The 241,389-nt window shown below is 44.0% G+C and overlaps 1 protein-coding gene and 1 long non-coding RNA gene across 2 annotated transcripts; one reads left to right on the forward strand and one right to left on the reverse strand.

The window, feature by feature from the left end:
* Positions 1-29,223: 29,223 nt before the first annotated feature.
* On the forward strand, positions 29,224-228,453 carry RFTN1 (raftlin, lipid raft linker 1). The gene is made up of 10 exons (XM_072726795.1): positions 29,224-29,397; positions 46,358-46,510; positions 108,245-108,431; positions 135,351-135,459; positions 168,070-168,409; positions 177,057-177,260; positions 188,532-188,647; positions 217,664-217,767; positions 220,976-221,057; positions 227,078-228,453. Exons 2-10 carry the CDS (start codon positions 46,366-46,368, stop codon positions 227,471-227,473), a joined length of 1,683 nt encoding a protein of 560 aa, XP_072582896.1. The 5' UTR covers positions 29,224-29,397; positions 46,358-46,365; the 3' UTR covers positions 227,474-228,453.
* LOC140594455 (uncharacterized) lies at positions 152,650-173,849 on the reverse strand. Its single transcript, XR_011995258.1, has 5 exons — positions 173,719-173,849; positions 170,484-170,551; positions 168,696-168,793; positions 153,466-153,540; positions 152,650-152,772 (listed from the first exon to the last, which is right to left on the reverse strand). It is a non-coding gene; the product is annotated as an uncharacterized lncRNA (long non-coding RNA).
* Positions 228,454-241,389: the final 12,936 nt, after the last annotated feature.

Below are 241,389 nucleotides of genomic sequence, written 5' to 3' on the forward strand. Positions count from 1 at the left end.
ATCACTCTGTGGCTGAGGTGGTGTCAGGGGCACCGAACTGCTAAACACAGAAAAATGGTTACTCTGGACCTTTGCCTTTTCTCCGAAAGCTGGCCCTTGGCAAAACTCGTGTGTCTTCAGGGCTTCTTTTGTACCCTTTCTTGATTAGTGTAGATCTGAACTGTCATGTCTCCTCAAAAGTGAAATTTGTGAAGCCCGTGGTTAAAAATTTGCATGGCACTGCAGCCCCTTCCTGGAGCATTCCCTCTTCAGAAGGACCACCGGCAGAGGCGCTCCCAATGAGGGTGCTGGGAGGCCCTTGGCTTGGGCACGGGAGAATGGGGCATTTCTGTCATGGGGTCTGTTCAGTCATGCCTCGCTGGCTACTCCACCTAGTGCGAATTGTGTGAGAGCACAAAGGACAATACTGCCACTTGGTTGGGGGAAGAATGCTAGTGGAGGGGACAGGATGTCCCGTTTCAGTTCCCCCACAGCCCCCAGGCTCTGGCGTAGATGGGAGGACAAATCCCCTTGTGTAAGGGCCTGGGAACAGAGCTTTCTTCCACGCACTTCTTCCTATCAGATTCTGCCCTATTCTGGTAATTCAATGGGAAATGAATCCACCCAGGAGTCTGGGCTGGCCCCCGAAAGGAAGGTAAAAATAACAAAGAGAAAGTCATTGCCAATTTTAGAGACCATGTGTTAACAGGAATAAACAGGAATACAGCTGAGTGGGAAAATGGGTGTTTCACCATGGGTCATATCTAAGCAGGCAATAGTCAAGCCAGAAATGTGCTTTGTATCTTTTTCCATTTGGATTGGCCAGTGGGGGTAAATGAGAGGGAATAAAGTATACATAGATTGCTTTGAATATAATATATCTAGGCTTAAAACAAAAAAAACATTGTCTTGCTACTCCTGATGCAACTGGAATCTGGAAGACTTTTTTTTTCTCTCTGTCTGACTATCTTTGACCACACAGTACGAGTTTGGGGCCTTCTGGCAATATGTTTTCTAACTCTGGGGACCTGGAGAGAGGTGCAGTGACTTAACACGGGTTGCACAGCTTGGAAATGTGAAGTTGGGACTCTCACATGGTCTCCTGACTCCCTATCGGGTGTCTTTCTGAACACCTGGATGAGACACAGGCCTGAGGAAGGGCCAGGTACCCCACTCCACAGCAGGCTAATTTTTGTCATGCTTTGTACCCCAAAGACTTTTGCCCAATCAACTCCACTAGAGGCATCTGCTGTCACAGGGGACAGATGTCAAGGCATAAAAGCAGAAGGAGACATCTTCCATTTCCCACACCAAGGTTTTAGAGATGCAGGAACTTAAAAACCTCAGCTCTAAGAAATTAAAGCCCTAAGTTTATGCTAGAAACAATAGATTTGGAAGAGTAAGTGAGATGGCAAGACAAGAGCTGGTTCTTATCACTCTAAAGAGTGGAGAAGAGAGGAGAGGCTTAGGGAACAGGAGAATTTGGATGTTAGTAAGTTTCACTGAGAAAGGACTCTGCCTTGCTCCCATTACCCACATTTCACATGCACCCAAGGGTGAAGTGAGGATCTCTGAGAGGGATGCAGCCTCAGAGAAGCCTTAGAAATGGGGCAGTGACAGAGAAGAGATCTTCATGGACCAGTGCCAGAAAACACAGGACAGCAAGGATGGTTCAGGAAAAGACAGAGTGGGTAGTGATCTGGGGGGCCAGGTGGCCCAGACTTCATCACCACATAAGCCCCCTAGAATGTGGACACAAACCTGGGAGCAGAGCCCAGTTATGCCCCAAACTATACACATTTGCCATTTTCGTTGTTTAGAAACGATCAAACAGCAGTAATTTCACATTACTTAGCATATCTTAGGAAACCCAGAACTGCTGGCAATTTAGTTTCTATCATCCGGCAGAACAGAGGGATGAAATGGAAATCAGATTCAGTCTAGTCAAACAAAGACACAGTACTTCTTACCTCCCTGCCTGAAGGCTGCATGTTGTGATCTCTACACAGAATGGCGGCAACACTAATCAATTCTTGAAATGCCCAGTGGTTCAGATCAGAGCCAGTGGGCTCCAAGATTGTCAGCTCCCATTACAATGGAATGTCCTCCACACTCCACCCTTTGAGACTCACACAGTCCCAGTGTCTGGATGGAGCATGCACAGAAGCAGGGAAATCTCATTTCTTCTTTACAGTTCAGTGCAGTGTAGTATCTCATCTATGTCACAGGAACATGGGAATGTAGGAGCCTACACATCATCACCTTTACTCTCTAAGTGGGTTGATTTTTGCTTTGGGCTTCTCACCAGGGTAAGGCAAGCAGGGGTGGGGAAGCTTGGTTCCCACTGGCTAAGGCATGGTTGCAAGGAAGTTGCTGGTAAACTCATTAGCCCTCATTCCTCCTTCATGACCCCCTGGGCAATAAGTAATGATAGGAGTCTGGGAATAGTTGAGGAAGCGATTACCACAGAAGTCAAAAGGTATTGCTCCTCCCAAAGAAGCCATAACTGGGGTAGTACAATAATAAGGATAACACTGTAGTATATAGTGGCCCTCAAATTATGTGCTAAAGCACCCTGAGGAATCTCAGTGAACAGAAGAACACTACACGATAGTTTAGATTTTTGAAGGAAACTCATTAACTTCTCTCAGGTACTAAGTAAATAAAACTAGTAGCTTAGAATAGTCACAGTTTCAATATTAGATCATGACATCATGTCTTTGTAAAGCTGGGTTTCAGATGGTTATTATGATAAAAAGCATGCTGTATGCATAAATGAGTATAGAATGAGAAATGACAATGGTGGTATCCAATGTGAGCCCAAGGTCTGAGAAGCTATGCAGTGCCAAATAGGCACACAGATCTCATTATTAAGAAATTGTGGTTATTTAAAAACAAAATAAAAACACCATCTCTTATTTCATTCTATGTGCATTATTTTTTAAATAGTTACTAGACTCATCAGGATGTGGTTTTTTTTTAATTCAAGTATAATTAACATACAGTGTTATATTCGTTTCATGCATACAATATAGTGATTGAGTTCTGTATATGACTCAGTGCTTACCGTGATAAGTGTAATCTTAATCCCCTTCACCTATTTCATCCTTCCCCGCCCCCAACCTCCCCTCTGGTAACCATTAGTTTATTCTCTATAGTTGAGTCTGTCTGTCTGTCTTTCTTTCTCTTTCATTTCTTAAATTCCACATATGAGTGAAATCATGATATTTGTCTTTAACTTATTTCACTTAACATAATACCCTCTAAATCCATATGCGTTGTTGCAAATGGCAAGATTTCATTCTTTTTAATGGCTGAGTAATGTTCTGAGATATATATGGTAGATAGACATAGATATAGATGATATAGATAGATACAGATACAGATATAGATATAGATATAGATATAGATATAGATATAGATATAGATATAGAAGATGGGATGGCTAAAATGTACTTGGGTCCCTGGATGTGTTACCCTGAAATGCCAGTGCCATAGCAGGTTATGTGGGAGAGAAACAAACTTCTGGGTTTTTTTTGAGCTGCTATACTTGGGGTCTCTTTGTTAAAGCAGTGTGGCCTGTTTCCTTGCCAATACAGCAGCCCTCAGTAAACATTGGTTGATGAGTAGGCTTGGCATTGATTTCGTCCATTATTTCAGATTTGAGATTTGCCCTTGCAACAGTAATAAAATAAGAGGTAGGTTCTGAAAAAATAAAAACATAACAACAAGGGACCATGGAATATAAGGGTAAACACCAGTCACTTACTAGTTATTTAAAGTAAGTAATTTGAGTGTCAGTTTCCTTCTCTATAAAATAATTTATCTACCTAGTGGTGGAGATTGAATAAAATAATAATCATGAAAATACTTTGGGAAGTGTGTGTGTGTGTGTGTGTGTGTGTGTGTGTGTGTATGGTGGTGGAGACTGAATAAAATAATAATCATGAAAATACTTTGGGAAGTGTGTGTGTGTGTGTGTATATATATATAGACTTCATTAGGCTTGTTGGTAGGAATGAAAGCCTGAAATTAGTGCAGAGTTTGAATAGTGAAATTTCTCTTTTTTTTTTTTTTTTAAAAAAACTAACTTTATTTGTTCAAAAGCAGTTCAGAAACACATTTACACACTGCAATTCAGAGGTTAAGTTTTACCAAATAAAGAATCCCCTTGAGAATCAAATTCTGGCCTCAGGAGCTTACCTCCTTAAGTGATTTATTACCAATAAATTCATCAGGTTCCAAAGCATTTAATTCTCTCTTAAGTGGTTAAACAGTCTTCCTTTCATTTATTAGAGACTCTTTTTGTCAGGGCACCTGGGTGGCTCAGTGTCAGACTCTTGATTTTGGCTCAGATCAGGATCTCAAGGTCGTGGGATCCAGATCCCTGACAGGCTCTGCACTCAGCGAGGAGTCTGCTGGAGATTCTCTCTCTTCCTCTCCCTCTGCCCCTCCCCACCTCAAATAAATAAATCTTAAAAAAAAAAAAAAAGATTTTTGTTTTTGTCAAAGCTAAAGCTACTGTTAAACTCTATTTCACCTCCTGTATGAGTTCTTGTCATGTCAGATTTCTGGGATCTGAATTAATAACTGTTTTGGAAAAGTTAACTAAATCCAAGGAACCCAGTAAAGAACAATTTGAGGGGTGGCCTTGGAGTAGAGAGGAGTGCCTACAGTGGACATTAGTCATTCAAAGGCTGCCTGGCATTTCCTCCTCCTTGTGCTTATCTCCTCTTGAATTTTTCTATCATGAGGGGCCTTAGGATGTAGGAACATAGTCAGGGAATAAGGCTCTGCCTCTTGGACTCAGCTTCCCTCTAGGCTCTGAAACCTGGAAACCACAGTGCATCTCAGTCTAAGGAGGTGTTTATACCAGGTAGTTCCTGGGACAAGATCCTTTTCAGAATCCCCCTAGTTCTGGGACCACAACCTAACCATCGTCAGTAAGCCCCAGATATTCTTCCGGTTATTCCCCTCTTTGTCTCAGAGAGCAGGAATAAATTTTTGTTATTTTTAAGCAGATAGTTTAATACAATGCCTTCTTCTGAACAGTTTTTCATCCAAACACTTTTTTGAGCTAATCTATATAGTGTTATTGGTAAAAATTGTTTAACAAGAAGGAGATCAGAGTGCTTTTAGAAGCAAGAAAATTCATTCCTGTCTCCATCTAGAATTCCTGAGTTGAACACTTAAGATAAATTTGGGGAAAAAAAATCTGTGTTCTTTTAAAATGTAACCATGTCCATAATTAATATATTATGCCTTTTTCATATTCTTCATCTGTGTGGCTAGAGAAATTATAAAGAAAAGTTTCTGTTCCCAAAGGAGAACTCCTCTATGGAAAATGGGTTTTTAGTTTTTTTGAAAGCCACAATCATTCTTCTAAGAATGTTTATCTCACTTTACCAAAACATCATACAGTCCAACCTCATGGGCATTCTTTATTCTGACACGTATAACTCTGAATAAGAAGACCATCCATCTTGGAAGGATAAAAAAAACATAAAGAGTTGTTTCTTTTCTAAATATGCTTACTGTTCAATTTAAAGGGTGTCTGTGGTGGAGAAGGGAAATAATGGGTTTTTCTCAAAATTTTCAAGAGTCTCGTTATTCAACACGTCTATTTTAAATGAATTTTATCATCTAAAATCATTAAGCATTTAAGTTTATGGATGTTGACTTTTTTGACTCTGGAAGTAAATTCAAAGGAAATGATGCAACACCAATGGGTATATTTTAGCTATATTATTTGCTCTGAAGAAGGGACTCTAGGAATGCAGTTCTGTCTTTTTGTATGTTGAATTATTAAACTTGCCTTAGAGAGAGAGTGCAAGCAAGGGGAAGGGCAAAGGTGGGGGGAGAGAGAGAGAGAGTCTCCAGCTGACTCCCTGCTCAGCGGGGAACCCAACCCAACGACACTGAAATCATGACCTGAGCTGAAACCAAGAGACAGATGCTTAACCGACTGACCACCCACATGCCCAACTCCTTAATTTTTGATCCAGCTTTTCCTTTGCCAAATATCTAGTTCAGTCAGCTCCCTCGAGTGACCTACTTCCTTCCAGTTCTCTTGTCACCATGTTGTTCCAAGTGGCCATGGTCTCCTACCCATATGAACATAACCTGTATCTACTTTTGTTGCCTCCATTCTCACCCCTGAGCCTCATTCTCTAATCCATATTCAATAGAGAAATATGCTAAAAACACAAATCTGGTCATTTTATTCTCTGTCAAATATAATTTGGTGTCTTTTCATTGTTCTTAGGATGAAAACCCAAATCTTTAACAGGCTGAGAAGTCCAGCATTATCACTTTATTGTTAAGATTTTTAAAAAATGCTGGTTCATTTTTTCAAAGAAATTCACCAGAGCTAGAGTTTGAAACTCATAACTTGCAATGGCCTCATCTTTCAGTAACTTATTATCAGTAAATGATCTGTCAAATTTCATACTTTTGACAAAGGAAAAAACACTGAAAGAGTGAAGCAACAGAAATGTCTGGTTTAATGGAAAGAAGATGTTGGAACTAAGCAAAAATGTTCAAACTGGCAAATATTGGAGCCAAGAAAGAATAGGAGAGAAAAACCAAGGCCATCCGTCAGGCAGTGCTTGGGACATGCCCACATCCAGATTGGAACAAATGATCCTAAAATTTGAAAAATGTGTAGGCAAAATGTAACTTTGAGCTATCATCATTTTTTTTAAGGGAAAGAGATACGTATGTGTGTGTATCAGTAGGAAATAAAAACAAAATGATATTATTTTAGAATAAAATTGTTCAGGCTGCAATAGCTCCCTCAGTGGGCAGTTGGCCATGCATCATAAAGAACATTGAGTGCCAGAGGGAGATCTTTAATATCGGAAACAAATAATAGCTCTGTTATAGCCTCTGACTTCAGATGAATTGGCCGTTGCATTGACTTCCTCCAGAGCCCCAGCCTGCCTATAAGAAAGGACTCATGCAAAAATCGGTTTATTTTTTATTCCCCTAGCAGGAAATGATGGATCAAACATGCAGAGATCCACTGCTTGCTCTCTGGTGAGGTTCAGGAGACCTGTAAAACAGCATGGCTGGACTTTCAAGTTTTCCAGTCTCTACTGGGGATGCATCCTTTACAGAGCCTGCAATAGCATTTTCATTCTCCGGAGGAAAGTTTGGAGACTTACATATTAGGCAATTCTCATGTGCCACACTATATTCTGTGTTATCTTGGTAAAGTTTCACAATGTAGCTTATAGTTGTTCCCATTTTACAGATAGAGAGAGACAGTCTTAAAAAGAGAATAAATGTCTGCTGTTCCCTCCATGCTCAGCATCTTTCTCCCTTTTTCTGGTGCCAGAACTGTGGTTTTCTTTGAGGGGCCAGTCCTGGTGAGGGTTTGAGGGGAGGCTCCCACTCATGGTATCCTACTCTCTTCTAGCTAATCCTATGCTTCTCTCAAAGAATCTCAATCTTGGCAAAGTACTACATGGATGGAAAATGACTGGAGCTCTCCTCAAGTATCTGCTGCCATCATGCCTTCTGTCCTTCCTAAAGCCTGTCTCTCCAGCTTTAATTCGAGTACATATTTTCTCACCTGAGTTGTCCAGAGTCAGTTTCTATAGTTTATCATCAGATAGCCCTGGCTGAAACAAGAGTCAGTAGCTCGCTGCAGATGTTCCCACTGCTCGTTCCTTCTCCTTACCCCCCATCCCCCTCGGTTATGACTGCCACACACTGGTGTTTGATGTACATGGGACCTGATCCTCTTTTCCATATAAGGAGAGTGAAAGGAGTGTGCACAGCAGCTCCAATTCAAGGGTTTAGGTTCTTGTTTCTCAGTACAGCTTCATTACACATGACATGAGCTCTATCTCAGTGTGATTTGAAGGTGACTGAATGGTCTGGAGGCCTCCAAGTATCCATTCTCTGAACTGCTTCTGTGTCTGAAACTCTATGAGAATCACTAGCTGTGGGACTGTTTCTCAGAGTTCTTGATGAGTAGCATTAAGCTGGGGGTTTAATTCTTGCATGATAGTAGTTGTGTGTTTAATATCTATTGATTAATGCTTATATAATATTTTAATGAAATATTATTCATCACAATAGTGCATATATACACTTGAAAAGCAGCAGTATAACCCTGTGGGAGACACAGAAGAGATTGAGTCCCTGGAAAATAAAGTATTTGAGGATCTCCATGCAAAAACTCTGTGTGCTCTCCCCACACCCAAAAGCCTCACAGCCTACAGGTGGGGAACTGCTGCATTAATCCATGCTGTATTATCACACCAGAAGGTTTCATTTATTCATCCATTCATTCATTCCATAGGGAATAGCACCCAAGCAGAGAAGTTGTGCTGGAGTCTGGCCTGCTGCACAGAACTGTAGAGGACATGGATTGTGCAGGCACCTTTAAAAGGATATTTGACTTGGGGGGCAGCTTTAAAGACAAATTTTGCTGCCTTATGGTTTAGGGTGTTAAGTAACTTTTTCAGAGTCAGATACCCAGAACTGTGGCTCTTGGAAACTTCACACCCACAGTGTTCTGAAACCTCTCCAGGACCAGTTTTTAAAGAAGCTGTGACATGCTGCTGTTCTCTGTGGACACACTGCATGGCTACAGTGAGCAAAACCTAAAAGCCATATTTTCTTTGTCACTTCACCATTATCAGCCTAGGGATTCGGAAAATCAACCAGTTCCAAAGGTGGGGCATAGTTCTCCTCGAGGGACTAGAATATACTCCAGCCAAGCAAACTTGAGGTTCAGTCTCTTCATATATAAAATGCAGATGGCAGTACCTCCTATATCAGGTTTAGATTCAACTAGAAGGACAGAAAACACAGACTAACAGTAGCTTAAACAAGAGAAGCGCGTTTTCCTCTCACATAAACAAAATCTGGAGGTGCAGAGTCCAGAACTTGTTTAGTGGCTCCCTGGTTGTTGTTTTTTTCCTGCCATTCATACCACATTTTTTTTCCACCTCGTTGTCGTAAAAGCTGCTGTAGCTCCAGCCATTGCATCTGCTTCTATTCATCTAGAAGGAGGAAGGGGCAAAGAAGGGCACACTTCCCTTTAAGGTCACCCTCTTTCTGGAAGTTGCATATGCCCCTTTAGGTTACATCCCAGTGGTCAGAAGTCAGTCACATGCCGAACCTAGCTGCAAAGGAAGCTGAGAAATGCCTTTATTCTGTGAGGCCAAATAACCAACTAAAGTCAGGGATTCATTTACTAAGGAAGATGGGGAGAATAGATATTGAGATTGCTGGAAGATGAAATGAGTTAAATGCATGTAAGTGATCCAGCATGTCTTCCTGGCCCCTAGTGTAGGCTAGATAAACAGTAGTAGTAGTAAATCTATCCTTCCTTTGCAAGTTTCCTGCAAATGTTCCAATTTGGTCACATCTGCTTTTATAAACAGATAAAAAGCTGATCAAGCCTGTATATTTGGAGGTCTTTCTTTTTCTAATGTTTTGTAATAGGAAATGGTTTAATTTTTAATATATCAGTAATCTTTTTAAAGTTCCTTGCTGTTCCTCAAGATTTCTTAGTAAAGGAATGGTCTTTCTTTCTGATCTTGTCATCCTTGGCTCTTCACTTTCCTTTGCTGTAATTAAAGCTTACTCCAGAAGGCACATAAAAATGATGTCAGTATTATAATAAAATGTGATAAATGAAAAATACAAAACAGCCATCTTTACGTGGCTTTGAAATTACTACTGACATTTGTGCCACTTTCTGAAAGGCCCCCATAGGGTCTGCCACTGCAGTCTGTGAGAGCTTGGACAAGTCAGTTCCCTGCGCTAAGCCTTGGAAAACAGGGCTGTGAAGCTGACGTGGAATGACTGATGGAAGGAAAAGTCTCAGCAGATGGCCTGGCACAATGTAAGTCTACCACAAAGGGTAGCTCTTATTTATTTTTTTTCTATCCCGAAAACTATCGGGCTTAGCTGGAGATTTTGATTGAGGTTTCCAGTTCATGATATTTTAGCTTTTGTTATAATAAAAAAATAAGTACTTAACAAGATTGTTCATAGCAGATCTATTCATAATAGCCACAAACTGAAAACAGCCCAGTCCATCAACAAAAGAGTGAATAAACAAACTCTGGCCTATTCATACAAAGGCATACTGCTCAGCAATCAAAAGGAATGAGCAACTAATATACACTACAACAAAGATGAATCTCAAAACCATTCTACTGAATGAAAAGAAGCCAGACACAAAAGAGTATATAATGTATGATTCCAATTTTTTTTAAAGATTTTATTTATTTATTTATTCATGATAGACACGCACACAGAGAGAGAGAGACAGAGACAGAGACAGAGACACAGGCAGAGGGAAAGGCAGGTTCCATGTAGGGAGCCTGATGTGGGACTTGATCCCCTGTCTCCAGGATCAGGCCCTGGGGCTGAAGGCAGCGCTAAACCACTGAGCCACCCGGGCTGCCCTGATTCAACTTATTTATGGCAAAATTCATCTGAGGTTAAAAAAAAAAAAAACAGAATAGTAGTTGCCTCTGGAGGGTAAGTGCTGAGCATGAATGAGAAAAGATCTGAGGAAACTTTCTGGAGTGATGATAATGTTGAGTATCTTGTTAGAGGTTTGGGATACATTTGTCAGAACTCATCTAATGCATCTTTAAATTTTGTGCATTTCCTTGAGTGTAAATTTTACCTCAGAAGTAAAAAAGAGATGTAAACAGATAGTGGGCTCTAGTGAATGATATGCATGCTGAAAGGTGTGGGGTGAGGTGTACTTGTATCTGCAACCTGGCGATGCATCGAAAAACGAGATAGATTGATGATGTACTAATGGCTAGATATGTGATATAGCAAGTAAAGTAAACTGTTTTACATAGAACTTATATAGGAGGGTATGTAGGTGATCACTGTATAATTCTTTCAACTTTTCAGTGGGTTTGAAATTTTTCATAATGAAATGTTGGCAAACAAATCAGTACTTAAATAGGACAAGTAATTCCTGAACCTGTTATGTTTTCACTCACACATTCAAAAAAACTTTTACTGTATTCCTACTATACGCTCAACAGCTCACCCTTTGTCCCCATACCTGAGACTGATCAGTGACCCCCAAACACACAGCGCCTTTTTCTTCCTCTCTGTCTCCACTATCCAAGCCCATCTTTCAAGCCTCTGTTCTGTTTCTGCTGCCTCTAAATGGTCCTCTGAGTATGCTCCTGCCCAGGGAATTGTCATTCTCCTTGAGCCCTGCTTATGGCTCTTGACCAAGTTGAGAAGGGCAGGCCGAGGCAGGAGGTGGGAAGTCCCAAGACCCCAGACAGATTTGGGCCTAAGCAGCTGGTTCTGGAATTGGAGGCAGACTGCAGAGGCCTCAGAAAGCCAGAAACCCAAAGTGACTGCAAGTTGGTATGTATTTGCTTTATGTATATCAAGTCTCACTTTATATACAAGATACAAAATAATTCAAAACCTTTACACATAAAAGCTGGTCAAGAATCAGGTAATACTTCTGAGCTATAAGCTGTGTGGGTTAAATGGTAGGTTTATGCTGGAGGCACTCCGGCCAGGAAGCAGAATTACCCTCTTGCTTTGGAAAGACTGTGCTTGAATTATGTAAATCTTGAATTATTTGAGGTCTCAGGGCAGCCTGACTCCTATAATGTCCAGCCTCCCTTGTAGGCCGAATCAAGAGAACTGGACTCTGCAGCATAGGGCATGAACACCAAGAGAGAAGAGCAGAGATCCCCCGCAGGCAGAAAGCAAGAGGGAGTGTTGTAAAGGGTACACAGGCAAGAGAGTGTGTGGAGCCTTCACTGCTGGGGACAGGGCCAGCCCGGTGGCTGTGTTCTGCACTTGCTGCTGACACTGGTGCTTAAAGGACGCTTTGGGCTAGTGTGAGCTGGAGGTGAGGGAGTCATTTCTGCCACCTCCAGCACCCTGCATCTGTTCCATCTCCAGGCTCTATGGATGATGCCTCCTAAGTCTTCCCCACTTTACCATCTTCTCCCCCATGGCCATCATCACTCCTCCTGGTTCAAGCCCTCCTCTGTTTCCCTGGGGCATTGCACTGTCAGTGACCTGGGGAGCCAGTACACCTACTTCCATGCCGTCCCCCAACCCCTCCTCCACACTTGGGACAGAACAGTCTTCTCAAAATGCAAATCTGATCACGTCAACCTGATTAAAACCTCCAAGGGGTGAGAGGAAACCTCCCTGGGCTCCCTCTGCCCCACCCATTGCTCCGCCCTCTCAGCTATGTCTGAATGCAGGTGTTACCACTACCCCTCAATTCATTTGTGGAAATCCCACAAGTGGTTTTAGGAGCTGGGGCCTTTGGGAGGGGCTTAAGTCATGGGGGTGGCACCTTCATGAATAGGATCAGAGGTCCCACTGCAGAGGCCCAACAGAGCTCCCTCACCCCTAACAACCTGCGAGGACACAGCAAAGAGGCACGAGGGTCCCAACCTGCCACCACGAGGAAACAGCTGGAGCCATGATCATGGACTTCCAGCCACCAGCACCGTGAGAGATAAGGGTCTGCTGTCTATAAGCCACCCAGTCTGAGGTCTTGTGTTCCTGCAGCCAGAACTGAGACAGCACCCCGCTGCCTGCACTCCACCTGCCTGGCTTCCTTTGACCTCCCCTTGCTGTGTTTCAGCCTCGTTCCTGCCATCTCCCAGGGGCTGCAAGGCCATGGCACAAGCTGTTCCTTCTTTTCCCACTTCGGTCTCTTCCTCTCGCAGCTCGCAGATCAGCATCACTGGCTCAGGGACACCTTCTCTGAGCTCCCCGATGAGATCCCAACCCCCCACTATTCCAGGAGGCTCTGCCTGGAAGCATCTCTTACAGGAGTTATTCTCCATCATCTGGTGGAGTTCTGTCCTCGGGTGTGGGTTCCAGGAGGCACAGCTGGATTTGGCTCACTCTGTGCTCTGGGCCCCTTAGCTGGCTAAGGATAGATACCACTCATTGTTAATTGAGTCAGGAGGAGAAAAGAAAAGAAATTGAAAGGAGGAGGGCATGATGTCCATGAGAGTGCCCACAGCCCAGATCAAGGGCAGGAGCACAGGTGATCCAGCGGCCCTGTCTCTGTGCTCTGAAGTGCAGCTCCACCGGGGCATGGAAGCCACCCCTGGCGCTGGCCGCTCCGGAGTGATGACTGAGTGCAACAGATCCCTAAGCCAGTCCTGTTCCTGTGTGGTTTGTGCCTATCTTTTCCAGGACAAGAAAGCAGCACCCATGACACCTTGCATGCAGAGGAAGCAAAGTCCCAGGGAATCAGCAGAAAATAGCCGTGAGAGGTATGAGAAGCAGTGTTTTACAGACTGTGGGTTGTGATTCATTACCGGGTCAACTGAGTGGGTCTCAACCACCTTTTTTTTGTTTTCTTGTTAAAAAAAAAAAAAAAAACTGAACCAAAAAGTATAAAACAGAACGAGGTGCAGATATCAGGGTATGTCGCAGAAAGAAGGTGTCAGTTTGGGGTCCTGAATGTTTTATTTCAGTTTTTTTCATATAAGTGAGTTTCTACCAGGCTGTAGGGTGAAATATATTTCCCCATATTCCATGGATCATGGTCAAAAATGTTTGGAAAATTATGGTTTGCAGGATCATCTGGTTAAGTATTTCCCCAGGACACATTTATCAACCAAAATGTTCCTTTCGAAAGGGATTTTCTCGTCAAATATGGTAGAGGTAACTCAGAGCAAACCACTGATTTCTCATGGAGAGAAAATCATCTCTGTAGAGCTCAGCTGGCTTGAAAAGCACAGGAGTTCAGGATGTTTTTAATTTTTAAAATATTTTATTTATCTATTCATAGAGACACAGAGAGGGGGCAGAGACACAGGCAGAGGGAGAAGCAGGCTCTCCATGGGAAGCCTGATGCAGGACTCAATCCCAGGACCCTGGGATCATGCCCTGAGCCAAAGGCAGACACTCAACTCCTTGGCCACCCAGATGCCCCCTCCCTTTTTTATTTTTAATCACCTTGAAATACCTATGGATTCTCTCCCTAGATACTACTATGGAGAGACATGACCCCCTCCCCAAAGTGGATTCTTCACTGCACTGTCCTTGTTGGTGTGATGGTGGGTCTAGGGAGGTGGCTGACCCCTCACTCGGGCAATGATTTTGTATGTACCTTCTTTGTACACTCAGAGACCCACTCCTATGACATGGATGCCAGTGGCTTTTTCCTATTATTCCTCAGTAGTTCTCCTGGTTGTATGTACACTCTCTCTCCTGGTCCTTCTGTGCCAAGTGCATTCATTTACAAGACAATAGCTTGTCACTGGGGTAACTCCTGGGCCATGAAAGAGGGAAGTTAAGTATCCCACATAGGGACTGAGCTTATGACCTGGCCTCATTCTTTACACTTGGTGATATGGAATGAAATAATCAGGTACTCTGCAATGAATGAAAGTAAGTCCTATTCGCCCAACAGAACACAGCTATTCTCCTATAATGGAAGGAGGTTAGTCTGATTTAGAGGACAGTCTGAGAGTCAGGATGTCTCAGTTCTAGACTGTGTCCTCGCTGACTTGGGCACACTCCTGGGCCTTATAAGTAAAGTCAAGGGTCAATCTAAGTGATCACATTGACACAGAACAATAGAAGTGAAAAGGACCTCAGAGGCTTTAGTTTGTGTCTCTGAGTGAACAGATGAAGAAACTGAAGCCAGAGAGGCCACGTAGCTTATACTGGTCCACACAGCACTTAAGTCACACAGCACAGAAAGGAATTCAGATGTCTGACTCCTAGTTCAGCCCATTGCCATCTGGCCAGCCTGTCATCCTCAGAACCCTTCTATAGCAGTATTTTCCAGTATGTAAAATAACCACAGTAGAGGGACAGACGGCAAACACTGCTTATCTTAGAGGTCTTTAAATGGGCTCTAAAAAAAAGGACAGGAAACAATTACAGAAATTGTAATTGTTTAACAGCAGCACTCACATATTATGACATTTCTAAGTGCTTTAAAAAATCATATTAGCTCCATATAAGTACATGAAGCATTTCCCCATTTCCCCTTGGTAAACCTTTTCCTTAATCCCAAGTAAATGGCATTTGCATTATTGGGTGTTGGTGCAACCTCTTAATTAATCAAGACTCAGTGCAGTGGCTAGAAATGCAGTTCAACCAATTTGAATAAAAAGGGGAATTTTGGCTCATGTGAGTGGAAGTTCAACCACAATTAGATTCAGAGACCTAAATAAAATTGTAGTTACTTCTTTTTCCTTTGCTGTCACATGCTGTTTAAACTCTGCATATCTGGTGATTGTGGCCTCATTTCCTCCTAAAGATACACTTTCTCCACATGGGGAAGTTGTTTGCCAGCAGCCCATTTCTAGTGCTCTTAACAAAATTTGAGGATTTTTTTTTTCCTCTAACTCTAAATAAAAAATCCTAGGGAATAACTCTGATTGGGCATGTTAGGGTCACATGACCACCTATGGGCCAATCACTGGAAAGAGATGATTGGATTAATATGACTGCCTGGGCCTAGATCATATGCCTACACACCTATGGTCAGGACATCCTCCTGGATCAACAGTCTCACTAGGATCTGATGACTAAGTCTGGGGAGAAGCACTCCCCACAACAAAATACAGAACCAAATATGAATGCTTAGCTGACTTGGAAAGCTAAGATTGTCTATGAGAGATAAGTAGTCTGCCTAAATTGCAGGAATGAGGTCATTGCTTGGGACAAATATTTACTGGTTTATATCATGTTCATAGCTTATATTTGTAAAAATAATGCAACATCAAGGATCTAATTCCATGGCGATCTAACTCCCATTCTCAATATTTTACCCTACATTCTACCTGGATACGACCACATTATATAATTCTGACCCGTAAGACATAAGTTCATGTTTTCTCTTGGTTCTTGGGAGAGCATATACATCCCAGATATGTATCTAGGAAGGTGTCGTCTCTTCCCTCTTCTTTCTGATGGAAGATGGATGTGATACCTGGAGTTGCAGCAGTCATCTTGCAACCATAGGGAAGCCAAAAGAATTCTAAGCTACAAACCAGGGCCAGCAAGGTGTTGCCTTAAGACTTTTTGTTTCATAAGAAAAACAATCCCTCACTATTTAAATCATTAAAGTCAGGCTTTCTGATAACTTGCAGCCAAAATATTCCTGATACAATGCATAAGTCAGATTCATATGTAGCCATAAATAAAATCGTAAAAGTTATAGAGTCTGGTCCAGGTCTCTGTCTCTCAGAGTTTTTGGTTATCCATCCTTTCAAACTTTGGGGAAGATAAAGAAGACACTTTTTTTTTTTTTTTTTTACCCAGAGGAAGCTTACATTTAAATAGAGCTTAAAATTTAGGCCAGTGTTGAACAAAGAATTCCTTCTCATGTTTAATTCCCCAATGCTGCAATTAAGCCCATTTGCTTTTTATTTCATCCTCAGTAGAGCTCAAGAATGGCTAGTTACCATATTTTTAAATAAAGAAGATGACTTAATTAAAAATACTCTTCCATCTCCATGCAGCGTGTGTGTGTGTGTGTGTGTGTGTGTGTGTGTGTGCGTACACCCACATGCATTTTTCAGTTTATTTTCTCTGGTTAATTAATACCAATTTCTTTGGCTTTCTTTATGAGTCTTACTTTGCAAACATCTAATCTTTATATGATATTTGATCAAACAAAATTTACAGTTTGAGTTGTTAAAAACTTGTGTGGTCACCAACGATCTCTGATCTAACTGGAGAATAAAATTGTAAAGATTTTTTGGCCTCTTGCTTTTGAGTTCCTCTAGCCCCAGAGCTGGAATCACATAGCCTCTTTGCTGGGTGATTAAATCTTAATGTGGGTGACTCTGGCCCCAAATTCTGGGATCCAGATTGCCTTCAGGCAGAGGAGTCAGACATAGCCTAGGCTCAGAGACACCTGACTCTGAATGGAAGTCAACGGGCCTGCTGTGATAATTTTAACCTTGCTATCCTATCCTAGTTCACCACGACTGATTCTTCACATGGTCTTCAATTTCCTTTGCTAGGGGTATTTTCTCTGTCTGATCTTAAGCCTCTTCTGGTAACTCTTCCTTGATTTTCCCTGTGGCATTGCCCATTCTTGACTTCCAATCTGTGCAGTCCTAGTGCAAACAATTCCATCTTCAGCCTCAAGGGTAAGCATGTGACTCAGACCTGGAATATTAAAGGATCATGTCACCTTGACCATGGTGATTGGTTCAGAGATGGCCACGTGACCAAGTCAGGCTGCTCAAAGCTGGAGAAACTCAATGATGGGACTTTTGTAAGAATGATCTGGAAAGGAAAAAGCCCTTTCTTCACAGGGGTTGCTGAGCTTAGCCTACTGGCAGCCATCCTTCCACCAAAAGGGAACAAGCCTCCTAATAGAGCCCACAAATAGGGAGGGATAGGGAGAGAGAGAGAGAGAGAGAGAGAGGAGGAAGGGAGTCACTATGTGACTATGAGGTTAGCTCATAAAAACCAGTGGAGCTCTGGCATTTTGGAGTGATTTGTTGTTCAGCAATAGAATCTGGACCATGACTTAAGACATCAATACTTAGCCTCTATCCACATGAGTTATATGGCCTGATCCTTCCTGGTCCTATTTGGCAGCCCAAACAAGCCAAATTGTGGCAACATCTGTTGGTAGTCTTGCTGGCAAACACATTTGGAAAAGCTGTGGCTTTCCAGGTTTCCATCATCTGGAAATGGGAGATACTGGCATTTGTGGGTGGTCACTGTCCTTTCTCCAATGCCCTGGGGGTTTATGTATCAGGAATAGATGACGCTTTACTTGTGTGGTTAGGCGGATGAGTCAGGCTCTGTATTTTCCCTCCTGAACACATTTTACTTGTAAAATTAATAACACCTTCTGGGAAATTCCCAAATGTCAGGATTTGAAAATCCTAAAGCAGTTGTTAATTGTGTCTTGGTTTTGTTTGAGTAGAAATGCTAATGAAAGTTTCTTTTGAGTATCATAATGAGAACCAAAAATAGGAACTTAGAGGTGAGGTAAGCTAGTGGTTTTCAAAAAGTAGCAAGAGTACTTTTTTTTGTCACTGCCCCCCTCATGGGTCAAAGGGCTCTCCCTCCGAATGATCTGAGGATTGATGTGTCTTACTGTGCAAATCCCACAAAGAGTGCATGTGTGTGTGTTTAAGGGCTTAGAGGTATTTTTCTTGCATATTTCAGCCCACATTTCTAAAACATTAAAATGAGCATCTGAAAAATATAAAAAAAGGTACAGTCACAAAATGCATGTCTACCTAGACAAAACACCACCAGATATCTTTGGCTTAGTTTTGTTTTCTAGTAAAGACAGGTAGGAAAGGCAAGAGGAAGATGAGAAGGCTGTTTTGGAGGAGGTAACTGTACACTTAAAATAATTGGTATGCCACTGACATTTCAAGGTTTATGTTCATTGCGTATTTTCTTATTTATCTCTGTAGAACCGAGCACTTAGCATGGGAACTTGAAGGGAGATGGAGGAAATCTAGGTGGTGAGAAGATCCTGTTTGAGCAAACTATTTATGATCCTTTTCTTATATTCATTTGTTTCTGACTCTTCTGGTCAGCTGTGGCTGCATAACAAGTAACCCCAAAACCTAATGGCTTAAAACAATAAGCATTTTGTTCTTTCTCATGAATTTTGTGGATCAGGATTTGGGAAAGGCTAGGCTGGCTGTTTCTGGCCCTGGCCTCTCATCAAGTTAAGTCAGTGTGGGACTGGAGTAGCTTGGGGCTGGCTGGGCATCTCTTTTTCTCTTCACATTGTCTGCATGTGGTCTCCACATGGGGTGGTTTGGGCTTCCTCAAAACATGGTGGCCTCAAAGCAGTTGGACTGCTTGCTTGGTAGCTGAATGTTTATGAGTGAACACCAGCCATCTAAGTGGCTAGTGCATTATCTTCTATCCACAGAAGTCATACAGCTTTATCTATGCCTCCTTCTATTGTTTACAGGTATGCAGCCAACTGCTCAGATTAAGGAGAGGGTAATTATACTCCACCTTTTGTCGGGGATTGTCAAGGCTCTTGAAAAACATGTGGGATGGGAGATATTGTCTCAGGCCATCTTTGAAAACTGCAACTAGCCACACTGCCCAAGCCTGGTTCCTCAGTGTTCCCATTGCTTCTATTAACTACCCCCAAAACCTTTTCCTAATTTCCTTTATGCCTTCCGGTATCTGGAGCCCATCTATCTAGCGTGCGACAAGAACCCTGACAGGCAAACTTTTAATTATTTAAAATGAAATTTACTTATAGACTCTTGGTTAGAACCTCTAACTGGGATTAGAGACCAGACAAGAGTGGAGGTGGCTTTTAGAATCAGATTTTTCCTCTTAAAGGTAATCAGATCAGCATAATGACCTTGAGAGGAAGAGAGAAATAAGAAAAAGACCTGTCTTGTTATATCTTTACTACTGAGGTCCTGTCCTGCATGACCTAACTAGCTGGGACTTTTTTTTTTCTTTGAAAAGTGATAACACTTGTAAAATGTTGATGATTCCTTAATAACATTAGCAAAGATGCTTGATACTAATGCCTGGAGAAGAAGGCAGATGCTTGAATCTGGCCTAGTGCCATCCAGCTGTTGCTTAGTGGAGGCCACATGCCAAAAGCAAGATTTAGGCCCGTTAAAAAGTCTCTCAGGCTCTTTCCCCAGACCGCCAGGGGCCAGGGTTGTCAGCCTGACTCTTGATACTTGGGCCTGGAAACAGTAGGGCTGAGAGAAAAGGCCTCAGCGGTGATTGACGGAGAGCCCTATTCCAGAACTCCCATTTCAGCTGAGTGGAGAGATGACAGACAACGGGAGGGGAGGAGGCGGGCCTGTAGCCACTGACATTTAAACCCCTGAAATGTGTTTCAGAAGGAATGAGGAGAACAGAATGAGTTAGGAGGAGGGAAGAGCAGGGTTTGCAAGGAACATTAATCCAACATAGATGCATTAGGTCCTGATATGAATGGTGCAATGGTCTGAATGTCTGTGTCCCCTCAAAATTCATCTGTTGGAATCCTAACCCCCAAGGTGATGGTATTACGAGGTGAGGCCTTTCGGGGTTGATTAAGTCATTTGGCTAGAGCCCTCAGGAATTGGATTCCTGCCCTTATCAAAGAGGCCCAAGAGAGCACTCTGTTCTTTCCACCACATGAGGTTGTAATGAAAAAATGGTCACCCAGAAAGTGGGCCTCATCAGACACTGAATGTGAGTTTAAGGTTCATGATCTTGGACTACTCAGCCCTCAGAACTGTAAGAAATGAATATTTGTTGTTTATAGGTCACCCAGTCTATGATATTTCAGTTCCAGCAGCCTGAACAGACTAAGACAAATGGTATTCACCTGTTTATTTATTCCTTTGTCTGTTTATTCATTCATTCACATTATTTTATAAACCAGGGCATTCTAGGAAATGGAGAAATGACTAGATCAGAACCCTTATGCAGTTGGGGGTTTAAGAGAGAAGTCAGTGGCTACATATCAGGCCATACAGTTAAATCTCAGTTAACAAACCCTCTTGCAAGGAAGCCCCTTTTTACAAATTCATATTTGGAAGGGGAGAAAAAGCAGGTATTTTGAGAAGCTGTCACACTGAACCACATGCTAGCAGTTAGGGAGGAAATGACTCTTAACTGTTCAGAGTTCCTTCTATGCAGCACGGGAAGAGTGGGAGGAGGCCCCTGTATTTGCTTGCTAATAAACAATGTCAACCTTCAACTGTCTAATCTCTACCCTCATATCACACACATTATCTCATATTAGCATAATAGGTACCCAGATATGCTAAAAACAAAACTTACCTTATGTTTCTTGTTTTTTTTTTAAGATTTTATTTATTTATTTATTTTAGAGAGAGAGAGTTGGGGAAAGGGTAGAGCCCAAGAATCTCAAGCAGACTCTGCTCTTAGCATGGATCCTGATGCCGGACTAAATCTTACAACACTGAGACCATGACCTGAGCCGAAGCCAAGAGTCTGATGCTTAACCAACTAAGCCACCCAGGTGCCCTGACTACTGAAATCTTGGAGGGATTATTTACAGCCCTTTACCATTTCGGGTGCTCAGGAGTTGTTCTCTTTTTTCCATGGAATAGTAGGGTCCAGGGAACCTGGAGGCTTCCTCAGACCCATCTGTCCAGATGTACCATCTTGGCTACCAGCCTGAGCTCTACTTGGCACAGGAGCCGTGAGGCCCTCCTGTATTGGTGCTCTCCCAAACACATCTCAGGTTCTTATTATACCACCTACCATTATTATACACTTCTTTGTCAGATATTCAGTTTTAGAATTTCCATTTGGTTCTTTTCATAGTTTGTATTTCTCTGCTGAGATTGCATATTTGTTCTTTCATCACAAATACCTTTCCTTTATATTCTTGAGAATAGTTATAATAGCTGCTTTGACATCTTACTCTTATTTCAACACCTAGCTTATCTTGAGGTTGGTCTCCATTGACTAATTTTTCTCGTGGATATGGGTTACATTCTACTTCTTAACACCTAGTAGTTTGGGATGGTATTGTGGACCTTTGTGAATGATACATTGTCAAGACTCTGGATTCTGCTATGTGACTTGCAAGAATATTGATTTTTAATTAATTAATTTATTTATTTATGTAAGATTTTATCTATTTATTCATGAGAGACACAGAGAGAGGCAGAGACATAGGCAGAGGGAGAAGCAGGCTCCCTGCAGGGAGCCTGATACGGGACTTGATCCCAGGACCCCAGGATCACGACCTGAGCCGAAGGCAGATGCTCAACCACTGAGCCACCCAGGTGCTCCAAGAATATTGATTTTTAAAACATCTTAGCAAGCAGTTAACTTAGCTGAACTAAAATTCTAACCTTGGTCTCCCTTGCAGGGGGTGCAAGGGGTCAGCCGGAAGGTAGAGGAGAGTTAACACAGTTTCATGCTCCCCATCTGTGGCTCTCTCATTTATAGAAGTCTCTCCTTTCACTTTCCGGCTGCTGTGTTCACTCTGAAATGTGTCTTCTGGTTCCTTAGCTGGTGCCACTGTAGGTTTCCGTTTGAGTTTGGGCTGCCCTGTGGGATGCTAACTGGCGCCTGGCCTGGTGAAAAGCCATTAAAAAAAGGGAAACCCACCCATGGATGTTTCCATTTTTCAAGTATAGCCTCCCTTCTAGTTTCTACCTATTTTTAGTTGCCTTTCATTGGTTTCAGAGAGTTGTTTTTAGATTTTATCTAGAGTTTATCTGTAGAGAATTGGCTCAATACAAGCTACTTTACCTTGCCCACTTTTTTCTTTTTGCATACGTTATAGGGGCCAGATATGGGATCTATCTTACTGAGGGACTCATAATGTCCACTCACTCCTGCACCTCCTCACATTTTTCTCCCTCCCTGTAGTATGGGGCAATATTATGTACCTGGGGAGGTTGGAAAGATCTTTTTCTGCCTCTGTAAGATTTTTTTTTTTAAATTTTGAGTCTCTTTGAACAATTGAAACTCAAAAGCTTTTGAGACCTCCAAGACTTTTCTTTGTCTTTCTGCTGAAATAACCATTTCCTGAGCTATGGGTGCCACATAGTTTAGCTGGCTCCCCAGTCAAAGAGAAGGGGCAGGCCAACAGGATATGCTGGGACTGGAAAGAGCATCAGTATTTCAAAAAACCTATTTCTCCCTATCAGGCATCACATCCATGTTGAGTGATTACTTAGTTGTGGTTTAGTACCAGCTAGATTGACTATTTGATATTGGAATAGTTTTAAATAGTTAAGCCTTCTTATTTATTGATTCATTCAAGCATGTTTTCCTTATTAAAAAAAAATTTAGAGAATGCCTATTATTTGTCCGGCTCTGCGCTAAGTACTGATTCTGGAATGAAAAGTTATGCTTATTAAAGAAATTTCAGGTGTCAGCAAACATTGAGAGCAAGGCAGAAGGTGGTCTAGGATTAAATTTTGCCTACTCTTTAGAGCAGGCTCAAAGTGATATTGATTCTGTGGTTTTCAAGTAGCTGGGGACAGTGAGGAAAGCCCAAGAATTTGGAGCCAAAAAGTTTAAGTGTAAGCCTCAGTTTACCATTTATTAACTGCATCCTCTATTTAGCAAGTTTCTTAACTTTTCCAGGCCCTTATTTCCTTTTCTTTTTCTTTTTTTAAGATTTTATTTATTTATTCATGAGAGACACAGAAAGAGAGGCAGAGACAGGCAGAGGGAGAAGCAGGCTCCATGCAAGGATCCTGATGTGGGACTTGATCCCAGGACTCCAAGATCATGCTCCAGGCCAAAGGCAGTTGCTAAACTGCTGAGCCACCCAGGGATCCCCCCTTATTTCCTTTCAATCTTAGGTCAATGTGGCTAAAGCAGAAGCTTTCTAGGAATAGGAACAGTTCCTATTCATTCCCTGCTGTATCCCTGTTCCTAGCATAGTGTTGGCACATAGTATGTTCTCAATAAATAGATTAACATGAAATGAGTGGATAAATAATAGCTCTTACTGCTTTTTTGTTTTTTTTTTAATTTTTTTTATTATTTATTTATGATAGTCATATATATAGAGAGAGGCAGAGACAAGGCAGAGATAAAGGCAGAGGGAGAAGCAGGCTCCATGCACCGGGAGCCCGACATGGGATTCGATCCCGGGTCTCCAGGATCGCGCCCTGGGCCAAAGGCAGGTGCCAAACCGCTGCGCCACCCAGGGATCCCTCTTACTGCTTTTTTGATCATGGACCTTAATTGGATATCTTGAGAATTACTAAGATTCCAAGTCAATGTGGGAAATGCTCCTCTCACTGGACCCCTCCTTTAGTCTTCTAGCCCCAGATATGCTCATGATGCCTTCCAAAACAGCTTATGGCTTCTAACAGGTGACATCAATCAGCGGAGGCTAGCTTATGCTGCAGAAAGAAACAAACGTGTAGTCTCAGTGGCTTAACCAAGTCATTTCCTCTTCATGTTACATAATCATTACAGGTTAGATGGAGGACTCAGCTTCCTGCCATTATTGATGGACTGAATGTTGCCAGTGGCCTTGCTAGAGGTAAGAGAGAACTCTGGAGGGTCTCATCTTGACAAGGAATTGTCACAGAAGTGACACACATCACTTTTGCTCACAGTGCATCAGCCAGAACCAGTCCTCTAACCCCTCCCAAATAATCACAAGGAGCTAGGAAGATCAATCCTACCATGGGACCAGGAGAGGACCAGAAATATTTGGGGAACAGCAACGATGATCACCGCAGTCCTGCCTTATAAGGAGGATCTTGAGCTGGTCCACCCATCTAAGTACAGGCCTGACAGGAATAGGTAAAAGCATCTTCAGTACTCAGATCTTTGCACTGTCCCTGAAGGTTTGAAGAACCCTACTCTCCATCTAAACAGCATCTTAGGCTACTAAGAAAGGGTTGAACTCGAGGAACAGGAGTTAGTCTTTCTGGAGGACCCACAGGTCGTGCTCCAGCTGCTATTTATGGGAGGTCATTGCCAAATGTAGGAACAACATTTTTCCTTCCTCTGCTGAAAACCTGTAGAGCTCTTGGACAAGTTCCAAGAGTTGTTGTTCTGGATGACTCTCACTTGAATGGAGGGAAGTAGGTTTCTGAATTCTGACTATACTCAGTCCCTAAATCCTACCAATTTCCCCCTGTTGACATGGCCCCCCTGTTTCTCTCAGCTCACCGTGCTCCTGCTTGGCAACATTGATCTATTCTTGGAATGGGGTGTGTGTGTGTGTGCATGCATGTGTGTGCATGTATGGGATAGCAGGTGGGTAAGGAACAAAAGGAGATGTGATAGGGGACAATGGTTCTACTTGATTTCCTATTTTTCCGTATTTTTAAAATTTTATATTTGGACCTCAACTTTCAAAACCCCAAAGCCAAGAATTTTACCATTTTACTTTTTTCCCCCTTGTATCCCCATGATAACTCTCTTGTGGCGTGTTGTATCTTCTCTAGTCTAAACAGATGTAGAGAGGGTTGGTACAGCATCACAAAAAATGCAGTGGGAGAGGGGAAGGAATGGTGGTGGGAGGGAAACCATATCAATTAATGTAACAAAATCTTATTCCATTTACTTATTTATTTCTATGATCTTTTTTTACATCTATAGAATATATAGGCTTCTATATATTCATATATGTGTATGTGATATAAATGTACATATATATATAATATAATCTCTGGATATAAAATAATAAAGTTTGTTCACAAATGCAAGTCAGTAGAAATGTCCCATGAACTGAATAACCAATGAAGAGCTATGTGTGGATAGATTTTGGTAAAGCCAGAGGGTTCCTCTGGCTGCATGAGAACAAGGCTGCAGGTAGCAGCATGCTTCACACAATAATGCTGAAATTCAGTTTCATGGCTCTTTGCTCCAGAGAGCAAATTCTATTTCAGCCACAGGAGGGCCCCTGCTCCCCTGAACTGCCTGTTTGACAGACTGGGAATTCAGAGGAAAAATGAGGAGTGGATTCAGGAGCCAAATAACAATATATATCTATTTTTTGTAATGGTGCGAATGGAACATTTGGCAATCGTATGTTTCCTCAAACTGGTGACGCCTGTGGTGGCATTTGCAAAGTACTAGTCTGACCACACTTTGGACAGAAGTCCCTGGTCCTGGCCAATCAATGCATGTATAAGCGACATCCTAACGAGCTCCCTGTCCCCATCCCCACTCCCACACAGCTAAAGGAGTTACAGGGTATGTTTGGAGCCTGGGACAAGCGTGCCCTGCTCCACAGTGACCAGGGGCACCACGGACTTGCAAGGGGTACATCTGTGAAGGCTGTGCCTTTCATAATGAACCGAGGGCCAGAGTTTCCTCCAAAACCACTGGCTCTGGGGCACAGAATCTGGCCTCTGCCACCAGGCCTCCTTATAGAAACCAGTGTCACCCTATGTGGGGCCAGGTTCTGGCAGCCATTTACTGTGGAGCAGCTGGCCAAACTGTGACCTCACTGTGGCTGCAAACCCACTTAAAATATTAACTGTGATGATAAAGATGAATAATTCCTGTACCCCCAGGGCACATATGAGTTTACTTATCTTTCCTGTCAGCCCTGAACTGCTGCTGTTCAGCTGCCCTATACAAGATCTAGCTTCTGCGGCCCTGTGAGAACACAGGACAATAGCTCTTCAGGTTTTGAAGCTTTTGATGGGTCTGCTTTCTGCATAAATTGTTATTGCTCTTTACGACTAATGGGGGTCTGAGTTATTTTGAGCTGACTTGGGGGGTGCTGAATGTGGTGAAATTACGGGGTGAGGGTTGGAGGTGGGGAGAAGGAAGGCACAAAGAGAGGTTTAGCTGGGATTCTCCTTCCCTCCAAGCTTCAGCGTAGCTGGGATGCAGCAAAATTGCTCTGGCTGCCAGTACCCATGGCCTTAATCATCTCCAGAGTGGGGCGATGCTGCCGAGGCCAAGAGAGAGAAATGCTCCAGTGGGGGGTTCCTTTAACTGAGCTTTTGCAAGAATTGTACAGTCTGGCCACGGCTGCTGCTTACGCTTGCCTAGGCTGGTTTAACTCCTCTCCTTTCCACAGGGGGTGTGGGGAGAACCAGCATCCCCATTAACTTGGGGCCTGCATTTTATCGACTACGAACACTCAGGATCCCAGTTCTGGGGCCATCTGTGACCTGTCGTGCTATAATAGCTTGGTTTTCCCCGTGTTCAGCTCCCTCCCTGAGTACTTAGTGTTAAATCATAGGGGGAGGAAGTGTGAGCAGAGGAAAAACAGCACTATTACATGACCCCCGATGAGACCGCTGTGATAGAATTAAAAGCTGCCGCCCTAGGACATTCTAACAGATGACATTGTGAGGTTGCCAAGGTAACCCACCAGGATATAGTTCCAGCATCTTTGGGGTTGATGCCGGGTAGGCGAGGTCAGTCAGAGGTGAGTCCCAGTTGCCTAGGGTCTATCCCCTGGCTGGCCAGTCCATGGCAGCCAAGTGGAAAATCGAGGTTGACCTCTACACAGCGCAGATGAACCCAGCGTTGACTCCTCATTGGGTATTCCAGGTGAAAGAGAATTAGAATATTTCAGAAAATTGTTCAATGTAGGTTACACAGAACCTTGAAAGTCTGGATACTAATGACTCATCCATTCATTCCATAAATGTTTATTGAACACCTACTAGGTCCCAGGTTAGGAAGTGGCAGAATATCAAGGGGGAAAGGTCCAGAATTCTAGAAAACCCTTAAAAAAAAAAAAAAAAGGCAGATCTAAGTAGGGGAAAAAGACATTTCAGACATTTACACATCATTAGTGCTCAGGAAAATGTCAAGTGGAAGAAAACGGAATTAGAATAATTTACTAACCCCAATGATCAGGTGTTAAGAAAAACTTATGTGCAAAAATTTATAGAGTGAAAATGATTTGCTTGGGGCATCTGAGTGGCTCAGCGTCTGCCCTGGGCTCAGGGTGTGATCCCCGGTTCCTGAGATCGAGTCTCACATCGGGTTCCACACGGGGAGGCTGCTTCTCCCTCTGCCTATGTCTGCCTCTCTCTGTGTGTCCCTCATGAACAAATAAATGAAATCTTAAAAAAAATAAAAAAAGAAAATGATTTGCTTAAAAGACATAAAACTTCTTCCCCCAACTACAATCCATTTATGCTACATTCCCCCACTTTTCTTTTTATCTTCATTTAAATACTCCATGTTTACTTTTGAACTTTTGGTTAATACCTATAAATGTTACTTTTTTTCTCTGAGGTAAGGATTAGAAAGGATCAGAAAGATTTCAGATGGGCCCTGACTTGTGAAACTCAAGGCCTTGACAGATAAATGACATAGAGATCCGTCCCTCCTTTTGGCTTCATAGGTGGGTGTTCAAAACCGAGGTGGTGCCACTGGACCCTTGTGTCCCCAACACACTCTTGTTTGGACCTGGACTTGGGCTGTCCCTTGGTCTCATTGTTTTCTCTCAGAGAGCAAGCTGAGGAGAGCCGGGGAAGTTGGAAATGGTGGTGGTGAGTGATGCCAGCGAGTGGAGAGCTGGAAAGGCAAAGGAGCAAAATGCAAACAAATATGGTGTTGGGGGCAGGAGGGAGGAACACAGAACTGGGATGGCTATGGAAAAAGAAAACAAGGAAGAAAATCTCAGGCTGTGTGAGAAACAGGAATTCCTGAAAACAAAATAGCTCTTCCTTACCCCCTGGGGGGGATTGTTATTAGTACCAGAAGGACCTCATTAAAACACTGTTGGGGCCCGAAACCAGCCCATCACTCCGTGGGCTCCATTGCCTAAAGGCCCCCTCTTTGCCCAACCAGACAGTGTAGATAATTAATTAAGATCATGTCAGCTGTCTTGTTGCGGCCCTCTTATAATAATATTAATAATAACAATGATAATCGCTAAATCATAGAGTGCTTCCTAAACACTTTACACATAAAAACCCACGAGGAAGTGCTATTTAACAAATGAGGGAACAGGCCCAGAGCAGTTAAGGCACTTACCCAAATCACACAGAGGGAGTAAGTAGGGAGGCTGGGCCAACCCTAACGGGCTCTAGGAGTCCTGCTTTTAACCTCCTGCGTAGTAATTTTGCTTTGTTTACAAAGTTCCAAGAAAACAAAACTTTTTAAGGGGCTCTCTGCCTCATATTCCCACTTTATTAAGTCAGCCCTGCCCCGGTGCTTTCTTTATGTAGTCGTCTCCTTTGGGCAACCTCGAGTTGCAGGCCAAGATCTTCTCAGATCTTCTCCAACCTTCTGGACACCTGAAGTGGGTGGAATAGGGTGTGGCAGGAGCCGGTGGCGTCATCCCTCCCGTTGGTCACGGACTCCGTGGGTAACCTGCCGGCGCGGGGAGGGGCGGGGGGCGGGTGGTAAAGGCCACCTGCGGAATGGGGGGGCACAGGTGCGCTCGGGATCCTCCCAGACCCTCAGCCAGCGGCACCTTGGTGGCAGGCACCCCCAGCACCCCGCTCGGATCTGGGGGCAGCCGGTGCCCTGCGCGCACCCCCGCGGTGCACAGCCTTGGTCAGGAGGGGTCGCGAGGGCGGGTCGCCGGGCCTCGGGGCACGGCGCGGAGGGGCAGCGGGTCGCCCGCGGGGCGCGGCGTGTGCGGCGCGCAGGGGGCGGCGCGGGGCGCCGAGGGGGCGCGGGGCCCGCCGGCTCCCCCGACGACGCGGCGCGGCATATTTTGCACATGAGTTCAGAGGAAGAGGAAGTGTAGCGGGCGGACGCGCGGCGGCGGCGGGGGCGCGGCGGGGCTGGAGCCGGAGCGCGCCGGGCTCAGGGCGCAGCGAGCGGGAGCGCGGCGGCCGCGGGCTCCGCGGAGGGACGGACGCACGGATCGCGGAGGGACGGACACCGAGCGCGCCGCGCCCCCGCCCCCGCCGCCGCCTCCCGCCCGCCCCGCCCCGCCCCCGCGCCCGCGCCTTCCCCGCGCCGCCGGCTCTGGATGGCACAAACTTTCCTCCCGGGACGGAACGCGCCGTGTCGGGGAGCCCGCGCCGGCGCCTCTCCCTCAGCCGGCTCCCTACGGTAGGTGGGCGCGCGGCGGGCCCGGGGGGCGGGAGCCGGGAGCCGGGAGCCGGGCACAGGCCCCGCACGGCCCCGCACGGCCCCGCACGGCCCCGCGGACCGCGACCGAGACCGCGACCGCGACCGCGCCGGACCCGCGAGCCCCGGGCGCCTCCCCGCAGGGCCCCGCCGCCACGGCCCGGCCGGCTTGGATGCGCTCGGCGCCCATTCACGGCACGCGGCGGGCTTGGCCAACTTTTTTTGGAGAAAAAAAAAAAAAAAAAAAGAAAAATCATCACACTGGCACGCTACGGGGGGACGCACCTGGAGCAGTTTGTCGGGGGTCGTGGGCTCTGCGGGCTCGGGGGCGCCGGAGGGGGAAGCAGACGGGGAGCTGCGAGGCCACAGGTGGGTCTGGGCGCCGCCGCCGGGGGCTTGGCCAGCATCGGGCAGGAGCTGCACGCGCGGTGCGGGGCCCGGAGGGCGCGAGGCGGGGGCGGGGGTGCGGGGCGGGGGCGGGGGCGAGGGCGAGGCGGCTCCCGCTGCCCTCTGCGCCCCCCAGGTGGGTGCCGGCGCTGGGGTGCCGGGTGCGTGCGAGCAGACGCGCCGCAGCCCCGGGAGGCGCCGAGACTCGGGGCGCGGGAGTCCCCGGCTCTAAGGGGATTTCGCTCCTCGTCCTAACCCACTTTCGCAGGCTCCGGGGACGCCGGGGTGGGTCTGGGCCACGGCGGGGCGGCGGCGGCGTCCCTTCCAGAAAACCCGATTCTCCCCGGACCAGGGCCGTGCCCTTGACCTAGGATATCGCCGTCTTGGCAGCGAGAACCTCTTGGAAGCCGAAAGTGCCACCAGGCGCGCGCCCTGCTGCCTCCCCGTGCTCATGCTTAGCTGCCCTGTGTGGTTGTGGGTGATCCCCAGGGGCCCTGGGTGCTGGCAGTGAGTTTGTTGGGGGGGGGGGGGACTTACACAAACAAAAAGTATATTTATGTTTTTTAAGTCTGGCACAAATGCCCTGGGTTCCAGCAAGAGTTCCTTCTCGTAATTGGTACAGCTGTTTTCAGATGCTGGGTGCACAGTCAGGCCAGGCGTCTTCCAGCCCCTGCCATCGTGTGTCATCTCAGGATAAGTGAGGCCCTGCCAGGAAGGAAGGCGGGGTAATGCGAGCGACCTCTGGGCCTGTGGGTAGGGCACGCTGTGCACCCCCACGTGTCCCTGGCTGCCGGGATTCCTAATTTGTACCTCTGAACAGCTGAATTCCCTACCAGGTTCAGGTGACCCCAGATGTCACCAGACCCCACAGAGGGGTTAAGCAACAAGCTGTTTGGGGCTCTTTGGTGCATGCGTGTGTGCTAACCTCAGTGAAATCACTTTAACCTCAGAAGTGACTCTGCATCCTCTTTTGCCTTCAGCTGGGATTCTGGTCCTGAGAGCTTGGACCTCATCCTCTGTTTTATCAAGTCGCTGGGTTGGTTTTTCTTTGTTAGTCTTTTGGCTTGATGCACGTGGGGCAAATGGAAGTGGAGTGTTGTGCAGTTAGCTAATAGTTTGGTACAGGAATTGAAAGGGAACAAATTGGGAATGAGTTCTTTTTCTCCCTCTTGAGCAGGAATTTTTGGCTTCCATTCAAATAATTGCTTTGTCTGTAGGGAAACAGGCAGAAAATCTTTGGCATGAGTGATGGGAGTTCCTGTAAAGCTACTTGTGTTCTTCCAATCTTCACTTTTCAGCAGAATTGAAACTATATGGGCCTACGGCTTGGTGGGCATGGGTGTCTCGCCAAATTTCTAAATTGCGGGCATTATGGAGAGGGCATTATGACTCTTTCACCACCTATCTCCTTTTAAAAAATATATAAAAGTTGCAAGAATGGTAACCACCCCAATACCTGTATCTAGAGTGTAGTTTAGCGGTACTGGCTCTATTACACATCTGTCAACTTACTCATGCCTCTATCCATCTTAAGTCTCATTTAAGTCCCATCCATCAGTAAGTCCCAACTTACTGTTTTATGCACTTTAAAGGAAATTACAGACATTGGCACAGGTCACTCCTAGATGTTTCAGCACAGATTTTATTATTCAGAGTTCAATATATGTCCACGATTTGTTTAAGGTAGAATGTATGTACTTAGAGTGAAATGCACAAATCTTGAGAGTGATATTTGCATAATGTTTTGATAGCTGTGTACACCTGTGTAACTTAGCTGCTAGCAAGATAGAGAGTATTACCATCACCTCAGAAAGTTCCTCATCCCCATTCCCGGTCAGTCCCTGCCCCCATTTCAGTGGTAACCACTGCTGATTGTTTCTGTTAGTTTATTCTTGAATTCCTGTAAGTGGATTTTTACAGTATTGTGTAAAGCTTCTTCCACTCAGCCTGTTTTTGAGCTTCATCCATGTTGTGTATATCAGTATTTTGGTGGTGGTTTTTTTTTTTTTTTTATTGCTGAGTTATATATTCCAGGATATGTCCATACCACAGTTTGTTAATACATTCCCCCTTACGGATGGACACACAAGTTATTCCTAGTTTTCGGGGGTAGAGGGAACGAAACTGCTATGAATATTTGTGTATAAATCTTTCGGGGACATATGTTCTCATTTCTCTTGGGTAAATGCCTAGAAGTAGAATCAGTAGGTTGAAGAAGAGGTGTCTGTGACCTTAGAAGAGCTGCTGGATCCTTTTCCAACATGGCTGTACCATTTTTACAGTCCTACCAGCAAAGAACACAAGTATGAGATTCCAGATATGACAACCCTATTTTCCTATCTCAAAGTCAAGAGCATGGTTTGACCAGTGTTCCAGTGGAGGGGTGCAGAAATTGGACCCCCGAGACAGTCCGAAGCATGTTGTTTTATAGCTGGAGGAGTTGTGAGAAATCTCTGACTCTGCCAGTGAGTGAGTTTACACTTAAATTATTGCAGATTATCAGACAAATATTTTATTTGTAGAGATCTTCAGAGAAGGGAATTCCACAGGGAAATGTACCCTTGGTTGTGAAAGGAGATTGATTGAGTGCTTTCTATATAAAGAAAAAATAACCCCCCAAACCCACAGAATTCCACTACACTTCTGCTTAGCCACTCCTGGGGGGATTTCTGACGTATTGGTCTAGTTGATGTGAACTTGGTGGAGGAGATTCCCATTGGATTTCACCGGCTTGCGCAGCTGGCTGCTGAAAGCGGTTATGTTTGCTTTGTGAGGCAGATCAGATTTGGCTTTTTGAAGGCTCAGAAAACAGCTTTCCTGTTAAAGTGATTTGGCCTGTCAGTGAGAAACATGACCTGTCGACACCCTCTCAATGTCCTGGCTGAGAAAATGGGCCGGTTCCCCTCAGGTTCTCTTACCCTTCAGTCCCGTTCTGTGGACCAGCAGCCGAACCTGGCCTTGGCTGATGCAGGAAACAGAAACAGAGCCCCCCTCCGACTGCGTGGGACCCCAGAATGAAATATTCTCATCTGGCCAGGGTTGGGGGGTCAGATGAAAGATGGCATAGAATCTCGAGATGTTGCACTGTGTTTGGGAACTGTTCTGATCTGACGTGACGGCCTAGAACAGTGCCTGCCAGAGTAAGGGGCATGGTAAATACTGGCTGAGCCATTCTGGGGACTCGTGGTACGTGACTGGGTGGGTGACAGTGAGTGCTGAGGTGTCCCCAAGATGTATTTCACTAGAGGAAATAGCCTGGTAAACAGGTTCAAAGTGTTTCAGCCTAGGAAAACTTGCCGACTGTAAACTTCTACTTTAGTGGCACTGTTTTTTTTTTTTTTTTTTAATTTCAGATTTTACTATTGTTCTTAACAAACTGATCATTATAGCTACCACTTGCTGAGCACTTTACTCTTTGCCAGGCACTGTTAGGCACTTTACATGCATTTAATCTTCATGAGAAGCGAGGACTATTCTTATCTGCACTTTAGCCTTGAGGAAACCGAAGCTTAGGGAGGTTAAGTAACTTGCCCCAAGTTCACTTTTTCACGTTTCCTAGGCATAGAGAAGAGACAGTGGTGTTCTGGTTTTGCAAATGAGGTTACGTCTGCAAGCACAGATTGCCAAAGTTGTGAAGCCGTGGGATAATAGATGCATCAACTGGGTGGGTACAGCACCGTGGCCAGAAATGACACACTGGGATCACTTCCTTTCATCTTCTGTTCTTTTGCTCTGAAGTTTTTGGAGTTTGTGGCAGCCGGAGGCCTGTAGAGAGGTACTAAGTGTTTTGGTGGCAGTTGTAGATATTGTTGGTTGACTGTGATTTTAGTTTTATTGGAGAGAGAAAAAACGCTGTCAGCTGTTGAGTTGGAGTGTCTATAGTTGGGCTACCCCATACCTTGGCCACCAGCTGTGTGTGGCTATGTGCATTTTAGTGTAAAATGAATTAAAATGAAATAAAATAAAAAATTCAGCTCCTTGGTCCCACTAGCCACTCTGTCAAGTGCCCTAGAGCCACATGTGGTTCCCGGCATGGGCCTTGGACAGTGCAGAGGCAGAGTATTTTCACCAGGGCTGAGGGTCCTGCTTGACAGTGCCGCTCTACAGTCAGCATCTCTGTCTTTTCCTTCAACTGAAGAGTTGGCAACACACTTGGCAAAGGCTTAGGCTATTTTTCACTGACAAAGAGATAAATTTAGCCAGACATTTCTTTTATGTTTACCTTTTAAAGGTTTTGGATGTGTGTGTAATCTTTTCTCCAATTCACATTCAGTTTTTGACATAAATTTGAGTTTCCCTTTGCTCCTGGGCCCCCAAAGGGGCTTTCGTTATAATCATTGCATATTTAACCAGGATGCTTTCTGTGAAAAGATCGGTACAGCAGGCAAGTGATGGCCACTGCTTGAGCCCTGTTAATTCCTTGCTCTCCAAATAAGAATTCCGTTCAGCTTTTAAATATGCATTTGTGTGACTTACTCCCCACCTGGGCTGAATTCAGGAAGAAGAATCGGCTCTCAGCGGGGCCAGAACCAAAGAGCTGGGAAATCAGGTCACATTCTACGCCTGATGGCTACCTGCCAAGACTGAGATGGAGGAGACACTCTTTGGGGGTATGAAGGGCTTCGCTCTGGAGTTCTCCTGGGTCCGACTGCCCTTATGGTGTTGGGCGTGCTGGAGGGGGCCTGGGAGCTTCTGTGTCCTGGTTGCACAGGACAAGGGGCGGGGACTATGGTGCCCTGGCTTACCCCTCTTCTGTGGTTCAAAGGACAGAGGGTTCTAGCCCTCACGTGTCATGAGGCACCAACACCAGCCAGTAGAAGGCCCACATCAGCTGTGTTTTGCCCAGCTCATCTGATACTGACCAACTCTTTTTTTTTCTTTTAAAGATTTTATTTATTTATTTGAGAGAGAGAGAGAATATAAGCAGGGGAGGGGGCAGAGGCAGAGGAAGAAGAAGGTTCCCTGCTCAGCACTGAGCAGGGAGCCCAAAGCGGGGCTTGATCCCAGGACCCTAATAAGATCATGACCTGCGCTGAAGGCAGACACTTAACTGACTCAACCACCCAGGCACCCAGACCAATTCTTTACTTTATAAACTGTCATTGGATATTTCTACACTTTTTCAACCAGGAAGCCAGCTGCACTTCAGTGACAACTTTCTTTGGCTTTTATAACTCCAATGTCCCATTTTGTTGTTCTCAAGGCAGACCCCCTTGATTGTCAGCATTTATTTCCTTTTTTTCTTTTTATATTTTTTTTAGCATTTATTTCTTACAGAGGTTTATCGGCTTCCATCGTGTGTATGGGCACACATGTGTGTGTTTTGAAATTTCCTACTTTGTTATTTTACCCCAAGGAAATACTTCCTGAGGAATCCTTCAGGTTTTATGGAATAGCTCCCAGATTCCTAAGTTTGAAGAAATTATTGTAATAGGCCTCATACATAAAGTTGGATAAGAGAGTTGGTTAATCACAGACTCTGATTAATGGAATGTGTCTGAATCATGTATTACCAAATTTTGGAAATATAAAGTACAAGGAATCAGATTGTTCATTTAAATACTTCTGTAAGTTAGTGAGGGCTTTTGTAACTTTTTCAGTCTCAGAACACCATATAAGCACCCTTTGCAGTATGGTGTAATTATGGCCATAGGAAGGTCAAAAGGAATCTTTACAATGGATAACAAGTGATACTAGTAGTATTTCTAATAATGGTTAATGTTTATACTACTTTTTCTATGTGCCTGAGCTCTTCTAAGCCCTGTCCTGTATTGACTTATTTAATCCTCACTCTGCCAGTGGATTCTGAGGATATCCCCATATTATAATTGGGAACCTGAGATTGAGATGCTTCCTCGAGGTCACACAGTTAGGAAGTAGACACACTGGGATTTGAACCTTGACCGTGTGGCTGCAGAACCTGTGTACCCAACCCCTGTGCTATGCTGTTCAAGAAGATGAACTTGAGAGACACAGGCAAATATTCCAAATATTCTCAAATTTCCATCTTTTACCAGGTAGTAAGTGTCTGCCCTGTCCTCAAAGATGTTGGTTTAGTATTTATTGTGCATCTGTGGGTCAGGACATTGGGATAGCTGCTGTTGGGGAGGAAGAAGACATAACTGACCTTTGGGAAGTTGGCTTGTCACATGGGCGTGAGGCATTAGTGAAAGCTCCAGAGCTCTCCCTTGAGCTCAGGACTGTCCCTGCAGCTGCCTACGCCACACCGCCACTTGATGGAGTTCACACATCTAAAATAAGCTCCTGTTTTCCTCCTGTTGCCATCCCTGGCTCCGAAGGGGGGCCACTCCAGCCTTCCAGTTGCTCGGGTCACAAACCCTAGAGGTGTCTTGGATGCCCTCTTTTTCTCATGCTCTATTTCCAAACGACCAATAAATCTCATTTTCTACTTCCAAATAGATCTAGAACTTGATCATTGCTCTTACCCCATCATCATCTAGTCTTCACATTTCCATGGTAGTCATGGCCAGAGCGATCATGTCTACTCTTGGCTTGAAACCCTCAAGGGGCTCCCATCTCAGGGTAAAGCTGAGTCCTTACCACTGTCTACACAGCCTGCACAACCTGCCTCCCCATGCCTCTCTGATTTCATGTGCCCCCCGTAGCCACCCCCATTCCCCAAGTAGGTCCTGGAACCTTGCACTTGCTACCACGTTGCCCAGTCCACCATCCCCCACTCATCCCATGGCCTGTGTAGGACTGTGCTTAACATCACCTTCTGGGTGAGGCCTTCCCTGATCATCCTGTTTTTAACTATTGTATATTCTGCCACTGTGCTGGCTCTCCCTCCTCCCTGCCTTATTTTTCTTTATTTAACATACTTTTAAAATTGAATTTCCTATATTATTTTTATTTGTATATTCTGTTTCTTTGCTCCGGAAGGTAAGGTCCTTCATGAAGGCAAGGTTGTTCATTTTTTATTTACTTATTTATTTTTTTGTCTTTGTATCACTTTGGTATCCTCAGCATTTAGAGCAGTGATTTGCATACAGTAAGTGTTTAATAAAGGAGGGTATGATGGGTAATTTTATGTGTCAATTTGACAAGGCGATGGTACCTGGTTTTTGGTCAGACACGTCTAGGTGTTGCTGTAGGTTATTTTTCTTTTTTAACGTTATTAACCTTTAAATCAGTAGACTTTGAGTAAAGCAGATTATTCATGGGTGGGCCTCACCCAATCAGTTGAAGGACTTAAGAGAAAAGACTAAGGTCTCCCAAGGAAGAAGGAATCTTGCTTGCAGACTGCTTTAGGACTCAAGACTGTAATACCAACTCTTCTGTAGGTCTCTGACCTGCTGGCCTGCTGGCCTGCCCTGCAGATTTCTGACTTGCCAGCTCCCACAGTCACATGAGTCAATTTTTAAAATTAAATCTGCCTTGCCTTCTCTCTGTGTATCCTATTGGTTTTGTCTCTCTGGACAGCCCTAATACAGAGGGTCAAGATGGAAGGGAAAGGAGTGTCAGGTGTGGAGATAAAGGAATGATGTCTGGAGAGCGCTCAATGTGCAAAAGGTAGCCCTGACTTCATACAGCCTGACTCCAGGGTATAAGAAGAGGAACAGCCAGAGGCCTGGGAGGAAGGCAGTTGGGGGTGAGGTTGAGGCTGGACAGTATATGTTTCTTAGACTCTTTGAGCCATTTGCATGGCACAGAATGGTTAATCTGGCATTAGCCTGTGATAGGAATTAATGGGTGAGAGACCAGAGGAAACCAGATGTAAGGAAGGCCTTTGATGGTTCTCAGAGAGCTGGTTGGCAAGGAGAATGAAGCAGTGGCATTAAGGCCTCCACCAGAACTCAGTACCATGCCAGTGGTAGCCGGGACGATGGTGGCCGGAACAGGCTGATGCCTGGTGTTTTGAGCCTGGATGTTACGAAGACAGTGGTACTACCCACAGAAACAAGAACACAGGAGGAAGAACAGGCCTTGATGGGCAAGGCGTTGAGTTCATTTTGGAGTATGTTCATCAGGAATGTCGGGAAGGTCTAGATTAAGATGTTGAAATGGGTCCTTGGGCATGTTCACCTGGAGTTCACCAGGCTGGGAGGGAGACTGGAAGTTTTAGCAAGAATAGCCAAAGCAGGGCCCATGAGAGGGCATCTGAAGGCTACAGGGAAGATGAAAGCATTTATGTGAGTTTTTTGAGTATGCTCAACAATACCACATATTGGAGGTTCCTAAATTCCATACTGAGGCACCCCAAGGCACCATAGCAAAATCACAAGGACAGGGCAAAAGGGCTTTTTTTTTTGTTGTTGTTGTTTTACATTTCTGAGGGGAACGCAGTGGTATTTAACATGTTAGGTAACACACTACCTACCATCTTGGGGTAGTTTGCAGTACAAACATTAGACAGCACTACATTCCTTTTGATGATATCATATCTCTATGAAGCTGGCTTTTGGGTGGTTGCTAAGAAACCACCTAGTGGAACAGGCAATGAAGGTGATGGTGTCCAGTGTGACTCCAAGGTTTGAGGGGTTGTACAGTGCCCAAGAGATGTACACATACCATTAGTAAGTACTTCTGGTGGCTTAGAAATGAAAGAAAGGTATATTCTTTCCATTTTTACGTACTTTTTTTTTCAAAAGGCCAATAAGTTGTTTGGACATAAATAATTATTATGTTGTTTGGACCTAAGTACTTAATAAGTGGAACTGTAAATACTGCTTTTAGCTTGGGGGTGCCATGAAAACGTACTGAGACGCTGAAGGTGCCAGGAAGTGGAAAGTCTCAAAACCTCTGCTGTGTATTTTTTTTTAAGTTTTTTTTTTTTTTTCAGTTCATGAGAGACACACAGAGAGAGGCAGAGACATAGGCAGAGGGAGAAGCAGGCTCCACGCAGGAAGCCCAACGTGGAACTTGATCCCAGGACCCTGGGATCACGCCCTGAGCCAAGATGTCTCATTTTCTGTCCTCATCTATATGTCCGAAGTGGCTTGTACTGAAAATGATTTTTTTAAAAAAAAGATTTTATTTATTTATTTTAGAGAGAGAGAGAGTGCAAGCATGAGTTGGTGGTTGGGGAGCAGAGGGGCAGGGAGAGATTCTCCATAGAGCCCGACTCAGAGCTCAATCTCCTGACCCTGAGATCATGACCTGACCCAAAATCAAGAGTAGGACACTCAACCGATTGGTCCAACCAGCGCCCCATACTGAAAATGATTTTAAGAGAATGAGACAGAAGGAGGCTGGGGATAGAAATTTAGGGGTGTACCTGTGTTTGGGAGGATAGCAGTGAGGTCGAAAGAGAGTATTTGAGTACCAAAAGGTTCAAGAGGTGGGAGTGTGGGATCAAGAGGTCCACAAGGCCATGTTCCAGACTGGGGCTCTTAGCCCTAAGAGTCTTTTTTGTTTTTTTAAAGATTTTTATTTATTCATGAGAGACACAGAGCGAGAGAGGCAGAGACACAGGCAGAGGGAGAAGCAGGCCCCATGCAGGGAGCCTGATGTGGGACTCAATCCCAGGACTCCAGGATCATGCCCTGAGCCAAAGGCAAACGCTTAACCACTGAGCCACCCAGGTGTCCCCCTGACTAAGAATCTTAAGAAAGATCCGAGACTGGAGAGGGGAAAATCAAACTTGCTCCTAAATTGTTGATTTTCACTTCTGGCTGTCAGTTAGAATAACCTGGATTTTCAAAATACTGACGATCGGGCCCCACCCCCAAATGCCTGGCATCAGGACTTTTAAATAGCTCTCCAGATGATTCCAGTATGCAACCAAAATTGAGGACCCCTGCCATGGCTCAGGGTTTCTCAGACTTGACCGCTGCTCAAACTTTATGAATCACTTGTCATAACATAGATTCTGGTTCAGCAGGCCTGGGAGGGCCTGGGATTCTGGATTTCTCACAGGCTCCCAGGAAGTCTGGGACCACTGCTGGTCTGAGGACCACACTTTGAGCAGCAGGTTCTTCTGAAAGGGAACTGGGCTTAGTTAAGGGTGTTTGTGATAGGGATTGTGGGAAGGCAGAAAGGTGGTCTGGATCAGCTGAGGTATGGGAGTGAGGGGATAGTAAACAAGTGTTTTCCTTTGGTAATGTAAATACCCCTTGTATTCCTTATCTTTTGCTATGTAACAAATTACTCTCAATCTTGGCAGCCAGAAACAACAATAAACATTTACCATCAGGATCCCTGGGTGGCTCAGTGGTTTAGCCCCTGCCTTCGGCCCAGGGCATGATCCTGGAGACCTGGGATCGAGTCCCACATCGGGCTCCCTGAATGGAGCCTGTTTCTCCCTCTGCCTGTGTCTCTGCCTCTCTCTCTCTCTCTCTCTTTCTCTCTCTCTCTCTCTCTGTGTATCTCATGAATAAATAAAATATTTAAAAAAACAAAACAAAACCATTTACCATCTCACAGGATTTCTGTGGGTTAGAAATCCAGAAGCAGCTTAGTTGGGTGGTTCTGACCTAGGTGCCTCATAAGGTTGTCAAGATGGTTAGGCTGGAGGCCGTTCTGGGTCTGATAGATCTGCTTGCACATGGGTGTTGAATTAATCAACAGTGTTGGCTGTTGGATGGAGGCCTCAGTTCCCTGTCCTGGGACTTCTCCACAGGGTTAATAGAGTGTCCTCATACTATGGCAGCTGGCTGTCCCCAGAGTGAGAGATCCAAGATGGAGCAAGGTAGGATGCACGATGCAGCTGTAATCCAGCCTTGGAAATGACACTCATCGTTTCTGTAGCACCCTCCTGGCCACATGGGTCAGCCCTGTTCACTGTGGGTGGAGACCCCTCATCAGTGCTGCCAGGATTATTGAAGGTCATCTTGGAGGCTGGCAGTCATACTTATGTTTTTAATGAAGAAAATAATGTAGGTGATAGCACAGAAAACTTGAAAAACGTAGAAAACCATAGAGTGTCACCCATAATCTCATGGCCTAGAGGAAGTTTCTGGGAACATTGTGGCCTGTGTCTTGCCGGATACAAGATATATATGTAACATGTTACTGTATGTTATCATTTATATAAGTTTATGGAATATATAAATTATATATATACATATTCACTGATTTAGGAAAAGTAGCACCATACAAATAATACTGTTTCATGTAGATTGTTCCTTATACTTGGCATCGAATCAGGAACACTTTAAATGGGTAAAATTTTCTTATTGAAGTGTAGTTGATGTATAGCATTGTATTAGTTTCTGGTGTACAACACAGTGATTTGACAATTCTGGACATTACTCAGTGCTCCCCACAATAAGTGTAGTCACCATGCAATGTTACTACAGTGTTATTGACTATATTGTGTACTGTACTTTTCATTTCTTTGCCTTTTTTATTTTATAACTGCAGTTTGTACCTCTTAATCCCCTTCGCCTCTTTGGCCCAGTCCCTCAATTTTACTTATCCTTGGTTTTCTGTCTTAGGGCATGTGTGTAGGATATCAAGATTTGATAGCATTTGAATTTTCACATTTTCGTTTACATTTCTAGGTTGAGAGAGATGTTCCTATCATGTAAAAATGTCTTAATTTGGATCATCAGTTCTTACTCTGGGTGACTGAGTGATGTAATAAACACGCTTGAGGCTTCAAATACGGGATTTGAGTGTAGAAATAAAAAATGAGTTTGCCAGCTGATCCAGCATCATTGCATATAATTGCCCCATCTCTGGTTGCTTGTCATGAGCTGTTGGCAATTGTTAAAATTAGCTTTACAGTCTGCCACAGATTAGCAGCAAGTGTGGTAAATGAAGACTCCCTCTTAATGAAACTAATTTGTATTTGAAAATATAACTACATTTATTGCCCCCATTATTTAAATGCCTGTACGCTAGTTGATAGTAAAAATGAACCTTTAAACTGAAGTTTTAGAAATGCTAGCTGAAAAATAATCTTTTAAGGAGTGATCTTTTTTGAAGTGGCTTTCCAGTGTCTTATGAGCATCTTGGGAAGCATTTCAGAAATAAATTAGAAATACTTTAAAATAAAAATACAAAGGTTTCAACATTGAAAATGACACAGGACATCATGCCCCATTGCTGATCAGCTTCTTCTGGAACCAGGTTCTGTAGCGATGTGCTGTCTGTTTTCTATCACAGGAATTTTCTTTGAGTGTCCTGCACTCTGCTCAGACTTCCAGAACAGCCCACCCCACTGCACCGTATGCATCTGTTCACTGTCTTTCTCCTACTTTCACCTCTGATCTCCCTGAGAGCAGGGCCTGGTCTTCCCATTTTTATCTTTCCTAATTGAGGGCCTGATTTAAAGTAGATCTTAATAAATATGTGATGAATGAGTGCATGCACATATGCATGAATTTGGGAAAGTTCCCTTCCTCGTGGAGCTGACAGTTTCTGCATGAAGCTGGTCCATCGTGTCTCAAAGACACACCTCACCCTATATTTGATTTGGAAAGAACTGATTTTCCAGAACATCAGTCCATCAGAAGGCTCTCTGCTTTCTGGTCTTTTACAATCTCTAACGACGTCTCCTTGCAGCTAGGGTCTCAACCTCCCGGTGATTACCTTATTTTCCTCCCTAATCAGCATCCAGTTCCTAATTATTTTAGCCAATTTCTGCCGGAGAACTGTATGTTTATTTTGGCTCTTTTCCCACTGTCTCACCACAGGAATGGGGAAAGACCTCCTCTCTTTGCTTTACCTTTGAAGAACTCTTGGAAGATTTTTCTTGGTCCCTTGATGCTAGAGAGACGCATACACATGGGTGCAGGGATGTATTCTGGGAAGACAGAGGTATAAACAAAAGAAAAAAACCTCCTGTGTGACTGTCAGATAATCAAAGCTGATCCAGTCTGATCACACATAAAATGAGCAACTTGATTTACATTAGGTGTCAATGCGAGGTGACTGTAGGAATATGGAAGGGCAGAGCTGTGGGGGTTAGATGGACCATAGATAAAGCATGGGAAGACTTCATCACACATGAGTGATTTATATCATGCATCCCTTACAAAAATAGACAACAAAAGGAGGAATAACCATGAATAGGACGGCTCTCATGAGCTGATGCTCCAGAGTGAGACTTTTCAGGGGTCTCACCTTCTGCCATGCCTCTCCTGGGGTCAGCACCTGGTCACCTTGAATGTGGAAAGAGAAGCATCATTTGTTAACAGGACCCCTCTACTTACCACACAACCCAGCAATCCCACTCCTAGGTGTTACCCTAGAGAAATGAAAACTTATGTCCTCATAAAAACCTCTGTGTGACTGTTTATAGCCACTTTATTCATAATCAACTGGAAAAGCCAAATGCCCTTCAAAGGGTGAATGACTAAAACAGGGCTGCTAGATGCAGGCAGTTTCAACTACTGAGGAGGCAGCAGGCCATGGTCATTTTGAACAGACTTGGTGAATGAGTTATATATTGCATGATGAATCACCCCAAAATTTAGAGGCTTAAAACGGAAACAATGGTGTAGTGTGCTCAGGGATCTGCAGTTTTGGCAGAGTTTGGTGGAAACAGCTTGTGTCTGCCTCTCATGGTATCAGTGTCTTGACTGAGGTGGGAGGCTCAATTTCCAAGATAGCTCACCAGCAAGATGGCTGGCAAGTTGGTGCTGGCTGTCGGTTCCTCTCCACATGGGCCTCCCTTTGAGGCTTCTTGGGTTTCCTCATGGCATGGTGGCTGGGATCCAAGAATCAGGCACCCCAAGAATCAAGAAGTAGGTGCTCCCAGTTTCTTAAGGCCCAGGTCCAGAGGCTGGCACTGTGTCATTCCACCATATTATATTGGTCAGAGAACCATGGATCCCAGATTCGGGGGAGGTGATGTAGACCCCACCTTTCAATGGCAGGGGTGTCAAAGATTTGGGGGCCATATTTCAAAACCACTGTCCTTACCATTTACCTTCTGCCCTACTAGAGACTTTGACTCCTGAGGGAGACATGCTTCCACTGAGACAGAAGACTCCCTGAATGTCTGAGGGAGTGTGCGGCACCAAGTGCTGCCTGCATCTGGCAAAGCCAAACCCTCCACTCTTCCCTCTGCCTCCCACCTCTCACCACCCTCAAAGGCCCATACCTGAGCTCCTTGTGGGCATTCTAGTATGAGCATGGGAACCTCCCATAGTAAACAGTAATGTGAAGCTCTGTTATATCTTATTTTTCCCCCTTTTGTAAGCTAGATCTTTCTTGTTTGAGCATAGTAGGGCCTGTAATAGATGTTTTTACAATGATATGAAAACCTTTACTATTTTGACGGGGCAGGATGAATGGTAGAACAACATAGGAAGGAACTAAAAGGAACACTTGTGCCGGGAGTGAATAAGGTAGGGCCCTCAGTACAAAAGAGTAAGAGGAACAAATTCACACTAAGGGTTTATTGGCTCACAACTGCTTCATATGTCTGCCTTCCCAGAGAGAGCCATGCTGTAAAAGCAGTTGCTTAACTGGGGTTGCACGTATTCCAAAGAAATGAATCCTAAGTTTGAGACCTTGAGGATTTAACCAATACTACACTTTTGCTGCTGATTGGTACTGTTTTGCTTCTGGCTGGTACTGTTTATATTTTCTGTGTCAGATCACTTGAATGATTTGCACAGAGCCTTGTCATGTCCTGTGAGACAAGCACAGTGCTCTTTGGGGTGAACTTGAGCAGAGACTTCATGTTTGGGACAAGCTAACTGAAATCTTAAACTCAACGTTGTAAATTGGGAGAATTTCTCTGAAGCTTCTTGGCACACTGTCCCCTATCTCCTTCCACCTCCTTAACTTTTTCTGAGTCTTTTTACTTATCCTGGTAATCCTCTCCTCTTTTTTTTCTATTGTCAGGGAACCTGTCGTTTATAGAAGAAATTAAGTCATACTAAAGCATTAGTGGCTGCCATAAGCTTAGTTCGTTGCCCTTCCCATAGAGATATTTGAGGTTTCAAAGGAGATCCTTGAGGGAGAGTGAATCTCTAATGCTAGAATTCACCTAATAGGATAATAAGAATGGGAGGATTTTTAAGGAAGAAGTTTCTTTTTTTGAAGGCCCCAAGTGCTCAGTCTTTCTTAGAGACGTAGGTATGTAAGTGACTTACTTGGTGAGCCTCTGGGTTATTTCCAGTTCTGCTCTAGTGGCCACAGTGCTCATCTTGCCAGGTCACCTGTTCCCCAGTACCCAGGAGCCTTCCTGTCCGCTTGTCTTCTGCTTAGCCTCAGCAGATGCCAGGTGGCTTGCTTTTTAGTAGTTAAATATGCAGTCTCCGTAATATCAGCTATTATATCTGCAGAACTACAGAGTATTTTACAAGTAATCAGTTCATGCAGATTGCACATAAATCATGTCTGCCCTGGCCCTTTGGACACTAATGTTCCCTTATTAAGGCATAAGTAAGCCTTCCTGTTCTCATCCATCCATCCAGACTTTTTTTTAATTACTGAAAAGTATAGCCTGGTTGTCACGACACCACCCTTTTCCACCCCCCACCCCCCCCATGCACACTGCTTTTTCAAGGTTCATTTTGTTTTTCTGGAGTTTGCCAATTTGCCTTAGGAAGCTGGGTACCTTGTGAATGGACTAAGCAAAAGGAAATTCTTATCTCTAACAGGAAGTGGTCTCCACATTTCTGTTTGTGATATTCTTGGCCAGTTAATGTTTTTGTGAAATATGTTCTGATGGCAGCTCTAGTACCCCAGAGAAGGGGGAACGTTGGTCATGTTCAGTGCACAAAAGGAAAATATCTTCTGCTGAAGTCTGGGGAGTAGATAAAAAGTCATTTCATGAATGTCATTCTGCCTAAACAGAGAACCTTGATTGTTTTTAATTCCTCGAAAGGCTGGGAGCTGAGCCCACCCTAATATGCACATTATTCTAACATTTCTCCCATTTTTCTTTCAAACTGTAGCCACAGATCTTCACTCTAATACACGTGGATTTCTGCTTCCAATTTCTCTGGCCCTGCTATTAGTATTCAACCAGTCTTCATTTTGGTCTAAAATGACTTTAAGAGCATGGAAGCACACTATTATTTCCTGTGGTTTGGTCTAAAAAAGAATTAAAGGGGGAACGTTTAGATGAGGCCTGTAAAAATACCACCATCTACTTTTAGAGATGTTTTATGAACATAAATTCCTGTCTAAATAATTACTGTTGAGGGCAGAAAGGACTTTGGAGTTTGGAAATTGTACCAACAACTTATTATCCTCTCTTAGCAACCACAGTGAAAGTGACACATCTCTTGTTTTGTTTTTTCCTCTCAGACGGGCTGACACCATAATGTACCATATTGCTTTTAAGATCTCATTTTTAAATCATGTGTACAGATGATAGTGGAACTGAGGCGCTCTGAGGTATTATTTTTCTCAGGGGGAAAAAAAGATAGAAGACAGGTATGCTTTGGTGTCATTACAGGAGTGCGGGATGGCTGGTAATGGTGTCCTCACAGAAGGAGAAGCCAGCCTGGGTACTGAGCATAGTTCCTCCAGTGTTCAGGTCATACACTGAATTATACTCTGGGTTTCATAAAGGCTGAGACCCTTTATGTAGTCGTCAGGGGTCTTTTATACTATGGTGTTTAAAAACAAAATCTCAGAAAAAAAAAATCACTCTCCTTTTCCTTTTCTTGGTTTCTGCTGGCAGCTGCTGAAATGGGTTGCGGCTTGAACAAGTTAGAGAAACGCGATGACAAACGGCCTGGAAATATCTATTCAACTTTAAAGAGGCCTCAGGTGGAAACCAAGATAGATGTGTCCTACGAATACCGCTTCCTGGAGTTCACTACCCTGAGTGCCGGTGAGTGCAGGTGGCCCACACTCCTGGTGGCATGTGAGCTGGGACCCAGCCTGTACCTGAGGTCCCCTCCCACCCCAGAGCAGGGCTGGTGGGGCCTGACAAGGATATACTGGGGAGGTGGGCAGGGTGGGCGGCTGTGGGGACCTGGAAAAGATGGGCCTTCGAAAAGGTACTCTCTACAGAAATCTAGATTTTTATTTGGAACTTTTCATTTTTTAAAAGATAGCAACTAATTGAAATTGTAACAAGTTAAAACCAGGTGTGAGTCAACTGGTACACACAGGCAGGTGGGCTGCCTTTGGCCCGCGGGGCAGCTAGTGTACAGACTCTGTCATAGTGAGCTACGTGCAAAAGGAGAATTTGCCTTATCTCCTATTAACGTGCCTGCCCACCCAAATTTACCTGTCTGTTGTCTGGTGTCTTTAAGAGTGCTTGTCCATCTGGGCTTGGCTTTGCCTCAGCTGATCCTGAGGGTGTCCAGGTCACACCACTAACACTGTCCGAGTGGCCCTGGAGTGACTGACAAGCAATAAGGTTTTCACCTGGAGTATTTTCTGAGCACCGACTGTGTGCACAGCATTGGGCTGATGCTGTAGTTCAATCATGCAGTGTGTCCTGGTTTCCTGGAGCTTCTTACCTAGTGGGAGAGAAGACTCATATACATGAAAAAAAATACCTCAACAAATAATTGTAAGTAAGAAAACATGTAAAGCATAAAATATGTTTTCAGAAGAGAAAAGATCATTCTTTCGGTGTAGGGCGCAGTCCCTAGAAGTTGCATGCAAACATAAGTGCTAATCAGGAATCTTGCCACTTTCTCCCTGGGCTGCTGGATATGTTTTAAGCTTCTATTAACAGAGAAGAGGATTCGTGGGAAAAGCCCTCTATTTGGGGGTTTGAGTCTGGAGTGGCTGGGCCAATCACTAGGCCTGCTGTGTGCTCTTCTGTCAAAGGAGCACATAAAAACCCATCTCATGGGGCAACTGCAGAGACCAGAAGAGGAGAGGTCTGAGAAGCTCTTAGCATGATGCGGGCACGTAGTAGGGCAGCTGGTGTCCATCCACTCCTCTTACCATCTGCGCCAAGGCTCCCCCTGCTTCTTGAGCCCTGAGAGACATGGCCAGCTGGGTGTCTCTTCAGGGACGTTCTGTGAACCCCTGCACGTCCCCCAAACAGCCCTGCATCCTCCTCATCAGATTGCCTTTCTGCTGTTGTCCTTGGTGAATGATGTCACCACTGTCTTCTCAGACAGACTTGTCACCTTAGTCATCTGTGACCATGCCTTCTCCTTGCCCAGGATTTCCATTGTGTCACCCAAGCCCTATTAAAACTACTTCTGAAAATGCTTGTAACATAGCTAATGTAACATGAGCAAATCTGAACACAAAATTATTTGGAGCATTTGGTCATCCATTATTTGTTCCGTGAACATGTGAGTACCTACAACGGTCCAGGCATCATAGACCATGGTTAAGGAGAAAACCAAAGCATGTGTAGGAAAAAAGAATACAAGGAAATATGCCAACATGTTAAATATTGATTGTTAGTAAGCTGAGAAGATGGGGGCTTCTTTGTGTCTCTTTCATATATATATATGAATATATATCACACACATATATATGAAAGTATATACATATATGTATATACTTTGCATCATGGTTATGTATTTTTTATTATTAAGAAGGGTAAGTTTTGGGGCACCCCTGGTGGTGCAGCAGTTTAGCACCGCCTGCAGCCCAGGGCGTGATCCTGGAGACCCTGTATCGAGTCCCACGTCAGGCTCTCTGTATGATGCCTGCTTCTCCCTCTGCCTGTGTCTCTGCCTCTCTCTCTCTCTGTCTCTATGAATAAATAAATAAAATAAAATTAAAAAAAAGGTAAGTTTTGCTCACAGAGATCTTCAGGAACGTGTGTCCTTCTCTGAGTACTGCTCCGTCACTTACACCTGAGTTATTTCCCTCACCTTCTGATTTGTTGCCTGCCTTGTGCTCTGATCAGAGCACCCACACTGCTTTGCTGCACTATGCTTCCTTATATTAAATTACCTTTTGTTTCCTGATTATGAAATGAACATACCTCCATCATAAAAAAAATTAGGAAACCGCTGGACAAATCCCAACTGGTCTCCCTGCTTCTACCCTTGTCCCCCTAGAGATCATGTCACTCTTCTGCTCAAAGCCCTGCATAGCTTCCCTCACCCTGAGTGGCACCAGTTACTCTCCATCTTTATCCTCTAGATGTTTGTCCTGCGTGTTTTGCCATTTTAGCCTTGCTGTTTCTTGAACCCTCCAGGCTTTCTCAGAGCCTTTGCACTATCTGTTTCCTCTGCTTTGAAGTCCTCCCAGATATACCCTTGGCTCAAACCCTCAGCTTTCTGGTTTTCTGTGAAACCTTCCCTGACCATTTATTTTAAATGTCTACTTACCCTGCAACTCCCCATCCCTTTGTCCTCTTGATTGCTCTCCATGATGCCTTCTATTGTCTAACATGCTGTATATCTTGCTTATTGTTATTTGTTGCTTATTTGCGGTCTGCCTTCTTTCATTAGAAGGTAGGATCCCTCTAACGAGTGCAGGATTGTGTCTGTTTTACTCTCTGCTGTACCCTCGATACTTAGAATAGTGCTTGACCTATTGTAGATAATCAATAAATATTTATTGAATGAATACTTAATGTATATTTTTGTGTCCTGCTTTTTTGCTGCTTAACGTTGTAGAGTGAGGCAGTACCCTGTCATCCCATATGTTCTCAAAATATGATTTAAAGGCTATATATGATTTAATCACTCAGCATACCATAATTTATTTAACGATTTTCTTTTATTGGACATTTAAGTTATTTCGGGCTTTGGGCTATCATAAATAATGCTGTGATAAGCAGCGCTGTACATAAATCTTTGCGTGCATTTTTGATTATTTCCTCAGGAATTACTGAGTTGAAAGATATGAATGTCAAGACTCTTGACAAATTGCCAAATTGCCCTCTAGACAGGACCTATTTGTGTAAAACACAAAGCTGATCATGCCGAAACCTTTGGCTGGTTCCCTTGGAAAAATGCAGTGGACATTCCACCCAGTGCTGAGGACCTTCCCGCTCAACTTTGCACTTTGTGGACCATCCCCTACTCCTGCCTTGGAGCACAGTGGGCTGTGCCTCCCATCCCCATCCCAGCTTCTGCTCTGCTCCTGTGGCACAGCATCTGCCCCACCCCTCACTGCTTGCCAGAGTCCCACCACCTGAAACCGTTCTCCCTGACATCCATCCTGCCATGCTTACTCTCTTCGGCATGCCTGCCGTTTGTCAGTACCATCCTTATGACACTTTTATTACATCATGCATTAAATGTATTTGTGTTTCCTTGAGGGCAGAGATCAAGCCTTGCTTATCTTTCTGTGCATCTTTCTTGTTCACACTTTTTAGCTGAGAATAGCATGTCCTGAATAACTGGGTTCTGGTCAACCAAAGTAAATGTGACGTATGCTCACCTGTTTCCCTAGCAGCCCATCAAGTTCTTTTCCAAAAGTTCTAATGAGATCATTCCTTATTGCTCCAGAATGAGCCAGCATTTGTTGAGAGCCTACTATGTGCTAAGTCCTGTGATGGTGCATTAGGTCTTCCCAACGTTTCCAACTTTATCAAAATTAAAATAAAATAATTTAATCACATTACACTGCAGGTATTTAAAATGTTCAAACCCATGAAACCATGACCTCATCAAGATGCAAAACATTTCCATCTCCCACAAAGTTTTTTCATGCTCCTTTGTAATCACTCCTTTTTTTCCAGCCCCCTGTCCCCAGACAACCAGTGATATGCTTTCCATCACTGATTTTATTTTCTAGGATCTTCTATGAATGGAATAATGTGGGACATACTCTTTTTGGCCTGGCTTTTTTCACTTGGCTTACTTATTTTGAGATTCATTTGTGTTGTTTTGTGTGTGGTAGTTCATTCTTACTTTACGGCTGAGTAGTATTCTCTTGTGTGGATGTACCATAGTGTGTTTATCCGTTCATGTGTTGATGGACATTTCAGTTGTTTCTGTTAGGGCTGTTGCAAATTAACATTCATCTTTGTGTGGCTTCTTATGTCATTTTATTCTCATGGAAACCCAGTGAGCTACATGGGTACATGCATTCCTTTTCTGCGGTTGGGTAACCAACACTCAGAGAGGTTAAGTCACTTTTCTAAAAGACGCAGTACCTGGAAGTGACTGGGGTAGAATTTGAATTAGATCTCAAGGGCCCCAGAACTCCTGTGCCTCATAAACTGCAAGGTGCTAGACAAATGGGCGTCAGCACCAAGTAGAACATTCTTGTTAGAAAATTTGTTATCACCTAGAGGGGCGTAAGGATAGTCCTCTTCCATAGGGTTTTAGACACAGAAGATTTTTAAGTAACACTTGATAGGCTTATTTCTCATGGGGAAGTTGCTCATCTGACTTTAACAAATTATAAGTTGGGGAGAGGGTGTGGGCCTCTTCCACCTGGTGGCTTAGACAGGAAGGGGACATGTGTACTTTTACAAAAGTCAGAATCAGACTTGACACTGTTTTGTCTGTCCCTTACTTAGAGCTCTGAGCTACTGTGGATGATGTCGCAATAGGCAGCCTCACTTGTTGGGCTGATTGAGGTGAAAAGCAGCAGGATTCTCAAAGTGAAGCACATAAGCTGCCCAAAATATCAGTTCTGAGTGATTTGATTGGGTTTCAAATTTTCAGTTAACTCTGGTCACCAAGGGATGAACCTGCCCTTTGATGGATTTCATCACAGATATAGGCCCATAAAGCACCACAATCTCTGCAAAATGGTGCCTTGTTATCCCTTTTATACCTATGTTTTGCCAGCTTCTCTGTGCCAGGCCACTCTGATACCACTTGAAAGCTACCTGTATCATGAGAATTGGTTGTGTTTTAGACATGTCTGGTGTCAGGGACAGTTAGCATAGGGAGTGACCTGCATAGTGAGGTTAGTGCCCTGGGCTTGATTTTGCTTTTAAAACATCTAGTCCTGTGCTGTCCTGTACAGGAGCCACCAGCCATATGGCCGTTTAAATGTAATAATAAAATTAAATAAAATTAAAAATTCAACTCCTCTGTCATACTAGCCACATTTCAAGTACTTAACAGCCACATGTCGGGGATCCCTGGGTGGCTCAGTGGTTTGGCGCCTGCCTTTGGCCCAGGGTGTGATCCTGGAGAATTGGGATTGAGTCCCACGTTGGGCTCCCTGTATGGAGCCTGCTTCTCCCTCTGCCTGTGTCTCTGCCTCTCTCTCTCTCTGTCTCTCATGAATGAATAAATAAAATCTTTAAAAAAAGAAAAACAACCACAGAAAAAAAACAGCCACATGTGGCTGGTGGCTGCCATATCGGACAGTGTAGATAGAAACATGTCCAACATCATGGTAAGTTCTATGGGGCCATACTGTTCTAGTCTGTTTTCAGGGGAGGATAACTTAGTTCCAGGTCTGAATCTGCATCTCTATTTCAGACTAGTGAGCCATTTTTATTATGAACATTTGCCTCTGGGTCCACTAGGGCCTATAAGATGACAGTTCATTGATTCCACAGATACTTAATGGTGACTGGAGGCCAGACGTTATGTCCTGAGGAAATATGGGTGAACCAGACAGGAGGTATTCCCAGTTGCCTTAGTTAGCTCAGCTGCCCTAACAAAATACTCCGGCCTGGGTGGCTTAAACCACAGACATTTATATTCTCAGATCTGGAGGCTGAAAGACTGATATCCGAGGGCTGGCATTCCTGGGTCCTGGTGAGAGCCCTCTTCTTGGCTTGCAGCCTTCTAGTTGTGTCTTTACATGGCTGAGAGAGGGACAGACAGAAAGCTCTGTCATATCTCTTATAAGGACATGAATCCTATAAGATTAGAGCCCTACTCTTTTGACCTCATTTAACCTTAATTCCTTACTCCAAATAGTGGCACTGGGGTTGGGCTTTCGAAGGGACACATTCAATCCATAGCATCAGTCTAATCTACTAGTTCAGATTGATTCATATCTCTTATGGATGAAGAACCAGGCAATTTTAGGACTTGCTGCTAGCCCGTGTGATGGTGATACAGGGGACATGGTAACCCCAGTCTTGTTGGAAGGGTGTGTGTGTTGAGGAAGACTTGAGATCTGCAGGTGGATTTAGCCAAATTAGCAGAAGATTAAGGGTATAAGGAGATTGTTTTTTCAGGCAAGGGGGACAACCTATGGGAGGGTCAGAACCTGGAGACAATATTGCATATATGGGAAGCTGTAGGCAATTCAGTTTGGTTAGAGTGTGACCTTTGGTTAGAGTGTGACCTTTTGGTTAGAGTGACCTGGAGGCCAGATGACTAAAGATCTTAGATCTTGGACTGAGGAGTCTAGCTTTCTCCAGAATGCTGGAGGTTTTTAAGGTGGGGAGAGGGTGGGTGACATAATCAGATTCACATTCTGGAAAGCCTGCTCTGGATTTATAATGAAGGAGAATGGAACGGGTAAAAAGTGGGGAAGGAGAAACCATTTGGAGGCCACTGGAGTTATTTGGCAAGAGGTGAAAGTGGCCTCTGCTGAGGGAGTGGCAGTGGGGACAAGAAGAGTGGGCCAGAGGGTCAGGACAGATTAGGAAGTGGTCCCAAGGACTGACTGGCAGGTAAAGGAGAGTAGGTACTAGAGGAATGGATGGTGTGCAGGGCACTGGCCCAACTGGATGCTCAGATTCTGCTTTAAAGCATTTTCAAATAATATATTCACTCCAATATCCAAGTAGCCCTTGGAGTCAGAGAGAGAGAAGGCCGGCCTGCCTTCCTCCCTTCCTTCCTTCCTTCCTTCCTTCCTTCCTTCCTTCCTTCCGAAAATCACCTTGACAGGTAGTAAGTAGTAAGTGGTACCAGCACCCAGTGTTTTAACTCTCTTAAGACAAGATTTTTTTTTTTTAGAATTTTATTTATTTATTCATGAGAGGCACAGAGAGAGAGAGGCAGAGACATAGGCAAAGGGAGAAACAGGCTCTCTGTGTGGAGCTAGATGTGGGATTTGATTCCAGGACCCCGGGTTCACACCCTGAGCTGAAGGCAGATGCTCAACCACTGAGCCACCCAGGCATTCCTACTTTTGCTTCTTTCAGAATAACAGGAATGAGATCATATGGTGTATGGTCTTTTGTGTCATCTTTGACTTCTTTAACTTGTGACTTCTTTGACTCAGTGTAATGCTTTTATGATTCATCTGTGCTGTTGTATGTATCAGAGCTCATTCCCTTTTGTTTCTGTATAATATTCCATTGTTTGGATGTGCCATGATTGGTTTAAATCATTCTTTTGCACATTTGGGTTATTTCCACTTTGGGGCTATTATCAAAAACTGCTATGAGCGTTCCGGGGTGGCTCAGTTGGTTAAGCCCCTGCCTTCAGCTCAGCTCGTGATCCTGGGGTCCTGGAATGGAGCCCTGTGTCGGGCTCCCTGCTCAGTGAGGAATCTGCTTCTCCCTCTCTTCCCTCTGCTTACTGCTCCACCTTCTTGTGCTCTCTCTCTTTCTGTTAAATAAATAAAATGTGTTTTTTTTAAATCTGCTATGAACATTTGTGAACAAGTCTTGTGTGGACTTATGTTTTCATCTCAGTTGGGTAAAGAAGTAGGAGTGGAATTGCTGGATTGTTTGGTACATGCATATTTACCTTTATGTGGAACTGCCAACTGTTTTCCAAGATAGTTGTACCACTGAACATTTTCAACAACAATGCGTGAGAGTTAGTAGCTTCATTTTTTTCACATGTAATGATGAGAGCTACTGCTTATTCAGCACCTAGTGTTGTATTAGTCAATTTTAAAAACTAACAACAATCTTAGAAGGGTAGCTAGCTAGTTACCGTAATGGTATAGAGGAATAAATTGAGATCTTGAGTTTCAAGGGGTGGTAAAATCCACTTATTCTAGGCCAGCAAGATGTTAGGTGTTTGTAGCACCATGAGGCCATCACTTTGGGCTCTCGTGGTTTCTAAATTTCCTGCACACTGGGGGGATTGAAGCGAAATTGGACTTCAACATGAAAAAGTTAAAAAGTCCCTCCCTGCTCCACTGCATATCTTCTTTAGGCTCATCTTCTGCTTCTTCTCTTAAATTCTTGCTAATAAAGAATTCCCATGACATGCATTACAATTTCTAAGATTAGTCCACATTGCCACAGTTTAAAAATTCCCATCTCTGTGGTTTTCCTGTCCAAAAGGTCTTGAAGAAGTGACCTTTGGGATTTTTTTCTTTGACATTGTGCTGACCAGACTCATACTTGGATTTTGACTTCCAGCATTTTAGCCTTTCGGCTTGGTATGTAAATTTTGGGTAGTCATGATAATAACACAGGATGACATACATTATTCAAAACATGCAAATTGTTCATTGAGTCATTTTCAGGGTCCAGTTTTTATTTAACTTCCAGTCTGGGCAACCTTAGCCCTCACTGCAGCTGCAGAAGCAGCTAGTAATCTTTGTGTAAGTAGTCATTTTAATCTTGCTCCACAACCAGGAAAAAGACTCATCTAAAAGGATGGATCATAATTTACATTAAGACCAAGAAACAAAGAGATTCAAGTGTTTTGGGGTTATTGGGTGCCTAATGGCTAGTTGTAAATCCTGGCATTGTTAGCCTGTCAGATTTCATGGGTCATGAAGGGAGGTGATAAGGTCTAAGATGCCATCCAAAATAATGCTAACCTACACGGAAAGACTGTGAGCCTTTAGAACATATCATTTCCTTCAAGTCATAGTTCTCCAATTTGAGGGTGAATCAGAATCACCTGGAGGGCCTTTAACACCCAGAAACTCAGACCCTGGCCCCAGAGTTGCTGATTCATTAGGTCTGGGGCAAGGCTGGAGAACCTGTAGTCATAACATGTTCCCAGGTGATACTGATACGGCTGGTCTGGAATTCGTTTTTGGAGAACCTCCAAAGACCAGGTAGAGTGCAAATTTCTTTTATCTGAGTGAAGAGGGCAGGAAAAAAAAGTTTGATTTTTTAAGCATAAAATAGACTCAATAAATCCTTATATACCTAACAATATATAATCACCTGCTCATAATTTATTGCCTTGAAATAGTTTATAATATATTTGGAAGGACAGGCCATACTCCTTTTTTTTTAATAAATTTATTTTTTATTGGTGTTCAATTTACCAACATACAGAATAACACCCAGTGCTCATCCTGTCAAGTGCCCCCCTCAGTGCCCGTCACCCATTCACCCCCACCCCCCACCCTCCTCCCCTTCCACCACCCATAGTTCATTTCCCAGAGTTAGGAGTCTTTATGTTCTGTCTCCCTTTCTGATATTTCCCACACATTTCTTCTCCCTTCCCTTATATTCCCTTTCACTATTATTTATATTCCCCAAATGAATGAGAACATATAATGTTGGAAGGACAGGCCATACTCCTAAGGCAAAAATAGTACCAGCTGACACAATAATTCTCAAACTTGCTTAAAAAGTTCCCATGCCCACCTGACATCCCGGACCAGTCTAGTCTTGGGGAAGGGACTCAGATATCAGCATTTTTTGAAACTACAGTTGATGCCAGCATGTGGCTATGGTTGAGAATGAGTAAGTGGGCATTTGTAAAGTGCTAGGTGGTAGGTATAAGTGTGGGTACCCCAACTGGTTACCTTCAGTGGGTCACATGTGTTGAGATTTTATTTGAATCTCCTGCAGGTTGCCTCCAGGTCCTCAATGTCTAGTTTCTTTCCCAAGAGTGCTGAGTGATTGAGTGACATGCTGTCGGTTGGGAAGCCCTGGAATAAACAGTTCTCAAACTTTATAGCAACACCAGAATCACGTGGTGAGCTTGTGGGGACACAGATTGCTGAGCCTCTACCTCTAGAATTTGTCCTTCTGGAGTTCTGGGGTGGGGCCCAAGAGTTTGCATTTCTAGCAAGTTCCCAGGTAATGCTTCTGCTTGCTGTTGCTCCCACTGGAACGACATCGAAAAGTACGGGGTTAGGCCACAGGCCCCCCAGCAGCCAAAAACCTCCTTCTTACCCGAGTTCTCCGTATCTCAGTTGTAACTGAAACCCAGCCAACCCCAGTGGATTTCCCACCTCCTCAGGGCACTCTAAAGCCTTAAATGGTTATTCATCCCATCTGAAAAGCCAGTCCTTCTCAGACTGGCTCCCTTTTATCCATTCCTACCCTCATCTCCTGACAGTCGTTTATGAACCTACCTGCTGTTCCCACAGTGGCACCACACATTCCACCTCTCTGCCTCTCTGCGTCTAGTGCTCCTCATATGGAGTGATGCCCCTTCACCACACTCCCAAGTCTGGGTGCTCTTTCTTTTTCAAGGTCCATGGAAAGCTTCATCTCCTTCAGGCTCTCTTCCCTGCAAACCCAGCCCTAGGGGTGACCAGCCTCTGTGGAGGGGACAGTGGAGGACACAGGAGGGAAGGATTCGAGAATGAGAGGCTGCATCAGTGGGAATTAGTGTCTGCCAGGCGGTTGCTGGGGACTCTCCTGGAAGAGGAGTGAGAGGTGTGTTTAGGGAACAGTTTCTTGCTGGCCAACAGGTTTGTAGCCAGTGGTCTGGGGTCTGCAGAAAACTCCTTCTTGGCTCAGAGGCCTTAGTGAACCCTTCTCACTCATCAAGACCCAGGGGCATACTCTGGCTTTCCAGTCAGAACTGTGGCTCTGGCCAACACACACCAGGCATATTGGGGACCCGAATATATCCCCAATATCTAGATAGACCTTTATTTTCAGTTACGCAGCTCATCACACTTAGCAGTAACCATGCCACCTTAGAAGGGTCTATAAGCTGTGGTTGGGCCCCACCAGTCACGTGGTTCAGCGTCTTCCTGGGCTCTTTTCTGGAAGGCTTTGCCTTAATTAGGCCTTCACTACCTCTGTTCTCAGCACTCCTTTTCTGTGCCTTTGCCTTGTCCTTGCCAGCCTAACCAGGCTCTGTACAAATGAGCTAGAATTGAAAATCTAGACCAAGTGTGAATGGAGAACGGATCAGGACATGGGCTAGAAGTGACACTTGGCTGCGGGGGACCAACAGATGTGAGTCCCCCTTTACAAGGATGTCTGACTCTGACTCAGGAAGGTAGGGAAGGAATGGAAAAGAATAGGGGGATGGGGTGGTTATTTGCATTACAGGAGGATTCTTGGTTTAAAGTGGGTTTCATCATGGGGTTCCTTTAGATGGAGCCTCAAGTGCCCTCAAGTGTTTGTTTTGCCATCCTTAATGAGGTATTTATTACCTCTCTCTAAATATGATACCTGCAGCTTTTGAACATAACAAACTCATCTATAATATTTGCAGCTCTTCAGCAGAATTGAACATAAAGTCACTGATGTTGATGGCATTTTTTTCTTTTTTGGGTGAAACAAACCAACCAATCAACCTTGAAACAAAATGTCAGAAGCCAAGAAGGAGGGGAGGAGGATGGATAGAAGGAAGGCCCAAAGCAGCCCTTGATGTTATAGAATAAGGCAGGAAATTCTCTGGTCTGAGTTGGGGATGTTGGCTTTTTACATCCCCTAAATCTTAAGCTCATCCCTGAGGGAGGTCCTCCTGCTGCAGACTGTAATCATAATGGCAGAAAGGCTGTTCTATGCCCGTATCTTATCATGGCTTGCTGAGGATCCCTGCAAATGAGATTGTGACAGGAGCAATGGGATTGGATGATGACAGTAATAATAATAACATTATTATTATTGGTAACAATAGCAACAGTAATAACAGCTAATGAGCCATGCACTGTGCTCTGTGCAAATTAATCCCCTAGGATCCTGATTTTACAGACAATAAGTAAACAGGGCTCAGAGAGGTTACCCAAGTTGCCCGTGGTTGCACAGCAAATAGGTGATAGGGCTAAAATCAGAACTCAGACTTGCATTCTTCAACTCCTTTGCTTGTAAGCAGTGTTGGCTCTACCACAGGTCTCTCTGGCATAGCTTTGAGGCTCGGTAGACTTTGACCTGTCATTTGAAGGCCCCACTATGCTGGCCCTCCCTTCAACTGAGCTCTGCTCTTGGGAGAACTTACCTATATGTTTTGTGACATATAAGTGAGGCAGTGAGGATGAAAACAGCAACTGGGCATTACACTGTACAGTTGCTGTGCAGCTTTGCATACTTGAGCTCAAGGGGTCCTTACAACTTGATAGATGATTTTTTATTGTTGAGATAGAGAGGCTCAGTCACAGAGTGGATGTGCGGGCCACAGCTTGACCTTCAGTTTTCTGACTCCACTTATCCTGTTTCTTGCTGCTTCCCAGGACCCTCAGAGTCTGGGGCTTGGAAGCCATGAGAAGACCACACTGTCCATCATGGACTGGGAAATGTTTTCTTATTTGCCAAGATCATGAAATTGGCTAATAACCCACTAGAGTATAATGTTGGCTTCCATGTGTTGCTGGTTTTATTTTATTTTTTTTGTTGCTGGTTTTAAAATAGGGTGCTTTGACCTTTAGCTCAGATTTGGAAGGCCAAGTCTGAACTCGGGTGTGTGTGATGGCTGCTGCTTAGTCCCATTTTTGTCAATATGCCAAGCCCAGAGGTTATCCTGTGCTGAATATAGACTCCTCCTTTGCTGAAAATAGTATGTGCAATAGGGTAGGGAAACATTTTTCTTTCCTAGAAAATCACTCCTTGCTGCTCTAGGTAGCATCGACTTCTGTGAAACCATCTGTTCCTCCCAGTATAATTTCCAGACTATTAGATTAAACAGTTTCTCCTGACCCACTTTCAGCTTCTGTTTTCTTTCACCATTCATTAATAAATTGTGTAGCAGAGTTTTCATGGAGAGCGTGTGTGTATATTTATTTAATTTCAGTTTGGGCAACAGCGATTGTTGAGTGCTATGAACTTATTTCCTACCCGTGTTTCATTTTTGTTTCAGTTTCTGTAATTGCTAAGAATTGGTTGCTTTTTTCAATTTTGTTTTGTTTTTAAGACTTATGAAAGGAAGTCAGTGGCATGAGTTATGGGTTGAGGTTCTGGTTGGGAGGTGTGCTAAAAACAGACCCTGTTTTTATACAGAAGATGCAGAGTGGTAAGGAAATCGGTTCCCATAAAACATGTCTTGCTGCAGATAAATATGCTTTTACAGAGTTTGTGGGGATTTTTAAAGATAAATGAGATAATATGCGTGACATGGCGTTAAGCTTTTCCGAGCAAAGCGACTCTATACATCTTCTGTATTGTTGTTGCTTTTGATAATGCAAGCAAGTCTATTAGTATTAATGTTATTGTTAAATATTCACTAATGGAGGTAATAAGATTAGATTTAAGAGGAAGGAAGGCATTCTTTGCATTCCTTTCCTAATGTAAAAATTCTTCTGCTCTTCTTCCAGCTACTCCGAAGCCAGACCAAGAAACAGCACTCAGTGTTGTGTGAGAATAGGCTCAGGTTTGGGTGTGAGTCCGTATGTGTCTGTGCCTGTGTGCAAGCAGTAAATTTCAGCAACTTAAGGCTGCCTTCAGTAAAATGATATTTCTTGGTGAGGACTGTTATCTGTCAAAGCAAAACCAAATTATTATTTTTCTGCAGAATTCATAAAAACGGCGCTGTAGTGGGAATAATTTTTATCTAATTTGGTTAAAATGGAACAGAAAACAAGTTAATGTTCTATGTATGCTAGTAATTATTGTTACTAGCGATAGTGCTTCAAAGAATTTTTATAAAGAGGCTTTCTCCAACACTTTGACCAGATTTCACTGATGCTTCAAAGAGAGGAGGCTTGTTAAATTTTGCCTCAGAATTTTTTTTTTTTCAAAAGCAGTTCTGGTGTGAAAAGGCAGAGGATTCTGGCTTCAAGTTGCATGTCACTGTCATTATGTTTAGAAAGTCATTTCCTCAGTTCTGTGTTTTAGACATACCTGAAGCTGTTCTTTGTTTACAGGTCATCTGATAAATAAAAACTACGTAGGTGATGGGTACCTGCTACTTTTACCAGCAGCTGAGATATTTTCCCATTCTGTTGGATAAACATACTTTTCAGGTGCGTACATAGGATTTATTAGGAGGAGGATGCATTAGTTTGACAGCCTTCTTCTTGAAAGAGGATGGGAATTATTTCAGTTTGGCATCCCAGGTGTATATTCAGAGTTGCTTAGTAAGCATGAACACAATATGGCACAGTGTGGAGGGAATGCTTTTGATCTAAGGTTGGTAATATATTCATTCCTAAGGGAGCTGGCAGGCTTGGTTGGTGGACTTTCCTTAACGGAGAAATCAGTCTTGTCTGACAGGCTTATTCAATAAAATTAATTCATTGGATATTTATTGATTACCTGCTCTTGGTCAGGCAGGGTCCCTCAGTGTAGGAACCAGTGTCTAAAACATCCCATCCAAGTCTACATTATTAATGTCCTAGCCTCGTGTCTGTTTTCCTGTATCTGGAAACCAGTCCAATGTGGGCACACTTAATAGAGTCTGTGTGTTATCTTAGAAGAGCATCTGCCTTGACTTACCATGATTTATCTTTGACTTGGTGGGCGCTGCATGGCTAGAGATTTGTCTACTGTTTGGTGGGCACAGGAAGGCCCTGGAAATAAGATCTGAAGTCTGATCCCTGGGCCCACTGACTGCAGCTCAGAAAACCCCTGAGTTAGTGTCTCAATCAAGCCAGCTTTTGGGGGGTGAGGGACTTGTTTGGGCTGCTTGTGCACACAGCTGAGTTTATGGGGACTCAGTAGGTGCATCCAGGATGCTCTGGACTTCAGTCTGTTATGGCTTTCTTGGTGACCAATGGTCTGCTTGGCCAGGGTGAGATAAGCTTGTGAAAGAAAAGTTCTTGCTGCTTCTTGCAGCAGCCTGGGCCGATTTAATGCCAGGACCAAGGCTAGGAACAGGGAGAAGGGCATTGATGGTTTTCAGGATTGCCTTGCTTTATCCCTTACCATTGTTTCTTGTGAATTTGTAAACTATAAATTCAAACAGAAATTTATTTCTACTTGGCAGTATTTACTGTGGACTTCACGTAAGTGGATTAGACCAAAATAACTAAAATCCAAGAAAAAACTATCTTTTCTCCTAATACCTTTTACTTGCTTTACTATGAAGTGAGGAGTCAGATGTGGCTTAAGACAAGTGATGGGGCCAGGGCCCCAGAGAGGTGAAGGAACCAAGCTTTTGTTGTTTAAACTGGGAGGAATATGAGTTGAAAGCCAAGTTAACTGAGGTAAAAACAACTTTATTTTTAAAATTTTTTTATTTTTAAATATTTTATTTATTCATGAGAAACAGAGAGAGAGAGAGGTAGAGACACAGGCAGAGGGAGAAGCAGGCTCCATGCAGGGAGCCCAATGTGGGACTCGATCCCGGGACCCCAGGATCATGTCCTGGGCTGAAGGCAGTTGCTAAACCGCTGAGCCATCAGGGCTGCCCTAAAAACAACTTTAAATTCAGCTTTTATGCTGATTATTATTATCAATGTTTTGCTTATTATTATTAATATGCCGTGATAGTAAGCTGCCAAAGGACCTAGTGTGAAAGGACCTAGTGACTTGTTTCTAGTGAATGCAATATCATAAACGTAATGGAATGTCACTTCTAAGATTAGGTTACAAAAAGAAGGTGGCTTCTATCTTGGATTCTCTCTTGCTCTCTCTTTCTGAGTAAAGCCAGATGCCATGCTGTTAGCCCAGTGGAGAGACCCACATGGCAAAGAACTTAGGGAGGCCACCTGCTAAAAGCCAGTGAAAAACTGGGCACTTGTCCAGCAGCCCTGGAGGACCTGATTCCTGCCAACACCCCTGTGCATGAGCTTGGATGTAGGTCCTACCCCCAGTGGATCCTTGAAATCCCTCTAGCCCCGGATGATGCCACCTCATAATAAGCCTCGAGCCAGAAACACCTAGCAAAACCTCACCTGGATTCCTGACACACAGAAACTGTGAGGTAATGTTTGTGTTTTAAGCCACTAAATCCGTGGGTAACACATTGTTGCATAACTAATACAGGCAGTTTATGTTAAAAGCTTTGTTCTTCTAGGATAGGCAGCATTGTGGAGTGGTTGAGAGCACAGACCCTTGAGCTAGACTTCAAATTCTGGTTCTGCCACTTAGCTGTGTGGCTTTGGGAAAGTCATTTAACCTCTCTGTGTCTCGGTTTCCTCATCTGTAAACAGGAACTGTAGTTTTGGCTTTCAGACTCTATAGTCCAGGAAGACTAACTTAAGGGAGGTGGAAATGGGTTTTAATTGACAGAATCCACAATTTCTGCCACAGTAACTAGAAAGAAGGGGCAACATTGGTGGCTTTTGTGCTCTCATGGCCCAGACCAGGTGGCTCCCATTTATCTGTGGGCAGTTTTCCAGAAGGAAGGGCAGCCAATACACAGCACCTGGCAGATGGGGGCATAGGTCCCTTAGTCCGGAAGCAAATTATTACTGTTCATTTTTCTATCTTTGCCCTTTCTTTGATGTCATGAGCTATGTCTGTAGCATTTCTCAAATTTCATGCCATAGGCCCTGTTGAGCAGAGCATATCTCTTCTCAAGACTAAATTATATGTTTCAGAAAAGCCTTTTGCTTTGACCACAGTTATATATCAGCTGGGATGTAAATTGCTAAGTCGGCCTTCCAATTGTGAAAGTCAAGATTTGTGACATTTAAACATATTGATGAAATGTAAATGCCCTGTGGATACCCTTCTACAAAGCCCTAGCACCTATATAAATAAATGATCAAGAAGGGCATGAAAGAGATGGGTATCCAAATCCCTCTCTTAAATTTGAGAATTGATCTTTACCGGATGCCAGCACCTAGTCATCCCCCATCAGTAATAATGATGTTTGGCTCTAACCAGATGTCCCCGGTTCACTATGGGCTGGTTATTTGATGATGCAACTGGATTACTTCTTTTCTCCTTTCTTTTTTTTTTCTTTCTCTTCCTTTCTTCCTTTCTCTCCTCCCTCCTTCCATCCCTCCCTCCCTCTTTCTTTCCTTCCTTCCTTTCACTATGTCCCTCTAATCTGAACACATACTCTAAAAATTAGCATCAAATTTTTGTCTGGAGAAAGAAAAAAATGCATATAAATGATGCTACTAGCTCTCCTTGATTTTTGAGAATTTCTTGTGTCTTCTTGCTGTTTTCACTTTATCTGCTCTCTAGCAGGAAAATAAAATTGCATTCGATTGACATACTCTCCTGCTGGGAACCCAAGATATATTACACACTTTCTGTGTGTTTCTAGTTGTGATGAAATGGTAGAGAATCCCTGGCAACCTTAAATAAGATAAGCACCAGCGATTTATCCACAATCAGGAAGGAATATAATAATTTGCTCATTTTTTTCCCCATTAAAGAAACACTGTAAGAGTTGAGGTAGCTGATGCCATGTGAACAAGAGTGTGCTTTAATGGAGACCCATTAATAATTTACCTTAATAGTGTAATAGTTGCTGTTTTTGTGACCAAAAATTTGTTCCAACCCCTTTATGGATGAAAAGTAGGATCAATTAATATTGAGTGATGATAGCCTCCCTGCAGAGAGAAAATGGGAAATCTTGGTGTCGTCATCCGCCTTGACTAAGAAATAGCTTTTCTTAATTGTACGGAACAGAGAAACCCAGGGGGATGTAATTCATTTCTCTCCAGCTTGCAATTTAAATTGAAAGTAAAGAAAAATAACCACATGCCAGAGTGGGGACATGAACTCAACCACTGAGTTATGTCTTACATGTAGAATTCACTGGAAACGAATGGACAGCTTTCTGCCCAAGTTGGAGGGTCTCCTTCCACAATGGCTTTGCTTAAGTACCTCTGATATCAGGTGACCAGAGGATTTCTCTCTGATGGTACTCTGGAACCTCTCTGCCTGGAAGGCTCTGCTCCCACATCTTCTCCTGGTTCATCCCTTCTCTTCATCTCGTCTCTGCTTAAAAGCCACCTTCTCAGAGAGGCCTTGTCTTAAGACCCGATTAAAATAGGGTCCCCTTGCCCCATTCACTTTTAACTTTCACTCTCTGTCTTACTATCTTCATGGAATTTGTCTTCATCTGAATCTGTTTTATTGTTTTGATGTTATTTATGGTGTCCCCCAACCATAATATAAGCTCCAGGAGGGCATGACTCTGCCTTTGTCATTGCTGTCATCAGAGCTTTAATGCCAAGGCATTGAATGTCTGAATGAATGAATGAATGAATGATGAGTGTAAAAACTCCATAATGCAAAGCAATTTAAAAAAATCTTAGATGTGCACATCAACCTTCTTTAAAGGTATATTGATTTCAGGTGGATGACACAGTCTGAGTGGATCTTCTGAATGTGATTTGGTGCCATTATCCTTATATATTTGTGCCAATAGCCAGAAATCCCAAAATGTAACCATCCCATGGACATCATTCTTCTGTGATAAGCTCTCAGAAGAAAATCTTCACAACATTGATCACAATTCCTTATTTGTTCAATGTCTTCTCCCTTGATGAATTTTAAACACTTTGAAGATAGAGGCTGCTTCTATCTCATTAACTGCTCCAGCCTCGGCATTTGCCACTGAGCTACATGAGGCTGCTTCTGGGAATAATAAAATGTGCTAGAGGTTGGAATCGGCTGCTGCCACCTGGAGGAAGTGCCACAAGAGAAGGAGGCCCCTTCTCCCTCTCTCTCCATCTAATGTCTATTTGGAGCCCCCACTGGTAGAACCTGATAGGAACCTAAAAGACGAGGAGGAATGCCATTTTCAGATTCCTGGCTTACAACACAGATCAGAGTCTAGAAGGGTGGATGGACCTGAGTGACAGCAACTGAATGACCAGCACAGCCCACCCCTTCAGAGTCCCAGCATCTAAACATCTTCCTGCACATTTTAAACTTGACAGGACAACACAACAACAATGTTTCTGCCTAACAAGATGTGACTGCTCTTTGTACAGTGCTCTTGCTTTCTCCCCAGGAAGAGGAGACACAGAATTCCAATTGGCACAGTGTCCTTCTCTGGGTGACATGAGTGATTTTTCTAGTTCAGCCTGTAGGATACAGAATGTTTATATGGGACTGCTGGAGCTGGAAGAGACTGCAGTGTTGCTCAGCTGTGGATGCCTTGAGTATTGGGACCTAGCTTTTGCCCTCAGCCAGCACCTCACCTGGCTGGAGTTCATCACCTGGTGGGATAATCCAGAAATCCAAATCCTTATTGGTCCTCAAGCCCTGTTGCCTTAGTTTTCCATTACTATTTACTATTGGACATGGAAGTATCAAGAGGCACTCCACAGACTGCCATGGGTTCCATTTTATGGCAGCAGTCCGATTTGGCTATCTCACCTGCCAATCTGCCAGTTCAGTGAACCCATTGCTGTGTTGTCTGGTAGAAGTATTCCTTCCTTGAGGACCTCCAAACCAGCAGGCCTAAGAGTTGGGTCTAGTAGGAAGAAGAGCCATTTCTTCTTCTACCCCTCGATTGCTAGAACTATGTATTCTGGCTGTGGTATAACTTTGTCCTGAAAGAGTGAACTCCCAACTTGTCAGGATGTTTTCTCTCATCTGGCTCCATGGGAAAGGTTGGGCTAATAACTGATGCTTTTTTTTTTTTTTTTCAAAGAGTATATAAATTTTTCCAAACATAGTGATGGCAAAGGCTCCTTCGACTTCAACTCTGCATTTCATGGTGAATCAGTGGTTTAAAAGTTGCATTGGATGGAAGCCCATTTCTTCAGCCACCTCTTCTTGAGTGCTTTAAGGTGGCCATCAGATGCCCAGACATGTCCAGGCCATTGTCCCTGGCATACTTCTTACCATGGTTGGCTTCCTGGGGGTGTGCTGGCATCTTTCTCGTGGCCCCAGGATCAGCCTAGCATGTATTTATCTTGTAGAGAAGAAGGAGAATAGCAGCAGCATTAACTGATTAGTCCACAGCTGTGTATGCGTTCATCCCCCACGCACATCATGCAATAGCACAGGTTGAGTGACTAAGGGCACAGATCAAGAGTGAGGCCTGCAGATGTGGTGGGAATCCTGTCTCATTCACTTTGTGACCTCAAGTAAGTTATTTAGCACCTCTAGGTCTCAGTTCCTTACCTGTAAAATGGCACTGTATTCCTGGGTTGTTGGAATTGAAGGAAATCATCAGATGACATTGGGTAGGCCTATAGGTAAGATGCAGTAAATGGTAGTAGCTATTTTTATTATACCAGATGCAAGGAAAAGTCAGGTTAGACTCATGTCCATGAAGACCTAACAAGATTTACTGCCTAAGACAGGAATGATTTAAATGATTCTTTGGATCTTCATGGCCCCATCTGCAAAATAAGGTTATTTGTCCAAATTGATCTTTTGAGAAGGTCCCCTCCATTGCCAGGATGTTGACAGACAGTCGTTTACTGCATTGAGTGGATAAATGTGAGATCGAACCGTGTGGAATGTGGCACAAGCCAGACTATGAGGACCATAAGCATTGGCTGAGGAAAGGTCAGTGGTGATGGCCGCACTTAGGCCCAGGTGACACCAGACAAGGACAGGGCAGGATAGAGAAAAGTGGGGAAACCTAAGGAAAAGTTCCCCATCAGAGGTAGAAGCTGGCTGCCTTGGGGAAAATAGTAGTGCTTCGTATTGATAGAGGGCTTGCAAGAGAATGCAGAGTGCTTTCGTGGCTCTTATTTAATCATTCAATAATAAGGAACTCTGAGTCTTAGTTTATGTACAGGTAAGATAAGAAAGTGATCAATTTGTGAAAATGTGGTGTCTTGCACTACTCCAGTGACCTGGTGTCATGGCATCCTGCCCAGTGTTGGAGCTGAGGTAGGTTCCTCTGGTTAACAGTGTTGAATGGGCTGAGCTAAAGGAATAGACAAGGTAATTGCATTCTGAAAATATTGTGTGTGTGGTGTGTGCACGCACGCACGCTCACATGCACTCACACATCATGGGAACTGGCTCTTAGCAATGAGGAGGTTTATGGCCAACAGTGATTTCCCAGCATTTAGAAGAGGGAGGAGCCTCTGAGGTCACCCCACCCAGGTATGACCCTGTGCAGATGAGGAAACTGAGGCCACTGATGGAGAAAGAGCTTGGCCACAGCCAGCCAACCTGGTGGCGCCAGCCCCTGGAAAAATCCAGATTTTCTGGCGACTCCTAGTCTCACCATGGCCCTAAATTGGCCACGTTCCTCAGCTTTTAACATTGTGTTAATCAGTTCAACTTCAGATGTCCTCCCCTGTGTAATTAGGGGACTGACCAAAGGCCTGCAAAGGTCATTATGTGTTGAGACAAAGTCCCTCTTTCAAACAGGAAATTGTGTTCTCCTAAAATTGGAAACAGAACGGTCTCTGCCTTGCTGGGGTTCCACACCTTAGGCAGGGTGTTCTTGTAATTCCAGAACACTCCAGATGAACCCTCAGGGATGTTTCCTGGCCAGTCATCTCATGTACCTCTGTCAGAAGCTGTAACCCCTGGGCATTTTGATGTTCTCCTTTCTCTTTCTGAACTTAGTAGTTTGGGCTCTTGTTCTGAGACATGTTTTAAGGTTCTAATTTCTTCTCCTCACTAAATGAGGTCCGAGACCTGGGCTTTTGGCTCAGGTTTTGTCAACCTGTGTAGATGATCTTTGTTGCTTTTACATAGCCAGTGTTTAATGGATTCCTGTATCTTATTTCTCAAATCCTGTCCTTGGTCATAGGAAGGAGGAGGGTTGTGTGAAGAAAAATACGTCATCTCTCTGAGTGGCTCTGCATCCCAATGCCTGTTTTTTTTTTAAGGCAAAATCCCAAATTTCATAAAGTTATAACACTTCTTGGGATGCCTGGGTGGTTCAGTGGTTAAGCGTCTGCCTTTGGCTCAGGGCATGATCGCAGGATGCTAGGATTGAGTCCCACATCAGTCCTGCCTGCTTCTCCCTCTGCCTATGTCTCTGCCTCTCTGTGTCTCATGAATAAATAAATAAATCTAAAAAAAAAAGTTATAGCACTTCTTATGTCATTTGGGCAAAGAAATGTGACTTTTCCTCCTAAAGTCCTAGACAGTTTTTTTTTTTTTTTTTTTGGCTTAAATTCCTTGATGCTGTGTTAGCTGTTGGAGAGATGAAAAGGGGCAAAAAAGAAAGACAGCAAATACAAGAAGCATAAGCAGGAGGTGCTTGGTCCTCCCACACCCACACCATCTTCACAGCTGCAGATACCCTTGTATAAAGATGCTGTTCGTGGGTATGTGTCCAGTGAATTCTGAGGCTCTGTGTGGGCACCAATGAAAATGATTGGGGACAAAAAAAGACACCTGTGTAAATTTCTCAAGGTCACCTTTAAAAAGGAGCAGTGCTTTTCTAAACCACATCTGAAGACATTTCAAATTCAAAGGAATTGTTTAAAAGTTTGAAACTAATATACTCTGATTTTTAGACAATATTTTGATCAAATTTGTGAGTTGGCAGAGTGGTGCTTTTTATGTGTTTTGCTCATTCTCTAAGTCTTTGGGAATGTGGAATAATCAGTCTACACTGCATTTGTGCCTAACGAAAGAGCATTGATGAGGAAGTGACTTAAAATGGAGGGACGAGTCTGGGCTCTACTCCCAGTTCTGTAATTGGCCTCCTGGACGATGCTTGTCCAACCACCTCCCCTCTCTCACCTGTTTATTCAGCATTTGACTGTGTACCAAGTCACTGCATAGGCCTTAAATGTGAATTCTCACACCAATCCTGTGAGGCAGGTACTATTATTATCTACATTTTCCAATAGGAAATTGGGGTGCAAAGCATCTTGTAACTCATTGAAGGAGACACAGATTTTGTGTCATGAGGCCAAGATTTGAGTCCAGTCTGTCTGTTACCTAAGACCATAATGGTGCCTTATATATATATTGTCCCCTCCCTCTGCATAAAATAAGCTAAGATGTATGGCTTAGTTTTTTAAAAATGATATATGTTTTATGCTTATCATAGGCCTTGTTTTAAAATAACACATTAGGGGATCCCTGGGTGGCTCAGCAGTTTAGTGCCTGCCTTTGGCCGAGGGTGTGATCCTGGAGTCCTGGGATTGAGTCCCACATCAGGCTCCCTCTATGGAGCCTGCTTCTCCCTCTGCCTGTGTCTCTGCCTCTCTCTCTTCTCTCTCATGAATAAATAAATAAAATCTTAAAAAATAAAATAACACATTATTAGACTGATTATTTAAAAACAGAGGTTTGATCAGAAATTTAGTTCTTGAATATAACTTATTCCTAGAGGAAAGGTGATGCATATTAAAACAGTTTGCTTAATTGTATGCTTTGTGGTAATAGACAAGGAAATTTGGAAGCACCTGTATTTTTATTTTGTAGGTGTAGCAGTGTAAAATTTTTCAAAGCACCTTTTGCTCACCTCACCATATTTTAGGTTTAAATAATTGTTAGGTAGGTTAGACAAATATTGAGTGCAGTTATAAAAGTTTCTTGAAAATCCTTGCCTGTTAATTCTTACCTCCAAGTCAACATGGGATTGGTCTTCATTGATTGTCATTGTTTTTGAGAATGAGTCACATTTTAGATCACATTTTGGAATAATTTTTAGATGATATCCTGGACATTGTGACTGTCATGTTGTAGAGACTCTGGATTCTGTTATATTCCTTTGGTTAGTGTTGATTTTTGTTTAATTGTTTGTATTAGCAGGTACTTTACTTGATTTGACTCTAATTGCAAACTATGTCTTTTGAGTGGCTCAGTCTCAGCCAGGCTTCTGGGAGAGTATTTTATACATACATGGTTCAGGAGTCAGCCAGAGATATGGACAGAGTTTAGACACAGCATTTGAGGCACCTCATCTCTGGCTGTCTCTTTCCTGAGACTCTCCTCTCGTTTTCCAGCGCCTGAAGTCACCCTGGATTCTATTTCTCTAAGCCAGTAAGACTGCGGGTTTCTGTCTGAGTTTTAGCTTCCTCTGAGGTACAGACTAGGACTTGCTCTTAGATAGAGACCATACATAAACCTACTCAGTCTAGTATCTTTCTTCTAAGTGATGACTCCCTTCCAGTGTCTGTTTGCCTTGGTTCTCACTCTCCAGTGCCCTCAGCTAGCTTTGGTTTTTGTTCAGTGCCTATAGTTATCATCTGCAGGAGAACTAATCTGATAGGAGCTTCCTCAGCCATATAGAAGTTGGGCTAGAAAGGCAAATATTAACATCCTTATTTTATAGATGGACAAATGAAAGTACCAAGGGATCACATCTCTTGAGTTTGTTAAGAATGACTGAATATAAGTCTCTGGGTCTGTAGCCTAGTCCTCTTTTTTCCTTTCTGTCCCTTCCTAGCTATCTCTCTGCTCATCCAGATTGACTTAGTAGTTGAACAAAGGAAGTTTCTTTTCCATTTCAATGCTATTGACAATATACCTGAGGTTCTCCTACTGACACTGATAAACTGATCATTACTGAAGGGCAGGCACTTGGTGTGTGGTAGAGAGAGCATGTTTTAGAGTCTCTGATAGATCAAGGTTCAGATTTCACTCTGCTTCTTGCTAACCCCATGATCTTGAGCGAGTTACTTAGTCTTTCTGTGCCTGTAGCAACACAGGGTCATTGTCAGGGTAAAATGAGATAACTTATCTGGAGTGCCTGGGACAGAGCAGACCTTCAGGAAATGTCTTTGTGTCAACAGAAAGAGTCCTTGGGGGTATATTTTCTGTGACTCATTGTCCTATCTTTCTATAGAGCCAGCCTTGGCTCTGTGTCCAGTCAGTGTTAAATGTGGGAGGAGGGAAAAGAATAAGCTTCATGTTCAAAGTGAGCAAGCATCTGCCAGGGCCAAGACCATTCTCTCTGAAAGTCTTAGAGGGGCCTCAGAATCAGATGTCTGTCCTGAGCAACTGGGCTTCTCCCTGTTTCCCTGCAGGGACCCTGTCGTGCCACTTCCGTGGAGTTCCGCATCTCCAGTTCTCTTGCCTCCTGCGCTGGGCTTTTGTTGAAGCCTGTGGATATTCTTTGCACTGCCTGCATTGGCTTGTGTTGTTCATTCCTATGCCCTGGGTTTGGCCTGCCTGGATGTATGTCATAGCCTTGCAACTGGCTGCTAATGGCAATTCTTGCTCTTGTGAACTGCTTAATAATAATAGTGACACCACTGTGGAATACTTAATAGTAAAAACAACCACAGCCAGCTCATATAGCATTTACTATGTGCTAGGTACTGTTCAAAACCCTCCACTTACAGTAACTCATTTAATCCTTATAATACTCAGTGAAGTTTGTATTATGATTTTACCCATTTTACAGATAAGAATTCTATTGGGAGAGGGGTACCTGGGTGGCTCAGTTAGTTAAGCGTTGCCTTCAGCTCAGGTCATAATCCTAAGGTCTTGGGTTCCAGCCCCACATCTAGCTCCCTGCTCAGTGGGAAGTCTGCTTCTCTTTCTGCCCCTCCATCTGCTTGTGCACTCTCTCTCAAATAAATAAAGTCTTTTAAACACACACACACACACACACACAAACAAATGTTGCTAGGGAGTAGGACAGCCAAAATCTTAACTTAGGTACCTTGCTCTAGAAGCTTGACCACTTCAATAAACAGCTAGATTTTTTTTTTTTTTTTTTTTTAATGCACGTATCCAGGTGGGTACCTGTTGGGTGGGGACATAGTAGTTCTTCTGTTTATTTGAACTTGGAGTAGGCAAGAGACCCAAAGATTGTTAGTGGCTCGCTGCCAAAGGAAACTCCACCTTACTGGCCTGCTGTCGGATGTGGTTCAGGCAGGCTGAGTGATAGGAGAATGGACCGGGCTTTTGCCAGTATAGAGATGGCTGCATGCCTGCCTTCGTGGGTCAGCCACAGGAAGGAGAAGCCAACATACCCTTTTCTGGCTATGTCTAATTATGTGGCATTTTCTGTCTCGGTTATAAAGTTTTAATTGCTCCATTGTCCTGGGGCATCGGGGCCTCTTATAAGTCATCTTTTATGATTGGTGATAATTGGCCCAGCTTGAATTGGCTTAAGCTAGTTGCAATTTCCATACCAGTTTTAAGCTGAGATCTGGTTTTAGCCTTATCTATTTTTTTTTCCTGAGTAAAGTTTGTTTTGTTTTTGTTTTTTTAAACTCCCAAATCCGGGATCCCTGGATGGTGCAGTGGTTTAGCGCCTGGCTTTGGCCCAGGGCGCGATCCTGGAGACCCGGGATCAAATCCCACGTCAGGCTCCCGATGCATGGAGCCTGCTTCTCCCTCTGCCTATGTCTCTGCCTCTCTCTCTCTCTCTGTCTCTCTCTCTCTCTCTCTCTGTGACTATCATAAATAAATAAAAATTAAAAAAAAAAAAAAAGAAAAAATAAACTCCCAAATCCTAGGTTGCACGTTCAGCCTTTTTCTATACACTATCGCTCTTACTTGGGCTGACTTATGCATTAAGTATCTAATCTAAAGCTAGTAAGGACGCAAACACCTGGGAGAGTTTTAGTGGTTTGGAAGAGAAAACAACAGGAAAAAGGGAACCCTGCCCCTCATTCTGTCAGTGCTCTTAGGATCTGAGGGTGGATCACTGGGTGGAGCACATTCAACAGCCATGGGGTGTAGACAAATGGCATCTAAAAGAGCCCTGCTTATCTACAAGGAACTCTAGACAGAACACACTACATCAAAAATTAAAGACAGTAAGGATTTGGAAAATACTAAAGATAAGTTTCCAAATGAAAAAGATAAAAAGCTTGTCGCCTGAAAGGGAATGAGGTACGAGCCACATAAATTAAGCTGACGGAATTTCTAGAAAGCGAAAAGTGTGCTGAGGCATGGCCAACTGTGGGATATAAATATATCTCACCCTCTTATCGTTCTGGGGTCTGTAGTCTCCATATTGATGTTTCTGTGCTTTGAGTAAGCACTTCCTGAATGCTCCAGTCTTTGAGTCTAGCAGGCTTGATTTATGAAGAAAAGACGATAATGAATGGAAAGGTTTGCTAGGAATTAATTTAGGGTTAGAGAGAGTGAGCCAGCTTCTCCCAGCTTCCTTCTACACTGGTGTTGCTGACACACGGGCGCCGTGGGGTGAGGGACAGCATGCTTTACAACTGCCTTCCTATGTGGGTTCACTCCCTGCTCAGACTGCCAAGGCTGAACCATTCTCATCCATTTCTTCCTTCCTTCCTTCAATGGAACTTTGTTTCCCTCGGCTTTCATCTTCCAAAGCTTTTGATGTTCATGAACTGCAGCTAGGTTTTTGAATCCCTAGCTTCCTTTCCATCTCTTTGGGCAGCTCATCTTTGTGCTGTTCTCTGCCTCACCCTTAGGCCCGGGCATTCCCAGGGGTCACACCTTGCCCCTCTTCTTTTCCGGGAGTCTCATCCTGGGGTAGGCATGTGCCTGGTGTGTTGAGGAACAGGACGCAGCCGGTGTGGCTGGCCCAGGTAGAGAAAGAGAGTGGTAGGCAGTTGGTCAGAGGTTGCAGGGCCAGTCCTGTGGGCAGGGCCTGGAGCAGTATGGCTTTCCCTCATGGGGCCCAGGAATGGAGGCTGACTGCGTTCCAGGTGGCTGATCTTGGGAGCTGCATGGCCACTGTGTAAGTGAGGTACTGCCCTTTTGCTCTTTATCTCCCCAGAAAGATCAAGATGCTCTACTTTCTTTTTGTCTCCTCCCCTGCTGTGTCCAGTACCATCCTATCTACTTGATTCTTTTTTCCATCATCTTTCTATTCCTCCCTCCGTCACATGCCTCCCATTGTCCCTGGCCCAGGCCTTTAGTGCAGGAGTAGATTGCAGTAGTGACTCCCTTCTACTGAAATTCTCACCCCCTGCTTCTTGTTTTGTGCATCAACACAACACTCATTTTTCTCATACCAACATGGTAAGAATTGGTCTTGAGGCCTGTCATTTTGTTTCCACCTCCCTTTTGCTCCCTGTTTTAATGAGAGTGGCCCCCCAGTATCCTGCCTGCCTTTTTCTGTAGCATAATTACTATGTCTTGACCTGTGTTAGGTAACTCACTGTCTAGAAAGAACTAGATACATGTTTTTCCGTTATCCTTTGCTGTGTCAAACATTACCCCAAAGTTGGTGGCTAATGCCTTATTTCTTAGGAGTCTGTGAGTCTGCTGGGCTTAGCAGGGCAGTTCTTCAGCTCCTGTGCTATCACTTAAGGTCACTCAATATGGCTGAATCAGCTAGGAGCTTGGCTGGAAGTCGCAAGATAGCTCCGTTCACTTCTCAGGTAGGTAACAGTGGTTGTTGGCTGGGGCATTTTGATGCATCCCCTCCTGGTCTTGTTTTCCTCAGGTGTCTCCTCATTCAGGAGTTGGGCCTGAGCTGTATCCCAAGAGGGTGAAAGTGGAAGCTGCCACACTTCCAGACCCAGGCCCGGAAATGGCACAGTGTCACTTCAGCCACATGCTGTTGATACGGCAAGTTGCAAGGCCAGCCTAGATTCAGTGGGAGGGGAAGTAGACCCTCCCTCTTGATGGGAATAGTGGCATGCACATTACAGACATGGGAGGAGCTGGGAACAGCCAATTTTGTAAACAAATATGCCAGTAAATGGGCCTATAGTACCAGTGGTTATAGCAAGAATAGAGTCTGCGTTCATTGAGTCTGCGTTTGCTGAATACCTACTGTGTCCTTGGAGTACTTATTATGCAAACAAGGATCAGACCTTTTTCTGAGCTGTCCTCCAGAAAAATTAAATGTGCTAGAAATGAATCTACCTGTGGGAGGCAAAAATCCTTGCTGCCCTGAACCCCTTCCCTCTCCTGGGTGACATTTCTCTGCTGACTAGCCAGGTTGAACTTTTAAAAAAATCTAGTTACAAATCATTTGTATTTTTAAAAATTGGTAGTAGCTGTTTTTTTGTCTTCAGCTTGCTTTCTAGCTTTTTTAGCTTTGAATGCATATGTTTTTCTTACCAATTTTAAGTTTTTTTTTATAATCTTTTAACATATTGAGGATTTTTAACTTATTTTTCTCAAAATCCTTGTTTAATATTTATGATACCCATTTCAGGGCACCTGGGTGGTTCAGTGATTGAGCATCTGCCTTCGGCTCAGGGCATGATCCTGGGATCCTGGGATCGAGTCCCACATCGGGCTCTCTGTAGGGAGCCAGCTTCTCCCTCGGCCTATGTCTCTGCCTCTCTCTGTGTGTCTCTCATGAGTAAATAAATAAAATCTTTAAACAAACAAAAAGATTCCCATTTCAAATAATATATATTACAGTGGTTAGAGTTCATGTATGTCTGTGTGTTAATCCTTCAACTACATCATATATTCCTTGGGCTCAGAGACTCAGTTTTATGTTTGAGAGTCTTGTGTCTTGTAGCTGCTCATGGTAAGCCATGAACTGCCTTCCTTGTTTGCAGCTGTGAGAAGTGAGTGTGGGTGTAGATACTTATTTACCTCAGTGTAGCCCTTGCTTTGTGGAGCTGCGAGCCCTGTTTGGCAAACAAGGGATATGTTCCTGAAATTCTTGGCTAACAAGGTGGAAGAAGCTCCTGCTGTAAAAAGTATTGGTTTCTGAGGGTACTTGGTGTTTTACTTGAAAGTCAAGTACGAGCCTAAAGTCAGGCTCAGAAGGAGATGAGAGAATGACCGGTTTCCGGGAAGCTGCTTTCTTTGTGGTTTTTAATCAATGAACAGAAAGAATCTTCTGCCCTCTTTTATGGACTCCGTGAGCTACCAAACGGGAAACTTGGAGTAGACAATGTGGGAGATCTCTTCGAGCTTCATAATGCTTGAAGTAACTTTTGCAATATTCACACATGATATCATCAGTAAATAACTATAGAGATTTTATAGGTAGTACAACTTTAAAATCAAGTAAAATATTCTAACTTCTTTCATGTTGAATTCTGAAGTAGAAATGTGGTTGTCCAGCAAAACTGGATTCCTTCATAGCGGGGTGGTGGGATGATGCATTTTGAAGACGCTCTTTATTACAAGGACAGGACGGACGAGATAGAATGTGGCTGGAAAATGAGTTTGAGGGAATTTGGAATTCCATGCCCTGCATGGAATTGCAGGGCACCGTATATGCCGTGTCCAGGGCCTCGGACGCCAGTACTGGGTGTTGGGGACCATTGAGGAATTCAGAGCACGAGTGACACAGAATGATGGGCATTTAAGTGGCTCACTCCTGGAAGTGTGAACTAACTTCTGCTTTTGACTTTCTGTCTTCAAAAAAAATCTGAGCACTGGGAGAATCAACGTTGGGATCCTGTCAGGGAGGCCTTGAGAGACTTTCCTTCCTCCCGAGTTTGTTTTCCTTTCTTCTGAGGGGAGTTTGTATTTACTTTTTTTTTTTTTACTTTTATAAAGTAGTCTTTCTCCTCTCTTATACCTTGCTTTTCCCTCTTCAGCTGTAAATCCATTTTCTCTGGAAAAATGGGGCTTGGTAGTTGGCAAGATGTAGACATGCCCTGCACAGCCTCCTGCCCTTCTGCATAAGATGCGATGAAAAGACTAGCTGCCTCAGCAGGTCGTGCGTGTGTGTATGTGTGTGTGTATTAATTTCAGCGATCTCCTGATTCTGAAACTCTTAGCATCCGTAACTGACATGGGGTGCTAAATTGCACCCCTCATCAGATTGTACAATTTTCAGAAAAGGAAGCAAATTGCCATGCGTTGTGTTAAGCAGAAGAGGAAAAAGAGAAAGATGGTCTTTCAAGTCCTTGTAAAGTGTGGAGCTGTATCAGAATTTCTTGTTTTATTGTTTTGGTTAATATATAGTTTGTGTGTGTGTGTGTGTGTGTGTGTGTTGGGTGCTTCTGTCTGTCTGTCTGTCTGTCTGTCTGAGCTGCCATCCTCTTTTGGAGAACTTTTTTTCCCTCAAGCTCAGGGACTGCCAGTATGATAGCTTTTAGCAATCAAGTGGATGAAAATTGAATATACTCTCCAGGATTCTTTTCATTGTTCTGCCTTACATGTTCATTTTCTGAACAACCACCACCAAAACCCCCCATGAAATGGTAAGACTTTCTTTGCTCAGAGTGGCATCTTTGAATGCTTGCCTTCTTGTATTTATTTGTTTCAGCAGATTTCCAAGGTGACTGCTGAAACTCCCTAAATATTCCAAAGATAGAGGGGCTTTTAATTGTGTTTTCTGGGACTCTTCCTCTTTCTGTACTGGGCCTGTCTGATTCAGACTCATCTCCCTCTGCTTGTGCTAATCCTTTTTTTTTTTTAAATCTAAATTCAATTAGTCATTATTTTCAGATGTAGAGTTGTGTTAATCTTAAAAAATATATTATAATCTTATGATGGGAAGAGAATTAGAACAGTGGCAAGGTGGCTAGAATAAACATCAGGGGACCTTAGATGCAATGTTCTGTCTCAAGTTAACTTAAAGGTCCCTGAAAGTATCTGAGCCTCAGCTTCCTCTATATAAAATAGGGACTGACTGACTTTTTCTGTGAAGAGACAGATAGTAAATATTTGGTGCTTTGGAGGCACTGTGGTCTCTCTCACAACTACTCAACTCTGCCATTGTCATTTGCAAAAGTAGCCCCAGACAATATGTAAATGAATGTGTGTGGCTGTGATCCAGTAAAAATTCACCCCGACAGGCAACAGGCTGGGCTTACCTTGTAGGCCATAGTTTGCCAACCCCTCGTCTAAAAGACCTGAGTGATAATACTGCCCTGTTTTTCCCCCCATAGGTTTATAAGAGGAAATTAAGTATTGTAGCGAAATCACTTGGAAAAATATAAAGGAGGAATTTCTGCTTCTCGGTAATATTGAGGAGTTTGAGGCATACTGATGATCCCAAGAACAGCAAGAAAAGCCATATACAGTACACTGTACAGACACACACACACACACACACACACACACACACACACACATCCCAAGAACAGCAAGAAAAGCCATATACAGTACACTGTACAGACACACACACACACACACACACACACACACACACACCATTCTGTTCAAAAGCACTGGAGAGGTGTTGGGGCACCTGGATGGTACAGTTGGTTAAGCATCCAACTCTTGGTTTTGGCTCAGGCTGTGATCTCAGGGTCTTGAAATGTAGCCCCACCCAGGGCTCCATGCTCAGTGTGGAGTCTGCTTGAGATTCTCTTTTTCTCTTCCTCTGCCTCTCCTGCTTGTGTGCTCTCTCTTTCTCTCTCTCAAATAAATAAATAAATTTTAAAAAATAAAAATAAGGAAAAAAAAGTACCTGAGAGGTGTTAAAACAATGAGGACTGGGTAGGAGATGCTGAGGTGTCAGAAGGGAGGTGAGTAGGAGATAAGCTGACAGATCTACTCTATCCCTAGGGACATTGCTGGTTTAGAGTGCTGGCAAAGGACCGGAAATCTTTGCCTGGCTGGGGCCTTGCCGCTCTGGGAAGGAGAAACCAGCAGAAGTTTTGGTGACTTCATAGGACTGGACTGGAGAGACAAAATTGGAGACTCAATTATGTTTTCCTCTCAAGACAGTTGCTAAATCCTGAAGTTGTGTGGGCTGGGAAGATAAAGGCTTATCAGAAGGCCTGTGGACAACAGAAGAGAAGTTCAGCAGTCATGGTGCTGGGAAGATAAAGATGAGCAGACAGGACCTGCTTTGGGAGGTGAGAAGAGGTAGGGAATAGAGTAAATATACCAGGCTCTCAGGTGAAAGCCTTGATGGACCATGTCTTGGGAACAGGAGTGACCCAGGGGAAGTTTAGTCCTTGCTGGTTCAGGTGTTCAGCTGTTCCTCCACCCAGCTCCGTCTGCCAGCAAAAGGCAGAGGCATCTCCTGAGGAAGGTAGCTTCATCGAAAGTCTCTTCATTTGTTTCATACATGGGGTCTAGTATGAATAAAAATTTATTAGGCATGCCAGTGTCACCTAGAAAAACAAGAGAGAAACAGATAATATAAACAGACTTACAGGTGATCTAGAATTTACTAATTAGATTTAGTAAAAAAATCTAATTTACTAATTAGATTTAGATGTGATTAATATATTCAAGAAATTTTTTTAAAAGATTTTTATTTATTCATGAGAGAGACACACGGCGGGGGGTGGGGCAGAGACACAGGCAGAGGGAGAAGCAGGCTCCATGCAGGGAGCCTGATGCAGGACTCGACCCCAGGACTCCAGGACCACACCCTGGGCCAAAGGCAGGCGCCAAACCGCTGAGCCACCCAGGGATCCCTATTCAAGAAATTTTTTGAATGGGGAAAATAGATGAAAAGATGGAAAATTTCAACAGAGAATTGGAATCTATAAAGACTCAATGGGCATTCTATTAGTGTGAAAATATCTGAAGTAAGAACTCAGTAGAGCGGGGTTTAACAGAAGACCCTACAGAACAGAAGAAAAAAGGGAATTGGAAGGAAGGTTAATGGAAATTATTCAAACTGAAGTGCAGAGAGGAGAAAGTGGAACATTCAAAACAGAGCATAAGAGAAGTGGGATACAACGAGTAGTCTGTGATAGGTCTAATTGGATTCTCAGAAGAAGACAAGGAAGAAATGGGACAGAAGCAATATTTGAAGTGAAAATGGCTAAAAATTTTACCCAAATTTATTAGAGAGATCCACCCACAGATTCAAGATGTGAAAATACAATGAAAAAACACAGGGTGTTGAGTGGATATGGATGTCATTTAAAAACAAATGATTCACTGACATTTGAGGTTACTGTTACTGGTGGATTAGACCCATTTACAGGGTGGGCCTCCAGCCTCAGGCTTAATGCATTTACTTCCCAGACCCCTGTTCTCAAACAAAACCTGTTTACCCGTTGTCTCTTGCATTTTCCTGCTTCTCTGCTTTTGTCAAGCTCAATCCCGTAACACCAGCCCCTGGCATTTCCCAGTGCCAGGCATCCTTACCTTGTCATTGTCATTGTTAGCATTATGGGCTAACAGGCATAGGCAGAGGGAGAGGCATTATCTCGACACAGTTTAAAGGCCAGACAAGAGACGCATCTGTTTAGGTGACGTAGTTCCTAGGGCTGCTGTACGAAACTACCCTGCATATGGTAAGCTTAAAGCAGCAGAAATTTCCGGAGGCCAGAAATCTGAAAACATGGTGACAGTGCCATACTCTCTCTCTCTGGACTCCTTAGGGGGAGAATCTGTATCTTACCTCTTCAGCTTCTGGCAGCTCTCAGCACCCCTTGGTTTGTAGCTGCATCTCTCTGCTCTGTCTTCACATTGCCTTCTGCTTTGTATGTCTGTGTTATTTTCTTTGTGTCTGTCTCAAAACTTTTTCTGCTTCTCTCTTATAAGGATATATGTGATTGCATTTTTAGGGCCTACCTGGATAATCCAGAATAAACTCCTTCTCTCAGGATCCTTAACTTAATCACTTTTGCATCTTTCGCCATATAAGGTACTATACACAGGTCATGGGGATTATGATGTGGACTTATCATTTTGGGGCCATCACTGAGCTCATTGCAGGTGGTGATGTTATAGCAATGATAATATTGAGTGCTTTAGCTTCTTAAAAATGGTAGTATGTTCCAAGAACTTGCCAAGTGCATTAAATGCATTATTTCGTTTGGCACTAGTACCAAGTATAAGGTAGGTGCCATCATTACCACCTTTGTACAGATGAGAACTCTTAGGCTCAGAGAGGTAAGTACTTGCTAAGGTCACTTTGCAGCTATTAAGTGGGAGAGCCAAAATTTGAACCTAAGTGTTTGGGCTTTAGCGCTCCTTTACTTCGTTTCTCTGAGTCAGTTGCTGGATTTCCCGTTGGATACTGCCACTAGTGAGTGGCTTTTAAACCTGGGGTACTTTCCAGCTCTAAAATCCTATAGTCCTATGAGTTTTTGTCAGAAAAAAAATACCTCAAACCTGTGTTAAAGTATAGCAAATTTTAATCTGGCAGACAGTGGAAAGAATTTGTTCTTTAATCCTTATGGAAGAAGCTGATGTGAATTTGCTGTTGTGCATTTTGATATTTGCTGATGGTGGAGGCATTCTGGAAGGAAAAATTATTCTGGACTCACAGGCCAAATCTATACCATCTGAGTGAATCAAGGTAATTGCTTAGATTACTTAGACCCTGCCTGCCAGATAATTGAGGTAAATGGGGTTATTAATTTGAAGTAGCTAGGTAATTGGGTCTGCCTCCCTTCGATAATGTAAACATGGTCACATTGTATAATTCTATAATTGGTTGAAAGGGCTCTATTCTTTCTCTTGATGCACCTGCTATTGTCTGTAGCTTGGCCATTGGGTTTTAGTGTATTAGATTATTACAGACAAACCCCAGTACTTGGCTTGGGTTGCCTAGTGAAAATACATACATATAAGTGTATGTATTTATGTATGTGCATGTGTGTGCACACATGTATGTGTATATATAGAACTGAAAATGGTAATATAGGGAGTATTTTTTTAAAAAGATTTTACTTATTTATTCATGAGAAACACAGAGAGAGAGAGAGAGAGAGAGAGAGAGAGAGAGAGAGGCAGAGACAAAGGCAGAGGAAAAAGCAGGCTCCATGCAGGGAGCCCGATGTGGGACTTGATCCTGGCCCCGGGATCACACCCTGGGCTGAAGGCAGATGCTCAACCGCTGAGCCACCCAGGTGTCCCTAGGGAGTATTTTCTTATATTTTATTTAAATTCAGTGTGCCAACATAAAGTGTTCATCTCATCTTGTGCTCTCCTTAATGTATAGGGAGTATTTTAAAGTTTGATTATTTCTGATAATTCATGTAAGAGTTTTACAGAAAAATGTGCCTCCAAGGTAAATAACCTTAGAGTCTATTTGAGGAGATGGTTTCCCCTTTATAAGAGATTTTTTTTTATTGAACTCTACTGTCATGTCTATATTTAAATCTTCCAAGACAGTTATTATAGCAGAGCTTGTTTCTCATCAAAAATGGTCAAAGGAAAATTTGGTTCAGTTCATTAGCTTCTTCCTAAGTATTGCCTAGTGGGATCTATGTTGTGATTTTGCTCTAGATCACAGACATTTGACTTGTGCTTGCACAAGCACTCATGTGCTTGCACTGGCTCGTGTTGTCTCTCAGCCTGGGCTGTCTGAAGTGCCTCCATGGGCCTTTCCAGCTCACTTTTCAAACGACTGAGTAATGTGTTTTAAGATTTCTCAGATTTATATGGGGGCCAAGTCTGCTTTGTCTGTCATTTTGTTTGAGAAGTCTGGCTCTTTTAGGGTGGGGGCTGCCTTGCAAAGGGTAAGAAATTCTGAGGTGAGTGGGTGGGAGGGAGTGGACCATGTCATAGCTGCAGAGGCCACATGTCTCAGATGTTCTGAAACTTTCTGGTTCTAAAATATTCTTTCTGGTTTTAGATCTTACATCCTGAATTTTGGCTTGGAAAATGAGGCTAAAGTGATGTCTGCTCATTTGTCTCTCACATCCGTTATTTGTGTAACAGCCCTTTGATATGATACTTCTACCCTAGCCAAAAAAGGAGAAAACTGGGAAGAACATTTCAGTTAAAAAAAATATCCTCCCTATCCAGCCTCTGATTGAAATGTGAGGTTTCGATCTTGGCCAGTGATGTTGGTGGTTGACATCACTGATCCACTTCTTATATTTACTGCTTCACTTTGCTTGCCCAGATGTGGTCCGAAGAGGATGAGAGCTGTTCAGACAGAAGTGGGCTCAGTGAATTCAGATGAAAGGTCCACCTGTGCCTCCTGAAGTTTTCCCTCTGGGCTTTGAGTTTATTTATAAACCTAATGGACCTCGGGGGAAGAAAAAATGAGGAGAGGAGGAATTTGTTCCCAAAATGAAAACCAAATATGGTTAAAAAAAAAAAAGCTCCCTATGTACAGTTTATCCCACTAGCCTCCAATAAAAGTACACATATCAAAACAACATACAGTAGATAAAAATCACACTGGAAAAAGAGAAATTGAGACAATTCTGTGTTTTGCAGGGCCAGAAGAATCCACATAATTTACTCCTTCTACAAGTATATTTTACAAACTACATTATCTGATTTTATATAATACTCATGTAATATATCTGGATCATCTTGAAAACTCACAAACATTCAGACCAAGGCTATGTCCACATACAGTGTTGAAATGAGCCAATCATTTGGAAAGTTCATGCTCTTAAAAATATCTTGGCTGTGGTTATCTGAGAAGAAAAAGATCACATTGAATTTTCTGAGTTTTCTATTTTAGTCTGCAAATGTCAAACAACTAAAAGTTACAGAATAATAAACCTCTCTCAAAACCTATTATCCATAAATCTCAGAGCTTACTTTTCTCTAGCATTTAAACAAATGGTCAACATTTGTTGAATGGTCAACATTTCTAGAGTAATATACTCACTCTTCATCCTTTTTTTATGCCATCATGATATTGACTAAGTCACTATAGAGATATGGGACAGCTACTCAGGAAAGGGAATTTTGAGAATGGACTAGTATTTTCAAGAAACATTTTAGGAGAATTTTGAGTGTAGATTTAGGTTTGATTTTAATTTTCAGTCTTTTGACATAATGGGAAAATAGAAATCAGTCTTTCACAAGAATAAATCTTTCCTCCTGTGAGAGTTTAGATGTTGAAATACTTTGTGGACGTTACTTAGTCTTTTCTGGTCCCATGAAGACTAATTTCATTTGGTTAAAGTCCTGGTTGGTAACTTTAAAGAACTTATGGAGCTGAGCATCATATTTTCAATTGATCTTCAGATTTCTGTATTTCCAATGTGTTAGAAAAAAAAGTGTACAAACTCACTATACCTTTGTGTAAAAGAAGAGTAAGTATAGCCTGAGACACTCTCCAAAGAGAACTGAAGTTTATGGAAAGTAGCCATGGTTTTGAGAATTATTTCGGCATCTTTTGTGCTTTTTCTTTGTATGCATCTGAGTTTTTAGTTACTGGAATTTGACATCTAAATAAGAGGCTGTTACTATGATATGTAAATAGAACGTATGGGTCGAAATGCTTGTCATTATGGATGTTGAAAGGACAATTTACGATTTACAAAGACGGAAAAGCTCAATAAAGATCTGTATTAAAGAGCTGGTGCGATAAGAGTGCTGTAGATAGATGGGCTTCTTGTGGATGAACAGAATCAATGACAAGTGAAAGGAAAAGTTCACTTCAGTGGTAGGGAAAATGTTTTCCAGATGTCAGCAAGGCCAGTATTTTCTTCCTTCCCTCTGTCCTCACTTGGGCTAACTATCTGAGGCCCCAACACCCTGAACAGAACTAGACTTTAGTAATACAGCAGGATGCATGCATGCTATATTGAATTGTTTCCATGCCTGCCCCCACTAAACTGTGTAAGCCCCAGTTGGGCTGCCTTTTTTTTTTTTTTTTTTTTTTATCCTGGCGCCTCATACAAGCCTGGCACATGGCAGGTGCTCAATAAGTGTCTAATGAATTAAGTCTTAATGATAAAAAAATCTTGTTTTTATAAGAATTATTTATATTTATATTTATATTATAGTAATCACTATATATGTTATAAACATGTAAATTTATATGATATAAATAAATACATATAATAGTTACCTGTTTATTTATACATTCATCTTATTCCCCATCCCACTATGAGATTAGCAGTTTAGTTTTTGTTTTAGGCAGCATTTACCATCTTAAGTCAGAAGACTGAAAGAAAAAGGTAAGATTTTATTTTTATTTTTTAATTTTTAAAAAAAGATTTTATTTATTTATTCATGAGAGACAGAGAGAGAGAGAGGCAGAGACATAGGCAGAGGGAGAAGCAGGCTCCATGCAGGGAGCCCGATATGGGAACCGATCCTGGAACTCCAGGATCACTTCCTGAGCCAAAGGCAGACGTTCAACTGATGAGCCACCCAGGAGTCCCAAGATTTTATTTTTAATTAACAGAATTAAATAATGGTATTTTCTGGTAAGTTTACAGAGCTTACACTTCTGAAATTTGAGCTTAAAACTGCCTTGAGACTTTTTAGGCAACTGTGTGTATATTGTAAAAGAAGGTATAATAACAACTGGTTTTTGTTGGGCATTTATGATGTCTTAGGCATCTAATCCTTTTGCTTTCTATCAAGCTCCCGTGAGGCAATTTGATTATTGTCCCTTTTTAGACTTGGGGAAATAGAGGCACAAATAGATTGAAAGAACTCACCCAACATCATTCAGCAAGTGGCCAAGCCAGGGTTTGAGCCCAAGGAGTCTCCCTCCATAGAGTGCGTTCCTAGCCTCTAGGGTACACAGCCTTTAGGGAGTGGCTGACTTACATGCAGGTTTTATTGGAGGAACTGAATTTACCGGGACAAGCCCATCCCTTGGTGTGGTAGAGGCATCTCATGACCCTGTGTAGAAGCAATAAGTCATCTGTACTGGCAGAGGCCATCAAACAAATGTGGTGAACTATAAAAGATGAAAGAGCCAGTTTTCCTGTCATTCTCCCAAAAAGTTTCACACATACATGTTAGAGTTCTTATAGAGCTGGCATCTGCCGTTTTGTAAACTTTTTATTGACTCATAAGATGCATGGAGTATTTTGTTTTTACAAATAGAAAGGGAAATGGTGCTTGAGACAGACAACATCTCTGTGTCAGCCAGACATGACTCTAGCAGCTCTCAGAGTGTGGTCTGAAGCCCCCCAGGAGTTCCTAAGGGCAAAACTTTTTTCAAAGTAATAGTAAGGTCAGGGACACTTGGGTGGCTCAGTTGGGTGAGTGTCTGCCTTCGGCTCAGGTCGTGATTCCCCAGGGTTCTGGGGTCAAGTCCTGCATTGGGCTCCCCACAGGGAGCCTGCTTCTCCCTCTGCCTATGTCTCAGCTTGTTTCTGTGTGTCTCTCATGAATAGATAAATAAAATCTTTTAAAAAAAAAACCCGACAAAATAATAGTAAGATTTTTATTTGCATTTTTCATTCATTCACTCACAAGCACACAGTGGAGTGTTTTTCCAGGGGCTGCATGGCGGATGATGGCATCATCACTAATTAATGTGTGCTTGGATACTCTTGTTTAGAAAATGCCTTCGTTATTCTCCAATATAATAAATATTGACCGATGTAACACATGTACACAAAAGTTCTTAAGGAACCCTCAAGAATTTTTAAGAAGGAAAAGCCATTCTGAGACCCTTTTTCTTGGAGTTTGTTCAATAGACAGTATTTACTATTTTTTATAATTAATTTGTTCCAAATATGCTGAGTTTGTAATTCCTTTACAACGTGTAAGAGGTTGGGTAAGATGAAATTTGCCTTAAAAAGGTAAACCATTCTTCTCTTTGAGCTACCTTGCATATTTTAGGGTCCTCTCAAAGCCCCGAGCAGCTCATCTCCTAAAAGAAAAGGTATTCTTCCTACCTTGGTTCTTCAGAGGTTGGCTCTTCATTCTAACCTCCAGAGCCTTATTTGAGAAAGAACAGCCCCCGTTACTGTACTTGGTAATAAGGCAGCCTGCTGAGTGCCAGAATCCATTTTTCCTCTGTGATCAAAACTAAGCTGCATTTCTCTTTTCTGACATTTCATCCACTCTGCTCGGAGGTTTTAAGAATTAGCTGCTCACAGATTAAGTGCTCTTAATCAGTTCATCTTACATTACAATGTAAAGTTTCTCTTGTGTTCAGCAGAGAACTTGATTTTTCATTTGATATCTGCGATCACAGAATAGTAAGTGGATTCCCAGGAAATTTCATGAAGAGCAATGATAATGCAGAGATGGGGTGGAGGTAGTGGGGGATGTTGAGCTAATTGATTAGTTTAGAATCTTCTAATTTCCATGAGGAATGGAGGAGCCCAATTTGTATTTCTCCTCCTTGGCATGTTATTCTCACAGATTGTCTGATGTTTCATTATCATCTTGACAGAACAGCTGATGTATAATTCTGTTGAATAGTATATCCGTTGTGTTATTGCCATGTGCATTTATTACTTCATGATTAGATTATTTTGTCTCTATTAGCTGATTATCTGAGAGCTAGCTGGAGGAGTGAGCTCAGAGGAATGAACATCTCTGGGTCTTGAATTTTCAGGGCCCCTGGTCCTTTGAATACAGTGGACATCTCCTCCCCCGATGATAATATACTGGGCTTCGGGGACCATAAATGACTAGTGTTAATGTCTTCTCCTAATAAAACTTTTGTGCAAAATGTTCTCTTATTCAAAATGTCCCTAATCCTTACATATGGCCAACTTCATTGCCTTCTGTCTGTCAACACCATTTCTTTGCCTGGTTCCAGGGTTAATTTCCACGCTTGTCATCCTGGGGTTTTTGTTTTCCTGCCCCCATCCTGTTTATGGAGTCTCTTAGTGGATTTGAGAACTGCCGGCCAGGAGTGTGAGGATTTTCACATACACACGCAAAGCTCAGGCGAACAAATTGTGTTCCTTTGCCAGATAAGCCTCTTTGGTGTCCCCTGGCCTCTAAAAATAACAGCAGTCCTCCAAGTGATAGTTAAAGAGAATCAACACAGAGCAAGCTCTTTTTACAAACAAGCACCACCTAAACAAATGGGGATGCTGGTGTGGGGCTGTTTCTGCAGCTGGTCGTTGATCCCCAGTGCCCAGGTACGTGAGCAAAGAGGCCTTGATGGTCTGGAGGTCCCCGTCATGAGTGCCCAGACAAGAATCTGGAGCTGGAGTGGGAGGCTTTGCTGGGCACCAGTCTTCATCATCTTCAAAGGAGCCAGGGATCATGCTGCGAAGCTACATGGTGTAGAGAAAGACACAGGTTTCCTGTCTTATCCTTCCCAGTAACTGGCTATGTATTCCTTCCTTCCTTCCTTCCTTCCTTCCTTCCTTCCTTCCTTCCTTCCTTCCTTCTTTCCTTCCTTCCTTCCTTCCTTCTCCTCCCTCCCTCCCTCCCTCCTTCCCTCCCTCCCTCCCTCCCTCCCTCCTTCCCTCCCTCCCTTCCTTCCTTCCTTTTTATCATTTATTCATTTGCAAAGTAGCTCCTGAATTTTCATTATTAGCTAGGCAAAGAGACTAGTGAGGACATGAAAGTGAGCAAGACAAAGTCCCTGCCTGCCTGAGAGAGACCCACTAGTAAAATATTATTTTAACAAAAGAGTGCTAGATAGTGCCTGGAGATGTGGAGAGAGGCCTTCAGGCAGGCTGAAGAAGAAAGACTCTTCTAGAAAGAGTTGTGGAGGATGAGGAATGAACAGGTAGGGAGTGAGCAGGAGAGGAGGAAGGAGAGCTTGGGATCTTGTATTCACCCATTCATGCCACCATACAGGCATTACTAATCAACTGCGAACTGTTCCCTGGTGAGCTTGTCCTGGGCCTGACAGTCTCTTTCAGAATGCAGCTCCCGACAGCCTCTCACACAATCTGCCTCAAACTTGAGTGAGCAAAAGAAGTAAATGACCCTATTCGTTGCCCTGCAGATCCAACTTATAGATCTGGGACTTAGCCCAGGGATACGCATTCTAAGCAGACATGCTCTTCCTCACCCCCCCACCCCACCCCGCCCCAGGTGACCCTGGTGCAGATGTGCTGGACGATAGTATTGGGAAATAGTTTTCTGGCTGTTGATCTCTTGATTTACATGAGTACATTCCTACAATATTATTTTTGTTTATATTTAAAGCAAATTGAAATTCTAGGCTCTGATAATGATAGGCTTTTCGCCTACAAAGCATGTCCATTGGGATTTTTTTTTTTTAATTGTGTAGGGATTGGGACAATTCTTTCTAGGGCTACCCTGTGCCCTATAGGTGTCTTGCATGCCTGGCCTTCACCTGCTGTAGTGACCTTCCAGTCATTGTAGTAATTAAGGGTGTCTCCCTCGAATTTCTAAAATGTTTCCTAAGAGGCAGTACCATTCCCTTTGGGAACCACTGAACCAAATGAGGGGTCCTGGGTTTTTGGCAGGGGAAAGGTGTGCCAGCCTTGTGTAATAGGCAGATCACCAGGCTCGTGGTGTAGATAGCATGTAGCCTGGAGATGGGAATGGTGATCTGGAAGCCACAGGAGACCACCTGAGGCTGAAAGCCAGGCTGAGGAAAGGAAGAAGGCTTAAAAAGGAGAGTCCAAGGGAGAGACTTGACAAGCTGCAGCAGCCAGTTGGGTGTAGAGAAGAATGAGAGGAAGAGGGAGCTGCCTGTTTTTCCCAGGGTCCAGGTTTGCACTGTTCTCAGATGTGATGCTATGGACCATGATGAGATGCAGAAGGCATCCAGGCTTTGGAAAGATGGCCAGGTTTGGTTCCAAAAATGTTAGGTTCCAATTGCCTGTGTGATTTGTAGATGGAGTTTTTTCTGAACCAGCTGTAGAGATGGGTTTGGAGCTCTGGAGATGGAAACTTAGGTGAATTGGGCATGTGGAATTGTCTGGAAAGAAGTGATGCTGGGGTCATGGAGTGGATGAGATGTAGTTCAGGCTTGGAATTCCTCCAGGGCTGGTAGAGAGAGAGAGCCACAGAGGTGTGGGCAATGCTGGCCCTGCTGATGTCAGAGACCATGCCTCTCCCAACACTATGATTCTCTCCAGCAGTGCCCAAATGGTGTGGGCCCAGAAGGGGAGAAGCCTCAATTCCCCATCTTGTTGTTATTAGGTTTTTAAAAATTTTTTATTTATTAATTTGAGGGAGAGCAAGAGTAAGAGAGATCACAGAGGGAGAGGCAAAGGGAGAATCAGACTCACTGCTGAGAAGGGAGCCTGACAAGGGGCTCGATCCCAGGACCCTGAAAACATGACTGGAGCTGAAGGCAGACACTTAACTAACTGAGCCGCCCAGGTGCCCCTCTCCATCTTGTAAAATGAGGGCCCCTTCCAGCTCTAAAGTCCCAACAGTATGTTTTCTGAATTGCCAGGAAATAATATATTGGGCATGAACACAAGGAATCTATGATCTAAATTTGAATAGATGGGGGAGGGGAGTAATTAGATACCTCAGTAACTTTAGAGGAAGGTGGATCCTGGGTATTTGGTTCATTCTCTTATGAGGCTATTGGCCCTGCTCAGACACTCTCTTCCTGGACTTCAGCACATGTGCACAGCCAGCTCACTAGGACTATTCTAGAGGCCAAGTCATGACCTGCCATCATCATTGGGAATCTAGTTCAAAGCATTTATATATCTTAGGGGCCAGTGACATCATTTTTAGCTATAGAGAGAGCTTTCTTTTTTTTCTTTCTTTATTTTTTCCTCATTTTTTTTCTATTTTTAATTTTTTCTAAGGGAGTTTTCAATATAAAGATCAATGTAAATGTAAAGCGCACTCCTTTCTAAATATGCCATGTAGCCCAGATGCCTTAAAAGTTTTGGAAGTGGGGCGCCTGGGTGGCTCAGTTGGTTGTTTGTCTTTGGCTCAGGTCATGATTATGGGGTCCTGGGATCCAGCCTCTCATCAGACCACCTGCTCAGTGGGGAGCCTGCTTCTCCCTTTTCCTCTGCCCCTCCCTACCCCTCATGTTCTCTCTCTGAAATAAATAAATAAAATCTTAAAAAAAAAGACTTAAAAAAAAGTTTTGTAAGTGTTGACCACATAAAACTTTTATGTATAATAGTCCTCCCTTATCCATGGTTACACTTTCTGGGGTTTCTGTTGCCCAAAGTCAGCTGCAGCCCAGAGGCAGATGATCCTCCTGAGTTATCATCAGAAGGCCAGTAGTAGCCTAGCATTATATCTCAGTGCCTGCGTCCTACACCTCATTTCATCTCATCATGCATTTATCATCTTTCATCATCATAGGAAGGAGAAGGGTGGGTAGTATGATAAGATATTTTGAGAGAGAGACCACATTCATACAACTTTTCCTATAGCAATAAAATATTTTCTCTTTTATTGTTCATCTCTTACTGTGCCTAATTTACACATTAAACTTCATCATAGGTCTGCATGTACAGGGAAAAACATAGTGTGTATAGTACTATCTGTGGTTTCCCATATCCATTGAAAGTCTTGAAACGTATCCCCCACAGATAAGGGGGCTGCTACTGTAGTGAAAGAAAAACAAAATTGCAATATGCATTACAGATTAAGGACTAATACCCTTCTTGTAGAAGAGTACTACAAATCAATAAGAAAACGATAATCTGTGTTATGGGAAAATGGGTAGCAGGGATCCCAGCTGAAGAGTAAGAAATACCTAATTACATTTGTATGGATTATATATAAAAATATTCTCAACCTCATGACTAATTATAGAAACTCAGAATAAAGCAACGATATCATTTTTCACCTATCGACTTGGTACCGTGGGGAAATAGGCATGGTCTCACTCCACGGATCAGTAAGACAGTGGTAGGGCAATTTGGTAATTGCTATTAAATCCTCTGCCTATGAAGACGTATGAACATGGGGTTCTAGAAAAGCATTAAAAATTATTACCATCAGGAGGTGAAGGAGGAAGCTTTGTTAGGGTGGCACCCCCATCTCCCACCAGGGGAGGCACACACCAGGTATTGTTCATACTCATTACAGAGGTCTGCCATGACATACCGTTAATCTGGCTTCGACGTTTAGCATCTGCCTTCCACTTCTGCACTGTGGGCAGGAAGTCCAGCGACACGGGGAAGGTTGATAACGTGTTGTTTGGATTTGCCCAACTGAAATGCCTCAGCCCCCACATTATTGATGTCTTTGAAGATCACTATTAAAATTTCAATTTGAAAAGTGGATTCTCTTTTAAACATTTGCTTTATTTATTTTCTTGTGTCATACCCTGAAATTAAACAAGTCTGGTTTCGGGTGGTTATTTATAATCATTATGTAGTTATCCCTATTTTTCTGGTTTTCCTATTATAAACTTATGTGGCGCTAAATGCGTGGCATGCATTCATGGTGTATTTTTTCCCCAATCAAGAATACACTATCAAATTTATTGAAGAAATAAACATTATATTTTTAAGAAAGGCTTTGTTTACCTACCTGTGATCAGCCTTTCAGGGAAAACATTGATCCAAGTAGTAGAGTACAGACGGTACTTAAACAAAATACAGAGCCTAAGAAGGAATACCAAGGAGGCACACTATTGTGGAGAAACAAGGAGAGGGTGTGTTGGTCTTGAGGATTCTTTTGTTGTGATCCTGCTGCATTCACTATAGTTTTAATGGTATGGTACAAAGAGCACTGGATGGAGAGTCCAGAGGTCTATTATAGTTCTGATTCTGCTACAAGCTATATGTCCACAGCTAATTGTTTAATCCCTGCGGATGTCACTTTATAATCCATGAAAATGAATGGACTGGTTTAAGTAATTAGGAAGACTTCATAGTTAAGGATATAGGTTCTGAATGATTGGGTTTGAGCCTTGGGTTCACCATTTACTGTCTGTGCAGCCTTAGGAAAATACTCAACCTCTCTGATCCAGAGTTTCCTTATCTTTAAAATGGAGGTCATAGAGAGGCGGTTTGAGAATTAAAGGAAGATGCAAATAAAGCACATAAAACAATATCTTCGGTACAGCATAAATCTAGTAGAAGCTAGCTATCAGTGTTGTCATCATTGCTGTTATTTCTGGAATAATTCTCCTATCCTTGTCATCTGTAAGGGCTCTTTCAGCTGTAAAATCCTTTGGAACCATGATTCTCAGAAAAGCAATTCAAAAGCAGTATTTAGAGTCTAGAACAGGGGCCCTTGGGTGGCTCAGTTGGTTAAGTGTCTACCTTCAGCTCGGGTCGTGAACCTGGAGTCCTGGGATTGAACCCCGTGTTGGGCGCCCTGCTCAGCAAGGAGTCTGCTTCTCTGTCTCTGCCTCACCCCCTGCTCGAGCTCTCTCTCTGTCTCTCTCAAATGAATAAATAAAATCTTAAAAAAAAAAACCGTAAATAAATAAATAAAGTCTGGAACACTAAGAGGAAAGAGGATGGTAGTTGGGGAAAAGCAGGCAGTGAAGCGGTCAGGTGGCAGCTGACCCGTCTACAGCCTGCTTCTAGCTGTGTCCCTCCACACATAGCGGTTGCCCGTCCCCTCCCTGAGGCTGCCACCCCCTTGTGTCCAGGGGTGGCCAGACACTATCGGTTCGGCCTCCCCTTTCTCTGTGCTAGCTGAGGACAAACTCATAGGGCTTCTGTTCTCATTTTAAATGTTAACGCCTGAAACGCTTCCAAGTAGAGCTGCAGGCAGAGCAGGCCTGAGGTGGGAGGAGAACTTAGCATAGGAGTCCTTGTCGGTGGCAGTTAGGAGAGGAATTTAGGACACATAGATGAGGAAACAAAGGAAGGAGACTGGAATTACCCCTGGGTTTATGCCTCCTTCAAGAAGTATTTTTTCTTTGCACATTTAACTTCTCAAATCTGGGATGGATTGAAGACAGGCATGGAGAGTAGTCAGGGCGGGGGCGACATTTGCCTGCCCGATGCCTTCCTCTTCACCATCCCTTCGTCATCTCCCTTTTCCTGGTGTGCTGTGTGGTAAAGGCTTTAAGTGGTTCCACCTCTTCTCTCAGTCATCTCCTTTATTCTCTTGTTCCTTTTGGAATATGGTTTATGTTCCTCACTGGGGCCTTCTGCTATCCTTCTCCCACTGGTTCCTGGCTACTCTTAACAGATGGTGCCATTTTCTGGAACTGGCTCTCCAGGCTTTTCCAGTCCCATTGCAGCCATGCCCTCACCCCCTCCTCCCCATGCCCATTCTCTGATACCACCAAAGTCTGTGGTAGGATCTGGCATAAATCATGGAACCCCTCAATATGCTTTTTGCCTCTCTTATTTTTCTGAGTCTTGATGTTCTAGACCTATTGGGCATTCACATTTAGAAACCAATAGAAATTAAAACCAGCATTTAAATTTATTTTTTATTTTTTTATTTACTTATGATAGTCACAGAGAGAGGGAGAGAGAGAGAGGCAGAGACACAGGCAGAGGGAGAAGCAGGCTCCATGCACCGGGAGCCCGACGTGGGATTCGATCCCGGGTCTCCAGGATCGTGCCCTGGGCCAAAGGCAGGCGCTAAACCGCTGCGCCACCCAGGGATCCCTAAAACCAGCATTTAAAAGAGGGTTACAGGGACACCTGAGTGGCTCAATGGTTGAGCATCTGCCTTTGGCTCAGGTCCTGATTCCTGGGTCCTGGGATTAAATCCTGCATTGGGCTCCCCTCAGGGAGCCTGCTTCTCCCTCTGCCTATGTCTCTGCCTCTATCTCTCATGAATAAATAAATAAAATCTTTTTTAAAAAAATAAAGTTGCAGAAAAAAAATCAGGCCTGTGGCTTAGGCTGAGAAATTAAAGTCATATGTGAAAACTAAAGAATATCAGTGTACAGCTGGAGTGATTTCAGACATAAGGATCCATTTATGGACACGGAGACCTGTCATTGCTTACTAACAAGTGGGAGATGATTAGAGCTATTAATAATAATAATATTGAAAATAATGATTTTAGCAGCTCCTATATACAGAAGTGTTACAAGTTCCAGGTCCAGTTCTAGTGCTTCATATGCATTATTTCACCTAATCCTCATCCCAGCCCAATATGATTGACATTACTTTTATCTGACATAGACAAAACTGAGGCCCATAGGGGTTTGTAACTCACCTAAAGTCATACAGCTAGGAAGGGGTGGTGTTGAGATTTAAACCTAGATGATTTGGTGGGGAGATGGGCAAATGGGTGAAGGGAGAGGGAGACATGGGCTTCCAGTTATGGAATGAGTAAGTCACGGGGATAAAGGGCACAGCACAGGGAATGTAGTTAGTGGTATTGTAATAGTGCTGTATGGTGACAGATGGGAGCTACACTGCTACAGCCGGACGTATAGAGTTGTCGAATTACTATATTGTACACTTGCAACTAATGAAACATTGTGTGTCAACTATACTTTAATTAAAAAAACAAAAATAAAACAGAAAATAAACCCAAGTACTTTGGCTCCAGAGAGGGAACCTTGACCAGCACACCATCCATCCATCTCTGCCTGAGCCAGATTTGATACATCACCAGCTTTCTACCCTATAATTCAATTCCAGATTTCTGTTTTATATTTGCCTAATAGGATCTGCATCATTTAGAAGTAAGACAAACTACACTGCAGTTATAACAAAGTAATAACAATACTCACTTCTTACAATATGTGAGAATTCCGAGCAGCATGAAGCTGCCGTCCTACCCTCAGAGAAACCAGGCAAGGAAGCACCAAGAAGGAGACAGCTCTGTCAAGTCCAAGCATTAAGACCACATAGATGAGTTTATTAGGGGCATGAGAGGGAATTTGCATCTCTGAAATGTAACATAAATCATCCAGAAAATCCAATACGAAGCACTTTCCAGGGATTCGGCGAAACAGACTGGAGGGTCCACTGTCTATTGAACTTTCTGATAGGAATAATCTCAGCTGGGGTGCTGGCTGGCTGGAGGCCTCCGGTACTTATCTCCAGTTTTGCCAGAGCAATGACTCTCAGCTTGAGAGTTCCCTTAGGGGGTGAGATGTGTGACTCAGGAGGGTGTATGATCTGTTGTGCAGTAGGGACACAAAAATGTTGAGAACCCACTGGCTCCAGAGAGGTAAGTAAACACTTCAGAAGCCGGTGTGACTGGTTTCCCAGAGATTCTTAAAGAGCAGGTATTCAAGGGTCTCAGGGACTAAAAACATCAGACGTGAAGGCAGCCCAAAGTTTTGCTTTCTTCTGCCAATTTGGAATGGTGACAATTGGTAAAAAGAAAAGATTTAGTATCCCTGAAGGAAGATTACCCATTCAGTCCTACATTGTAAAGATTTTTGCAGGCATTCCCCATTCCTTGGTGTTACAGGTTTATTTTGGGAAAAGAAGTGGCCTTACTCATAGCTGTAGCTACAGGATGTTAAGTAAGGAATTAAACAGACACCTTAATAAAGGTGGCTGGTGAAGGGATCACGCATTTTGGACTAAACTGAGTCTAATTTAAAATGAGAGATTCTAGAACGGACCTGCCCAATAGAAATATAATGTGAGCCATGGATGTCATTTAAAGTTTTCTCATAAAAATTTTATTTATTTTTATTTTTTTAAAGATTTTATTTATTTATTCATGAGAGACACATAGAGAGAGGCAGAAACATAGAGGGAGAAGCAAGATCCCTGCAGGGAGCCTGATGTGAAACTCGATCCCAGGACTCTGAGATCATGCCTTGACCCAAAGGCAGATGTTCAACCACTGAGCCACCCAGGTGCCCCTCTCATAAAAAATTTAAATTAAAAAATTATAATAGATGAATTCATTAATAATTAATAGGTAAATTAATTTTAATACATTTCATTTAACTCCGTGTGTTCCGAATGTCATTTCAACGTGTAATCAATAACAAATTTTTATCGAGATATTTTATTCTTTTTTTTATATGAAGTTTTTGAAGTCATGTCTGTTTTACACTTAAAGCTCACCTCCTTTGAGGCTATAACCACATTTTGAGTGCTCAGTAGTGACGCATGAAAGGAGGAAAGAAACAGGTGGAGGGTAGAAATTGTTAGCGAAAACCCCAAGATGCTTTATGAGCACATAGATGCCTCTCACACCCTCTTTGGCAATCTCAAAGGCCACACTTTCTGGTGGTCCATTTCCATAAATTCTCACTGACAAGTCAGGAAAATCCTTTCTCCTCCCTGGTTAAATCTATCTTCCTCTTTTTGTGCCAACTGTTGTTGATAGATGACATTTTTCTGGATGTAAATAAAAAATTCCACCCTCCTACATTTCTTCTCTTATTCTGAAGAACCTCCCATGGCCATTTGCTTTCACCTAACTCTTCTACTTAATCTCACTCTCCAGCTTTTCTCCTCCTCCTTGGGGATCCGTTGGAAGGCAGCTGAGAGGGGCACACAGGCGTGCATAGACCCCCAGACACTCTTCGGGACTCCATTTTTATAGTGGGAACCAAAATACCTCTTAAAATTGGCCTCCTCAGGCATCACAGACCCTCATCTCTTCCATGGGCAAAAAATAAACCAGAGAGTGCTGATGACAATTTTGCATGCAAATTGGTTAGCGGAGCCCGGGGCTGCTCAACTTGTGTGTACGATTTTCTATTTCCATGCACCAATTTGGGAGTTTGCGCATGAATGCAGTAATTGTTCATGCAAAGCTGAAAATGCAGGTGTGGAAGCCTTTTTTAGAGTAAGGGAACTGTCTGGCCCTGTTGTCATGTGACAGAGTTTTGTTGAATCTTTTGCAATGTCATATACCTTAGAGTATTTTTTGTTAAAACGCATTTCCAATATGTGGAACTTTTTGTAAGTCTTATGAATGTCTTTGTGACAGTGCCACTGAATATATGGTGTGTCTCCACTACAGCAAAGAAAAGGGGAGTCCACTGAGGTGAATTTGCTGGTGTGTCTGGGAGTAGTGTCTTTGAAACAACAAGTGGATTTCCTTTGTGGGTAGACGTTGTGCTAAGCCCCCAGATGGTGGAATTTATTCTTGTCGTAAGATCTTGAAACTATTCTTGCACATGGTGAATTTTTGTGCTTTCCGGCAGTTTCTCTAGTGCATTACTTTATAATTTTATATATTTTTATCTTATTATATTTGCAAATTTTAAAAAATTCTCCTACGTAAAGACTTTATTGATATACCAGTGTGAAACTCTATTATAGAGTTGAGACCCTTGTGATAATAACTCAAAGTAAAAAGAAACAGTAGTATTCTCTTGTGCCCTGAGTTAATGCCAAATTGAAGTGTGTGCATGCCCTTGGGGCACCATACTCTTGGGAAAATTTCTTTTTTTTTTTTTTCCACATTTTATGTTGTTCAGGGTTAGATTCCCAGTCACTTCTTGTATGTAACCACAATCTTTGTCCTGTCATTATTTGGCCATCTCTGCAAAATGAGATTTTTGCATATTTTCTTTGCTTTCAGTGACATACCAACCTTTGTTTTTTTTCTTCCAGGTCAGAGGTATGGATACAACTCACTTTTTAAATTGCTACTTAATAGTCTGTAGTATGGATGAGCCCTGGCATAATTGTTCAGCCATACTGTTGTTGATGGATTTCATCGTGTGCATGTAGGGAAGGAATTAAAATGGCATTTGGCTGTTACAGATAAAAAATGCACCATGTCCCTTCTTGTTCTGAAAGAGCTGATTGCCTGCCTGGCTCTAACTGGGCTGCTCCACATGGCGGACAGAGAAGAACGTGTGCGGGAGTGAGGGGCCACATGGTCTCCAGGTTCAGAATGTATATGCTGGCTCACTGTGCTACCCATTTCAGGTGCTTCTTCAGTTCCTTTGGCTTCTCTGGAGGCATTAGAGCAATCACACTTCTTAGTTGATTCCTACAGCTCCTTGTAAAGGTGCATTATTTTTCTGATACGCCTTCTTTGAGGACTTGGCCACAGTTGACATTATTTTTTCAGTACTGATTATTTTTATAAAAATCTTTAGACTTTAGCATAGAAATCCATATAGGGTCTCATTTACATTCTAAACAGTTTCATTTCCATATTGTTTGCACATATTCATTAGTAGCTGGTCTTGGATGCTATCAGTTTATTGTACTCTCAAAATCAAAAAGAACTGCTCAGGGATCCCTGGGTGGCGCAGCGGTTTGGCGCCTGCCTTTGGCCCAGGGCACGATCCTGGAGACCCGGGATCGAATCCCACATTGGGCTCCCGGTGCATGGAGCCCGCTTCTCCCTCTGCCTGTGTCTCTGCCTCTCTCTCTCTCTGTGACTATCATAAATAAATAAAAAATTTTAAAAAAAACAAAAAAACAAAAAGAACTGCTCAGAGTGTCAGCTATCATGATATCATGCTCAATTAGGAAAATGGCATAAAATATTGACAACTAACTTTTCTTCTGACTCATGCTAAGCTCTCCTTGGATTTGGTGTGTGGTCCAGTTTGAATAGAAATTCTGAAGACTTGGTGATCCTTTACATCTTTTCTTCACTATATAAGAAGTATTTTTAAGTGTGTGAAATATTTTATTAATACTCTAAGTTCAGTTTCTAGCCAGTTGCTTTTTAATATTTCAGTACCCCACTGTGAAATCTAAGCAGCGTGAGGCCTGGTGTTGCTGGAAGAGCTTTCTTGAATCTTTGCCTGTGTCTTCTCTGTCAAAATGGACCAGTGAGATGAGCAGTAATGCCGTCCTTTGGGTTTGATTAATGGGTACAGTCAATGGGAATTACTCAGCACTCTCCTTACAACTTCTAGACACTGAATTTTTTACAGTATGATGTTGTGTGTGTATAATTCAGTGACTATGCGCGAGTCTTTGAAATGACCAGCAACCAATAACAGGTTTCCTGTCTCCCTCCACCCTTCGCTTTACACACACACACACACACACACACACACAAACATGTACACACACACACACACACACACACCTGTTATCCTAGCACTTTGATCATCTGATGCTTCACGGTCATTTGTGGTCTGGTGGCCACAAAAAATCTTAAGAACTCATTTGATGAGGTGTCTGTTGCTTTGCCAATTACTCCATGATTGAATGTAGAATCCTAGGTTTATATAAGTTTAAAGAAATGCTTTTAGACTTACCAAGATTTTCCCCCTTGAGTTTATCCATGATTTAGATAAGGTGTTAAGAACTGTGTTTTGTGAAAACTGGTGGTTGCCAAAGCCCATAAGCAGAAGAGAGTAGGGAGTAACTGCTGAATGGCTATGGGGTTTCCTTGTGGTGAGGAATATGTTTTAAAAATACAGAGAGGGGATGGTCGTCCAACCTTATGAATGTACGAAATGCCATTGAATTGTTCACTTTAAAAGGGTTGATCTCATGTGAATTTCACTTCAATTAAAAAAAGAATAAATAGTGTTTTAATGATGTGGTCTCCTGAGCCTATCCTGGATAGGCTTCATTTATTTATGTAAGTTTCAAAAACATGCATTTATTTGATAAGACAAGTAATGATAGAAATCTGAATTTGCAAAGCTTCAAAATGCAAGCTTTAATTTATTCCGCAGATTTAGAAATGACATACAGACAGAAGATATTGAGCTGCAAGCATTATTTAAAAAATTGAATTCCTATTCCTTACCTATACAATAAACCCCACATTGAAAAATGATTGATTTTAGTGTTTCGCTAAATTGGATCTATTGCAAAGTGCAGGCCGACTGATGTTATAGAAATAGCGGCCTTCAAGGAACTTGAGAGAGAGAGAGAGAGAGATTTGGTTGAACAGTGTCATTATCAGCTCTACCTGTGAGGGAAATTACCCGAGGGAGATGGTGTCATTCTCTCGTGTTTCGTTCCCTGGTATTGACAGATCCATTAGCAGATGTAATTAGAAAAGCGGAGTCGGACTTTGAATAATTAGGTTAGAGTCACAAATGATGGCTGAGCAAAATAATAGAAGCTGTTGCAATTCAGCATGCCGTTGTCTCCTGTACAGTGGAGAAAAGTGTGCGGGTGCTGTACACCAGGGGTTTCCTTGTCTTGAACCTGGCACTTTCCCAGGAATAAAGTTTGAAAGGAGCAAAGCCGTCGCTTTGGCTCTTCTGCAGATGTCTGCAGGGCTTCGTTTCCAGGGAATAAGTGGGGCTGCAGAATGTTTTTGCTAAACAAAACATAGTCATAGCAAAAACGAAATCTACTTTATCCCAGGAGTGTTAAGAAATGTGTGGTTTTGTGGATGAGGTTTCTTCCCCTCTGTTTGCATTCCTCTTTTTTTTTTTTAACCCCTGGAATAATGGCTTAGTTATTTATATGGAGTTATTTTCTGAAAGGAAAACAAAATCCTTATTCTAAAAGATCTTTGGACTCTCATGCCACCCAAAATACCTTTCCAGCAGTACTTTCTATATTTTGACTTTTTTTTTAGAAATCAAAAGCCTGTTATTGGTGATTGAATGAAGGAAAGAAATATTTCCAGAGGATTCAAAACATAATTATATGGTTCTAAACTTGTAGTTCATCTCTACATCAGCATAGAAGAGAGAAGAATTAGGAAATAGGGGGCTGTGTCAAATACGTGCAGATGTATCCTTGAATGCTGATGTAAATTGTGATGATGTGAGAATGAACAGAATCACAAGCTCTTCAGTACATGACCGAGGCTCACACCATGCTTTGACAGTGCTAGATCAGAGATAGGAAGGAGAATCCATCTCCCTACACTTAATTAAATGCCCCATCCAGACTCTGCAACCTACAGGTCTTGGCTTTGGGCCATATGGACTTGAAAATAAAATGGGAATTAATTGCCAAATCTAAAGATGAGGAGAGTTTCCATGAGGACCAAGATTTCTGAGTTCTTGAAGGTAAGAATATGAAGTTCTGGCTCCGTTGGGCCTGTGTTCCCATTGACAGGGACCAGGCTGGAAGAACACGATGCTGCCCCCTTGGTGAGATGGGGCTTTAGTATTCATTATTTTTCCCGTAGCTGTGTCTCTTGTACCATATTCTTCCAGTCCCGGGGGCCCCAGTTCCTGGCTTTGTGATCTGCCACAGACCCTCTCCCAGGTCACGAGGTAAGAGCCAATTCCTGCTAGGGTGGTCGGAGAGGCCAGCTGGAGAACTGGCGTTTGCAGCTGTAAGTCCAAGTCCCTGTGAGCAAGGAAGATGCGGCTCACTGAGTAGGAGCACAGGGGGTGTCCAACCTGGTCCCTGGGCTTGAAGACTGATCACTGTAGATAAAGACTTGAGAACTTGATTGGAAAGTGGAGAGAGAGGAGAGTGTGATCTTCAGGCAGATACTGGGCCGTAACAGTGGCATTGCCTCAGACTGGAGAAACATTGACCAAGGCAGCATCATCAGTGTCTCTCATCTTAAGAACATGAAGGCTTATAATTAGAAATTTCAACTTACAATGAGTGGTGTACATAGTTCAGTCCTGGAGTGGAATCATAATAAAATCCCAGGACGTCAGAGTAACTGCAGATAACGCACACTGTTGTCCTCCTAGCTCTCTGCTAGGAAGAGAGGAACCCACCGTCCCTAGGGATGCTTCTTAAAATATCCCCTTTCTCTCCCATGACTGTGCAGGCATTTCTTCCCTAGAATGCCCCCAGAAAGCTTCCCAACCCCCTGGGGACAGTTGGAGCCGACAGTCTAGTGCCTGATATGGGTAGAAGACTGGGACCCTCAAAAACAACAGTGGCTTTTAATCTGCCACAGTGGCAGCAGATCCTTGCCTCTCTATCCATCTCTCCCACACGTGCGGTTTTTCCTTATTCCCATTATGGCTCTAGTTTAGGGGAATTCTTTAAGTTCACTTTGTGAACATTTATCATATTATCCAGTGTCATTTTTTAGTTAGAAACTGGATGTTACTCTTCAGATTGAAATAATGAGATAATTGCATTTTAAAGTTGGAAGCTTCTCTCAGAATTGCCGATCCAGGGTCTTCATTTTATAAAGAATGGACCCAAGAGATGGGGTGGGAGTCATATGACTTGCCCAAGGTTACATAATTTGTCAACGAAGTCAGGCAAATCTTACAAAACAAAAATAGTAGAGAGGTTATCCTGGTGGGTGGGGTGAGAAATAGACCAAGAGGCTACAATTGGTATGTCCCTCCAAACAGATAAGTCATTTTTTCCTTTATTTTTCTGGTAATAATACTGGGGGATTGGTTAGTTTATAAGAACTAGTGTTTTTCTGAAGGTTAAGGTTCAAACAGAAACAAGAAATTAAGGCCTTTAATCATATTTACAACAAGAGCCTGTTTTTTTTTTATTGCAACAAGATTGTTGAGATTCATTTTTATTTGTTTTTTAGCCATGAAGCTAAACTTATTTTGCCAGCATGCATACCAAAAAATTAAAACCATAAAGTTTGCTGAGTTTTGACAAGAGATACATCTTTAGATTTTAAGATAAAAATTTTAAAGGTATTATGTTTTATTCAGGAAGCATTTAACTGTAAAGTGGTTGATCGACTACTGTTTTTAATACAGTGATTTGTAAGCCTGGTGGTTATGGGGTATGGGAGGAAATGGGGAATGATTTAGTGGCCCGGCACCATGGTGTTATCACTGGCCTCAGCTGACCAGTATCCCTGACCAACTCCCATCCACCACTGCTACCACCACTGACAGTGGTAGTTTGTAGCTTCATCGATTTCACATGCATCATCCCACTGGACTCTTCTAGGTGCGGTATGATGTTAGTATGTCCATCTTAAACAAGGAAACTGGGTGTTCACATGCCCAAGATTAATACCAGTGAGGAATGTAATTAGAATCCCAAGTCTTCTAAAGACACCGACTACTTTTATTTCTTTATTACAGCATAATGTATAAGGGGGAACAAATCTATAAATGATCAGAATCTTAGTAAAGGCTTATTTTATTATAGCAGTAAGAATTTGAAATACTTGAAACATTTACAAAACACTGTGCTGTGGAGACCGGCTGAGTGGGTGGTCTCATATTGGTTGACTCACAGATGCTCTTCATATATGCTTTCATCAAAGAGGGGGCAGCTTAATGCTGCATGGTATTTTTAGGTTTGATCGACGTTGTAAAATTACCCTCTGAAAAGGGCTTACCCACCTACCAAAAGTCTGTTCGGTTTTGCAAACGAAACAGCCAGCGTCTATGCCACACACAGTGATGCTTGTTCAGGTCAGCCACTTTGTAATCTCTTGACAGCAGAGGAAACCTGCCCCTGTTCTCTGGGCACAACCTACATACAGACCTGCTTCTATCATTTGCAGGGGCCCAGGTCAAGAGTGCAAGAGATACTGGGCATGAGCCAGCATTAGGGTGAGGCAGGTGAGGCAACATTTTTTTTAAAAAGACAAGATCAATAAAGTGCTGTATTAAGCCATATTGGAGCTTAAGGAAAAAGGGAAAAAATCGTAATATTGATCCTCTCTTTATGAAAAGTTTTGATATTTTTTTATTATGGATTTTGCATGAATTTTCACTTTTTAACATATTGCATTACATTTTTATTTATCTTGCTTACTGAGTTTTCGGTGGCCCTTAAATTTTGCTCCTGTGGCAGTGTCTCCCCACAGATTATCACACCCTAGTTCCTGATTGCCTGGGGCCTGGGGGTGCGCACATGGGCACCATCCACCTTTGCTGCAGACTGAAGAAGGCTGCTCAGAACTGCATGGTGGGCCCGAGGTTGTAAGGTCAGGGAATTCCAAGCTCTTGGCTATGTGAGGTTGGGCTGTGGATGACAGGTTGGTGCATGTCTTACTTAGGTCCCTGGTTTCCTCGCCCAAGAAGGGGAGAGGAAAGGAGAGTGGCAGGAGAGCCAAAGGAACCCTCCGCAGAGTAGTTCTCAGCTTCAGTCTCCTGGGAGGGCTTATGAAGGTGTAGATTACTCAGATTCTGAGTCAGCAGGTCAGAGGTGGGGCCCTAGAGTCTGTATTTCTAATGAATTTCTCTGTGTTGCTGGTGCTGCTGGTGGACTAAGGAGCACACTTGGAGGACCCTTGCTCTAAAGCAAGGGGTCCAGGGTGGGAGTCCCCTTGCCTGGGTCTAAGGAGGTATTTGGCAGGTTTCTTTGCATGGGAATTCAGAGGGGCTCAGCATTTTTTACCAGACCTGTCTTTAGATTTTTTTGACTAGCTGCATATCCAGAATGTACACTTCAAGGGAAAAGACTGCACACTTTCCTGGCCAATCTTCTATTTGTCATTGTTATTAATGGAGATTTCTCCAAGATGCTGGGTGGGCACTGCTTTAGAGTGAATCATTGCTATAGATTTTTTTTCCTGTAAATTCCTTGCATGATGTATGGAAATGAGAGCAGTAGCTGATGTTAAGTAGTATTCTTAAGTAGTCCTAGATTTAGTTTTTTAAGTTTGTGCTTAATTATTTATTTATTTATTTTAAATATTTATTTATTTATTTATTTGGGAGAGAGAGTGTGCATGCGCATGTGCATGGGGAGGAACAGAGGGAGAGGGACAAGCTGACTGTGTGCTGAGCTGGCCTGATGCAGGGCTTAATCTCAGCAGCCTAAGATCATGACCTGAGCTGAAATCAAGAGTCAGATGCTTAACCGACTGAGCCACCCAGGTGCCCAGGTTTGTGTTTTAAAAAAGTACATTGGGGGATCCCTGGATGGCTCAGCAGTTTGGCGCCTGCCTTTGGCCCAGGGCATGATCCTGGAGTCTCGGGATCGAGTCCCACGTCGGGCTCCCGGCATGGAGCCTGCTTCTCCCTCCTCCTGTGTCTCTGCCTCACTCTCTCTCTTTCTGTGTCTACCATAAGTAAATAAATAAATAAATCTTAAAAAAAATAGTAATACATTATTCTCAGAAATATATGTGAAACTTTTAAATAATGTTTTTGCATATAGATAAGAAAATTAAAATATCTCATAGACCCTCCACCCAATCGCCCCTGTGGATGGTAATAGTACTGTGAGTACAAAATAAAAACCATCTTCCTTCCCTCTTATACTCCAGCCCCTTTCTCCTACATTCATATATTTTTTATTTCAGAAAAAAATTTTATTCTAAAAAAATTATCTTTCTTTTTTTTTAAGATTTTATTTATCTATTCATGAGAGAGACAGAGAGAGAGAGGCAGAGACACAGGCAGAGGGAGAAGCAGGCTCCATACAGGGAGCCTGACGTGGGACTTTATCCTGGGTCTCCAGGATCAGGCCCTGGGCTGAAGGCGGCGCTAAACCACTGAGCCACCTGGGCTGCCCTATCTTTCTAATTATTTTTATACAAGGCTATCATAAACACTGTTTGACACGTCACGTCTTAACTTAAAAACTTACCTTGGATACATTTCCATCGGTACATAACAGATTTATCTTAGTCTTGTTAAATGGCCCATAGAATTCATCACTGAGGTGTCCCAGTGGTTAGCTAGCCAGCCCTCCAATGAAGAACTATTTGGTTTCAAGTTTTTGCTATAGGAACAAGCCTGTAGTGAGTATATTTGTCTGTATATCTTGATTAACATCTATGAGTCCAGCCATAGGCAAAATACCTAGTAGTGGGATTGTTGGACAAAGGGTGTATGTACTTTTAGGTTTGAAGACAAACACACTATATTGCCCTCCAGAGAAGTTCACCACATCACCATGATGAATATGGCTATTTCCCCAACATTCTTGCCTGAATGGGTAGCATAGGAGTAAAAAGGGAAAAAAAATTCTGTTACTCCAATAACAGATAAATAAGAATAAAATTGATAAGTGTACAATATCTATGGGAAGAAAGCTTTAATATGTGCCTGAGGGACCCCAAAGAAATCTTGAATAAACAAAAATTATCCTTGTCCTTGGATGGGAACTTACAGTGTGATGAAGATATCCATTCTCCCTCAGTTAAGCTATAATTTTAACATGATCCAATAATAATACCAATAAGATTTTTTTGGAAGAAAGGTTTGATGAGTTGGTTTTAAAGGCCATTAAAAAAAAAAAAAAGGAAGATTCAGAAACTAAACAGGAAATAAGAAGTTTCAGGAAATAGCCTGACCAGATGTTAAAACATGACATTAAAATTGTTAAAACAGATTAATGGATCACAATAATAAATTTATATGTTCAAGAATATATGATAAAGGTGACAGCTCAAATTAATGAGAAAAAGGGGGTGGGATGTTGAATTCATATTGCATAAATTCCAAATTGGCTCAAAGATTCACATCTGAAAAATGAAATATGTCTTAACAGGAGAATTGTTTTATGAACCCTGATCTCTCTGCTATGACATAAAACTCAAGTCATTGAAGACAGGTGCCTGGGTGGCTCAGTTGGTTAAGCCTCCATCTTCAGCTCAGGTCATGATCCTCAGGTCTTGGAGTTGAGCCTCATGTCAGGCTCTCTGTTCAGCGTAGAGCCTGCTTCTCCCTCTGCCTCTGCCTATCTCTCTCTCTCTCTCTTAAGAATAAATAAATAAAACCTTTTAAAAAATCATAGAATATTGAGTAACTTAGCTTCATAAAAAAATTCTTTATGACAAAACCCACCTTATGCAAAGTCAAAAAACAATAAATTTGGGAAAGCTATTGCAATGACAACTAAATTTCCTAATATATAAAGAGTTTTGACAAATCAATAGAGAAAAGGACCAATAACCCAATAGAAAACTAGGCAAAGATTATGAACAATTAATAGAAAAGGTGACACAGATAGTATTTAAACATGAGATGTTCAGTAAGAAAAAATATAAGTTATGTAGTAAGAGAAATACAAATTGCCACAATAGAGATCATTTTTTTCACTATGAAATTAGCCAGGACATGGAAAAAGGAATGCCTTTATACATTGCTGATAGGAGGTAAATCCATGCTACTCTGTGGAAGAAATCTGGCCATATATGAAAAAAGTACAATACTTTTATCTTTGGCCCAGCAAATTCCTAGGTATGGAATCCCTGGGTATGATGTACTCTATGTACATCCATGTGAAATTATGTAGGAGTGGTATTTTTCATCAACATTGCTTATGGTCATAATCTATGGTATTATGTCTGTCCATCTCAAAAAATTGTTTTAAATTCAAATCTTAATTCAGTAGGTGAAAAAAATATGTGTCTTGCATAGTTGTAATGTGGAGTTAATTTGAGTTTTTTCCCAAATATTAATTAACTTTTTCTGTTTTTTAGGCAGTTGCGTCTTTGTATATTTTGTCTTTCTTCCTCTCTCTTCCTTTCTCTTTCCTTCCGTATCCTCCCTCTCCTCCCCTTTTCTTCCTCCTTCCTTCCTCTCTCTCTCTCTCTCTCTTTCTCTCTCGCTGTTTCAGTGGTTTCTTTGCAAATTAAGGAAATTACCCCTTTCTCTTAAGTGTCCCAGAAATTTTGTTCCAGTTTGTCTTCTGACTTTGTCAGTGCTGCTTTTTGCCAGCTGGGGAATTTTATATTTGCATGCAGTTGTCATTTTTCCCTCCTCCTCCTTCTTTTCTTTCTTTTTTTATTTTTTGAGAGGGTGGAAATGACTTTTCCAATGTGATCTCTGAGAAGATTGACTCTTGGTTTAAAACATCCAATTATGACAACCCCTTTGGATGAGTTGGAAAATAATCTGCTGTTTTAAGTTCTCTTTGACAGTAGTTAAGACAGGAATAAACTCATTTTTAGGGAGAGGTGACCTGGAAGTGTGCAAGGGCAAGGGGAGAAGGACTTGGATGGGGGAGGGCAGGCCCTGGTGTGGCTTTCCTGATGAGCCTCTCCTCTCTCTACCTCCAGCGGAGCTCCCGAGGTCCTCAGCGGTGAGGCTGGCCTCCCTGCATGACCTGCCCGCCCAGCTCCTGGAGCTGTACCAACAGGGCTTCTCACTAGTGGCACTGCACCCCTTCGTGCAGCCAACCCATGAACGGGAGAAGACACCCCTCGAGCACATCTTCAGGGCCATCCTGATCAAGAAAACTGACAGGTAAGTCGTCTTAGGTGAACCGTTAGCTGAGCCTTAGGAGGTGGCTGATGTGTGTTGAATGGAGGAGGGAAAGTGAGAAGACTAGAGGTAGAGAATATATTTGAAATTTTCATGATCTCCCCAGGGCCTCTGCTCTCTGACAGGTAAGACAAAGTGTCAGACGACCAGAGAGAAGTCTCGTAGTGTCCTGCAACTGTCCTCACTGCATGAGTAGAGAGTTCCATATATCCTGACCCTCCTTTAATTTATTGGATTACACTTGACTAAAAAGAGGCCTCCTCTGAAAAGGTGTACTCCCAGGATGAGGCAGCTGGTGAGAGTATCATACTGTCCATCTGAAATGCATGGCTGCAAAGCACACTCTTTTTTTGAAGGCTATACAAACTTAATATCTTCCTCCAAACTCCAGAAATACTTGGATATTTTAAACTTACCGTATGTTCCGTCAGTCACTTGGGAAGAAAAACAAAACCCACTTGAATCAAGTGCTGTGATACATTTGTCTTCATTTTAGTTTTCAAGGCTTTCAGGGTGTTTTTCAGCGTGGCTTGTCCAGTTGAATGGTTATTCTTATATTTTTATTGAGTCTAATTAGGAAAAGAGAGGTAGAGGTTGGTTTCTCAAAAGGAGATATATTAATCTTAAGTGATTTAAAAAAAACAATGAGGGTGGGATAGTAAGCATGATATGTTTTTGTGCTTTATTTTGAAATAAAATCTGGCAAAAGAAATCAGATCTGTCCTTTGGCCAGTTATGAGAGGAATGACAATGCGCTATAGTTTAAAAAGAGTACAGAATGATTGCTTCTCTTTCTGTCTTTTAAAAAGTTACTTTGCCTGGTAAACAGACATCTGGCTAGTGAGCTCACCAGAGGCAGCTGTGAGATGGAGGTTTGGGTGACTAAGATAGACTCCTCCTTCCTGGCCGGTAGTGTTCATTTCTTCATGGCTGATCAAGCTCTGGATGCTTAGTTGGAGTCCACACGCATTGGAATTTGAAGTGAAAGATGGTGGCCACCTTTGCTAACGTCCAGAATTACCATGGTTTTCATAGAGTGAAACTTTTCTCAAGTCTTTCTTTTTTGACTCTTCATTTCTTTATGTTGATTTACTATATCTAGATCAATCACAAGAGGAAATTGTTGCAAGAGCCACGATGGTTTTAGGTTCCACTGACACACAATATTATGTGTAATTATCATAGGTCACTTGTACTGAGTGCTCACAATATGCCAGGCTTTACAGGTATCATTTTGTTCTCATAAGGAGTCTTTGAAATAGGTACTGCTTTTATTTTCACTTATTTATTTTATTTTATTTCATTTTATTTTACATTTTTAAATATTTTATTTATTCATGAGAGACACAGAGAGAGAGGCAGAGACATAGAGGAAGAAGCAGGCTCTCTGCGGGGGGCCTGATGTAGGACTCCATCCCAGGACCCTGAGATCACGACCTGTGCTGAAGGCAGAGGTTCAACCACTGAGTCCCTTTATTCCATTCTAAAGGAAAGGAAGCTGAAGCCTAGATGTTGACTTACTTGTCAAGGTTGTACAAATGGCAGCAAGTAGAGCTCTGGTTGGTCCCAGGCAGGCTGCCTCCCCTCTGAACCCTGATGTGAAGTACCTGCTGTGTTCCTGCACCCATGATTCTTGTGGAAAACCCTTTTATGGAAAAAGCAGGGAAGCTACCTTTGATTTTTAGATGAGGTAGTAATTTCATTATTCCATCTTCCTCCATATTACCACTCAATAATCTCAGAATAAGTAAGAATTTCAGAAAGGAAATAAAATAAAACCAACCTACCACATAACTTCCAGATTATACAAGGCATTCACTGGGCATCAGTGTTTCTGCTTCTTATATCATTGCATTGGACTTGATGAGCAGAAGGGAAAGTCCACTCAGTGTCATTCTACTGCAGGTGATGTTAGTGTGGGGTTTGGCATGAAGTCAGCATGTCATAAATGAATTTGACTCTACATATGAAGATGCTTCTATGGAGTAGCACCTCTCAAACTTTGATGTGCTTCCTGGGAATCTCCTGGGGATATTATTCCAAGTGCAATCTGATTCAGCAGGTCTAGGGTTGGACCTGGGACTCTGCATTTCCAACACATTCCTAGATGATAGCAATGCTGCTGGTCCATGGGTCACACTTAGAGTAACAAAGGTGAGAGAACCAAATTCTTGTCCAGCTCCATGCCTGATACTCACCAGAGCTCCTGGGGATCGCCTCTTTACTGCTAGGAAGAGTTTTGAGTACCAGGAAAGGTGAGAAGAAACATAGGGCTTCTGGTTGGAGGGCTTGTGTTCTACACTGCACCCCTGTGAATAAGTGCTATAGGGTCAGGGACACATTAGTGGATTTTTTCTGGTACTAAATGATTTGCAAGGCCTGAACTAGCTAACCTCAGTTATCTGATCAGATGAGGTGGGTGAGAAAGTTCCTCATAAGCATTATAAGAACCATCACTTTGGGGAATAGTCCATAACTAGCCAGCAATGGACCTAAAGGTACTCAGTAGGTTTTTTTTCACTTCCACTGAGGACAGTCCCTGAGCTAATAAACTTACTTTCTAGGAAAGGAAAATGGATCAAGCCATTAGGAAGAATGAGACATGGGTGTGCAGGAAGGTTTCAAGAAGAAGATGGCATTCTCTTTTGATTTGAGTTTACTCTGGTAGATAGTGCCTGAAGTCTACATACTGCTGGATGACTTTATAGAACAATCTGGGTTCTTAAGAAGCAGATTCAGAGAAAGGAATTCCTTGGATAACTTTGTGCCAAGTTTTTGAAATTGATCCCACCCCACCCTGTTGTGTTTGTTTTTTTAAAGGAAATTACTAAAGCTTGTTAATTTGTCATGCTAATGAGAATGGTAACTTACCGTTCTCAAGGCAAAAATGACCAAGAGAATTTCCCCTACTTCCATTCCCCATTAGTATTGGGTGGGAGGAGTGGTGGTGGAAAGCAGTCATTATACAATATCATTTTAAAGGGCAGGCCTTTTCTCTCCTAGCAAATGTAATAACCATGTGTTTTTGCATCCTTAGGAAAGGACACCCCACACTATTAAAAATAAATAAACAAAAAGCAACAGAGCTTTTCCTGTATCAGTAGGGAGTTTATGTAGTAGAAAGGAAACAAGGAGAATACATGATGAATTTTTAATAAAGTTAATATGGTATTTTTCTCAAAGTCTGCCAAAGTTTTGAGAGCTGTAGATGCTGTTAAATGAAATGATTTAGCTCTCAAAGAGGAAGTAAAATGCCTGGTTAATATTTTCTAATTGGACCATCCCAAAAGAGCTATGGGTAAACTTTTTAGAGTAGTATCAGTCCAAATCAAGTTCATTCGCAAGAATTAATCACGGGTGGCAACTTGAAACCTGGATACAAAACTTCATATGTTTAAAAGGTGAACATAAGGTTTTTAGCAAATAACTGGCTTTTGGGATCTGTAGTTAAGATCAGGAGAAAGGACAGAACCCTACAAGTTTGCATTCACTCCCTTCATCATTCATTTGCAAACACTCAACTCTACCCTTTGTAACATATTTTGCTGGGAGCTCTACTTGGTGAGGAGGCAGAGGGTGCAAGATTCAACCAGACATGGAGGTTGCCCTCTAGACACCTGTCATTTAACTGAGAAAATGAGGCATTTGCCTTATGCCATGAGATTTGGGAAAAAGAAGTCACCTCCCACTGGCAAGGAGAGGAAGGAATGTTTCTGGAGGAAAGAGCTTCTAACTTGGTCCTGATTTCTTTGGGGCAGAAATGGGAGTGATGTGCATGAGGTGGGAAGAGTTTATTTGAGTCTTATAATTACAGTGTCTCCTCATGGAGATTGGATAATTTGAGAGCACCATTGAGAGTTGAACTGCATTGTTAATGAGTCACTCCAAAAGCTCAGTGCAGTAACATTCCTGTGAGCTCTATACCATTCAGACAAGCTTTACTTAATTCCATGAAAAATCACCTGATCATTTTTCCTTGAAAAATCTGATAACTGCCATTTCAAGATGTCATTCCAACCCACACATTGTAGTACAAATTGTTCTTGATTCTAGATGTGTTGAATTTATTTTGAAAACTGAAGAATGAGTAGCTAAATTTGAAATATTTCATGAATAAGTAGAAAGAGAGTTTGTGCTACTTTCTTAAAACTCTTTGGAACACTTAGTGATTTTTAACAGACCAGGATAGTTAATATAGTTTCATTCACTCTGAATTCTAAGTACAGTTAAGTTGTCCTTCATTTTTTTTCAGGTACTTTTCCTTAAAATGAGTTGCCAAAGATCTCAAAATTTGATGGCTAAGAGAAGTCACTTATTATCATGTCACTTCTGATATTTCGTGAGTGTGGGTTTAATTCTAGGCCGTTTTATGGTTGTAGGCATAAATACAAAAGCCCATGCCTCTCCATTTTTCAGCTGCTGTGTCGTCATTGTTCACACATAAAGCCAGTTCAGGGTTATCTGTGATGTGTTTTTCATCACTAATGGGTCAAAACCATTTGGGGTCCAGGTTCCCTGGGATATCAGCCTTATATGGTACAAGGGAAGAAAACTGTGAACCCTGTCCACATTCATCAGGTGAGGCCTTGGGTGAAGGGGTAGGGTGCACAGAGGGGCTGCTGCTAATGCAAGGGGCAGGATTCAGAAGCCCTCCTGGAAGGTGGAAAATGCATATAATGAAAACTGCCCTTGCAAATCTCTTTACTTGCCCACAAAGTATAATACTGGAGCATTTCTCTACCTGACCAATGCCATGTTTTCCTTCAGGACGAGATCAGATCTGTGTTTCCAACAATGAACCCCAGGCAGATGTAAGTTGGTTCTGCTTACAGTGAGTGTGCTGAGGGGGTGAGGTGCTGCCCTTAGGGAACCGTTTGTGGTGAAGGGAACAGGATCTCCATGCCGCCTATCTCACATCCATTCTGGGACACATCTGCCTGTTGAGTAGAATAACTGGCACATTTGAAGTGGTCAACGGCCCCTTAGATTTGTCTAAGATAAATGTGTGCAGTGTAGCTACACTATGCAAAAATGACTCTAAAGAGCTCACAGCTCTCAAGATACTTATCTACTGCGGAGAGGGGAGTTGTCAAATATATATGGTGCAAATTATGTTAATGCCCAGCTAAATCTATAGGTCTTGGTTTTCACCTCTCACCCAGAATTTGTTAATGGGGGTGCTTTAGAGAAGGAGGATCTGTGGCTCCCTTTTGCTCTTGGTCTGGAATGATGGGTAGATTTGTACAGGGAGACAAGTGGTGAGGAGGGTCTTCCAGGCAGGGGGACTGGCCCGAGGGAGCCTGGAGGAAGCAGACCACGGATGGTGTGGGGTGAACAAAGTACAGGTCAGAGAGAAGCAGGAAGAAGAGGCCTGAGGGGCCGGGACCAGGAGGCCTCTGATGGTGGGGCTAATAAGTTTGATTTTATCCTGAGGTCATTGGGGAACCATTGCAATATTTTTTTGTTGTTGTTTTGTTTTGTTTTGTTTTGTTTTGTTTTGTTTTGTTTTGTAGGAACAACCCTTAGAAGGTCTGAGTTTTCAGAGTGAAAGAGGGAAAGACAATGGAGGTTGAGAAAACAGTTCTAGAGGGAGCCAGTGGGTGGCTAGACTCAGGTGGGCTGTGGTGGGAACTAAGGCAGAGTTGGATGGGAGATGCATCTGATGGGAGGAAATGTTACAGATTTAACATTTAGCTGCAGAGAGATAGGGTGAAGGAAGAGGAGGAATCAAAATACAAGTGCATTTTTGACTCTGAGGGGCTGGGAGGATTAACTGGAGGAGGGAGGGGAGGGGATGGGGAAGGGCTCGGTCTTAGTGGGGTTTCCCTGGAGCAGATCCTGAGAAGATCATCAGGGAAATGTTCCTAAGAAGCCTCAGTTAGGAGTGGGGACATGGGACAGGGCAGGGAAGGAAGCCAGCAAGGGTACAGTGTCAGTCTCAGTCTGATTCCCCAGGAAACAGTGAGTCCATCTTGAGGCTGGGAAGGGGCCTTCATGCTTCTGCCCCCAGCAGCCATTTGCCATGAGCTGCCTCAGACACTTCTGTGGTCTAGGGCACCTCCCGGCAGGGCAATTCCAATGGCCAAGAGAGAACTTAAAGCATGCAGAACGTAGGAGGAGGACACACAGAGCCAGGAGAGGTTTTGGAGGGGATCTCGGTGGAGCATGGGCAGCATCCACCTCAGAAGGAATGTGAGTAGCATTGGTTTGGTTGCATCGTGTTTGTGGGCAGTTGCTGGTGGTGGGATGTCCCCTGGCAGGTGTCTGCAGTCAGGAGCCAGGAGTGAAGTCTGAGCTGAGTGAGGCCATGGGAAGCTGTGTGAAGCTGTGGTGAGCCCACGAGGACAGGCCCATTTCAGTGTTGCTGACTGAGCTCAGCCTGTTGTGGTCCTTGTTCCCTATACCAGATGCCTCTAGTAATTCTTAGAAGAGACGCGGTGGCTTGCCGAAAGCTGTGCTAAGTGAGCTGCCCGGTTCCAAATTGACCATATGCTTGGAGTCTGAGAAGTTTTTCCTCTCAGACCGCATCAGCAAGCTCTACTCCCAAGTACTTACGAGCAGCACAGATTGCTAGATGAGTCAGCTCTGGCCGCCCAGTGTCAAGTGATTCAGTGAGAGACGATACTTTTGGCTTTTTGCTGTTTTATTTCCAGGAAAGCAAATATCAGAAGTGCCTAGCCTTTACCCCTTCTTCCCTTTGGGGCTGGGAATCTGAAATCCTGAAGACTGCCTTTTTTTCTAAGGCAGGGCTTGCAAGTTCAGATACTTCCAGGGGCCAGAACCTTGGGTGGGGGCTCTTGGGTTGTCAGAGAGTCAGTACCTAACTATGTCCTGTTGTTGCCAGGTGTCATCAGGTCTTGTACCTTTTTTTCAAGAAAACTCAGAAATCTGGATGTTTATGTGAGAACTTCTTTTTTTAAATATTGCCTCCCTTTTTTCAAAATATAGACATACTTTGCCTTATTGTGCTTCTCAGATACTGCAGTTTTTACAGATTGAAAGTGCGTGGTAATCCTGTGTCAAGCAAGTCTATCAATGCCATTTTTCCAACAGCTGCTCACTTTGTGTCTCTGTGTAACATTTTGTCATTCCTTGCAATATTTCAAACTTTTTTTCATTATTATTATTTTTGTTATTATAAACTGGTCAGTGATCTTTGATGTTACTACTGTAATTGTTTTGAGGCACCATGAACCACAATTCATGTCAGATAATGAATTTAATAGATAAATATGAGTTGTGGCTGTTCCACCAACCAGCCATCCCCCCATCTCTCTCCCACTTCTTGGGCACCCCTGTTTCTGGAGATACAGCAACATTGAAATCAGGCCAGTTAATAACCCTGCAGTGGCTTCCAAGTGTTCATGTGAAAGGAAGAGTTGTGTGTCTCTCCCTTTAAATCAAAAACTAGAAATGATTAAGCTTAGTGGGAAAGGCATGTTGAAAGCCCAGCATAGACCGAATACTAGACCTCTTGCACCACACAGTTAGCCAAGTTGTGAATGCAAAGGAAAGTTCTTGAAGGAAATTAGAAGAGCTGCTCTAGTGAACACATGAATGATAAGAAAGTGAAACAGTCTTACTGCTGATATGTAGAAGGTTTGAGTGGTCTGGATAGATGATCAAACCAGCCACAGCATTCCCTTAAGCCAAAGCTTAGTCCAGAGCAAGGTCCTGACTTTCTTCAATTCTATGAAGGCTGAGAGATGAGGAAGCCGCAGAAGAAAAGTTTGAAGCCTGCAGATGTGGTGGGTTCATGAGGTTTAAGGGAAGAAGCCGTCTCCATAACATCAAAGTGCAATGTGAAGTAACAAGTGCTAACGTAAAGGGTGCAGCAAGAGTTCCAGAAGATTGATCTAAGATAACTAGCGAAAGCGTTTACACCAAACAGACATTCAATGTAGATGAAACAACCTTTTGTTGGAAGAAGATGCTGACTAGGACATTCATATCTAGAAAGAAGTCCTCGCCTGGCTTCCAGGCTTCAAAGAACAGACTGACTCTCCTTGTTAGGAGGTAATATAGCTGGTGACTGTAAGTTGAGGCCAGTACTCATTGACCATTCTGAAAATCCTAGGGTCCCTGAGAATTATACTAGATCTACTTGGCCTGCTTTAAGCATGGAACAGCAAAGCCTAGATGACCATACATCTGTTTACAACATGGTTTGCCAAATATTTTAAGTCCACAATGGAGACCTACTGCTCAGGAAAAAATATTCCTTTCAAAATATTACTGCTCATTGACAATGCACCTGGTCATCCAAGAGCTCTGATGGAGATGGACAATGAGATTAGTGTTGTTTTTGTGCCTGCTAATACAACGTCCGTTCTGTAGCACATGGATCAAAGAGTAGTTTCGACTTTCAAATCTTATTTAAGAAATACATTTGAAAAAAACAAACAAACAACAACAACAAAAGAAATACATTTCAAAAGGCTCTAGCTGCCAGACATAGTGACTCTCCTGATGGATCTGGGCAAACCAATTGAAAACATTCTGGAGGGGATCCCTGGGTGGCTCAGTGGTTTGGCGCCTGCCTTTGGCCCAGGGCGCGATCCTGGAGTCCCGGCATCGAGTCCCGCGTTGGGCTCTTGGTGTGGAGCCTGCTTATCCCTCTGCCTGTGTCTCTGCCTCTCTCTCTGTGTCTGTCATGAAATCATGAATAAATAAATAAATAAATCTTTTAAAAAAAAAAGAAAACATTCTGGAAAGGATTCACCATTCTAGATACTATTAAGAACATTTGTGATTCATGGAAACAGGTCAATATATCAACATCAACAGGAGTTTAGAAGTTGATTCCAGCACTCATGGCTGACTTTGAGAGGTTCAAGATTTCAGTGGGAGAAGGCACTGCAGATGTGGTGGAAATTCAAGAGAACTAGAATTAGCAGTGAAGCCTGAAGATGGAACTGAACTGCTGCAATCTCATGGTCAAACTAACAGATAAGAAGTTGCTGCTTATGGATGAGCAAAGAAAGTAGTTTCTTTATTTGGAAACTACTCCTGGTGAAGATGCTGGGGAGGCTGTTCAAATTACAACAAAGGATTGAGAATATCACATAAACTTAGATGATGAAGCAGCAGTTGATAAAGGGTTTGGGAGGATGGACTCCTATTTGAAAGAAGTTCTTCTGTGGGTAAAATGCTATGCTATCGAACAGCGTCACATGCTACAGAGAAGTAATTTGTGAAAGGACAAGTCAATGGATGTGGCAAAGTTCATTGTTGCCCTAGTTTAAGGAATTGCCATAACCACTCCAGCCTTAAGCCAACACCACTGTGATCAGTCAGCAGCCATCAGCATTGAGACAAGACCCTCCACCAGCAAAAGGATTACAACTCACTGAAAGCTCATATGATGATTAGCATTTTCTAGCAATAAGTATTTTTAATTAAGGTATAGGCTGAGCGTCTGCCTTTGGCTCAGGGTGTGATCCTGGGGTCCTGGGATCAAGTCCCACATTAGGCTCCCCACAGGGAGCCCCCTCTGCCTATGTCTCTGCTTCTCTCTGTGTGTCTCTCATGAATAAATAAATACTCTTTAAAAAAAAAAGGTTTATACTTTTTTTTAGACATCATGATTTTGCACACTTAATGGATTGCAGTACAGTGTAAACATAACTTTTGCTATAATGCTGGGAAACCAAAGAATTCATTTGACTTGCTTTATTGCACTATTTACTTTATTGTGGTGGTCTGAAACTGAATCCAGAGTATCACTGTGCAGCCCTAGCCTACCCTAGCTAGCAGCCCTAGCCCTACCCCAATGGCTGCATCTTGCAATCTTTAAGATTTCTGTATGATTTTTACTTAGATGGAGTTAATCATTCACCCTTTGAGCTGTCTCATCTCCTTTCACACACAGCAATCATCATACTTCTCAGGCTCTCTTGTTATTGTTTGAAGGAAATGTCCGCCTACCCTATTTCCCCCTTGCTAAATCTTCATTTATCTGTGGATTCCCATTACTTACGTAGAGTGCCAGGTGGTGAGTATGTGTGTCGCTTAATAGAATTTTCTTGAATTGAGTGGAATAGAACTATGCTCTGGAATTTTACTACCATCTTCACTAGAAGACCATAAATTCACTGCAAAATGGATCTGGTTTTGGTTTACATATTTACCAGTGCCAAAAGTACATCTTGATAATGTAGCCACACAGCATGGGCCCCAAGGAAGGAACACACATACATGCACACACACACACACACACACACACACACACAATACTTTCATTGCCCAAATAAAAGTAATTTGCCACAGGGTATATATATATAGGTTTTTTTTACTCTTTTTTTTTTTTTCCTTTTTAAAAACATCCAAAGGATGGCCTTCAAAGAAAAGGAAATCTTTGTGGACCTTAAGTGAAGTACAAATGCATTACATTGCCTTTTTTTTTATAGCCCAGAAGATAACATGAGCATTTTCTTTGGCATTTGAAAAGGGCAAAATTGGGAAAGTACAAAATTATACTGGTACTAAAAAGAAAGTTCTTTTTAAAATTATAATTGAAGGTGTCCTCTTTAAGTGGCCTTGTGTCTCTTCATGTCTAATTTCTACCAATTACTTTGACTCTTGGGAGAATTACAGGGCTTCTAGAAAGAGGTTTCATAATTAAACGAAATACACAGGGGGTAGTAGCCTACAGAGGTGTGCCCTAGAAAATGCTCCCATATGAGGCTAGGAGGCTGGGGTTCAGCCCTGGAGCGTGCTGAATGTTGGAATCACACGTGGGGAAGAAAAGTAACACTGGGTTTAGCAGTGATTGACATGTGTTACGGCGGTGGAGAAACCACAGCAGCTGGTTTATTCCCAGACAGCAGAAATTGAAGAAGGTGAATTCAAAGTTCTATTCTTAAATCAGAGAGGAGAATACGAGAGTGTTTGTTTAGCATGGAGGTTGTTATTTTAGATTCAGATATAGAAAGGGCCCCACTCTGGGATCGCAGCTGCCCCTCATTGTTGGCGTGGTATCAGCCTTCAGCAGTTTTCTGAAGCTTCCCGAGGTGTTTGGAAGATTTGATTAGCTCTCTTGGGCTGCCACTGTACCCCCCAAGGAGCTGTCCAGCATCACCGAAGACTACCTTAATTTAGTCCTCCTATTTCCCATCTCACGCTGGAGTGACACCCTTTTCTGGTGTGTTGAAGTATCAGGATTCACTGTTAATTATTGTGTTTGCACTTTCCAATCTAATATGCTGGTGTAAAGCCACATTCTCTTGGGGGAAGAGAATTTTTTTCAATCCACACCCGTAATGGCTTGCCTAGTTACTCTTACTCTGCACCTCCAAAGTGTCGGCCTTTGTCCCAGTGGAGGGAACAAGAGAGACAAACGTGTGTGGTTCAGGGAGAGCCTCCCCTCCCCCACCCCTGTTTTATAGCCGTCCTTGATTGCCTATGTCTTTCTCTGTGTTTTTATTATTATTATTATTATTTACTTATTTTTGTCTCCTCTGAGAGAGAATTAGCATACTAGTGATTTCAAGTCTTTTCCCAATAGTTTAGAATGGCAGAGATTAGTGAGCAGGTACCCAAGACACAGAGGCACAAGCATGAAATTTCTTTGAAATTTCTTGTTGATCTTATGCAAATACTAGAGTACCACGAAATGTCTGTATTTGTTTTAAAGTAAAATAAAGGCCCCTTCCTCCCACAGAACACACAGTCTTTCAATAACAATGAAAGATTTATTCTGTGGCATTACAGGTGGGCTGTAGGGATTCCTATATGCTATTTTGAGGGCCTGGTGCACACAGTGTAGGTAATTTAGTTGCAATACTTTTACTGAAGTGTTAGATTTTTGTATTTATATGCCTATTGCATATTAAATTTAGGAACTCAGATTGTCTTACTTTAAATATTCCTGGCAGTCTTTTTTGTCTTTTCTCTTCTTTGTCAATCAGGCTTAAATTAGATTGTGTGTATTTTTCAAGCTGAGAAAGACATGGGCATTACCAGTGTTGGATTCTGGAAAAGACTAGTACTAAGTTAATTTTACATTTTTAGCTATGAATGCGGCAGCAGGTGAGAAATAACTTTCAGATCCGTGTAAATACATTATCAGTGATTTCAGTGTTCTTAGGATTTTGATATAATGATTATCTTTCTATCTATCTAACTGTCTTCTATAATTTTTTAAGTGGTTGAAAGATGGAACCATTTTACAAAGAGGTAAATGCCATAAATACAATTTAGTGGAGTACATCATTTCATTTACCTCCCATTCATCAACCATGAGTTGGAACTGAAAATGGCTCCAAAGGCTTTAAAAACTAAATTAGTAACTTGTATTCATACAACACCTGTTTCTGAGGGTTTGAGAGCACTTTTGCTTCACTACTATGTGTTAAGTCTTATAATTTATTCTCACTGTGTCCTCATGATGGTTGTTTTTGTTGTGAAGATTTGTTGAAAACATCATGCATTCAATGGAGGTTTAGACTTAATTCTGTTTTGTAACAGAAAGGCACCATTTTCTTGCCTTAGCTCCCACCTCCCATTTCAAATCCTAGGAAAACTAGCCTGAAGAAGTTATTAATGACTCCTTAGTATTGAAGTGTGGGGTGGGTGAGCAGGACTGTTTAGTGGGTAGGGGGCTTAAGTTCTGTCTTGAGGCTCATGGCTCAGAAATAAACCATCTTTCAGCTCAGGATCCCTAGAGCTTATAGAAGGGTCCTTGAAGAATTCCCAGTATCCTCTAGGCTTTGCAGCATCTTCAGCCCCCATAGCTAGGCTCTGGGACCAGAGGCCTGGTTATGCATAAACTGGTTTCAGGGCATTTTGACACTGCAAACCATTTGAGCACCCCAGGTGGCTCCATTGAGCAGGCTGGCTGGATCTTGTCAGTTTCTGCACTAAACAGTTCTGTGCAAATGGTTTTGAGGCCCTTAGTGCATTATTTTTCCTCTTTACTTAAAAAACCCCAAATGTATTTATTAGGTGTCTTGTATCTTCTAAGGTAGTAGCCTTTGTTAGAATGAGATGAGCACAATCCCTGCTCTGGGGAGATTTATGACATACCCAACATGTTGAAATTTTAATTTTTGGACTTTTATAGTTAAAGTCCCCAAAATGGCTCTGTCAGGCAGCTTGGATCTTATTAGGAACAAAAAGCCCACTTTTCTTATGAAGAATGTGTACATGTTTGCAGGCATTTCTTAATGTGATTCCTTATTTATGGCACCAGCCATAATAACTCCCATTTATTGTGTCTGGCCCGAGTTCTTGCTCATTGCTTCATGATATACATTATCTTTACTCCTGGAAGCAAGATGAAGAAGATGCGACCGTCTTGACTTGTCCAGAGTCATGCTTTTGGTAAGTGAGGAGCCAGGATTCACATCAGAAGCTGTCTACTACTAACACTGTTCCTCTTTAATTTTTTAACCATTAGTGTTAGATTGTAAGGGTAGGGTAGGATTTCCCAGCCTATATATAGTGTCTCAACTATTGACAGTTTGGGCTGGGACCATCCTGTGCACTGTGGGATATTTAGCAGTATTCCTGGCCTCTATCCACTAGAAGCCAGTAGCAAACACCACCACCCCTGCCCCTGGCCCTGCAGTTAATGACAATCAGAATGTCTCCAGATATTATCAATGTCTGCTGATGGGCAAAACTGCCTCTAGGTGAGAACTATTGGGCTAATGTTAGGGTGTGAGGTAGGGATCTACTTTTTTTTTTCTTCCAGGCTTTTTTTTCTTCCAGATAGCTGCCTTTGTCAACAGCATTTATTGCATTTGCCTGATTTTACCATGGAATGAAAGGGTACCTGTATATCATAGTTTGGATTTCTGTATATACCCTAGTTTGTTCCCAATTCTTTATTGTTCCTGTGGTCTCTTTATTGATTTTTTGTCCTATGCCATGCTATTTTTGTTACAATAAGTTTTTAGTGTATATTAGTATCTATTAAGGCACTGCCCTTCAGGATCTTCCAACTTTTGCATGTTGATTTGCATGTTGATACAGAGTCTAAAGCTATTTTCTCCAATTCCCAGTAAATTCTTTCAAAACTGTAATTACATTACAACACAATTTCTACTGTGTGTTTTCAGGAACATAGAGTTCACTCTTACTGTTGGAGGTAAATTTTTATTTTAGGGCTTTGTGATCGTTCTGAGACTTCTACATGTTATGTATGCCTGTATTACCAAAGTGAGGTACATACCCATGTTGAAGGAGTACTGAGGCTTCTGTGTATATTTATTTATGTCCAAAAAATAGGAAAAAAGTTATGTGTTACTAATATTGAACGTTCAGGTTGAAGGTGGTTTCCTGGCTGCTTGCAGAGGTCAGGAGTCACCTGTCTATATGAAGCAGGAGGTATCCTGAGAGCCTGGGTTCAGAGGAAGACTTTCATTTGAAAACTCAGTGAAGTGGATTGTGGATTATTTTTTGTAGTTTAACCCTCATGAAATATACACATGGCTTAAAAAATTCCTGGGGCAGCCCTGGTGGCCCAGAGGTTTAGCGCCGCCTTCAGCCCAGGGCGTGATCCTGGAGACCTGGGATCGAGTCCCACATCGGGCTCCCTGCATGGAGCCTGCTTCTCCCTCTGCCTGTGCCTGTGCCTCTCTCTCTCTCTGTGCCTCTCAGGAATAAATAAATAAATAAAATCTTAAAAAAAAAAAATTCCTGTAATGTGGTTGTAGATTCAGGAAAACACACCAGAAATATAAATGTAAAATCCTCTCTGTCTCTTTTTTCCCTCTCTCTCTGTCCCTGTTTCTTTCTCACACATACACACATTCACACACAGAAAAATGTCACACTGACCCATTTCTCACTGTAAGAGCTTTCTATATATATATATAAATATATATATGTATTTATATACCTATTCAGATCTAAAAGAAGATGGCCAAAGAAATTTGGACTCATCAAGAAGACATTTTGAAATGTGGGTTAATGTTGCCACTGTTGCTAACAATGAATCTCATTTCAAGTGTATATTAAGTCTTGAAATATTAGCTATTCATAATATGAACTTCTTGTGATTATAATTTTAAAATACTGCTTATCTCATTTGCTTCTCATCTTTAAAAATTTCTTTTGTGTATAGTTTATGTAACCTATGTAGGTTGTTGGTGCAGCAGTAGTCAGGAGTTTTTACTGACCTAGCCCACGATCAAAAAATTTGGAGACTACTGATTCGTGAAACCTCTGATTCGTGAAACCTCTGGATCACTCCACTGGTTCCTAAAGCAGTTAGAATTTTGCTACTCAGAGTGTCATCTGTGCACCAGCAGCATTGGCATCACCTGGGAGCTCCTTGAAAATGCAGATTCCCAGGCCCCGCCAATGCTGAATTGGAATCTTCATTTTAACAAGGTCCTCAGTGATCTGTTTTCACATTAAAGTTTAAGAAGAGAGTTAAGCGGGGATCCCTAGGTGGCTCAGCGGTTTGGCGCCTGCCTTTGGCCCGGGGCGCAATCCTGGAGTCCCGGGATCGAGTCCCACGTCGGGCTCCCGGCATGGAGCCTGCTTCTCCCTCCTCCTGTGTCTCTGCCTCTTTCTCTCTCTCTGTGTGTCTATCATAAGTAAAAATAAATAAATCTTTAAAAAAAAAAAAAAAAGAGAGTTAAGCTGTGCTCTCCTATTAGGTAGCCACTAGCCAAGTGTAGCAATGTAAATGTAAATTCATTTAAATTAAATATAAAATTAAAAATTCAGTTCCTTAGGAGCACTAACCACATTTTAGGTGCTTGATAGCAACAATGGCTAGTGGCTACTGCGTTGGACAGTGGCTAATTTCCATCATCTAATTCCATCATCTAATTTAGTTAGAGGGTGTGGGTAGGAAGATCTAGAAAAGAAGGAAACAATAAACAGACTTTAATTTGGAACATGTGCATTGAATATAAACAGAGAAGAGACTTCTTGTCACTCAGTTGAACATAGCCCATGAGAGAGTCATGAAGAACATTCGTATGGGGTGCTATTACTGTTAGTTTTGTCTGTGGATAACATGACTTCTCTAAAGTAGTTAAGTATCAGGGAGACCTGCTTCATTCAGTGTTATGTTTGTGATAAAATATTATTTGTGCATTAATACGAAGATCAGTCCTTTCCACAGTTTTCAAAGTAAATGGGGAAACTTTTAGGATCCCAGAGAAAGCAGGACCCTGCCCCAGATCTCATTCCTTGAGGTTCTCTTTTCTATAGTCCAGCCTGATGGGGATTGAAATACTGCATTATACAGGGACCACTGGGGTAAAGCCTATTTGTTTTCCTGTTGCTTTTAAGATTGATGGTGAGCTCCTTGGGTTGCGCAGTCACTGGCGGTTTATCTACCAGGGAGCCAGCTCTGACTGTAAACAGTGAGACAGGATGTGGCAAGATTTCTCTAGAATAAACAGCAGTACTGGATAGTTAGATGCCCACAGTAACTTGCTCATACTTGGCAGTGTGCAGCTTCCTAAGAGAGTGTGTGGTTAGGGTATCATTTGCACAGCCTCCCCCCATCATTTCTGGAATGTTCCTGGTGATATCAAACCCTTATCAGAAGTGGGGAACATCTGTTGGTGAAAGAGGAAGAGAAAATCAGAAGAAAAGGCAGTGACCCATCTATGAGTTCATTCTTCTCCTTCTTTCTACTTCCTACTTCAGAGCTCCTCTGATAGACTGTATAGTTAGGTGCTTTATGTAAAGATTTGCTAGGATTTGTTTACTTGGGGATTGTTTTTTGTTTTTTTCTCCCTGAAGCATTTCTTAAGTTTCACTACTAGGGGAAGCTTTTGACTCCAGCAGCTGCATTTTTTTTTTTTTTTAGTAGATTTGATTTATTTTACAAGGGGAAGGAGTCATAAAATGATCGGAAATCTTTTCCCCATTGTTCGGAGAGCATCTTTGGGAAGCAGCATTTATTCCCCTCCCCACTCCACCCCAACTACCACCAATTGCAGGGACGGGAAATACCTAAAATCTGTCTCCCATCCGTCCACTCCCTCTACAAAATCTTAGCTCAGCTCATTACTGCTCTCCTGAAACATTCTTTCCCTCTTCTTCCATCGTACACAATGCTGCATGCTTAATCTTCCTAAAGTCTGTATTTTCATGCCTTCTCTTATCTAAGACCATGCTTGACTCTCCTTTCCCTCAAAATGAAGTCCAGTCCCATCCTGTAGCGACCACCCCATCCTTTCTTTCCAACCATGGTCCTCACTTCTCTGCTGCCCCACCCTGTAAGACACATCACAGGTCCATCCTAACAGCAGATATATCCAGATGTTTGCTGGGCTCATATTTATTGGTCCTACTGATCCTGATAGACAGCCCTCACCTTTTACCAAACTGACCTACTTACTATTTCCATTATGTAGCTCATGCTTGTTTCCATATATATGCTTACTAATTTCTGTTCTTGGTGCCTGGAATATTCTTTTATCCATTGTCCCATGACTAATTTCCATTCAGCTTTAGACTCAGCTGACACACTTCTTGCTTTTTAAAAAAATTCCTGATCCTTGACACTGAAAGTAACTGAACTCCCATGGCACCTCTGTTTTTATACAGTTTACATACAGTAGATAGTGATATTGCATAGTTAGATGCCCATAGACTGTAATTTTCTTGAAGGCAGGATCTAACTCAGTGCCTTACTTGTGGTCAGTGATCAAGAAAGTGATGAACAGATGAATGAATACACAGGTCGTTTTATTGTCATTAGTTTCATATTCACATTACTTAATGAAACTAGAGAATTATTATTATTTTTTTTACCTTGACAAGTCTTCAGATCTGTAATTCATTTCCCTCTCTACTACTACTTAAAAAAAATTCTGATTATTCTACTTGAACTTGGGATTGCCTTGGGGGAGGTATTTTAAAAATTCTTCCTGTTTCCCAGACAGAGAATTTGTTTCTGTCAACTGACATTCAGTAATTTTTTTTTTCTGGTTGGAGAAGTGCCTACTAATCTAAGTTTGAGTTTACCACCATTTCTTTCTGATTATTTCTAAGTGAAGCAAAAGTTGTTTTATTGATGAACTGCACATCCTCTCTTTTCTTTTCACAACTCAAGTTCAAACTGGGACTGTAGTCCTGGGAAAGAGGAGATGTTGTTTAAACTCATGGTCTTTGAAGTTATCTAAGGGGTTTATGAGTTGAAGTGAGATCTGTTACATGTTTATTATTTAAAAGTAGTGTGTATGGTAGTAGTTATTCACATGTTTATTTTTTAAAAGTAGAGTTTATAATAGTTTTTCGACAGGCATTTGTTTTTTAGGAGACATTCCAGATCTGCTCATGAAACCAAAATGGATATTTAATTAACTGCTTGGCATTTTGTCAGTATAATTTGAAGATTAACCCTTTTGCCCTAGTTGATTTTGAATATTTAAAGTACTCATAGACAGTACAGTCTTTGCTCGCATACATGCTCTTTCAATGGCTTAGCAGAGGGCTAAGCTGTGTTGCTGGCAGAGGCTGTGTGAATGCACTGGTCATGATCATGGGTTAGCAGAGAGCATAGAGGGGAAGAATCTGCTGAGTCATTACAAGAAATGAACTATCTGGATTGGGTTTATGGGTTGGTTATTATTATGATACAGTTAGATCATCTATTCACTCTTATCTCTTCCCTGGCATCCAGCCTTCTGTGACTCACATGAGAGCTTTGTGTGTGTAACCGAGAGGCCAGAGACCGGTGACCAAGAGGTCAAATTCAATCCCAAGATGTTGGCCAACGTAACATTAAAAAACATTGTCTGGAGCCACAGTTTAACAGTTATAGCTGACATAAAACACAATTTAATGACTTATTTTAAAAAACTAGAAGTTTTGGCAACTCTGGCCTGGAATCCTTAGTGATGGCTGGGATGTAAACTGCCCAGGTTATGTTGATTTCCACAATTCTCACTGTCTCCCCAATACTGTAGTGCCATGGTGCTTGCCATTTAAGGTCACTCCTGCACTGGTGACTCTTCTCATGATGGAGACAGGTTTTCTCCAACCACATCGCTCTCAGAAATGGCATTGCAAGAGGGCATCCGATAGGATTCTGTGTGAATGAAAAGCAGAGAGAGCCTGCTTCTCCATGGACAGGAAGACCATTCCTGTATCTTTTATATGAGAACAAAGTGTCTAGATTATGTATTTTGGTCAACAGTATATCCTCTTCCCCTCATTGCCTATGGGCTTTTGAGTTTGCATCTCTGGTTTGACTTTCTGACCCTCTGGTTGCCTGGGGAGTGACTGCATAACCCTTGGCAGACGTGATTGTTGTAATGAGTGCAGCTCTGATTTGCACAGTTTTTATTACAGTTGATGTTTGTGTGTGAGTAATGAGGTCAACACGACACGGAATAGGTGGTCTTATGGTCTTAAACAACTCTGACATCCGTGGCCAGTTGGGCTGACATCTGAGGTACTTCATTTAGCAGAGGGGCTTTTTGCTCTCCTGCCCTACAATTAGGAGAAATTTGTGCACAGATGCTCAGTTTCTAAATCTGCTTTTATGTGTTGTGCAAGCATTTGTTTTTATCTATAAAAAACCTGCCCAGCATGGCAGCCAACACTGGGCTTAAACTCACTACTGTGAGATAGAGACCTGAGCTGAGGTCAAGAGTCAGATGCTCAACCCACTACAACATTTATTTAAAATTTTTGCCCCTACAAGTGTTTATTTAAAATTCTCTATTCAGCTTTGGCCTGTATCGCATTTATAAGGTGTCAAATAAATGAGGGCTGTTTGGGATGGTAGGAAAGTTCTGGAAATAGATGGTAGTAATGGTTGTCCAACAATGCGAATGTGCTTGATGACGTTGAATGCACATGTAGAAACGGCTAAAATGATAAATGTTATGTTATGTATATTTTCACCATAATAAAAAAGTAAAAATGAAGAGAAGGGAGCAAGAAGTCACATATCCTTTTGAAGTTTTTTTGACCAAAAGAGGCATAGAGAAAGGTCCTCATTTCTATTTTGTATTTCTTTAATCTCTCTCTTTTTTTTTTTGAAGGTTTGTTTTTTTCTGGGGGTATAGGAGTCTACATTATTGGTCTCTACAAGTCTACAAGTCATTCTTTTTCTGTTTTCTCTTTCCATGGACTTGTTCAGTTCTTGTCCAGGGAAGATCTCCAGGACAGTGGCAGATGCAACATACCCTGCCTGGGCAGTGGTTCTTCACTCTCCACATTAGAATCACTTGGGAATTTCCAAAGTCCTGTTGCCCAGGCCATACCTAAAACTAATCAGAATTTATGAGAGCTCCCAAAGTGCTTCCAAAGTTCAATGCAGCTAAGGCTGAGGATGCCTGCCCTGTGGGAAACCCTATCTGATTTACAGAGCCCAAGGTTTGCTTGTTAGAATGTTCCAGTGCCTGAAGTTGGGGCACATCAAAGGTCATTTCATTTTCTCCTCCAGACCCAGTTGTTTTAGACATTGCCCCATTGTGATTTGAGGGGTCTCTGATATGAGAAGTATAGTCAGGCAGGGGTGTAGGTATAGTTTAGGTCTAGAGACGCTGACTTGGAGAATAAATATTACAGAGTCAAAATGGGAAATACACATACCCAAAAGTCTAGAATGGCTTTCTTTCTTTTAAAAAAATAAATTTTATTTTGGTATAATTTTAGATTTAACGGAAAAGCTACAAAGAAATTACAGAGAATTCCCTTATGCACTTCATCAAGATCCCCAGGCATTACTATTTTATGTTACCCTGGTACATTTGTCAAAACTAAGAAATTGACACTGATACGTTACTGTTAACTAAATTGTGGATTTTATTTGGATTTCATCAATTTTTCTATTCATGTCCTCTTTTAGTTCTGGGACCCAGTCCAGGGTACCATGCTACATTTAGTTGTCCTGTTGTGATGCCTTTTTAAAACTTAAGTGGGCTGTGAAGTCTTAGCTGCTTCTCCAGCATCCTGAGCAGTCGGGACTGCCATGTTTATGTGCCTTGTTACCACCAGCGCATCACATCTCGGCTCAGTAATATCCTTTTTATTCTTCTTCCTTTCAGAAAATCCCCTTGGAATGGAAATAAGCCCACCTCAATTCTCCAATGCTGTGTACAAGTGGGGGCCCAAGATGTGAGATGGGTTAGAGCTGTTTTGTTCATTTTCCCACACACACAGTTTTTGAGAAATGGCCTAGCAGCATGAAGGTGTTTTTACTTTTTCAAGGAACTAAGCTGTTGGAAACCCAAATCGATGGGTTCATTTAATAATCATAATTTAATCATAACATAAACAGATTTCTTTGCACTTATTTCCATAGGATGGACTAAATCTACTTTCCCTCTGGGGATTTCAAGACCATTGGTAAATTGAAGAGAAGATTATGAATTTCTTTATTGAAACAGTTGACAGGGTAGCCCATACCTTGCCCCTTGACATGCTTCCTGCATTTTGCTTTTAGGACAGACAGCATGTTCTTTTGGTTTTCTTCCTTCCTCTCTGGTTTCTCCTCCTTCTCCTTTGAGCTTTCTTCTCTTTTCTCCCAATGTCTTCACAGTGGAGGGTCCCAAGTGTCAGTCCTTGACAGTTCTTTCTCTACATTAATTGAAATCTCATCCAATCTTATGCTTTAAATACATGGAAGCTGATGGCTCTCATTTGTATCTCCAAAAATCCAGACTGAAATATGTATTAAACTGTCTACCAGACATCTCTACTTAGATGTCTGCTGCATAAGTCAAGTTCAGCACATCTGAAAAGGAATTGTTGACCTTCCCCCAAAACTGTGCCACCCACAACCTTCCCCATCATAGCTGTGGGGAACAGCTCTCCACTCTCCCAGTTACCGGGACAAAAATTCTTAGTCACCCTGATCTGCTTTCTTCCCTCTACACCCTATAAGGAAGTCTTAAAGGTTCCACCTTGAAAATATATCCAGAATCTAGCTTTTGTGACTACTGTTAAACTGCTAACAACCTACCCTGAGCCATCATCATCTCCCCATTAGAAGACTGAGTTAATCTCTTAGCTGCCTCCTACAGCCAGAGGGATCCTTGTAAAATAAATCAGATCATGTTACTTCTGTTTAGTACTTCCAAGGGCTTCCCCTGTCATTCTTTGTAAAAACTACTGTCTTTACTATGGTCTGTAAGATCTATGTTACCTTGCTCTTGACTGTAGCCATGTCTTCTCTCCTCCTCTGCCCTTTATTCACTGAGCTCCAGCCACAGGGCCTCTTTGTATTGTCTTGCCTCAGGGCCTTTGTACTGGCTATTCCCTTTGCCTGAAAACTCTTATCCTGGATATCAGCATGGCCAAATCCCTCACTTCTCATAGATCTTGTATTATAAATGTCACCTTCTCAGCAAGGCCACCCAGACCATCCTCATTAAAACTGCAGCTTCCAGGGGCACCTGAGTGGCTCAGTTGGTTGGGCAACCAAATCTTGGTTTCAGGTCAGGTTATGATCTCAGGGTCCTGGCATCAAGCCCTACATCGAGTTCCATGTTCAGTGGGGAGTCTGTTTGAGGATTCTCTCTCTCCCTCTTTTTCTGCCCCTCCTGTGTTCGTGCTCGCTCTCTCTCTCTAAAATAAATAAATAAATCTTTAAAAACAACAACAACAAAACCCCCCACATCTTCCTCTCACACACTCCTGATTCTTTTCACCTTGCTCTGTTTCTTTTTTCTTCTACACTTACCACCACTGAATATACTCTGTTATGTGCTCATGTATGTTTATTGTTTTTTGCCTGTCCCCCTTCACTAGATTGTAAGATCCACGAGAGCAGAGATCTTTGTCTCTTCTGTCTGTTGACGTATGCTGAAGAGCAGTGCCTAGCGCATAATAGTAGTTGTGGTCAGTACTTCTCAAATGAGTAATTATGAACTATGATGCGTGTTTGAAAAGTAAAGAATGCAGTTATAGATGATGGTCACTACATCAGCAGTGGCTAATGTTTGCTGAGGCCAGACCTCCTGCCATGCCCTGTGCTAAGGGCTTTACATGCTTTTGTCTTATGTAACCCTTACAATGATGCTAAGAGACAGCTACTAATAATATTCCCATTTAACGGTGAAAGAAACCAAGACACAGGAAGTATAAATAGATAAACAAATAAGAATATAAATAAATAAATATTTATTTATGGTCAGCAACCCACCTCTAGTTTGCTTTAGCACCTGTAGCCTATAAATGATAAATCTGGAGGAAATTATGAAATAGGCAGTGGAGGGAGGTGGCAAAGCACATTTCACTGTTAGCAGTGCTCTTCTTTGAGTGCTCACATTTAATCCTAGAGTATTAGGTGTTAATTTCCAGATGAGGGAGACTTTAGGTAGTTAATCCTACATCTCCAAAACACATTCTGTGTCCCTCCTTTTTCTTATTGTTTAAATCCAGATCCCTCTGTCCTTTCCAGAAGTGGAAGCCATCACAGCTTCCGGTCCAGGGGAAGTTTGATGGTTTCTCATTTCCTTTTCCAGAATAACACAAGGACATGGCCTTTGGGGAAACCTAAGTGGTGTTTCTCTTCCTCACAGGACGCAAATGCCTTCTCAGCTGAGAGTTTTATGTTAATGCTTCTTCCATAGGAACTTGATTGACTGCAGAGTATCTATTCCTTCCTGATCAAGATCCCTTGATCACAGGCCACACCCTGGCACCTAGAGCAACTTCTGTTGAGTGTCTGCTTCTCTTTCCCAGGGTGATCCTTACCCTCAGAGACATGGAGCACTCATCACCTGTTAGTGACTGCTCTCAGGTGTCTGAATGGATCTTGTGGGCCTGAGCCTAGACTTAGTCACCAGTGGGAGGCTTATTCTGAGCATGAAGCTGCCGTGTCTTCCTACTCAGCAACTATATTATTTTTCTATGCTTTGTAATAAATTACCACAAATTTAGTGGCTCAAAACAACATGCCTTATTTATCCCACATTCCTGTAGCTTATCTGAGTTTTTTGTGCCAGGTCTCATCAGGTTACAATATAGGTGTTGGCGGGGGCCATAATCTCAACAGAGGATCAACTGTGGAAAGATCTGTTTCCACTGCTCCCTTAGGTTCTTCACAGGCTTCATATCCTTGTAGTCATCCTATTGCAAACAAAAATCCCTAGTTTGTTGTCAACTGTTGGCCAGGAGCTGACAAATGACCCTTTCATTACATGGCAGTTTACTTCTTCAAAGCCAGCAAGAGGAATATGTAGCCCCAGCCCGCTGGAATGGAGCCTTACAGCATAGTGTAATCACAGGAGTGACACCCCATCCTCTTTGCCAAATTCTGGTGGTTAGAAGTGCAGGTCCTGCCCTCACTCAAGGGGAGGGTTTTATAAAGGCATGAACAGCAGGTGGAAGTGATTGGGAGGAAGGGGTCACCTTAGGGGTATGTTCACCACAGCCACCATATTTACTGTAGTTAAATTCTGGAGATAGGGTGCCTGAGTGGCTCAGTCAGTTAAAAGTCTGCCTTCAGCTCAGGTCATGATTACAGGGTCCTGGGATCAAGTCCCACATGCAGCTCTCTGCTCAACGGGGAGTCAACTTCTCCCTCTACCCCTCCCCCATGCTTGTGTGCGCTCTCTCATGCTCTCTCTCTCTCTCTCTCTTTCTCTTTCTCTCTCTCTGAAATAAATAAAATATTTTTTAAAAATTCTGGAGGTAATTCCTAAAGGCAAGAGATGACCTATTATTTGCTCATCTATTCCTTTAGTAGACATTGGATTTGCTTTGCCAAGACAATAGGTCAAGATGTGTATTTTTCATGTTTTATCTAGAAAATTTGTCTAATGCCTATTTTTGTAGATATTTTGTGCTCATTTCAGTTCAAATATAACTGAGTAAATTATCTGGTGAAATGAACCAGAGCTGCCTTCCTTCCTATACTACTTCTGGTTCTAGAACCAAAGATGGTGGTTACTAGATCCTGTACTAGAGCTTATTCCTTGTGAACCTGGTTTGGATTTGCTGAAAGACCGACTCCATTAATTTTCTGAGTGTTTCACTGAGTGGCTATAGTGTCGACTTACTTAAAATGATTACCGGTTTTCAACCTACTCATTTAAAATCTTAGTGGGTGTTTATAAATAACCTCCGTGGTCTGACATTTGTCTTCATGTGACAGAGCAGCTGGGATTTCACATCTTAGAACACTCTCCTCCCATGCCTGTCTTCATTGTTTGAGACCCCACAATACCCATGACTGTGTATCATGACCAGGTCTTCTCTTTCAAAAATCTTAAATCTTCTGCTTTAGTTTCTCTTAATATGTCTTTTGTTTGGGGTGGTAGAGGATGAGAATGTGGGGGAAGAATGAAAACATGCGTCTAGTCTGACAAAGTTTTAATGCAAGAAGGCTGGAGCACAGAACTGGTTTCTTCTTTCAGAGTTAGTTTATTCCAGTTTGAGCAGTTTCAAGTCTGTTTATTCTTTTACATATCAAAAGTATATATCTCAGTCCCTACTCCTGAAAGGATGTGTTTCCTTTCAGGAAGGAAAAATAAAGTCAAGATAATGCAGTTGACATTGCTTCCCCAATTGCACACCTGTGAAAAACCAAATCCTCTTTAAAATTTTTACACTTTTGAATTTTATGTAAATCATACCCAGATAGTTAGCAATAGCATAAATTGCTTTTAATAATATAGAAGAATCTTAGAAATTCATTTTTAAAATGTAGCAAATATGCATTCAGAAGCCATTTATTTGGCAGGATACGTGTGCATCAGGAGTTTGGTGTGAAAGTCCCCACTTTAAGAATTTTATGGCCACACCTACTCTTACAGGGGCTGGCATGGGCCCCTCTTTGGTAGAGCTCCTTATAAGTGGGCCGGGAGAGCCTTGTTCACCTCTCAGCCAGTGGGGAGTGGCTGTGCTTGTGCTGGAAGCCTTGGGCAGAGCCCAGGACCCTGGTCCTGAGTCCTGATCTCCATGACAGCTACCTAGAGAGAGAGAGCATACATGCCCTGCTGACACTTAGCAGCAATCCACTTTCTCTTGCCTTATGCCTGACTGGGTGGGCCAAGGAATCATCTTCCATTTCTGATAATCATGTGGCTTCTGGGAATTCCTCAGGCCTATGTAAGTGTCACACAGGAGCCCCTCAAAACAATGGCATGAAGTGAGTGGTGGGTTTTCTTTCTGGTGATCCCTTGCTGCTGGCTCTCCTGAATGCGCATAGTTTTGTATCATTTGCACATCTACATGGTGGGAAAGAGGGAGGCGGCCACACCCCCTGTGTGGGGGAGGTGGCGGGGCTGTGCTGGACACCTCTGCACCGACCAGAAGACTGCAGTTGTTTGCCACAAACAGCCTTGATACTCACTCTTTCCCCAGAACTAAAGTTCTGTATATTCTTTCTTTAGTGCATCTTTAATTTTGATAGAGTTTGCCAGATTGCCTTCTGTAGGGGATGAACCTTTTAAAAAAAGGATTTGTAAAAGACCTTTTAAAAGTCTTTTAAAATTAATTTTAATTTTCTAAGTGCTGTAAGAATATATTCTCTTCAAAAAAAAAGTGAAAAGAAAATTAGGGATATAGCTACAGTTACTTTCAGGTACCATACCACCCCTTGATCCAGTTCCCATGCAGACCCTCTCCATCCCCCAGAGGTAAATGCTATTATTGGTTTGGTGTGTCTCTTTGTCTGTGCCTTGGTAGATATAAACACATGGGAAATAAACATTATGGGAGTGTGTGTGTGTGTGTGTGTGTGTGTGGTTTTAATGCATACACTATATTGTGCTAAATGTCTATAACTTGATACTATGTCTTAGAGGTCTTTCCATGATGTGTATAATTTTATGTGTGTGTGTGTGTAAAATTTGAGTTTTACCATAAATTATTTTTCAGTAGTGCCTTTTTGACATTTACTTTCGGGAAAGAATTTGGGGTTTCATTAAATACCCAACTGTTCATTCAGGTGTGTGTGTGTGTGTGTGTGTGTGTGTAGTACAAAATCTTAATCTTTGTGTGTTTTTTTCCTCTCTTCAGATCTCAGAAAAGTGATCTCCACAATGAACGCTACATCTTGGAATTAGATTGCTGTTCCTCCTTAGACCACCTGACAGGCCAAAAACTCATCCCAGAGTTCATTAAGAAGGTGAGCCCTGTAGACCACTGACCAGGTTTGCAGTATAAATTGGCTGGGGCTAACTTGGGGCAGTTCAGCCACACTCCACAGGCTGGGGCAGAGCCCGTGCCTTCTTGAATGTGGGTCTTTGAGCAGTCCTGCAAGGGTGCAAACCACCCCCACCCCCACCACTACACACATTGCTCAGGCTGAAGATGACCTGGGAACATGGTAGCTTCCCCCCTTCCTGGGCAGGCAGGTCCCTGGACCTTGTCTTTTAAAGCTGTAGTGGCATTAATAGCTGACAGGCCTGTGGACCCATTGCTGGGACTCCCTTCAAACCTTCACGGTGGTGTGATAGCACCCCCACCCCACCTTCTACTTATCCTGTGGGTCTTCATTGCCATGAGCCATCTTTCCTTCTAGTGTGAGAGCATCCCAGAGTGCTGTATCCATTGGCATGCAGTTGTATCAGGGAAAATTGCCCACTTGCAGGAGAATCATTCTCTGCCCAGAAATTGTCTGGTTTTGAACTTCTCTTCATGCCATATGAGGTTTCCTACCCCAATTGCAGGGTCCACTTTCAATGTGACATCTACTGCAGAAGGAATGTCCTTGCCCAAACTGGGGCTAAGTTCATTCCTCAATGCTTACTTTTTTCTCTGTCACCCAGTCTTGCACAATGTTTGACAGTTCCCTATCCTGTAGAGGTGATTACGGTTTGCTTGAGATCTGATCTGTCAGTTAGTAAATTCATTAATAAGAAGTGATGGCCATCAACTTTGGACCAGAAATAGTACTTGCCTGGTTGGTGCTTGGACACAGAGAATGAAATAGCTGTGGCCCCTGCCCTCATGTCGTCATACCTGGAAGGCAGACCCTAGAGGAGTGTGATGAGCATTACCAGCAGGGAAGCAGCAAGGCAGAGGAGCAAGTAGACACCATGTGGTCTGGGTATTGGGGAGGTCCCTCTGCACTAAGAAGGGATGAGGAGGAGTAACCTAGTGATGGGGCTGCCCAGGGAAGGTTGGGGAGCCGTATAAACAGAGGGAGCAGCATGTGTGAAGGTGTGGTGCAGGAGCAAGTGAGGGGAGTCAAAAAGATCAAGCTTTGGGAGAGAAAGGGAGTCTAAGGGATGGTGGTAGGGGCCAGGACTCTGCTGTAAATGCAGTAGAGACTCTTCAGAGGATTTTTACAAAAGAATGAAATAATTAGATTATCTTGTTAAATACCCAGTGACTTTTTTTAAAGATTTTATTTATTTATTCATAAGAGACAGAGAGAGAGACAGAGACATAGGTAGAGGGAGAAGCAGGCTCCCTGTGGAAGCCTGATGTGATGCAGGACTGAATCCCAGGACCCCAGGATCATGGCCTGAGTCAAAGGCAGATGCCTAATCACTGAGGCACCCAGGCTCCCTACCCAGTAACTCTTTTGTTGCTGTTCCCTTCCTGCCTCCCTCCCTTCAACATTTATTGAGTGTTCAGGCCCGACAAAGCCCTAGGGTTAGCCCCTCATGTGTGTGTGGGGGGAGGAGCAAGACCTGCAGATTGGGAGTCACATGACATCATAGGTCAGCGTCTCTGATAATTTTACTAGGATGGTGGAGACTTTCTACTCTGGTGGAATTCAGATCATTATCTCAGAAATGTGGGTAAAAGGTAAATTTTGTTCACACATCTGTATAAATAGGGTCCTCTTTTGTGAGTTGTTATAAAATGTTCTGATAAACTTGGGTAGTGATATGTTAGAGGTGGAACTAACCCCATGATCTGAGTACTGGGAAAAGTCATTTTAGAAATAGGCTTGTAAACAAGACTTGGAATGCTTGGAAGTTTTGAGGGGTAAGTGGGTTAAGATTAGTGCATGAGGCTCTGTGTATACTATCAAGTATCTCTTTTAAAAACATATGATCTGGGGCAGACCTGGGCAGCTCAGTCAGTTGAGCAGCTGACTCTTGGTTTCAGCTGAGGTCATGATCTCAGGGTCATGGAATCAAGCCCGGTGTCAGGCTCCACACAGAGCAGGGAGCCTGCTTGAGATTCTCTCCCTCTGCTCCTCCCCCGACATATGCATGTTCTCTCTCTCTCTCTCTCTCTCTCTCTCTCATAAATAAATAAATAAATAAATAAATAAATAAATAAATAAACAAACAAACAAACAAATAAACAAACAAAAACCCCATATGATTTGGTACCTTCCTCTTAACCAAACCAGCTTACTGCATGACTGGCCTGTTACATTGTGCTCGTATCGGGTCTTGAGAAAGCAGCCTGACTAGTGGGCTCTCAGATCCTGGTGTGTGTAGCATCTGTCATGCAGGTAGACATCTGTGTGGTATGTGTGTGTTTACATGCATGGGTGCATATAAGTTTTAGATAGTTCGCTTTAGTATTAGTTAAATAAATCATTGACACCTGCTCATTCTATGTTTTTTTTTTTTTTTAGAAAGTGTTGGTTTTTTTTTTTTTTAATTTTATTTGTGACAGTCACACACACAGAGAGAGAGAGAGAGAGAGGCAGAGACATAGGCAGAGGGAGAAGCAGGCTCTATGCACCGGGAACCCGACGTGGGATTCGATCCCGGGTCTCCAGTATCACACCCTGGGCCAAAGGCAGGCGCTAAACCGCTGCGCTACCCAGGGATCCCTCATTCTATGTTTGTATAAAAATTGTTTTTAACATTTTGAAAATTACACACCCTAAAAAGTCCACGGTGCCATCCTGCTCCTGCAATATGCCTGGTTAAACAAAAAGCATTGGGTCCAGACAGACTAGACAATTTGCACACTAGGAGATTTCTAGGAGCTTGTCTTGGAGCTTGGAGCTTGTCTCCCAGAATCTCTCCCCTCTGTTCCTCTCAGTAGAGAGGTGATTCATGGTCATGGTCAGTGGGTACACATAAAGTTTTCTGCCAACAACTCAGGAGTTTTGAGATCATCCCACCATTTGTCCCTCACTGTCCACTGCAGCTGAGGGCGCGACCTGGAAGGATCCAGCATTTCTGGCCATCAGTGTAGGATGTAGCTTTAGTTTCTCAGCCAGTGGCCATGATAGGCAGAAGAGGGACAAAATGATGGATCTGGGCCTCCTTCCCTCTGCTCTTTTCTGTTGTTGGACAAGATTGCTGGAGAAAACACTGCTTCAGTGTGCAAAGAGTGGAGGGGAACTGAATGCCCCTCTCTAGGATCAACAGCTATTCCAGCTGATAGAAGAATTTTACATATGTGTAAATTTTTCTGTCATCACACAAGTAGAAGATCCTCAGAGCTTCCTGGGAAGAAATATGCTAAAAACGATTTGTGACTTTTCAGTAAATATTTAATGAATAGCCAGCCTGGTCCCTATTTGTATATATAGAGAGTGGTGACACTTGTTAATTGCCATTCACTTAGGCCAAGATGAAGCTGCGCCACTGGCGGCTAGAGTGTACAGTCATTACTTTTTATCTGGGTCATTATTTTGTGTGAAATAATGGCTCCTGTTCCTATGACAAGCAGATCCGTCTTACGATGAGATGGTAATTAACTCATTTTGTCATTGTACCATCACACAGGATAAGCTCATATTCTCTGCATATTAGAATTAAATTCAAAGTGATTAGATTTTTTTTCTTAAGAACAATGGCCCGGTATTATTTTTCCACTGAATGTTTTAAATTAGAAGGACTTTGGGATAGAGAACATGGATGGAAGGAGGGAAAGAAGATTTCATTATTTTCCACAATTAGGAAAAATAAAATCATCTGTATCTGTGTCATGTAAAATTAGCTGAAGGTGCCATAATTTACAGGCTCTCTCCATCATGATTTTCCACAGAGGGCGAAGGGAATTATATAAAGATGACTCTGTTCCTTTCAGTGTGGTCTGATGATTTCTCTGAGCACTTTAGCTGCTCAAATTAAATCTGGGCTACTGCGTTTTGTTTTTCCCCTCTTGTATCCTGCTGTGCTCCATCCAACCAGCCCTTTATGTAAATTATTTATTATGGACCACAGAACATTTAAAGGGCAGATTTATGGGCAGGCTTGGAGAGACTGTGTGTTCCAAGTCCTAGAACTGAATGCTCCAGGGACAAAGAGTCTCAAGGCTGTTGGAGAGCAGAGGTGCCGCCTTTGCTCCTTTGAGACAAAGGTTTGGCTGCCAGGTACTTCCGGAGCCTGTCTTGTGTGGCTGGTGGATGTGTAGGGCCCCTTGGAATTTCCTGCTCTTCAGAGTTCCCAAAGGATTGTAAAGAGACAGAATGATGTCAAATAAAGGGCTTACACGTTCATCTTCAAATTCCTTTACATTCTTTGGAGCTTCTTGGGAAAGTGCTCATATGTTTGGAAAGCCCTTTGATGATTCCAGAATCATTGCATACATTTTCTGGTTTATGCTTCACAGTAATTTTGGTCAAGGGGTCACACTGGCAATGGTGGCTCCCTTTTAGACAGGAGGAAAGAGCTCCGAGAGGATGACAGATTTGCCCAGGGGCTGAGACTGTGCAGCCTGGCCAGGTCTTTCTCCAAGAGAGGCACCAGCGGGTGCAGTGGGACTTGGGTGGAGCAGGAAGGTTCTGTGGCCAAATGGGAAGGTTTTGGAGAGGGGAGGTATAGAATGAGGGTCCTGAAAAGTGAGGGATGGATGGAGGGGTGAAGCAGAACAGTACTGGTTTTGGTAAGGATAGGAGCGTGGAATGAAAGTTCAAGGCTGAGAGTCAAGTTCTGTTTGGCTGGAGTTTGGGATGAACAGAGGGAAGAGGGAGCCTGTTCTGGGCAGGGTTCTTTTAATTACATGACATAGAGCCGTACTCAAGCCAGCTCAGGTGCAGTACATTAGGTAGGGTTTCCTACAAAGATACAGGAACTGGCTGGGAGCCCCTGCAACAGAATACAGGAAGGTACCTGCCACGCCCAAGAGGAAAAGAGAAAGGAGGAAAAGATTAGGCGCTCTGGTTGTATTATATGCTGCTGGTCCATATTTATGTATTTGCAGGTCTTATTTGAATTTTATTTATTTTATTTTTTCATTTATTTGAGAGAGAGAGAGAGAGAGCTCGCACACAAGCAGGGGAGAGAGAGAGAAGCAGACTCAATGCCAAGCAGGGAGCCTGATGCAGGGCTTGAACGCAGGACCCTAGGATCATGACCTGAGCCAAAGGCAGCTGCTTAACTGACTGAGCCACCCAGGTGCCCCATTTTGTTTGAATTTTAAATGGGATTTCACTGCACAGAGGGAATCCTTCTGTGTGCCAGGCAGACCCTGTACTGACAGACTTTACACACTCTGTACTCTTAACCCTCATCTCACCCCCTCTGAAGGCTTATCCCTGTTTTGTAGGTAGAGAAACTGAGGCACAGAGAAGCTTTACGGTTTGCCCAGTTACAACTGTGAGAGCCAGAACTAAGGTTTGAAGCCAGCCTGTCTGACCCAGAGGCCACATCCATGATCATCGGGTCATGCTGCTTCTTCTGGGTAGTGCTCAGGGACAGAGAGGGGCTGTCTCAGCTGGAGGAGAGGTGGCATGGAAGGCAGACACAGATTGTAGAGCACCTTGGAGGCCTCCCCTCAGTGGTGACTAGGTCTCTAGGCCTCACTACCCATTGGAGAAAGCCACATTCCCAGCCACTGTCCAGGTGAGACCTCAGGGGTTTTGCCCTCAGGCCCTCTGCTCTGGGCTCTGCCCCTTAGGCTCACTCCACTTTATGATGGAGGGGTGAGCACTGCCCCGCATGATCTACCTAGAGCTAGATTTGTCTTCTCCTGGACCGTGGAGACTTCAGAATGTAGGTAGTGGAGGGGTCGCGAGGCAGACCCCTCCCTGCCTTGTCCTTTGGGGGCCAACTCATCCTCAGAAATTCAGTAGCTTGGATTAAGCTAGATGCATTGCCCTTTCAAGAACCAAATGGTGCTGCTTAACATCTTGACCTAAAGAAAAGAACCTGACAGATCTTTAAAATCTAAATGGCTTCTTTTAATGAAATGGAAGATCCCAAATCCCCAGGATTACGAAAGTTTGCCTCTAGTATATAAATGACTCATCATTTGCTTTTCTGTCTGATTGCTGAGCATTAGGGCCTCATTTCTACAAGTGGAGTGCAGAGAGTTTAATTTTAATTAGTGTAAGACACTGATTCAGAATGAAAGGAGAAATATGTTAAAAAGGTTTCCCTTAATCTTCCCTACACCTTCACCTACCCCCAAGCCAAGCAGATTGTGACATTTTAAAAAGGTGTCTGGCAGGAGTGGGGAAGGCAAAATAGTGTATAAATGAGCATGTCCTCAGAGTGGAAGAGAGAGCGGGGATGGGGGGATAGGGTGAAGGGGCAGGGAGGGGAGGGGGAAGGAGGGCAGAGAAGAGGCCAGAGGTGACCTGTGAGGTGTTGCTGGTGGAGAGGGCTATTCTGTTTGCTGTTGTGTCTCTAGAACTTAATAAACATTTATCGAGGGAATGGACAAATTAAAAGAGAAAAACAGAGGAAGAATCACTAAGATCATATCATAAAAGGGGAGGGAGGAACCTAAAATAACACTCAGGTGACTCAAATGTGAAGTATGGTCACTTGTGAAGATGGAGAACTCTGGGCTTGAGGAACTATTCAGGGCTAGGGAGGTAATGAGATTGATGATGGACATATTAGGACTGAGGGACTCATGGGACACTCAAGGAAACATTGCAGAAGACAGTTGTGGTTGTTGGGCTGGAATTCAGTTGTCTGAGGTGCACATGCTCTAGAGGCCTACAGGGTGGAAAATGACAGAGACAATGAAGTTCAGGTGGTTATCTAGGTGCCATATACCCATCTCAGAGGGGCAGCTGCCACCTAGAATCAACTCATTGTTCCCAGGTGGAAGTACCAACCCAATTGTACTTCGGTTGCCTAGTCAATTTGCTTTGTTTTAGAGAAGTTGAAAATTTTTTTTATTTCCTTACTGTGAAGTTTATTGGTTTTCCCAAATAAGCTAATCAATCAGTTTAAAACTATAAAAGCTAGGGGTACCTGGGTGGCTCAGTCGGTTAAGCATCTGCCTTCAGTTCAAGTCATGATCTCAGGGTCCTGGGATCAAGCCTTGCATGGGCTCCCTGCTCATAGGGAAACCTACTTCTCCCTTTTCCTCTGCCTACTACTCCCCCCTCCTTGTGCTCTCATATTCTCTAATAAATAGATAAAATCTTATAACTCAATCAATCAATCAATAAATCTGTAAGGCTAGATAAGTGTTTTTCAAATTATCTGTGGTGGAGGACCAGTTTTTGTTTTTGTTTTTGTTTTTGTTTTTTGGTTTGCTCATTTTCTAGTCTATTAAGTGATACTTTTGAAAATACAATAAAAACATGGTGGCGGTGTTGAATAGCTAGAAAACTGTCTACCTGCTCACTCTCACTTCATGTGCATATCTTGTCATGGATTGTTAACAAAAAGTCAGTGGACTAGCAATGGCTGAGGACCACACTTTGAGTAGCCACTGGTTGAGGTGCCAAAGCCATGGGACAGGATGGAGAACCTGAGAACTTACTTGTTCTTGGAGAGGGGCGAGAGGAAAGCACCATGGTGAGAGCTCTGGGGAGGACCCAGAGAAAAAGAAAGGACTTCTATGAAGCAAGGGGAGAAAAGGAAGAACATGATGTTACAGAATCCGGGGGAAGAGAATAGTATAAAAGCAGGAAAGAGGTCGAGTCAGAAACCATTGGTTAGGTGGCCCACCGGGTTTGGTCACCAGAGGCTACTGGTAAATCTTGCAAGAGCAGTTTTCAAGAGTTGGAGAAGCCAGAGGCCTCCCTCCATGGGTTTAAGAGTACATGAGTTTGGAAAGAACAGAAGTGGTGTTTCAGACAGAGTACAGGTGGAGGAAGTTTTGTTTGCTTTAAGTAGGAGTGAAAAGATACCAGAAGAGAGGAGAAAATTAAAGTCATAGGTGAGTTAAAGAGGGAAGCAGGCCAGGGGTGGGGGGTGGTGGTGAGCCCACAGAGTAGTCATCGGCTGCACACAGGGGACTGGACACCCATTCCTCAGGCTTGGGGAGGTGGTAGGCAGACCTCATAGGCTTAGATGCTCAGAATGGAGAAAAAAAATGTGGGTCCTGGTGTCTGAAGGCCTCTGTTTTCTTATCGAGCGACTCTCCTGCCCTCGCCCCTCTTGATCCTCTGTCTCCTGCTATTTTCTTTGGCCTGCCACCTTCCCGTTCTGTCTAGGGAAGTAAATTGAAGTTAATCTGAGCCTCAGGGGAGAGAGGGGGCCTATGTTTGTCTTGATCACTCTCCAAGAAACAAGACAAATTCTTGTGCTTCATTGTCTCTCTGCATGAATCCAAGACCCAGTAGCAGTGAGCCAGAATCCATTCATGCTCCTTTGAACAGATCTTTTGAGGACCCCTCTATGGTAGTGTCTAGGAGTACCTTAGTGAGCCAGTACAGATAATGTCCCTGGTCACATGAGTCATACAGTGTAGCTGAAGACACAGACACGGAGCAGGCTGTCAGTGATGGAAGTATCATCACAAATGGGTAAGTGCTCTAGAGCAGAACATAGTAAGGGACCCAGGCTGGCAGTGGGAGGAGGAAGCGGTCCATTAAGAAGTGGTGTTTGCACTTTGATCTAAGGGGTCAAACAGGTGAAGAAGAGTCCGGGTTAGTGGTTATTGAATAGCTTGGACAAAGGCCATGAGGTGGATGGAGCATGTTTGCTGCAAGGAATGGGAAGGAGGCCATTGTGATTTAACCACAGAGAAGGGAGGGTAAGTGCTGCATGAGGAGGCTGGGGAGGTAGGTAGGGTTCACCTGTAGGCTCAGGATTTGGATCTTATCCCAGATGCAATAGAAAGCCACTGGAGGGGGCAGCTCTGGTGGCTCAGCAGTTTAGCGCCGCCTTCAGCCCAGGGGATGATCCTGGAGTCCTGGGATCCAGTCTCATGTCAGGCTCCCTGCATGAAGCCTGCTTCTCCCTCTGCCTGTGTCTCTGCCTCTCTCTCTGTGTCTCTCATGATTAAATAAATAAAATCTTACAAAAAAAAAATAGAAAGCCACTGGAGAGTTTTGAGAAGAAGCTAAAGAGTGATACCAAATGTACACTTTGGGAAAAGATGTGAAGATTGGATTGGGGGCAGGAGTAGATGCAGTTAGGACATTGTTGGAGTATTACTTTATAGACATTTAGAGATTGTAGCTTAAGCTTGCAGTCGGGGTAGAGATGTGGAGAGGTGGTTTGATTTAAGAACTGTGGAGCCATAGAGCTCCCCAGGGTTTGGGTAATAGAGTTTAGGGATTGGGTAATAGGGTATGGCAGAGAGGGAGGAGACCGGCTGGTTTGGCCTGTGCAACTGGATGAATAGGTGTCTTTGCTGAGATCAGGAAGACTGGACCAGGACATCAGTTCTGGGCTGGAGACCCCGGCTGGGAAATGCTAATTGAAACTTGGTCATGGATGAAATAACTGAGGAAGGAAGGGAGCTGAGCCCCAGGGAATTCCAGCACTGACTGCCATGCAGAGAAAAGAGGCAGAAAGGAAGTGGCTCAAAGGTTTGAGGGAAATTCAAAAAGAGTGGGTGATGGAGGTGGAGGGTGTCTCAGCATGGAGGGGTTGTCAACCGTGTCGGTGCCCTAAGACTAAAAATCAGAACTAGCCATTGACCCCATGATCATGCTGTGGTCAGGAGGTCATTGGCAATCTTTATGGAAGCTGTTTTGGTGGCCTCTCCCCCTCCAGCATGTATTTTACAAGGCCTGTTCCAAAATGTCTTTGGGTTATAATTAAAAACCACTGTCCTTTACCCCATAGGATTCATGTGTGTTCCTGTGTTCCTAAGATGGTTCTGACATTTCCAGTCTTACAGGCTTTTTTTTTTTTTTTTCACTTTAAATTTAAGATGTCCTTTCTTTCCATGGGCTTGCTGAATTATCTTCATTGTTCTCCTTAATGCAATTTTTTATTAAGCGACTGAATTTTAATACCTGACTAGGGGATTAGGACTTGCCCATATGAAGCATCACAATTCTCTGTAATTTTTAGCTTTTGCAGCACATATCACATGAAATAATAAAATAACCAAACTTGTAGGTAAAATAGAAATAAAATTAACTTGGGATTCCTAAAAATGGCATTTACATGTGCCTAGAACAGAAAGTGGCCTGTTGGGGACTCTGTGGGTAGCCCGTGGCTGTCAGGCCTTCATTCCTTTGTGGTCTCTGCAGAGACCTAAAACCAAGGAATCAGAAAAATATTCTAGAAGCTAGTGAAGCAGACAAAAGACTGGAAGGGAAATAAGATGCTCCAAGAGAGGTGCCATGACTGCTTTGTTCTAGGGATAAATTCAGCCTGGTTGTCATATTTCTCAGGATACTTTTCCACCCTCCTGGGTGGCATTTGGCCTGTGGGAGGCTAATAGCTCTTCCATCCCCACTTGTTGGTAGGAGGCTGATGATGCCAGGGCGCACATAACTTTGCCTCAGGCCGGATGTTTGGTTGGCTGTAGGCCAGCCTGGGAGGTCCTGAAGATGAAGGAGATGGGTACTTCTCCAAGACACAGCTGTGGCCACAGGACACCTGAGATATATACCTTGCTGTCACAGCTACTGAAATAGTCCTCAGAAGAAGTCTGGTGATGGATGAGCTCGGTTAACCACCAGGTTCTAGTTCCAGTTGCCTCTGAACTATGCATGTAGCAGATAGTAATGTTCCTTTGGGGCTGAGGGTGAAGCAATGAAGAGCCAAAGATTTGGAGTTTCTTCCTTCTAAGCCAGCGCTTTTTGATAATGTGCCCTTCCTGTAATACTCCTCAGCAAAAGAGGCTCTGTCTGTGGTCCAGTGTGTTTGGGAAGCATGCATGTTGTAAATCCTCTTGGAAAAGGTCGTGAAGCTCCTTAAAAGAGTCAAGGTTCTGAAAAGGTCTGCAGTCAGAAACCTGCTTACTTACCTTACCTCAGCATTTCTCAAATATAATTTAAGAACTTTCCCCTTACTTCTCCTCTTTCCCAAACACCTGTTTCTATACCACCATGGACAATTGCAGGTAGTTAGCAGCAGCAGGGGCAATCTCCTTTCTTTTTACAGGGGGTTCCTAACATTGTCCCCCAACTGTACATGACGGCAATTGCTCACAAGAGTGAAGGACTTTATTGCGTCTTATTGCACTTTCTTGGTTCTGCTAAAATAAGTGTTTATGCCCAGATACTTGGTGTTTTGTAATCCTCCACGAAACCTCTAATGAAGGGGAAATCTGGAGCAGAGCAATTTAAAACTCCCTCCTCTCTTTTGTCACTCCAGAAAGACATGTGCTCAGCGCCTCTGTCATTCTTGTTGCTTTTTAATAACACACATGGCAATCTTCTAACACGTAGTCAGCAAAACTAGGTCATTGGATTTGTTGACAGCTGTAGAATCATAGATAGTGTTTGCTCTGCTGTCTGGGTCTGTCCCCACTTATCTGACTATGGTCCTTTAAAAGAAGCACTGGTTTCTTAGGCATGTTTCCCCTTGTCTCCTTCCTTTCCCCCACCCCCATCCTGCCCTCCACCATAGTTGTTAATCAGATCTTCAAATATATTGGTTTTCCAGCTTTGATTTCTCATTCTCATTTTATCTCTCCCCTATAGTCACTAATCAAAAGTGGCATTTTATTCCTTAGCAGTGCTGTCCAATAGAAATATAATTTCAGCCACCCATGTAATTTAAAATTTTCTGGTAGCTGTGTTAAGAAAGTAAAAACAAGGGTGAAATTAATTTTAGTACAATGTTTTATTTAACCAAGTTTAGTACTATATTATATAAATAAATATATATATATAATATATCCAGAATACTATGTTTTCAACTTATAATGAGATATTTTTATTTTAATTTTTAAAGATTTTATTTATTCATGAGAGACACAGAGAGAGAAGCAGAGACCATAGGTAGAGGGAAAAGCAGGCTCCCTGTGGGGAGCCTGATGTGGGACTCAATCCCGGGACTTTTGAGAAGGCAGAAACTCAACCACTGAGCCACCGAGGTACCCCTGTAATGAGATATTTTATATTATTTTTTTTCCACAAGTGAAATCTTTGAAATCTGGTATATATTTTTCACTTGTATCACATCTCAATTTGGATGCTAACTTTCCAATAGTTAAAGTGAAATGTCCTACAAAATAAACTTGTGTTTAATAGAAAAAAATATTTTCTACTCCTTCACTTTTTAAATTTAAGTTGAAGTTAATTAAAATTAAGTAAAATGAAAAATTCAGCTCCTTAATTGCACTAGCTACATTATGAGTGCTTAATGGCTAGCCACATGTGGCTAGTGGCTGCTGTGTGGACAGCATAGTTCTGCAGGGTTTGTTTATTTAAACAGTTTCAGTTCTCCGTGTTTTCTAGTTGACACAAAAATTTGGTGGTTATGAGTCTTGTCAGCCACAAGGAGCAAGGAACAATATCAGTATATAGCATATATTGGATAAGAGAGGACAGTTTCCCATGTGGGATGATCCAGAACACAGTTTGGAGCCAACTTTACAGCCATTTAGGGATATATTTGAAATAATTAAATTTCTGTGTATAATATTAATTATTAATTTGGTTATAACTGCCCTTTTTTAGATATATAAAATATATACATTTGGAAATAATATTTTTCTCCCCATGTTTACATTTCACAAAACACTTTTTATTGCTACACTTCTTATGCATCTTTGCCTTCAGTGTCTTTATCATCACCAGAGTGAGTTTTTGGGCCATCTAAAATAAGGTTTCAAGCTCATTATATTTACTTTCATCTAAATTGTTTGGAATTCAGCACTTTAAAAATTCATGAGTGATGCCATCTCTAGACTTACCCTAAGTCAAAAATACTCATTTAGCACTAGGATAGTTGGTTTTTTTCTTATCCAGTTCAGAGGTGAATGAGAAATCTCTGTAATGCAACCCCTTACTCTGCATTGCCCTTTTTAAAAACTCTCTTTTTATTAACTATAACATAAATACAGGATAGTGCATAAATCTTAAGTGAGTTTGCACAAAATGAATGCACCTGGGTAACCAGTACCCAAGTCAAGAAATAGAACAACCCAAAGCCCTCCCTTTGGCCACTCCCATTACTTCTCCCCACCTTCTCCCCAGAGATAGCCTGTCTAATTTCTAACACCAAAGGTTAACTTCGCCTGGTTTTGAACTTTACATGGAATCTCTCGTAAATGGCATTTTTTGCTCAGCACTCAACACTCAACACTGAGCCACATCAGGGTCCTGGTAGTTTGTTCATTTTCATTTGTGTACAGAATTTGTACATTGTTTTTAAATTTTTAAAATTTTTTAAAAAGATTATATTTATTTATTCATGAGAGACAGAGAGAGGCAGAGACACAGGCAGAGGGAGAAGCAGGCTCCCTGCAGGGAGCCCGATGCAGGACTCGATCCCAGGACCCCGGGATCATGCCCTGAGCCAAAGGCAGACTCTCAACCACTGAGCCACCCAGGCCTCCCTGTACGTTGCTTTTTTTAAATGCAGTCTTTAAAGAAGCATGAACACTGTAGCACCCAAAATTTTGTTTCGTGCCACAGGAATTATTTTAAATTTTTGTTAAATGTGCTTCCCTCCCTCTAAAAAATTAAGTCCATCAGATGACTTTAATAAAGGTCCCAAGGCAGTTTTGATTAATGTGTTTTCCCTAGTAAGCATTTTGTTGTTCAAAATAAAGCGACAGAGCGCCCTTATATTGTGAGAAACTTTGTAAAACTCGGCCAGCGTGTGAAGTAATTAAATTCCCTCCTTCCTGAGAAATAACAGTTTGGAGGGTAAGACCCAGGGTATATCCAGGAGACGCAGGGTGTGATAATGTATGAGGCCGTGTATCTCCCCCTTCAGCTTACTGTGGTGAAGGGCCTCATGTTGCCGTTGCTGAATATTGGTGTCACTCTTGACAGGAGAGATGATTTGTATGGGCCTTCCTCCCCTGAGATATCTGCTTGGCTAACTTCTTCACTTCCTATCTCTGCTCAAGTTCACCTTCTCGTTGAGCCCACCCACCCTGCCCACCATTTTAAAAGAGCACCTGATGGGCACCTGGGTGGCTCAGTCAGTTAAGCATCTGCCTTCGGCTCAGGTCCTGATCCTGGGGGCCTGGGATCAAGTCTCACATGAGGCTCCCTGCTCCTGGGGGACCCTGTTTCTCCCTCTCCCTCTGCCTCCTTCTCTCTCTCTCTCTCTCTCTCTCTCTCTCAAATAAATAAAAATAAATAAGCAAACAAATAAATGAATAAATAAACAAACAAAATCTTGGAACCCCCCCCTTTTGCCTTGCCACTCCCCAGCCTACTGATTCCCTTCACTCTTCTCTATTTCTCTTATCTGTAGCTCTTTTTGACTCCCAGAGATACCTCACTATTTTTACTTAGTATGTTTATTGTTTCTTGTCTCTTGTTCCCATGCCAAGAAGAGAGTAGGTCATATAGCAGATGCTCGGTGCATATTTATGGAATGAAAGAGCAAGAGCCCGTGGATTTCTGGGGCTCGAACGGTATCAGCATCGTGTAGACAGATGCTTTCAGAGGTAATGCAGCGAAGATGAAGCAGACACACGTTCACCCGTTTTCTCTTTTCCTGTAACTTGCGGGAGCTTTTTCCAGTGTTCAGGGTGTTTGAAACCTGTTGAGTAAAACCCTTTCTGGAAGCGATTTGTGAAGGTTCTTGTGTCACCCGTTTCTGCTTCATACTTCTCGGCAGACACGTTTACAAATATGGAAATTGCTGTTCTCACCGGGAAGGTTTCCAAAGTGGCATGCGTGCGTGCATATATATATATATATATATCTTTCTTTCTTTCTTTCTTTATGAGATGGAACATGTTTTGAGTGCTAATTATGCACCGTCAGTGAACACATGTGGTAGCTGACGGGTTCACAGCACAGGCTGAACTTGCCCGCGTGCGTGGCTCAGAGGTGCTGGACGCCCCTGCTCGGCGAGACCTCCTGTCTGCCAGATTTGTGTGGGATCCAGCACAGACAATGAACGTGGGAATCTGGACAGAACTCGCGGCGGCGTGTGGAGGGTGGGGTGTCTCCTCTCAGAAACGGAGTTTATCCCGCCAAGCGCTTAGGCTGCCTGTTTTATCTTCCTCTGAAAGTGGAAGGTTTCACTTTGATTGCGGATCCTGTGGACTCTTCCGAGGGTCCTCTGCCTTTGGGAGAATTCCCACTCAGCCAGGGCCATTAGGATGAGCTCCGCGTGGCTTGGTGGGGGAAGCCCTTGGACACAAAGTACTCCTTTGCTGAAATTGACTTGCCTCCTCAAGGAGAACTCTGGCACTTTTTAAAAGCCCAACTCCAGAATTTTGTCCTGATTCCGGTAAAGGAAACCTGCTAGTAACAGTCATTTAGGCAAGGAATATCACTTTCCTGAATTTTTTGTTTCCTTCTCTGTAAAATGAGACTTTTGCGCATTGGCGATCTCTAAATATTCTGCGATTTTATGGTGGGTCTGAGTTGGGATGATTTCCCCCATCAAGGAGGCATATTGGGCTAATTCAGGTTTATGATGGTGGCACGCTGAATTTGAGCGCCAGACGTTCTCATTTTGTACATTTTGCTGGGCTCGTTTTACTATTCCCTGTGCCCTCCATCCGGTAAGTCAGTGTTTGTTGAGTGATAACTGTTTTTGTCTTCCCCTTTCTTGGCTAACAGCCGGGATTGGAGTTTAATACAAGGGCTATTATGTTTGCACATTTTTTTCTTCTTTTAAGGTTCAAGTAAATGTTGCCATCTGAGTGAGACTACAGTGAAAAAAACATGTTGTGAGGAAAATCAAGACTTCAAATGATTCACTCATTGGATCACTTCTGACTTAAGTGTTTACAGGACTAAAAAATAAGATTATCGTGATATGACTGGTGCTGTAGTCTATAAAAGTAATGCAAGTTATGTATTTTTGGACAAAAGGCCCAAGTACTCTTAATAACAGTTATTATACATCTAGCCTAAGCAGTAAGAGAAAATGGATCAAACCAAGGTTTCCCATCTAATTAATTACTTCCTAGTCTATATCTTCATTCCGTGAGTCTTACTGCAGTATTCCTAGGTATTGAAAATGCAGCTGGGGAAGATGGGTAGTAGGCATGTAATCTGATGGGATATTAGGGATGTTATTATCTGGAATAGTAGCAGTATTACCAATGGGGGTGACAGGAATGGTATATTGTTGGGGGTAATGGGAAAAAAATAAGATTATTTTTCCCCAGCTTTATTGAGCTGTAAGTGACAACATTGTGTAAATTTAAGGTGTACATGATGATTCGATATACCTACATATTGTGAAATCATTGGCCACCTTAAGGTTAATGAGCATATCCATAGTTACCTTTTTTGTAGTGAGAATATTAACAGCTATCTCTTATGTGATTATGCAATATGTTGTATTAACGATGTTGTTAACAATAGTCATCATGGTGTGCACTGCATTTCCAGAATGTATTAATCTTAACTGTAAATTTGTGCCCTTTGACCCCCACCTTCCCATTTCTCCAGCATTACCCTCAGCCCCTGGCAACCACCATTCCACTCTTGTTTTCGGAGTTTGACTTTTTTAGGTTTCACATATAAGTTATATCATATAGTATTCATCGTTTTCTGCCTGACTTACTTCACTTAGGTCCATCCATGTTGTTGCAAATGGCAGGATTTCCTTCTTTTTAAGGATTAAGTAATGTCCACCATTTACATATACCACATCTTCCTTCCTTCCTTCCTTCCTTCCTTCCTTCCTTCCTTCCTTCTTCTTTTCTTTCTTTCTTTTTCTTTCTTTCTTTCTTTCTTTCTTTCTTTCTTTCTTTCTTTCTTTCTTTCTTTCTTTCTGTCTTTTTTAATGATTTTATTTATTTATTCATGAGAGAGAAAGGCAGAGACACAGGCAGAGGGAGAAGCAGGCTCCATGCAGGGAGCCCAAAGTGGGACTTGATCCCGGGTCTCCAGGATCAGGCCCTAGGCCGAAGGCAGTGCTAATCCACTGAGCCACCGGGCTGCCCCCACATCTGCTTTAGATAGGGGATGTTATTGGTGGCAGAACTAGGGATGTTATCGAAGGGGTGGTAGGGATATTATTGAGTAGAAGGCAGAGAAGCTTTTATAAAGAAAGCTTCTTCAGAGAGAAAAAGGTTGGGGTATGGAGGGTACAGGGAGTAGAAGTCAAAAGAAAATACCTGAAAAGATGGGAAAACTTTAAAAGAAAATGTTTACATATATTCCTGGTAGAAATAAAGTTAGCTTTTGATGGAACTCTTTATCATTCAGTTGGCATAGAAACTTTATTTCAGTGACTTCTCATTTTGAATGAGAGCTGTAGCTGCTACTCGGCTTCTGAGACACTCTCCAGAGGGCAATGGAAGATTCTCTTTAGGACACCTGAAGAATAACACACATGATTTTTTTTTTTTTGACTAAGCCTCAAGCTTAGCAGAGGTCTCTACAATCCCTTCTGACTCTGATGGTGCCTGGGAATGTGGACATTATTCTGTGTCGCTCTTGAATAGTAAAACATCATCATTAATTCACATTCTGCACATTTGTAACTTGTGATAAACAAAAACTGAGCTCATGTTTGTCTACAGGTTTGCTCAGCTGATTAATAATGTAAGGCACACTGCAGGGGCAATGCTTACCTCCCGAGTACCGCTAGTTCCAGCAGTTTCGAGGCATCATCACAAACTGCGAAGCTAATTACAAACTGTTCTTCCCTTTCGATTAAAGCATATTCCTCAAGGTCCACTCCTTGGAAGTATTCATAGTATCCTTGTTTATATTTCTGCATATCTGAGAGTGCTGCTAACTGCATCCTTTATAAAGGATGTGGATTTTACCTTAAGAAATTACTGTAGTCTGGTATCTTCCCATAGGTTAGTGAGGATTGCTGTATTTTAAGAGGGTATCTATTCTGCTGTGTAATGAACAATCCTAAAACATAGAAGGTTCAAACAACAACAGTCTTTCATTTTGCTCACAAATCTACAATTTGGGCAGGATTGGGGAGACGTAACTAATCTTTGCTCCACATGGCTGAAGTGACAGTGGCTGCCACTTTCGAGATGGTGCACTCACATGGCTGATAAGTTGTTGCTGGCTACAGGCCTCTCCACAGACTCTTGGGCTTCCTCAAAACATGATGGCTGTGTCCTAAGAGCAAGCATCCCAAGAGAACGAAGTGAGCATTCATGGAACTTTTATGACGAGGCCTCAAGTCATATAGCACCCTTTTTACCTTATGTATTGGTCAAAATCATCACAGAAGCCCATACTGGTTCAAGTAAAGGGACATAAACTCTGCCTTTTTATGGGGGAGTGGCACAGTTCCTGCAGACCATTTGGAATGAGAAATAACTGTTGTGGCCATCTTTGGAACATACAGTCTGCCACATACATGAATTTGAACACGCTATGTTGATTTACAGCTCATTCTCCTGGGAGAGTACTTTGAGACCATGCAAGGGCAAATATGGAATACATTAAAAATAAAAAGGAAGGCAAGAAGTAGAATTGGGTATTGAGTAGAAAGGTTATTGGACATTGAAAATAATCTTTAAGTGTAATGCTCAATAGTTGTGAATACAAAGCACCCCCTCCCAAAATAAATCCTATTTGTTACTCAAAAGAGATCACATATCTTCATGAGATCTGAAACTCCCTCAAATCATTTCCATCTTCCAGAAGAACCATCCCAGTGTTCTCCAGGGTATTTACAAAGGAACAATAAAACATTCATTTCTTTAGCACATTGTAATGAAAACCATCCCCAAGTACTTAGTTTAACTGCTCTGTTTACCATGGGGGTTTCAAATGCCATTAGGACCGTGTTATATTTTTGTTGGTCTGAAGTCATGGGAATAGAAAAAGGTTTTGGGGTTGTTTTTTTTTTTAAACCAAGAGGTAAAACTAGGATAGCACTGGTCCAACCACACCGTCTCAACATTTTGTTAAAGTGCCTTTCATCAATGTTTTGGATGCCTATGTAAATCAGGGAATGGTGGGGAGAAAAAAATCACAAATACTGGTTGTTAAAGCAGCATGGTGTGAAGGGAAACATCTGCTCTTGGTTAAAGTTCTTTAAACTTATGTTCTTTTGCTTCAAACATTTAACTGTGGTGCTGAGATTTGAGTTCCATGAAGACTCTAAAACTGGTATTCCAGAACATTCTCAGGAGTCTTAATAAGCCCTCGAGGTTCTTTGTCTCAGGCCTGCAACTCCAGGGTCACTGGTATTATCGGAGTATAAAACTGAGCTTGTCAACCTCAGCAGTTCCAGGATTCTGAATTCTAGCTGTTTTGTTTCATTTTGTTTTTTAAGGAAATGCATGGTCTTGTGTTAGGTAGTTCCTTTAAAAAAGGAGGCCCCAAGGAATGCCCAGTTAAGAGGCATTTTTTTTTACCTTGATAAGAAGTACTGATATGAACGAATTGTTTATTGTTGTAGATTTTCTTTTACCTGAGGGGAAGATTGACCTGGTTTGTGAAGAGATGGACTAGAAACCGGAAGGCTGCAAATCATTTTATCTTAACGTTGCTTTCTTAGGATGTAGCCCTGGAACTCCATCCCCTTAATTTCTCTAGACTAGGTTTTTTTTCACTGTTAAAAATGAGATGAGTATCAAATGATGTGCAGATTTTCAAAATCTCAATTGACTGTTATTTGCAAAACGTTATTGGCCCCAGATGGATTGTTTCTGAAATTGTAAGAGTCATAGACATTCCACTTAGGAGTAACATCAGATGCTGCAAATTTCATATGTTTCCTATTCTTCCCTTTAATAGACATTTATTGAGGACTTACAAGGTACCAACAAGTGTTTCAGATGCTAGAGACATTGTAGGGAACAAAATAGACAATATTCCTGCCTTCACAGAGTTCTCATTCAACTGGAAAAGACAAGCAATAAGTTAATAAGGACACAGGTGGAAGTAAGTGATATGATGAAAAAAAAAGAAAAAAAAAGTGATATGATGAAAATTAAGGAAAGAGGCATGTTGAAACATGACGAGGTGACCATGACTGGGATTTCAGAGAGGGCCATAAATGGGAAGAGAGGACCCTGGTGGCAAGGAGACACCATGGGGAGTTTAGGTCGAACAGCTTCCCAAACAGAGCAATCTGCTTAGACCCCAAAGGGAATGATCTTTGTTCCGTTTTGTTTTAAAGATTTATTTATTTATTTATTTATTTATTTATTTATTTATTCATTCATTCATTCATTCATTCATTCATTCATTCATTCATAGAGACACACACACAGAGAGAGGCAGAGACATAGAGGGAGAAGCAGGGGAATGAACTTTGAATGATAAAAGAATAAAGGCTCATGAAAGTGGAGGTGCCAGAACAAAGTGTGGGGGAGGCCCTCCAGGAGGAGGATGGCAGCGCGGGCTAGGGGTAGATGGAGGGATTGCAGGTCGGCACAGTGTCCATCCACGGTCGAGATGGAAGGCCTTGAACCTTCCTTGCTGTGACCCTGGATGGGTGGGATGGATTTGACATTGCAAGAGGGGCCAGATTGAGAAAGCCAAGGATGTAATAGCAGTTAAGTGATAGAAGAAGCAGACCACATGTTGGGCAAAGAAGGATGAGAGAGAGCAGTCATTGGAGTCTTTTTTAAAGCAGCTCTCTGGGTCTTCACTGCTGATCACGTTTAACTAGGTGATCATATGCCTCAGTCTCCTTGGACGTTTGCAACTTATCCCTGTCATCTCAGCATTATTATTAACTGTTCTACCTTTGCTTTCAAAAATGTCCTCCTTTGGGTGATTAGCAATTGTTTAACACAGCAGAGGCCTGTGGCGTCTGCCCTTTTAGTTGGCAGATTAATATCTCTACTTTTGGTTTCCCATCTACTTCTCACTCCTATCCTTCCCAGACAGGGGTAGCTCTTAAGACCCTTCTCATAACCTCTGCGGTGACTCTCAGGCCCTCAGCCACTTTTTGCCTCCCGTCTGCTCACTTCTATTACTACCACCTCCACTTCAATTCATACCACATTCTGTGGACACGTTAATTTTCTTTAGGAGAAATCTGATTGTGTCACTGCTATTCTGACACTATGATGGCACCTCGTTACCTACAGAGTAAAAAGTCCAGACTAAAGATTCAACGGTCTTCATGACCTAGCCCTGGTATTTCATAACATAGGTTAGAATATAGGCTATAGTATAGACAGTATAATACTGAACTATATATAATAGGTAGGAACATAGAGTCTGGAACCAAACTGCCTACTTTTGAATCCTACCCACACACACACCAGTTTGTGTGCCCTTGGGCAAGCTGTGCAACCTCTCTGTGCCTCAGTTTTCTAATCTGTAACATGGGGATTAAAAAAATCGATTATTGTTATTATAAGGATTAAATGAGTTAACTCATGTATGGCCCTTAAAGTAGTCTGCAGCACATAGTAAACACTCAATTAATGTAAGCTTTTGTGATCATGGATTTTCTGTGCAGGCATACTGAGCACTTACTCTCCTCTACATAATTTATGACACTTTCTTACCTCTTCATGTTGCTAACCTTTGTTCCAATAATCCAGCTATATGACTTCCATGGGAGCCACCCAGCTCTGTCCTGGCCAGAGCTGATTGGCCCAGAAGTGGACACCTCATTTGAGCTGGACCAATCAGAGCCCTTCTGTGGGATCTTCGGTAGTGTGTAACCAGGAGGTTTGGACATTCTATCTCCAGGGGCTAGGCTGTAAGCAGAAAACTCAGAAGTTGACAATGATCCTATTTCCTGCCACATGGAGAAGATTTTTCCTAAATAAGAAAGAAGAATGATGCTAACAAATAAATAAAAGTAGGGACAAAACTTGGAGAAAGTTTCCTGACTGTGCTGAAGACATTGGCTCCAGGTCTTCCTAAGGTCCAGCTCTGGCCCTACCATATTGTCTCCACTTGGCTGCTACTTGAGATACCATTGAGTCTTTCCTCATATATAGACCTTTCCTTGCTTACTGCCCTTTTGCATCTTTGATTTAGACTTTTGGCAGGCTGGGGTCTTCTAACGGATTGGTTTTCAGGGGGGCACCAATTGAAGATCTTTGAGGAATAGGAGTTAAACAGCACACCTTCTCAGTTCTCCTGATTTAGAACTCCTATGCACTACACTTATAATGAATTATGAAATTATAGGCACACTCTAAATGAAAGAACTAAGTCAATTAACACAGATAATGAGGGCCAATAAAACTCCTTTTATCAGAAATGCCTACCCTGAAGAGAGCTACTAAAGGACGGTCGGTTCTCTACTGCCACCGGGATGCTGGGCTCCATCTCTTCTTTTGTTTTTAAGGGAGTTTGTGGCTTTCCAGTTCTTTCAGCATATTCTGAGCTTCCCACCAAATCACCCCTAATAGTAGAAGAGAACAAAACAGTACCTCTTGGGCACCCCTGGTGCCTCAGCGGTTTAGTGCCGCCTTCAGCCTAAGGGTGTGATCCTGGAAACCCGGGATCGAGTCCACATCAGGCTCCCTGCATGGAGCCTGCTTCTCCTCCTTCTGCCTCTCTCTCTCTCTCTCTCTCTCTCATAAAGAAATAAATAAAATCTTTAAAAAAATTATCTCTTTCCCCCAACCCAAGGTCCACCAGGGATTTAAGGGCAAGCAGTGGCCCTTCAAACTGAGCAATAGACAGTTTGAGAAAGATTGAACATGGTAATTCTTCAAAATCTCTAAATTACCCCTTGACTTGGACCAAAATAAGTTGAGAGCACAGGGATTCCTGTTTGACTCATTATTGTGTTCCATGCTACTTGTGCCTAGCACATAGTAAGGTTTTGAGTTAGGGAATGAATGAATAAATGAGTATTATTAACTCTATTTTATAAATGAGGGAACTGAGGTTCAGTTAGATCCACTGGCTTAACCAGTCACATAGCTAGCAGGTGGCAGAGTTGGGTCCAAGCTGTAGGTCACAGACTTCTTGTCCAGGGCTTATTCTAAGAGCCCCAGTCATTAAAGGAGAAAACCACAATGCCAGCAGGTTTATATGATAATGGCGCTAAACTCTCAACAATGCTTAGTAAAGGTTTCAATTCCTAAAGCTGAATGTTAACACATCAGAACTAAGGGCATCTTCAGACTTGAGCTAAAACCTGTGTTATTTTTGAACCTTTCTTTTCAGATAGCTGTACAAGAGTTTAGGTGACAAAAGATGAGAAGGGTTGTATGCCTCTGATAAAATATTCACCGTAAAGACTCATGTGTAACTGTGCCACTCAGAACAGCATTTTTGTGCCTGTTCTTGACATAAGTGCATGCTTCTGTAGGTTCCTTTTATATTTCGTACATCCCCTAAGACTTTAAAATGTCAGCTGTTGCAGAATGGTGGCCCATGAGTTATGGGGGAGGGTCAGAGTGGGCAGTGGTCTGGGTTAGGGTAAATGTGGGGTGTGTATATGTGTGTGTGAGAGAGAGGTCTTAGTCTTTTCCCTATGTTACAGGCCTCTGGAGTTATTGTTGAAAACTCTGTTTCTATTAGTATTTTATATGATTTATTATGCTCACAATAATATTTATTAATATGTGATGATGGAAATGTTCTATGTCTTCACTGTCCAATAATATGGTCACTAGCCACAAGTGGCTATTGAACACTTGAAATGTAGCTAGTGTGCCTGAGGAACTGAACTTCTGATTTAATTTTATTTGAATTATTTTAAATTTAAATAGTCACACCTGGCTAATAGCTACCATATTGGATGGCCCAGCTCTATATCTTTTAAAAGTCTTTGAGTTTCTGATTTTCCAGCATTAGTTCACTAATAAGTTATGAATTTAATTTTAATTCCATTAATTTAACTTTAATTCCATTAAGTTCATCATAAAATTAGAAACTGCCTATAACTTGTAGAAGTTAACTCTACCAGTTAAGGATTTACCTTCTCCACCTCAAAATGTGGTGGGGCAGTTTCCTTTACCTGGTAACCTTCTTGCCATACTTCAGCCTCTCCTCTGGAACTGTAAGTCAGTGTCAGAATAAATCCCAGTGGTCTTGTTTCTGTTTGGGTCACATGCTCTTTCACTGCCTTTTGGGAGCTCCTGGCCATATCTTCATTTCACACCAAGTCGGGTACAGACTTAAGAGACCTTTATCAGCCTGCCCTGTGCTATCTTATACCCCTTGCTTCCTTTCTCTATTTTCCTTCTGTATTAGTCAAAATTCCCTGGAGGAACAGATCTAATAGGATTATTTTTTTAATATTTTATTTACTTATTCATGAAAGACACACACACAGAGGCAGAGACACAGGCAGAGGGAGAAGCAGTGTCCATGCAGGGAGCCTGATGTGGGACTCGATCACAGGACCCCGGGATCATGCCCTGGGCTAAAGGCAGACGCTAAACTGCTGAGCCACCCAGGGATCCCCTAATAGGATTATTTATCTATTGATTGATCTATCTGTAGGGAGAGATACTGAGATTGGAATTGATTGATTTTTAAGGATTGTGGGAACTAGCAAGTCCAAAACCTGCTGGGCTCTCTGGCCAGCTGGAGGCTCAGGTAAGAGTGAGGCTGCATTGTGAGTCTGAAGGTTGTAAACTCGGGCAGATTTTCTAGGTTGTTGTCTAAAAGCAGAATTCCTTTTTTGGGGAAAACTCCATCTTTGTTCTTAAGGCCTTCCACTGATTGAGTGAGGCCCATCCATATATTTGAAAGCAATCTGCTTTATTTAAAGTCAATTAATTAAGATGTTAATCATGTCTTTAAAATATCTCTATAGAAATGTCTAGACTAGTGTTGACCAAGCAGCTGGTCACCATAGTTTGGCCATTTGACACATAAAATTATCCACAACACCTTTTTCACTGGATTCTGACAAAACAGTCTTCCACTGACTCTGATCCTTCACATATGCCATTTAGTATGGTCCGTGGGAACTGTGATTCCCATTGACCAGTCAGCAGGATCCTATTCTGCTCCTTTCTTCATGTTACACATAGCTTTCATTTTTACAAAATCCAGCCCATGTTCCATTTCTCTATAACTGGTTTCATCCTGCCTGGCTGATACATATACTCTAAAACAGAAACACATGTACTAGACAGAGTGCAGATATCCTCTACTTTTTGAGAGTTCACGTTATGCTACTTCTCTTTTACAAAAACCTACCTTAGTACCTGTTTTCACCAAGTGGGAGAAATCCAATGAGGATTTTTGCTTTTGTGAAAAAAGGCAAAAAGCAAAAATAGCATTCATTGTTTGTTTTGCAGCAAGCCGTCATAGAGGCAGCACATACACCAAGCAGCAATAGTGGCCCCCCCCCCAATCTCCTTCCCCAGGAACTATACTCAACATCTCAGCCTCCAGCCTCCATAACTTTGATCTGTGTCTGTGAGCATCTGTGCTTTATCTTGATTTATTTTGTGCATCTGTTAGCAAAACGTTTCCTAAGGTATCAGAAAAGCTTAAGAGAGATTATTTTTTGGGTCTGGGTCTGCTCAAGATTTTTTCCATAGAAACTAATGGTAATTGCTTCTTCATTTTGTGCCATTTTGGCTGACAAAAATTTTCATAGGAACACACTACTTTCAGATAGTAGAAAAAACCTGTATATATCTTTAGCAGCAGGTATTCATTTTGGAAGTAGAGTAACAGACAACACATCTTAGATTTTCTGGGACTGTTCCAATGTCATGTTGTGATTTTTCAGGAAAGTGATTCTTTAAAAATATAACCAGGAGTACCTGTGTGGCTCAGTCGATTGAGCATCTGCCTTTGGCTCAGGTCATGATCTTCAAGTCCTGGGATCAAGTCCTGCATTGGGCTCCTGCTCAGTGGGGAGCCTGCTTCTCCCTCTCTCTCTGCCCCTCTGCCCCCTGGCTCATGTTCTCTGTCTCTGTCTCTCTCTCTCTCAAATAATATCTTTAAAAAGAATAAAAATGTGTATAACCAAAGAAGCTCTAAGTTTTTATAATGAGTAAAGACTTTATAGAAATAAATTTTTTATTTTTATTTTTATTTTTTTTAGATTTTTATTTATTTATGATGGTCACACAGAGAGAGAGAGGCAGAGACACAGGCAGAGGGAGAGGGAGAAGCAGGCTCCATGCACCGGGAGCCTGACGTGGGATTCGATCCCGGGTCTCCAGGATCGCGCCCTGGGCCAAAGGCAGGCGCCAAACTGTTGCGCCACCCAGGGATCCCAGAAATAAATTTTTTTAAAAAGATTTATTTATTTATTCATGAGAGACATAGAGAAGCAGAGGGAGAAGCAGGCAGGCTTTCTGCAGGAGCCCGATGTGGGACTTGATCCCAGAACCCCAGGATCACGCCCTGAGCCAAAGGCAGATGCTCAACTGCTAAGCCACCCAGGCGTCCCAGAAATAAATTTTTTGAAGAGAAAAATATCTTTCTCACATTATAATCTCTGATTTTTAGGTTGGGAAAATAAAGTTACTATGAAATTTGTGTTTACTCATTACAGAGCAGTTGAATGAAGTCTCAGATCAGTTGAAAGTGGTCTTACTTAATTTTTGCTGCCTAAGCTAGCAGTGTTACTCCTGGAAGTGCCAGGGGTGTGGTGGTTTTTAAATGTAGCAGAAATGAGAGGGTGGGTGCAGGTGTATTTCAGTTTAAACTGGTATCATACTGAGCATCTTGGGACAGGCTAGATTACACAAAATAGAAAGAGTGGTACCACTGAAGGAGCATCAGGTTGGATTTAGGATACTGAGCTGAATCTGGACTTTGCCTGTGATTAGCTGTGGGTAGTTTGACCAGCCCTGTATAGTTTGACCAGTGTAGTTAGCTCTGGGTAGTTTGACCAGAACCAGTTTCCTCTTCTGTAAGGTATTATTTGGGGCCTAAGATCCTGCATATTAAAGTTCTTTGTGGAAAAGTTATACAATGTTAAGAGTTGCTCTTTTAATAATCACAGTCATTAGAGAAATTTTATAGGCACGCATGTGAGAGTCTGCAGGGAATTCCATAACAAGGTGACCTGGGTGTCTGTGATTTGGTCTTCCACATTGATTTAACTCCATGCTCATGAGGACTTGGAGGAATGGCAGTGTCTAGCAGCAATGAGACCGAAGTAAATTGATCTTAGATGTATGGAGAATGAGGAAGGGATTCCAGAAACACTGAGGGATAAATCTGTCAGGATGTGGTGAGCTGATAACACAGGGTTAGAGAAAGGCAAGAGCTAAGGAAGAAGCCTGTGGCTCTAGTTTGAGAAACAAGGACAATGGTGGACCTAGCAGCTCTGATCATCAGTCATATAGGTTTGAACTTCAGAGGAAAGTCACAGCTGGGGAGTCCGAATTTGGGAATAATTAACATATGACTAGTGGCCAAACCCACATGAGGAGAAGAGGTCACCACAAGGGATGTAGAGTGAGGAGACTGGGTGACTGAGGGTGAACCCTGACAAATGGCATCCAGTGCCTGCCATTAATACGCTCAAGAGATTTTCTCCATAAAGGTTATGAATGAACAAATGAATAAAAGAGTGCATGATAAACAAACAGGGATCAGTTTAACAAACACGGTCAAATGACTTTAAGAGAGAAAAAGAGAAAAGCAAGTGCTGTACTAGAGTTAGAAGAGTCAGGGCCCTTAGGGTCTAGCCAAATATCGATCTTTATAAAATCTAAATGGAGTTCCTCTGGTTAAAAAGGACTACTACTCCCCCTTTCTGGTAAACAATTTGGCAGCCTGTATCAAGCCTTTGAAAAGTTAATATCCCTTGACCCATTAATTCCTCTTCCAGGAATCCACCCGAAGAAAGTAAGGAGAGCTGCAAAGATTTATGCACCAAGATGTTTCATATTCCTGAGACATGAGTTTCTCTGGAAGGGTTGGGGTGGGGGCAAGAGGAAGTCATTTAACCTTGGCATCTTTTTAAAAGTTTCAATACTGTATAATACAATGGTGCAGGATACAAATTTCTCATTAATGTTTAAGATAAAAGGTGAGCATTCAAAGGAATCTTGTGCTTTGCCCTCAGACCTCCATCCTCTGTTTTTGGAGTTACTACAGTAGGAAAGTTGGTTATGCTGGCCTGCAGGGTGAAGTCACAGCCTTTGTTGGCATGGGCATTCAGTGACATCCACGATATGGCCCTTCTGATTTCCAGTTCGCCCCTACACCTAGCTTGTCCTGTCACGATCCAGAAATATTCATAAAAGATACTTCAATACATCAGGCTATTGCAAACCATCACGTTTTTACCCATGACGATCCTTCTTTCTCTTTACCTGCATTGCCATTCTCCCTTTTTTTCACCTGTCTGGAGAACTCCTATTCATCCTTCAAACCTCAGATTTGCTCCCTAAATAGGTTTTGCCTAGCACAGTATTTTGGGGAAAATTTTTTTTAAATTTTTATTTATTTATGGTAGTCACAGAGAGAGAGAGAGAGAGAGAGAGAGAGAGAGAGAGAGGCAGAGACATAGGCAGAGGGAGAAGCAGGCTCCATGCACCAGGAGCCCGACGTGGGATTCGATCCTGGGTCTCCAGGATCGCGCCCTGGGCCAAAGGCAGGCGCTAAACCGCTGCACCACCCAGGGATCCCCCCCCAAATTTTTTTTTTAATTTGAATGTGTACAATGAGGCATACATACTCCAATTTTATCACACTCCTTACCTCTTCCTGTTATATTACATTATTTTATTTGTTATAGCCCTGACCTGTCAGAAACATTTTGACCTCCCCTTTAGGCAAGAATAATCATTGTCATTTCTATGCCTTTATATCCATTACTATATTTGTCATTCTCAATGAGAAATTTTTGGAATGTTTACTTTTTTTCAGTTATAAAAGTAATATGCATACTCATTAGATAAATTTTGAAAAATCATAGTAATAGAAATATTACATAGCTGTCATGATACTGTGTCTATGAATTTATAATCTTGATTTTTAAATAAAATATTACAAAGTAAGCATTTTTGTGGCATATTAATGTAGTTGTTTTTAAAGTCTGTGTACAATAATTGGCTGAATCTTAAGATTTGAGATTCCTATTTTATACCCCCAGCACCTAGATACAGTGTTGGTCTGGGCCAGTGTAGGGACTTAATACAGTTTGTTGAATTCGGGAGCTGAAAAATTAATTGGCTTCATCCCTACCTTCACTCATTACTCACTCATTATTTATTGTACCCATTCATTCATTCATTCAGTTCATTCATTCATTCATTCATTCATTCCACAGATACTTACTAAGTACTTACTGTATGTCAGACATTATCCTAACACCAGGCACACAGCAGCGCACAAAATTCTGCCTTTGTGAAATGTGCATTCTCAAATTTGGGGTGCATTGGAATCACCTGGAAGGCTTGCTAAAACACAAGTGTCTGGGCCCAACAGTCATGATCATGTCATGATCCAGAAATACAGTATGCCAGGCAAAACCTATTTGGGGATCAAATCTGAAGGAGGTTTTGATTCCGGGTTTCTGAGTCAGTAAGACCTGAAAATTTGCATTTCTAACAACTTCCCAGGTGATGCTGGTGTTGCTAATAAGGGACTCCACTTTGGGAACCCCTGGCATAGAAGACAAGTTTGAGGTGCAGTAGCACCAAGGAATACGGTTGCCCAGTTAGCTGTGGGAATGCATGTCTGATTAATGCAAAGCTCTCCAATTTCAAGTCTCAGTAAGGAAGGAGAGGACTGGAATAGTGCCCTGTGTCCAGATTTGTCACCTCCTTACTCTGGATGACTGTCAGCAGTCTCTGCAGGGTCACAGAAGCCTGGGACCGACAAGGAGGGGGGTAGAGCAATGGTAACAGTCAGGACTACCTTCTCTGTGCCTCTCCTTCAGCACACCTGCCATATGCGATGTCTGATTTTCAGAGCAACTGCAAGAGAAGTATGATTTCCCCATATTGCGGGTGAGAAAACTGAACCGTAGAAAGTTATGTAACATACTCTGGTATCAGAGTCACACGTCTGGAGCTCCAAGCCAGGCCTTCCTGCCTTCCAGCCCCATGACTCAGGTTGAGACTGGCCTGGGGTCGAGCCCTTGGTGGGACCAGCTTTTAAAAATGCTTCAGCCGTCAGAGGTGTTTTGTCTGCAGTGAGACCCCTGTCACGTGGGCCAGATGTGAGCGGGCCAAGTGCCGGCAGCGTACCTGTCCCTGCAGTGCCACAGCAAGCGGAGAGGCTCAGGTTTGCAGCTGGTGAAGGAGAAAGCCACACTGGAGTGTAGGGGCCTGACAGCTGAAACAGGTCTGCAGCTTGGGGGGAGATAGCTCACTGTCCTTCCCGTAGGAGCTACATCTGGAAATTATTAACGGTATTTTCTCACCTATGAAAATTTGTGGCTAGTTAGGTTTCGTTTACTTTTAGTACAGGTTTAGTGCCTTGAGAATTTGCCTAACGTATTTGAAACTTTAAAAAGCCAGTTTCCAGACCCCTTCTGAAGAAGTGTAAGCAAGTAATTTGTGAAATAACTTGACAAATTTCAACAATTTAAGATTAGAAAAAGCCACCCCTGGCCACTGTGGTGGGAATTGGAGAAGTTAGTGGTAATGTGGCCCAGTTCCCCGGCACTGACACATGTCAGCGTGCTGCCATCTGCCACAGCTGTCCACAGAGACCTGGGTCACCTCGCTTCAGCTCCACACAGAAGGACCTTCAAAGATCTGTGCTTTAGCCTAATGTCCTCACCTTTTATCAAGGGTTAAGAATACCTAAGTGATGTGAGAAAAATATCTCTTCATTTTCTATAAAACTAAGGAAGACATGTCTTACTCCATGACTCTACAAGAGTCCTACAATGAACTTCTCGGTTCCTTACCAGCAAATTATACTTCTCTCTTGGGGAGCTGGCATGTTTCCTCATTTCATTTGAGGATTGTAAAATCCATTGCTTTGCCTGTGTCACCAGGAAGCTCAGAGCTCTGCTTTGTATGCAGGAGCTTCCCTTAACCTAAGGTACTTTGACAATCATTATCTCCCACTCTTTTCTTTTAAAACTCTTGTTACCTGTGTCTTCTTTCAGAAGCTTTCCAAAACAATTTATAAAAGTGAGTATCGCAGATTTGTAGGTGAAAAATTTTCAGAATGGAAAGGGGTCTGTTTAGTGGACCCCTTTTGTTCAATTTTTGAAGAGTGGATTGAGCCAACCATGGGCATATGTTTGGACACATATATGTCCAAGAACACGTATGTGCTTGATGATGCTTTGAGAGCTGTCCACTTGGTCATGTGGTTGAGAGAATGAACTTGGGCCTGACTCATACCTCACTTTGAACTTTAGCTACTTGCTGCTTGCTTTATGACTTTAATGCCTCTGGGCCTCAGCATCCTCATCTGAAATGAAGATGATGATACAATGTGGGGTCTTGGAAGGATTACACAGAACAATTTATGTAAAATGCCTAGTACAGTGCATTGGACACAGTAAGTCTACACTAGCTGGTGATTCCTCCTGTTGTCATTATTTCTAGCATGGGTTAGACTTTATAGAAATACTGTACTGTACATTTGTAACTGCTCTATATTGCTTTCCAGAATGTGCAGTGTTGAACTAAAATGACCTTTGGCTTAAAATTATGCTGGTTCATCCAAGGAGGGCTGTCATGGCTTGCTTGTCCCTTAGAGAGAGTAGCTCCATGCTGGCGTTTCTTACCAATTCTCAAATAAGGGTGGATGATTGCTGCAGAAGCCTCAAGATTTTCTGAGGTCATCCACTCAGGTTGGTGACTAAGACTCATACAACCCTGAGGTCCTCACTTCCTGATTTATCTGTAAAGTGACCTGAGCATCCTTGCCCAGGAAGTCCCCTAAAGCTGATTTCCTACTTTGGACTGGCTCTTGCTTAATTTTATTAGGCTACTACTTTGCATTTTTCTTTCACTTATGACTATTAAATAGCCTGGGGGTATTCGTCCGGGAGGGGAGAGTTAAAGTGCCTCAATACTCTGTGTGGCCATTAGCCATGCCCCATCTCGTGGGCTCAGGAAGTCAGAAGCAAGCTACCTGTTACCAAGGTTAGAGGGTATGTACCATAGCTTGGAGAGTCATGAGTCTGCCCAAGCAATGCCTGTGGACCCAGCATCGTTTTCAGGTGCCTTTGGCTTAGGCGGAGAGCACCTCCAAGCAGGTCCCCATCAGATTTCCCCGCCCTGGGGAACGTGCGCATCAGCTTTCACATAGTGGTGCTTCTCCCCACTCCCGCCCTGCTCTGCCAAAACAACTGTTTAAAAGAGGAAGCTCTTTGGGTCATAAAATATCATCTGGTAGTTGGTATATGGTTATATAGACATGCTGGATTATACAGTAGCCTCATTGGCAGGAAGTAGGTAATTCATCAGAAAAAAAATAACGAAAAAAATAAACTCTTACCAAAATGAACTTCCTCTTTCAAACTCTTTGTTCCAGCCCATCCTTTAGAACCTTCTTGTAGCCTCTTAGAAAAAAGAATAACCAGAAGGGACTCGTGCAGTATTTCAAAGAGAGGTCATCTCAGCCCTGTCTAGCCACATGCCTCGTAGTTAAAAAGAGCAAGCCCCATGCTGTCTGTCCCCAGTGGGGCCAAGGTTAGGGTGTGGCCACCACGCCACCACCTAGAGGGAACATGGAGCGTCTGAGAGATTTCATCTTCAAACTGAAATACCCACAGATGCCTTCAGTAAGGTGTTTTTGGATGTTGTACATACTCCGCTTTGATAGAACATCCTATTCAATCGGTTCCCTTCATTTTGTTCACAGATCCAGGATGCTGCAAGTCAGGGCCTGAAGTTTGTCGGTGTCATACCTCAGTACGGTTGCCCTGCGAAGCCAGCAGCCAGCAGCCCCCCAGCAGACACCAGAGATGCGGAAAAGGATCCTGGCAGGTGTGGGGATGATGAGAACCCGGGTGCACCAGCAGGGACCCACAACAGCCAGGAGCCAGGCCAGGGCCCCGCAGGGGAGACGCCCGTTGCTGAGCAGCCCAGCTTGTCCTCAGGAGATGGGGATGGTGCAGCATTGTCACCACATGGGGTGAACAAGACTTTGGATGGGCCGGATGGTGACCTGTTGGAAGTGCATGAGGAGCCACTTTCGGGAAGTAAGTATGTCCACACAGGGACTCTTGACCCACTTAAAGAGAGGCTAACAGCTTTCCAGTAATTCCCATGGCATTTTAGGAAAAAGAAATAGAATGAGAGTGTACAGACGGCTGTCTATCCAACAGGAGAAACTTGATTTTTCTGGGCCTCCTGACTGATTGCTTTTGGGGTTTTGACTTCCGAGAGCACAACCACATGAAATTGACTTGCAGTTGCTCCAACATGTCACATTGGAAGTGGATTCTAGAACCTGAGGGATCTTTATCCCCACACTCTTGCACTGACCTTGAATTAGTTCGCTCTTAGCATAGGAAGCGTTAACATGCTGGGCACCAATGCAGAACCTATGCTCCACTTTTGGTCCGCTTATTTTGAATATCTGCCTAAAGAAAGAAATCAAGAAAGCCATTTGAGGACAAATTGTGCAGGAAACTGGTGATTCAACTCACTAGGCTGTAAACAACCAGATTTCAGGGAGTGTGTGTAGTTGACAAATCAGCACTGTGGAGAGAACACTGCCAAGGAGAGGCCACCAATATGTGAATCCTCTTAATCACATTGTAACGGCCATTAGAGCATGCACTTTAGGTTGGCAATTTCAAATAACAATACAACAGTGATGATAGTAGCCAACATTATATTGATACTTCCTGTGTACCGGGCCCTGCACCAGTAAGCATTTTACATGACTGATCTCTTAGTTCTCCCTGTGATGTGGGTCAGCTGTGGTATCACTGCCCATTTTACAGCTGAGTAAACAGAGGTTAGAGAGTAAATCTTCACCCACGCTGGAAACTGGCAGATCTGGTCTGTGAGCCCCCACTGCCTTAACGGCCATCCCATTTCACCTCTCTGCTCAGTCTCCCCTGTGTGATGCTCTCATAGAGTAATAAGATCGACGGAGGCTCTCAGTTTATGGTGAGTGACGTTTCACTCCATTTCCCTGTAATTCCCTTTCCTCTTCTTTCTCCAAGAAATCTAGTGTCCAGCCATTTCCTGAGAGCCAGGCGCTCACATGAGTTTTGTGGTCTTTTCCAAGCCTTTGGAAGGTGCACAAGTAACAAGACTGCGAGGAGACCCCCAGGCCTTGGAGGCCTTTCTCCTTAGCCTTAACCTTCCTGGTTAATGTTATGATTCATTTACTGATTCTTGAAATTAGATTATCTACCTATCTCTATCCATCTATCTATCTACTATCTATCTATCTATTTATTTGACCAGGAGGAAGAGCAGAGGGAGAGGGACAAGCAGATTTCTTACTGAGCATGGAGCCCCACCCCGGGCTTGCTCCCACGACCCTAAGATCATGGCTTGAACCGAGATCAAGAGTCGGTTGCTTAACTGAATGAGCCAGCCAGGCATCCCAAAATTAGCCTCTTATTAATGATTAGGAACAGTTTATGCTTTGAGAATAGAAAAGAAGGTAGAACAGTTTCTTTTATTATATTAGGTCAGTAGTTCTAAAAAGAAAATTGTGGGATGGTTCATTCTGGGCTTATTTGCAAAGTTAACTTAGAGGGATTAAGTTACTACCTCCATTCTGGGATATATTATGATTGTTATTTAATCAAGGTCTAGATCCTAAAGTGGGGCTCTTCATTTATGGGGCATTTCATGCAGATTGAGGTAGACTTCTGGTCCCTCCAGAGTAGCTGAGACCCTGTGTGCATCTCCTGATGAATGTCAAAGTCTTATTCCAGAAACCTCCATCTTCTCAGTGGTGTTGGGCTGGATGTGTTGCTCTGAATCTCTGATAGGAAGACAGGCTTCCTTGGAGGAACATACCAGGGTGAGGGTTCAGGGCAGGCACAGGCCCTTCAGGAGAAAAGGACAGGAATCTTGAGAGGCAGGTAGCACTATGGTAAGAACCTAGATTCCAGGGAACCTGGGTGACTCATTCAGTTAAGCATTTGACATCAGCTCAGATCATGATCCTGGGGTCCTGGGATCGAGCCCCACATCGGACTCCCCTGCTTCACCCTCTCCCTCTGACTCTCCTCCCTGCTCATGTTCTCTCTCTCTCTCTCTCAAATAAATAAACAAATAATCTTTTAGAATCTAGACTTCACTTACATTCCATTTGTCACCTTCCACCTAGGCAGTCTTGGGCACAATACCCTCCTGTGCCTCGGTTTCTTACCCTGGAAAATAGAAATGGAGCAATAGTTTCTTGTTGGAATGTTAAATGAGATGTACATTTAAAACAGTTACCATTGCCTGACTCTGAATGTGAACTGTTATTTTTGGCGTACAGGCTCAGTAGCCCTGCCTACTGACCTCTACTCCTGCACAGAACCCTGGTTTTGAGAAAGGAGACACTTAATACTGAAATACCCCTCGGGACTTTTCTGGTATTTCCTGCTCCAGAATCCACCTTTCTCCCAGACTGCTTCCAGACCTCCTGCCCTAGGACCATTTCCCCCACATGCTGCCCTGGGGCTATTTGCCTCTCTCACCCAGAGACTCCCCTCCATTGCTGTACACACAGAGAGTCCTCAACAGCCGAGGTGTCTTGGCCTGTGTCTCATTTCTTCAGAGTCTCTGTTCTCTCCTAACAAACCAGATCCTGCTGAGGAGTAATGCGTTAATGTGTGTCTGGAGGTGGTCGGCCCAATAGTGGATGGGAATTTCGGCCGTGGAGGATGTTATAATACCCACGTTAATCTCACCCAGTGGGCAAGCTGGCTGGCTGTTGTTTACACACAGCCCCTATCTCTCTGCTAGGAGGCCACGGGTCTCTGAAATTTTGGCAGCTCTCTGCCATCCTTTATTCCTTGTTGTGTGGCAAAATGAGCCTTTGGACTTTTTTTATCAGCTAATGAACACACAGGCATGCTGGTGCACCTACATGGCCTTGTGGGGGATGAATAGACAACAGTTCGTGATGGTGGTAACCCTGGCTGAGCCTGTCTAGGTTCTGCCGATGTGCCATCTTGATGGTGCCTCACAACAGCTTTATGGTGGCCGATGTTATGATTAAGCCCATTTCACAGATAAGGAAAGTCACCTTCCATGCCCTCATGTAGTGAAGTTTAATCTCATAGCTTGAGCATCCAGCCTCCCTGAAGGCCGGACATGCAGGAACCCTGTCAGCATTGGTCATGGCCTTCACCTGACCCGGGCTTCTCTCCTAAATCTTTTCCCTGAGAAGTCTTGCCATTTCCTTACACCACCAACCTGCCCCGGCATCCTCTCAGTCTCCCCTCCCCGCTGCTTGCTCAGCTTTCAGCTTGCCTTTCTCTCAGGGCCCCCTAAGGAGGGTGAAGTGTTTTTACTCCTCTTTCTGCCAGGTGGGTTTAAATAGGCAATCACAGCAAGACAATTAAAAAAAAATCCAGAGGGAGTCTCCCTCTTTCCCCCTCCTTCTCCGCGTTTAATTTATTTCCTTTATAGGAGGCCTAGGGGAGCCAGGTCTAGGCTGCAACTGCTCACATAGGGCTTGCCAGCAGATTCACCATCCAGACCCAAGGCAGGCGGGTCCTCCTCATCCCCATGGGCTCTTGAACTGCCTCTCTGGTCTGGAGGTTATGCCCCCTTGCCCATGCAGGTCCCTCTGGAGACCCATCATACAGTTCTCTTCCTGATCCTCGCCTTATTTCCTGGTCCTGGAGCATTTTCTGAGGGTTTCATGTCCTTGCTGTGCAGAGATCTCCTGACCTGGTGCTGGGACAGCCCCATGCCTCCCCCCAGACGCTGCACTTCCCGTGCTTGCCCCTGCCTTACGGTGAACACATGGCACCCCAGCAGCTCTGCTCACAGGAGCATGAATGGCCCCTTGTGATGCATTTCTGTCGATGGGGAGCATGCTTGCTTCATCTGTAATGAACAGGCCAGGTGGGGAAGGCCAGTGCAGTGGAAGGTCAGGAAGGTGTCCCCCGATGCCAACCTGTCACCTCTCCCCTCGCCTCCAACATTCCTCTCTGTCCTTCCCTCTTTGTCTCTGTTGCTACATCTTGAGTCAGAGAAACATGGAGGCCACACAAATTCAGATTGTTCTCACTGTCACTGAAATAATGATAAAACATCTTCTAAGCACTGCCCTTCTTATCCTGTGCCTCGTCACTCAAAAATGCTGAGAAATGCCAGCCAGAAATCCGAGCCAGTGACCTCAATTGTATTTCTCAGCTGAGGGGATTTTTTTTTTTAGGAGGCCTCCCTGGCAGCCAGCTCACTGTGTGGAGGGGGCGAGGAGGTATCCTCTGGAGTCTGGCCTTTCTGATGTCTGGCCCCTTCCTGGGCTGGGCCAGCGCCCTCCCCTCACTGTGCCCCCAGGATGGTTCTTCCCTGTGGCTCTGCCTCTTCCCAGACCTGCCACCTGCCACCATCTTTTTGGCCTTTCACTCAGTCCATTAACAACGAGCTATTGAGCTCCCTCCCCACCCGTGGTCAGCAGCTCCTGCTTTCTGTGTACTGATGAAATGAGCCTCTTGTTAGATTTGGAAACAACCCAAGGTTTGGGGTTTTAAAGACTCTTGGCTTTGCCACTTTCCAGCTTGTGATGTCTGGGGGATCCACTTGAGGTTTCTGGGCATAGAAGTGATGCAGCCCCTTGCTTGCAGGCTGGGAGAGCCACATGAGGTGGTGGAGGTGGAAGTGCCCGTGGCTGCTGCCATCCTTGCCAGGGGCTTCCCATAGAGGGCTGTGCAAGGTTTCCTTGGCGTGCAGGGTTTCCCCTACTTTGTCCTCACAAATAGCCCCCATCCAGGCCCAGAGCTGCCCCGCTGGTAGTACCCGGCCTTGACAGAAGTCTGCAGCAGTGTCTCGCCAAGTCAGGAATCTGGATGGGCTCCAAGCCTTTCTGCCCTCTTGTCCCACCATAGAGCCCACAGCCCTGCTCTCTGATGCAGACCTTTCATCTTAGCCCCTTTGCCTGGGACCTCAGCAGACCTTAGCCCGCTCTCAGTCCAGCTATGAGGTCAAGTCTGACGCCTACTTGTTTCTCCCTCCTCCCCTCCACCCCCCCAACCCGGCCAACTGGCCAGCCTCCTCCTCCTCCTCCCACTCTGGCCCTTGGAGCCCCCATGCTTTAGCCAGACTCTGAACTCTCTCTTCCCTCCAGCCCAGAGGTCTCTTGGAACACCAGGACCCAGCCAGCTTGCCGCTACCTGCCAGTCACAGGCTCTCTGGGGCCATACTTACAGGCGGACTGCAGACTTCATCCCATGCCCAAACCCCCACTGCCTGGCATGGACCTCAGACCTTTCCTTCCTGTTCCCGAGGAGCTGAGCGAGGCCTCAGTGACCTGGCTGTCAGGCTGGCAGCACCCAGTAGGCCCCATGCCATCTGCCTCCTTCCCTGGCTTGCTGACCTTGTTTGGCTCAGGTCGATCCAGCGAACGTGTACGTATCCTCCATCATATTACAGCGGCTTTTCTGCACACAGGGGATCTACAAAGCACATAGCAAGGCCCCTTGAGTCAGGAAGAAAGAGAAAGACAAGACAAATAACACAAGGCAAGACAGTCTTGGCTCCTTGAGTGCTCTGTCCGTCCCAGTTCTTCAGCTGTTCTCAGAACATTCTCAGAAACAATGTCTTCCCCCCTCCTTTGGGACTTTCTGTCCCATGTCTGGAAAAATCTTCCAGCTGGGGTCATGGCAGAGTCACAGAGCAGCTGAGAAAATTTAAACAAACTTTGGGACTCCTTTTTGGAACCCTTGGTGCCCGCTCATGTGATGATGTGTGTTGGAGAATCAGAATATTAAAACATCAAAGAGCATCGTTTGGGGATAGTTTCTCTTGGCGGGCTTCCATGTGAGTAGTGAGAGGATTGTGGCCACGGATAGAGCGGGAGGAGAGAGTTAACTTAAGGGTTACGCATCCAACATCAAGTTTCTCCCAATATTTCATTGCTACTAATGCGTTGGATGCTCTCAGTCCAGCACCATTTCCTTCCCTTCCGGAAAAATGTTTTTCTGTCTCTAGCTTCAGCCCTCCTCCCTGGGGAGGACCCCATGGGAGAGCAGGGGCACTGTCAGCACCATGCTGCCTACCTTGTGGAGGACAGTCTCTGTCTTCCCTTCACCCCACATCTGGCACCCTCCCTTCCCCTTTTGGCCTTCCCCTTTTTCTGTTCCATTACGCATTTGGGAAAGTTGTGTTTCTGTCGTGCCATGAGTGGGGAATCCTTCGGTGTGATGAAGTGTTGTCATGTATTTTTGGACTTTGGCCACCGTCAAATTCTCCACTCGCCTCTCCCATGTAGAGGCTGTGATTTTTCTTTTTAATCTATTTGCGTTTAGGGGCACCAGGGTAGCTCAGTGGTTGAGCCTTTGGCTCATGTCGTGATCCCTGGCTCCTGGAATCGAGTCCCACATTGGGCTCCCTGTGGGGACCCCGCTTCTCCCTCTGCCTATGTCTCTGCCTCTCTCCCTGTGTCTCCCTCATGAGTAAATAAATAAAATCTTTATATTAAAAAAATCTCTATATGTGTTTGTGCTTGACCGTAGCACACCATGGTAGTTGGTACTCTGGGCCACCCTGGGATCACCTGAGGACAGTTTTCTTAGCCTCTGTCTGCAGATGTTCTCTGGAATGGGGACACGCCCCAGTAGGCCAGACACTCCCAGAGAATTCAGACCTCAGGAGTGGCCCTCAATCCCTGAGGATAAATGCCCTGGCTTCCCTGCCCCTTGGTAAGGCAGTCTGAGGTGTGTTCTACACAGTGCCTCAGGGGCTCCTGTTAACTGAACCCCTGTAGCTATAGCAGTAACCTGCTCATGAAGGCACCCTTCACAGGCTTTCTTCTCTTGCTTATTTCCTACCCCTGCTCCCTTGCTCTGTTTCCTGGGACTACTTCCCAAATGAATTACTGGCACTCAAAAACTTACAGGGTTTGGTTTGGAAGAAATCTAGATGAAGTCAGGAAAAAAGCATTGCTTATCCTCGTCTTTAGTAGCCGTGGCTTTTATTTGAACCCCTAGCACCTAGGACTGGAGAATCATATAGTTCACATCCTATCCCGTCAGCTCCAATCCATTGCTTGATTCCCCTCCGTTACAAGCCTTTCTTTGCATGACTCCATTTCTCAAGTGTGTTTCAAAGTCATGAAGTAGTCTGGAGATGACTACCTCCGGACACCAGGACCTAATTTCTTGTGCGAAAGCGTTTACTGGCTAGAGGTGGCTTCCTGAGTTAGGCAAGTGGACTGAGAAAGGTATTTTGGAGTGGGGATAATAAACAGGCTCAATTCAGTTGCTTAAAATCCAGGTGGCTACTTTTGAAGATGAGCCCCTTTCTTTCCTAATTGGTTCTATCCAATGGATAACTTGAAATGGCCCCTTGGTAGCTTAACTCTTGCAGATGATAAAGTGTCATGGCCTGGCACTGCTCCCCAGAGATCTCTGCTGCTGTTTGCTCAGATGGAGCTGTAAAAGACTTCCTTTGCCCGGAATACAGTACCTATGTGGGATAATTTTAGATGTTATGTGGGTGGACATATTTGGTGTGAATGTGCCTCATCATCCCCTTCTGTTTATAGCAAGTGGTAGTTGTTTCCCTTATGGCCACAAAGCCAAGTTTCCTTTTTAAATTCATTTATTTAAATAAAGGAAAGTGATTCTGTTTAGAAATATAATAATTCAGCTAGTGTTTGGATACTGCAAAATTGTGAGATACTGAGGGTTGGGAGACCATGTCCCAGAATGTGGCTCTAGGCCAGATCTCTCCTGCAGTGAGCATTAAGTGTAGTTGTCCTTTTTGCTAATGTCAACCATTGTTTACGACCTTTAAAATATTTCTTTGAAAGAAGGGTGGGGATTTTCTTTTTATTCCAGTAGATATTTTTGGAAACCAAAGCATATTCCTGACTAGCCTGTGTAAGCAAAGCTTTTTAAGCCGGGTAAACTCTGATTGCTTGACTAAATGAGTAACACAAAAATAGACCTTCAAGACTTAGATTGAAATTCCAGGTAATTGTTCCTCGAGGCTGATACTGCTCACTGATGGCCAGCAGCATGTAGGGCTGGTGTGGGTCAGCTGCTGGGTGGTAGTGAGTATTGATTTTTGAAGAACTGTGCTATAAATGAAAGGAAAGCTCAGAGCCTCACTCCTGGTGCCATCTACCTACCACTCCTGCCTGGGAACATTTACGGGAACATATTTATTTTTACATATCAATGGTATATTTTTGAGGTACTTGATTAAGTATTATGGTTTCAGCCCCAGGAAACACCACTGCAGTTTATAAATAGTTCAGGGGTGTACAAGGTTCCTGGAATTAGAGCCATATTTTTATTTTTATGTACCTTGTATATTCACCTTTTTTTTTTTTTAAAGACCAGCTCTTACTCAAATATGCCCACTGTTTTTTTCCCCAAAACACCTTTGTATGAATCTCTAGAAATGTCTACAATGTCTTCACAAACACATAACTGTACAAACTGATCCCAGATAACAGTTATTCATTATATGCCAGATTCAAAACCCATTCCCCACTGGAAGCTCAACCTTTGCATCCATGTCATTTTCAAGGCTCCCTAATTTATAAGCTGGAATCAGGTTTTATTATTTGGCAACAGTGCAATCTAGCAGAGTTTACCTTTGATATCATTTCTTAAGGCTCGTAAAAGATTCCACTAGACGCAATGAGGCAGGTTTTTAGCACTAATTTGACCTCTACTCTCATGCCTCTTTTACCAATCCCAACAGAAATGGAGATCCTCACCCTTTTCAACAAACCGAAGAGCCAGCAGAAGTGCCGGCAATACTATCCCGTCAGCATTCCTCTCCGAGTCTCCAAGAATGGCCAGACGGTGAGCAGTTTGGACGCCAACTGGTTGGAGCACATGAGTGACCACTTCCGGAAAGGAGGCATGCTGGTGAATGCAGTCTTCTACCTTGGCATGGTCAATGGTATGGAAGTTACAAACCTTGGGCAAGCCCTCATGAACTCTGCTTTCTGCTTCTCTTTTCCTCTTAGCCCGACTTCAGAGCCTGCCCCATTCAGAAAGCCCCACAGCCATTGAACTCGTTGTGTTTGATTTCTAATTAACACGTTTTGAGGAATTGTCTGCAAAATCCACCACCTCTCCTGCCTAAACCTCTCTAGGAGTCAGCCCAGTATCTTCTAAAATGACAGATGAGGGGAAGTGATTCTGTGTTTTTGATGATAGTCTCAATCCATGTTGCTTTAAAGGCTTTAAAAAGATTATTCCCTGTTTGTTAATTACCCCCTGGGATCATGCTGCTCCGAAAGTGCAAATTGTTTGTAGACAGTATTACAGTTGGATGTAGCAGTAGCAGCACCTTAGAATTAACCCCAGAGAAGTCAGTTGAACTACCTAGTTTCTATAAGCTCTGTGGAGACACACACACTGTTTCTGGGTCTCATGGCACCCAGTACCCCCTCCCCAATAATGAGTTATCTCTGGGGGTTGCTGCATGGAGTAGGACTATTGATGACCACTCTTCTAAAGCAGAGAGTGTACCCACAGCGGGGTGGGGGTGGGGGGATACGTCAGGCAAAGAAAGGGTTTGGGCTTAACACAAAGGCAAGTTGAGTCACTCCCTGCCATCAGAGCTGGGAGGCAGTTTGGGGAGTGAGGCCAACATGCCAGCATGTAAGGATCCTGAGGGCTGCCAGTCAGCAGGATTCCTAAGTGAAAGGTAACACTAAATTTGTTGATCCCAGCAAAACCTGGTGGGGGGCATTGACAGCACCGTGTCTTGGTTGTTGAGCAGTTTTCTCTCCAAGAATTAGCCGAGTCAGGAACAGAGTTTGGATTCTACATTATTTGCAGTCCTTGAAATGCCAGCAAATATCTGCAGAAGAGACATCAGTCTTAGTTCTGAATGTGTGCTTTAAATCATCTGAAGCCTTGGAACATTGTACGGCACAGCCAGGTCTTAATTTTGGAAATGAGTCCCTTGTTCCTATCTAAATATCAGTATATAATTTAAAATATTAATACAATAGCAGAAGGTAGTATATAGCATGAGGGGCCAGAACCATTTGTAGAATGGATGAATGACATAAGAAAGGTGGCTGGCTCATTAAGAATACACCTCAAGCAGCCCTGTCCAACAGAACTTTCGGCGATGATGGGAAAGTTCTGTCTCTGTGCTGTCCAGGATGGTAGTCACCAGCTATACATGGTTGTTGACCACTTCAAATGTGGCCAGTATGACTGAGGAACTGAATTTAAAATGTTATATAATGTTCACTAATTTAAATTTAAATTACTATATGTGCTTATTGGCTAGTAGTATCTTAGTGCAGTTCTAGAGTATATTATTTCATTAATACAACTAATGAAGAATCGATTTGGTTCTCTGGTGGCAAGGTTGGTAACCTCCCTCTATACAAGGAGGCTTTCCCTGGGTGATTGCAAAGGTCCTGGAAGCCAGAAAACATCACAGTCTGTTTTGAAATGCACCATAAGACACCAAGTGGCATCTACTTGGGGCAGATGTTTACAGCCCTGATCCATTGGCGTTAGGGAAGGCCAGGGAGGAGCCCTTCGCCTCCTGCTTCCTGCAGAGACACCCCATCACCCATCCTGGGTTGTGCTAATGACCCCTTTTATCTGCTCTTAGGCCTGTAGAGGCTCTCTGTGGCCATACATCTGTTTAAATTTCTCCTTTGGAAACTGATGGTTAGTTGTCCTAACACCTTGAAGATGTTCAGTGAGGCACTCAAGGTAGCAGCTACACAGGCAGCCTCACTTTGGAGAATTCGGGTGTCAAAAGAGAAACTTTCTTTGGTCCTGCTGACCAGCATGTCTGGGGCAAACTGAGGACACCTTGAAAGTTCACAACGCCATTAATCATCTTTTGGGCCATTGTGGCTTTGGCAATCAAGACAGCTCCCTACTTCCTCCTACCCCATTCTCTGACCCTGAGTCCAAAAATACAGATAATTCATGCAGTTTTTTTCTTCAGATTTGACTTGAGTATTTGAAATGCTGTTGACTGGGTGACAGGCACTGAGGGGGGCACTTGACAGGATGAGCACTGGGTGTTACACTATATGTTGGCAAATCGAACTCCAATAAAAAAAATATATATATATATAAACAAAAAAATGAAATGCTGTTATATCGTCCCTTGGCTTTAGCTGCTTTAAATCCAACCTTCCTGCCTTGAAGACAGAACATGAAATTTCCCCTGGCAACTGCAACTGTGCAAGCTGAGCCCCAAGCCTCTGACATGTCTATGGCTTCAGTACAGCTGCATGGCTTGTCTCAGGGATGGCAAAATTCTCAGAACAAAATTTATTTAAACCTACTCAAAATTCAAATGCAATTTCACCCTGTATGCTTCTGATGGGAGGGGAATGTGACTTGGGAGTAATACTCAGTGGGTTAGGGTGTTTCTGCTCTGGAAAAGCCCAAGGTTTCCATTGGCCAGGGATAAAATATACATATGCTCTTTTCCCAGAATTAAAAAAAAAAAAAAAGGGCAAGCTAATCATAATTATAAAAAGGAACCTATTTCTAATAAGGTAATTAGTGTTCTTACAAGTAAAGCTGGCAGAGCTAGAAGCATATCTTTAAGCTGTTTGCCATCTGGAAAAACACCAGTCTTGATTCTTAAATAGATATTTATACTCTGAGATATTTTCCACAGAGTCGTAAAACTCTTGAGAACTTTGTCCCATAAACAGGGTGATGTTTTAGCCTGAATTATTCAGTTAAGGCTCCAGCTTCTGTTTTCAAGTCTTTGCCCACCCATGGACATGGAAAGACTTGAGTGGTCCTCAAGTTTGGGACTTGCTCAGTCTCTAGAGCTTCTCTCCTGGAATCATTTATTAAGCTTTAGAAGGACCGGGTGTCTTGGGCTGGGGAAGCTGTGCCCTTGAGGCCTGGCAAGCCAACGTACAGATAAAAATGAAGCATAATGATGATAAAAGACACCTAGCAATCACTCTGTGCTTGTGCTGGTCTAAGCAGTTCAAGCATAGGAACTCATTTACTCCCCACAACTCAATGAGGCAGATACTCTTATTATCCCTGTTATATATCTGTGGAAACTGAGGTACAGACTGGTTAAGTCATTGCTAATGTTATCAGTTAGTAAGTGGCAGGAGAGGTAGGAAGAAAGAAGGGTAAGGGGAGGGAAAAGCCATGTGAGGAGGGAGTAAAGGAGGTGACCATGTTGGCAAGAGGTTTAGGCTCCCAGTGAGGCCTTGGGTGGCTTTTGGGAAGGAAGGGAGCTCCAGAGTCACCTTTACGGAAGTAGCAGGACCTGGGTTGCTAGCCACTGGTGTGGATGCATAAAGGGGTGGGTCGGACAGTAGGGCAGATAGGTACAAAGAAACACCACCCACTGAAACAAATGTCAGAATCTGTGCTTCCAGAGGGTGGCAGAAGCTGGGAGGGGAATCCTTCTGCTGTTGATAAGGAGTTGGGTGAGTATTCTCAAGGGTAAGGGCAAGGTAGAGCCGGGTGCCCACCATCTGAAGACCCACTCAGGAGCCTGATTTCTCATCAAGGGCCTCCAGGCCTACAGAATCTGTGCTGCCATCACAGGCCACTGATGCTACTGCTGCCACCATCAACTTTCCTTGCCTGCCCTGGTCCTCCCTTTGTCCCCTGGCTGACCCTGTCCTTGCTCTGCATTCCTTATTCTACCCTTGCCCTATCCTTATCTCCCTGACCTCACCCTTGTGCTATACTCTCTTGGCCCGTCCTAATTCTCCTCCCCCCAGCTCCCCTGGCCCTCCCGTCACCCTCTCCTAGCTCTGTACTCCTGACATCTCTGGCAGTATCATCCTTATCCAGTCTACATTCAGATGTTTCCAGTTGTTTCAAAAAATGTCCTTTGCAGCAAGTGGTTCAGACCAGAACCCAGTCCACCAATATGCACTGCATGTGGTGACCATGGCCTCACTTCTCTTTGACCTAAAAGAGTCATTTTTTATGACCCTTGCTGCTTGAAATAAATCCGGCCTCTTACCCTGCAGAATGTCTTGCATTATTTGTCTGGTTGGTACTTCATGATGTCATTTACCTAATTCTCTAGCCTCTCTATTCTGTAAACTGGAATTTAGTTCTACAGCCTTGATAAATTAAGCACCATGACTACAGCACCTTCCAGATGATGCTGAGTTTTACATGTTGCATCTCATTAAGAGATGACACTTGATATTTATATAATCTTTTTTGATGCCTAGCATGACCTACATTACTTTATATTTGCAAAATATACATGTATATATTTCAAATAAAATACACAGAGATACATATTTTACACAGGCATACTTAAAAACCCCTGGGCGTGTTCTGCATCCTCTACTTCTTAGTATCCCAGTGTTTGTATACTGTATGCAGTATACAGAAGATGACCGATAAAGGTTTTTGGATGATGCTAAGTAATGCCAATGGAGGTGAGGGGAGAAGCTGGTGTTAGGGTGTGTATCACAGGAACCTGGGGAGTTGAAGAGCTAGATGTGGGCGGAATGGAAAGGAAGGGAGATGAGGCAGTTCCAGGTGCTTCCAGCAGCCACTCCCTTGGAACACCGCCATCTCTGGGAATGTTTGGACTGTTGATTACAGACATGGCTTCTGTTTCAGAGGAGCCACTTGTGAAGGGTAGAGGTCACTTACACCATAAATGCATTTTCCTTTGTATCCCTAGCACATCTTCAAATGAACTTTTTAATGTAGTATCACACACATACAGAAAACTATGCACATTGTAAAGATAATAGCCCAGTAGATTTTCACAAAGTGAGTATATCTGTGTAACAAGTACCAGGTCAAGAAATAGAAGATACCAGTCCCCTTGAAGCCCTCTTCATAGTCCCTATCCCCAGAGGGTGACTGTAGTCCCAGTTAGAAACACTGTAGATTAGTTGTAAACTTTTGATGAATGGAGTATATGAATGAATCCCCTTGTCGTGTTTGGTTTCTTTTGCTCATTGTATGTGTGAGATTCATCCACATTTTTACATGTAATTATAGATCATTTTTTTCTCATTGCTATACACCATCTCTTGTGTCAATATGTACAACTGATCCACTTCCAAGTATATTTTCATTTTTTCCTTTTGCTCCATGTAAGAAGGTGTGGCATCTGCACACACAGATTTGGCCCCAAACTGAAGCCCTAAGGCCAGTCTCACTGTGATCCCACTAAAACGCCAGGTGTGGAGTATGGCATAGTAGTCAGGTAACTCCATAAGGCTAGGAACCTGGGCTGGAACCCCAGTGCCCGGCACAGAATGGTAGCTCAGTAAATACTCATTAGTGATTGAAAGGGGTATAGGCTTTGGGATCAAACAAACCACATTTTAGATATAGGTTGGCCCTTGCATTCATTCCATTTGAACATGGACACGTGTTTTAACTTCTGCAGCCTCCATTCACTCACTCACCAAGAAGTAATGATTAGCCTTGCAGATCTGGGGGAAGGATTCAGTGGGAAACTATTAACTGTGCCTGGCCCATGTGCCCCACATCCAGCAAGCATTAGATCAGAGCGTTTCCTCCCCATCTGGTTGGTTAAATGGCTCTGAACTTGCAGGCTCACCTTGCTGTAACTGAAGCGGGGTAATACCTCCTCTAGATCACTAACCACTTCAAAGTTAGAAAACAGGAGTGAAGACAGGCCAAGAGTAGCCATGAGTGCTTGGGAAGTAGAAGGCAGTACGCCTACCCACTCTTTTGATAATATCAATTAAGCATCATATGCTTGGGGAGCAACATGGCACCATGACCTAGGATTGGCTTCACAGTGATTACATTTATGGTGAGGTTACAGGTAGGGATGAAAGTACATGCAATTATGGTTATACAGTTGTCATGTGCCATTCCTGGCACCAAGATGTTGCTGTGAGCACCGCACAGCCTCTGATGGGGAGAACGGGCGGGCTCTCAGAGACCCAAGGAAATCTGTTAGGCCAGCTACCCCAGTGGGAACAGTTTAATACAGCCTAGCTTGTTAAAAGGAGAATGGTAACTTTTTATTTCATCCCGCAAAATTAGACCACATACTTGTCACTGTGTGCATGTTTCCAGCTGGACTTTGGAGAACACCATGAGTATAAGCCGAAAGTTTAGCTTGCTAGGTCTCAGAGGTTGCAGGGAAAGAGCAGTGGCCCCCTAGAATTTATCTCTTGGAATAATAGGGCAAATCTCCATTTCGCACATCCTTCTCGTAAATCATAAGCTTGGAATGTTAAGGTGGCCTTTTGCCAAAAGACTGGCATCAAATATTTATACAATATCAGGGCAAATAGCTCTCTGTGCACAGTAGGGAAGCATCTTTACTTTAATAAAAAATGCAGTGATAATGGAGTGTTTTCCATAGATGTAGGGCGATTTAACCTTTTACATTGGGAGCCTTCACTCTAAGCTAGACCTATTTATACCTAGCCCGGCACACATTGCAGCAAGGCTGAGCCAAGAAGGTAATGAGAAGATGGGGAATGGACGAGGCCGTCAAAACAAGGGGCTCTTTAAAAGCCCAGCTGTCTGCTCTCTGTGGTTCATTGACCTTTTTGCTGTTACAGATGATCAAATTTTGACAGCCATTCTGAACTTGCTTCATAGTTAAGTGAATCAGCATTCTGTATTCAGAATCGCAGAGTAGCTGGCTGAGAGCTGGAAAGCAGACAGTGGATGAGGTGGTATAAACAAGGACCTGGTTTATACCTACTTCACAACCCAGGTCTGGCCATACCTCTTCCCACTGACCACACAGTCCTCCTTCCGGGCCTGTGACCTGGGAGGAAGGAGGGAAAGTCTGGCTGACTGGCAGTGTCTTCTTCCTCCTTCTGGACTCCAGCTCAGCCATACAGTGCTCTTGGCAGGCTAAATACACATCATCATGGTTGTGTCAGATCAGGTTCTTTAGTCAGTCAAGCGCATGGTAGGCACATTTTAAGGGCTTGCAGGTTTTCCATTGAGATTTGTACGTAAAGACTTTGGAAATTGGAGATAAACTCTTTTGGTAGAAGCCTTGTGGGAATTTGTGGTGTGTTAGTATAATCCTGGTGGAATCATTGAGTCCCTTCTGGTCTTGAGAATCCCCAGGTCAGGACTTGGGAAGCTTTATTCAAAGCAATTCTCTAGGGCATCCCTACTGTGCCAGGAGCTCCAGCTAGATCTTTGTTACTCAGAACTTTAAAAATCAGCTTGACTCTGGTCCATCTTATCCTGAAGCCCCAAATACTTGTAATGTGATTCAGCTGAAAAGCAGCCCTGTTCTTCCCTGGTTACCTCTGTAAAATATCTCTCAGGAGGGAATCAAGCAAACACTTGGAGAAAACTTTATAATAGAGCAGATAAGAGAGGCAAGCTTAGTACTTTTGCCAAAGCTGTTTAATAACAGACTCTCAGTTTAGGAAACAAAGGGAGAAACCGGAGCATGCGGTTGATTAACTTACATTGATCTTACTTGAAATGGAGTATTATCTTGTCAGATTGGAATAGTATCTGGATAATGCTACTGTGCTACAGGAATGACTCTCATAGCTGTGGTTTTTTGAGCTGGCCAGGCCTTTCTGTCATTCTGAAATAATCAAGAATACCCCCAAGCCAACCAAAAGTACACGAGTCTCATCTTTCTTAGGTTTAGGTTGGACATTGTATCAGTCACTATTGCCATAATAATGCTGTGTAACAAACCACTCCAGCATCATTGGCTTAAAACAGTAATAACTTATTCTTGAGTATTTGTGGATTGGCCCAAGCAACCCCATGAAGCATTTCTGCTGACCTCAGCTGGGCTCACTCTCAGGTTTGTGGATCAGCTGGTCTCAGTTGAGATCCACTGGGGCAACTCTGTTCCATGTGTCTTTCAGCTTCTTGGAACCAATGGGCTAGCTGAGCATGTCCTCTCAAAGTGGTGGCAAAGATAGAAGAGGTTAAGCTCAACCACACAAGTGCCTGCCAAGCACCTGTTGCATCATACCTGCTAATATGCCATTGGCCAGACAAGTCACATGGATAAGTCCCAAGTTGTCTGGTCTCCCCATCAGTTCTCTTAGTCTTGACTTTCTTCTCTTATGATTTCACCATTCTTGTGGTCCTTGGCTGCTCCTCATTCACTGTGCCTTTCTACTACTCCAGCTCTGTCCTCTACCCAGAACTCTCAAACCCTAAAGATCCATAAGGCTTCCTTGCTTAATTAAATTCCTATTGCTACTCAAAAAGAGAGACATGCCCTGGACACCTCTTCCAAAAATAGCCAACCGCTGCCTCCACTTTCACTCTCTCCCCTTAGCCTACTTTATATATTTATAGCCTTTATTACCTCTGACATTATGTTATTGACTCCCACCCTCACTGCAAGGTAAGCTCTGTGGGGCATAGACTTCATTTGTCCTTCTGCCTGCAAGATCTCTGGTGACCACAGGAGTATCTTACATGAGATTGATGCTAGGTAAGCATTGGAATGAATGAATGAGCCGCTAGGAAAGGTTTTTAGTATAAGTTTGAATTCTTCCAGTAACACAGTGCTCACTCTTCTGAGTTTTATCTACCAGTTTTTAGACTACTCTAAGGAGGTTCTACTTATATTGTACTAAAATTCTCTCCCCATAGTTCCTAAAACTTTTTGATCCTAGTTCTGTCTTCAAGAGCCATGTGGAGGACAGAAAAAGAAAATTATTGTGTGTGTGTGTTATCTGTTACTTGTATTATGCTTGTGTTAACTCTTCATCTTGTAGAAAAGGATTAAAAAATTAAAATTATACTTCAGCCTGCCACTCATACCTGCTACTAGATTTTATGTGTTCCCTTAAAGTTTGTCTGTCTAATCCTTTTTAACATAAAAATTCACATACAGCTCATACTGTAGTCTTGTATCTTTTTTTTTTTCTTTATAACATTGTCTCTAAGGATTTTTCTGAATCATTAAATTCCCATGATTCTTTTGTGACCACATAGTATTTAACTGTATGGAAGTCTCCTGCCTTGAAATGGAGTATTAACTTGTCAGATTGGAATAGTATCTGGATAATGCTACTGTGCTACAGGAATGACTCTCAAGTCCCAAGTTGTCTGGTCTCCCCATCAGTTCTAATGTGACCATTTGTCTATGGTTTAATATTTGCATTGTTGAGCATTTAGATTATGTTTTTTAAATTAAACATTTTTTAAAATTTTAGATAAAGCACATGAGTGGGAGGGGCAGAGGAAGAGGGAGAGAGAATCTCAGTCAGACTCTATGCTGAGAATGGAGCCTGACATGGAGCTTGATCTCAGAACTCTGGGATCATGAGCTGAAACCAATAGTCAGACACTTAACAAGCCGAGCCACTAGGAGCCCCTAGATTATGTTTTCAAGTAATTTTATAAGTATTCCTTGTAGATAAATATTTGATGGCTTTAGTGGTTATTATCGTAAAATAGACTGAAAGAGGTAAGATTTCTGGGTCAAAGAGGATGGACTTTTCTGTTTTAGGCTCTTGAGACCTTGTGAAATCGCTCTCCAGAAAGATCGTGCAGTTAAAATTCCCTTAAGCACCGTAAGCTTTTTATACACATATAAAGAATGTTAAGCGTAGCCATTTATTTATTTGTCTTTTTTGTTGCAAATAATTTTCTCACTTAATGGCCTTTCGATTTTGTTTATGATGTCTACTGGAAGACAGAAGCTAAATATTTGTTAAGTATTTACATCTGCCAGTCTTGTTTTTTGTGGCTTCTTGAAAATGCTGGCAATTCCTGAACTCGTGTGATTCAAAGGATTTTCTGAATTTACCTCCCTTTCTGATAAAATAAAATTTCAAAAAATTGTATTATTATGTGAATTATTCTTTTAAAATAAAAATAGTATATCATTAAATATATTTCTGCGTGTATTGCCATAATAAAATACCACAGACTGGATGGCTTAGATAATAGACATTTATTTCTCATGGTTCAGAAGGCTATATGTCCACAGCTAAGGTGCTGGCTAAGCACATTAAATTGAACCTAATTCAGTTTTTGTTTGGGCGTATCTTCCTAATGTGTAGACAGCCACCCTCCCTCTCTAGGTCCTCATCTGGCCTTCCCTCCATGCAAGGAGAAGGGAGGAAGGCACACTGGTGTCTTCCTCTTCTGGTAAGGACATCAGCCTTATCAGATTAGGGCACACCCTGATGACCTCATTTAACTTTCATTAACTGTCTTAGTGGCCCTATCTCCAAATACAGTCACTTTGGAAGTTAGTGCTTTGAATATGAATTTGGAGTGAGGAGAGATACAGTTCAGTACATAGCAGTGTGATTGATTTTGTTAAACAGAATCTAGGGTCCAGGAGTCATTCTATATCCATAATCCCATTTCACAAACAAGAGACCAAACCTCTGAAAGGGACCACATCACTTTTCATGATAGGGCATGGATCCAAGCCACCTGCTTCTCTCTCCAAGACCTCTTTCCCACAATCTCTTATCTAAATGAATTTAGGGCATTTAGGAGCCATTAAGAAAAGGGAAGGAAGGGGCAGATAGCACCTATCTTAATGATTTCTGCTGTGGTAGGGACCTTGTTATTCTCTTTATACTCTCATTGTGTAAGACCATGAATCCTTCTTGAATCTTGTTATCTGTTTAATACTTTTGTGGAATTGTATGGAACTCAGACCCTGGGATACCGACCAGAGCAATGCCCGAGGAAACATTTTCAGTGGTAAATCCTTTGTGAAAATTCCCCTTTCCCTCAAATTCTGCTTCTTGACAAGAGCTAGCTAAAGTGTTGTCTGTTCAGCTGCCCACATGGTGAGGAACTCCCAAGAATGAGCGCATATAGAATGCATCCGCCAAGCTCAGATCAGGTGTGTTCTATCTCTCCCCCTTTAAAAAAAATCCTTTCACCTAAATATAGTTTTCTTCTAAAAACTGTCTCTAAATGACTGTGTTTTACCCTGAATAAGTTCACCCCAGTGCATCCTGACGCTGGAGCGTGAAGAAGAAGGTAAAGCGTGAAATCAAATGGTGATTGCTAACAATGAAATTTGGGCTCATAAAATCAAGGATATTATTCAAAACTGCGAGGTAAATTAGTCTCATTCATTCTGATGGGGCTAGACTCTATGGCTGTGTGTGCCTTCTTTAATTAACATGCTGAAAAGATGTTCTGATTGGGATTATTAATGAATGCAGTGAAAATTTTCGCTGCTTGTAAGGCTTCTGCCACAGACGGTTTACAGAACTCTCCCCCCCCCCCCCGCCTTTTTCTTTTTCCACAGATTCCTTACACAGCCTGACAGATGGAGTATTCATCTTTGAAGCTGTTTCCACAGAAGATAGCAAAACCATGCAGGCCTATGATGCTATTGTTGTCGAACAATGGACAGTCCTGGAAGTAAGTGTGGGATTGGCAGTGGTGCTTCTTTTGTTTGGACAGTGATTGTTTCATCCGCTCGCTGGGTCTGACCGTGTCTGTTGCAGATCTTCTCTGAAAGGCAGTTTGACCTGGGTAGACCCTCCAAGGCCCATTTCATACTGCCACACCCTCCAGTTGGGGCCCCACTTTCCCTTTCTGTAGGAAAAACACATGTGTGTGCTGGATCATTGGGTGGAAGGAGATTCTTCTTTCACTAATTTGCCTATAACTGAAAACTCTAAGTGACATAAATGAGGCCTGCACACAGTTTTTGGCTACCATAATAAGGGCATTATTGTTGGAGTTAGAACCTATGGCTCCCCCTGCCAAGTATCCTTAGAAGAAATTTGTGCACTACACTCATGTACTCTGTGCAGTAAGCTCAGGAGGCAAGCGCATGACTGCCCCTATTTTACAGATGAAGAAACTGAGGCACAGAGGGGTTAGGTCCCTGACCCAAGGTTTCACAGTAAGTGCTGAGGGATGTCTTTGAGAAATATTGACCCACGAAGCCACCAAACTGCTGTGGGCAGAGGAATTCCTCAAGCCATGTTCCACAGGGACCCTGGAAGAGCTGATTTATTTCTGAGATTTGCCAGTATGTACTTTGAGGAGATTTCTCCCAACTGTAGGGGGATGGGCTTTTCAGACTAGTTGCTGACCCAGCGCATATCTTGGATAAAGGGATAAGTGGTTTGAACATACAGGACTGAATTCTGAACTGATTTCTTGAGTAGAACACAGGGTTGGCATTGCCCTGAGGAGCCTTGCCAAACCGGGCTCTCTATGCCGAAGTAAGACAGATGTGGGTGCAGGTCTCTGTGAGGAGTATAAGGTGCCAGGACCCACCAGACCGTGGGTGCATGCCATGCCCTCGTGCCTTCTGGAACTGCAACCTGATGGCAGGTGACTCCCTTACCTGGTTGCTGGTGTCCCAAGGGCACTGTTACCCAGTTCTGAGCAGGCGTGAGACTGGCAGTGGAGCTGGTGGGGGCGCGCCTGCATGTGAGCAGTGATGCTTGCAAGTATGAAAGCAAGAGTGCAAAGGAAAACTGTAGTAATCAGTGAGACCTAGGAATTCCAAAAACACAGCATTCAGGGCCAGTTAGGTTGGGGGCTGGGGGTCCTTAAGGAAAGGTAGGACTCTGGTGATGACCTGGTTTGCTGTCAGGCTCTGTGAGCTCCTCCTGCCTGACTTTGGTCTCGGTGGACCTCCGCTCCCTTCACCAGAAATGGAATGCAAAGGAGGTGAAGCTCTGTATAATGTGGAGAGCCCAACAAGGGCAGGTCAAGACCCTCTCGGCCCGAAGCTTCCTGAATTTAAGATGGGGCCATGCTGCTCATCCAGCCCACCGCATGTGATTGGATAAAATATGACATAACAGAGGTAGCAACTGAGGATCCTAAGGACCCTATTGAAACAGCCCACATGCTTCAACATCCAGTAACTCTGTTTGCTCTATAACACTTGGCTGTAACAGCAAGCCACACATGGTGCTTGTATGGAAGGTGCATACATGGAAACAGGTGCATGTATGGAAGTGATCGGCAGGCCATGGGACGTGTGTCACATCTCTTGCTGTCTGCACACTAACATGACTGTTCAGGGAAGGAGGGCATTGTGGTTTCCTCAAGAAAGGGGACTTGATGGCAATGATCCAAAACCTCAAAATGTGGTCCCAGGACCAGCAGTTTTGGCATCACCTAGGAAGTTGCTAGAAATGCAGATTCTGGGACCCCACTCCAGATGAACTGAATCAGAAAGTCTGGGGGTAGGGCCTGGCAATCCCTTTTCACAAGCCCTCCAGGGGATTCTGATCCACAGTTTCAAGAACCAGTCTCTAAAAGAACAGTACAGATGTCTAGTGTGTTGTTTGATGAAAGTCGTGATGGGGGAAAGTACCCCAATGGCTTGGCTTTCTTTAGCCTTTGAAACTAACTGAGACCTTGATGGATAACTGGAATGAATGCATCCTATCTAAAATGTTTGTGGGAGGAAGATAAGGTTATAGCAAATAAGAAATAAGGAAATAAGAACACCATTGTCTTTTTGATTCAGAGATCAATGTTATGGGTTAAGAGCTGAGATCGGGAAAGATTAACATTTACCCAGAAAGTGTTCCTGGATAGGCAAATTGGTTTTCATTGGGTTTATTTGTTAATTTTATTTCTTTCTGAGATGTTTGAACTCTTTTGTCATGACCTCTAATTTTTGTGCATTGATTAGTGATACTAGTTTTTAGTCGTGTCATCATTGTGCCTTATCTTCTCTCTGCATCCCCCCCCACACACATACACACACACACACACACACACACACACACACACACACACACACACACACACACACACACTCACTGCAGGAATGCTGTGGCTTTTCTCCAGGGATCCTTGGAAATGACCTAGGGTTTTAAGACTCATGATTGACCCAGTGGTGTGTACCAGCTTGCAAAGCCAGGTCTGTGCATTTCTTCCCAGCTCCATATTCGGTGACAGATTCAGTCAGATTGGTAACTTGAAGTTGGCCACAGTGGAAGTACTGCGCCATGAAAACTGGCAAACCTTAGAAATCAGGGTTTGTTTTTTTTTCCCCCCTCAGAACCAGTTGTAAGCATTTAGCAGCACATCACTGGCTAGGCCTTTATTCTATCACACGTCAACATGATAGGCAGGTGTGGCTGGCATCCAGCTAGGCAGAAACACATTTTCTTAATTTTCCTGATGGTGACAAGTGGATTAATGGTTTTGATGTAGGTGTTCGCCAGTTTTCTCTGCACAAGTCTTCAGACTTGTTCTTTTCTCTAGCGCCTTTGGAGCGTTCCCAGATTTCCCACCGTAGAAACAGACCCTTGTCCATTTAGCAGCATCAGCCTCTGATTGCCATCTCTGGAGGATGAAAGGAGGGAAGATCTCTTCTGGACAGACTGTACCCCTTAGCATGTATGGATTTCTCTTCCTCTTTGAAAGCTGGTATAAGCAGACTTAGGGTGAGCTTATAGGTCTCCTCCTCCAGGAAGCCTTTTAAACTCCTTCAGAGTTAAAGACTCTTCTTCTGTGTTTCTATAATTCTCTGTGCATAAGCCTGTCTATTCCTATTATGATCACTGTGATTTCTTTATCCAATTTCCTTCCTTCACGTTGAGCTTCTTGGCTGGGGGTTGGTCATCTCTGTTCTCTAAGGCTTCCAGCAAATGCTTCCTGAATTGGGCTGAAGCCTTTTGGTTCATCCAGCATTACGTACACATACATTTCTCAGAATTGAGCTTGGATCATTTGAGAGTTTTAAAACACACAGATATCCAAGTTCTCCCTACCGCGTTTCCTTTTCAAGCCCACCCTTGAGAATCTCTGCCTTAGCAGAACCACCTGTATACAGCTGTGTCCCAGCACGGCCCAGCAGCATCCAGTCCAGGGCAGGTCTTCCCATGGCTCAGCTCTCTGAAGAGGCTCTGTAGGACCACCCCCGCCTGCCCCTACAATCAGCCCCTCTTCTGCTTGCCCCTCCAGGTATGTGGGCATCTGTCCAGCAACCTCAGCTTCCACCCTTGAGACTCCAATGGTGTCCTCTCCTCTCCACCCTTTTGGCATCTTGGAAAGACCTTTTCTGTTCAAGCCCTGGGCAGGTCCCTCTTGGCTCATGGTTGACCCTGCCTTTCTGGCAACCTCTATCCTCTCAGGCAAGCCCATAAACTCCTGGGCTCTGGCCGCAAAACATTTCTGACCAGCTTTTTCCCTTTTCTCACAGTTGGGACTGTCCTGCTGCTTTTTGCCTCCTTACTCCTGTGCAGATTGGTAGCCTCAGTGGCATGTACAGATGTGCCGTTCTCATTTAGCCACAGCTTCCTGACTTCCCTGTCCACCTGTGCACATGTATGCTTTCATGAGAAAGCCTACCTAGCTCTTCACAGTTCTGCAGACACTGCAATATGTTGGAAAGAGAATTTAGAGTCTGGCCTGGCAATCCATCCTGGTTCTCTAATTACCAGCCGGCTGACTGAATATATGAAAAGTAAATCATCCCCTCTTTGTTTATCCATCTTTCAGTTGTATGAGTGGAGATACTGTTAACCTCTCAAAGTTGAGAATGAAAGAAAATAATATGTTAAAAAGTTGTGAGTGTAGTACTTGGCATATAGTAAGCAAATAGCACTTTCTTTTATTGGTCACCGAGGGTCATCAACTAGAAAGATCCTCTCCCTGTTGCCTTGATCTTGTTCTGAAAGCACAGCTGAGGTTGGCTAGAGAAAGTATGGAGCCAAACACATTGCATTTTTCTCAGTTGGAAGCCTGTGGCCTAAATTAAAGGCAGTTGTGAGTAGTATGATAAAAGTCCATCCATAGAACATTTTTTTTGAAGATTTTATTTATTTATTCATGAGAGACACACACAGAGAGAGAGAGAGAGGCAGAGACACAGGCATAGGGAGGAGCAGGCTCCATGCAGAGAGCCTGACGTGAGACTCAATCCCGGGTCTCAAGGATCACACCCTGGACTGAAAGCGGCGCTAAACCGCTGAGCCACTGGGGCTGCCCCATCCATAGAACATTTGTAATAGGTATTCTTTTTATCTTCTTTTTTTCCCAAAGATTTTATTTATTTATTTATTTATTTATTTATTTATTTGGGAGGGAGAAAGAGAGCATGAGCAGTAGGGAGAAGGAGGCTCTCCACTGAGCAGGGAGCCTGACTTGGGGCTCAATCCCAGGACCCCGGGATCATGACCTGAGCTGAAGACAGACGCTTAACCAACTGAGCCACACAAGAGCCCATTTTGTTTTTGTTTTTGTTTTTTTCAAATTTTTATTTATTTATGATAGTCACAGAGAGAGCGAGAGAGAGAGGCAGAGACATAGGCAGACGGAGAAGCAGGCTCCATGCACTGGGAGCCCGACGTGGGATTCGATCCCGGGTCTCCAGGATCGCGCCCTGGGCCAAAGGCAGGCGCTAAACCACTGCGCCACCCAGGGATCCCCAGGAGCCCATTTTGTTTACCATCTTTGTGTTTACAATCCAGAGTGTGAGCCGAAAGGGTCCTTCTTTGAAAGGAAAAGGGAAACTACATAGATGAGTAGGTCAAGAGTAAGAGCTGGAAGGACAGAGGCAGGGACCCTCTTCTGCATACCCTCAGCCTGACAGCCTGTCACTGCTGTGGACACCATCAGGTGCCCCTTGAGGCCGTCTTCATCCCTCTCCCTGATCCCTTCTAGCTCATTGGTGCTTCTTGCGAAATTTGCTGCCAGAACTGACCACCAGATAACAGTAAAAGCACTTTTGGCGGGTGTAGTTGGCATGGTGTTTGGCCAGTTAGTTGATAAAAGTTAAAAAGAACCAAAGGAAATCATATCCCTATCTTGCACATATATTTAAATGTAAGATATATAAGTACACATATATTTGCCAATCTTTAGAGTTTGAGGTCTGCTGATTGGAACTCCATCTTTCTTTTTAAATATATTTTTTAAAGACTTTTATTTATTTATTCATGAGAGACCTGAGAGAGGGGGGGAGGGTTGCAGAGACACAGGCAGAGGGAGAAGCAGGCTCCTTGCAGGGAGCCCGATGTGGGACTCCATCCCGGGACTCTGGGATCACACCCTGGGCTGAAGGCAGGCACCCAACTGCTGAGCCACCCAGGGATCCCCCCACTTCATCTTTCTTGTGTAAACCACACCCAGTGTGACTTTGTCAGTGTCCTGGGTCAGTTTCTTAGAAGTCTAGGAAAGGCATCACACTGCAGAATCCTTGTTTTCATAATTTTTTCTTAATCTTTTCCAGCCCCCCCCACTTCTAATTCAGCCACAGTTGTTATGTTTAAGTAACTGTACTTTGTCAAGTCTTTAAAGCATTCTACTTAGTTTCCCTAGAAATAACTTCTTTCACCCTCACCATCAGTTTAAGTAATTTAACTGAAGACATGCAATTATGATGATGAACTTAACTGGCCTACACAGGTCTGGGAACACATGGGAGTCAGCCTGCTGTGCTCTGCTCAGCTGCTGGGACCAGGGTTGGGGGTGGGGTGGCATGAGCAGCCTGGAGAGCAGCCTGCCACCTGTGAGCACTTGGTCCCCCGACAGCTGGACCCGAGCTTCTGCTAGTCAAGCGGGAGGTTGGATGGACTTTGCAGGCAGCCATGACAGACTGTGCCATGTGAGGTGGCATGTAGTCAGCTCTCCCCATCCGCTCCCTGTGCATTCAGTCTGTTGTTGAACTGACTCCCAGTTCATCTTATCCTATTAATTTCTGCCCATTTTCCCAGCCTGTGGAGACATTTTAGATCATGGTTATATTGTCCTGCATTTTTGGAGAATCATCTCAACTTTGGCTTCTCTGAAGGTTTCATATGTAGGATGGCTTCTTTCCAATCCAATGTCAAATACAACTAGATGGAGGACATGGCCCTTTGGCACGCTGGGGGCATCTCTCCTCTAGTCTCTAACATGATGCCCAACCCCTTTGCCAAGGTTTCAGATGGTCCTCTTGTTCCACCTACCATGTCACCATTATCGTTCAAAGAATCACGAGAGGCTCAGTGGGATGCATTTCTGTAACTGACATCTACTCTGGGCCATGCCCCGACCCAACTCGTCCCCTAACCTGCCCCACAACACACCGGTCCCACTTGTCCACAAATGTCTGTATTTTTAAGGCTTCTAGGGATCCATCTTTTGTTTCTAGGGGCTCCCAGCCATCTCTTGAACAATCCACACAGGATTTGCCAGGGAGTAACATCAATTTCTATGGTATCTAGCATCCACCACCTTCTGCTGTGACAAGGGAGCCAATATTTATCCTTATTAAACCATCTGGCATTCTTTTCATTGCCACCGTTTCTCTAGGATAATTACTTTGGTTCTGAGATCATAGCCTTGAGTGCCAAAGGCAGCAGTTCTCTATTTTTCCTGTGACTCAAATTTTCCCTCAAATGATTACTGCCATGATTGACCAGGACTGAAGGCAAGACTCCTCCCCACCCCACCTCCACTCCCCACCCACTGCCAAGCCATAACTCTGCCCTTTTTTTTAACCCAGAGCAGATCACAGCACAGAGGAGGCCTGTGAGGGGAGGTGCTTAAGGCAACCTCAGAGTCTGTTCTAGCAACTCTGGGGGCTTTCACTTTGATCAGATTCCTTGTGTCCCACCTGGGTTTTGATAGTGGCACATCACTGCACTGTTACGACTGAGCACCTTTTCTTTAAAATGTAATGTACCTACAGTTGACAAATTTTAAGTTCATTGTTTAAAAATTTGAGGTTTGCTTTGAAGAGCAGGTTACTATTCTCTATTAAAAATGTGAAATTGGGCAGGCCCAGTGGATCAGCAGTTTAGCGCCGCCTTCAGCCCAGGGCATGATCCTGGAGACCTGGGATCGAGTCCCACGTCTGGCTCTCTGCATGGAGCCTGCTTCTCCTTCTGCCTATGTCTGTCTCTCTCTCTCTCTCTCTGCCTCTCATGAATAAATAAATTAAAAATCTTTTTAAAAAATGTGAAATGCCAACTTCTACCCATGACTCAGCAAGTCCCCATGCTTCACATCCACCTCTTCTAGAGAAACACATGCCTTTGTTCACAAGAAGCCACACAGAAGGACATTATCTCAGGATGATTAGAGTACTAGAAAAAAAAGGAAACAGTGTACATGTCTATCAGTAGGATTAAGGATGATACACTCTTATTAAGGATGCAGTCATTCCATATAAACTGACAGGGAAGGGACTCCAAGAAATGTTAAGTGAAAAAACAGGTTACAGAATGATGCTGTGATGGTTGATTTTATGTGTCACCCTGCCTAGGCTGTGGACCTCAGTTGTTGGGTCAGGCACCAGTTTGATGTTGCAGTGGAGGGAGTTTTGAGACATGATGAACATTCAAATGAGTGGACTTTGAGTAAAGCACATTGCTAATCCTTTATAATGTGGGTGGGCCTTATCCCATCAGTTGAGGGCCTGCCCCACAGACTGCAGACTTGCTAGCCCCCACATTGCAGGAGCCAATTCCTCAAAAAAAAAAAAAAATTCAGTCCCTCCCTCCCCAACCTGCTCTAATATGTATACAGGTCTACCCCACTATCCAAAACTAGAGCACTCCTATGAAGGCTTTCATAAGCCTGATGTAAAGCAAAGAAGTGAGTGCCATTCATTTACATAGAAAATGTTTTGAGCATTTCCAGACCCAAAAGATCACCTCTCTTGGGCTTTTCTTATGCCTTAGGACAGAGGTGCTTACAGACACAGGTCAAAGCTAGGGCGGCTGTGTGGCTCTGGGGAGGGAGCTTGGCGGGGCCGCCATCACTGCTCTGGATGTGCCTTCCCTCTGCACCAGCTCGCTGCCCAACAGCCACTGAACGCTATTTTTGCCTTCTGCCTTTTTTCATAAAAGCATAAATCCTCACTGGATTTTTTTTCTTTTTTGCAATTAGCAAAAACAGGCACTATTATAGGTCTTTTTTAGTGAAATGAAGTAGTAGAAAATGAACTTTTGAAAAGAGGGAAGTACCTGTATCTGTGTATCTCTGCCTCTGTCCTCTGTCTCTCACACAGCCTGCTGGTTCTGTTTCTCTGGACAACCCTGACTAATACAGATACAGTATGATGCCATTAATGGGGGGAAAAAGCTTCACAAAACAATATGATCTATTTTCTGAGGGTATATGTAAATATACCCTGGAAGGGCCCCCATCAACCTGATATCAGTGGTTCTATGTGACTCGGAATGGAAGAGGGGGAGGTAGTTTTATCTATTAACATTTTCATTTTTCCATAGAGAAATATTCATTTTACTTGGGTAATTAATAATTAAATTTTAAAAGATAAGTCGTTAGGTCTCACCACATCCTTTCTTCTCTTCATCTTTAGCTATATTTGTTTTCTTCTTGTAGATAAGGATGTAAAATGAGAGTTGAATAATTCCACTTTCTATTATCTTCAACGTATTGTACAACTTCTTGCTGTGAAGAGAGTTTTAAAAGGTGCGTGTGTGCATAAATGTGTATGCAGTCACGTATACCTAGTCTCGCTCTGGGCTTAACTTTCCTCCTTTATTGGGTCTACCTCACTTTTGTCACCATCTGTGGAGAGTCAAGTACCTCCCTCTGTCCTTGTAAATCCACACTCAATCAATCTCTACAGACTCATTGATTTCCTTAGGTGCTGCAACTTTATCCTCGATTGACACTGCTACCTGGAGTCAGCTTCCCTTCAGGTGTTTCTTGCCACAGGGCCATACTGAACTTTCCCTGAGTTTCTGACATCCCCTTTCTTCTTGCCCCTTGAAGGGTCTCTATGGCTCCTTGGCTATTAGGAACTTGATGGAGAACAGCTTAGTTTGTACGGTCTGTGTTTGCCCAAGTAAGTCACTCCTCTTCCCAAAATGATGGAGATGGTATTTAAAAAGAGTGATCCCCAAAAAGCCATTATCGGGTCATTGAGTCCTGACTTCTGCTCTTAGGCTTGGGCCCTTTGCTGGGTTAGTGGATCCCTGGATGGCTAGCTGTTCCTCTTCTTTTTCAGAATTTTCCCTCTGCCTCTTTCTGGGCAGCAGCAGCTTGACGTGGAATCATGAAATGTCAGGTGGATTGTGGCGGTGGCAGCAAGAGACACATGATGGGCTTTTGGATGAAAACCAGCCCTCCAGCTTCCCCATGGGATGGCTGGTACTTGGTGGAAGGTTATGTAGGAGTGAAAAAAAGGGTAAAGAGCATTAGTGGCTACAAAGCAGAGAACTCCCAGAGAAGTGCAAAACCTCAGAGGTCAGAGAGAGGGAACTGCTCTTTGCTGCCCTGGGACAAGAACTCAAAGGGGTATTTGCTGAGGCCCCTAACCTCAAGGAGCATCCAGGTGAAAAGAAGACTTCCTACAAGTAGCAAGGCACTCAGTGCTGGATGATATCCTGCTGGCCAGAAGTGCCCTGGGAAAGTAGAGACTGACAAGGGCTGATGGACACAGCAGCCTCCGTTGGGGTGCAGATGAGCCAAGGGGGTTGGAAGAGGGGCTTTCTGCAAGAGCGGAGGCAGACCAGAAGGGAAAGCACATCTGTTCGTTTGTTGGTGTTGTTTTGTTTTGTTGTGTTTTTTTCAAATTAGAACATTAGCGACTGATGTCAGTGGTTTTCCAGATCCTTGGGTTCCTTTTTATCAATGTGCTTTCACTTCTAGCAACCAGCGCCTGAGTGCCTTTGCTGACACCTGCGCCTGGCTGCTGGCGTCTGCTTTGTGCTCAGGCAAAGGCGAGCCAGAAGTCCCCGGGTGTTTAGATACCCCTGGGGTGGTCCTTGTCTGTGACTGAGGAGGATGGGTATGTAAAAGGCCAGCTCCCTGGCTCCAAGCTGGACACCCCCCAGAGCTTCCCATGGGGTGAGGCTTAATTACCGTTCAGGGGATGTTGCATAAACCTGTGTCCCTGCTTGGCTTCAGCCTTTTGGCCGCCTCTCCCCACCCCCACGCTGCCTTATAATAAAGCTACTTGCACGCAAATCCTCCTCTCAGGGTCTGTTTCTGGGGAAACTGGCCTAAGATAGAATATGTCTTTTTAAAAAAATTCCATGTGATAATGTGAATTATGTTGCAAATTGAAATAAAAAATTATTGTGGGTTTTATAATAATTTTAAACAAAACTCTTAACAGTCCAAAAGTGCATATATTAAAAAAGTGAATCTTCCTCCCACCTCTGGCCCTCCATCCCCTAAGAGTCCCCTCTGGGAGCTCCTTCCAGAGATAAACAGAGGTGGAGGGCACACACAGCCACATGAGAAATAGGTTGAACAGGGCCCTCCAAAAGTACCAGCTTCTAAGCCCTGGAACCTGTGCACATTACCTTATGTGGAAAGAGGATTTTTGCAGATGTGATTCAAGTTAAGGATCTTGAGATAGGGAGATTATCCTGGGTTATGTGGATAGGTCCTAAAAACAATCACACATATCCTTCTAAGAAGAAGGCAGAGGGAGGTTCTACACCCACAGAGAAGATGTGAAGGCAACGTAGAGAGAAATTTGGAAATGCTGGCCTCAAAGAATAGAGAGATGCAGCTATAAGCCAAGGAATGCAAGCAGCCACCAGAAGCTGGAAGGAACCAGAAATGGGTTTTCCCCTAGAGCCTCCAGAGGGTGTGTGGCCCTGCGACACCTTGACTTCTGGACTTCTGGCCTCCAGAACTGAAAGAATGGATTTCTATTGTTGTAGTAAGCCACCAAGTTTGTGGTCACTGTTACAGCAGTCCTGGGAAATGGGGACATGTATGGATGGAACTGCAGGGGAGCCTTGGGGTGTGCATTTGATAGCTTGTCTGCTTGGGAAGAGAGTCTGCCGGGAACTCTGTGGGCTAGCAAGAACCTGGGTTTGCAGTGGGTTGAAGTGGGCCGTGGTGGGGATCTCATCAGGGAACCATGAATCCACAGACAGTTGGCCCTAAAGTGGCATGTTGTTGGGAGAGATGGACTGGAATGGGGAAAGGCAGACAGACGCTTGGGGAAAAGGTCCCAAGGTCGGAGAATAAGAGTGGCAGTCATGGTCTCAGCGAGGATGCTTGTCAGCAGAACATCCAACTAGAAATGATTTAAACAGTAGGCATTTTTCTTCTCATCTCACCAAGCAGGAGGTCTGGAGGAAGGTGGGGTGGTTGCAGAGTCGGCAACCGATGGCTTTTCTGATGGCTTAAGGACATTGCCGAGGACCTAAGTGCTGTCACCTTTCTGTGTTCTGCCTACCAGGTCTCTCTTTGGGACACTAGGCCCAAAGTGGCTGCAGCAGCTCCAAGCTTCTCATGTGAACATGTTGACAACTGGGGAGAACAGGTTGTTTTTTGCCACATGCTTTACCCCCTTCCCCCAAGCAAAACTATTCCCAGAAACTCTCAAGCAGAGTTTGCTTGGGTCCCCTTGGCTGGGGTTGGGTCGCAGACCCACATCATTGTCAAAGAAATGGTTAGCTAGAGCTACAGAGGGTGTCACTTTGAAAGGGAACCGGGGCTAACAAGTGGCTATATTGATTGGCAGCCAACAGTGTTTGCTGCTGAGTGGGACTAGAAAGGTGGGGGATGCTCCTAGAAGTATGCTAAAGAAAACTGGACATGGTGACAGCTTGGATAGCAGGAGAGTGAAAAGGAAGAATTTGATGTTTTTCTTCCATAAAGTCAATGATCTGGTTCTCTCAGACACCCATATTTCACTTCCTGTACAAATTTAGTAATACAAGTTAAGTTAGACCTTTTAAAACATTTATTCAACAAATAAATATTGAGTTCCTACTGTGTGTCAGCCACTGTGAAAAATGATGAATGGAGGGAACTGGGGCAGAAAGGATTGATGTCTTTAACTAGAGAGAAAGAATACAGTCATTAAAAATGAATTCCCACCCCCTGGCCTTTGCATGCCCATAAATAATTTCTCTTCATCATCATGCATCCTGAGGATGGTGAAAGGCACTAAGTCACCAGGACCCCCAGGCAAGAGGGGAGAGGCAAGTGTATGTACGTTCTGGTGAAGACCACAGGGCCAGGTGAATTTAGAGCTTTGCAGCAGAGGAAGGGATAGTGAAGTCCGCACATTTTCAGAATTTTTTAACAAATGCATTTTTTAAAAAACAGTATGCTTCAAAGCCTTCATTGTATGCACAGAATGACAAGGAGGCAACCCTCAATGTGATAAAATAAGCTTGATCTCTAGATTTCCAAGGGTGTTTGGCATTAGAAGAGTGGAAGATAATTCTGTAAGAGTGTTAAACATATGCACAGTTACTGTCTTACAATTTCTGTGAGTCAGAATCCAGGTGGGCTCAACTGCTTCCCCTACAGAGAGTCTTCCAAGGCTGAAGCTGGGTGTTGGCAGGTCAACATTCCTTACTAGGGGCTCTGGGGAAGAATCGACTCCTAAGCTCATTCAGGTTGTTGGCCAAATTCAGTTCCTTGCGTTTGTAGTACTATGGTCTTGGTTTCCTTGCTGGCTGCCAATCAAGGGCAGGCCTTTGCTCCTAAGGACTGCCACATTCCTTCTCATGCTTTTTCTGTGGCCCCCTTAAGAACTTTTTAGATGAAATCAGGCGCTTTCAGGGTGGTATAGCCATAGAAGAACTTTTTAGATGCTTAGACAGTCTGCAAGCTACAGAGGAGGACAGGGCAGATGGTTCTCCAAGAAGAATTAAGTGTATTAAATCAGTGACTATAGAGGGTTGAAGGGTGTTCTTGTAGTTAAGTGATCATTCATCACCACTTCTTTGAATGTGTCCTTTTTGAAATTCACTTGGCCAAGAATTTTAATAAAACTAAATAAAAAGGAAGGGCCTATGGATGGAGTGAGACTGGTTGAGAGACTATACTCAGCAATGAAGTGCTTTAATTAGAGGGAAGTCTTTGCCCCTGGGCCCTGTGATGCCATCTTGTGCATTGACCTCTTTTGCCGCTTTTTCAATGGCTTGTGTAGAGATCTAGAAAGTGGTGGGCCTGTGGAGAAAGACCCAAAGCTGGTAAGCCACAGAGTATACTAGGTGGCCTTGAGGATCTAAAGATCATGGATGCTCTTGGGCTCTGCAAAAACATTCCAGTTGGGCATGGGAGGAAGACGATAAAGGGCACATTCGACAGTGGGAAGGGGGAGATTCTGGACAGCCCACCCATGCCAGTGTCAACAAGAACTGCTTTTTCTGAATCTCTGTTTTCACAGAGTTTCTAATTTAGATTACGGTTGGTATTTGTGGAAAGTACCCCCACTGTTTAAAAAAAAAAGAAAGAAAGAAAAAATCCAGGAAACCTTGAAAATTACTTACCTAATCCAGCTTTTTTTTTAAGTAGGTTTCTGTGACTTCTTAATTCCCTTCTAATCTCATTATCTCTTAATTTGTCAATGTTGGATCAAGACCAGTCCAATGAAATGTAATAGAGTTACATTTAAGTATCACAAAAAAATCAGTTGCATTTAAGTTCAAAAAAATCAGTCATATAGAAGGGAGAATACTTGATTTGACAACAATTCTAATGAAAAGGAATTTAATACAGGTCAACAGTATACCTACTACTGCCCTCCAGATGTTCCACATGCCCTGGGCTAGGACAAAGTGGGATTTATCAGATTACACCAGGTGTCGCTTTGTCCCCTCATTGTGTTCTCTCCTTTCCTCTGCTGAATCCCTCCTCCATCTCAAGTCTTCACCATGGGGATCCTCACACTTCCTGCCCCAGATGTTTATAGAATCATCTTTGATAACATCAGCTCTCCCTTTCTTTTGGCATCAAGCATGTTCCACCTTACTCTAGAGTTAATTTTTAAAATTGCTGTGCACACTCCATGACCCAACAACTAGCCATCCTTAATATTCATGTCCCCTGCTCCCATACTAATTTCTCTTGTGTTGCAAGTTTTCTGCAAACATTGGTTGAATGAACACAGAACAACATCAGGTTACTACTACTTATAAAAGAAAACTGGCCACATTTATGAACATGCCAGTCTGATACTGGCTGCCCTCAAGTCTCATGTTGCACCACAACTGCCATATTTGATGAGAAACACAGGCTATAGGGAGCACAGAAGAGAGAGGGATGGAGGGTACACTTGGAAATGGTTGAAAACAGTTGGGCATATTTATCTTAAAAGAATTAAAAACAGGGATCCCTGGGTGGCGCAGCGGTTTGGCGCCTGCCTTTGGCCCAGGGCATGATCCTGGAGACCCGAGATTGAATCCCACGTCGGGCTCCCTGCATGGAGCCTGCTTCTCCCTCTGCCTGTGTCCCTGCCTCTCTCTCTGTGACTATCAAAAATAAATTTAAAAAAATAAAAATAAATAAATTCTATTAAAAAAATAATTAAAAACAGGCAATCAGGTAGCTGACTCCCTGACTTTGAAAGGCTGACCTATCATAAAGGAGGTAGACTCTGTTTTCCTTGGTTGCAAAGAAATAACTAGGTCCCTTTGGAGAGCCCCTGTGGAACAATTCAGCGATGGAGGTGGCTGGGGCCTGTGGCTGTCAACAACCAAGTACCAGTGTGATTCACATGTTCAGTCAGTTCTAGAGGCAGGAAGCACTAGAGCAGTTGATCCTCATAATCACCTAGGGACTTAAAAAGGCGCCACCCCTGGAGACTCCGTGTCTATAGGTCTGGAGGGGAAAATGCGAGATCCACATGTGAAACATTCCACCAGCCCAAGAGCCACAGGACTGCAGGACCACCCTGATCCCTTCCAACTTCAACAAGCTGGGATGCATGGTTGGCTCATTGCTTTTAAGTGAGCACCCTCTTTGAGACAGAATTTTTTTATTTTAAGATTTTTTTTGTTTATTTGAGAGAGAGAGAGCAGAATGAGCGAGAACAGGAGTAGGGGGAGAAGCAGAGGCAGAGGGAGAGGGAGAAGCAGGCTCCCCCCTGAGCAGGGAACTCGAAGCAGGGCTCAATCTCCAGACCCTGGGATCACGATGAGATAGAATTAACATCCTCTTCAACTGAGGTAGAAGGGGTGTCTCTGAGTTTACATCTCTAGGAGTGACTGGCTTTTTTCACTTCGGTATAATGGATGAACCTTGAAAAGCCAGACACAAAAGGCCACGTAATGCATGATTCCATTTACACTAAATGTCCAGATTAGGCAAATCCATAGAAATCCATAGAAACAGTAGATTGGTGATGCTTCGAGGGAGGGAGAGGGAGAGTGACTGCTAACAGGCACAAGAATTTTTTTTTGGGGGGGGGGTGATGAAAAATGTTCCAAATTTAAACTGTGGTAATGGTTGCACCATTCTGTGACTATATTAAAAACCATTGAATTGAAGACTAAATGGGTGAGTATTTAGATATTTCGATTATATCTCAATAAAGATGTTTTTAAAAAGTGGTGCTTGTAATTGAAGACAGTTTAGGAAATGCAAATGAGGAAAAGAAAGCAAAAACCCTACTCTCATTATCACTGAGAAAAGAGCCACATAACAATGTAACATCTTGGTATATTTTCTTGTAGTATATATTCTGTTTACATTTGCATATTTGGGATCTTACTGTTCATACTGTTTCTACTTCATCAATTTAAATGGCTGTAAAGTATTTCAGTATACGAACAATAGTATTTTAATTTGCTCCATTAGCTTCCTATTGGTGGATTTTAGGTGTTTCCATTTTCTTGTGCTTGCAAACCATGAATATTCTTTTTTTTTTTTTTTTAAGAAGGAGAGAGAAAGAAATCGGGGTGGGGGGGGGGTGGAGAGAGAGAGAGAGAGAATCCTAGGCAGGCTCCACGCCAAGTACAGAGCCTGACGTGGGACTTGATCTCCCAACCCTGAGATCAGGACCTGAGCCAAAATCAAGAGTCAGACACTTAATTGACTGACAAGCCCTCCAGGTGCCTGAACCATGAATTTTCTTTACCTTTTATCATTCATTACACTTCATATCATTTTTTGATTTAAAAGTCCGTACTTTTTAAGCTAATTTTTTATTTTTATCCCACTGAAACAAATTTTACTTTTGATTTTACCGTGAAAGTTCTTACTAGTGAAAGGGCGTTGGGCAAGAAGGTAAAGGTCAGGGCTCATCACAAAAGTATTGCCCTACTTAAAGCTTATTTGGGCCATGTGATTCTGTAGAGTCACCTTCCCATATGAGGACAAAGTAACTTTGAAAGAAGCAGGAAGACTCGTCTCTATTAAATGGTAGTTGGCTGTTTTGTTTTCTAGTCTATATCTGTTTTTGCTGGTAGCAAACCATTCCAGTCTTTAGCTTCAAATAGCCATTTACTTACCTCAGGATTCTTTGGGTCAGCTGAACAGTTCTACTCTGGAGCACCTTAGCTGATCTCTCCTGGGCTCTCTTATGCCTCAGCTGATGGCTGGATGGTCCAGGGTAGCCTTGCTCACATGGCCGGTTATTGCCCGGCCATTGGCTGGGGCAACTTGGTCTTGTATATCTTAATGCCCAGGAGGTTAACTGGGCTTATTCACACGATGTCAGTCCCAGGGTCCTCAAGAGTCCCAGTGTACTAGCTTATTTCATGCTTTGGTTTGCATCACATTTGCTAATGTCCCATTGGCCAAAGAAAGTCATGAAACCAATCTCAGATTCAAGAGGTGGGGAAAAAGACGCTATCTCCTGATAGACAATCTGCAACATTCTGTAGCAGCACAGATGCAGGAAGTGGATGAATTGGTGTGGGGCCAGTTTAATAATTTACCAGATAATATTTGCTAAAATATCTAGTGACCTTAATGGTGACCAGCATATGACTCTGTGTGCTCAATTTTCATTCAAGAATATACTTCCAGCTCCCATATACAGAATACCCAGGAGAATGGTATCACATCCTCCGGGCAGATTAAGTCACATTTTTTAATGGTAAACTCCTCTCATCAATGTTACATGTGATTTATAGCAATTTTGGTTAAGACTTTGAGAGTAGAAGATGGCAGCAGGAGAACCTACACTAAAAATGGGATGGCAAGTGCATTCATTCATTTACTCAACAACTATTGAACACTCATTTGTGCCAGACCCTCGCCTAGAGGCTTGGGATTTGTCAGCAATGAGATAAATAAAATCCTTGCCTTTGTGGAGATCCAGTCCTGTGAAGGAGGGGGCAATAAGTAGGTAAACAAATCCATGCCAAGTAGTGATCAATAAGATGAAGTGATAGGGCAGGGGACAGTGGGTGATATGGGGATTTCTCAGAGGACACCAAGTAGAGTTGGCCAGTCTCTCTGAGATCGTTTTCATTGTTTTGACTTTGGTTTGCTCTTCATCAGCTTGTCCTTTGGTGAGTGCAGATGCTGATACAGTCTCTGGAGAATTTACCTCTAGGCTACAGTGGAGCAGGGAGCCAGAGAGAATGGAAGGACTCATGGGATGGGGGTACTGGACAGTCAGAGATCTGACATGTCCTGAAGGCTGGATATTCTTCTTGGACACTCTATTAGAAGTCCACTTACCAGGAGTAGGGTCCTTAGAGGGCATGCTCTGGGATTAGTGTAACATAATTTAGCCTGAGGGAGCTGGGAACACGGGGAGAGATGGCTGAGTTAGAATCATGGTAACCATAGCAACAAGACGCTGACAATTGGGTCACCGTGGAGAGAAAATTGACTGAAGAGAATATTGACCGAATGCCAAAGTGGGACTGTGGCACCTTGAATTCACCAGGTGGGGAAAGTCAGGGAGACAAAATCTGTTGTGTTGAGCACAACAAAATCTGTTGTGTTGTGCTGTTCCACAGCATCAAGGTCTTAGCCACTTTCTTTTCAGAGTGAACCCAAGGCCAAGACACCCAGCCTTGTGTAGCTCTATCTGTTGTTAGTTTCCTTCCATTTCCTCTGCTGTTAAGATTTTGAGCCAACCTTTGTTCTGGGCCATCTTTTGGGTTAGCATTTTATGATTATTGGTAAGGTGTCAGGACTCAACCATAGAGGAAGGTGGTAATTTTGATGTAGTCTTAAAAGTTCTAGAGTTTTGGGGGCACCTGGGTGGCTCAGATGGTTGAGCATCTGACTTGATTTTTTTCTCAGTTCGTGATCTCAGGGTCGTAAGATCAAGCCCTGCATCGGCTCTGCACTGGGTGTGGAGACTGTTTAAGATTCTCTCTCCCTCTACCCCTCCTAGCCCAAAAAATAGAAAATAATTTTTTAAAAAGTTCGAGTTTTTTGCTGACATACTTTCGGGCCCCCAACTCCAAAGTAAATCCCTTTAATTATATACTGTGGGAAAGCTCTTTTAAATCCTCTCTTTTCCAGATAGTAGATAATGTGAAGACATAAAAAAGGTTAGAAAATGATCCTTCATCCACCTCAGAATGTCTGAAAAAAGAGTAATAAAAGTGGCAAATCCCATTTACTCCCAGAGAGCCTAATTTCCTCACTCATCAACGCAAGTGGGAGGGACTTGGCAAGTCTCTGGATAGAGAAAGCGTTTCTTGTTTAATTGTTATCAAACAAAGCTGCTTCCAAGTCTGCTGGAGAGGACATGCTCACCCCTGATGCATTCAGTATGTGTGTGAAATGTCAGCTTCTGGAGGATGTAAGTCCCGTGCTGCGACAGTATGAGGTCCCGCTGAGAAGCCAACAGGATGTAGCAGTTCTGAGATGCTTAACTGTTTGCACTCAGAACCGTGACAGCGACTGTCCCCACTAACAGCTAGGTTTGTTCAGCTGTCACCCCCTTAACCTCAAAACATCTAACCTCATCATCTCCAGCATAATCCCGAGTCCTATATTGTAACGTGCCTCTTGTGGTTCTCATTCTGCGCAGGCTGGGGCATGTCAGCAGACAGCTCCGGTAGTATGTATGGCTTGCCATCATCACCTGCCACCCCACAACCCCTTCCCACCTTCCACGTATGTGACTTCAGAGAAAACCACACATACCAGGACCAAATCACCCCGCTTGTCCTCGCATCCAGGAGAGTGTTATCTTGCACATGCAGGTTTAGTTTTCCTGCCAGCTTGTCGTGGGTGGTACTTCAGAAGAAGCCAGAGCAGCCTCTCTAGCTGGGATGCTCTTCCCCAGTGGGGGTTTTTATCACTCTTTCCCAGGATATGCTGGTGGCAGTGCTGGGCCTCATGGTAGGTTATCACCAATTAGCCTTCAGGGCTGCAGGTGTAATGCAAGGTCACAGAGTGTCTGGCATGGAGAAAGTGAGGGCTGGGTGTGCCAGCTTTGAGTGTGGTGAAAAATTAAAAACACTGAATTCCGTTCAGTAGCAGCTATTTTGTTTCATTTCTCTCAAGTTAGACCAGGTTACTTTTACTATGGTGTTCCTTCTAGACATTTGCTCGGGCATCCAGCTCTTCCTAGAATAATCAGAATAGGACAGTTAGCTTCTACTATGGAATAAAATAGCCACCTTTTAGTGAATTTAAAGAACAAGCCTTTATTGTTGCTAGTGAGTCTGCAGATCAGCCAGGTGACTGCTGATCTGGCCTCGGTTTGACTAATCCCACCTGGGCTCACACAGATGCCTCGGCAGCAGCTAATAGGTCCAAGATGGTCTCTCAAATGTCTGCCATCCTCCACCAGGCTCGCCTGGGCATGTCCTCAGCACATAGGCAGGGCTGCGTGAGAGCAAGGGGAAGCAACAAGGCTCATCAGGGCACAGGTTCAGAACTCCTGTAAGATCACATCTACCATATTGTCTTGGTCAGAAAAAAAATCAGAAGACCAGCCTGGTTTCAAGGGGTGGAGAGACAGACTCTCCCTCTTTCTGCAGAGGTATGTTGTAAAGAGGCCTGGATACAGGGAGACAATAATTGAGGCCATTTTTTGCAAACAATGCATCTCAAATAATAATGACAGTTGTTATTATTATTTTGTTGGGCTCTCAAAGGGCACTAAGGTTGGTTACCTTTCTTGAGTGGTGGAGAAAATCAGGCAAAGACGTGAATTAAGCAGGGGGGGTGGGGAAAGAGTCTTCGGATGGAAGACTGCACTGCCTGCATATCATCTGCCCCCTTTTCTACATCTGAGAACTAAGCTTTTTTTTTTTTTAACATATTCTCTTTGAACGTTATGAAAGCCAAAGTTGTCTAAAATGAGACCGACTGCTTTCTTAGACTCTATTATGTTGGCCTAATTACATATCAGGAAAATGTTTTTCTGGGGCATTGTGTGTAAAACAAAGAGGAAAACAACATCTCCAGCCGGCCCCAGCGTCCTTGCCCCTCCCTCCTGCTGGCAGAGGCATCGGTCCTGCAGGAGGCCCAGGGGGAGGATGAGGGCTGGGAAGGCAGGGCTGCTGCAGCCCCAGCTGGAGGGATTTGCCCTTTCCCCAGAGAGCAGAGGGGCAAGTCATTCCTTTCCCTTTCCTTCCCTCCTGCACAGCTCATGGTGGCTTCCATCTGGTGGGGGAACCGTGTTCATCTCTCCACACCCCCCCCCAACAGACTGGGATCTCCTGCCGCAGGAGAAGAGCCTCAACTATCTTGCTTCCCAGGTGCCCAGCAAAGAACCAGGTTGACTAAGTGTGGAGATTCATAAATGGAGAGTGGTAGAGTGTAGCTCTGCCCTCTGGGATGCTGAAGGACTCGCTGAGTTTTCGGCAAAGACTGGCCCAGTGTTAAGCATCCACTTATCATTGGATAAATAGAGATGAAACGTTCCTTGGCATTTCCCTCCTGCCCTGCCTTCGGATCTCTACTTTCCATCACATGAGGGTATGACTGTTCCCCACATGCCCTTGGTGGCCACAGCCCCTGCTGCACCCAGGCTTAGCCAAGGCAAACCCTCATTTCCTGACAGCATGCTAACACCCTGTCTCGTCTTCAGTACCAGCCACATGCTAGACCTCTTGCCGTCTGCCACTTCCCTTCTAAAATGTCTTGCTCGTGGTCTCCCAAGACCTCACTGTCAACTGCAGAAATAGTCTTTCGGTTGTTGTGTTTCTTGCCCTCTTGTGACATTTGATGGTGTGAATCTTTCTTCTTAAACCCGTTTCCCACCCTGACTGCTCAAGAGCTGATTTATCCCCATCCAGCCTCTGTTTTCTTTATTTTCCACTCACCTCCTCACCAGGAGATCCTGTCCTCACCAACCTCAAGGCTCCTGAGTTTGCAGCTCCCAAGTATTCAGTATTGGCTGTCTCCTCCAGTTCTTTATTTTCATCCTGCCTTCCCCTGCATTTAACTGTGTATTCATTTCCTATGGCTGCTGTAGTGGCTTAAAACAACAGATTTATTCTCTTACCATTCTGGAGGTCAGAAGTCCAAAATGGGTTTTAAGAGATTGAAATCAAGGTGTTGGCAGAGCTGCATTCTTTCTGGAGACTGTAGGAGGGAATCTGTTCCTTGACTTCAATTTATAGAGGCTGTCCTGCTCAGGGCCAGTCACTCTGACCTCTGCTTCCATCCTCACACCTCTCTCCCTAACTGGCCAACCCCCCGTCCTCCCTCCATCCCCAACACCAGCTTCTCTCTTCAGAGGACCCTTTTGATTACATTGAACCCACCTGGATAATCTCCCCTTCTGGAGATCCTTAACTTTATCACATCTGCCCAATCTCTTTTACCGTGGAAGGTGATGTAGCCCCAGGCTCCAGGGATTAGGACATAGAAGTATTTGGGGGAGTGGGTGGGTATATTCTTTCTACCACAGACCCCCTCTCTTCTAGCTGCCTCCTGGACCTTCCACTGTTCCTTGAACTCAGCATGTCTAAAATGGAATTCACTCCCTCTCATTGTCTTTTTTATCCTGGACACCTTGGTTCAACATATGATCAGCCAATAATCAGGCCCCCAAGTCATGTGCATAAAACGTAATTTAATTTAGCAAGCCTAATAGTGATAGACACCGGGGTAATCTTTAGTGTTTTGCTATTGCAAACAGTTCTCCAGTGAATAACTTTGTACATTTGACATATATATATAGGATCAATTCCCAGAAGTGAGATTGTTGTGTCAAAGGGTAAATGTATTTGCAATTTTGAGAGATACTGTCAAGTTGTTCTGTATGAGATTGAATCAATTTGCCTTTCTGCCAGCAGTGTATGAGAATGCTTACTTCCCTGTGGTCTTGTCAACAAAGTAGTTGTCAAACTTCTGGGTTTTTACCAGTATGATAGGTGAAAATATGTATCTCAGTAGTTGTAGTTCGCTTTTCTCTTATTTTGGGATGTGGTGTTTTTTAGTGTGCTTAATGGCCATTTGAATTTCCTTTTTTTGTGATTTACTCTCTTCCTGTTTGTGTCCATTTTAAAACTTGGATTACTGCATTTTTTTAAATCAAATTTTAGGAGCTCTTCCTTTTTTTTTTCTGTAATATGAGCTACAAATGTTTTCCCATCTTTTCTTTTGTCTCTTCACTTTACATAGCTTGTCCCTTGTCTTGCAGAAGGGTTTTTATGTCACCAAATTTATTATTTTTACTTTATAGCTTCCAGACAGGCTTCCAGTAGATCCTTTAAAATTAAAATAATAAAACTGTTTTCAATGTGGGGAGTTGGACACAGGCATCTATGTCTTCTGAAAAATCCCAGTGAAAGGATACAAAAGGAATGATCAATGATAGATACATCGGTAAGTAGGTAGATAGATAAAAAGATGATAGAGTCAATTCTCATTATTCATGGATTCTATATTTGCAAATCCTACTTGCTTAAATTTGTTTGTAATCCTCAAATAAATAATCTTGGTGCTTTCACTGTCACTTGTAGGCATATGCAGAATGGCATAGAACTTGAGTTGCCAATATTCACGTGCCCCAGCGAAGGCATACTGTTGTTTCAGCCCTTATACTTATACTATAAACAAGTGTCCTTTTTTCCAGTCTACTTAGTGCCACATTTTTCACACTTTTGTGCCTTTTATTGGTGATTTTGCTGTTTAAAATAGCCCTAAACCTAGTGCTGAAGTACTCTCTGGTGTTCCTAGGCACAAGAAGGCTGTAATGTGCCTTACAGAGCAAAGACACATGTTGCATAAGTTTTGTTCAGCCTTGGGTTCTAGTACTGTTAGCTGTGAGTTCAAAGTTAATGAATCAACAAGATATATTCAAAAAGGTGCCTTTCAACAGAAACACACATAAAACAAGGTTCTGTATTAATCAGGTGATGAAGATATTGTCACCAGAAGAAGCTCAAAGAAACCTAACCCTGTGTTTCCTCTAGAGCACTGTATTCAGTAATTCTTGTGGCAGCGTTATAGAACATAACTCCCATGAATAATGAAAACTGACTGCAGATAGATAGACAGATAGATAGATGAGATATCCACAAGAACAAAAAGGCTGGAAGAAGGGAAAGTAGAAGAGGATTGATTTCAACACATTTTTAGAAAAGGAAAATAGAGGGATGCTAATTGGCTTAGCAAAGTGCAGGAAGCTGCCACCTAAATGTACAAGGAGCCATTTTCTCTTGCAGAACTTGAGAAAAGCTCTGGTTTTCAAAGTATAAATGACCATGGGATGGTGAGAAGTGAACAGCAGAGCTGACAACAGAGGCATTGGTTTAAAATCCTTACATATTGTGATAAAATTCCTAGCTCCCGTCTTTGTAGCTTTTGGGTCTCCAAAATAGAGCTGCAGAAAATTTTAAAATATAATACAAAGGCTGAAAGATAAAGGAAATCTTTCAAAAGGAAAAATAAAAAGACCAAGTAAGACAATAGGGAGGGGTAATGACATGAAAATATCAGTCCTCCATTTTGACTTACAGAAGATCCAGAAAGAAGGGAGAAAATGGAGAAACCGAAAACTATCAAAGGAAAACCAAAGAACACTTCAGAACTGAAGGACAAGAACCCTCAGAATGTGAGGCCATCAAGTGTGTGTAGCCTTATGGGCAAAAACAACCCACACCAAGGCATATTGTGAAATTCTGAAACTTCATGGGAAAGATATCCTAAAAGCTTATGACACACAACAGGTTACAAAGTATTAGCAATCAAAGTAGATATCCCAATAGCAGTGCTGATTTCTAGAAGCTAGTGAAGCAGTACTTGAAAAATCTTAATGGAAAAGTAGATTTCAGCCCAGACTTCTCTACTCGAACTGTTAGTTAAAGGTGAGGATAGTTATACTTTTATGAATGCACAGATTCAAATGACTTCCAGGGCATTTGCTTCCTAGGGAACCACTGGAGGATGCAGTCCAGCAAAATGTGGAGGAACCCAAGAAAGAGAAAACACCAGCCTTAGATAGCAATGGCAGATGAACCCAGTCATGGAAAGCATCCAGACCAGGATTGGAGCAAGGGTGTAGAAAGCTCCAGAAGTGATGTCCCTAATGGAGAAAAAAACAAACACAGAATTAATGTATTTTAGGCACATGGGATATTTATCGATGGGCATAAAGTATAGCTGTTGGAGCATGGAATAAATATTAGTCATGGGTTCACATACAACCAGACATGTGAAGAAAAAAAAATTGAGGACATAATTAACTCCAGGAAAAATAAAGTATCCTGTGAAAAAGAAGGCAGAGTCACAGTGCATTGCTTGCCCTGGCAATGAGCAACATTTGCAAAGTTGTGATAACACAAACACTAACTTTTGATTTGATTAGAATTACACTGTGACCATTTGGGGCACTAAGAAAGAAATGTGTATGGGAATGCTAAGCCTTTACTTGTCATGGTAAGAAATAAAAGGATATCTAAAGTTGAAAGGAAAGAAACAGTGGTGTATACATACCCTGCCAATAAGTGTTGGGCATTAGTGTTTTGGCAGCAATTTTACAAAAGACACGTGTCTTTGCAGGGCTCTACCTTCACACACCCTTTCTGTGAAAGGTGAAGGCCCAGCCTGGTGGCAGTCAGGAATAGAGGCAAACATTCCCCAGTCATTGTTTCCAGGTATGGAGACCATCCCAGTGCTGGTCCCACACACTTTTCAGATATGGGAAGTAAAATTCCTCTCTTCATCTACACAGTCATGTGGAAGGATCCAAGTCTTTTCTTTGAAACTGCGTTTCTCCCAGATTGCTTCCACAGATTGAAAGAGGAGAAAAGAGAAGAGCAAACTGACATTCAGGATACCAACTTTCTCACTGGACCAGTATGTTACCTCCTCATTACTTCCCTGCATGGAGGATCTTTAAAAATAATCAAAAGACAAAAGCATTTCTTAGTTGTCTCTACATTCTGTTGTCATGATTTTTGGAGGGTAAGGGAAGGTTGCATTGGATGTCTGTTTCCTTAGTTGATTTGCAACCACTGGAGAAATTATAGAGAACAAAGGGGGGGAAAAAAGCCATAAATACAAATGAATTCTTTTTACACAAGTTGCAAAACCACAGGACATGCTCCATTTTTTTAGCACTCCAGGTGTGATCGGAGATTACGGATCCACACAGGAGAGTGGAGAGTTAATTAAAATTTGTGCTCCTACTTCCAGAAAGAAATGTCTTTCCGTTTGATAAGCAGGCTGTCTTTGGAGTGCTGTTTGTGCTTTTCTGTCCTCACTGGAGTGTCACAGAAAAGCAGATCAAAGGGAGCCTCCACCCGGATAGGTTTTCTCCCACCTTTCTGAGCTAATGGACTTGAAAGCCTCCTCCACTGACTGCATGGGGCTCATGTCATATTCTAGAAATGCCATCTTCATACAGTGTTGATAATATGCAAACCGGCTTTGATAGATGCTTACAGAAAAACCGCATTTACCATTAATTAAATCAAGACCACCCCAAACAGTGGGAGCGGGAGAGTTTGGCAGAGTGTGGCGCCTCGCCCCCTGCCGTTTGTGTTTTACTGTGCGGCTCGCCACGTGACGGCCAGATAGTAACACTCGAGGCTGAACCTTCAGCTCTCTCAAGCACGGTTATGTTTTGTTGTGTTTTCTCTTTTCCTTTTAGACTCTCTGCTTCTGCACCCTCTGGCTGACATCCCCTACCCTGAGGGGAAAAACTGTTTGGGAGAAATCCTGCTGTCTTTCTCTTTAAGATAGTGACAAAGTGAAATAAAATAGAGCAAAACAGAGGCAGCGCAGGCAAGGCCCGGCTGCGCTGGCAGGTCAGGCTGCGGCGGGGCCGTCCATTGTCTGGCGGCTCGGGGTGCCCGCCGCGAAAACCCAGCCGGGCCACAGTCACTAATAAAAGGACTCCATTCTGCCACTCAGGGCTTTGTGAGGCGCCAAAGCTTGTCCCAGTTGCCATGGCTACTGTCTGATTGTGGCGGGTTTGTCACAGCGCTTGATAAAGTGGGAAGGTTATTCTTGATAGGCCCAAGTAATCATAACCTCGCAAAGCTTGAGAGTGTGGATTTAACACTTTTTCCCTCCCTTCTTGAAATGGGGACTGCAGGAGATGGGGGCAGGGTTGTCAGGACAAAGCAGCCACAGCAGGTGGCGGGGGCCTGGCCAGTGAAGAAGGCTGCAGCCAGCTGGTGTGGAAGGGGGTTCCCCCTTGTGGCCAGGGGGCTGGGCAGAAAGGGGTGTCGTGGGGTCACCTGCCATCTCTGGGCCTGAGTGGGGGCTTCAGGGAAAGGGTCAGCATGGGGGCCCCTCCTGGCCCTCCGGTCAAGTGATGAGACGTGGGCCTCTCTCTCCTTTCCTCCCTTCCCTTCCTGCTCCTTGCCTTCTTATTAAGGCCCCTTCCTTTCTCCCTGCTCCTTAGCCTGCCTGTCCTTCCCCTGCCCTCTCCCCTTCCTCACCCCACTTCCCTTTCAGAGCCCTCTTCTCAAGTGGAGAAGGATGACAGAAGGTTAGCTCTGAGGTAACAACTGATTATATTTGGCCTCTGAATTGTAGACTCTTCTGTGTCATCAGAGGAGACCTGATTGATGAGTGTCTGGGTGGTGCCGTCAGTGAAGTATCAGACTCTTGGTTTCGGGTCTGGTTGTGATCTCAGGGTCAGAAGATCAGGCCCCACTTTAGGCTCTGGGCTCCACAGGGAGTCTGCTTGAGACTCTCTTTCCTCTCCCCCTGCCCCTCCTCCCCGCCCCTCACTCACTCACTCACTCACTCTCTAAAATAAATAAATGAATCTTAAAAAGAGAGAGAGAGAGACCTAATTGACTTTTCAGGCAGTGCTTCTCCAACTTGCTGAATCGGGACTAGTGAGAAGGTTCTTTCAAACAGATTCCAGGGCACATCACCCCCAGGTTTCTGATCTCGGCAGGTCTCGGCGGGGTCCCAAGACTCTGTGTTTCTAACAAGTTCCCAGGTGATGCCAGTGCTGCTGGCTGGGGGACCACACTTGGAGAACCGTCGTCATAAGCCAAGATATATTTTTTACAGTTGAGGAAACAGGCTCCCAAAGGATCAGTTAGTTGCCAGGAGTTCAGGTGACTTGGTAGCCACACCAGGATGGGCACCCAGCAATGGGGGTTTTAGAAGCCATTTTAAAGAGGCAAGGCTCATCTCTCTGCCAGCCCCCTTACTCAAGAGCAGCCAGATGAGCTGGTTTTATTTCCAGAAGGCCTCCAGCAGGACAGCCACTCACTACCTATGGTCCCCTGTGAGCAGTGCCAGTCCCAAGTGAAGCTCACCTTCCTCGGTGCTCAAGGCCCGGTGTGGTCTTCTGTTGTACATGCTGGACCTCTTCCCCTGGAATGCCTCTTCCCCAGCTCCACCTGTCAAGTATCTACCCAGCCCTTGGGCCTCAGGAAGCCTACCTTGACACACAGCTGGCATCCTACCTCTTCTACTGACCTTCGAAGCTTCGTGGCCCTGCCCAGTAGGCCATTTCATATTTCCATTACTCGAATGTTTGTGCTGTTGCCTCTGCCGGACTGTGAATTCTAGCAGCAGGACTGTACCTTCATTCATCTTTTGTACCCCACAAAATACTGAAATACTGGCTGACTAGCCCTGGTTGGAAGGAATCTGGACCCTGGTCTGAGATGTTCTGTGGTTCTGAAGCCAAGCTCCGAGATGGGGAATCCATGGTAGACACCGGGCAGGGTGGAGGCCTCACTTCCAATGTCAGCAGGGAGCCTAGGGAAAGAAACCAGGCCTGGCGCAAAGTGAGAGCATGACATGGAACCCAGGGCAGTGGCCTCTCATTACAGTGCCCTCCCATGGCAGCAGGACTGAGTTTTTAAATTGAAAGGCAAGTCAGTGCTCCCCACTACCACACACACACTGATTTGAAGTACGGAGAGCGCTCATTACCCCGTTTACGTCAGGATGCGTAACACAGGTGAAGCTCCCTGTGTGTGTGACTGTGTGTGCATGGGTGACTGTGTGTCTGTGTCGCTGCTATGGCTGGATGCAAACGACTTGATCCTTTATGTGATGTAATCTAACTCCCCACAACACGCTCCAAAATCCTTAGCATGTGTTGTCATCAGCCCTGAATACAGCTCTGAAGCAAGGTGATTGTGCTTCTCCAGAGAGACTCACAGGAGGCTATTTGTCCAGACAAGAATAAAACCAAATTAACACATTAATCCTTTGGCTCTAATTCCTTGTCGCTGCATAGACTGAGTCAGGACCCAGAAAGAAACCCTGTGTTTGGAGTTTGGCTCCAAAGTCTGTAAGCATCCTTGGAACCGGACCTCCAGGCTGCAGGGTGCCCCGCTTCTTTACTGCTCTGTCAAGTTGGCAGATGGACCAGTGCCCCCTCAGTCACTCGGCCCCGCAGCCCTCACAGTGGCCTTTCTCCCCCAGGGTGTCGAGGTGCAGACGGACTACGTGCCCCTGCTGAACTCCCTGGCGGCCTATGGCTGGCAGCTCACCTGTGTGCTACCAACTCCTGTCATCAAGACTACCAGGTAACAACAGTCATCGTCAGTATTATTCAACACCTACTCTGTGCTGCACACTTCATGCGCATCATTTATCTAATCCTGTGATGAGCCCATGAGGCTGAAGTGGTTACGCAGATTCCAGCTGGGAAGTGACTGAGCTGGGATTTCAGATTGGTTTTCTTTTTTCCAGATTTTTTAAAATTTAAATTCAATTTGCCAACATACAGTATAACACCCATTGCTCATCCCATCAAGTGCCCCCATCAGTGCCCATCACCCAGTTACCCCAGCCCCCTGCTCGCCTCCCCTTCCACAATCCTTTGTTTGTTTCCCAGGGTTAGGAGTGTCTCATGGTTTGTCACCCTCTCTAATTTTTCCCACTCAGTTCCCCTCCTTTCCCTTATAGTCCCTTTCACTATTTCTTATATTCCACATATGAGTGAAACCATATGATGATTGTCCTTCTCCAATTGACTTCTTTCACTCAGCATCATACCCTCCAGTTCCATCCACAAACTAATCAAATGGTGGGTTTTCATCTTTGCTGAAGGCTGAGTAATATTCCATTGTATACATAGACCACATCTTCTTTATCCATTCATCTTTTGATGGACACCGAGGCTCCTTCCACAGTTGGGCTATTGTGGACATTGCTGCTATAAACATTGGGGTGCAGGTGTCCCATCATTTCACTACATCAGTATCTTTGGGGTAAATCCCCAGTAGTGCAATTGCTGGGTCATAAGGTAGCTCTATTTTTAACTCTTTGAGGAACCTCCACACAGTTCTCCAGAGTGGCTGCACCAGTTCACATTCCCACCAACAGTGCAAGAGGGTTCCCCTTTCTCCACATCCTCTCCAACATTTGTTGTTTCCTGTCTTGTTAATTTTCCTCATTCTCACTGGTGTGAGGTGGTATCTCATTGTGGTTTTGATTTGTATTTCCCGGATGGCAAGTGATGAGGAGCATTCATTCTTAACCATCACCTCTGCACTCCTTTTCCCACATGGGGAGTCTTGGCCCATGAATCATGACTGCCAGGCATGTCAAAGATGAGCCTGCTGGGTTGAGGGGACCCAGGGCTCTCAGGTACAAAAGAAATTGAGTCCCTACTCTGTGTCCTATGCTGGCCTGAGGAGGTACCTTGCATGTAAAGTTTCATTTAGTCCTCAAAAAAATCATGTAGGGTAAAATCTTTTTACGAAACCTATTTTACAGCTGAGGAAGGTATGGCCAGGGAGGTTGAAGGACTTACCCAAGATCATGATCCTGGTCAGTAGTCCCACAAAGAGGATGTGAAGACCTGTGGTCTTGGCCCTTGCTTGTGGCACTCCCTACAGTTTCACATTTAGGAGAATTTGTCCACCTTAGGTTGGCCCACCCTCTATTGAGCTCATGGGCGTTTCCCAGGCACATCAACCCTGAAAGGCCTTCCATCTGTATTTCAGGTTTATCTCAACTAATCCTCCCAACTATCCTGTGGGGTTATAAGCATAGATATGATTCCCATTTTACAAGTGAGGAAACTGAGGCTCAGAGAGGCTCTATCATGTACCTGAGGCCACACAGCCAGTAAGTGGCAGAACTGAGACTAGACCCTCAGTCTCCAGAGTCAGGTGCTCCTCTACACCAGGCAGCCTTGTCACTGACCTGTAGAGATACCTCCTCCCATGGCCTTCAATATTCTACCTTCCCTGAGTCCTACTGCATGCTCACCATTGCAGGGTGATGGCCAGCATGAGGCAAGGCTGGTGATTTGGGGGGGACAGCTGGGCAGTGCAGCTGCAGAACAGTCGCGGACTGAGGGTGGAGAATGATGGTGACGATCTCTGCCTTCCTGGGTCCCTCCATGAGGCTGTCTGGGCTTTCCACATGTCTTCCTCCTGACACTGGGCCACAGCGGGTCTGCACACAACCAGGCATTGGTCTGCAGCCACCTTTGGGCCTCAGGCCATGGGGAGCATCCAGGCTGCATCACAGCCAAGATTTCTGTGGGTATGGGATGGTGCAGAAGGGTGGAAAGAATGCTGAATTTGTGATCTGCAGTCTTGACCCTATGTCCAGACCCTTCCACTTGCTAACTGTCCATTCTGGTCAAGTTCTGTAGCTTCTCTAAATCTGTTTCCTTGTTCATAAGTTGGAAGAATTCCTGTCCCCCTACCTACTCCAAAGGACAAGAGTCGTGATGAGAATGGATTTGAATGTGAAGCCCCAGCTCATTTTGAGCTCTCTACACCCAGAGGGTACAGACAGGTGTCTCTGTCTCCCTCTCAGATTCAATAACTGCTCTATAATCCCCCCTAATCCTCCGCTTGCCTGTGCCATACACGCCTCCTCATGGTGGAGTGGAGAGAGCCTGGAACCAGGCAGGTTTGAGCTTGAATCCTCACCGTGTGATCTCAAGCCCGATCCTTAACTGAGCTTTTGTCTCCTGTCTTTACAGACGGGCGGCAGTCCCACTCCTTGGAGCTCTGTGGTGAGGCTTAAATGAGCCATGATGTGTGAAATCACCCAGCCCAGCCCCAGCACAAAATATGTTCATTTTCTCCCTCCTTTCCCTCTGATACTCCATGCAGTGGCGCTTGCCTCAGCAGAGAAGACCGTGATCTCCTTCACAAATATTTCTGCCACCTTTAAAGGCGGCTCTGTGGGGGCCAAGAGGAAAGCGCACCCATAAAATGTGTAGTGCCATAAAAATGTGTAGTGATGCCGAGCACCCCTCACCTGTGCCTACAGGAGCCAGGCCGCCTCGGGGCCCAGGAGGGTGAATCGGGCCCGGGGCCGCACACTGTGCTCAGCCAGCCTTCCCTGGAGGCCGGTGGGCAGAGCTCACCACCCATCCTGGGCCACTCTGACCTCTCCTCGGCTCATATCCAAAGACAGATTGGGAAGAGGCCTTCCACCTCTTGAGAGTCACTAAAGAAGCCAGTTTGTCATCATTTGGCCAAGATGCCAGCTGTTATTTCACACTGAGGGAAGGGGAGCTTCCAGCTACGAAGCTGACTTGGCAGAGAGGCCCACGACGCTTTTGTTGGGCACCTGGCAGAGACCCCTGGAATCCAGTGGAGGGGGATGGCTTGGTGTGTGTGTGTGGGGCAGCTTCTCGATTTCCGACCCCTCACTGTGGGGCGGCAGCTTTCCTTTCTGTGGGCGCTCAGCCCTAATGACCTTAGGGACGGGCGCATCGGTGAGGTTGGGGCCCCCCCAGTCTAAGCTCTGTGTGTGTTACAGGGAGGGGAATGTGTCCACCAAGCAGATCGTCTTTCTTCAGAGACCGTGTCTACCTCAGAAAATGAAGAAGAAGGAATCAAAGGTGAGTGACCTTGATTTTCCTGGGCAGGACTCCGCCTGCAGCTGGATTTTCTATGGCCGCAGAGTGGGCAGCCAGCTCTGACTTCCGCGGCTCTCAGAGGAACACCTGAGCCCCTCAGCAAGCAGAATCACACCCGAGGCTGCCGAAACCAGCCAGATGGGGGCGCTGGGGGGGCGCTGGGGGATCTTCTCGTTTGCCAGTCTCCCGCAGTCAGGCCAGACTGTGGAGTAGAGCAGTTCTGGCGGATGCTCATATAGGCCAGATACTCCCACTAACCTGAAAATAGGGGCATGAGGTCAGCTGCCGTCTGACCAGGGGGTGCGCTGGCTTGGGTTTGTGCCCAGCTTCTCTGTATCTTAATCTCATGACAAGCTCCAGCTGCAGCCCATTGGATCCCTCGGGACATCAGAAGTTTGGTGATGTTAGCAGGGAGACGCTGCCAGGGCTCCTCGTTGGCATGCCCCGATCCGAGGGCCTCTCGGTGGCAGTGGCTGGTATGGACCGAGGCCAGCCCGCAGTCCGTGGCGGTGAGTCCTTAGGCCTGGCTGCCAGAGGCTGCCGGGGGCCTTCCTCCCCACACTGGAAGGCACGTGACCAGGCCTGGAGAACACAGTCGTGTTGGGAGACAGTGGCTGGGAATTTCTCAGAAATTGTCCCGCATTTCCAGAAGTCAAACCCAAGTCCTTCTCTTATGTCAGACGAATCTGATGCTTTGCACTCCCACGCTCTGCAGCCGGTGAGCGGTTCACCATTGGCTTGGGAAAGGGTGAGGGAGTCAGGGGAACTTGCCAAAGCCCAAGTCAGGTGCCACCTGAAGCCAGCTTGAGCCCCCTTTGATGGCCACGGCAGCACTCGCTGGCAGAGCCTGATGGACCTGCTCCACATCTCACGCTTGGCACCATCCCATGCGCCCCTCCTGGCTCCTCGTGTTCTTTGGACACAGCCTGGACAGGAGCAACCAAGCAAGTGAACAGATTGTAGCAGCCCCTCACCAGCCGGCAAACCCAGGGGCTGGGGGGAGGCTCCTGGGAGGAGCGCCAAGGAGATGGCGACCTGAAGCCAGATGGTGTAGGATGCAGAGGAAAGTCTCTGTCTCAGCTCCAAGATGCTAATGTGACAGGTGACAGCAGCAGAGGGCCAGAAGGCCACGGCTGAAGCCACCATTAACCACCAGGAGCAGTCAGCCTCCGGCTGGAAGATGGATCTCCCCCGGCCCACTGTAAGCTGCGGCTTTGCCCAAAGCTCCCAGGGACCACGTGCATTCATGGTGACATCCAGCAACAGCGCAGGCAGGTCTGCCATCGACGCCAGAACGCGCCGGCTCTGCCCTTGAGGGGAGGGAGGCAGTGCTGTCTTCTCCTGCCAGGCTCTTCCTGGTTGGGTTGTGGGCCGTTCCGAAAGGAGAGACACAGGGTTTGTGGCTCACGGAAGGCGATGAGCCGGAGATTTTTAGATTCCGAGCTTTAAAGCTGCTATAAGAGGGTGGACCGACCTCCTTGGGGAAAATCCAGAGGATGGAGTCATTCATTTTCTGATCAGTAGACCCTTCCAGCCCCGATCAGCTGTACTAAAATTTTAGGGTGGCTGCTTCCTGTTGTGAAGTACTTACTTATCTCTTGCTCATTCAAAGGATTGGCTCGTGTGGAGCACATGTTTTGTGTGTGACCTGGAGAGGTCACCTCACTGGTGGAGTCCCAGAGAGGGGACTTGACAGCCAGATGGCTTGTCTCCTTCTCATGGTCCTGGCCAGTGCTCTGCCACTGACTCAGGTTGGCATTCTGCTCGCACGAGGTGTGGGTACCCTCATGGCCATGGCAGTGACTCCATCAAGTCCTCACTGTGCCTGAGCCCCCACGGCACTGATACTGTTGGCCGGCCTCTGCCTCTTGAAGCACCTTTTTCTCTTGGCTCTGACCCCACACTGCTGCCCTGGTTTTCCATCAGGTTGTTCAGACCCAGCCCCATTTGTCTCTCACTCTCTGGTCTCTTCCTTAGAAAATCTCATTCCTCCCCAGAAGGAGAAATCTGACCACCTGAGTTGATGACTCCTATACCTGCATTTTCAGTACTTGCTTCTGCCCTAAGACCCCAGCAGCATGTGCCCCGTCACTACTCAGCATCTCTGAGCAACTTGTGACCTGGCCACCCCCACTCCCTCCACCCCCACCTAGAACAAGGGCATCACCACCACCCAGAGGCAGTGACTCATCCAGGGCTCATCCTTGACTCCCTGTCTCCTCACTGCCATGGTCACTGTATCCTCAAGACATGTCTATTTTAGGTCCTAGAAACTTTAAATCCCTCCACTTCTTGCCACCACCATGCACTTCAACAACTCTAATCCGCTAGTAGCAGGTCTCCCCTTCAAATACGTTCTCCACGAGGAGCCAGAGGAATCTTTGAAAACAGCACATTGAATCCTATCGCCCTACTGCTTAAAATGGTTCTAAAGCTTTGTGTGATTCTTAATACAAAGATGGAAGTCTGCAGTGGGATCCACAGGGCCGTGTGTGGTCTGGCCCTTCTTAGTTCTTCTGCCATTGTCCTCGTTTTCTGCATTCCAGCTCCTGTGGCCTTCATGACCTTCTGTGTCCCTCGTCGCCACAGGGCCTTTGCCCTGGCTATTCCCTCTGCCTCAGACACTCTCTTCCTTTGTATGTATGAGTATGAAACTTGTGAGCGCAGGAAATTTGTATTACATCTGCATTGAAATCTCAGAAAAGGGACCTCAAGGCTGGCACACCAAGGACACAGCATATTGAGGCCTCTTTTAATCAGCAAAGTAGAGAAAATTCTCCAATCAAGACTTTTCAGCATTTGAAAGAAACCTCTTTGTGTGCACGTGAGTGTGACTTTCAGAGCAAATAATTAAACTCCTACCAAGGTAATAGGTGATTTCCACTACACCAAAGTCTTCCTTCCGGCTACACTCCTTGAAGTGGAGGCAGATAACAGACAGCTTTTAAAACGTGGGATTGAAATCCATTAGCCCTTGCCGACATGGAACTGTGGACATGCACTGCTGTCAGGTGAAGGATTTTTTTTTTCTTTTCCACGGTTCTTTCTGACAGGGACGGCTAGTTGGAATCTTCTGGTGTGGGCTGCAGCGACACACCCACGTGCCATACACACGGCTTGGGCCCCGGCACGTGCTGCGGCCTGCTTGTTTGTTCACAGGCTGTCCTGGTACCTCCCGAGGTTAGGAATCCATCCTAACCAGGATGGCTGGGCAGCTGTTACAGACCTCCCCTCAGGGCCTCAACCCAAAAACCTGACACTGCCAACAGGGGTGGCTGTGTCCCGCCCTGCTTCTCCTCATCTTGCTTTCTGAGACGTTGCCCTTTTGAGCTTTGGGATCTGGAACAGTTGCTATTTGTTAAAACCCCTGACTGTCTTCTGCTTGAAGGAGGGGAAGCCCAGGTGGTGAAGGGGGCCCGATGTGAAGATGAGAGGGAGACCAGGAGGCCCCTCCATGGGAGGCAGAGCTGAGGGCTGTGGGAGGGCAGAGGGTGTGTTTCTCTTAGCTCAGTGCTTCTCAGACTGTGGCCCGTGGACTAGCAGTATGGACCTTACCTGGGAGTTTGTTAAAGATGCAAAGTCTCCCCGGCCTCCCCAGGTTGCACTGATCAGAAGCTCTGGGACGGGGTGAGTGATCTGTTTTTGGAGCCCTCCGCATGATTGTGGGGTCCGCTCAAGTCTGAGGGCCAGTGTCTTATTATTAAATAGCGTGGGGCCCTTTCTTGGCTCACCTGTGGACAGCCATTATTGGTTTTTTCAAAAATAGGCCTGTCAGGGAGGCTTCAGTATAGATCTTTTTTTAAATAAGCCGAACCAAAGTATCTTATCTTTAATGGCAGTTAAATCTGGATTTCCATTAGCTGACGACTTGGCCTAATGAGTCAAGCGCCTGACCCAGCAGGTGCATCGGAACATCATACAGTTTGAAAGGTGAGGCGCCTACGTGTTGGGCTGAGCCCTTCCACAGGTGCCTGGCCTCTCCCTTTGTTTCCTGTCTTCCCTTGCTCCACCCCCCCTTCCTACCCACAGCAAGAGCCTAAAGCCTTTCATCTACCAAGAATGAGAGGCTGGAAGGGTTGTGTGGAGCCAGCATGTTCAGCATGTCTGAATTCCAGCATGTTCTTTTCTAGCTATGTGACTGGGCAAGTTACTCAACCTTGCTGAACTTCTATGGGCTCACCTATAAAATCATCCTAACAGTGACTAGTGAGAGCACAGCTTTGGGGATTCAGGGAAACGGGAGGCCTTGCCACAGTGTGGGAGTTGTGGTAGGCACCGTGGTGTGCGCCCGTTCCTCCCTAGGCACAGTGGTGTGTGCTTGTTCCACCCTGTAGGCCATTTGCCTTCACATTTTGGAACATTTCGCTTCCAGGTGATACCCTGAGTTTTGTCCCCTGCTCCTTCACTGTTTCAGGGGGGCATGCCCCTGCCAGAGAGAGAAGGAGGCAAAGGAGAGAGTTGAGTCAGGACCTCCTCAATGCTTAGCTGCAGGCCCCATGACAGCTGTGCTGGGATGGGGGCCCCCCCAGGCAGCAGGGGGAGTGGGTGACCGTCACCATGGCCTGTCTGAGGACACAGAAGACAGTGTAGTCCTAGAAGTCACCCTGCTTGACAGATTTCCCCGGGGTGACTAGGGAGGACAGAAAGCGTTGGCTGGGATCGTTCCCACCAGCTTGGTGCGGACAGCCCCAAATCCTGTGCCCAGCAGCCCAGCTGGTTCCCGGGGAAAGTGGCTGGGGTCTTCTTCTGGTGGGTTACAGCAAACCAACAAAATGTGATCTTCTACAGGAAACTGGATGTGGCTGGGCTTCCAGGGGACGCATGGAAGTTCTGCTTAGTTGGCAAGAGCAGTCCCTGGGAGAAGAGCCGGGCGTGCGTGAGACAGTGCGAGCAGGGGGTAGATGGGCAGGGGTAGAAGGGCCCAGAGGAGCTGCACAGCCGGGGCCGACGCCTCTCTGAGAGACGAGGAATTTGAGACTTGGAGAGATCAATTACTTGCCCAAGGACAGACAGCTGCCTTCCCTCTGGGTGGTCTGAGCTTCCTGCCCCGGTGCCCGCTGCCCGCTGGTGCGGAGACTGCCAGGCACGCCCCTCGAGGCCCGTGGCTGCCTCTGACCTCCGCACACTGCTGCCGCCCCAGCGGCAACCTCTGGTGGGTGGGCACCTCGCAACCTTGGGGACTCCTCAACGCCCGTCACCCCTCATAGCGTCAGCATGATCCGTTCTTGCCCAGCTCCGTTACCATGCGACCTTGTCCACTCTGAGCCTCTGCTGACTTCCCTGCCACATGGGGGAAATGCTTAGTTGCGGGGCAGCTCCCCAGGAAGCAGCCTCTGAAAATTTGGGTGGAGGGAATTTTTAGGGAGGAGTGCCCTGTGAGGAAAGGAGAGCACAGGAGTGGGCAGGGGGAGAAGCTGGGCTGTGATGCAGTCACAGCAGTGGCTTTATTAGCCAAAGCCCCGGGGAGTCCTGGAGCTGGGATGGCCTTTTAAGTTGGCCTGAGCTGGGACAAGAGGGTGGATCATGCGGCACAGCACTGGCCTCTGGTTCTGTGCCCTTTGAACTCCGGGGACCTGGTTAAGAGAATGCAGGCCCAGTGCTTGGTAACCCACAGCTTAGAATGGAAGCAAGTAGCCAGCGCCGTGGCTCTTAAGAGGGACAGGCCCCATGTTTCTTCTCTTCTCCCATCCTGCCTCTCCAAATGATGGGATTTCAGGACCTCCTTTCCCAAAGCCAGTTGAAAGACAAGCCCCCCGTCCCCAGAGACCCCTGAAATCCAGATCTAAAATACACCACATGGAAGACCTTGGGCAGACTCTTGCAGTGGGTGTGATGTATTTAGGCCATGACTCAAGTTTGGTGCCGGTAATGCTGTGCTCCAGGAATACTGGGGATTGTGTGTCTGGCTCTGAGAAGTGACATGGGTGCAAATGCGAGCGATCGGTGAAGCTCTAGGTTCCTGGAGACTGCATTCATTTATCCCCACCCTCTCTGATCTCTAGTTCCAGTGGCGATTCTCCCGAGAAGACATGCACAGCAGGCAGATGAGGAAATCCAAAGGTAAACTCAGCGCCAGAGACAAGCGACAAGCAGAAGAAAACGAGAAGAATTTAGAAGACCAGTTTTCCAAAGCTGGAGACGTGGGAAACTGTGTGCCAGGCCCACATCAGGAGGACGAGGCCTCCGAGGAGTTGAAGGTCCCCATCCAGGATGTCATCGAAGGAAAGCAGTGTCCCGAGCAGCTGTGTGTGGAGGGTGGGGCTGTGCAGAATGGTCCAGCTGGACCCTGCAGGGCCCCCGCGGGGGGCTGCGCTGGGCACCCCCATCCCAGGGAGGAGGCCGGGGAGGGAGGTGCCGAGGAGGGGGCTGCGGAGCCCGCCACCATGGAAGACAACTGAGTCCAGTGTTGGTGTCGAAAGCCTGATGAGCTGGCCGACCCGAGGCTCCATGCTGGTGTCCGGGTGGGGGGCCGGTTCGCCCCAGTGTCACGTGTTACCCTTTGGCTTGGCTTGACCTCTTCTCGTGAGCTCACCCGGGTCCTCCCGAGGGCCGGGTCCCTGACAGTGTTGGTCTCTGCACATCCATTAGAAATGTGTTGTACTGCCCCAGTGTTAGAATGCAAGAGGTCAAGTTATTTCTCCGTCCGTTGCCCAGTCCCATGGGAGGGACTAGAACATCCAGTGCCTGTGTCCACCCCCACGGTCTCCAGGGAGCATTCGAGTCAAGTCCATCCTTGGGCATCCCTGGCCCCAAACCAAGGCTGTTTGTTGTTCATCCCCACCCCATGCCCACCCACTGAGGCCCTGTCCATCCCCTGCTGCTCTCTGCAGCTACTTGGTGACATTACAGCCCCTGGAGGCCATCAGGTGCCCTTCTCCATCTCAACCCCGCAGACCCTGCTGCTTTGGCAAAGAAAATGAGAAAATGACAGCGGGGAGGGGAGGTGCCCCACCTCCCGGCTTTTTCAAAGTATTCCCATAGATACTGGTAATCTGGAAGTGAAGAGGTAATGCTGTGTGTGCACCTGCTCTTGCAGAATGTCCAAGAAAGTATTCTGTATTAGTATTAATGCCAAAAAATTTTTTAAGGGTTTTGTACTCAGCACATCGTATGAACACCCGTTCCTTCTGTCATTTCAGGGCAACCCGACCAGTCAGGAGCCCTTGTTACGTGCTATTTTCATCAGTGTATCATTGGCCAAGTTGTTTCCATGTATGCTATCACGTGTTTATATTGTCCAGAAAGTATTGTTAAGGCTTTAAGTAGATGCAACTGGCAAACCATGGAGAGAGAATGCCGACTGTCTTGACCCAAACAACAGCCTGTCTCTTCTCTTTCTTGTTTAGTTACTTAAAGCAATAAATCATCTATGAGTTTAGTGTATTGTGAGTATTGAGTATTGTGTCACAGTGAAAAAATCCTAGACTGATGTCCAGAGGATTCAGTCCCCACTCACTCTGTTTCTGACTCCTGTTGGAGAGGAAAATGAAGTTCCTGTGGAAAATAGCAGAGCCAGTGAAGCCCACTGTACTTTCCTGTCATTTGCAGAAAGAAGATGGAAAGTGGGATTTAGGTGTCACCAGGTAAGGCAGGGCACAGCCACCTCCTAGTGCCTGGGGTGGTCAAGACACACACCTTTTAGAAGCAAACAAAAAGCCCTCCATCGGTTTCTTTCCATGTTTCCACTTTTTTTTTTTAATATTTATTTTTGAGAAGGAGACGAGAGTGCACACATATGTGAGTGGGGGAGGAGTGGAGAGGGAGAGAGAAGATTCCAGGCAGACTGAGCTCAGAGCCAGAGCCAAGAGACCATGACCTGAGCAGAAATCATGAGTCAGCTGCTTAACTGACTGAGCACCCAGGCGCCCCATTGCCAGACTTTTAAGTAAATTATTTCATGAAGCCAGTCTCGTCCTCATTTGCAAGTTTGCTAAAATAAACACATTTGTGCGATATTTTTATAGGGCAGTACTGAAAAAGCCTTGTAAGCCATGTTGTCCAGTTGTTTGCCTCTTGATTTTTGAGTACACTTGCCCCCCACCCAGACCCAGAGCTTCCCTAAAAAGGTTAAAGACTCCATTCAAAGAGAAGATACTTAAAAATGACATTCCCCACAATTATGCTCAAGAATATCTATACAGCATTGATTTATTTTATAAAAGATCATATTTATTTATTCATGAGACACAGAGAGAGAGAGGCAGAGGCACAGGCAGAGGGAGAAGCAGGCTTCCTATTGGGAGCGTGACGCAGGACTCAATCCCAGGACCCCGGGATCACGCCCTGAGCCGAAGGCATATGCTCAACCACTGAGCTACCCACACTGATTTAAAACATTGTCTCTTAGTCTCTTAGAGGAATGGATTTTTAAAAATACGCTCATTAGCAGAGCTTGGGACAAAAACAAGGCCCATCTCTCACAACTCTGGAAAGCATTTGGTCCAGGCTGCACCCTTCAGGTGGATGGCTGCCATCACTCGGCAGTGGGCATATTTTTCAATTAATAAATGACATTTATGTTGGCTGCATGTGTTACGGGGAAAAAAAATTAAAGGTGACTGTAGCTAATTTGAATTCCTCAGGGAATTTGGCCCTAGCACCAGGCTAACAAGTAATTCTGAGGGTGTTGCTTTTCCCCACTTCCCCGCACCCCCGCTGATACCTGGCAAAACATCGGTCTGCCCAAGGCGGTACTCAGATTGGCTGGCCCTAGAATCCCTGGGGGAGCTGAAAATATTCCCACTACCTGGGTCCCACCCCAAGACTAGAGTGGTTGCTCTAGGGAGTGGCCTGGGCACCAGGTTCGTAAGCCCCCTGAGGATTTTAGGGTGCAGCCAAGGGTGAGAGCCACCAGCCACAGGATTGCTGTGAGTTGAGTCACAGCTCGTTTCTTGTGAAATGAGATGCTTTTTACTAATGGCAAATAACTAAGGCCCTGACAATCCCAACATCCTCCATGTGCATTTCGGGTGGCGGGATCCCTGAAGGAGAGTGTGCTCTCCTGTGACTGCCGATCAGGGAAAAGGCCTGTTGGCACGGAGAGCCCTGTGGACCAGGAAATGCTGGAGAGGCTCATGTTTGGGCTCCACCAAGCTTGTGCATGTGGCAGTCAGTCTTTGGGGCTGTACCTGTCACAGCAGGTCTGGAAAGAAAGGGGGAATTCTGGGGGTGATAGATGACTTAAGTGGAGACCTAAGTGGGACGTCTGGGTGGCTCAGTGGTTGAGTGCCTTCAGCTCAGGGCGTGATTCCAGTCTGGGGATTTTTTTTTTTTGAAGATTTTATTTATTTATTCATGAGAGACACACAGAGAGAAGGAGGCAGAGACACAGGCAGAGGGAGAAGCAGGCTCCATGCAGGGAGCCTGACGTGGGACTCGATCCTGGGTCTCCAGGATCAGGCCCTGGGCTGAAGGCGGCGCTAAACCGCTGAGCCACCCGGGCTGCCCGCAGTCTGGGGACCTAACTGACTTCAGTGGCCCTGCCCCCACCACCATACAGCCCAATGGGAGCATTCCAGGGAGTCAGGGGTACTGCCAGAAAGGGGAGGCCAAGGCCAGCCTCGTGGGAGGGACTGAGCGACTGCCATGGAGGGTTCTGGTAGTTTTTCGGCCCCATTGTTCCCTTTGCCTATGGAAAGAAGTTTGTTTTTTTTTTTTTTTTTTTTTTTGGTTTGTTTTTTTAAAATATTTTTAAAGATCTTATTCATGAGACACACAGAGAGAGGCAGTCACAGGCAGAGGGAGAAGCAGGCTCCTGCGGGGGAGGGGGGAGCCTGATGCGGGACTCGATCCCAGGACCCTGTGATCACACCCTGAGCCGAAGACAAAGGCTCAACCACTGAGCCACCCTGTTGACCCAAGAGGTTTTTAGAGGGGGAAAAAAACCTCCCCCAGGAACAAAAGAAGTTCTTTCGAAGCTGTGGCTGAATTCTCTTTGGCCAGGAAGATATTTTCCAGACCTCCTCTCCACCTCCAGAGAGGCTCGGGGAAAGGGCGTGGGTGCGGAGGAAACCTTCTCCTGCTGAATGAGATGTAGGGGTAGTGCTCTCAAGTGCACATGGGCACGAGGCCGAAGAAGTGACACACAGGGAGGGCCTGGGGACCCCGCGCTAATGCAGCAGTGAGCCTGTTTGATGCCCGGCTCCGTGCGGGACGAAAGCCCAGCCGGGGTGTGGAGCCAGCTGGTTACATGCTACCCTCCACGTGCCCGTGTCCCCATGTGTGGGCCGGCGCTGACACCTGCCTCATTAGCTTTCTGTATGCAAAGTGCTTGGTGTGGTGTGGGGCTAATCCTCACGTGGGCTGGCAGGAGACAAACGGGGCAGAGACAGGCTGTCAGGGTTCATTCCGCCAGCGCCCACTGGCTCCTCTCTCCCAGCCCCGCTAGCCCCTGGGGGCCTGTGACTGGGCTCCGGCTACTGGACGTGAGCAGATGTGATGCGGGCCACCCTGGGCCTGATCGTTACGAAGCACCCCCCCGCCCTCTCCTCCCCACCACCCCTGGCAGGGGTCACCGTGGCCCGTGGCGAGGGGTACATCTAATGAGCTCTGCTGAAGCACCGAGAATGTGAGGTTTATCTGCTATGGAAGCACAGAGGAGCCATCCCAACAGAAATACTTTAATAATGTTTATAAAGTCTTAATGTATTTGTTAGCGGAGATTTTTTAAGATTTTATTTATTTTGAGAGAGTGGGTAAGGGCAGAGGCAGAAGGAAAGGGAGAAGCTCCAGCAGAGTCCACGCTCAGAGCCCCAAACAGGGCTTGATCTCATGACCCCAAGATCCCAACCTGAGTCAAAAGCAAGAGTCCCGATACTTTTTTTTTTTCTGAGAATTCTTTTTTTTAAAAGATTTTATTTATTTGAAAGAGAGAGAGAGAGAGAGAAAGGAAGTGAGAGCACAAGCAGGGAGGAGAGGGAGAAGCAAGTTCTCTGTGAGCAGGGAGCCCAATGTGGGGCTCGATCCGAGGGCCCTGAGATCATGACCCGAGCCGAAGGCAGATGCTGAACTGACTGAGCCACTGAGGGGCCCCCAAGAGTCCCAACGCTTAACTGACTGCGCCCTGCCAGGCGCCCCCCTGTTTATAAGTAACGATACAGTCAACATGAGTCCAGTCCTTGCGTGAGTGTCTTCAAATCTCCCAGCTGGTCACACCCCGCCGGAGTTCCGCTTGATGGGACCAGCTTCAAGAAAGCGTCGGGACGAGACGTTCTAATTCAGTTCTTGTGAAGCACATTTTATCAGTCTCTAAACGTAGTCATCATGGCCCGTTTTAAACCGCACGACATCTTGCAGGAATAGCTCTCAGATGTAGCAGTGCTCATTAGGAGGTTCGGCTTCACCCCGAGCTCCTCACTCAGGCAACATATTTCAGTTGTGCAGGGGGGTCCTGCTGGCCCTGGGGGACCCCGGGGATCAGCGCCATCTGGGCTCCGGCTCCCACCCCGAGCAGGCCAAGGGCAGCAGGCGGCAATAAAGATGGACAAAGGGTTGACAAGAGGGGGAGGAGGAGGCCTGGGGTGCGGCCTGCAGCCTGGGGGTGGCTTGCGTGGACTCCCCAGATGTCCAGGGGGTCCTGTCTCCATCGGGCTGCCGAGGTGCCGGAGGCCCCCGCGTGAGCAGCACCCGGCCTGCTTGGCCACCCAGACGGGCGAGGCCGCCCCCTGGGACACTCGGGGTTTCCTGTCCCTGGTCCCCGGAGTACAGCGCCGGGAAAGACGTGGACGGTGGACGCGAGGGTGAGGCCCGGCGAGCCTCTGGCTGGGAGCCCTGGGTGCCTGCTGCCGGAGGAGGAAGCGCTGCGGACACGGCAAGAGGCGCCACACGCCCAGTCCCTGCTCCCCTGCCCCAGGGGCTGTGACCGCCCAGTCCCTGCTCCCCCGCCCCAGGGGCTGCGTGGAGACAGGGGGGGGGGGGGCATGGGCTGAGCCGCCCTCAGCTGGAACCCCGACCCTGCCACCAGCCCGGGTGTGTGGCCCTGGGTGCGTGACTTAACCCCCCTGGGCCTCGGTTGCCTCATCTGTAAAATGGAGATGAACGTGAGAACTAAATGGATGCAAAGCGCTCAGGGACCGTGGCGCGGGGTAAGCGCTGCGTAAATTCAGCAGTGAGGCAGCGAGGCCGCTCTGGGGGCAGGCTCCGAAGCAAGCAGCCGGGGTTCAAGTACCTGAAGGGGCTCTGATAAAGCAGGTGCGCAGGGCTGTGCGTGCAGGGCGGGGGGGGGGGGGGGGGGGGGGTTCGGTCCGCGCAGCGGGAGGAACCGGGCAGTGGTGACGCCAATCGGTTTTAGGCAGGGAAGTGACATTAAATGTGCATTGTTAGAAGAGCTCTGTGGCTGCCAAAGGAGAAAGGTGTGCAGGGGGCCCGGGGAGGGCGCAGAGGTGTAAGTTAGGCCCGGGCGTTAGGCCAGGTGGGAGTGTGCACCTCCGTGGAGCAGAAGGGGCAGCTCTGGGAGTCAGGAGCATAGAGTGACTGGACTTTGCAACTGACCGGAGAGTGAGGGAGTATTGACGCTATCAGCGAACCAGAAACAGAGGAATAATGTCCTTATTAGAAGAAGCTATTTCCTTGGAGGCACCTGGGTGGCTCTGACCTGCCTTTGGCTCAGGTCATGAGGTCATGAGGTCATGAGGTCATGGGGATCAAGTCCTGCAGGGGAATCCCGGCTCAGCGGGGAGTCTGCTTCTCCCTCTGCCTCTCCCCCTGCTCGTGCTCGTTCTCTCTGTCAATTGAATAAATAAAATCTTTTTTTTTAAGATTTATTTATTTATTTATGATAAAGATAGAGACACAGAGAGAGAGGCAGAGACTCAGGAGGAGGGAGAAGCAGGCTCCATGCTGGGAGCCCAATGTGGGACTCGATCCCGGGACTCCAGGATCGCGCCCTGGGCCAAAGGCAGGCACTAAACCGCTGAGCCACCCAGGGATCCCCAATAAATAAAATCTTTAAAAAAAAAAAGTTATTCCTTGGAATAAGCAATCCAGTGATACTACCATTGTTTAAAAACTTTTCTAGCACCTCTCTCGTGGATTAATTTTAAGGATTTGAATGCCTGGGACGCCTGGGTGGCTCAGTGGTTTAGCGCCTACCTTCGGCCCAGGGTGTGATCCTGGAGACCCGGGATCGAGTCCCACGTCGGGCTCCCTGCATGGAGCCTGCTTCTCCCTCTGCCTACGTCTCTGCCTCTCTCTGTCTTTCATGAATAAATAAAATCTTAAAAAAAAAAACTGAATGACTATTCTGCAAAGTTACTAAAACCTAAGTCGTGATACTTTCCTTAAGACTTGAAGAATATGTCTTTAATTTTCAGAGAGGGAATTGTTGGCAAGCAGAAGCAGCTGGTTGGGAGGTACCATGGGTAAGTCATGTGGCTGTACGACCGCAACTCTGTGTTTTGGGTCAGAAGGACAGAGCCCAAGTTTTGCCCCAAAAGATTTTTTATGGTGATGGTGACAGTTATTCAGCCACAGGTATTCACTGTGCAGACTCTGTCTTAGAAATGGAGTTTAAAAAAAAAAAGAAAGAAAGAAAAAAGAAATGGAGTAAAAGTCGGGGGACACCTGGATGGTGCAGTTGGTTACGCATCCAACTCTTGGTTTCGGCTCAGGTCATGGAGTCAGAGTTGTGAGATCAAGCGCCCAGTGTCAGGCTCCGAGCTCAGTGGGGAGTCTGCTTTTCTCTCTCCCTCTGCCCCTCCTCCACTTGTGCTCACACACTTGCACTCTCTCTCCCTCTAAAATAATATTAAAAAAAAAAAAAAAAGGAAAGCAATGGAGTAAAGGGATTCATTCAATCCAGAAATGATTTAAAAACATGGATCCCACAGTGGTTGACTGGTAGAAGAAAGCTTTCCACCCTGCAACAAATGCAGTCTTTAGTAATAAACACCTCTATGTTTAAATGTCCTGCTCACTAGTCACTAAGTTCGCTACGGCTTTAGATTTTTCTGCTGCCTGTAAACAATATAAAGCCTAAGTGAGGGTAAGAAATAACATTTCACTTATCAGGGTATTAAAATGCTTCCTATAATGAAGCTCTGTTTGTGAGCTTTCCCGGGCACCTCCCCTCTTGTTGATTCTTCAACAAAAAGAACGAGAAAATCATCTTGGAAGGAAGGACAACTGGCAGTCTTGCTAGTTTCTGGATTCACGAAATGCCTAAGTTATGAGCTGTTGAAAACTAACTTCTCACGGATCCAGGGAGCTATCAATTCAGCTGCTGTCTCAGTCTAGCCCACCTTAAGCCCCAACAGGCAAATGTTGTCAGTTTTCTTTCTTATTAATGGTGAATCCACCATTTCTCCCGAGCCCCAACTCCAGAATTTAATCAGCACTATGGTGCAAAAGTCCTCTACATCAAACCAAACTTTTCCCGTGCTTCAGTCCAAGGCAGTTTCTTCTTCTTCTGTCGACATTGGAGATGCAAACAACAGCCACTCCAACAGTGAATCAAAGATCTGGAGACAGTTAAGACCCTCCTTAGTCATCTCTCATCAGAATGGCCAACCTCAAACCCATCCCACCCCCTGATCTCTAAGGCCCGTTTCTTCCATCAGGAAACTGCAGAATGATCATGCCAAAAGGGATAGTAAGTTTTATAGTCCTACTCACTTGACAGATCAGGAGAGCAGGGCACGGAGAGATGGTGAGTCATGAAGGAGGCAAGTTGTAGACAGTGATGATTTAGGTCTCTCCATGCCCTGTTCTCTCCATCCTACTACACAGCCAACTAAACTTGTATCATTCTTTGTTTCTTCTCTCTAGGCTCCGACAGTCCCTAAGAACAGAGAGCCTTAGTTGGAATTAAAAAAAAAACTCACTACTGGAATGCTTTCACAACAGGGTGTTCTGGTTAAATGAATCTCTCTCTCTCTAAAAAAAAAAGATAGAAAAAAAAAAAAAGGCAGCCAGTCTACCCTGTTAATGGTGTGTGTGTGGGGCGGGGGGGGGGGGGGGGGGGGGGGGAGTAGGCGGGGAGGGAGGATTTTGGAACAAGCTCAAGGATGAGTCCAGGGGGCAGAAAGCCCCCTAAAAGGAGAGGAAATAGACCAAGTCCCAGTCCCGTAGGTCTGGCTTCATCACTCCCAGCCATGGAGATGAAAAAAAGGAGGTAAAGAAAATACAGAATATACTAAGAAGCCTAGAATAATTAAAACAGTGTTATACCAAAGCAGGAACAAATAAGTAAACCTATGGAACAAAGTCTAGGGGAAAAAAAATTCATCTGAAGGTGGGAATTTCATATGTGATAAAATCTTTAAAAAAGAAATGCTTGCTTTATTTATTTGAGAGAGAGCAAGTGTGAGAGACAGAGCATAAGCAGGGGGGCAGAGGAAGGGGGAGATGCAGACTCCCCACTGAACAGGGAGGCCGATGAGGGACTCCATCCCAGGACCCATGGATCATAACCTGAGCTGAAGGCAGACACTTGACTGACTGGGCCACCCAGGCGCTCTAAAGGAAGCATTCCAAATCATTAGGGAAAGTGTGGGGTATTGGATAAACGGTGGTGGGCAACTGGAGAGCCATATCAGACGGTTATCCCCCATCAAGCACAGAAAGTAATTCCCAATGGACTAAAGACCTGCAAAAGTACTGGAAGAATATATATGCATAAAAGCCCAGGGAAGGGGATCCCTGGGTGGCACAGCGGTTTGGCGCCTGCCTTTGGCCCAGGGTGCGATCTTGGAGACCCGGGATTGAGTCCCACATCGGGCTCCCGGTGCATGGAGCCTGCTTCTCCCTCTGCCTGTGTCTCTGCCTCTCTCTCTCTATCATAAATAAATTAAAAAAAAAAAAAAAAAAAAAAAAGCCCAGGGAAAAGACTGATATGTTTGACTATATATGAATTTAAAACTCTCGTGTTAAGTTATAACAAACAGAATTCAGGGATAATTAATAGGCTAGGAAAAAACATTTGCAATACATATACAGACAAAAGATTAGTATTTGTTCTATTTTATAAAGACTTGCAAATCAGTAAGATATCAAAATGGCTAAAATACTTTAGCTACTTCCTAGCATTTTTTTTCCAAAAAGCATCTTTGATTCCACTGACTAGGAAAATATACTTTAAAGACTTTGACAATCTAGTGTTGTCAGAGAAATGGGTACTTTCATACTCTATTAGAATATAAGTCAATTAGGCGTTGTACAGGGTAATTGGGTAATACCAGCCAACTTTTGATCCAAAAATGACACTTCTAATAATTCCACAGGAATACATGCTAAGGATGCCTGGGTGGCTCAGCGGTTGAGCATCTGCCTTCGACTCAGGGTGTGATCCTGGGTTCGGGGCTCGAGTCCTACATCGGGCTTCCTGCATGGAGCCTGCTTCTCCTTCTGCCTATGTCTCTGCCTCTCTCTCTGTGTCTCTCATTAATAAATAAAATCTTAAAAAAAAAAAAAAAAAAAGGAATACATGTTAAACATCACACAAACAAGTTTGTTCACTTCAATACTGTTTGTAATAGGCCCGGACTGGGAACAATCTAGATGTTCATCATATACACACAATTACATACATTATGGCATACACCCACAGTGTGGAGTGTGTGAGAAGACTGAAATTCACAATCACACATATCTGTATATTGTATACGAGGTAAATACACTGTAAAATGTCTAATACCTAGCAAGCTTTTTATATAGAGGTTAATTCTGGGCCAGGGAGTGGGATGGGAGAGAAGAAAACTTTGGCATTTTGGTATTCATACTTTCATATTATTTGATTTTTTACAATCATATTTATCAGGTAATTAAAAAAGAAGAGAGGAATAGACAAAATCTTGGTATGCTGAAGCACAACAAACTGGGACCCAGGGAGGAGACGGAAGAGACAACGTCAGGCTTATGGGCTCCTGTAGGGTTTTAAAGAACCCAGAACAGACTGGACCAAGATGGTTGCTCGACAATGAGGAAGTCTGAATTCCTGAACACAAACACCTCTAAATGCATGCCTTGATTTGATGGTGGGTTAGGAGGTATCTTCATATGTCATCACCACGCTTGCTGTGGAGGCACATATTAGGGAAGAATAATATTAAAGACAAGGCATCTCAGTATTTCTCTAAGATGAGAATAGAATACTTCTTGGAGTTTCATTTAAAATAAAATGAAACAACAGTGCTCGGGTCAAATTATCAGCATACGATCATCTGCAGTACCCAGGAATGAAGGAAATTGCTGTTTTCCATCAAGAAAGAAAAAAAAAATCTCAGGCCGAGGCACACAGCACTGGACAATCCCCACACGCGCAAACACACTGCTGCTCACACAAGCGCACGGGAACATATGTACAGCAGCGGCTATGCATCCTGTATAACTCTCCTAAGCACTGTCTCCAGCGTGGGGCACAACCCTTCCCACTGCCTCTCCCACGCCTCCACCCATAGGATGTCACTGTCCAGGGACTTGCCCAGCCGGCCACCTTCTACAGCTTCTCTTTCCACCAGCAATGATTGCAAAAAAAACCCCACTTTTTCCCTCCAAAGCATCCACTTTTAATTGCAAAAGAGAGTTTTCCAAACTACTTAACTTCAAGATAACATATTTTCCTATCTTCAATTACTAGCACAGTGACTGCACATACCAGATGCTCAATAAATCATACTTAACCAATTTATCGTCCTCCAGAAAAAGTCATCACCTCCCCAACTGGTATCCCACTGAATGATTCTTTCATAGTTTTTCAGGCTGTTACTTCTCTCATCTTAAAAATACTGTGGTTGTTAACAGTACTGCACCAACTTAACTATACGGTTGACTTCCTAATTTTGATAAATGCATGTTGATATTCAGAAACACCGAGTAAAAGATATATGAAAACCCTTTGCAACTCTTCTATAAACCTAAAATTATTTAAAAACAAAAAGTTTTAAAACAAATTTTTTAAAATGGGTAAAAAAAAAGTGGGGGGGGGGTAGGTAGTTCTCTTGACTCTACTTGCCTCTCCTATGTTTTTCCTTCCTTCTATAGTAAAACTCTTTGAAACTATTATCTATACCAACCATTATAATTTCTTTTCTCCCAGTTGTTCCTAAACCCACTCCAATAGGTTTTCTTTCTTCATATGCTTTCCTTTATAACATCCATCTTATGGAGATCACCAGTGACCTTCCAGCTGCTAAATCAATGGCCACTCATGGGAACTCCTCTCTCCTGTCCTACCAGCAACATGACACGGCTAGCCAGTCTGTCCTCCCTGAGGCACTTTCTTCATGTAGCTTCCTGATTCCACACTTACCTTCTTTTCCTCCTTCCTGCTCATTAGATCACTGTTTGTACCCGAGAGTCCCAACCCCCATCAGCCCCCACAACCAACACAGCAGGGGCCATCATGAACAAGCTGAGCATCAGAAAATTGGCCACAATAGATACAATCAAATGTACAAAAAGCCATGAGTTCATAACGAAACTTAAAAACATCTCACCGGTGACCATCTTTGGAGGTTGCTAAGGCACCAATTCATATTGATAAATAAAAGGAAAGAATCAAGCATTGATTCTTTCATCATTTTTATAACAAGATTTTTTAAGTAGAGTCTACTAACCAGAACCAGGGTTCCAGGGAACATCTTTACCTCAGAGCTCCACAGCCACCTGCAGACAGCCTGTTGGTGAGGAATGGTGGACTACTTGGGAAAGACCAAGTATTTGATCCATTTTCTGGTGAGCACTGGTGCTCATACCAACACTTCACATTTGAGGAAGGCTCAAACCTATCTCATGCATAGACTGTAGGGTCTCCTGTCACAAGAAGAAACGTCTTTTCACAGAATCATGAGACAGGAAGGATCTTTAAGAATTTCTTTAACGTAGCTCATCAGCTCTGGGCAGGTCCTTTCACCCATGTAAGAAATATTAAGCAACTGCTGTGGGCTAAGCATAGTGCTGAACAAGACAGGGCCCTACCTGCAAGTAGGTTAAAGGTCAGTGGACTAAGCCTAAGCCATCTGGCCTCTTCAAATCCTTTCTCAATAGGACAAGGGATAGCAAATTAACCACACACTCAAGCAGTGTTCTGCTACTCATTTTATATGTTTTTTTTTTTTTTAAACACATTTAGTCCCCATAACAGCCCTAGGAGGTATGGAGTATTATCTCTGTTTTATATGCAGCTGCAAGTGTGTGCACACATGTGTGTAATTACAAACTGAGGCATGCCACAGTTGAGTGACTCGCTCAAGGTCATCTATCTAGTAAGCAGTATGATTCAAGGGCTCTCTCCAGTCTATATTCTCAGCCACCACACTATAAATTCAAGGCACCCTGGCGGGAGTTAGCTCAATCTAAGTACCCAAGAGATCTTGACTAGCCTGGTAAACAAGGGCAACAGGCCATTCTTGGCCAGCAGACCAGAAAGACTGTCCAGCACTCAGCACCAGAAACAACAGGCTAGAAGGAACTACAGTCCAGGCCAAGGTCATGACCTGGCCCATCCAAGCAGGTTACAGATAGTGACAGTCACTGGCAGGGTGCTGGGCAGGGCAGGTAGACCTTGCTGTATCACAATAGTGGACAGACAGGCAGTGGTGGCACCTCCCTACGCTCCCATCTCCTGCTGTGCTGAAGGGGCTCACCCTGCACCTCCACTCCCAACACAGAAAGGCCCGGGCCAGCCATTCTTTCTGTACCTTTGTGTCTGTTTCCACACCAGCTGCCTTGGCCAGCCAGCAGAAGAGCCCCTTGCTGTTCCCACATCACTGAATCTCATGGTGCTATGCTCCTGTGCCTCTTGGGTACTCAGCTCTAAAGCCCAGCCCTTGGGCCTGAGCACTTTGGGGCCAATTGATGAGTCAGGGCTCCTTATAGTGGCCAGACCTCACCTGTGAAACACTGGTGACCAGTGCCTTGGATAAACTTTGAAATTCCCATCAGGTCAACAGCCCCACTTTCCTCCTGCTGAATTCAAATCTGGGATAGAAATAGTTGACAAATGATCTTTGCTTAAAACTTGACAACATTCAAAATGGGGCAGAGTCATCATTGAGATGATGACTGAGAAGAGTGGTGCCAGTCATCATCAGGCCTCATAAATCCATTCTGTGTTTAAGCCCCAAAGTCCCTGGGAGGCCTACAGCCACAGATGACAAGAGACAAGTTGTCTTTTCCCATCAGCTCAGGAAGAGAATCCCAACTGGGGCTCCTGTGTTTCTAGAACTGATCTTGCCTTCTCCCTCTCACAGTGTTCTCCAAGCTGGTAGCTTCAGGCCCAACACTGTGTGTCACAGAAAGAATGGCCTGGCCTCAGCCTATGGACTTGTTTTGGATTTTTAAAAATCTAAACGAAGGTTAAGAACAGCAGTCTGCTTTC

Source organism: Vulpes vulpes, chromosome 11, assembly GCF_048418805.1.
Source record: "Vulpes vulpes isolate BD-2025 chromosome 11, VulVul3, whole genome shotgun sequence".
In the NCBI taxonomy this organism is placed as follows: Eukaryota; Metazoa; Chordata; class Mammalia; order Carnivora; family Canidae; genus Vulpes; species Vulpes vulpes.

Bases quoted from the DNA above. Each gene is read 5' to 3' on its own strand.
- RFTN1 (XM_072726795.1), top strand. From the start codon at position 46,366: ATGGGTTGCGGCTTGAACAAGTTAGAGAAACGCGATGACAAACGGCCT. The intron at 217,768-220,975 runs GTAACAACAGTC...TGTGTGTTACAG, and splicing joins CCTGTCATCAAGACTACCAG to GGAGGGGAATGTGTCCACCA. The intron at 221,058-227,077 runs GTGAGTGACCTT...TCTGATCTCTAG, and splicing joins TGAAGAAGAAGGAATCAAAG to TTCCAGTGGCGATTCTCCCG.